General features: G+C 39.8%; 25 protein-coding genes, 1 non-coding gene and 1 pseudogene across 51 annotated transcripts in view; 14 read left to right on the forward strand and 13 right to left on the reverse strand.

Annotated features, from left to right (window-relative positions):
- The window catches only part of arfgap1 (ADP-ribosylation factor GTPase activating protein 1), a 13637-nt gene extending 2564 nt beyond the window's left edge, over positions 1 to 11073 (reverse strand). Inside the window, exons 1-14 of one of the 7 annotated variants that reach the window (XM_085273689.1) lie at positions 10864 to 11073; positions 7527 to 7597; positions 7016 to 7125; positions 6530 to 6701; positions 6178 to 6278; positions 5985 to 6071; positions 5415 to 5529; positions 5260 to 5316; positions 4004 to 4036; positions 3767 to 3796; positions 3052 to 3108; positions 1646 to 1705; positions 1132 to 1187; positions 1 to 1013 (exon numbers count right to left, since the gene is read on the reverse strand). The exon at positions 1 to 1013 is cut by the window's left edge and continues 2564 nt beyond it. In XM_085273689.1, coding sequence (XP_085129815.1) covers positions 674 to 1013; positions 1132 to 1187; positions 1646 to 1705; positions 3052 to 3108; positions 3767 to 3796; positions 4004 to 4036; positions 5260 to 5316; positions 5415 to 5529; positions 5985 to 6071; positions 6178 to 6278; positions 6530 to 6701; positions 7016 to 7125; positions 7527 to 7586 — 1278 coding nt within the window. In that variant the 5' untranslated portion in view covers positions 7587 to 7597; positions 10864 to 11073 and the 3' untranslated portion in view covers positions 1 to 673. The remainder of the gene's footprint in view (positions 1014 to 1131; positions 1188 to 1645; positions 1706 to 3051; positions 3109 to 3766; positions 3797 to 4003; positions 4037 to 5259; positions 5317 to 5414; positions 5530 to 5984; positions 6072 to 6177; positions 6279 to 6529; positions 6702 to 7015; positions 7126 to 7526; positions 7598 to 10863) is intronic. The other 6 variants (XM_085273691.1, XM_085273690.1, XM_085273694.1 and 3 more) reach the window with 6 other exon arrangements.
- Positions 11074 to 12841: 1768 nt separating this feature from the next.
- Positions 12842 to 14485, forward strand: LOC146574222 (ammonium transporter Rh type B pseudogene; annotated as a pseudogene).
- Positions 14486 to 17835: 3350 nt separating this feature from the next.
- Positions 17836 to 22506, reverse strand: LOC146574223 (uncharacterized). Its single transcript, XM_085275540.1, has 6 exons — positions 22358 to 22506; positions 20151 to 20267; positions 19766 to 19799; positions 19612 to 19673; positions 19435 to 19526; positions 17836 to 18643 (listed from the first exon to the last, which is right to left on the reverse strand). The coding sequence occupies exons 1-6, from the start codon at positions 22386 to 22388 to the stop codon at positions 18395 to 18397; spliced, it is 585 nt and encodes a 194-aa protein (XP_085131666.1). The 5' UTR covers positions 22389 to 22506; the 3' UTR covers positions 17836 to 18394.
- Positions 22507 to 25590: 3084 nt separating this feature from the next.
- On the forward strand, positions 25591 to 31402 carry LOC146574224 (translocon-associated protein subunit alpha-like). The gene is made up of 9 exons (XM_085273697.1): positions 25591 to 25740; positions 26580 to 26698; positions 26775 to 26868; positions 27037 to 27164; positions 28980 to 29114; positions 29517 to 29593; positions 30016 to 30094; positions 30289 to 30382; positions 30501 to 31402. The coding sequence occupies exons 1-9, from the start codon at positions 25671 to 25673 to the stop codon at positions 30563 to 30565; spliced, it is 861 nt and encodes a 286-aa protein (XP_085129823.1). The 5' UTR covers positions 25591 to 25670; the 3' UTR covers positions 30566 to 31402.
- Positions 31403 to 31726: 324 nt separating this feature from the next.
- Positions 31727 to 38712, forward strand: LOC146574225 (neuritin-like). Of its 2 annotated transcripts, none has more exons than XM_085273701.1 (3): positions 31727 to 32007; positions 32939 to 33089; positions 33837 to 38712. In XM_085273701.1, exons 1-3 carry the CDS (start codon positions 31956 to 31958, stop codon positions 34063 to 34065), a joined length of 432 nt encoding a protein of 143 aa, XP_085129827.1. In that variant the 5' UTR covers positions 31727 to 31955; the 3' UTR covers positions 34066 to 38712. The 2 variants fall into 2 exon arrangements, with proteins under 2 accessions (XP_085129827.1, XP_085129826.1); XM_085273700.1 differs by having other exon boundaries at positions 31729 to 32007; positions 32936 to 33089.
- On the reverse strand, positions 38706 to 44628 carry sys1 (SYS1 golgi trafficking protein). 2 transcript variants are annotated; one of them, XM_085273699.1, is made up of 4 exons: positions 44479 to 44628; positions 42280 to 42536; positions 42119 to 42186; positions 38706 to 41857 (listed from the first exon to the last, which is right to left on the reverse strand). In XM_085273699.1, exons 2-4 carry the CDS (start codon positions 42439 to 42441, stop codon positions 41617 to 41619), a joined length of 471 nt encoding a protein of 156 aa, XP_085129825.1. In that variant the 5' UTR covers positions 42442 to 42536; positions 44479 to 44628; the 3' UTR covers positions 38706 to 41616. The 2 variants fall into 2 exon arrangements, with proteins under 2 accessions (XP_085129825.1, XP_085129824.1); XM_085273698.1 differs by having other exon boundaries at positions 42280 to 42562.
- Positions 44629 to 49229: 4601 nt separating this feature from the next.
- LOC146574227 (peroxisomal succinyl-coenzyme A thioesterase-like) lies at positions 49230 to 54081 on the forward strand. Of its 3 annotated transcripts, XM_085275543.1 has the most exons (11): positions 49230 to 49312; positions 49484 to 49707; positions 50239 to 50338; positions 50470 to 50660; positions 50740 to 50915; positions 51026 to 51142; positions 51273 to 51352; positions 53123 to 53216; positions 53335 to 53415; positions 53637 to 53772; positions 53889 to 54081. In XM_085275543.1, exons 1-11 carry the CDS (start codon positions 49230 to 49232, stop codon positions 53987 to 53989), a joined length of 1383 nt encoding a protein of 460 aa, XP_085131669.1. In that variant the 3' UTR covers positions 53990 to 54081. The 3 variants fall into 3 exon arrangements, with proteins under 3 accessions (XP_085131669.1, XP_085131668.1, XP_085131667.1); XM_085275542.1 differs by lacking the exon at positions 49230 to 49312 and having other exon boundaries at positions 49324 to 49707; XM_085275541.1 differs by lacking the exon at positions 49230 to 49312 and having other exon boundaries at positions 49324 to 49707; positions 53637 to 54081.
- Positions 54082 to 55616: 1535 nt separating this feature from the next.
- On the reverse strand, positions 55617 to 56653 carry LOC146574228 (protein S100-B-like). The gene is made up of 3 exons (XM_085275545.1): positions 56567 to 56653; positions 56229 to 56372; positions 55617 to 55814 (listed from the first exon to the last, which is right to left on the reverse strand). The coding sequence occupies exons 1-3, from the start codon at positions 56570 to 56572 to the stop codon at positions 55665 to 55667; spliced, it is 300 nt and encodes a 99-aa protein (XP_085131671.1). The 5' UTR covers positions 56573 to 56653; the 3' UTR covers positions 55617 to 55664.
- Positions 56654 to 58539: 1886 nt separating this feature from the next.
- On the forward strand, positions 58540 to 63936 carry inpp1 (inositol polyphosphate-1-phosphatase). Its single transcript, XM_085273713.1, has 6 exons — positions 58540 to 58790; positions 59484 to 59689; positions 59769 to 59829; positions 60493 to 60693; positions 60797 to 60971; positions 63064 to 63936. The coding sequence occupies exons 2-6, from the start codon at positions 59486 to 59488 to the stop codon at positions 63554 to 63556; spliced, it is 1134 nt and encodes a 377-aa protein (XP_085129839.1). The 5' UTR covers positions 58540 to 58790; positions 59484 to 59485; the 3' UTR covers positions 63557 to 63936.
- Positions 63937 to 65044: 1108 nt separating this feature from the next.
- Positions 65045 to 72375, reverse strand: dnajc14 (DnaJ (Hsp40) homolog, subfamily C, member 14). Of its 2 annotated transcripts, XM_085273702.1 has the most exons (8): positions 72245 to 72375; positions 69818 to 71182; positions 69605 to 69711; positions 69245 to 69364; positions 68965 to 69125; positions 68678 to 68780; positions 67670 to 67957; positions 65045 to 67571 (listed from the first exon to the last, which is right to left on the reverse strand). In XM_085273702.1, the coding sequence occupies exons 2-8, from the start codon at positions 70982 to 70984 to the stop codon at positions 67490 to 67492; spliced, it is 2028 nt and encodes a 675-aa protein (XP_085129828.1). In that variant the 5' UTR covers positions 70985 to 71182; positions 72245 to 72375; the 3' UTR covers positions 65045 to 67489. The 2 variants fall into 2 exon arrangements, with proteins under 2 accessions (XP_085129828.1, XP_085129829.1); XM_085273703.1 differs by having other exon boundaries at positions 65045 to 67957.
- nab2 (NGFI-A binding protein 2 (EGR1 binding protein 2)) lies at positions 71454 to 80608 on the forward strand. 8 transcript variants are annotated; one of them, XM_085273711.1, is made up of 8 exons: positions 71454 to 71472; positions 73665 to 73769; positions 73998 to 74957; positions 75102 to 75235; positions 76006 to 76057; positions 76140 to 76254; positions 76416 to 76613; positions 79021 to 80608. In XM_085273711.1, exons 3-8 carry the CDS (start codon positions 74046 to 74048, stop codon positions 79116 to 79118), a joined length of 1509 nt encoding a protein of 502 aa, XP_085129837.1. In that variant the 5' UTR covers positions 71454 to 71472; positions 73665 to 73769; positions 73998 to 74045; the 3' UTR covers positions 79119 to 80608. The 8 variants fall into 8 exon arrangements, with proteins under 8 accessions (XP_085129837.1, XP_085129834.1, XP_085129831.1 ...); XM_085273708.1 differs by lacking the exon at positions 71454 to 71472 and adding an exon at positions 72345 to 73465; XM_085273705.1 differs by lacking the exon at positions 71454 to 71472 and adding an exon at positions 72345 to 73405 and having other exon boundaries at positions 73981 to 74957.
- Positions 80609 to 82580: 1972 nt separating this feature from the next.
- LOC146574232 (uncharacterized) lies at positions 82581 to 86760 on the reverse strand. The gene is made up of 5 exons (XM_085273714.1): positions 86706 to 86760; positions 85951 to 86042; positions 84789 to 84955; positions 84338 to 84705; positions 82581 to 84249 (listed from the first exon to the last, which is right to left on the reverse strand). The coding sequence occupies exons 3-5, from the start codon at positions 84898 to 84900 to the stop codon at positions 84073 to 84075; spliced, it is 657 nt and encodes a 218-aa protein (XP_085129840.1). The 5' UTR covers positions 84901 to 84955; positions 85951 to 86042; positions 86706 to 86760; the 3' UTR covers positions 82581 to 84072.
- An 11067-nt stretch (positions 86761 to 97827) lies between these two features.
- LOC146574233 (putative nuclear hormone receptor HR38) lies at positions 97828 to 103781 on the reverse strand. Its single transcript, XM_085273715.1, has 7 exons — positions 103604 to 103781; positions 101385 to 102226; positions 100612 to 100741; positions 100207 to 100370; positions 99868 to 100070; positions 99576 to 99754; positions 97828 to 99481 (listed from the first exon to the last, which is right to left on the reverse strand). Exons 2-7 carry the CDS (start codon positions 102222 to 102224, stop codon positions 99219 to 99221), a joined length of 1779 nt encoding a protein of 592 aa, XP_085129841.1. The 5' UTR covers positions 102225 to 102226; positions 103604 to 103781; the 3' UTR covers positions 97828 to 99218.
- A 2952-nt stretch (positions 103782 to 106733) lies between these two features.
- Positions 106734 to 116918, reverse strand: dgkab (diacylglycerol kinase, alpha b). Of its 2 annotated transcripts, XM_085273718.1 has the most exons (25): positions 116781 to 116883; positions 116143 to 116255; positions 115989 to 116074; positions 114649 to 114725; positions 114212 to 114356; positions 113744 to 113818; positions 113540 to 113589; positions 113137 to 113211; positions 112864 to 112980; positions 112639 to 112756; positions 112371 to 112459; positions 111337 to 111447; positions 110931 to 111029; positions 110795 to 110845; positions 110575 to 110648; positions 110355 to 110429; positions 110170 to 110255; positions 109999 to 110088; positions 109752 to 109912; positions 109573 to 109637; positions 109345 to 109435; positions 109060 to 109240; positions 108824 to 108944; positions 108654 to 108714; positions 106734 to 107708 (listed from the first exon to the last, which is right to left on the reverse strand). In XM_085273718.1, the coding sequence occupies exons 2-25, from the start codon at positions 116181 to 116183 to the stop codon at positions 107628 to 107630; spliced, it is 2220 nt and encodes a 739-aa protein (XP_085129844.1). In that variant the 5' UTR covers positions 116184 to 116255; positions 116781 to 116883; the 3' UTR covers positions 106734 to 107627. The 2 variants fall into 2 exon arrangements, with proteins under 2 accessions (XP_085129844.1, XP_085129843.1); XM_085273717.1 differs by lacking the exon at positions 116143 to 116255 and having other exon boundaries at positions 116781 to 116918.
- Positions 116919 to 119204: 2286 nt separating this feature from the next.
- stx16 (syntaxin 16) lies at positions 119205 to 129021 on the forward strand. 4 transcript variants are annotated; one of them, XM_085273719.1, is made up of 9 exons: positions 119205 to 119691; positions 123623 to 123634; positions 123727 to 123834; positions 123925 to 124065; positions 124275 to 124437; positions 124551 to 124639; positions 125614 to 125757; positions 126111 to 126191; positions 127745 to 129021. In XM_085273719.1, exons 1-9 carry the CDS (start codon positions 119566 to 119568, stop codon positions 127844 to 127846), a joined length of 966 nt encoding a protein of 321 aa, XP_085129845.1. In that variant the 5' UTR covers positions 119205 to 119565; the 3' UTR covers positions 127847 to 129021. The 4 variants fall into 4 exon arrangements, with proteins under 4 accessions (XP_085129845.1, XP_085129847.1, XP_085129846.1 ...); XM_085273721.1 differs by having other exon boundaries at positions 119205 to 119646; XM_085273720.1 differs by lacking the exon at positions 123623 to 123634.
- Positions 129022 to 131129: 2108 nt separating this feature from the next.
- On the forward strand, positions 131130 to 133430 carry LOC146574236 (EEF1A lysine methyltransferase 3-like). The gene is made up of 3 exons (XM_085275546.1): positions 131130 to 131344; positions 131444 to 131555; positions 132859 to 133430. Exons 1-3 carry the CDS (start codon positions 131183 to 131185, stop codon positions 133254 to 133256), a joined length of 672 nt encoding a protein of 223 aa, XP_085131672.1. The 5' UTR covers positions 131130 to 131182; the 3' UTR covers positions 133257 to 133430.
- trnaf-gaa (transfer RNA phenylalanine (anticodon GAA)) lies at positions 131824 to 131896 on the forward strand. Its single transcript has one exon. It is a non-coding gene; the product is annotated as a tRNA-Phe (tRNA).
- Positions 133431 to 135706: 2276 nt separating the features above from the next.
- On the forward strand, positions 135707 to 141045 carry LOC146574238 (uncharacterized). The gene is made up of 2 exons (XM_085273723.1): positions 135707 to 135914; positions 136254 to 141045. Exons 1-2 carry the CDS (start codon positions 135829 to 135831, stop codon positions 140386 to 140388), a joined length of 4221 nt encoding a protein of 1406 aa, XP_085129849.1. The 5' UTR covers positions 135707 to 135828; the 3' UTR covers positions 140389 to 141045.
- Positions 140578 to 144362, reverse strand: cnpy2 (canopy FGF signaling regulator 2). 2 transcript variants are annotated; one of them, XM_085273726.1, is made up of 6 exons: positions 144208 to 144362; positions 143925 to 144031; positions 143713 to 143828; positions 143306 to 143503; positions 143110 to 143206; positions 140579 to 142999 (listed from the first exon to the last, which is right to left on the reverse strand). In XM_085273726.1, the coding sequence occupies exons 2-6, from the start codon at positions 144022 to 144024 to the stop codon at positions 142956 to 142958; spliced, it is 555 nt and encodes a 184-aa protein (XP_085129852.1). In that variant the 5' UTR covers positions 144025 to 144031; positions 144208 to 144362; the 3' UTR covers positions 140579 to 142955. The 2 variants fall into 2 exon arrangements, with proteins under 2 accessions (XP_085129850.1, XP_085129852.1); XM_085273724.1 differs by lacking the exon at positions 144208 to 144362 and having other exon boundaries at positions 140578 to 142999; positions 143925 to 144201.
- Positions 144363 to 146561: 2199 nt separating this feature from the next.
- On the reverse strand, positions 146562 to 149031 carry LOC146574240 (uncharacterized). Its single transcript, XM_085273727.1, has 2 exons — positions 148871 to 149031; positions 146562 to 148121 (listed from the first exon to the last, which is right to left on the reverse strand). Exons 1-2 carry the CDS (start codon positions 148990 to 148992, stop codon positions 146891 to 146893), a joined length of 1353 nt encoding a protein of 450 aa, XP_085129853.1. The 5' UTR covers positions 148993 to 149031; the 3' UTR covers positions 146562 to 146890.
- A 690-nt stretch (positions 149032 to 149721) lies between these two features.
- On the reverse strand, positions 149722 to 167110 carry slc11a2 (solute carrier family 11 member 2). 3 transcript variants are annotated; one of them, XM_085273729.1, is made up of 17 exons: positions 166955 to 167110; positions 162534 to 162618; positions 160526 to 160662; positions 160289 to 160408; positions 159443 to 159562; positions 159249 to 159355; positions 159101 to 159171; positions 158951 to 159018; positions 158715 to 158870; positions 158396 to 158554; positions 158191 to 158277; positions 157624 to 157743; positions 157370 to 157519; positions 157196 to 157269; positions 156342 to 156495; positions 155366 to 155419; positions 149722 to 152108 (listed from the first exon to the last, which is right to left on the reverse strand). In XM_085273729.1, exons 2-17 carry the CDS (start codon positions 162565 to 162567, stop codon positions 152031 to 152033), a joined length of 1689 nt encoding a protein of 562 aa, XP_085129855.1. In that variant the 5' UTR covers positions 162568 to 162618; positions 166955 to 167110; the 3' UTR covers positions 149722 to 152030. The 3 variants fall into 3 exon arrangements, with proteins under 3 accessions (XP_085129855.1, XP_085129854.1, XP_085129856.1); XM_085273728.1 differs by having other exon boundaries at positions 166951 to 167110; XM_085273730.1 differs by lacking the exons at positions 162534 to 162618; positions 166955 to 167110 and adding an exon at positions 161619 to 161743.
- A 429-nt stretch (positions 167111 to 167539) lies between these two features.
- ankrd52b (ankyrin repeat domain 52b) lies at positions 167540 to 182956 on the forward strand. The gene is made up of 28 exons (XM_085273731.1): positions 167540 to 167682; positions 168729 to 168812; positions 168937 to 169015; positions 169163 to 169233; positions 169325 to 169525; positions 169805 to 169892; positions 170521 to 170663; positions 172025 to 172237; positions 172331 to 172409; positions 172522 to 172636; positions 172793 to 172875; positions 172978 to 173089; positions 173505 to 173573; positions 173648 to 173788; positions 174272 to 174328; positions 174624 to 174735; positions 174830 to 174901; positions 175003 to 175204; positions 175396 to 175483; positions 178087 to 178204; positions 178333 to 178552; positions 178741 to 178828; positions 178927 to 179010; positions 179393 to 179538; positions 179774 to 179856; positions 180181 to 180263; positions 180741 to 180832; positions 180934 to 182956. The coding sequence occupies exons 1-28, from the start codon at positions 167656 to 167658 to the stop codon at positions 181122 to 181124; spliced, it is 3141 nt and encodes a 1046-aa protein (XP_085129857.1). The 5' UTR covers positions 167540 to 167655; the 3' UTR covers positions 181125 to 182956.
- A 730-nt stretch (positions 182957 to 183686) lies between these two features.
- npepl1 (aminopeptidase like 1) lies at positions 183687 to 192574 on the forward strand. Its single transcript, XM_085273732.1, has 12 exons — positions 183687 to 183894; positions 185025 to 185210; positions 185413 to 185583; positions 185695 to 185784; positions 186156 to 186237; positions 186868 to 187010; positions 187602 to 187679; positions 187976 to 188076; positions 188298 to 188421; positions 188531 to 188707; positions 189520 to 189630; positions 191585 to 192574. The coding sequence occupies exons 1-12, from the start codon at positions 183745 to 183747 to the stop codon at positions 191741 to 191743; spliced, it is 1572 nt and encodes a 523-aa protein (XP_085129858.1). The 5' UTR covers positions 183687 to 183744; the 3' UTR covers positions 191744 to 192574.
- A 2140-nt stretch (positions 192575 to 194714) lies between these two features.
- On the forward strand, positions 194715 to 199094 carry LOC146574244 (cathepsin Z-like). The gene is made up of 6 exons (XM_085273734.1): positions 194715 to 194903; positions 195934 to 196097; positions 196238 to 196417; positions 197130 to 197280; positions 198080 to 198242; positions 198438 to 199094. The coding sequence occupies exons 1-6, from the start codon at positions 194776 to 194778 to the stop codon at positions 198561 to 198563; spliced, it is 912 nt and encodes a 303-aa protein (XP_085129860.1). The 5' UTR covers positions 194715 to 194775; the 3' UTR covers positions 198564 to 199094.
- An 826-nt stretch (positions 199095 to 199920) lies between these two features.
- LOC146574245 (cathepsin Z-like) lies at positions 199921 to 205762 on the forward strand. Its single transcript, XM_085273735.1, has 6 exons — positions 199921 to 200179; positions 201764 to 201927; positions 202068 to 202247; positions 202657 to 202807; positions 204756 to 204918; positions 205114 to 205762. Exons 1-6 carry the CDS (start codon positions 200052 to 200054, stop codon positions 205237 to 205239), a joined length of 912 nt encoding a protein of 303 aa, XP_085129861.1. The 5' UTR covers positions 199921 to 200051; the 3' UTR covers positions 205240 to 205762.
- Positions 205763 to 209793: 4031 nt separating this feature from the next.
- nelfcd (negative elongation factor complex member C/D) lies at positions 209794 to 216440 on the reverse strand. Its single transcript, XM_085273736.1, has 15 exons — positions 216225 to 216440; positions 214595 to 214707; positions 214401 to 214510; positions 214191 to 214300; positions 213995 to 214102; positions 212963 to 213115; positions 212693 to 212823; positions 212407 to 212572; positions 212182 to 212316; positions 211960 to 212099; positions 211094 to 211208; positions 210913 to 211008; positions 210668 to 210808; positions 210253 to 210382; positions 209794 to 210137 (listed from the first exon to the last, which is right to left on the reverse strand). Exons 1-15 carry the CDS (start codon positions 216279 to 216281, stop codon positions 210103 to 210105), a joined length of 1740 nt encoding a protein of 579 aa, XP_085129862.1. The 5' UTR covers positions 216282 to 216440; the 3' UTR covers positions 209794 to 210102.
- A 2363-nt stretch (positions 216441 to 218803) lies between these two features.
- kdm5ba (lysine demethylase 5Ba) lies at positions 218804 to 237958 on the reverse strand. The gene is made up of 27 exons (XM_085273737.1): positions 237237 to 237958; positions 233138 to 233215; positions 232652 to 232774; positions 231627 to 231797; positions 229494 to 229619; positions 228730 to 228823; positions 228498 to 228604; positions 228230 to 228388; positions 227972 to 228091; positions 226714 to 226872; positions 226203 to 226384; positions 225752 to 225914; positions 225452 to 225571; positions 225078 to 225272; positions 224655 to 224836; positions 224170 to 224294; positions 223919 to 224069; positions 223482 to 223602; positions 222932 to 223287; positions 222356 to 222494; positions 222094 to 222273; positions 221789 to 221947; positions 220868 to 221287; positions 220614 to 220704; positions 220339 to 220523; positions 219988 to 220251; positions 218804 to 219869 (listed from the first exon to the last, which is right to left on the reverse strand). The coding sequence occupies exons 1-27, from the start codon at positions 237387 to 237389 to the stop codon at positions 219732 to 219734; spliced, it is 4461 nt and encodes a 1486-aa protein (XP_085129863.1). The 5' UTR covers positions 237390 to 237958; the 3' UTR covers positions 218804 to 219731.
- Positions 237959 to 240613: the final 2655 nt, after the last annotated feature.

Raw genomic sequence — 240613 nt, forward strand, 5'->3', positions numbered from 1 at the left:
GCTACTTGCTCATTAAAATGAAATTAATTAATACCATGAGGGAGATTTATTCTCAACTCATTATACATCAGATCATTTTATTTAAACTGTACGTGACCAAAGAGATTTTGATTAATGGTAAACACGAGGTGGAATGAACTTTATTATGTGAAAAAGTATTTTTGATCCATTTTACAAAACAGAGATGAAAATGTTTAAGGGGCCAAACCTGATTAAACACAGAACATAAAGTTGTTAGTGTTTAGATGGTGATACTGTATTTACAAGGGTTCAAATTTACAACATCAGATTTTCTCTTTCATGCTTTGTTTTTTTAATACGGAAATTAAACCTGCGATCCAGTATGAACACTGGCTTCTTAACCTTTAAGAGTATTAGGTCCAGGCAGTACATTATGGTCTGATTTAGCTCAATTCCCTTTAATAAGGACGATTTACAATAATATACAGGACTGATATTCAGTAAAGTTATGAATAGTCGTCTCATGATGAGCTCAACTCATCCCTGGGCTTCATTCTTTTGCTTCTAGGATAATAAATATATTTTAAATGCATTAACAGGATCAAAGCTAATGGAGCTTTCCCTGTAAGTGCCGTTGAGATGAACAGAGAGAGTCAGAGGGAAAAATGCCAGAGTAGGAAAAAAGGTAAGAAGATGTAGATTTGTGAGGTCACTACCAGTCTGCGTTCTCCCAGGTTTCCTCAGCAGGTTTCGTGGGACTCTTCTTTGTCTTACCATCTGCATTCTCCCAGTTGTTGTCCCAAGCCTCCCAGCTCTCTTCTGTGCTGTGTTTGTTGTTGGATGCTGCTTCAGAGCCCCAATTGTCCCAACTGTCAGAGCTCTTCTTGGCAGAATTATCTGCAATGGTCCAGCTGTCACTGCTGGGAGATTTCTTAGCCTTTAAGGAGCTGTTGCTGCCAAAGGTCTCCCAGAAGTCCCTTGCAACAGGCTGGCTAGAACTACCCTGATATCCCTCAGTGGCATCCATGTTTTGGTAGCTCTCACCAGCAGACCTGAACATAAAGAAATGCTTTTACAGGCCATAGCTTACAGCATTGCATCACAAAGTGCTTAGGATTCTGAATATGAAACATTTCATTTATTGTGTATTAAGCTTTTTTTTTTTATTACCCATCTTCTTGTTTTCCAGAGAACAGATTAGTCAGCTTTGACCCAGCTCCCTGAACCTAAGGAGGAAATAAACTATTTATGTAAGTGTACCTGTACATGTAAAATACCTTATTTTTCATTCATTCAAAGGTCAAAGAATAACGTAATAAAAAATAATAAGTCCTAACAAGTCCATTACGACAAATCAGTTTTTACTACACAATCAAACAAATTAGTTTTAGCAAGGCAGTAATATTAAAATGACACAAAAACACATTTTCTAACTCTTTTACATCATGTACTCACCACCACAACAAAATGGCAGCAAGAAAAACAAGAAATTAAATGTAATTAGTATAGTTCAAACTTAACGGCACTGCAAAACCAGTCTCCTTGGAGGACTAGAGCGTATAGTGTATCGGGGGGCTCCGGCAGTTTTGGATACTGTTTGCAATAGCAGTGCCAGGGCTACTGCTCCTCACTTGGGAGACTGGTTTTGCATCAGCACAGTGTGGCAGATGTCTGCCATTCCTACCTTGTTTGCCAGCCCAGTGATGCTGACTGCCATTTCATCTAGCAATTTGCCATCTTTCACCTGGACGAGCCAAATTATTGTTAAAAACTAATAAAAACAACAGTCTAATTAAATGCGTGGTGAAGAGCTCATTTTTGATTGTGGAAAAAAAACAATACAGTTTTTTTGTTTATTTTTTTAAACAGCACAGATGTTTTAAAAGAAGAGGAAGAAGAAGAAAGACAGTAAAGAGTGTTTAAAAAAAAAAAAAGCACAGACTACAGATACATTAAATTAATATTGCCAACACTACATTAAAAGACAAAAGCATTTTGTTTCTGTCGGTCCACTCAAAGAGAATAAATCACTACAAAGCATGGTAAAAAGAGGCACCCTTCTATGTGTAACAGTTAAGATTGAAAAGTCAATTACCCTGCTGATGCTGGAATTGAATTTAAAAAAAAAAAATTTAAAAAAAAGGAAAAATACTTTTGTTTTCTTTTTTTCTTTTTTTTTAAAAAGATGACATCCAGGAGCTGCTCACTTGGCAGTTAAATCTGCTAAGCAGAAGCATTGTGTCAAAAACACTTACTATTACTGCAAAAATGGTAACATGTGTTCTAATATTACATGATGTCAAAAGAAAGAGAAAAAAAACAACAACAACAAAGCTCAGACACACCAAATCCCCAAAGGTAACGAGCTGTGGCTTTCAAATGAAGAGCTCCAGGATGCATCACGTCTTGTTTACTGTGAGCAGACAGCCGGTGGTTTTGAGATTGCATTTTGACCTGAATGCAACCAAAACCAGCTCAAGCGTAACAGCTTTGAGCCTTAACAGCACTCAGAAAACAAGCCACGAATTTTCAGGAAGCTTATGGTACAAAATAAATAAATAAATAGTCTGTTGCCTACAGAATCTATGCATGCTGCTGTCTGTTTATAGGGAATTCACTGCGGCTGTCACTGATTCAAGAACATAAAAATGGCTCCAGTAAAGCAACACCAAAACCTAGTAGAATAGTCGTGATGTCATTTTGTGCACTGAAAGCTGGAGACTTTGAACTCAGACATGACGTGAACAAAGAGTTTGGCTGTTAAAAATGTTTGTGCTATAGGCTTGATCCAGTGACAGTTCACACTGACTCACACATGTTCCCAAATAAACAGCTCACAGTCGTACGCTTCTGCAAATCCCACAGCTGAGTCACTGACTGAGAGAGAGAGACAAAGCTTTGTGTTTACCCCCCCCCCCCCCCTTCCATCTTTGAAACTACAGGTTTGTCGTTTAATGTTAGTTGGCATACAGCAGATAAACTGGCACAGACAGGCAGCGGAGAAAATAGCACATTCACATCTGAAGCTGTTTCGTGTCTAAAAGCACTGCATCCCACCACCAAATCAACAACTTCAAACATCAATGTTACCTTTTCTTGAGTAGGTTTGATAACATTCTCATTTAATGTCTGTCCTAACTCAGTGGCCTAGTTGGAAGTCAGAGAGGAGAGTTCACTTGAATGAAACAGTTTAACATTCACAGTACTGCAAGACACTGAGCTGCTTGTTCTGCAGTAGCATGCAGCCTGAGCATTCTCATCCACCATGACACTGAACAAGCACTAGAGGGTGTAATGGTTCAAGACACTGGCAGCATGGCACGTCTATAACCCCAAATATTACGATATTTTTGCTTCTTACTCTGTGTGTTCAATTCTACAGAATAGCATCAAGGACTCCCCACGTTTTTTCACAGAAACCAATCAGGTGTTTGCATACCATTGTCCCTCTTCAGCGCTGTTAGCAGTAAACACAAACACTGGCATGCATAAAAAGGATAACCCATAATCAGTGGATGTGAGTGAACAGTGCTTCTGTTCACTCCTATTCCATTTGTCCTAAAGGTTATCCATATATTCCAAATTCAAATATGAGAAGAGACAAAATGCCTTGTGTTTAACCAAACAGAAGCACATGGAGACGACAATTCTGACAACATTTTTTGTTAAAGGTTTCTTTAAAAGTGTTAAAAAAAATAACTAAAAAGCAGACAATAATTCTGAAAAAACAAAAATGGTAGATACATATTAAAAAAAAAAAAAAAAAGATATAAAAGAAGCACCATGCATTTACAAACTGCTTTACCGGTTCTGGGGGCGCTTTATAGCCCCTTAACTAGATCCACAGAAGGCAAAGAGATAGTAAAGTAGTAATACAGTTATTGCTTGTAGGTTTATATTATTAAAATATTTACAAGCAAATGGCATACGCATGCTTATACCATCAAAAGAAAGAGGAGACTACTTAATACAGTCTGTAGAAGAGTCAAAAACCTTTATTAACAGGAGCAATAACTGGCTACTCGAGATGCGATAGACTTACCTTTAAGGTTGCTTGGTTTGCAAGTTTAGTTGTCTGCATGAGAGGGACAAAAATAATCACCATTTAAAGTTTTGTTTTTTTAAATACACAAGTTAAATGCCCAACATAAATTCTATGAAAATAAAACATCTTTGTGTGGATCAGATTTATAGTTTTTCTATTTTCAGTTTTTAATTTTTTGGCATTATTAGTTTCCGGTAATGTCCAGAGTGTACTGGCTTGTTTTGGTTTAGCTTTTAAAATGTTCTGTTAGTTGGAAAAATGTTCATTTTTACTCTTGCTAAATTATTATGCTATGGACTCTATTTCTCAGGGCCAGATTTAAGATGTTCAGTACAGAGGCCTGTACTGCAAAGCAGGTTTTTGTTTTATCCAGGCAAGTTCAGGGTTAACCCTGGGGAAGGAGGGTTAACTTCTTTCTAGGGTATATCACCATAGTAACTTAGGCTGCAGACCTAACCTGCCTCAGAGCAGGTTGGGTTTCAGATTAGAGGTCAACAGGTATGAAATCCTACTGGCCAATCACTTCTCCAGGAAATAGCATCACTAATCCTGGCAGGTCTTTTGGACTTCAATAGGCAGACAGTAGGAGGCTCTAAAGTTATACTTTTGTTTTGTTTTTTTGGTTCGTTTGTTTTTCTCTGACAATTACACACCAATGGGTTTACACAGCTGAAAATGATTAAAACTAAAACTGTCACATGCACATTTAACCATTAATTTAATAGAATAATCTATCAGATTACAATGGGCAGTGTCTTAATGATAAAGTTGTGATACTGATAAGTGTGTTAACTTCTTAGACAGTCAGCGCTGTTGATGGCTTTCCTTCAATGCCTTCAAATAGTTTAACCTTCATAGTAATTTTTTCCAGTCTAACTGATCAAAACATTTAAATAAACACTTTCACACAGTGCATTTCCTCTTACTTTCACTCAAACCACTGCTTTTTCTGCAGGAGCTGTGTTAATTTCTGCCTCTTCATGTTTTTCCAGAATTATAGTTTGCCATCCAGCCATGTGTGACCACTTAGCCTGACATCAGCAATCAGGTTAAGACAACCCAGGGTAGAGCCCAGCTATTACAATACAAACACCTCACTTAAAATAGTGTAGACATCTTGCTCTCAATAAGCTTATGCAAAAATGCCTGCTTTTGTTGATTTTGGTATCACATTGAGAAAAACAAAATGAATACATTTCCTATTCAGTTTATTATTAAATTGAATGAGTTAACCTTTGTTTGAAGTCACTTACATTATCTTTGGCAATAGAGGCAAACTTGCTAGCTCCAACAGTAAAACTGCTCCAACCCTGTTAATAAAATGTTTAAAAGTTAAGTTATATTAAGAAAGAAAAAAAATTAAAATACAGTTCAGCCCACCCCCCCAAAAAAGTGTGTCTTGACTTACTGAATAAATAGAGGACATGGCATTGTTCAGGAAGTCCTCTTCTTTCTTCTCTGGGGTCACTGTGTTGCCAAATCCAACGTACCGGTTCTCTTGATTCCCACTGTAACCACCTCCACTGAAAAAGCAGGAAAGATTTTTTTTATTTTGAATGTACACAAGCCAATAGAACAAAGATTCATAAAGGAAACTTAAATGTACAATTAGCAAAATTTCAGATATTAGACAAGGGCAATAACATTTCAAACGTCACTCATTACTTTGGATTTTATCCATTTCCAGAAAGGTTGTGTACATGAGAGACAATAAATCAAGATACAGTCATAAATATGAAGTCAAGCTGGCATTTTTAAATAATTATGAATTATCTCTCAAAGTCTCCACACTGTAGTTTGCGATATAGCTTTAACGTTCATGTTTTTCCTTGTATGCGCAAATGAAGTTACACCAATAATTACAGGAATGACACCTTATTCTCTGCCAAAGATGTCACTGATATACACTATGTATCTCTGCATAGCAAATAGTCATTTGCTGCCATATTAATGTTTATAAAAAACTTTAGAAACCTACCTCTGATAAGAGTTAACATCATCACTCAGCCAGTCTTCAAAAGCTTTATCACTGGATTTCGCCGAGTTCTGTCCAGATCCTCCAGAACTAAATTTTACATTACAGAAATATCAATTTGCTGTTTTGATGCCTGCTGTTCTCTATCTAGTATCAGACCCAGCATTAGTAAGTTTAAAATCTCCTTCATTCATACCGATGAGAGGATGAAAGAGTGCTTTTGGGTTGAGGGGACGTCCAGTTTCTTGCAGGGGAGGTCTCAATGGACCACTCCTTTCCCTCTGCTAATGTTGCGACCTGTCAATGCAGTGATGAACAAGGGTGAAGATGTTAGCGCAAACTGGAAAGCATTATATCTAAACATATCAAGCTAAATATATCTCATTACTGAGGATATACATTTATAATTTAAACCACAATTTCGTTGTACATGTACAATGACAATAAAGGGCTATTCTATTCCATTATGTTTTATCCGGTCCTCTGTGAGTGGGTTACTGGAAGAAAAAAAGCATCAGGAATAATTAAGAACTGAGTGTGAAGCTTACCTTGTCCCTGAAGAGTGCAGCAGCTCTGCTGTTGTATTTCTCCTGCAGAGTCCAGTTTGGATCATAATCATCTTGCAATTCAAGAAACAAGCGGAATTTTCCATTTCCACCTGCTTTCATTTTCTCCAGTTCAATATCTTTCCACTTGTCCATGGTGACCGAGCGCACAAAACTGCAGACGGGGAAGGAAAGATAAAACTGCATATTATCAGGCTGTAACAATTTCTTTGTGATCATTTGAAGGAATACACAGACTACTCTGGACTGTTGCTTGTAAACAATGTTCTTCCAATAATGTAACATATTCACAAAACCAATCCATATATACACTAGAGCATTTGATTAAAATGTATTTTTTTGACTAATACTTGTATGTTATTTTACTATAGTAAACTTATCTCAAAGTTTAACATGTCTTTGTAGTTTGCCAAATGTCACAAAAATGTGACTAAAGTTAAGAGACACCATGACTCATCACATTGTTACCTGAGATGTACTCCCAGGCCCCTGTGCTTGCCAGAGCACTCGAGACAAATCCAGATGCCATATGTCACACTAACCCACTGAGGGTTAAAAGCTCCACACTCAAAACACAGCTGAAAAAAAACCAAAAAAAAAAAAACAGATGAATATAAGCAGGTAAAAAAACAACAACAACAACAACACACTTCATATTCAATGATATACCCTGGAGTTCTTCATTTGATTTTCTCCAGCAAAAAGCCAACTAATGTTCTTACAAACAAACTCTATGATACAGTTTTTCCTAATGTGTGATCTGAATATTAGAAATAACCTTCTCTAATTAAACTAGAATGTGTGCCCTCTTGTGATTCATTTATTTGGGGCCATTTAGAGGACGATAGTGCAAAAGTGAAACCTCTCAAGGAGCTGCTATCTTCTCTGTAAAGTAGAATAAAAACGTTCCGGTGGGCTGAGATTATTTTGGTTAAGAACTGAAGTTAAGCCACATGGATCAGAAGCTTTAAGGACTTACATTATTCTCATCCTGAGTTCTCACTTCCTTCAGAACTCTTCTGGTCCTTGGACTCGCCATGATGACTCACACTGAAACAAAATTGCAGAGGATCATCTTAAAGACAACTACTGGAACAAAAATACTAATACAAACCCCTGAGAATTAATACTCATCAACCCAACTTCATGTTGCTAAGCAACTAATTAAATGCCACCAATACCCATCATCTGTTTCCCACACTGAAATCACACAGTCTCACTGGAGTATCACTTTATTTTTGTATTCTATTATAGAGGGCAGGTTTAATTTGTGAAACTGAACCAACATATCCAAAGGCTGGACAGCAATCAGAGGAAATGTTTAGATGATGAACTTTAAAGGACCTGAACCTGCTCCACAGGCTGCAGCCATGAAACACACACAGAAAAAAGCTGCAGTAAGAGGTCAAAATTCAACCAAATATTCATCAAACCACGAGTTACTGCTGACAAACTGTAAAAGTTTATATGAAAAATGTTATAAATGTAACTTTTTAAATGCTTTTTGTTCACAGGAAGAATGAATCTAACATTTTATTGTGAATTCAAATTAAAGCATTAATGAATTATCAAATATTCACCTGATTTTCTGCTGCATCTGGCAGTAAGTATGCACAATGTGGGAGGCTACTGCAGGTAATTTAGCCACACCATTTTACAATCATGAAACCCCTACAGCTTCTTTGTTTTCACGTTTTTATCTTTGACCACGGCACAGAGACAGCATCAAACTAGACCCCTGCCCAACATGCACCAAGCAGCAATCACAATGATTCTTATAGCTTCTCGCCACAACCTCAAACAAACTTAATAGATTTATGTAGTAATTACCATCAGTGAACACAAAATGTATTGTTTAAACTGCAGTGCTCCGCCATATCAGGTCATCATTTAACCATTTATAATGTCATTCATTGCACTTTTGGTACCCATTTTTAAAGATTAACACTTTCATAAATATTAATGGAAATAGGACAAAGTAAGTGGAATTGTTTTTTGTTTTTCCAACTGATTAGTTTACTAATAAAAGAAAAGTATGAGTATTATGATATTTGAGAAGCTGAAACCAGTGAATCAGTGAATGCCATTTAGGGTATTCACTGATCCGCCCTCCCCAGACGTTTTAGCCAGAACCAACGGAAATTCCCAACCACTGAGTAAACCACTTCAAAACAAGCATATCATCTGTTTTCTTTATCAGAAAAAATGCATCATTTTCTGTCAGATACAGTAGCAAATAAACACCAAATGCCTTTACTGTATGCAGACCAGACATGCCTATGTATTTAAATACAACCCTGCCTTTGTTTCCTTGTTACACATTAATAAAGGTCATGAAGATTAATGAGCTGTAAAAAATAAAAAATGCTGACAATAAGTCTGCTTGACTGGCTAATCCACTGCCTATCTAATCTGTTCAATAATAAAAGATGCTGATATTACATAACAGGGTAAACCAGACATCTGAGTTTTACCTGAAGCAACATCTACCAAGTCTTGCACATGTTTAGCAAAAAAAAAAAAAAGATATCCTACAAAGCCTGAGTATTTTCAAATAACAACTGGCAATGCTTTTGGCTATTCACTGGCTGGCAGACGGCTTGCAAATATAATCTGGTTTCATTAAACAGGATTACGCTGACAACTCATCATATACACTTTGTTCCCATGCTCACTCACTCTATGTACCCCTCTCAGCAATTGATTGCCTTATCAGTATATTCTCATACTCGAGTACTCCTCAAAATTATTATATTCTCTCATAACAAAATACTGTTATACCCAAGTCTTCTGAAAATCCTAAATCCTTTTAAAAACTGAAATAGGTGTAACATTTCATTTTTAAACATTTCCCTTCGTTATAACTATTTTTTCCCCTTTAACTTTCACCCCTTACTTTAGTGCAGGAAGGTCAAACTCATTTTACATCGTGGGCTGCACACAGCCCACTTCCATCAGTGAAACTTTTCTTTTTGTCAGTGTAAAGAAGTTTAACTACACTTTTAATCTCTGAGATATGTTAATAATTCGACAGCATCCATAAACCTTTCTGCGTGATAAGGAAATGCTGCTGTAGTAAATGAAAAATCTGTCAGCAGGACTTTTTGGGCTTAAACTGTGAGAAATACATTTGTATAATTACAGAAAAAAAATGGTAGCTCCTGCAATTATAGATGTTTTATCAAGTCATAGAAAACATGTTATTGATTTGTACTGTAGTCCCATTGTAAGAAGGAAAAACAAAACAAAACACTGAACCATCTATAGAAGACAGTAATAAAATGTAAAAAACAAACAAACAACAACAAAAAAAAAACAGGCACATTTCTGTCACTTAAGAGCTTAGGTACACAATGAATAAACATATGGGAGGACCTTATCAGGAAGAAAAGCTATAAAACTTGGTTCAAGAGTTACGCCCTCCTTTACTTGTTCAGATGGTCCAGAGATCCAAATTGGGAGTCTGCTGGGTCACTTCTGGCCTCCTGGACCTCATGTTTGCCACCAATGCACTTATTTTACCATGACCTTTACCAAGTCTGAAGTTTGGTTCTTGTGGTGATTTCTGCCACATCTCTAGATTCTAATTTCCTCGCCTTCAGCCCTGGTTAGCTGTGCTTTGGGGGCAGATTGTGGGGCAGTGGTCTCGGTGTAAATAAATGTAGTGTTCCTCGAGTGTGTAGTTCCACTCGGTGACTTAAATGCCACATTGTTACCGTGCTTGCTTACTGAAAATGGTGCTCCTACTTCAGCAGGACCCGATCTTCCACCGTCACTCCAGAACATTTTGCCCTTTCTTTTTCTTTCAGCATTAGTCTCTTTCTGTCAGCATTATGTCTGTGACATTAACATATTCCCCCTCACGCTTGTTTAACTGATCAATACGCGACTGCGATCTGAATGAAAAAAAGGCAGACATCTACGATAACTGGCAAACAAGCTGCTTAATTATAAACCATAAACATACGTCATTATACGCTGTTACATTGCTCTCCCTATAAAGCATAAAAGCAAGCAGCAGTCTAGTTAACAGTCAAATTACGAGTTACATGACAATTAAGTTTTAGCTGAGGTGCAGACGTGTCAAAGCTCTGGGAGACACAAAAACTACCGCCCCCATGCAGGGGCTTAATGTGTGTGTTTCACAGCACAGGTATAAAAGTATACTGGTGTGTTTTCCACGTCTTGTTTTGACTAATGATTCACAGTCCGTCTCCAAAAGGAGATGACAGCGATGATAACATTTAAATGAACTGACGAGATTAGCAGCACTGGTAGCGTTAGCTTCACCGGGAGCTAGCTAACTGACCCGTTACCTGTCTGTGACCGACGAAGAAGCGAGGAGCTGTTTCCAAAGTCTACTGATAAACTCCGACCTTTCTCCTGTCGCGGAGGATCAGCAAAAGCTGGTGTATCACAGACTATGTCGGTCAGGGAGAAGATAATTTTTCAAGAATGCTGATGTTAAACACCGGTAGCCATGTTCCTGTTTGCATACGTTGGCAATGCAATGCATTATGGGAGTGATTCTTCTTCTTCTTTTGCATTTTAATGGCGCCTTTAACCTGCTCATTGCTGCTTGTTACTGGACTGGAGTGTGTGGGGGTTTGAGGTTTTTTTTCTTTTTGAGTCACAGTCCACAACCACGACGACGACAATACAGTTTGTAAATAAATAAATAAATAAGGTCACATTTCAGCACTCTGCTATCATTGTCTGATTTATCAAGCAGCAAACTTAGAAACTCATATTAAAAAACACTTAAAAACTGCACACCAAATTCTTGAAATACTTGAAATAATATCCCAAAATTCAATGTGAGTCTTTCTGATTAACTGAACTTCAATTTCAGTGATAAATGCGAGTTTGTGCTCCACATGGAATTAGGTTTATAATAACAAAATATGTGAATGGCTTCTTTCTCATTGCTTTCTACTGAATCCACAATAAATATCAGAAACAGACTTTCTGCTACAGTGAACAGCTGCATGTAAAACAGGAGTAATTAATTGATATTATGATGTTATATATCTCCTGTCATACTCCAGAATAGCTTACATTGAGAAATACTGCTTTGTCTTACTATGATCTAACTGATTGTTTTCTAATGTTGATCAGAGAATTCCTCTTTTTGCTTCAGACACAACACATATTCCTAATGCTGAACAGGTTCAGTGTGATAACAGTTTGTCATTCCTGTTATTCCAGCTGTTAATTAGGTGTTTAGTAGTATCACATCCCAAGACTGAAAAATTGTGAATTTTCATATTTGAAATAAAATCTGGAATTTTTAAACTAAGGATGACATCATATACATATACAATAATAGTAACCATAATGACATATAGAAAATTAAATATAGATTATTATAATATTATTATAATATAATATTTAATATTATAATATAATATAATATTATAATATTTAAATATTAAATACCACCACTTTCTTTTCTTACATTCTTATTTTTATTGCACTTAATTTTCCCCAAAAAAAACGATTTACACAGTTAACAATGCCCACAGTGACTGCTTTAAATGGCTGTGCTGTATTTAAGTGATAAAAGTGTGACAGTTCATGATTGTGTCACCTTCCCACTCTGTCATGTAAAACTATTTGAATTGTATCTATATTTAAAAAGTGCCAGCCACACTGTGCCTCCTAACTCTAATTAATGATGCCCATTATTATCCATTGCTGAAATTAAAACACTCATCTAAAATTCATCAATAGCAGCAATAGCAGAAAGATGTTTTTTCCACCATAGATCAACAGCACAGGCCCTTAATTCATTACAAGCTGTGCATTGGCTTCTATGCATTTAGCTACACTGGATTGCCTGTAAAGATTATTTGCATTATTAACTATTCGATATCCTGAAACTTTAAATTCATCACTTTTGCCATCGGGTCATGTACATTTGTCATTTTAATCTATAAACCACAATGTTCCTGCCATCAGAATTAATAACAAAAAAATGACATTGTGATACTTAACTTGATTTTAATATCTGTTTCTTTTTTCCGCATGATTAGTTTAAAATAAAGACATTTAATACCAATCAGAACTTGTTACGGAAAACCACAGGGGGAGAGATAAGCTCAGTTGTGAGCAGTGAGGGATTAAAGTACATTGTTCTCTCGAGTTGTTAAATAACAATCCACTATTAAATAACTGCATTGCATGTGTTCACTCTCTTTAACCAATGCCTTTATCTGCTCTTATCTGATCTTTAAAAAAAAAGAGAAAAGTACAAAAGGGGTGTTGCTGTAGCAAGAGGAGTCGCAGTCTGGATACTGAGCATCAACATGAAGGACTCAGTGAGTTTGAAAGTGAGCCTGCCAGTGTTTGTGTTAGTGTTTGAGGTGATCATCATAGCTCTTTATGCTGTCTTTGTCACTTATGATGACGATACCAACGCAAAGCTGCAAAACAATGAGACCAGCCCCATGGAGAACTCCCTCTATCGCGACTACCCCTACTTTGCTGATGTGCAAGTGATGATCTTCATAGGCTTCGGTTGCCTGCTGGCTTTTTTCAGATTCTACGGCTTTGGCGGGATGGTCTTCAACTTTCTCACAGCTACATTTGCAATCCAGTGGGCAATCCTGATGCAAGGGTTCTTCCAGTTTTACTATGATGGGAAAATTCACCTGGGGGTGATCAACCTGGTGAATGCAGAGTTTGCCTGTGCTGTGGTGCTCATCTCCTTCGGGGCTGTGCTTGGGAAGACCAGTCCCGTTCAGCTACTGGTCATGGCTTCTCTTGAGATTCCTATATTTGCTGTGACAGAGTGGGCTGTACTCCAATACATTAGGATCAATGATGCAGGCGGCACTATTCTTATCCACATATTTGCCTGCTATTTTGGTCTAGGAGTGACATTTATGCTCTATCGGCCAAGTTTGAATGATGGACATGCTAAAGAGATCACTAGTTATCATTCAGATATCCTGTCTGTAATGGGAACCCTGTTCCTCTGGGTATTCTGGCCTTCATTCAACTCTGCGCTTACATTTAAAGGCGATGATCAGCACAGAGCAATACTCCACACCTTCATAGGTCTCTCCTCATCCACTATCACTGCCTTTGCACTCTCTGCACTATTCAATAAGAGAGGCAAGCTCACGATGGCTGATATCCAAAATGTGACTCTAGCAGGCGGTGTGACAGTTGGAGCTTCTGTGGACATGATGATTTCACCTGTAGCTGCATATGCACTGGGCGTCATGGGCTGTACTGCCTGTTTCTTTGGTTACAAGTACCTGACCCCCTTTATGGCTTATCGCATGAGGATCCAAGACCAGTGTGGTATTCACAACCTGCACGGACTGACTGGCATCATATCGGCCACAGCAGGGATCTGCGCCATCCTTCTCGCCACTGAGGAAACCTACGGGCCCAGCATGTACCAGATCTTTTCCCACCGTGCTCCACCCGAAGGAGATCCACAGCTGCTAGAACTGCAGAAGGTGATTCCTGGACTGAAGCCAGGCTTGGGACGCACTGCACGGGAGCAAGCGCTGTACCAGGTTGCGGCTGTCTTTACCACCATCGGAGCCTCTACAGTTGGTGGTCTGCTCACTGGGCTGGTCATGAAGTTTCCCTCCTTGGCATCTCCATCTGATAAGAACTGCTTCAATGATGAGCTTTTCTTTGAGCTGCCATCTGACTTTTCCAGTGTAGAAGCCCCCTTAACCTATGAGGAAAAAGGGCAAATGAACCCCATGGACACCAAAGTCTGAGCTCTTGTACCTTATATTTTTTAACTTGTACTGAACTGTTTCCATAAATCTCACTTAGCATTTGCATACAAAAAAGCAATGGAAAAGTAACAGGCTGAAATATGAACTTTTTTGCAATATAATGTATTTAAAATAAACAGTTTAATAAAACATGATTCATTTTATCATTATTGTTATTTAAAAATGTGTGGAATCCAATTTCTTGCAAAAGGTATATGCTTAAATAAATCATTTGTCAAAATGAAATTAATTTAAACATTTGATTTTTTTTAAAATTTAGAATTAATGTGTGAAGACATATCAACAATAAGCCAGGGCATATTTGACACACATCGTCCCTTTAGAAATAGATATAAAATAATTTGTTAACTCACTGAAGTGTTACAAATACGACAGGAATAAAATAGAAGCCTAAACATGACATTTTCATAACACGACCATGATAGTGGAATCTGTACTAAAATCTGACATAGTTTTACGGTGTCAGATTTAACTCTAGATTGCCTCAAGGATACAAAAGTCCTGTCTATATAACAATCTCACTGTGCTTTACAATCACCAGACCAAAGTATGGCCCATGGTTCAGTCAATGACAACAAGCAACAACGCAGTTTGTGTTGTCATGTCTGCATTACATGCTGTTTCCAGAATTCACCGAACAAATTAGCTTATATGAAAACATAATCTCCTTTAATGGAAATTCATCATCATCATTATCATCAAGGTAACATATGTCATTCAGCATTTTTAACATCACCATCTAGTGCTACTTCATCGTTTTACAAATATTTTCAAATTTCATGTATTTCACATGTTTTGTGATATTTAAAAAATCATCTCTACTTTGAAAAACTATTGTCTGGACAAGTGAAATAGCCTCTATAAAAGCATAAAGAATATATGAGTTTATGTTATCAGCTGGACTTTTGACATCTGGGACTTCTTAATATACATGCATGGTTTATAAGCAAGTTTTGTCACGCTGTTCCGCAACTTTTTATCTGGGCATCATGGGCCTAAGTTGGAAGTGACCAATGTGAAATAATATATCTGCTGCATATAAGGTATCATCTCATTCAAGATAAGACAAGATAACTGAGGATGTAAACAAGCACTTTAAACTTGGCTCTACGAGAAGAGAAGATCATAATATAAAGGTAAAGTGAGTTTCCATGTCCTGCTTTGATTACATGTATGAATGGGTATGCCACTGTTACAACGGTTAAATACATCACCAATCTTTTATGAACTGATAGGTTTGACACAATTCTTTATCTAATCATCAACTGTTCTCAAAAGTTGCTATGTGCTCTGATTTTTATCAAGCACACAATGCTGGTGCATGCTTTTATGTTGAGTGGATCACCTTCTTTATGGAAAAAGGGCAGTGTCTCTTGCGGAGGCTGCCCAAGTCTCCAGCGGTGATGGCAACGCTGTTCCGGAGGCCGGCGACGCTGGTCTGGCAGTCGGCCACCTGGCCCCCCCGGCGTCCGTTGTTCCAGGACAGCTCGCATATAGCTCTCGGCCCCAGGTCATGCAGGTGCCACTGACAAGGGGACCAGAGATGACTTTTTAAGTAATGGTTTAAGTATTGCCAGCTTGAAGGCCTGTGGTACATAGCAGATTATTAGAGATAGGTTGATCATATTTCAGAATGAAGCAGTAATTAATGGTAGGGCATCTTTGGGCAATCCTCTGCATGTTTGCTATATCATCCTTTGCTATATCTATTAATCTCTTTTCAGTCTTGCCTCTGCATCTTTGCCTCCAAGTCGCTCAACCTTAGTTGTCCCTTTGATATACTCGCTGGCCATTCCGGTCAATCCCAACTGAAATCTTAACACCTTTACCTCCAGCTCTGCTTCATGTCTTTTTGTCAGTGCTCCTGTGTCCAAAAAGTACATTATAGCAGGTCTCACTAGCATCTTGTAAACATTCCTTTTCACACTTGCTGCTATCCTCAAATCGTCCCCTTATCACGAATCATCCCTGATACTTGTCCCCGCCTAGATTTGTTGATATTCTTGGGATCAACTGTCCATGATCTCACCTTTGACTCAAGAATACCTTGGTATACGGAAGCGTTCATAGTCGACTGGCTGAAAAAACAAGTCAAAATCATCACCACTATCACCAATGTGGTGACAGTTATGTCACGTTCCTGGGTCTTTTGACCGAGCATTTTAAGTTTTAGTTTATTTTGAAGTTGACTAGGTCAGCTAAGTTCATTTGTTTATTAGATTCCCCTTGTGTTTACTACCCATGCATTTAAGTTTCCCTCACCCTTTGTTTCATGTTTGCATGTTTTATGTTAGCAAGTTTGTGTTGTCATGTCTGCATTCCATGCTGTTTCCTGTTTTATTGTGAAAGTCCTTGTCCTATGTGCAGTGTGTCTAATGTGTGTGTGAATGGGTGGATGACTGGATATGTAAAGCGCTTTGGGGTCCTTAGGGACTAGTAAAGCGCTATATAAATACAGGCCATTTACCATTTTTGTTTTTGTACCTTTTTATCAGCCTAATTAAACGGCTCACTTTTTGTTCCTATTAAGTTGGTTTCCACACGTTGGTTTGTCTGCACCTGGGTCCACTACTTGCACTCCACACAGTTTGACTTTGCACACTGTGAGAAGTTAATGTGAGGATTTGGTGTTGACATGCTGTGTTTGGGTTTCTCCAAATGTGGCGCTATGCATTAAGTATCTAACATTGTTCCACAAGTCTTGTGGTTTGTTCAGATGCAGCTTTGCAAAGCTAAGCAACTTGGCTGCTGCATTGTTTTTATAAACAGGAAGCTTTTACCTGTAGAGTGACATGCAGGTTCTCTGAAGCTTGCACAGTCTGACCGCGTTGTGAGTTTGATGGGATGTCCACTCCTGGGAAGATTATGTTATCACAAACCTGAATGTTCTAGACCAGCACATTTTCATAGCATTTGTTTTTATAGAGGTAGCCCCACTAGCTGATGGTCAGTGAAAACACTACATTTGATGAGCAGCACCTACTTAAAATAAATGGAAGCCGTGAGGCTCACTCTTATGGATGATAATTTTTCAACTGTACTGCAATTACCATTAGCTCTTAGAAACTCTTATCTCAAGCATTGATTGTTCAAAGGGTAAATGCTACCACTGCCTTAAATAAGGCTCTCCGATAAATGCAAAGTACAGACCTAAGTGACCTTTAATCCAAGAAGCCTAATGTCGCAACCAAAGGACTTTAAAGAAATTAAGTGATGGTAACTGATATTAATTCTTGGTTTACACAAAGTAAAATTTCTTTTGCATTTTATTTCTGTGTTGTTGTTGTTTTTATGCTGCTTTAGGTCTTTTCAGTGACCCATTCATTTCACAGGGTTAAACATTGACACAGCAGAAGAAAGTTGTTTTAAAAGAATTCTTACCAAGTTAAAAGCAAAGAGAAGAAAAGGGATTTATTACACAATATTAAATGTGCTATGACTTGAAAAGCAAGTGTCAAAAAACTACTTACTCACTTATTATAAGTGGAATATATTGTTAAGCATACAAAAGCTTGTCTGGAGCACTCTTAGATAATCATTTATTTTATTAGAGCAAATATTACAAAATTCATTACTGTGTCATTTTGTAAAAACAAAAAAACAAAAATAGAGATGTTGTACTTAATTAGCTTTCAAATGCACCATCAAAAAACAGGTCCACCAAAAAATGTCATTGAAATGTTACATAAAATACACATTTTATGTTAAAACTTTCACATTCAGGAGAGCAGTGATTCTCAAACTGTCGGGGAGTTAAAAGAACATGAATTTTCTTTTCTTTTTAATTTAACAAACCCAAAAAGAGTTTGTGAATGCTATTACTCTGAGCTTTATTTAAGTAAAAATCCACTGTTCATTATTAATAATTGTTTGAAATTGTGGGTCCCGTCCTCTTGTTAGCTAGTTAACTAGTTTGAGAGCCAATGAATCAGAGAAGTGCAGCACTTCTCTACTTCACAACTGCACAGACGCGTTTCCATTTTTCATATAATAATAAACACTGACATCCTGTGGTGACAGATTGGGCCTGAAAAAAAAAACAGCCATTTGAGTCATCTCAGCATCAGCAGCTGTGCACGTCTCAGAGATGGTTGGCATAGCCTTCCTCATTGTCTGCAGAGTCAATGGTTTTTGTTCGCTGAGTTTGCACGGAAGCATACAGATCAGACACGGTGGAGAGGGCGTCCGTGTTACCGTCATCCTCCTTCTCTGACTCCGGTGGCTCCCCTAACTGCATTACATCTGAGTACTGTATCTGCGGACAGCTGTGACCAGCCTGCAGCCTGGGGCCCTTTAAGGTCAGGTTGGCATAGCAGTCGTGGTTTTTGGACTGGAAGAAGAAACAAAAAACAATGTAAACATGATCACACTTCAATGCAATGAACTAGTAAAACTCTCCTTTCTGTCTGTGAAAAGACTTTTAACTAACTAAATTTAATGCTTGCGATGTTTTAATATAAGAAAAAGAAGTGTAATTTCAACAGTACATCTCAATTTTCTTATGTGATAAAGAAATGCTGCTTTAGTAGATGAAAGAAATCTGTGAGTGCAACTCTATGCTTTTAAATTGTAAGAAATACATATGTGCTTTTCCTCATCTTTTTAAAAATTTTTTTGCTGTGGATCCACTGTAAAAAAAAACAACAACAGAAATTTCCTTAGTAGATATTTTAAAATAATAATATTTTTTTCATCGTTTAATCATTTAGCTATTATTTAATTACTTTGGTTTAATTGGTTTATTATCACTGGCACTGGAGAAGCCTTTATTGGCATGAAAAGGTATAAAACTGAGAGTTAAAAATTAAATAACAATTAAAAATAATAAAGCTATGCCCTTCTTCACATTGGGCCAGGCGGCCAGTTTGGAGTCTTTTCTGGGCCAATTCTGGATCCCAGGCCTTATGTTTGACACCCATGGGTTAGTAGGTCTAGACTGACCTATGCTAGAGGACCACTTTTCATGTTCCTACTATTACCTAATCTAATATCATACAGCTGTATTTTACTTTTTCTGGAGAGATATTGTCATGAAGGTTTAATAACCTGTATGAACAGACAGAGAGCCCAAAGTGAAGCCAGAATAAACGATCTCAAACCAAAGAGTTTCAAAGAATCTACCTGTAAGTCTGATCTGACTCTCCGCTGATACTTCCCATTTGAAGAGCTGAGTGATGAGTGAGGGGGATTGTCTTCTGTTAACAAAGTTACGCCTGTGGAGAAATATCATCACGCTATAATCTGATACAAGTGTACTAAAGCATGTGCACAGCCAGACGCACGACCGCTTGCACCTACTTGTTTGCAGGTAGCTTACGTTTCCATAAATAGGATTTTCTTCCATCTGCCTCAAGCTCTGACTAAAATTGGGAACACAGAAAGGAAAACGGAGTTCTTCACATGCAGATCTGTTTTACTGTAATTTGTTAACAATAAAAACCACGCTACACACCTTTGCCGTCTTCTCAGTGGACATCTCCATTTTCCTAATACAAGATAAAGATGAATATATTCACAACTGGATTGTTTTCAGGGGGTTTTGTGTTAATTCCCATAAAATGCTGACTTTAACTTGCATTTGGATTTCTGATGTATTTTTGTTACAGGTAAAATGTAAAAATGTTACATTTAATTAAATCTGGTCAAATCAAATGTATTTGATTGATATGCATTCAGTTTATACAAGCACTTTTTTTTAAATAATTGAGTATTAGAATAAACAACTCTTTGATAATATATTTCAGTTGCATTTTACTCAAACTATAGTGTCATGTTTACTGTGGGTGAAGAATCTTTTTTTTTTTTTTGAGTGAGGATAGAGTAAATAATGTCATTACCTGAGCCAAATTTTGATACACAACAAAAAATATTCCATGCCAGTGAGATGATCAGCGCTGCACTGAGAACGCCTAAGGTCGCTTGTAATTCCTTAGATAAACAACCCAACTGTGAAGCTAGAAAAAAGAAAAACAAATATGAGTCACTTTAAATTAATAAACTATGTTTGAGCAACACTCACTGACCTCATAGTTAATCTCATGCATGAAGACAGAAAACTGCTATGTATGTTTTTAAAAAATCAAAAGACAGTTTTTTTTACATAGCTGTGTCTTTAACTTTCTGTCCATCCATCCACTGCCTACCATTTACACATGTGCTCATTGTAGAGCTCACAATCAACTTAATGCAATGTGTATGAATTGTGAATTGAATGTGGGAAGAAATGGAAGCACTGTGAGAAAATGACTTAGCTTCACACAGAAATACCCTACTCACAAAGTGAGTGCTGTGCTTCATCACTGCACCACGCAACACAGAAAGCTAATTTTAGCAATTTGGGACGCCTTTTTTTCCCCTCTTTAGTTCACATTTTAAACAGATATTAAATAAGTGACTACTACTGATAATAACAATATTAATGAAGAATAACCATCCATGCATCATGTAAAGTTTTTAAAATATGAATAAACAAAATAAAAATTGTTTTTTTTTATATATCTCTTTAAAAAATGCAGAACTAGAGGTACATGCTTGAAAGTGGATTGTTCAAACAATGCTGAAGGAAATTGGGCAATAAAGCAAAATGTGAAAACATGCACAGCATCAGAGTCCTTGAGCAATACATCTACACCAGCACTGAGCAGCAGAAAATGTGGTTTTGCTGAGAAACCTGCATGCATGGATGTGTGATGTGTGCAATGTTTGCTGCAGGAATACAGACCGAGCAAAAGCATCTTGGGCGCATTTCCTACCCCAGAAACCATTTGCAGTGCTTTTTGATATACTATGTTTAACATGTTCCTGAAGCCTCATCGATCTCTAGTGAGTTAAAACATTCAGTCGACACACTGTTGGTTTTTGGTTTGCCACTGAATCACATAAAAAGCCTGACTGTAACTGTAACTCTTAACTGTGTAGCTGTGGTGTGCAATATCTCGTATAACTTTCAGCTGAATTTTGCTCATCTTCACCGTGAACGAAGGAGCACTTTAACGTGTTTGGACTCTGCAGTGGTGGAAATGGGTCCACATTCTGCCCGAGTAATATCTGGTGCATAGGATCTCTGTTACAAATCTAAATAAATAATTTAGCTTTGGTAATGCATCGCCTCATTAAAATGAGACACATTCTACGATCTTACACAGTATTGCTTTTTGCCTTTGGGCAAACTGCACCGTCCTAATTAAACTGCTGATGCCTCTGAGCGGCTGATGCCTTGTGTACAGACTCACAGCATTCTGTTTAATCAGAATGCTGTGAGTCTGTACACAACAGACACTTCACTTGTCAGCTGTGAAGGCGTGGGAGAAGCTGTGTATAAAAGAAACCTACCTTTTAGTAAGCTCAGTTTTGGGGGATTTTCTTTGTTTGTTTTTGGTTGCTGTGATCAGTTATTTAAAGCACTATTCACTGATTTAAAAACAAAGTTGGAAACATTTTTATCATCCAGCTCCTGCCCCCTTGGCTGAAGTCCTACTGACTCTAATTTTGGATATGTTTCTCTCTCCGGCAGCATCTCAGGCAGGGGTGGGCGGTTAGTTTTCCCAAGGTGCCACATGAGAAACTGCAACTGCTAGGGAACCAACAAGCTGAACAGTTCTGCGCTATATTAATTACATCTCTTTATAAGCTTATTGGTGTGCCCAGTGTAGTTTAATTCCTGGAATGATCTTTGTCACATTGTGCCAGACAGCATACAGTTTATTTTTCAGCACTTTATTTTTTCAAAACTTTAAAATTACATCTGGAAAGTACTGAGATTCTGTTAAACGTCTGTTAGAGCAATAACAGAAAAGATGGGGAAGTCCCACAAAAGCTGCTAATCAAAATGCAATCTGATATGAAAATCAACCTTTTTTACTCCCTCTAAAGTCAAACCAGTAAAGCTTAATTCAATATAAAAGCAACATAAGAAGCATCACAAGCACTAACACTAACCATCTTTATTTATAAATAATGTAAAACCTGATCTAACTCTAAGGAAAACTCTTGGCTTACATTACTGTGAAATCTAACGATGTTTGTATCTTCATTCAAGACTTACCTTGCTGAGTGGAGCTGCAATTTTCTGCCATGGCAGTGAAGTTTAACCAAGGACAATCCAAACTATACTCTGAAAACAAACGTCTACTAAATCTTTTACACCTGTACTCTGTCTTTGACAAGCAGTTCTACAGAACTCGCTGCATGTTTGTGCTCACGCAGTATGATGTGACACCAGCGTGTTTGCTTTTTTTTCTTAAAGGACTGTTACAGGATGTGTGCTTTTGCAGAAAACCACAAACTTTTTTTAGACTACAAGACAGATCAGGTACCAAGGCTGAAGACCTGCCCTTTCAGTGTTAAGGAATACGACATGAACACGTTTGATTTAAGGGGATATATCCTTTTTACTTTAAATATCCTGAAAAAGACATTTAATTATCTTTGAGGCACTAAATATAATCCTTTAATTATTTCACACAACATCTGGATACTATGTGACAACATATTAAGAATGAGAGCAAATTCTCTCCGTGGAGATAAAAACATTTCTAGTGGGGACAAATATTTGTAACTACTACAGCACAAACTCCAGTGGTTATGATTTTTACACATGTATGCATACAGATAAAAGAATCCATGAAAAGCAGTGATTTGTATATGAAAAATAAATAATAATAAAATGAGATTAAAAAAATAAAAATGCTAACTACGACCTTTAAAAAAGAAAAGTGTTTAATAAGTGCAAACGACTAGGAAATTTAGACATATGAGGTAACAGATGTCAGTGATGGAACTTGGAAGCATCCTGTCAAAGTAATGGATCAAGTCATAAACCAAAATAAATGGTATCTTTGTTGTAATCCTGCAGATGTCTTTATATATCTTTAAAGTCAGTCGTGAGCTGCTGGGTCAAAAATATGCCAGTGGCCATGACAGAAAGTGAGGTTAACCAATTATTCTGGTAACAGTCTGACACATTCAGCACATGGTGGTGTTCACTGATTTAACTTTTTCATGCTGACCTCTTTACTTGGCAACACACACCTTAAATTAGTGGTTCATATTTCATAGCTGCAACATCAGACAACAGGAATTAGAGCAGCAAGAAGGTGTTAATGGATGTGTTTACAAACCAGAGGCCCAGTTTTTTAAGTCCCATCCTAGTTTTGGTCACTTTGGGGGTAAAATATGAGTTTTTAGCTCTCTTAGCATCTTATTCTCATATCATCCAGATAAATCTGTTGGTATTTGGCTTTCGGTTTGTTCAAATCACTGTCAGACGTAAGACGAATATTTGCATACATTCTGGGAATTAATTTCATCCGGTTCAGCAATCATTCTTCAGGATTCATTTATAGTGCTGAACTGCAGCTCCTAAATCTTCTGCGTACAAACGTGCAGGAGCTGGCAGCCTGCTGATCAGCCCCATGTCAGCAGGCTGAACACTAGTTCAGGATGAGAGGAGCAAATGATAAGACTCTCACGGTCCATTTACTGAAGGAAGCGTGGGTTGAACACGCAGACAGCAGTGCAGTCATTTATTTGCCTTCTTCTGTGTATAAAGTGTCACATTTTGAATATTAAATTAAACCAGATGTGGGAAGGATTGTTCCAATCATCCTTTTGGGCATCTGAGTTATTTTCGGTTTAAACATTGATTCAAAAGTTACTGGTGCTGACATCTGACATGGATGAAAATTCAGTAAAGAGTGGCTCAAGACATTTAGGCTGTCTTAGCTATCCCACCCAACACTGGGTGAGTTATTCTTCTGCAAGGAGTGTGGGCTATAGGTTAAAGCATGTCCACCTTTATACCACTGCACTCAAGCAGATATTTAAAGTCATGGATCTGCTCAACCAGGCAAATCCAAAATGTGAGATCTTTTCATAATTTGTTAAAAGGAATGGCGCAGAAAGAGCTGTTACACTGTTAATTAAATGGACTAACTGAAGCGCTGCTCATCACACTGTATGTATAATATCCTAGCTGTGTTACTCCATCCCGCTGCTTATATTCTCCACCTATAGGATCATTCTAATGCTACAGTGTATTTATTAATAGGAACAAATAAGACGAAGGAAACTAAAACTGACAGTTGTGGGAATGCTTGTGTTATAGTTAGGTACACCGGTCAAAAACACATAAAGCCACATTAACCACAGTGCGTCAGAAACTTTCCGTTGTAAACAACTGCAGAGGTTTTCACTTGTATTAAGAGAGTTTTTGAGATACCACCATGCTATCTGCTATGCAGACATTAATTAATTAATTTTTTTTATCTTCTGGTTTGTCTACCTTTGGCTACCCTCTTGTCACTCAGTGTGGTTTATCAAAGTCAGTCCCAGTGTTAGAAATTGATGTAGAAATCTATGTACATGTCTTGTGCAACACCGCTTCCAAAAAAGTTAGGACCCTGCGAAAAATGTAAGTAACAACAGAATGCCAACATCTGCAGATCTCATGAACCTATATTACGACAAAACAGAAAACATCAAATGTTTAAACTGATACAATTTCATGAAAAATATTTTCATTTTGAATTTGATGGCAGCAACACATCCCACAAAAGTTAGGACAGGAGCAAGAAAAGGGCGGAAACGTAAATGTTGGGACTAAAGATGGGCAGAGGTTCAACAGTTTGCAGAGAACTGTGTCTACAAAATGTGGAACAGTTTCAAAATAAAGTGCATAAAATGTTCATCATAAAATGAGAAGACTGAATACCTCCTAATCTACAGTCCACAACATCATCAAAAGATTCACATAATCTGGAGACCTCGCAAAGAACAAGGCTGAAAATCAGTAATGCATATTTCAACAAGACAATTTACATTTACATTTATTTACATTTTACACAGGGTCACAACTGTTGTGCAGCCTCATGTGCAACACAGACATGTCACGGTGTAGCCTGTCATATACTGTCATATACATTAAGCTTTTGGATTATATTTAGCCTTAATGCGAATCAAGGGATTTTAATGCCTCACCCACCTCCATTCGTGTGCCCCTGGCCCTTCATAAAAACATGGTGATTCAACTTAATGTTCCTGTTATTAACGTTTTAGATGCTGGTGCAAAATAAAAAGCCCTGAAAACAAACAGCTGTTATACACAGTCTACTTCACATCCACATCCAGCCCAACGACGGTGTTAAAGATGGACGACGTGGCTCCACTTCATCCACGCTACAAAGTTTGTTTGTTTGTTTTTCCTCTAGGTGGCGGTAATGCACCACTAAGCTCTACGCACGCGCCATGAAACATGGAGAAGAAGAAGAACTCCTCTTACCCCGCCCCCTCCTCAGCTCCCGTCCTCTACTCCTCAAACTGCTGATGTGGTACTAACTTCAGCCTCCACCTCTGCAAACATGTTCAACTTCACATCAAAACTTTTGCTGCTTTTTCTCCTGGCCTTCCCCTGCGGTCTGATATCAGTTGGTAAGCATTTATTTATGTATTTATTTCACTTGAAAGCAGGCAGATACATTTGTAGCCTCACTCCGCTGCTGGTCAGAAGTTTTTCGCCTAACATATTGACGTGGCACAGTCAGGGGGCGATCCGACAGCTTTCTCCACAGCTGGGTCAGCTGCTAACGTGAATATAAGGCAGGTTTTATTCTTAAACATCTAGAGATATACAATAGTCTGTCGCTTTTGTTGTGAATTAAAGAAAAAGCGGTCTTTTTCTTCGTAAGAAGAAATATATACACGTCACGCAAAGTTTAGTTTCCCTTTGGAGCCACAGAGCAGCTTTTTTAATACGAATGTATGAAGTGGCCGAGGATGTAAGAGCAGCTGGAGGCTCCCTCTCTTTTCTGGGACACGTCACCATAGATAAGATGTTCGTACTGTTTGGCTCTGCTGGTTTCTGCCCTGCTGACACACATTCAAGTGTCTTTGCTCCTGTTTCATTGAAATTGGAGGCAAGGTTGCCAGATTTATTACAACCGCTTTTTATTTGATTTTTCCTTGCTTAAGTGTATATTAGATTTTCGCCCACATTTCCATTGCTTTTCTTCTTTAAATAACCATCTATCACTTCATCACGTGACTTGATACAGACATAATCTGACATAAATTGCTATGAAATAAATAAATACTGTCTGTGTGACGATGATGGCCAAATGCATCACTTTCTTGTCTGTTTTACACACTGAATTAACAAAGATTACAAGCTCAGATTGTCATATGAAAACTGCTAAAACATTTTTCATGTGTGTTAACCAGCATCATTCCCGTAATCCATTCATGTCTTCACTGTGGCTTCTGACTCGCAGGCCACGTTTATGCCGACTCAGACTCGGCCGAGGACATTGTCGAGGACTCAGATGCTGCAGTAGATGAAGAGGAAGATGATGAAGATGTCCTTGTTGAAGAGGATCAGATGCAAACCTCGGTATGTACAGTGATGGCGCAGCACGATTAGGCATACTAGTGGTGGTTTTACAATGTAAAGTTGTGTGTGTCATCAGGAAGGACACGAAGATGACTCCGACGAAGCGGCGGACAAACTGTTAGCTTCTCACCCTGATGCCGACACGACGATCATCTTCACCACGGGAGAAGGTTGGTCTCACTGGTTTTGTTAATAATTGCTAGAAAACTAAAGCAAAAAGCTTAATTAGTTGTTTCATGGTGTAGAAGCCAGTTTTGTGGCCGTGTTAAACACATGGTATCTTCACATTTGTGTTTTTACTTTTATTCATTTTTTACTTCTGGTCATGACACTTTTAGAGTTTCCTGCCAATGAAATTGTGCGGTTCCTGGTGGGTTTCTCCAACAAGGGTAGTCAGGAGTTCACCGTTCAGTCATTGGAGGCCTCCTTTCGTTATCCCCAGGACTTCCAGTTCTTCATCCAAAATGTAAGTGACACAATGTGCCGCATATCCTGCTGTAAAATGTTAATGTAAAAAGTTCATAACTAAAGAGATTTAGCTATGAAATTAAATGTTATTGGCTGCCTTTAAGGCCGCTCATGGTGTACATCTTCCACCTCTAACTACCACATGCACCAGTATATAAAATGTAAGAGGTGAGATGGGGCTGTTCGATATAACGATATATATCGGATGACGATATAAAAACTATCGTTTCATTTTACGCTATCGTTTGTTTCATGGTGTCGCAAAATAAACTGTTTACGGCAATATTTTTTAATCGTTTTGATGGTCACTGTAGTGGGTATATTAATTTCTTAAAGTTCTCTCTTTCTCTTATATTTAATATAACCACACTACTGACAGACAATCGCCTGTTTTTATGCGTTGTCGTTAGCAACAGCAACGGTAAAACCATCGCATGTCCGCTTGTTTATGTTCCACATAAACCTTTCATAATAAAGCTCAACATCCTGTTGAGACTTTTCAAAATAAACTGAATCACGTATTAACGGATGAGGAGCAAAAAGAGCCGCCAGGTGCTAAAAAATAAACCTTAGACTCAAACGTTAGAACAGGCTTTTCCCCGCAGCACGCCGTGTAATAAATGCTCACAAAGAAAACAGCGGCCGTTACAACTTATGTCTAAAAATGTATAGTTTCAATTAAAACACTCAACTCCAGGTACATGACACGCAGCTGGAAACATTTCACACAAGTCGAGCTGCCTGAGATTCACAGAATTTACAGAAAATGTTAAATTTTTGTGATTTATATCGTTATCAGACGATAGATGTCTTATATCGGGATATGAGATTTTGGTCATATCGCACAGCCCTAAGGTGAGAGCATTTGCACTGAGCGCCTCATAACTCTGGAACAACCTGGTTGACATGGTTGGTCACTTTTTTTTAAGTCATGCCTTTAAACCTTTAAACATACTTTTATGGCAAGACTTTCCCTGAGTTTATATCAGGGTTTAGGTTTCTTTGAATTCTCTTTTTATTTCCTATGTTCATTACTTCTGTTTTATTCTCTTGAATGTTGAGAAATGCTGAAAAAATACATATAAACACTCTCTATTCCTTTCATGTCTTAATGAAAAATAAAGTAAAAAAAATGTTAAGGGTGGGATTGTACATCCATCCTTTCTTCCATTTATCCAGTTCAGGATCGTGGCAGGGGCAGGAGTCTATCCCAGCTACCACAGGGCGACAGACTGGTGACCTCTTGGGCCGGTCGCCAGTCTGTTGCAGGGCTAAAACACGCAGACAGCCATTCACACTCACATTCACACCTATGGGCAATTTATAATCCCCAGTTAACCGAACCCCACTAACTCCCACATGTCTTTGGACTGTGGGTGGAGGCCAGAGTACTCTGAGAAAACCCACACAGACTCAGGGAAGAACATGAACTCCACACTGAATTGTGTAACAGAACAACTTAAATATCTGAATGATGCAGAAACATTAAAGTAAAATGATGTTTATTATATTTGTGCACATGCTCTCTTCATTTGTGAATTTCCCATTTCTGGGACTAGCAAAGGCTACTTTGTTTAGCTTTAATGAAACCTCAGAAATGGCAGCACGGTGTTAGAGATCAGCACTGTTGCTTCAAAGCAAGAGGGTTCCAGGTTCCCGGAGCGTTTCGTGTGGTGTTTGCACATTCTCCCCGGATTCTCTCCGGGTACCCCAGCTTTGTCTAAAGACGCTGATGTTAGGTTAACTGAGGAAACCAAACTAGCTCATGTCATACTTTCAGAAAATGATTTCTTAGTGTTTTGTGTGTTTATAGTTCACAGCTTTGCCCCTGAACACTGTCGTCAAACCACAAGCTCAGGCCTCCTTCGAGTACTCCTTCATCCCAGCACAGCCAATGGCCGGTCGCCCATTTGGACTTGTAATCCTGCTCAACTATCAAGACACTGAGGTAAAATAAGTGTTATTGTTTTAAAAGTTTATTTATTTATTGTTTTTACTGAGAGAAGGTGGGAGGGGGTAGAATGTGAAGATATCAGGCAGTAACTGTCAGGAATATTTTTCACAGCACACCTAATGATTATTCATGATTCATGAATATTAAAAGCCTTGAAGAAATCTTCATCAGCACTACATTTTGTTAGCAACTTTTTTTTTTTCTCTCTCTCTCCCATAATTTGGATTTCCAGGACGGTCCTTACTGTCATCATTTCCCCCTGCTGAGCTTTGACTGCTTTTTTCTGCACTATTAACAAATACTGAGTCATTTTAATGACACGTTTTAAAGAGAAGCTCCTAAATTTTGTTTTCCCTGTTTGTCTTTTGACTTCTCTTTTGTAAAAAATAAATTTAGGGCAGCGTGTTCCAGACTGCCGTTTACAACCAGACTGTCACCATCACTGAACGAGAAGAGGGACTGGATGGAGAAACGTAAGCTTTTCTGCTTTTTATTATGTAAAGGCAAAATTGAAAACGCAAATGAAGTGTTTTGTGTCTTTTTAATTCCACTGGAGAAAAAGAAAAATGGAAATGTCCAAAATTGTATTTGTCACGTCGTTTTGGCACATCCGGCTCTCTGCAGCTCTCCCAGAAGATTGCACTACATGTACAAACCTGCAAAAGGAGGTGTGAAATTGTCACAAAGAGACTCGCAGCCAGGATTGTGCTGCTGGTGTAAGACGTGCAAACTGTTGGCAGAAATATTAGTCGAGCTGAAGACAGCGTATTCCTTCTGGGAAAAAAAATCGAACATAAAATTTGCAATCGAGGTTGATAAATGGAGAAATCTGGCTTCTTCTTGTTTTTTGTGCTCTTGTGTATTTGTAACTTGGAGTTTTTGCTTTTATTTGCAGAATGTTTATGTACGTGTTCCTGGCGGGACTGGTATCCCTGCTGCTCTTCGGGATGTACCAGGTCCTGGACTCGAGGACGGTATGTGCTCGTCATCCCTGGCTTTTCTGTTTTTATCTAAGGATATTTTGTCTGCCTATTAGATGAAATGAGGCGCATCTTTGTAAATCAGTGTAAATGTGAAGAAATGTTTCTGGTAAAGTCAGCATGATGGTGAATAAATTGGATTTAACATGACATAATGTGGTCTTTCTACCTTTGTGTGTGTTCTGCAGAAAAAGAGGCTTTCTGTGAAAATAGAAAAGGGCACTGCTGGAATAAATGATGTGGACATCAGCTGGATTCCTCAGGAGACTCTTAATGCCATGAGTAAGTTCATTTTGCCCAGCTGTTATGATTACACTGCTCCACTCACCCTCTGCTTTGTTTTGTTTTCTTACTGTGATTTTGATTTCTGAGTATTTGATCCTTACTTCCTGTGTTTCAGACAAGGCTTCCCCTAAAGCATCCCCCCGGAAACGAACCAAGAGGGCGGCTGGGACAGACCAATAAACGTGCTGGCTTCCCTTTGTCGTTATAATCTTGATCAAACTTTCAGAACACCTCGCAACAATAACTCAGTTCAAATTTACAAAGAATGCAAATGTCTGGAATTCAGTTTTTGAAGCAGATTTTTTTTTATGTTTGAGAATCGGAGCTCGATACAGTCTCAAGGTATTACATGCTGAGAGGATCCTGTGCTCTCATTGGACCATGACCATTTAAACACTAAGAAGACTGAACTGTGGCTCATTTTAAAGGGACTTTTGTATCTGTGTGTGTGTGTGTGTGTGTGTGTGTGTGTGTGTGTGTGTGTGTGTGTGTGTGTGTGTGTGTGTGTGTGTGTGTGTGAGAGAGAAAGAAAGAGATGTAATGGGAAAAATAAGACAATCGGTAATTAAGATTACAAGGGCTGGCTTGAACTGCCTTCTTGAAGAGGGTTGAATTTGAGTTTATTGCCACTCCTTTTTTTTATTTATTTTTTTTTTTATTTTATTTCCGATAATAACAATGAAAATATCACAGTCTTCTCTATCATCAAACCCTTCTCTGCCTTATCTGGTCTCTTGCAAAAAATGCCGTTTTTTTTTTTTTTTGTTTTTAATTACCACACATGATTCACACATAACGTCCATTAATGATTTTATGTTTTTTAAAGTGGTACAGTGGCAGCTGCAAGTGCAAATGTCGAAACCATGTGTCTCAGTGTCTGTGCAAGTCAATTTTGCCGCCTTACTCCTGAGCAGAGCATTCAGTCAGTGTTAGTGATGCGGTCTGTCACGCTGTATGTCAGTATTTGTGATGCAACGCCTTCTGAAAAACAATAAAAGGCTGTATTTACTCAGATTATCTTTGTGTAATATTAAAAATTTGTTTGATTGTGAAAGTGTGCAGAAAGAAAGAAAAAATCAGGGAAAAGACAAATGCTACATGTTTCCACAGCATTCCACAACCTTTCCACATTTTCCCTGTGGAACAAAGTAAATCTTTATTTTCCCAACCTCAGATATGTGATTGAGGGAATATGTGTATATATGTGTAAAAGCTGAGATCCTGTGATGACATCCTGTGTGAGGTGTCTAACAAAAGCATAAAAGCACCGGGTGATGAAGCAGGGCCGTGGTTCCTGCTCGGGGAGGTGAGAACTGTCCGGTGCTGAAGGGGGGAAGATGAGCTCAGCGCGCGCCGGGGGGCAGGTAACGTCAGCAGTCGGCCGGAGCAAGGAAAGACTGTGAATACACACCTACCAAGTGTTTATCGGCGCTCAATCACTGATACACATCGACTCACATTAATGATGGGCAGCTAATCACCTCCGTGTGACTCAGAGACGCTTTTTATCTTTTTATTTCGGCGCCTCAGCAGCATCCCGCGCCCTCCGCTCGGCTTGAAATGGGATGATATGGGATTTTTCATGTCGACGAAGATCGGATGGATTGTTGCCTTTGCCACCGGTACGGTATCTCAATCTCAGTCGCTTTATGGTGGGAGCCAGTTGGGATGGTTTGGAACAGAAAGCTGTCTTTTTTTCTCTTCTTTTAATCTTCCTGCAGCAGAATGTAGGTGCTGTGACCGTAAGCTTATTTATCTCCATCAGTGTTGCATGATGGTTATCAGACCTGTACCAGTGCCAACTGCTTGTAGCGGCGGTAGATAGCCTACTGGGTGTTGTATCTATACTTAGTGTGCAAGCTTTCTTACATGAAACGCTTACCTAAAGACAAAAACTCACGGAATGGTTTCTTCTTCTTTTTTCACTCAACTGTCACTTTTACTAAAATACAGAAATATGCACTTTATAATCAGTACAGTTTATTATTGACAAAGCGAGCTTTGGGCTGCGGTGGTCAGGAATGTTTTCCTTCCACCACATTACATCTGTCTAGAGCAGTTGCTCCAAAACTGTGGGGCTGGACGACCAGGAAGAGCATGAGCCGAATGAATGTGATCTTTTGGTAGGCAAAATAAACAAAAGTTTTCTGATGCTGACCTTTATTTAACTTGGATCCCTTTTTTTTTTTCACTCTTAATTATTGATAAGAAATATGGAGTGTGGGGTGGGGTTTTCCAGCTTCTGAAGTGAAAGTTTGACAACCTGTCACATAGTTTTTCTGATCAAATTAAATTATCAAATTAAATAAGAGTGATAGTATTTATTATTATAAATGTAATAGAGAGGTCTTTGCTTAAAGGTTGTATATTCGTAAGTGAAGTCTGAAAGTAGTCTGAAATCTTAAGCCAGACACTTAGCAAGAAAGAAATTTGATTTATGTGCACTTACAGTGGATGCTGATTTGTCTCTCATGGTTATTTGTAGCTTGTCAGTGTACAAAGCATCACAAAAGCGGTAAAGAAAGCTGTCTCCTGTATCTGTTTTTTCAGTAGTTCTGTCCTTAGCGGTGCCAGGAGACTCTGTCGATGTGAAGTGTGAGAACATTTATAAGGACTTCTCCGAATGTGTCCTGGAGCTGGGAGAGAGCATGGACAACTACCAGGAGAACGTGACCAGTGAGAGGGGAGTGGCAGCTGTGTGCAGGTGATAATTACTTTACCGGCGAGTGCACGAGCAGCAGCGAGACATTCCTTGTAGAGTTTTGTGAGCTTGAGCTCTCATCACTCTTTGTGAGTAGAGCTTTCATATGCACTAAGATACAAATGATAACCTCAGCAGAGAGAACAAGAAATGCAGAGAGAAACCAGCTTTCATGGGTCGATTAAGAAACCCATTGGTGCACAAAATTGTCTTTCAGTTCAATTAGGATCAAATAAGGCGTAATTGAGAGCAATAATATAGACATATACAGGATGAAATATTCATCTCATAACAAAATACTGGAGAGAAAGGGAGCAGATGCCACAATCCCAGAGAAGAGGAGACTAGAGAAATGAATGGTGCTGAGACACTGAGCCATTGTGCTAAATAATGTATGACCTCGCTGCAGCAGTAATGAAATTCGGGGGAAGTTCTTTGTCACTGTTACTGCATGCACTCCACAACCCCAACACAGTGCACTGAAGACAAAGATTTACACTCAATCCTTTGGTTGAAAATTGCCCACTTGCAATATCATCTGTGATATTGTTTCACTCTCTCATACAGTTGCCATGGTAATTAAAGCACAGCTTGACTTACTTGCATCCTTCGTAGCCGTGTGAGTGATAGATTTTTGGCAAGCAAATTAATCGGGCACAGCCAGTGCATGTCTGCATGCTGTTGTGGGAATGACTTCCGAGTGAAATGTCAGACACAGTGCTGAACTGATGATCCTTTTATTTGCCACAGCCACTGGGAAGCTTTCCACACTTGTGCGCTCACGGCGCTGTCCGACTGTCAGGAGGAAGTCAGCTCCATCTGGGAGACTCTGAGGCAGGACTCCAGGAAGATACGCTTCCAGGGAAGTCTGTTTGATCTGTGCAGTCCCAGCTCCTCTCCCAGTCTAAGTTCACCTAGCGCTGTCCTCATCTTGCCGCTGATGCTGGCCTTGACTGGGCCCGGCTGGGCTTCTGCATAGATGGAGCAGGGGTTGGGTGAGGAGGACGCCGTATTCGCCGTGCTTCGGTCCTCCAGAGTTTAAACTTAAAGCCAAGGATTTAAGAGCACAAATGTTTCAAAGGATTATTTTGACCTAGAGTCGCTGATGTCTGTGATGAATGAGGTTTGAAATTCTCTCAAATACTCCAGCTTTGGGTGGAGTGGCAGAAAGAATTGCATTATAAACAGATTAAAAGCACACACTCTCGTGGATTTCACATTCAATTTGGTCAGCTCATTCTACTATCAGACACCTGTGGCTCTGGGTTACTAACACTGTACAAGGAGCAGGCACATTGCCGCATATATCTGTACAATGTCGTGCAGTAAAACACAGCTTGCAATAGTTTACCTGTGTGAAAATATAACGTCTAATTTTTGTAGTTTTTAAGCCCAAATAACTTTTTATTCATCGCTCACATTTTTGTATATAAGATAGTTATTGCATCCATGGTGTGTTTTGTGTAAAGTCTGATTTCACCATGCTCCTTAAAGAAAAAGTTTGATTTTACAATAAGTAAATTAGAAAACTGACCCCACTTTAAGATCTCACCAGTAAATATGAAAGGCATAGCAACCAGTTTTAGCTTAGCTTGTCATTAAATATATATATTTTTCACTTTTGTGTAATTTGAAGAAATGATTTATAAAATGTTTGTGAATGATCTGTGCTGGCAGTTCTGCCCCACCCTCTTATTTCCAGTTTTTAAGCTAACCAGCTGCTGCTTGTAGTACAGACGATGGGGCTGTCAGACTACTACAATGCCAGTCTGCCTCTTTAATTATGAGCTACAGCATAAACCTTTTGACCTCCACTGAGTTTGTATAAACACAGCTTTGCTCTGTGAAAACACTAAAGAGACACGTCATGAAGAATAACATCTTACCGCTTTTAAGTTCCTTACAAACTTGGTACGAAAACCAAGGAAATTATTGTTTGGTTGGTTGTCCTCTGTTGTAACAATGCTTCATGTTAAATATTATACTACTGGAAAGCCTGTTAATTTCTCCTTACATGCTGCCACATTTGTAAGGAAAACACATTTTTGGGTTGAGCAGCAGAGTTGAGTATGTGGGTTGCACCCATGAAAACCTTGCCAAATCTTCAGCTTATTCTGCTACTGACTCTTGTTTGGTGCTTATTGGATTGGACGATCGAAGTCTGAAGAAACAAAGTATATTGGCAATTTAACAATGACAAACCAGATTTGACAAGTTTTTCAGGGGTGCAGCTCTCATACTCAGATTTATTGCCGAGACGTATTGTTACAACATAGAAATTATCGACCAAACGCAAATTTCTGTACTTTTTGTTTATTTAAGGTTGTTACCGATCAAACAAAGAGCCAAATCAGACTCGACATGACTAAACAACATTTGTATGCACTATAGAGGTGAATTCACTCTTTAACTTGTTTTGAAGTGTAGAAAATGTTGTAGTAAGGTGACAATCAAGCAGTTCGTACACAACTTTGGATTCCCTTTCTCCTTATAAGCTTTCAGCCCATCAGGGCTGATGTTGCATAGCTGCTATAAAGACACCAAAAAATAGGGGATGTATATTGCACATGATCCATGTTAAACCTTTAGTTAAACCACGGCTCCTTTTAATTTTCCAACCCACTGATCGTTGTGTAAAAACAAAATTTTTGTTTTTGTGACTTTCTGTGAGAAAATGCTCACTTGCTATTAACATCCTATTACTAACCTTGTGCATTAAAGTAGTCTGCATACTCCAGTAGATGACAGAATACACGTGGGTGGCTTTTCAAAGACAAATCTGCCATAAAGTTCTACTGATTACATCATTGATATGTGTTTGATATATCAAACAATGTTCTCCTCTTCTAAAAAAAATTTTTTATCTGTTAAGTCAAATTGTGAGAATAATAACAAACTTCAGAAACAGAAAGATTAATGTGTAATAACTTGCATCTATTTAGCACAAAAGTCTATGAGATGTCATGAGTAATAATTGTCTTTTGTGATTAATATTTTGGTGAATGTGTCATGGAAAAAAAACGGTGTTTATTCTTAAAACAGCATCAAGCCCTTTGGCTCGGAGTAAATTCAAATGTTGGAGAAATAGTGTTTCTCTTTTGTTTGTTTTGCCCAAACTGTGTCCATATATACATATTTGCTTTAAAAATGATCTTAACAAAGTTGGATCATTCAGTCGTTTATGTTATCACAAGTGCATGGTGATTTTTGTGACAGTGCTTCAGAAAAATGGACAGATTGTTAATTTTACCTCGGAGATGGTGTACAGTGGTCTTGATCTGTGCATGAAGTTACGCTAGCTCCTCAGTGTGCCTGCATCCTTTGTTATGCAGATGTATTATCCTCACCCCCATACCTACCTACACTCCATCAGCATGTTTGCTCTGTTTCTATTTCTTTCATCTTTCAAAGTGCAATCCCTTTTCCAAAAAAGGTGGGAAGAGCCAAATAAAACAGAATGTTTGGATTTGGAAATCATGTAAACCCCTATTTAAAATAAATATAACACACCATGCTAAATATAATGAGATGGATAGTTACGAATGTCACATCTCAAAATCACTTGAGATAAGAGCGTGTTCATCACTTCTTGAAACAACACTCCACAAGCATTTCGAAGCTGAGAAAACCAAATGTAGTTCTGAAATCAATTTTTTCCCAATTTATGCTCGTTAACCTGCTCAACAGTTCAGTTGTTCTCTGCAGAAGATGCCACCATACGTTCTTTTAAAGCCTGTTTAACATTAATGATGCCTGGATGGACAAAAGTATTGGGCCACCCACATGTTACACCTACAGGAGCTGCTCGGTTATGAAAAGTCGTGCCACGAAGCTCCTAGTGGACAGTTTTTGTGCTGATGTTAATGCAAGAGGAGGCTTTCTGCAGTTACTAAGACAGCAGAGCGTTGGCAGCTTTTACGCACTATGCACCTCAGCGCTCGCCAGCTCTGCTCTGTATCTTTATGTGACCACTCGTTGGCTGAGTTGTTGTGGTTCCTAAACGCTTCCACTTTGCAATAATACCACTGACTCTTGATTTAGACTTCTGCAGGGAATCTTTGTAGAGCCTACAACGTAACGTACGTAAGTGGCTGATGTCATTTGTGCTTGTGCTGGTGTATTATGTGTGGTCATGTCTCAGTGTTTTATATGCGGTGCCAGGTGATAGGAATAAATAAACTGCAGGGATTTTTTTCCTCCTCTTATTGAAGTCAGTTTTTTTGAGGGTCCAAACATATTTGTTACTCTGGGGGAGAATAGCTTAAGCAGTTTTCTCCACTACAATAGCTTAAGCAATTTTCCTCCAGGAATTTGCTGACATTTATGAGTCTTCATATAGATATGATTATTTTTCCTTTTAATGAGGTAATGATTGTTATTCTCACATGGATAAATTCAAAAGGAAAAATCAACAGGACTGAACAGGCCAGTCACAATAGCTGACATGTAGTCGAATCACGTTATGGCTCAGGGTTTAAGGGGGATTTGTGGTTGCGACAATTAGAGCATAGATCAAAAAGCATAAACCCAAAGTAACAACTAATGTTGTAACAACGACATCCTACTACAGGGCAGCACTTAAGTTCTCAAGAACTCAGCGAGTTCTTGAGAACAACCCATTCTTTCACAAGCAGACTGCAGGTGTGGCTACGTGCTTGATTTGATACACCTAAATTCAAACATTAAGAGGTGTGGCCTAATACTTTTGTCTTGTATAGTATATCTGCAATTTACCATACCATACATACTAATGCTTCCCATATCATGGTTGCTAGTATGTAGGTGGTAAGATTTAATAGTTTATGCAACTACCAGAGAAGACAACATATCAGGATGTTTCTTTATTTTTGTTTGTTTTAATTTATTCTTATGGATGACAAGACAAACCTGTTCTCTGACAGTGGTCCTGAGTCGCTATACTGATCTTCACAACATAATCATGTCTATTTCTAATGCAGTGCTACGTGAGGGCGCACCTTCAACATTGGCTTTTAGCCGTTTCACTTGCATACAGAGATTTCTTTGGATTTTCTCTGAACCTTTCAGTGATATTATGCACCATCCTTACTTCTGACATAGTTTTCTGGGACGCTTTCTTTACTAAGAGTCATTTTACTCGCCTGTCCAGTAGTTTAACAGCATCATCTTTAAAACGAGAACATATTTAAAAATAACAAAGTTAAAGAATGTTTATTTTGGACTACTTTCATGAATTACGGGGTTTAAATTTTTTGCAAAACAATGCACTCTGTTTTTATTGATATTTTTGCCTAATGCCACAGCTTTTTTAGAAAGAGGTTTGTACTGCTGTTACGTCATCCACTGTGTACCTGGGGGTAACAATACAAAAAAAAAAAGTTGTGATGTCCTCAAAGCATGAGCAATACAATAGTCACTTCTTAAGAGGGGACTTTTTTCCCTGCTGTTGAACAAAGCATGATGATACCATAGTAATCCTAATAATGACAGCTCAAACGTGGAAAGAACTCCTGAATGTAAAACCAAGTTCAGTATCCATGTGAGGGTTTGGTTTTTTCAGTTTAATACACAATTTACAAGACTGTATAAAGCAATATATGGAAAAGTAATGTGTTTATAATAATAAAGCACAATGTTTAAAACCTAAGTGTGTGCTCACTGGCTTCAGGAGAGTAACAGCACTAAGATGGAAACCGGTGGTACATTTACTGATTGCAGCCGATCCTTTTTAACCCATCTATTACAGTTTCTGTTTTTAGTCATCCCCGGAGCAAAGTGGGGGTAAGGACAACTGCAACCAGCGTTTTTCAACTCGTTAGTGCTCTCCCATCTGCTGCTTTCCACCTGGACACTTCCTGCAGCGAGGGATCAAGGCCCAGGGCAGAAAAGGTTTGGAGAAGTAAAGACATGCATGTGGAAATACCCTCATTAGAGAAGCCATGTTTGATGTCTGAAGCATGATGGCCAATGTTTGTTTTTGCTTTTTTGTTTTTCCACCTGCAGTTTCCTCTCCAAGACTTTACCCTTTTAATATAATCAACATGAGATGTGCAGACATTTAAATCTCCAGAAAGGAGAAATTTCTTTTTCTCCCCAAGGAATTTAATGATGTGAATAGATCTATCCAGAGTTTGTATATTGAATTACATTACCAAAAAAATCTAAGATACAAAAGGTGATGTGAACACTTTCAGAGGTTCCACTGCTAGATAACAAAGTAGCAACTTAGAAAGAGTAGTCACGAGTTTGTACAAAGTAAAAAAAAAGTAATTTGTGGAGATTTCGGGAAACAGTTGTTCACCTTTTTGAAAGAGTCGGCTCACTCTTATATAGAGCAGGGGTGTAAAACATAAGGCCCAGGAGCCAGAATCGGTCGGGTCGGGTGAAGACCCCAATCCGGCCGATTGGATGGCTTTGAAAGTGAAGGAGGACATAAATGTTAAACTTTTTACAGTTTTTTTTCCCCACAAGTTTTACATCTTTTCCAACTGATAAGACCTCCCCTGCTGCCATTCACAATACACCAAAGTAATTAAGTTACAGACTCCTGTATTTTACACATTTACTTCTTACAGTGAAGCCCAACAGGTTGCACTGACAGGTTTTCTTTCATTTACAATAGCGTTGCATTTCTTTATCATGTAAAAAAAACCAAGTCATACTGTTAAAATTGCACTTTTATCTTACATTAAGATGAAATGTGTACACGGACAGAAACTGGAGTTTTACTTGTTCGGCCCACATAAGATCAAAGTGGACTTTAAGCCTGACATCTCTTCTGTGGAGTAAATATGAAGCTACTGCTTAAATGGGAGGATGGGAAGAAATCCTGACACTTTTCACTTCTTGCTTACTAGCAGCTCAGGCAAGACCTCCCTCATTATAATATTATGCATATTTAAGACAACAAGTCATCGATATACCACGCTAATTACCTTGAGAGGTGATGGATTACATTCTTTGGACAGGCTAGCTTTTTCTGTTCCTACTCAAAGCAGCTTGAATGGGAGCTGCTTTCCAATTTGAGGCTGCACCTTCCAATATCGCCCCCTGCATCATAATTATAAACTCATTTCACACCTTAGGAAAACGTGACTGCAAAACAAGACACTGCATCATCCGCACCATCAAAGCTGCAAAGGTTTTAAACTGATAGTCTAAAGAAGAGCATCTCGAGCGTGTGTAGCATGAGCTGTAACACATTAAAGACAAAAAGTCAATTCTGTTAAGAGTTTAAACGTCACCAGCGAAATGAGCAGTCTGACACTGCTCCAAAAAGGAGAAAAAAAAAAGACATCAGAGCCGCACATTTTAGGACTTTCCCCATCACATCCTCCCCAAACAGCAATTTTTCAGAAGCACAGACAAAGCCAGCTGTCAGAACGCAGCTGGTGGCTGACAAACTGTCCCCGAAGTGGCCAAACGGTTTGCATAATACATCATGCCATAAAGAGACAGAACCCAACAATGCTTGCTGTGCAAAATGTGGTACAGACTCAAAAAGAAAAGCATTTAACAAGGATTAGGAGGCTGAATGTAGGAAACATCAAATTGAGCCTGGTTTTTATTACTTTGGACCACTTATTGAGCTCGAATTATGACGCATAAAATCTTTCCTATATTTGGATTTACATGATGACCTACTGATTAGCATACAGTGCTTAACAAATTTATTAGACCACCAGTGTAAGATTTATGCCACAGCTGCCCTAAATTACCAATAAAAATAATTTTTTATTTTTCTGTAATGGTTAATCCACCAGTATGTGCAGCTGAAACGATATTTTTAGTACTAAAATATAATTATTATCAATTATTTTCAAATTTACAGTTTTACCAAAGAAAAGAGCTAAAATGGTGCAAAAGCACTTTTTCTTTATTAAGGTGCCAAATTACAGTTGTTGTTTTACATCCATTACAGATTTGAAACATTTGTTTTTGTAGGTGAAGTTTTTTGACAGATTTCTAAAATATTTGTCTTTGTGACAGATGATCTAATAAATCTGCTAAGCACTGTACCTTTTTGTTGTCTAAAAACACATTTCTCCCCATATTTAACGTTTAAAAGCAGCTTTAAGAAGCAGTAACTAAAACTTTGATGTCATCTTTAAAGTGCTGTTAGGACAGAGCTTTTTAATTTGCGTATGTGTATGTCTGCTAAATTTAACAACAATCAGAAAAAAATGTCTTAAAATTAAGGAATGAAAATAATGAATTTCAACATAAAAACTTACTTAAAAAACATTTGTAGTCATTTAGTTTAGAGGAGGATGTAAACTGGCATGTGCTTTCAAAAGACTTAAAACAGGTGTCTTAATATGCTACAAATTTGCACTGTCCAATATTTAATGTGCAGCTATGAATAAATAGATCAGGTCCGGGAGGGTGAACCACTTGATGGAAACAGACAAAGCACGAAAATCCGACATGCGTGCTGACAGAGGTTCATGTTCTTTTTCTTTTCCAAGAGTGGAGGGTGGAAAAAAACCCTCCTCAGTGAGTCCCTCAAGAATTACCCTTCACAATCTTTCAGCCCGTCACCAAAGAAAATTCACAGATTAGATTTCGGTCCAGTGTTGACTGGAATTGCCCTGAGCTCAGTCCGCATGCACAGGTACTCTCCAATTACAGCCATCAACGCCATGCAAGCTATGTTGACGAGCCACCAGGACAAGGCAGCTGGAAGATGAGCGTTATATATCCAGCAGCCGATCATGTGGAAGAAGTGCACGGTGACCGTGAAGTCCAGGCACTGTTTCCCTCGGCGGATGAAGAACCACAGACCGAGGGCGCTGCAGGAACAGTGACACGGAAAAGATGCCAAAGTTTGAGTATCACTGTACATTAAATGTCGACCATTTTCTACGTAAACATTTAAAATTTTCAACCTTTACACTTAACGAAATGTGTAACTGCACAGATGTAAATAAGGTCTAAACACCCTTTTATAATGAATGCCTCATGGGATGCTTGAAAAAAAGGATGCTGTTTGGCTGTCACACAAATCTCATCCATTTATGATGTATAGAAAAAAGACTGATGATATTTCTCACCAGGTAAGAGAATTCAAGATGAATGCCATCATTGAGAGCCTGCCTTGCACGGTTGCAAAACCGAGAGCCTATCAAAGCAAAGAAAACATTTAACATTTACAGTTTTAAGAGAGCGAATATGCGACACAAAAATGCATATGCACGCATATCTTAAAACTTACTTGATAGCTGAAGATCTGGTCCAATGACCGACTACTCTGCACAAGGCTGTCCACTCCAGCCAACCACAGGCCCAAAAAGCTGTAGTAGATGCACTGCATCAGCACGATCTGGCACACGATGAGGACCGGGTCCCAGATGTAGCTACGGAAATGAGTGGCCATTGCTGGCTGACGTTCCACGTACAGACACAAAGGACGTTAACAACTGCTAACAACTGTTAACTGCTGGCCCATCAGATGTGACTTGTGGGTGTGATCTAAAAAATAAATAAAAATAAAAAATCTGAAACACAGAAAGTTACATTGGGAAAAAAAGGATTAGATTAGTACAAAGCTTGGTTTTAAATCCTGCTTTAATATATTTATTAGACAGAAATAGGGAAGATTATAGCTACAGCCAGCTGCTTTGCACTTAAGTAGAAAATAAACAGATGTCCGGAACAAAGTGTTTAGTACACTTCGGGCACTTAACACGGTTAGTCCGGTTGACTTAAGCTTTCGCAAAAGTCAGTCTAGGTAAACTATGTGCTTGCATTCATAGTTCCTGTACAAATGGGGGGTAAAAAGGCAGGAGATGAGATGAAATGTGTGAGGAGTAAAGTGTAGAAGTTTATGTTGTTATCGGTTTACACAACAGAGGATAAAGCAGTCCTCATGACCTTTGCACCCACATCAGCAGCAGTTAATAATCACTAAAAACAGGTCAGCAGATCACTACAGTGTTGTCTTATCTTTCATCTTTGTGCATGTGTAAGCATTTATTTCCATCTCAATTCACCGTAGATCTTCTGCTTGACCAGCTCATATTTCCCAAAAAATGTTATGGTCCAAAGCTTGGACATATATAATGGTTGCTAGGGCTGGGCCATATCATACCATTCATGGTAATACCGGTATAATTTTGGGCAACGATAAAAAAATGAAATATGAGATACTTTTTAGTTTTTTCCATACATTAAAAAAATGAGGAAATATTTGAACATGAAAAACCACTGAAGATAAACGCCTGAGCTTTGTACTAGTAAACCAGTATCTGTAATTTGAGAGAGATACATCAAAAAATGTCGAGTATTGGCTAGTTCAGAAGGAAAGAAAGACAGACAAAAAAAACATCAAGCAGCCCAATAAAGTTGCACATTTGAGCAAAAGCTTTACATTGCAAAAGACAATTAGTGATCATTTGCGAACTGTAGATTGAATTGAATTGTAGATGATGTCCAAAAGAATGCTAAATTAATGCCATTTACATCCAATTTTCGTGCTGGATTACACAAACATGTTAAGTTTTATCACAAAAACAGTCTATTCCGGACAAAACACAGTTCTAAAGTTTCCAGATGGCTTTCTAAATATAACAGAGATAATAAATTGTGTTAAATATATGAAATATTTCATTTTCATTGATCCATTTCACTAGAGTAGCCTTGCAAGACCAGGATGTGATGCACATGAGGTGTGACTAATAGTGCATTGTAAGACCCTAACCCGAATCCCGGACTGCTAATACTTGATATATGAGGGTAAAATTTCATAGCAATCATTACATGTGTCCAAACTTTGGACAAAGTTCTGGCAAATCGGGCATGGTCGAGCAGAAAATGTTGAACAAAGCTGATGATGTGAGATGGAGTGACACACCAAGTCACATTTAGCGATTTTAATGGCATGACCACTAATGGCTTTAAGAATTAATCCAATAATATATCCAACTTGTCTTCAGGTGAACACACCAATGCTGACATTTTTGACCTGAAACTTCCACAACAGCATCGAGGCTTTAATGAAGACATCCGCTTCTGCTTTAACTCGGATCTCAGTTAAATCACACCCACAATATCCTGCTTTAAATAAACACCGAGGTAGCTCAGTAACAATCGGGGTTGTAATGTTATGGTGATGGTAGGTTAGGGTTAGGTGAACACAGAGAAACCCGATAGCACAGGTAGCTTAGCCGTCGACCAACACATACTCGCAGATTAGCAAAAGCCAATGTAATATCATGTGATCGCTCACAGGCGGGAGACTAAATGGCTCAAATCTATTTATTTATATTAAGCTCAACTAAACATAAAAACGAAGGCTAACTCGCGAAGGCTTTTATCTCCCAGCCTAAAACCTGTAAACATTACAGAGGGTGAGTCGGCGCTAAGTTAAAGCTTCATCGTGTTTGAAGGAGAGCGGTCTGGAAGTGATACGGACCTGCCCGCGGGTCAGAAAGTCTTAAGGATGCTGGATCAACGATAATCCCTATGGCTCTTCAAAGTTCCCCAAATTCTGTCGTTACTTAACCGGGCCTCATCGTACACTACATTGGACTAGCTAAACCCTGTTAACAACACGGAAGTCAGAACAGTTTGCCCGGAAAGAAAACTTCATGACCAACTAGTCACTGCCAAAGTAAAATACTTCCGTTCTATTCCTGAAAACCCATGTACTGTCACTCCTGCGACATTAATTATTTGCCAACAGTGTGTAATAAAAATGTCTCGTAATTCATCAAAAAGCAACGTCTATAATTGTTTTGTTCATAATAGGTTATTTTTCGTTTCGGAATTTTTTTTTTTGATGAACTAGCTACATTTATTTTGAAAATCTACCAAGTTAAAACTTCCAAACGGTTGCAAAAAATTATGAATTTTACTTTTTGCATATCTAAATCGATAAAGAAATAAAATGATAAACGTTTAAATAATAATTAATAAGAAGCTGTTAAAATATCCAGACAGACAAAGGAGGAAGGGCATATTAACATGTTGGGTTTTTTAAAAAATTGTTTTCATTGGGTTTTTTTCCTCCTTTCCTTTTTTTTTGTCTTTTTACTATTGATATTAAAAATAACTACCTTATAGTGGTGGAGGGGTTTGTGTCTCCCAGGGGCTATGTTTTCATGGAGGTGAGGGGGTTGCCCCCCTGGTAGGATTTTCCATGGCAAATTGGTCCTGGTTTGGGTTGCCAACTTTTTAATTATCAAATAAGGGACACTCTGGAGTGCCAGAAGCACAATGCACAACCAGCTGGGCATAGTGTAAATATGCACTATATGTGACATTGCATGTAATGATCATACATAACATAACATTTAAAGTAGAATAAGGGATGAACCAATTTTGCTGATTATATGGGATGTCCCTGCTAAAACAGGACAGTTGCCAACCCTAGTCCTTGGTCAGGGACCAGACAAGACCATTTTAAAAACACCTACAAGTAGAAGTTCTAGAAAACAGTTCATCCTGCCTGGGATAGGGTTACCAGGGCCCTTCCCTGGTGCAGAGTGACTGCCCAAGGGTGAGCACTTGGTCGCCAGTCTTTAATCCATGGCTTCACAGACACCTCCCTGAGGGAGTTGGGCTGCATTACCTGTGTCTGCTGCGTTTTCTATGTTGATTAATTCAGAATGTGTATTTATTTGACCAGTTATTTGTCTGCTTTGCTAATCCAGCCAGAGTTAGGGCTCCGTTTAAACCTGGGGTCTCTCATTGGATTGTGGAGCCATCTCCCTGGCTTACAGCACCAAAAGTCTGAAGACGAGCGGGGACAAGTCATCCATCACCGAGAAAGAGGTCACTGTGGCAGCTAAGCAATTCCTTGGTGACATATGGATAGGTTCTGTGGCTGCAGTGATGTGGATGCTGTACCAGTCCATTGTGGTGAAGAGAGAGCTGGGCTTAAAAGCGAAGCTCTCGATTTACCGGTTGATCTATGTCCCTACTCTTATCTATGGTCACAAGCTTTGGGTAGTGAAAGAATGAGAAAGAATGAGATTGCAGATACAAGCAGCGGAAATGAGCATCCTCCGAAGGGTGGCTGACCTTTCCCTTAAAGATAGGTTGTGGAGTCTGGCCATCCGGAAAGGGCTCAGGGTAGAGCGACTACTCCTCCACATCAAAAAAAAGCCAGTTGAGGTGGTTCAGGCATCTGACAAGGATGCCTCCTGGGCAGTGTTGGTCAAGTTACTTAAAAAAAGTAATCAGTAACTAATTACTGATTACTTCCCCCAAAAAGTAATCCCGTTACTTTACTGATTACTTATTTTCAAAAGTAATTAATTACTTAGTTACTTAGTTACTTAGTTACTTTGTAAAAACACGATTTACAACCTGAATAGATGATAAAGCGATAGAGCTTTCAGCCCAATTCTACTTTTTCTACATAATCCATCATACAAAATGTAATCAAATGGAAAAGTCTCTTTTTTTAACTTGTTTTATCAGTTTTAATCTTTTAACTTTATGCATCAAGCAAAAATTTAATTATATGCAACATTCTCTGACTTGAATAAATTAGTTTAACATTTAAACCTATTTTCTGCACATTCCAACACATAAAATAAAATATTTTTTGTGTTTACACTCACTCTTTCAAATAGATGCAAGTAAAACACAGCAGAAAATAAATAAAGTCAAAGACTAGCGGTCCTGTTGCTCTATTTTCACCTGTAAAGCAGGACTGAGGTAGACGGAGGTTTACCCTGGTGCAGGTGTGCCGCGGTCAGTTGAAGAATCCGCGAGTTTCTCTGTGAATTTCCCATTACGTCGTTGCGCACTCAGTACTTGCTTGGAAGTTTAGGGGTTTTTTTCGCTGTAAAAAGAAGTTTTCTTCCCACGCACGATGGACACTAATGTTTTTGTCACTTTTTATGGAATCAAACTCAAAGTAAGGTCAGTACTTCCACGCTTTAAACGCTGCACGCTCATATTCTCTCCCGCAATCAATATGTCATCCATTGTTGATCTGCACACAGCTGTTGTCACTAACGGCGCACTCACTTACGTCACTGTCGTGAGACATTCTCGCAAAAAAATCACGGTTTTAGTAACGCAGTAACGCAGCGTTCCTACGGGAAAGTAACGGTAATCTAATTGCCGTTTTTGCAATAGTAATCCCTTACTTTACTCGTTACTTGAAAAAAGTAATCAGATTACAGTAACGTGTTACTGCCCATCTCTGCTCAGAAATACTGTATTTCACTAATAATAAAGTTTTCTTATTTAAAATAGGAGGAAATGGAAATGGACAATTCAGTCTGGTATCAAGTAAAAAGTCTTTTTTTCTGGAACTTATCAGGCTATAAGAGGATTTATTTTTTTCTAGTTGGGGTCAAGTTGAACCACTTTCAGGCTCGTCGATGTGTGAAGCTTTTGGGAGGTGAGTTCTGAGCTTTAGAAAGGACTGACTTCGTGATTAATGATTTTAAAAAGAAAACATTATACAACCCATGGTGACCAGATCTGGCACGCCCCCCTTGCCAGGTGTTCCTGATTTTTTTAACTTAAAGTTAGCCTTTTTCTTAGTCGGAGCTTTGTGTGCACTGGTTGCCACTGCGTTTGTAAGGTAATGTTGTTTGGCCTTGCTTTTTTAAATATATATATATATATATATATATATATATATATATATATATATATATATATATATATATATATATATATATATATATATATAGATATAGATATAGATATATATATATATATATATATATATATATATATATATATATATAGTATATTGAGTTAATCTGTATGTGAAACGGTTCCTCTGCTTGGGCAAAGGGTTCACAAGTTAAAGATTTGCAGTTGGGGGATATGGGACGAGCGTTTGTGCAGCTGCAACCGACCACCTGAACATCCACTTTTCACCTTGCGAAAGCTTTTCACTTTTATTGACGGTTTCCAGGCTTATTGCTCCAGTTTTATTTTTCCAAATACCTTTCAGAGGTAATTATGTCATTTTATTTTCCTTTTTTTTCTTTTTGCAGATTCATACTTTATGCTAAAATAATTATTAAACACAGCGAAAAAGTATAATTTAGTATTTTTCCCCCCTGGTGAAAATTGAGGCTTTGTACCTTAATATTGTGCACATGTACTCTATACTCAGTGAAATTGGATTCAGTTTTATACGATTCTTTAAAAAAAAAATCTGCTTCCATTAACACATCTGAGTATGGCATTATCAGGTTAAGATACAGTACTGTGCAAAAATCTCGAGCCAGCCCACGTTTTATATTTTATTTCAATCCAGCTTTTAAATTTTGGTTCAAATTGTTAGAGGAGGTCAAGAGAGCGGTACAACAGCGAGTGTCTGCAGTCATCTGTAAAACAAGCTGGGGACTATGTCGTGGTTTAGGGATGAATTTCAGGAAGGGGTGGGGAGAACTTGTTAAAATTGAAGGAATTATGAATGTCGAAATGTGCTGTCAGCCTTAGCCAGTCAGAAAGCATGTGATTGGCAACAGCTACATTTTTCAGAAGTGATCACAAACACACTGCCAGTTCAGTAAAAACACACCTGGAAAGAAAACACAATGGATTAGCCTCCAAAGGCAGCCAATATCCAAAGAGGAGCTTTGCATGTCCTTCAAGAAGCCTGGAGAAGTATTCCTAAAGACTACTTCAAGAAATGACTGTGTTGGAGAATATTGACGTTCACGCTCGTTAGATTGGTATAAACTCAGCTTTTGCTTCATATTTCTGTATAAGTTTGCATGTTTTAGTAAATCACTGCACCTATTTCCCAGTTTTCCTTAGAAAATGTATAGAAGTGATGGGTGGATCAAGACTAGCTTGACGCTCACGGGAAATAGTCACATGTGGGTGAAACCTGAATGTATGGTGGATGATTCTGATCATGAATTCAGAACTCAAGTTAAACAGTAATTGTAACAGCATTATTAATTCACATTAGTAAGGCAGACTTAAAAGAAATCCAAGTTACAAAGCTTTGCAGTTCTTTGTTTTTTTTAAAAAAAAAAATACAGTGCACATGTGAAAAGGACAAAGGTCTAAGGTTAATCTCTAACACAAGAGCAAGTCTTAGACAGAACCTGACAGCAGAGCATGCTGTCCAACCTTGGATTAGTTGTAGTTATTGATATTTAACCCTTTACTTTGATTTTAAGTGTTTTAGTATTTGATATTTACTTTGTGTTTATAGTGTCAAGAAAGACCATAATGTTTAGGGCACATATGAGTGTGACAAGAATATGGCAGCTCATAGAAAAGAGGATGATGTCGTGCATCAGTGTGCGTGGGAAACTGCCCGGGCTTCAGCGTGCTGTTGGTAAGAATAATATTTGAGGGTCTCTCTTTTTTTTTTAAATATCAAAGATGATCAGTATCATTTTTTTCAATCTGTACATGCCTGAAGAGTGTCTGTATCAGAAGTTCTCGGTTTTATTTGTATGTGTGTGTATATATATGTTTGTTTGTTTTTTAACAGGTGAAGTTCGGAGGAAGAGCAGCTTTAGACAAAGCCCTTTGCTGTCAGCCGCTCCTGTTCGTGCGCTCATAGATGAACAGATCAGCATTAAAGGGCGTTTCCTGTCTCAAAATTATCCTGTCACAGTATGCGCACAAATGCACAGTGAGGAGGGAGATCTGTGGGAGGCGTTTGCTCATTATACAACAAATGCGAGCAGGAGCATCAACTGTGAGTGAAATACTCTTAAGTGCTGTTGGGTGACATAGTAGACAGTTTCTGTAATATATAGATGTCCACATAAATAAAAGCAGCTGGCATGTGGGACATATAAGCAGGGCAATAATGTTGAGATGCTCACTGTGCCAGTGGCAGGGTTTGACTTTTTTATTGTATTTAAAAACAAAATGGAGCAAAAAACAAACATGCTGAAATTAAATTGAACAAAGTGTTTGTCATTTTAATCTGCAAGCTGCAAGTAATTATTGATAAAAGTCACAGGTTAATATTTAATGTGTTTACTGTGGAGACATCCTGTGGCAGTCATGTTATATTAATTCACTTCAGTTCAATTTTATTTTATTTATATCGTGCACGCCATTTCTTATCAACAGTAGCTTCAAGGCACTTTATATTGTAGAAAGAAAATAATCAGACTCCGTTTTAACAAGGAGACAGTAAAGATTGTGTGAAGAGATATTAACCAGGCTTTTATGCAGGCAGTGTTTCATTTTATTTTTGTCTCTGTTCTTACCTGAATAGTGACCAGCGATCATTCAGTTGGAGGTTCTTATTTAGGCTGTGAGCCGATGGGACTCTTCTGGGCTTTGGAGCCTGCACTCAGAAGCAGAGAAGGTTTGAGGCAGGTTTCAAATCCAGCTGCCTCTTATGTTGCGCACTTAAAAATACAGCTAAAGGATTCTTTCATTCATTCTACATTTCTGGCTTCACTGACTGCTTCTTTCTCTGTGTAAATATAAATGCTGATCACAGGCTTAGGAAAAGAAACGTGGAGACGCCATACATAGTGAACATCTCCTTACTGGAGGGCCACACTTCACCCAGTGAGGGGCAGAGCACTGAGCTGGCAGCTGCAACCGTTGAGCGCTGGTACATGGCGCCAGGAGTGAGGAGAATAGAGATTCGTCAGAACAAAATTGTAGGAACATTATTCTTACCCCCTGGTGAGCGTTCACTGAAGTGGCATTTATTGGCAGTGCCTTAGTCAGCAGTCACTGAACTTCACATGCTGATTTCCTGCAGGCCCGGGCCCTTTTCCTGCTATGCTGGATCTGTGGGGAATGGGTGGAGGACTGTCGGAGTACCGCTCTGCACTTTTTGCCTCCAGGGGATTCGCGAGTCTTTCTGTTGCCTACATGGGGCACAAAGACTTACCTGGACCACCAGACATAATGAGTGTTGCCGATTTGTATTTCAAAGTAGGATAACTTTGTCTGAGTTTCAGTGTATAAGCACTGGATTTAACCTAACAGCCTTGTATTTGTTTGTAATGTTTTTGTCACTCTCTTAAAATGTTTTGTTTGGTCAGTCAGCCTTCCAGCTACTTCAAGATTACTGTCAGGTCGATGCAGACAGAATTGGGGTCATTGGCCTCTCCTTTGGAGTCTGTCTGACCCTTCGCATCGCCACTAGGATTGGTGTTAAAGTGCGTCCCAAACTCACCTGTTTTGAAATCTGCCGTATGATCATCACATTGTTATTTGCATATGAAAAATACAAATCTGATAGACAGGCAATTATGAATGACGTTAACATTCATTTGTTCCCCTTTCCAGCCATCATGTTTGATTTGTATTAACGGGCCAGTAGGAAGCCCGCTGTTAGATGAAGATGGCAAGACCAAAATGATTGAGAGGTAATGGCTGGTTACTTTAGATTCTACTCTCAAATCAAATCAAATCAAATCAAATCAAATCACTTTTATTGTCACATCACATGTGCAGGCACACTGGCACAGCACATGCGAGTGAAATTCTTGTGTGCGAGCCCCACAAGCAACAGAGATGTGCAAACACAACAACACAAACAAGCAAAATACAAGAATGGCCAACCTGAAACTAATAAATATATGTACAATATATAATAGTGTATGCATTTCTGGATGTGTATACTAAATATTTTCCTACGTGTGTGTGTGTGTGTGTGTGTGTGTGTGTGTGTGTGTGTGTGTGTGTGTGTGTGTGTATACACATTTTTACAAATTAAATAGTAAAAAATAATAATAATAATAATAATAATAATAATAATAATAATAATAATAAAATATATAAAATATACAGAGTTGAATATGTGCAAAACAAGTGGCATTTATATACAGTGTGGAGTGCATAATGTTCAAGTTCCAGTAGTGAAGCTGAGGTGTCTATGACGTGTTCAGCAGTCTGATGGCCTGATGGAAGAAGCTGTCTCTCAGTCTGCTGGTACGGGACCGGATCCAGTCTATTTGAACCATTCACTTCTGGTGTCACTTATAAGTACAGAGTACTTATAGATATTTCTTATTTTAATGTTGGTTTTGATTTCTGGACAGTGATGCTTTTTATTTTGATAGCATGGCCTCTGTACACCTCTCCAGTGGATTTTTAACAAAATCCCACATTAAGATGGGCAGTCTAACAAATTTTAAACATAAGGACTGATTATAATAGTGTACTTTGTGGCTCTCTTTTAATCTGGATAAATCATGGTGGTAACTTATGGTGAACCTGATTGGGGCAAGGTTATGTTGAGTTTCAGTGAAATTATGTGTTTACAGTATGCTTTAAGTGCAATATACAGCCCCAATTCCAAAACAGTTGGTGCAATGATTTGCACATTTCATAAACTCCTACTTTAGTCACAATGGAGCAAAGAAAATCTCTAAACTGAGAAAAATATGAAGTCTGCTTGAATTTGATAGCAGCGCTGTGTCTCAAATGTTAGGAAAGGGCTCATATTAGGAAAATTACTCTGCTACATTTGTGGGGTATTTGTTGACAATCATTTGAAATCAGTTAAACTAATTTGGCTTTGCTGTGGCAACAAACTAACAAGCACCCAACAAACTCTTTATTGGGTGTGTGGAGTGTGTCAGACCTGGGTAACATTTAATTACAGATGATATGTTGTACTTAATTTCATGACCTTTTTCCTTTTCCTTGCCATGCTTTTCTTTCCCAGTCATTCTGGTACAGAATAATCTTGACCCATAAAAGCCATCTGCTGATTGCACACATTAACGGTGATACGACTGTATCTGTCGAGTGATCTTGACTTGGTTAGGTGTTGTGAAGTTCTTTTTTTTTAACCATGGAAATAATTCTGTGATGCACTTTAGCTGCAGGTTTTTGCTACCTCTCTCGTAAATTTGTTTTGATTTTGCAACAGTTAATGAAATGCTCTCGTAAAACCTAATGAATTCTACTTGAAAGTCTTAACTTCAATCATATTGAGTCTTTAAACTCCAGTGTGGTGATGTACCTTACAAAAGTATATTGTGGTCCAAAAACATAATTGTAACCTGGACTTTTATCTAGTTCAGGGTCCTCCGTCTACTCCAGGGCTGACATAGTAATCGCTGTTTTTAAGATTTTCATGAGTAGATGTTAACAAACAGTACCATCTCTGTCCTGTTCTGCTCTTTAAGTGACCAGAAACATTGGGAGCTCGATGATCGAGGCCGTGTGAGTTTCAGACATGTCTCTCTGCCGGATAATCTGCCCGCTGAGAACAAACAGAAGGTTCTTCTCTGCCCATCACACATGCATAGAGAAGCACATGTGTATAGAGCTCAGTAATCTCTGCTCTTTATTGTTTGTTTTTTTGTTTGTTTTGTTTTCTCTTATTTTCTTTTTGTAGGTAAAGAACATCACCTGTCCTCTCATGTACATAGTGGGTGAAGACGATCTGTGTGCTGCAAGCACAGAGAATGCAGATGTGGTAAATTAACTTATTTTACTTTAATTACAATTACAGATTACATTTTAAATGTTATGTTGTCCTGTATATATTATTTGGAGACTCTTGATGTCTACTGAAATGTATTAAAACACTCTAAGAATACAACAGTCATTTATAGTCACCTGAATGCAGTTTTGTATATTGTCTGTGTGGACTGACTGCACACTGTTTCATTGTTTACTCTGATCGCTGGTCATCAGATTGAGGAGGCCCTGAGGTCTGCAGGTAAATCCCAGCTGTTTACCCGCTTGTCATATCCCGGTGCCGGTCACCTGATCGAGCCACCCTACGCACCGTGTGCAAGAGTGTCTCTATGGAGAGCCAAACCAGAGAAATGTGAGCTTAAGTTTTCCTCTCATTGTATTTTATTAAGAATACAATATATAATGGTAAATAAATTTGCAGTTGGTTGTTTTTGGGTTTTTTTGTTTGTTTGTTTTTCTTCCCTGCAGTATTCACTCTGTGGGGAGGTCACCCCGCACCCCACGCTGCTGCTCAAGAAGATTCCTGGAAGAGGATCCTAGAGTTTATGGAAACCCATCTGAGGCGGTGAATCTCCACATGGACAATAATCCATCGTTAACATGATTCTGAAATCCTGCATTTGTTTGAGCTGTGAAAGATGTCCTACGACTGGTGTGCAACTTGGGTTTTAAAAAATAAATAAATAAATAAAACTCATTTAAAAACTATTTGGGCCACAAGAGGTCGCTGTTTGGTTGCTATCAAAACAGCCAGTTCAGTATGAGTCAGTCTGCACCGTACAAAGGAAAAGAAAGCTTTCAGCAGTTTAGACCCACAGATGTTGGGCTGTCAGGTACAGCTGTGCCTATACTACTCAACAAGTAGTATAGGTGTTAATTTTCTTAGCTGGACTGCATTACATGTACACACACGTCTGTTATTTGTCTTTCTAAAAGATGGAACCAGTCAGCTTGGCCTTTCCTCCTATTTCTCAGTTTGTGTATCCTCGTTTCCTTTCCTCACCTTTTTGACTCCTCACAAGGGGAGAGAGGAGTGTGTAATCAAAACAAAAAAAAAGACGTCCTTGCTTCAGAGGGCATGTTGTGAAGCAGCATCTGTTAAACATGTCTCAGTACTGCTGTAGCTTATCGATTCTGTCAGATGAGCATAAATGTTTAGTAATGACAGACAAATATGTGGAAGTATCATACGTTTATATATTTTTGTTTCTCAAATACATATTCCACACATGCTATATTAGAAACTCACCAGCCATTTTATTAGGTATACATTGGTGGTGTCCGTTTGGACCCTCTTTTGCCTTCATTACTACATTAATTCTTTGAAACAGATTCAACAAGGTGCTGGAAACATGCCTCAGAGATCTTGATATGATAGTGCCACACAGTTGCTGCAGATTTGTTGGCTGCACATCCATGATGCAAATTTTGTGTTCCACCACATCCCAAAGGTGGATTGAGGTCGGGTGACTGTGGAGGCCTTTTGAGGACACTGAACTCATGTTCAAGATTCTAGTCTGAGACAATCTGCGCTTTATGACATTTTGTTTTCCTCCTACAAGCAGCCATCAGGAGATGGGTACACAGCAGTCATAAAGGGATCGACAGGTTCGGCAACAATACACTGGTATGCTGTAGTGTTTAAACCCAATTGGTACTAAATAGCCAAAACTGTGCCAAAAAATATCCCCACACTATTTCACCACCACCAGCCTGAACTGCAGGATCCATAGATCTAAAAGTTCATCTTGCTTACATCACATTCGGACTCTACCGTCCAAATGTCACAGTTGAAATCTACTCTCATCAGATCAGGCAACATTTTTCAGTCTTCCATTGTGGCCTCAGCTGATAGGAGTAGTCGTCTGCTGCTGTAGTTTATCTGCTTCAAGGTTTGAGGTTTCATTTTGTGCCTTGAGAGATGCTGTGCTTTGGTTGTAAAGAGGGAGTTACTGCTGCCTTCCTGTTAGCGCAAATCAATCTGGCCATTCTTCTCTGACAGAACTTAAAAGGTCAATGTCTACATATTTAAATCTGTTGAGTTGCTGCCTTGTGATTGGCTTATTAGATATTTGTGTTAATGAGCAGCTGAATAGGTGTACCTAATAAAGTGACTGGTAAGTGTATTCAGCAAACATTTCCATACTAACAAAAAGTATCAAACTGCATGACTAATAAGAGTCTCCCAGTCTCACAAAAAACAAAACATACTTTCTTTAAATGAGTAATTCATGTGCATGCAAACTATTTCTGTTGCTTTGGAATAAACAGTTCATTGCAAGCAGAGGTGACCATGGCGATGAGGGCAATGAACTCTTTGAAGTCGATCTCCAAATCTCCGTTCTGGTCGAGGTCAGCGAAGAGTTTATCCAGTGTGTCCTTCTCCTTGATTTTCTGTTTAGCAGGAAAATTGCATTAAAGTTCATCATTAGTAGTAAATGGACAGTATATTTAATAACACTGATAAATCTGTAGCATCACCACTAACTCTACTAGGCTTAAATCTTAATTACACCGGAATAGAAGGAAAATTGTTAGTTATCTAATATATTTTTAATATCTCTGAGACTCAGCTGTGCAGCGTGTCAACGCTTGAAAAGGAAGCAAATAAAAATCCACTACAGCCCCAAGCAACCTTAGTTAGTTGTACATGCTTTGCTCGTATAAATTTTAAATCCATCAATAATGTTTGTGAAATTCTGTGCAGTTTTTTTCTTATTTAAATACACACTGTGCTGCGTGCCAACAAATTGATGCATGCTTATTATTGTTGTCATAAACACACCCGCTTTGCAGAAGATATCTTACCACTATGAAATTATTCATCTCATTGTTGATAAGTTCTTTAAGGTCTGCTTTCTTCAGATTGCACTTCTGACCCGAGTATTGGTGGAAAGTTTGGATAATAGTGATCATGCTGCTCTCCAGGTCTGACATAGCATCCTTTGTGGCCTGAGACAAACAATTTGAATCAGTTCCCGTTCTTTTGTCTCGCCACACAAAGAAGTTAATTGTCCGTCTGTTGGATTTTCTTCATTAAATACACTATAAGCATGCATTAATAACAGCATATTTGTATCCTGATCTTGTAGGACAACATTTAAAGAAAAATCTGTTTTGCATAGGGAGCATTTTGTCTTTCTTACCTCCATCTGTAGAACCTCCTCTGTCTTCCAGGGATCTTCAGTGTGACTGAAGGCTTTTCGAGCTGCGACTTCTCTGCCTCGCTCAAATTACCTCGCACACTAAACTGTATTGATCAATCGTCTCACACTCACCATGTAATGCACAACTAATGGATCCTAGTGGTCAAAGCTTCAACCAAGAACCATTTGCCTGTAAAGTGTGTGTGCAGTAGTCTTTATGTGAGCAATATACTGTATGCATTTTTATTTATTTATTTTTTTCAGCACTTAGCTTAACATGAGGCTTAAATGAAGGCTAACCTCAGATGAGCACATAATGGATACTTTGCTGAGAACCATGAGGTCACAAGTAACAGAAAGTCAAGAACTACAAGAGACTTTAAAAGTGTTAAATATCTGCAGATCTGCATCTCAGTGAGATTTCTTTGAGCTCAAATGAAGGCCAGTAATATCTGACAGTGTCTGATAAGAGTAAATAATTATTAGTCACCAAGCAAGATTTTGTCCTTATGCAAAAGAGAGAATTCAGTTGCTTTATGTGATGTAATCTAATTTACAGATGCAACTATTTGCATTTGTCTTAAGGCTCTAAAGCAGTTGTGAAAAACCGATCCCAGTGAACTGCCATACGTGTCACATGGAGATAGTACAGTAAGAGCTTCAGTTGTATTCTTAACTCAGTGCTGTGTTTGGGGTCTTAACAGGAAGAGATGCTGGAATTGCCTGTGCCTTCCCATTAAAGGAGCTCTAAAGAGTTCAAATGGAAATCCATTTCATTACAGTAAGAATATGGCTATACGATACAGCATAAAAAAAGCATGACAGAGAACTAATGTGCTCCACAAAGGCAGATGGGGTGGTGGGGGCGAGTTTCTTATAAATTAGACATGATTACTGGGGGCATTGCTGGGGCTTAATCAATAAATTGCATTATATTGTAGCGAATATGGTCTGGAAATGTACAACATGCTTTTCCTATCAGTATATTAGTATAATTAGTATATCAGTATGATTTTCCACCCTTGTACCTCCTGGAAGAAAAAACAAGGTCCAGATTATTCACATGTTGAATACACTCAGCGAATTAGTCAGTAATATAAAAATATTAATTTAAAACAGAAGCATTTTATGTTCATAAACAGTGTAGTTTCAGTTCATTTCTAATGACCTGGATTCAACATAACCTCGTTTCACATTATTTAAGAAATATCATTAAAAAAAACAAGAACGTCCTCAAGAAGATGTTTAAATAAAGCTCCATTATCAATACCTATCACATGCAAATTGAGTACCTCTTTTTCAACAATACTTGTCCAAAAATACACAAAGGACAACTTACAGTGCTGTGAACAATTCTTGAGTCATTCCTCATTTCTTTATATTTTGCTTCCACGGAGCAGTTTTTTAAATTGGTCTTGAGCAATAATTCTTCAAGTTTTCTGGAGGCCTTTCGAAGTCTTTGCACGCTGGCTGATTTTTCCGACCACTGTCAGAGGACTCTTTGTTTTGTTTTGTTTTTTCTTAAGCCACTTAACCCTCACTTATGTGTCATTCCAGAATAAAAAAGACGAAAATCAAGGGATGAAACGAAAGAATCAGTTTTAAATTGTAAAAATTGACCCGGTTTGAGGTGTTGATTTCAGATTTTTGTTTTTTAGTTTTACTCGTATTTATTTGTGGCTTGTATTGCATTGATACTTTTATTTTGTATTGGAATTTGAAATCGATTTATTAAACATTATTTATTTATTTTCATTTTATTTCTTTGTTCAGCACTTGGTCAGAGCGTAGGTTGCTCATCCATCGTATTTTTGATTTATACAGTAATACATTTTCTTTGTAGAACTCTGGTTTGCGGTTTTGACATGCATTTATGATTCCCGAAATATGATCTCGAGTTTTACATTTGCACTTGAACGCACCGCTCCCCCCCCAACTTGTTGTCCGCTCCTTGAAAACCCTACACGCCGTGCGTCACGTAGCTGCGCGCATGTCTGAACCTTGTATTTGTCAGCCTAGATGTGAGGGTGCCGTCCGCCCTTCTTCGATCGGAAACTCGCACTGACGTAAAGAAGCCAGAGCAGGCAGTTCTACGGGTTAATTAAGAGCTTTAAAACCGTAATTTACACCAAGTCCACGCCTTTTTTTTTTTCGTTTTTGCTTCTTGTCTCCTGGAAACATCCTCGTTTGGTGACTGGAGCACTAACAAAAAAAAACCCCACAGGTAATGAGAAGAGGGACACACGAGAGGAAAAGAGGCAGTTTTTAACCTGGTGTTTAGTAGGCTTTCATTTATTCCACTCTAGTTTTTCTTCGCATTCGTATTCCTTTGCTCGTAAATACCTCGTTAAACCTCAGCTGACCTTTTTGGCAGCGGTTTATCGGAGAGCTCTGTACAATTATATTTATTTGTAAATATTTATATAATTGAGCTTAAACTGATGCTTTTTTTCCCCATATCCGGAAAAGAGGCTGTCTTGCTGTTTAAGATTACTAATAGCATTCAAAGGTGTCTTATTGGCACTGAGTAGTGATTAATGCAGACCTAATTGCTGCTTTTTGGTATTTCCCTCCTAAGACTGTGACTAAGATGGTGACTGTTGATTTTTTTTTTTTTTTTTTTTTGTGGTGGTGGTGTTTTTGTTTTTTGTTGTTGTTGTTTTTTATTAAGTGTTTCATACTTTCGAAGTCGTAATCTGCAGATTTGGCCTTATTATCCCTGAAACTTGCTGCATAGTCACATCACTCTCTCACACTCACTTCTTTCAGAAGTGCCCTGTTTTCATTTTGAGTCTATAATTAGCCTAGTGTGCAAGCTGTGACCGCCCTCATCTCTTTTTCTCTCCCACACTCGTACACACACTTTCCTTCTTTTGGTCGGTTTCACTGAACTCTCTGCTCTTCTTTCTCTGTTCAGGCATGGCTGATCTGCTGAGGCTGCTGCTCAAGGTGGCTGAAAAGGCTGCTAACGTGGCTCGGGTCTGCAGGCAGGAGGCTCCCCTCTTCCAGCTCCTTGTGCAAGAAAAGACCGGAGATGACAAGAACAAGAAGTTCGTCCAAGACTTCAAGACGCTCGCCGATGTGGTGATTCAGGAGATGATCCGGCATGATGTTGGCGCTCAGGTAAGGACAAGTCTTTGTGAAGCCGGCCAAGATCAGACCGCATGTTGCATTGTAATTGTGTCATTTTTCTTTTGTCCAGTTCCCTGACATGGCTGAATTCATTCATGGCGAGGAGTCTAACAAGTTTGAAAACGGGCTTGGTAATTTCTTAATATTATACATAACACACTACACCCTGGGCCAAGAACAACAGCTTTTGCTCTAGGGCACTTTTGTAGTCTAATTTGAGCATCACTAATGCCTCTTTTCACCTGCCAGATCTAGAACTCCTTCCCTACATTAGATAGAGTTACTTAAAGCTGGGCTGGGCACCTTAAAATTCCCAAAATTGGAACCACTGATGTCTACAAGTTGTTAAAAAATAATAATATTTGTTTCTAAAAAGCATTTTAAGAGCAACAGGACAATCTGATCCAATGCTGTGCTGTTACAGATGTGCACACCTTGAATCCTCCATGCACTCTAATGAGTCCTGTGTATGAGTTTGTCAGGTGTGCCTCAGGATTATTCTGGGGGAGCCCCAGCTGTGCTTTTGTCTCAGGAGTGCAGATTCATAAATATAACATCCAGCATTAAGATGTGCTGTGTAATAATAACCATGATGATAATCAGCCTACCTTCATATTAAAATCTAGAGGAGCTAAATATACACTTGGCAAATGATCTTTACTTTAATCTATGAGTACATAGTGAAGACATTAATATGTTGCTGTCTAAATATTTACCATGGCTGCACCTTGCACATTAGAAACATTTGAAGTGGTTTGTTGTAAAGTAATCAAAGTCTCTGTCTCTGCCACCAGGAGAGAGTGTGATAGTCACGGTTTGTAGCACAGCGGAGGAGACGGCGGCGTTGCTGGCCACCGTGCTTGACGGTGACCACACAGCAGCTTCTCTGCTGGCTAAAGCCATCCACCAAGACCCGGCGACCGTCGAGGCAAACACTGATGGCCTGACTGTTTCCCTCAGCCCCTCTGAGCTCGGCATCTGGATCGATCCCATAGGTGAAGAGCTCACCTCTTACCACAATCCCATTCAGCATTCATGTCGGAGCTCAGTTTGTCTTTATTGTGCTTTTTTTTTTTTTTTTTTTTTTAAATACTCTAGATGCTACCAGCCAGTACATACAGGGCCGAGAGAAGGAGCTGGAGGAAGGCCGCTTGTCTCCATCGGGTCTGCACTGTGCGTTGGTTCTCATCGGCGTTTACCTGCGGAGCACAGGCGAGCCCATCATGGGCGTCATCAATCAGCCGTTTCACCACAAAGATCCAGCAGGCGGGGGGTGAGTAATAGGGATGGGTATTGATAAGATTTTCACGATTCTGATTCCATTTTCGATTCTGTTTAACGATTCGATTCTTTATCGATTCTCTTATTGATTCTTTTTTTAAAAAGGAGAACACTAAGGTCGATTAGCTTAGAACTTTGTTTTATATCTTCTCTTTGAACAAGATAGAAATTGAGTAACATGGCCTTACAAACCCAACAGTGAGATCTTAAGAGATCCACAGGCTACGGCTCTTCAATGGGGTGTCACAGGGTCCCCAAGAAAAAAAATTGTAAATGTAAAATAATAAAATAAATATTCTTCTGTAGCAATATCAAAGTATAACATAAATTATTCTGTAGCAATTACACAAGAATATCCAGTAATGTCCCTGCCTACAATTAAACACATTCACTTACCGAAAATCGGAGGCATGTGCTGCAAATGGGTTCAAGCCTTTTACCACAAACTTAGTCACTGCTCGGTGACATTCGTCTATCCTGGCCTGAAAGGAGACGCTACCGGTAGACTGCAGCGAGAACTGCCAGCATCTGAGCCAGACTCTGTCTCTCTCATCATGGTCACCTAAATGCACAGTAATAGCAGGTTTTGTAATAAGGCAGATCGCGCTAACATAATATGCACTGTTAGTTGATTATTTACCTGCCGCATTAACGGGAGAGGACGTGCAAACGTTACCGCTGCTGCTGGGTTGAGATTCACGAGTCCGGAGCGGAATTAAAAACACGACATTCATTTAAGGTCATCACGTGTTTTGTGAGCAAATGCTTTTGCATATTTGTAGTGGTTCCTCCCTTAAATGAAATATCTACTTTGCAAGTATTGCAAGTTGCCCTGTTGTCATCTGTTCTCGATAAGTATAACCAAACTTTTGAGCGTTTGAGCCGCCATGTTTCCTGCCAGGTAAATGACGCTCCGCAACATGGTGACGTCATTCGGGGCGACTGGAATCGATAAAGGAATCGTTTGCAAAAATGGCAAACAATTCCAAGGAATTGAAACAGTGGGAACCGGTTCTCAACAAGAACCGGTTTTCGATACCCATCCCTAGTGAGTAATCACTAAAAAGCGATGCATGCTCACACACCCTGGTAAGGAAGTTAATGTTGTTTTTGGTTGCTGGTGATGGTCGTTCTCTTTACCCATAAATGGCCTCCTTGACTCCGTGCTCAAACCAGCGTTCCTCCCTGTCTGCGATGTGCACTTCCTCATCATTTAAAGAGTGGTCTCTGGACTGTAGGTGTAAATAGACTGCCGAGTTCAGGCCTGATTAGGTAGGATTGGACTAAGTGGATGGCACAACACAGCTCTCCCGTGTTGTGCCATCCACTTAGTCGACAATCCTCCTGGCACTTCACCACGTATACTATATTACTCGAGTCACAGCAATGTTTCTTCTTCTATCTCCACTTTGGCAGGGTTAAACATTAAGTTGCTACATTTTGCTGGACTTTATATTATCTATGCAACAACCTCTGGAGGTGAAAAGCCAGTAAATATTAAAACGCCCAAGTTAAGAAAAAAAAAAAGTATCTTTACGGGCTCTTACAATAAATTAATTTGATCTCTATAATTCCCCCTGCTACAGCAGCTGTATTGCTGTAGAAAGCTCACCTCTTTAAATTTCACCAAAGCTTGCATGATGCAGAATTCAGAGGAATTCGATTCAACAAAATAAAATTCACGTAGAATGATGGTAGAAACGGGGAAATGCATGAGTCTTTAGTTTCCTGTGCACACAGAATGCACAGGAAATGCCGTCCTGTAACCTGCATAGTTTGAGGTTTAAACATTTTTATTCTATCCCACATAAGCATAATCTTCCCTACATTTCCATCCCTCTCTATGAAGGTTGTTTTCTACATTTACCTTTTACTTTCTTCAGCAGATTAGACGATTACAGAAAAACTACACATTTCATATTAACCTCACCCTACTGCAGCTAAATATTAACAGATTGACGGGTTTGAGCAGATGCCATGCATGTCACAGGAAACTTCACACTGTGTTTAGGTGATGGTGTGACATGATGAAGCTTCTGAGCCTCAAAGTAAGATATTCTCACTTTACTCCCGATTCTCTGCAGGTGGAAGGGAAGGCATTTCTGGGGCGTGTCCTGGGACGGCATTAACATCTGCTCTGTGTCCCAGCCGAAAGATGGAGAGGATCGAGGGCTGTCTGTGGTGCTGAGCTCCAGTGAGAAGCAGGTGGTAAAAGGTGTGCTAGCCTTGCTCTGCAGCTCTGACAAGCTGATGTACGCCTCTGGAGCCGGCTACAAGATCCTGTGTGTCATTGAGGGCCTGGCTGATGTTTACATCCTCTCAGAGGGAAGCACCTTTAAGTGGGACTCCTGCGCTCCTCACGCCCTGCTCCGAGCACTCGGTGGGGGGGTGGTGGACTTGACTAAGCGTCTACAGATGACCAGTGAAGGACAGGATCACACAGCAGAACTGACCTATCATGAGCCTGACACTGAGTGCAAAGGAGCTGACCGCTGGGCTAACCGTGGCGGCCTGGTGGCTTATCGAGACTGTTCAAAGCTCAACACTGTCATCGCAGCTCTGAAGGGCAAGCTGTAGATGATGGAAGAGCAGATGTAGCCGGCACGATCTGAAGCATTTATACACATGATCATGTTTTCGATATTAGGCAAGGAAAATTATGGGTGTAGAGGTTGAAATATTTAATTCATAAATGATACAGTCTTCTTCTTAACCAGATGCTTATGCAGTCGTGTGTGTGTGTGTATATATATCGCAAAGTGACAATCAGCTTTGAGCCAAATTATATTTGCAAATGTTTGAATTTCAGTCAAAGATGGAGCTGAGACTGATTCCAACTTTTGTAAAGGAAAATAAAGTTTGGATTAAAAGCTCCAAACATTTAGTTTCCAGGCATCTTTATGATGTCATCAAAGGTTGATTAAGCTGGTGCTTGAGAATAAAGAAGCTCCACCTGCCTACTGTTCAAACCTTCTATTTGTGAGGACCAGCCAATCAGGATAAAGTTGGCTTAAAGGGAAAGGAGCTAATTTGGCTTGTTTGACAGTGAATACAACATAAACGAGGTTTATTTCAGACTGTTAACTTTGAACTGAAAATAAACACAGGGGTGAAAGAAGCAAGAGGGACACGATCCTTGCAGGACAATTGGCACTTGGGTTATGAAAAAGGAGAAAGCAAAACAAATGTGATGTTTATGAATCAATCAGGTAAATGGAAGAAAATAACATGCTGGCAATTAAGGTAGTTGACAATTTATCAAAAGATCCATGTAGGGTAGTTATTTTATGTCAAAACCACAAAGGTAATACTATTATCAATTAATGAAATGCACTGAATTTATATATTCTAGAATGGGCTGCCCGTTATTATCTTTTTTTTTTCTTTAGAATAGCCCCCTCAGGTTCATTGAGTGCAATAGACGGAGGATGATGAGCAACAATCAGTTTTGATGCGTCATTCCGGGCTAAATATTTGTAAATGTGATGTAGCTCAGACATGCATTGATTAAGTTTTGCATTTAGAGTGTTTAATATAGTTGCGAGGAGCTTGAGTGCTCACTGCTGGGCAGCTGAGGAACACTCCAGGAAAGGTAATGGTAATCGCAGGGTCGCTTCTGAAAACAAGATTTTTCTTTGCTTTAATGAGGCAAGTGAGATCTACTTTTTTTTTCTTCTTTCATCGTTATTTCATATCTAACAGGCTATAAATGAGCGAATCAGACTACAGTTGAGTGGCATGCGGTTATCTGCACCTCTCTGAAATGATTCCTTGTAAGGCCCCTCTTTTTCGTAGCCATAACAGGGGTAAAGGTCAGAGAGTGGGAAAGCCATATGAGGTAAAACCCACAGAGTCCTTCTCGGTGTGGGTTTACAATAAAATTAAATATTAAGCCAGTCAGAAAGACGGGATCTGTGCCGGCTTGCAAGCAGCAGATTCTTATCAATATGTCTGCCATACAGAGCCGTGTAACCTCACTTTGTTTATGTTTAAAGTGATATAACGGTGATATGCATTGTATCTGAGGTGTAATTAAAGTTTAATAAACAGGGAACAGAACAGACATTGTGCATATAGGAAATCCTCTTTATTTTGGAAACCAGAGAAAGCGGCAGGGGGAGTGGGGGGGAAGAAACCCAAAAGTGATATTTTAAAACCAGCCAGGGAACTCGCCTCCGTAGTCCCTACAAAAAACCCTGATGATTGTCTGATATTTTTTGCAATAATTCTGCATATTCTGTTAAAAAACTTTAAGGAAAAGATAATTAAAAAAGGTCATTGTGTTGGCTCTCTCTTTAACTTGTTGGACTTTGAACTGCTACCTTTAACACACGTCACAGCACGTTCTCAAATCAAGCATGAAGCGGTCACAGCTGTGGATCCAGTTTCCTGAACAGGAACTGAAGCAAATCCCCAATTCAGCTGGAATCTGTTTTTATTTTCTCACTTTAACCAGGACTAGATTTGTTTTCAACTGGGACCAAGAAAAAGGAAGGGACACTTTAGATAGACACTCATTTACTCCCATGTCCAGGAAACTGGTCAAATACATATAACAAAAAAAACTATTTGACACATGAAGTAAACATGGCAAACGCATCGTCCTGGTTGAACTCAAACTATATTTGCAACACAGACTTCTTTCAAGCTTCCAGGCGAACACACGCCTTGCATCACAAAAAGCATTCACATACTTTGTCAAGAGGGTAACGGATGTGCAATCAAATGTCACTCATTTAACTTTCAGATTCTACAAAAATAATAATAATATAATAAATCTTGATTTGTAGATGAGCTGTTAGCTTAGTGAGCTACACCTCCTACTCAGCTGCAGCTGGAGCCTTGCTGGCTGGACTAAACCACTGATGACAGTTCAAAATCCCTCTCATGTTATTACAGTGGTGGGTGTGCAAATGAACACAAAGGGAAAAAAATAAAATCACCAACAATGGACGTACTCAATGGACGTGATCAACTGTCAATGTTAAAAAGAAATGCTTTTATCAGATGCCTCATAGCATACAATTGCCATATCACTACACAATCTTCATGTCAGGTGTAAACAATAACAACGGTTTTCTTTCATTAAGCTTTGACAAAAGTTAAAGTGTTATTTCTGACCATGAAACATGTCAACAACAAACCAAACAACAAAATGCAACTAACTGGGATTTTTCTGACACCTTCTTGTTTTTACACAGTAATACCGTGGGGATTAAAAGGACATCAGTCGTTTAGAGTCTGATTAGAGGTTACGTGAACCTCGTCCGACACAACTATGAAAACCCGTCAGGAGTCGCTGAGATGACGGCGCACCCTGAAACAAGCAGACATAAGAGCAATCGCTTTGGACTAGAATCAGATCTGACGTGTCCTGAGCTGGGCGGCGGCTATAAGATGCTCTGTAACAGCACGACTGGCTCAAAAACTGCCACTGAACAAGTAGGTCCAGAATGAAAGACCAGGCAAAGTAATTACTTGCAATAGTGAGATATTGTCTAGTGTTACATCAGTTATAGCCAAAATAAGGTCCAACGGTGCTGAAGGAAAAAGAGACTTTGCAATGGACAAAAAGTAGAACCATTTTTACTTAGAATCAAGCAGCTGTTAAATGTTCGGTTGTGCGATTAGCTTAATAAAGTCAATTACAAATTTTTTATTTCCTCTTTGAGATGTTACTTTCACATTTTTAGAAAGTGGTCTAAACAGTGTGAACCATGGTGTGAATCTACGTGGCTGTGCTACATTTCCACACATCCTGCAGTATCTGCATATTGCAACGTTACCACTTCAGAAAGCTCAGGGTAAAAAACTTTTTAAGGGGTGAGGTGCATCTCTATAATTATCATGCTAAGATATTTTTGTCTTTTCTTTCTGTTTTTTTGTTTTACAAATCAGACACAGAACCACAGCTTGGCCTTTGATTTCAATGGAAAAGCAGATTAGCAGTTGTTTAGACCTGCTTATAAAACAACATGACTTCTCACTAAAGAAATACTTAAATGTGCTGCTTTGGTGAGTTAAAACCACTCCCCATTTTATAAATAATTAAGCTCAGATGTGTTAGGTTAGATTCCTTTCTGAAATATTGTGGGCGATGTGCAGCTTCAGTAGTAGAGCCACATGCCTCTAATATCAATAACACTAAAGACTGTGAAGCTGGCCAGATTAGTATCTTCATTTTTCGATCACAGTGATGCATGTACACACCGGCTTTAACCCTCCTAAAAAGCCGATTTCTTAAGCTAACTTTATATAAAACGTTAACAAAAGTGAGAGAACTGAAGTGTTAAAATGCAGGTGAAAACATCATGCAGTGAAGGATTTGGCAGGACGTGATTAAAAAAAGAAAAAGGTTTAATTACGGCATCCTGATAAGAACTTCAATGCCAAGGCTACAGTCGTCTTTAAGACCAAAATGACAAATACAACAAAAAAAAAAGTAAGGTGGATTAAGAGGTAAAGCACCATCACTGCAACCTCCTTCAGAACCTCCTTCAATACTTGTATTCAGTTGACAGACTCCTCTTCGTGATCCAGTCTCTCTCTGCTCTGGCTGATCTGACCCCCTTGAATCTTCTCCAGTTCAGATCTTGGCATGCCAACAGGCAGGCGAGAGACAAACATGGCCATTATATTTTGTATCCCTGTGTTGCTGTTTTCATACACTAATAAGTCGGCGAACTTCACCTCTGGAAGGGTTTGCGGACCTTCTTCCTCCTCCTGGGGGGTTTGCCACTTTCAGCCCACGTCTCGCTGGACTCGGGCCGGTGACCTCCCGACATGTAAAAACCTGTCTGACTTGGAGGAGGGGAGAAGGGAGGCGCTCCAGCACCAGGTGGGTGATGAGGCGAACCTGAGTGGAAGAAGCTTCCATTGGCAGCCATGTCATTAGGAGGTCCTCCCTTAAAGATTCGGTTGAAGAAGTCCTGCAAATCAGCTGGGTTGGTCGGACCTGCCGCTTGCTCCGACGGCGTCCTGAAAGATAAGATGGAAATTTAAGTTTGTCGAGGGAAATAATGTCGTTGCATGGAGAGGAACCTTTTTGACTATAATTGAAATGAATAGTACAGCTTTCTTTATTGTAAACGTTGTTATTTCCGCAATACACAAGGGGGAGCTCCTTCTATGTCATACACAGCCAGATGCATGTAAAATACACACCAACATAATGCAGATCGCAGACTAAGAAAGAAATAAAAAGAACTAATATCAAACATGTTTACATTAATCTAATTTGAGCAAAGTCAGACATTTTAAAGCTTATTTGTTTAAATTTCTTCTCTAGTGCCAAAACGTTTGCATTTTCCCCTCTCTGCACATTTAAAAGGAAAACTCTCAGTCTGCCGTTGGCAAAGGGCAGATGTTTAAAAACAAGCGGGATAAACCTGAGCCTTTGTGTGGTTTGTTTGTTCAGATCGCACTCAGGTGCAGACCAAAACAACCACAAAAAGACACTTTAGTGGTGTCAGTAGTTCCAAATGAACTCCAGATCAGCTCGTTTATGTTGTGAACATGATCCAAGCTCGAGTCGAACCAACGACCAGGTGTACATTGCAAGTTTGAGCTAAAAAAACTTCCCATAGCCATGCATGCTTTAAATTCTTGAGTGTGACAAGGTACTATTGACAAGAAAAGGTCTGCTTTACATCATAAATATTAGATACAGTATCCAAACGTTCACCCAGAGGGATGTACCTGTGTCGTGTGGCATTGCTGTTGTTCTTTGAACCAAAGGAGATGTGATACGGGACCCGGTGTGTATCAGGAGAAATTCCAATTCTCTGGCAACCTGCCCACTCTGAAAACAAGATAGTATCATAAAAGGTCACATGACTGAGAGTAAAATGATCAGCAAGAAAAACCCGTACCTTTTCAGTAGCCTGTCGAAATATCAACAAAGATTGTTGGTAAACACAAACTCTGAGATGCACTACTGGTTTGTTACTAACGAGCCGGACAGGTAAACAACAGCTGATGCTCACCTGTAATATCATACACCTTGCCATCCATACAGGCAAAGTATGTGATGCGTAGGCCCAGCATGCTCGATTCAGCCCACAGGTCCCCTTCCTCGGCGCTATGGCAACGATTGCATTCAGCACAGAACCGGGCCTCAGCGGGTTCACGATCCATCTCGAAGCGCCTTCATACACACACAGGAAACAAATAAAACACACCTGTGCTGAAAGCCTACAACACAAGATTAGCTACAGTTTTATAGCTGTATGATGTGATGGCGATGCTGGATGTGTAACACCATACTTGTGTTTGCCTTCACACTTGGTACACATCATAGTATTCATGGCTTCCTTCAGGTCATCCTGCAGTTTAGTGAGAAACTCATTCATGGACTTTGAGAGCTCAGTCGCTGCCATGCGCTTCCTGCATGAGAACGAGTAAGAGAAGTTGTTGATCGGAGATAATGAGTGAAATGTACAGTTATTTATCAAACTGTACTTGAGTGGGTTTTGTTGTTTTACCAATAAGAACTTACAGAAATAACTTAAGAAAAATCATTGCATTAAAATAATTGACAAGATGATTTAAAATACAATAAATAATTGTGATTAAAATATTTCTTTCTTTTGTAACTTTGTTGATTTTTTTTCCCCGTGCACTTACAACTCGTACTCTCGTCGTGTCTCCGGATTACTGACAATATCCCATGCAGCCCTGAGCACTTTGAACGCCTCTCCAGCTCGTGGGTGTTTATTCTTGTCTGGATGGACCTGAAAGAGAACGGACAGAGGAAAAGGTTGCATGAGTAAAGAATCAAAATTAGTCACTACAGCAGCCATGTAATAGTAAAAATTGAAGTATTTCTGATTCTCACACCTGGACAGCCAGCTGTCTGTAAGCCTTCTTCAGCTCAGTGTCAGTGGCATGCACCTCAACACCGAGAACTGTAAAGGGATCGAGCTCATCCTCTGGTACCTCAACCAGTGCTAGCAGTCTCTCCAACTCCTGGCCCGGTTGAGCTCTTCCTGCTCTGCCAGGTGACCCCGGTGCGGATGGCGGTACATGACCATCCCTCCTGAATAGGCTTCGGGCTTTCTCCAGCAAGGACATTATCCTTTTCCAAATGCGTGTCTCCTGAAAAGCCGTCCAATAGTGCTTTCCCCTATCCCCACCAATACGAAGGAAAACCCCCTTGGCCCACTGCAATCCCAGAATAGCCAAAGCACAGAAAAATGTGAAACAAGATAAGGCAACTGTCTTTATCCACTTTACTGACCTAACAGTTTTATCCACCACACAAGCTCCTTTGCACTTTGCCCACTTCAGAATCCGGATCGCATCTGCCTTCATTGCAGGAACATCAGTGATCTTCACAAGGAGCTGCTGCCCAAGGTTGTAAAGTTTTACAACTCCAGTCTCCACTCCAACTCCACAGTTGTGAGTTAAAGTGACAATAATCTCAATCATCATGTGGATGCAGGAGATGCACCAGAAGCTCAGGCACTCTGACAGCATCTCCTTAAACGCTAAGATGAGCTGGTTTCCTGTCCTCCGCCGGCCCCGGTTCTGCTGATAGTGGTGGTGGTTACGTCTGCGGGTCTGCTTGTGCCGACCGCCACTTGACATAACATTGCCTCTCTGAATCTGCTCTAAAACTGACCCACTGCTCCTCAGTTTGCACTTCCTTCCACTTCCTATGTTCCTCCAACCAGACTCCCCATTCATGTGCTGCTCCTTTGCGGCATCATCCTCTTCTTGGTTTATAACCTGTGAGTTCTCATTTTCTGTAGTCTTGTCATGCTCAAACTCTTCTGAAACCTCCTCAATATCATCTTTGGCCTCTGCTTCACCAGCCCCAACGTCTTGTAGAGTGGCTGGGTTTGGGGTTTCCTGAGATTTGAGATAGGCTATTTTGTCCTCCTGCTCGCACTCATCCTCAACCTCACACTGACTTGAACTGGTCACTGAGGCCGAAACACCATCAGGGAACTCCTCGTCAGTGTCCACAACATCCATCTCTTTCTTAGACGCTTCTCTTTCCATGTTCCTTACAGCAATTTGACTGAAGCGCTGTAAAATCTGACTTTCACTAAATCCAGAATTTGAGGCCACATTTTCCCCAGGCTCTCATAAAAAAGCGAGACTGGGGGTTCCCGTGGGTCAAGTTCAGGTGCACCGCATCAGCAGCCACTTGTACGTATCAAAAGGCTTTTGCACAACTCACATGATGCACTGGAGCTCCTGAAAAGCAACAGATATGAATCAATCTCCAGGTTTTGATATCACAACAAGTCTGTGTTACCCTACTTAATATAAGTGAATCCTTGTTCCTGTTATTTTTGGCTTTCTGATTTAATATATAGCCATAAACCATGTCTCTCTAGCTCACACTATCCCTAGAATCCCTAACATCCACTTTCCGTCCTCTGCACATCTCCACTTTGTCTCTCTAACTTTGTTTCCAAGTGATTTTTTTTAATGTGTTGGGTTAAATGCAGGAAAAATCCTTAGACGTTCCAGACAACTGAAAAGTAAGAGCATTACTTTAAGACAAATGCTTTGACACCAGAGCGCATGATAACTGCTAAACTATAAGTTTTAAAAGAAACAAAAGGGGGTAACTATAAATTAACGAGTTACGTAGTCAGTGAGCAATGTAGCTGCACGACTTCATCGGTACAACTGTATAAGTATCAAGTAGTTACAAATACCCTCTTTGAAGCTACTTTTACGCGTATTTACACAGATGTGAAAACACAGACTACATGCAGTTACCCTGCTTTGTTGTTTGCTAATCCAGTTAGCCAAACAAGAACGCAGTGTGTGTAAAACCCGACCTTTAATAAACAACCTTTTAACCTTTCACAGTAAATAAAAAAGTATAAAGAAGTCAGTCAGACCCTTAACATGTTAACTGTGTTCAAATCACCAGATGTTTTAAAAGGCGGACAATGTTAGCAGGCAGCCCTGGTGTTAGCATGAGGAAGCAGCCAAGCAGGATGACAGACAGGCGCTACGGGGGCTAAAATTAGCTTGCCTCTGGATAGTTAACCTGGCAACATTTCGACTAAATAAGGCCACAAACGAAGACAAAACAGGCGACTGTTTATGCTTTTAGCGAGCCAGCAGTGAACTATTAGCTACTAGCAGGACTAACTGAAATATAAACGCCTGTTTCCCCTTCCTGTGTGGTTGGTTTGGCTACTAACGCAAAGACGTGTTTAAAAACCGGGACGTCCAGTGCAACAAAGAAGGCAAATAATTCTGCGTTTTGTATTAAAACAAATGAAATGTCATATATACCTCTCGGATAACTGTATAACCTTGTTTGTTAACAGACATCCAAGTGTCGGTGTTGTTTTGTTTTTTTTAAGCCACTTCTTCTTCTTCTGCGGCTCCTTTTCCCACTTTATTTCTACTTCCTCTTCCGCCTCCAGCTCCCTCTTCGCGGTTTGCGCGCGGTTAAAACACAACAGCGGGACTCTGCTGCCATCTAATGTTTCGGGAAAAGCTGACCGTAAGCGGCTAACTTTAGAAATTCGGGCTAAGAAACCCAGCAACCCCACGCCGAGGTGTTTTTACGTGAGTTTTTAGTTCATAGTAGCCTGCTAATCAAATTCGGGGGGAAATGGATAACACATTTTCCTTAATACTAAGATTTGTTAGAAGCCCACGCTTAATGACCACGATGCTTCGGTCTGGCTTATTTTTTCAGACTCCATCTTTTGCTCACACTAAAAGGGTAATTGGGTTGTTATTTGTAACATATGAATAAATCCCTTATTTCTAAAGTGCGTGGTGTAGATGTACCTAAAGGCCACTTAAAACTGGAAATGGATAGGCACGCAATACATATCTTACAGGCCATCACTGTACAATAGAACAATCACATAAAATGTGGCAAAAAAAGGATTGGAGATGCTGGTGTTGGACTTTGAACTTCTTTGGAGATACTGTTAGTGAATTTAAAGCCACGGTTTGGTGACTTGGTCCTTTACTCTTTCAAACAAAACAAAACAAAATGCAATTCTAGCATTTAAAAACTGCTGGAGCTTCACCCACTCTACCACCTCCTACATAAAATGGGGGGAAATAACAGAACTGGTCTTCAGTAAAAATCCACATCTGTCACGTCAGTTTATTATCTATAGAGGTTTGCATAGTGTATAGCTGGCTGCTTGTTTTGGGAGTCTCTGACATAGTAAAACGGTGGGAACCCCCTAAAGCTTCTGCATAAAGGACTAATCTTGAAGACGCAGAGGGTTAATTTCAAGCCCCCACCACCACCACCCACATCTCCAATTTGAAAGCCGCCTCTCTACCGGGAGAGGAAGGCTCTTTTTCGGTCAGATGGCGTGCTGCAGTCCGCCCCCGTCATTCTCCAGCCCACACAGACAGCAAAAAGGCAGCCAGCAACCAATACGGTGCGCCGGAGGAGGATTTCTGCCAGTGATTTCAGACGAGGTAAGATACGCAAAGGGGATTTACTACGCCAATCTGCGCCGAGGAAGCTGTCGGCAATAGGTAAGACGGTAAGAAACGAATGGGATAATAACTGCGTCGTCTTCGGGTGCTCGCCTCTTAACATCTGGATAGTAAACAATTACCTCCAGTCGATGGCTTTATTTGAAATGGAGCCAAAAAACGAGTGTTTTCACTTTAGTGCAGTCTGAATGCGGTTCTGTCTGCGATCAGGAGATTTTAGTTTTATTTCTTTTGTCAGTATTGCTCTGGCAGATCCGACCCGTGACATCGGTGGCTGGAGCGACACCCTTGCTAAATCACGCCGGTTTCCTCTTTACACATCTGTAAACCTGACCTAAAGAAGGTAAGAAAAAAGCGATTTATGTGTATTCAAAGATTAAGTCATGAAACATATAATGAGTAGATAGGAGCTTATTCTGCCCCAAGGGATGCTTAAACTTGCTTTTAACTGTTTATCAGTTTTTATTATTTGACTATATTTGTATTTTGTATTCTGTATATACTAGGTGTGGTCCAGATGCCAAAGTCTTTATCTAAATAATTAACTTGTACAGGATTTCTCCATCTGCAGGTTCATGTCTTTCCTTTCTCCTGCCTAAACTTTCCAGTGCTGTGTGCCATGTCTCTGCCACGCACACTTGGTGAGTTGCAGCTGTATCGGGTCCTCCAGAGGGCCAACCTGCTGGCCTACTATGAAACCTTTATCCAGCAGGGTGGTGACGATGTCCAGCAGCTCTGCGAGGCAGCGGAGGAGGAGTTCCTGGAGATCATGGCACTAGTTGGCATGGCCACCAAGCCACTGCATGTGCGTAGGCTGCAAAAGGCCCTCCGAGACTGGGCGGCGAACCCTGCCCTTTTCAGCCAGCCTGTTGCTAATGTTCCTCTTGGGGGCATCCCGCTCTTTAAAGTTGATGGCACTGGCACAAGTGGATCAGCTGGCGGGCCCAGAAAGTCTGTGAGTAATGGGCAGCCAGGATCCCCCTGTGAGAGAGAGGATCGGATGTGTCTTACACCAATGCACAGCGGGAGTCCAAGAAGCCCCTGTTCCCAGGCCTCTCCACAGCCCCCAGACACACACTACAGGGAAAAACTTTCTCCTATGGATCCACACTGGCTCAGCCCAGAGCATGATGGGAACTGCACTTTGGGTTCTGCACCTGGAACAGAAGAGGAGCCATCCAGCCCACCTCTACTGTCAACATGTCCTCCCGGTCCTTCCACATCTCCCAGCCCCTCTGCATCTTTCACCCCGGCAGCTCCGTCTGCCTGGCCCGGAGGACAGCTGGATGGAGAGACAGCGAGGGCCGTGGTGGAGACTGTGGAGAGGCTCCTCACGACCCTGCCTAGGTCAGATCCTGCAGAGGTGAAGACTTTGCTGAGGATGAATAAGAAGATGGCAAAGACTGTGGGACACATCTTCAGAATGGGGTCCCAGGACGTGAACAAGGAAGAGGAGATCCGGAAATACAGTCTTATTTATGGGCGCTTTGACTCCAAGAGGAGGGAAGGCAAGCAACTCACACATCATGAGGTAAAAGCATCAAATCGAAGAAGATTTTAATGCATCGCAACACATTTTATACCTGATTAAAGCTGCACTTCATACCAGAGTGCAGCTTTAATCAGATGTCAATCAGTGTCCATCCCTTCTTCACTCAGTGTTTTTCCTTCTCAGCTGATCATCAATGAAGCTGCAGCCCAGTTCTGCATGCGTGACAATGCCCTTTTGCTGAGACGGGTGGAGCTCTTTTCTCTGGCTCGGCAGGTGGCGAGAAAATGTGCCTACACCTCCACACTAAAGCATGCAAGGTAAGAAGATGCCTGCAGAGAAGAGCAAAACACCTCACGCCTGCTGTGTTTTAATGGAGCTTGTGTACCAAGAAAGAAAAAGAACTGTTACAGAATCAGGAGTGTAGCTTGAAAGATCCATAAAGACCAGATCATTCACAGCAGTGAATACAATGGTTATTTCAGACAGGAGACAGGAGCATCATGTGAAAAAACTTGAATGAAATGATTTTATAGTTTGTGTTTAGCATGTTCAACAGGTGATTTATGTGAGTCATCAACCAACCAGTGGATTCATTTTCAGAGTGAACCTAGTTCACGTCTCAGTGGGAATCAAACTCCGACCTCTGTACTGTTAGTTAAATGAGCCAACTTTTGAGCCGTTGCAAGAGTACACAAATACTACTTGTGTTTGTTAACCTGCACAGAACATTTACATACGTTTCTCGTGCAGGGCAAACAGAATGAGTCAGTGTACACAAACCATAACTAAACAGGAGTAGTTTTGTAATTATATTTCAGTTTTTCAGCATCATAATTTATTATACTCGATTGCTGATGATTGAAAAATAGATACCAAGTTCACAGTCTGCTCATCTAACAATAGACACCTTTTACTTACACATAAAAATAATTTTTTTTTACTTATTCACAGTGAAAAAAATCCTTTGTCTTGATTTTGCAGTGATCATTTATTAGCTTTCTCTGTGGGTAGAACCCTCACCTCTGTGAGGGGTGAAACCATGTGCTTTTCACACTCATTTGCCGCCACTGTGTCCCCCCCACTGCAGGACGAACCCGGACGAGAGCAGCCTTTTGCCCCAGAAGAGAGCGAGGCTCGAGGTGAGTGTCGGGTGCACTGGCAGTCATCTGAAGTGGTTCATCAGCACCGAACTGACAGTGTTGCTTGTGTGATGTATCTTAGGGAGTCGTGCCCGAGAGTGTGTCATCACTCCTCGGAGTGGAGGGATCCGAGAGTTTGACTCAGAGGGCAGATGACGACAGCTTATCTGCAGAAAGCCTGGACAGTGTATCACATGGTAAAAAACAGAAGAATCAGACTGATGTTAGCAAAATAAATTGTAAAGTAATAAAACCTGTTTGTTTTGCGGGGTTTTTGCACTGATCTGTCAAAGTGTTTTTGTTTTTATAAAAACTCTTTAAAGGCAGCAATAAAACCCAGATCTGTCTGTTCTGGTAGACATGGGCTCCCAGTGCAACCAGTCTCCATCTCCCCGTCCTCACACTGAAACCTCCAACCCCGCCAGCTGGAGTCGCCACCTCATACAGCAAACGCTCATGGACGAAGGGCTGAGACTGGCTCGCATGGTGTCACATGACCGGGCGGGAAAGATCAGCCTAGGTTCAGACGGAGCTCACGCCACAGGTGACAATTCAAGTAATGACCTACAAGTATTATGTATTTGAAACTGCACAGAGAATAAAGGAAATTTTGTGATATTTGCCCAGTTTTGTACCAGTTAAAGAGGAGATTGACATTTTGAGTGACACATTTATTTACTTTCTTCCTTTTTTTTTTTAAATTAATCCACTCTCATGTGGCGAGCAGGAAGGTATGGGTGCCAGTTAGCACATTCACCAATTAATTTGTTTTTGTCCTGTTTGCTCATTTATATTCATCACAGAGAGGTGAGAGAGGCATCTACATGTTCCTCTAAGTATAAACCAAAACATTAAATTAAAAAATAAATAAAATGCCAAACTCCTGCTTGATCTTGTGAGTACACAGACAATAAAATAAAAAACAGAAGATGATGGTGGTGGTGGGGTTGAATTGAAAATGACAGACAGAGACTCCGTAACCTCTCCTAACAATGAATATTTTAAAGCTCTACAGTTTGAACTCTAGTGAGTCACAATCTCTCCGAGGTGCCTCCCACCATGCGCATCTGAACTTCAGCAGACTGTAAATTAGAGAGGATAGAAGTTAGAAGGGGAAACAGAAGGAGGTGGAGAGCGATATATAGAGAGGAAAAGAGTCGGAGGGGGGAAGCTGGTTGGGGGGGCTGCTACACTGTTATAGCACTTCTTTAATACCCTGTTAGTGAAGCGTTTTTTCTGATGCATCACAGTTTCTCGCAGAAAAAGAAAAGAAGGAGGGAAAAAAAGTGATCTGGGCAAGTTAGTCATTCTGGGCTGTGATAGCCAGCTGAAGAGATGAGGCGAGGAGAAGGAAGCCAGTAAAGACATGAGGGGGCGGGGAGGGGGGGAGGGGAGGGGGGGGGGGGATAGGAAGTACTCTGTGGGCGGCAGAATCGGACCCCCCCCCCCCCGACTCTCAGCAGCTGCTGACGTCAGAGTGTGTTAGGTGCGTGGGCTGAAGGGCGGGATGGATGGGGCGTGGGGGCGAAAGAGTGGGAGGTAATTGGAGGGGCGTTGCATTGACTCACCAAGCGACAGTGTACAAAAATAAAAACCTGTGGGCAGGGAAATGGCACAGTCTTTTTTATACATCTTCTCCCTCTACCAAAAGGACTGCGGAAACAAAAAAAAAATGACATATGTTTCATCTCTGGCACAGATCTCACTCACTTTGTCGTTTTTCTCTCTCTCTCCCTGTCGCTCGCTCACTCGTCCAAGTTTCCTTCTTGTGTTTCGCTCATTAATCAGAACTTTCTCTCACTTCCCCTCAACGTCACTGGCTCCTTTCTGCTTTCTTATCTTTTGCTGTCGTCTTATCTAGTCAGGATATGGGTTCACATACTCCATTACATGTATATAATTTATTTTTAAATCCTCACGATGATACAATGTTTTACTGATGGTGTGATTTTTTTTTCTCTCTCATATTAAAAATAATGCTGTTTATGTCTTATGCAGACATGCACACACACTCCGAGGAGCAAGTAAATGAAATAGATTTACGAGTGTGTTTACGTCGTCGGCTCGCTACAAAAACACGGTGATCATCGGCCTCTTCTGTTTTTATTTCTTCATGTCTTTTCTGTCTTGCTCACTTGATTTGCTGACTTCATCGCTGCTTTATTACCAGCCAAAAAATAATAATTCAGCTCAGTCTATCTCTGTCTGTGCAACTCTGGAGACATTTTGTTATTGAGCTGCTCGGTCATACAAACCGTGATGACTTCACTCCATGTGGGAGAACTTCTTGGTGAATTCCCCAAACGGCTTTTTAAACGCCCTTAATCACTAGTTGAATCTTGATTGCTGTGCAGTCCTAACTCATACTCATCCGTGTGACGTCTGCCTGTCTTTTGTTAAAGTGATGTGCTGTTGATTCTAACCGAGCCTCAACCTTTACGTCAATCAGGAAAATTCAGGCAATCTGAATAAATCTAATCCTCCAAAAACCAACTGTTTTGGATTGGAGTTGTTTTTAACGCTCTGTGCTTTTTATGTACTTGCTGATCAGCAAGGGCATTAAAACTGGGAAAACATCCCTGATCCGTCACGGTGTGAACCTGTAGGAGTATCATGTGGAGTCAAGAGCTGTGACTTAAGCAGCAGGTTTGTTTGGATCCAGTGGGTTTCCCCCATGAATCATGTGTTTTTCCCATGAATGCTCAGTTAGATTGGAATCTGTGGAGTATGGCTATCAGACCAGCGTGTTGGGTTCGGGGTGTCACACTTGGTCTGCATCACTGTTTAGTCAGTCGGTGCTTGTCAAAGTAGCATCTACATGAATGCTTAGACACAAAAGTTTTCCAGCAGATCACCAGATTGTATTGACGTGATCACTGGTATTCACTTCACCTGTCAGAGGTTATTTAATGTTGGGGCTGACTGGTGTACTTTCCTCTCTTCAAATTTGCATCTCTCCACAGACCATGACATTAAAGTGGAGAGGCAGAGCTCGATAGCAACGTGCAGGAGCAGTAGCCCTTGTGTCACCAAAGATGACTCCAACCACCGAGGGAAATGAAACCTTCAGGAGCTTATCAGGGAACTCAAACGTTGCCCTGCCACTGAGCTCCAATCAGAGACTTGTAAACAGGCCATGTTTACTTCACTGACATCTGATGGAGAGGAAGACTCTTACTGACTTCAAGCCAGTACAGGAAATGTGAGAAATTACCAGCAACTGATATTATAAATCTGCAGTGACTTCTGAATCCTGAGGTTGTGAATGAAGTTGAAAATGTTTTTGATTTTATATTCAGTGAATACACAGGGAAGAGACTCCTTTTGTTGTTTTATTTTTTAACACATGGACAAAATGTCCCACAGATTTGAGCTGATATAAGAAAAAAAATGCTCAAAAAAAGAACTGAATTACTTTGTTGTGATCATTGCTGTGTGTTGGATGTGCCACCTGCTTGAGACAAAACGGGCTCACCACAGCAGGGGGCACTGCAACTTTGGAAACTAATCCTCCAGTTCCTCCGCACTGAGCGACTCGTTGTAGTTGTGTTTAGCAGAGGTACTTAATAACACTTGCAGCAAGTTAGAGCATAAAAGCAGTAGGATTAACCCCCCCTGAAGCTCCTCACTCTCAGGAAACAGACGGATGTTCTGGTGTTAAAGACAGAATATTTTTAAGAGAGACTTTGGGGGAACATGTTTTCATCCAGATTGCATGCAGGCAAACCCAGCTATGAGGACGAGATGCCTTTTGTCTTTTGCTGCATCAGCTTACATCCCATCAGATTTAAAAAACAAACAAAAAATAAAAACACACCTCGCTCACAACTTTCTCTTGCACACATGGTTGAAGTGATGATGGTGCAACATTTCGTCCTCTTTCGTTATGTGAAAGTGTACACAGAGCACTGTTTCTAAGCTGCGTGGCATGAAACAGGAGCAGTGTAGACTGTGAAATCAGCTTTCAGGGTTGGTTACAGCGTCTCGCTCGAGGTTCCTTCAGCGGGGGGAAGAATTCGGCTTTGAGCTCAGCTACTCCTCTCTGTCATCTGCAGTTTAATCTCGTGCACTAAAGGCACCATTGTATAGCCTTTGAAAAACCTACATTCAAAACTAAGTTGTAAGATTTATAATTTTTTTTATGGATTGGATTTTTTTTGTAGGTGTACTGGAAACACACTATGGCAGTTTGTCTTTGGGATGATATTTTTTGTAGTCATAGATTAACGAGGTGAACCGTATGTCAGTTCTTCTGTGATCTGAGGCACATACCTAATCTCACATTAGGAGAATTAAAACACAGGCAGGAATTTACGGAGAGAAATCTACTGGAGCTTGAGCATCTCGTACAAGCGAAATCAACCTCTGGGCCCCACACAGGGTGTTAAAATGTGTAACAGTCTTATGATTTTGTATTCTAATCTCAGAGTAGAGGGAGGCCGCTGTGCATCATTACACCTGCTCGTCTCTTCAGCATTAGTAACCTCCTCAGTTCATTGTTGCAAACAGATTATTTATTTTGTTAGATCTCAATAAATGTTATTTTACTGATTAAGGCTACAGTGTGTTGCATCGTTTTCCACAAAGACTCAGTTGTTTCTTGGCAGCTCTTGTTTGAGCAAGAGGCTGCGGGAGCTGCGTCACAAAGCCAGCAACACCTCTGCTGTCGTCTTGTTAGCTGCACTGACGCTCCGCATCAAGCCTCGATGCCGGCATGACTCACCTGTGCCAGTGATGTCAACACTGCTCCTCCACGCGGCTGTTTTTCACCAGAGACCACACAGACACAAGAATCAGACCACCTGGAGGGATCAGCTTCGCTATTTTCAATTATTTTGAGGTTCATTGCTGTAACAAAAATCAAAAGAATTTGCAGTTTTAATATGTTGAACTGAGCTTTACTGTGCAGGGACTCATTCAGTTGGTTATCCAGACTGAAATATACTCACCTGTCAGTTTATTAGGTGCACCTTGCTAATAGACATGAGAGCATCGCACAGTTACTGCAAACCCCCCACCCATGAATAGAAGCTCCTGCTCCACCACATCCCAAAGGTGCTCTACCAGATTGACATCTGGTCACAGTGGAGGTCATTTGAGTACAGGGAACTCATTGCCATTCTCAAGAAACTATTTTGAGATGATCCGAGCCTTGTGACATGGCATGTTTCTCTTTATGAAGCAGAAATCAGACAATGGGTGCACTGTGGTCATAAAGGTGTGGAAATGGTTAGCAACAGTACTCAGGTAGACTTATTAAATTAATCTGAATGCTGCAGCGGAATTGGAGACCTGGCCACATTTTTCCCATCTTCTTTTGGTGTCTTTGTATGAATTGTAGCTTCAGTTTCCTGTTCTTAGCTAGCAGGAAGAGCACCTGCTCCTGTGTGCTGCTGCTTTACTCTATGAAGGTTTGATGTGTTGCACATTCAGAGATGCTCTTCTGCATACTTTGGTTTGCAGTAAGTGGTTGTTTGAGTTACTGTTGTCTTCCTGACAGCTCAAAGCAGTTTTTCTATTCTTCTCTGACATCCACAAGGCATTTCAACCAGAGAAATGCTGCTCAATGGATATTTTCTCTTTTGCAAACGATTTTCTGTTGACCCTAGGTCATGGTTATGGAGGGAAATCCCAGCAGATCAGCACAGGCCAACCTATCTGGGACTAAAAACCATTCCTCATTTAAAGTTTAGACCATGTCTACATTCATAAATGCTGCTGTATGATTGGATGATTATATATTTCTATTAACCAGCTGTTTATCAGATGTACCTAATGAAGTGGCCAGTGAATCCATGTCTACACAGTAATGAAATTGACCTCAAGACATCCATGTTCCTCATAGGATGAATTGCCTCCATCTGATCAAATGATCTGTTTATCCAGCACTTATGTTCATGACATTCCCATCAGCCACAGCTGCTCTGTGGTTTACTGCTAAATAGCAAATATTATCATGGTAACACACTCAGAGGATGAACATGGCTTGGATTACACTGAGCATGCTAGAGTGCTGACATTCAAAGCACAGCTACAGTCTTGTTATTGAATTACAATCCCTCTACCATTTGGACCACTTCTAAAGTAGTAAATAGTGATTTTTTATGTTAAAAAAATGCTTTTAGCTTTTTAAAAGATAGCAATTACATCCAAGTTAGTGTGTGATTATGAGAGACAGTCAATGTGGCAACAGATGAAGGGAGCTGCATCATCAATCAGCTGTCAGCACCATTAATTAGGGAGTTAAATCTTTAGGCTATTCTTAGATCTGTCTTTTTTCCTCTGTTACTCGGCTTAGCAACAGACAGCTGATCCGATTAAAGGCATAAAATAATTGCAGATTGTCTGTTAAAAGTTAAAAGACTTCACATTATCAGCATTCACATTTTTTGCGACGTGATGATTAGTAGAATAGTTCTGATGAGCCATTTCTGCATATCATGTTTATTTGGCAACATCACAAAGTTCCAAATAAACATGTGGTTCCAAAGAATAACCAAGAAAACTTCATATCAATCATCAGTACCTTTTTTATTAATGGATATCATTTACACATCCAGGCTTAAAAAGATTGTTTAAAATAGTGGCATATTTTTAGGAATAAGAATTAAGAAAAAATAATACATTTCCATCCAGAACGGATGTATGTAAAATTAGCATCACATAACCAGCAGACAATAAACCATCAGCTGGTTAGTCACCCATCTAAACAGGTTTGCTTTAGATTAGAAGAGGATGACACCATGTGGAGAGTTACTTGCTTTTTTTCTAGCCGTTACTTGAGATCATGAACAACACAGGGTTTTATTTTCCATACGTGCCTTCATCAGCAATGCAAAAATTAAATAACCAACAAAAGTAGATAAACATGAATTTGTGAACCCATGATTTTATTATTTTATATATTTATTATTTTATTTATTGGTAAAGGTTAGCTTTTAGGACTGGGAGAAACCTTAATTGAAAATGGGCTATTCTATCTTTTTTCTGGGTCCTATTCCCCTGAACACTTAGATTTATTTAGAATAAAATCCAGTGGATTCTTTTATTTGGCAAAAGTTTGTGTTTTCTAGCTGCATTAAAACATCACAGAATACAAGAAGACCAGCTGCCTTAAATTGACTTTGACGCTACATAGCCTAAAGAAAAGACGCTACTGGTGTCTTGTCAGAAACACAGAGAGCTTAGGTGTAATGTACCCATGATTAATAGCGAGTGATAAAGTCTATGGACTTTACAGACTGCTTCTACTGAATGCTCTGAACAGATAAATAGAGATTATATAGAAGTTTTTGAGAAAATGTTGCCACGTTGCTTGATTTAAGACTTCGGTAAACACTTGCCTCACATTATGTTCGTTTCATGATTTATGGTCTCATTTAGAGTAAAACAGACAGTGAAGCGGGGTTTGTGTAAGTCGGTATCATTGGTGTGCACTGTCCTCAGTTTTTCAGTAAGACCCACCTGGGGGATCCCAGATGGTGACAGCCAAAATGCTCAATGAGGCTTCAACAGTCCACAGACTGAATGGGTGAGTGAGTGACGTCATGGTGGTTTTATTATAGTAGGTTCCAGGAAGAGGCTGATAAAAATCAAAACGCAAACCCGATATAAATTTGACTGATCTCCCCCTCAGGGTCAGTTCTTGGGCATCTTCAGACAGCTTCCATCACAGCTGCTTTTTAAAAAAGTCACTCTGTGGACCACCAACATCATGCGTACTGCAGTTTAACCAGGGCAAATTTGCTCATTTAAATCAGATGAAGTTATGTATTTAATATGCCCATTCCCAGAACTTTGTGATCATTTAAGCTCTAAAGTCTATTTCTGCCTTTCATTTTAGACGAAAGAGACCGAAAAGCTGTATCAGCATCTGCACAGTTCATTCAGAGACAAAAAGCTAAACTGCAGGTTTCAATCCTGGGATGAGACTGATTGGTTTATGCATGCACCATCAAAGACTATCATATTAACACATACTGTCAGTCATACGTCAAGAGGAAACTTCATTTAATCTAGGTGACGTGAGTGTTCAGATGTCGTAGGAACTCTCCTCTTGTAGTTGTGTGTCCAGGGAAAACTGCCTGGCAAAACTCACAAATATGAGACTGCAGAGCCACGTCCGACAACATCGCCCCACCAGATCCACCTTGGAAGTCATTAATCAGGGTGCAGCAGTCCATCACAGGCATCTAACAGAACCACAGAGAAGATGTATGTGAAGAGCGCAGTAAATCAGAGTCACAGTGTAAATATCTACAGTCGTGGCTCGTCTTTTACCCTGATTGTGCGTAGAGTTCTGTCTCCAGCAGGATGATTTTGCCTTGAATTTCTGGATTCATTGTAAGAGGCTCCATGGCACGCCAAGGAGTCCAGTGGTAGCAACAATGGGAATTTGTTCTCCGCCTTAACACTTTCCTTTCTTTGAGAGGGCACATCAACGCAGAGCTTGGTCATATCATCAGCAAGGAGATCGGGGAAGCTCTTTGTATTTCTTGAATGGTAATCAGCGCCACACTGTGCTGCAGGGATTTGTGTCACGGATGTTAATGTTTGAGGTTTCTCAAGGAGATATGTAGGGATTTCATGGGTAAACTGAACAGGAACGGACATCACATTACTTAATTCTCCATTAGGAATAGATGCACCTGCACAAAAATAGTTGTTTAAGGTTTGAAGCATTACGACTGAGAAGCTGTTTTAGAGCATTAGTGTTTTTTCATATGCAGACCTTGCTGTTTCTGCAGGGCTGTTGTGAGTTGCTGCAGCAGAGCTGCCTGTTTCAGACAAAGTGACCTCAGGCGAAGAAACTGCTGGTAGAGCTCATTGTAAGCTTCCTCCATCTCACCAGCTCCAGGAAGTGCATGTAGTGAATTGCACAGAAGGGTTAAGTCTGAGCTGTAATGGACATGTATACAAATCTTAAATAGGCTGTTGAGAAGAGATGCAAACTACAGAAATAAACATGTGAGTTTCACATCACAGTGCTTTGAGTAAAAGTACTCTAATCTAAGGCTGATGCAAAGCAGGAAAACCTGCTATGATAATAAAGTTGGGGTAGGCTGATCACCGTGATTTACAATGTTAGGATGATTGCTAATTAGCACTCAAGACAAAATAAAGCTGAAGCTAATGGGAATGACATGAATCATACATATATGAAGGATTGAAAACTTATGTGGAAAAAAAATGCAGCAGCTCTAATTCACTAGATAATTTTGCTCTGACCTGTCAACCTCTAAAGAAGTTATAACGTTTGATAAAAATGACACTCCAACAAAAAGAAGAAACGAGCATGCGACAGACGAGATTAGTCCGGTTACAGGTCAGGTGTCATCTGCTAACAAAAAGATGAGAGCTGAGGTCGAGGTCACTGACATTTGAACTCGTCCGAGATTTTTAGTAGACGATTTCAAAATCCTAGGTGACTTCCTTCTTGAGTTTTCACATTCACGAGATTTTCCGAAAACTTGACCTCTGACCTTGAGGTTGAGGTCACTGAGATTTGAACTCGTCCAAAATTTTTTGTAGATGCATCTACGGTATCAAGTTCAAATGTCGCCTTGTTCTCAAGTTATCATATTCAAAAACTTGGGTGTCCATGCCACCAATACCCTATCAGCCTTTTATGGCTGAGGGGTTAAAAAAAGGTCTGGGAGGAAACTCTATGCTATATATTTTTATGTTAATTTGCTGAACACTGAAGTAATGTCTTGACTTGTTTCACTTTTTTAAACCCAGCATGCAAAATACAGGAAAGAAAGAGACACAACAGTAAAGGTAACTTCTTAATTCTGATCTTTTCTGAACCTTGATATCTGGAAGTGTACAATGTGATATAATTCCTAATAGAGTTATACTGCATTTACAACTTATTATATTGGTTTGCTTACCCCTCTGCAGTCTCTCTTCTAGCAATTCAGGAGTTGTTATGTAAAGCTACATCCAGATTTTCCTCGGCAGTTTTCCATGTGATACAGGCCCCCTGTTTCATGTTCAAAGAATCAGACACTGTCTCACCATTTACATCAATCCTCAAAGCCCATTTACTAAGCACAGATGACGCAGCACCACAGGTATGATAAGAGTCTAATGTATATTATGCTCAGCAAGTCTAACAACATATAGATTGCCTGAGAACTGCTAAACATAAGGAAGTAACTGTTAAAAAAAAAAGGAGGAAGTGAAACCTCCTGGGTATATAAGGAACTTCAACATTTCAGTGTTACATGAGTGGCTGTAAAGTAGTTTTAAATAAAGACTGAGGAAAGAGGAAAGAGACAAGCTGCATTTTGTGCATAAAGAAGCACGAGAACAGCTTTGCTATCAGCTGATTGTTTGGCTGGCTCTGAAAAAGAAAAACCTGTCTGATCAATTCCTTCTTGAGCACTGAGAACATAACCGGCCTGGAGCAAAACTGAGAAAATAAAACAAAAGGGTTTTCTTTTTTACATTTTCCAATAGGTCCCTGAGAAGTCGGTTTTTCAGGTATGTTTATAAACAACTTCTGCACTGGATGAATTATAATTGTGTAACTTGATTATAGAAACTAAATACATGCAAGTCTAAATCTAATTCCGCTTTAACCCCCGATAATCGCAAATCACGTAACGATAGTTTATGAATTACATTTGAAATTGAACCTTACTTGCACATAAAGCGATCGGCCATTCCAGACAGGAAGTTCACACACAAATGTTGATGTCAGGAGAAGTAGGCAAGATCCGCATTTCTCTCTCTCTCTCTCTCTCTCTCTCTCTCTCTCTCTCTCTCTCTCTGCGCAATGACGTCACTGCACTCACCTGCGCAAATCGCCCGTGAACCTTCCACTACAACCTGACGCGTCCAACCAGGTTGCCTTCAAAATAAAAGACATGGAAACGCTCTGGACGGCTTTTATTTTGAAATACTCCTAAAGTTTGTGTTATCAAAAAAAAAACATTTACTGTACAAGTTTGCACAACACGAAACAATGAACCATCGGGGAAAATTTTAATTATTACTCGTCGACAGTTATGTAATAGCAAACTATCATTTTGACTTGATGTTGGTACTAGATTAAGTCCAGGGGGTCAACAAGGTCATTACACCATCTCCTCCTGGATATTGTTCATTCTTGTGCAAGCCGTTGTTGTAACTCACCTAACACAAATGTCAGTCTGAACAACAATAAAGCTACTTTCAGCTGCTTCCTTATTCACAAGAGGTCACCACAGCCGGTAGCTCTGCATATTTGATTTAGTTCATTTTTGATGCCCTTCCTGATACAACCCCAAAGGCATAGTTTTTTTTTCAGTCTGAATCACAATAATACAAAATTTAAAAAAAATTGTCCAGCTGATAAGAGCTGCATCATTACTGTTCAGGACCAGCATTACGCTGAGAGCTCTGTAATAGCTTTGTCATGTCTCTGTTTCTCCAGGTCTATTCTGAACGTGTGTGTTTGGCATTTGAGATGTTCAGCCATCTGTTGAATGTGGCTGATATCAATTTAAAAATAGATCCACATTAAGACAGCAGAGTCCTGGAAGCAGACTACCTTCCTTACTGCCCATCCAGTTATGAGGAGCGGCGAGAGCTTGCCCTTAGAGTCAGCTCCTGACAGCCGACTTTACGGTCAGCAGCTTGTGCTCTTAGAGAGGTGCCAACTAACTCAGACTTCAGACTTCTTATGTAACCCTGCGTGAGGGCCAAGGGACTCGCATCGCTATGAGAATCATGTCTTTGTCATGTCACTTCGGCTCCAGGAAGATTTTGTTGCCCTTTTTTAGCTTTTATTTTGCATTTGCCCAGCTTATCTAGTGTTTGCTGTGTGTCATCTAAGACCACTTTAGATGCCCTAACTTTCCCCACAAAAATCTTGATTTCATATTTCACTTTAAAAAGGAAATGCTTTTGGATACAGGCTGTTATTTTTCCCCATTTCCAGTCTGGGTGTAGTGTCTGAGATGGTTAAAAAGTGATGCATGGCTATCGATCACTGCACGACTAAAATGGTAAAAAGAGCTCGTCGTACTCACTGGAACACTAACCAGTCATGGAAATTTGTTGTTTGCATAAAAATAAATGATCCAGGAAAGAAAATTACTCCAGCAGCAGTTTTCAGGCCAAAATAAATAAATAAATAAAAAGATGACAGTGCTGGGCAGTGAGAAGCACACTGTGCAAATGTGAAGAATGTCCAGGCTCCACTTACACTATATGAAGGGCTATATGTTATTTATGTTTGGCAGCTTTTCGCGTTTCTGAGGACACATGAGATACTTCATCACTTCTGAAGCTATTAATATGAAAGCATTCAAAACAGTCCAATAAATCAATAATTTTAAAACAGACTAACAGTTAGGCACTGCTTTTCCATCAGACAGCCAAATGTTGATTGATGCAGTTGTTAAATGCTGGTCAGGTATACCCAACTGTCTGTGTGAGTGTGTGTGTTTTCAGGTTTGCACTGTGCTTGTTCTGACCTTGACACACACACACCACACCCTTTCATTTTCTACCACCTCCTCCTCCTTCACAACTACTTGATCTACAAGTTGGGACTCTCTGAAGTGTGTGTGTGTGGGGGGGGTCTTGCTGTGAATAACTTCCAGGCAGGCAGCCAGGAACTGTCATCTGCCAGTGCAACACTATCCATCCTGTCAATCTTGTTTTATAATTGTAACATTCTCATATTCTCCGGCTGAGCAGAGAGAAGTTTCCAACATAGACACACGCATACACACACAAAGGCACACACTTCTTCGCTAAATGTGTTTCTCCACAACATTCACATCTTATTCGTCATTTATTAGCATAAGTATTTAAAATAGCTCTATTTTAAATGTAGTAGTAATGTGCTTATATTCATTGATTTGTCTCCAACAGTACAGTAAGTCTGACGTATTCTCATAAAGCTTCTTTTTGTGAGAAAGAACAACATTTTTTTTGACAGCCTGTTTTTCATCACAGTCCCCTTTTTGGCACTGCAGTGCAGTAATTGAAGAGCTTCTGCTGGTGCTGATGGAGTCAGTTTTTCTTAAATCTCATTGCAAATCATCAGCAACCATCATAAAAGAAAGACATCTACCCTTTAAACTCTTTTATTTAACAATAATTCAAACTAAATCTGTCCTTTCATGATTAGGCAGAAAGGCCATTTAAACCTTTACCAAGATGATTCTGTGTTGCTTTCAGTTTCCTTTATAGTAACAAAAAAATTGAGCACATTAGTTTCAGTTTATTATATCAAGTCCATCAAGGATCTCATCAGTCTTTCACCTTTATTAAGTTGCCACCCAGCAAAGTTAATACCCAAGGACACAGCAACAAATACACAGAGGAAGAAGGTTTCCACCGTCTCTTCTTTTCACACGCTTCAGAATGATAATTCAGCCGGCTCACCAATCAGTTACGATTTTAATCCAGCCGCGACTAAGAGCTTTAGAGCGTTGATGTGGAGCATACAGTTATCACAGAGATGGCATGAGCAATGACGTCTGCCACCACATTTATCACCGGACACTCTTAGTGAGGGAGACCAGATCCAATTACAGAGGTCTCTATGGGCTCAACAATGGTCTGCTAAAAATACACCCAGAGAGGCTTTTCCACACTCAGCAGCACACCCACACACAACCTGATACTGTTTAACAATATACATGTATGTATATCTTCGCTTGGAGTGTTTATTTTTGTCACTATCGGAGGTAAGACTAAGAGATTCTGCTCCGTTCTGAGACTCTTTAGAAAATGTGCAGAAATGTGGCGAGTGACGCGTGCACCTGTGTGTAGGCGTGTGTACATGAACAGGTATAGAATAAAAGGAAGAACGCCGAAGGAAGCACACAGGGGCCCCCGTGGAGCACTGAATAGAAAGTTATTTACAGCTCAGTCCATCAATAAACGACAGGTGCAGCATCCTCACAAACAGACGTATTAGCTTTCCTCCCGCTGGAACAATATCATCTCTAGCAGCCGGCCGCTGTCTCCCTCTCTCACACACTCACTCTCTCAAACATCTCTATGACAGCAATGCAACCAAGTCATGTTACTGCTGGATTTTATAATGACATTAAAAAAAGAGAATGCAAGTTAATTCCTGTTTTTATTTGATTCATTCGTTGACTTTTTCTTCCAGCAGTTCCAGGAGTAATTCAAGCTTTTTGGAGCTTTTTCAATGGTTTATCTGACAAATAATATGGTTTCCTCTAATATAGATCATTAAATATGCTTGTGTTATGATTTCTTTTTGGTGAGAGAAATTCTAGAATTTATTTAGTATGGCAGCAACTCAGTGTATTTAGGCATGTAGACATGGTCAAAAACCTGATGAAGCATCAGAATGAGGAAGAAACATGTTTTAATGCTCATAGGTGCCAGACAGGCTGGTCTGAGTATTTCAGAAACTGCTGATCTGCTGGGATTTTCCCACACAATCATCTGTACGATTTACAGAAAATCGTCCAAAAACAGACAGTGAGCGGCAGTTCTCGGGGTGAAAACACCTTCTTGAGGTCAGAGGAGAATGGCTAGGCAGCTTTGAGTTTGAGTAACAGCAAACCTTGAAGCAGTGCAGACGACCAGTTGAATAGTAACATCTAATTTTGTATAAATAGCATGAGAGTAAGTCACTAAGAACAATAAACTAAACTAAACACTGCTCAAGTATCGATCCATGTCCTTAGGTACACCTGTTCAACTGCTTGTTTATGGAAAGATCTAATCTGCCAATCATATGGCAGCAACTCAGTGCCTTTAGGTGTATAGATATGGTCTACACTACCTGCTAAAAGGCAAACCGAGCATCAGAATGGGGAAGAAAGGTGATTTAAGTGACTTTGAACGCAGCATGGTTGTTGGACGATTCATCTGACGAACCTTGTATTCTGCTGCAACATTCAGATAGGTCAGAGTTTGTTGTAAAAAGCATAAAAGCATAGATCCATCCTGCCTTGTATCAAACGTTCAGGTTGCTTGTGGTGTAATGGTCTGGGGGAAATGTTCTTCACATACTTCCAGCCACTTAATACTGACTGAGCATTGTTTAAACACGACAGCTTACTTGAGAATTGTTGCCAACCATGTCCACCCCGTTATGACCACAGTGTACCGATCTATTGATGGCTGCTTCCAGCAGCATAACACACCATGTCACAGACTCAAATAATCTCAAAGTGGCTTCTTGAACATGACCAAAATCATCAGAGCTTAGTCTTAGTGAATGTTTTCAGCACTTTGTTGAATCTGTGTCACAAAGGATTAAGGCAGTTCTGACGGCAAGCAGAAACTAGCAATTTATAACAAAGCTGCCAGTGAGTGGATATGGATTTCTGATTTGGGGGGGGGGGGGGGGGGGGGGGGTGCAATTAGCTTATAAATAAACCAGTGGTTATAGTCTGATATGGACAAGGACAGCCGTAGACACCAAGGACAAGTTGTCATTTCTTTTTCTTTTTTTTTTCTTTTCTTTTTTTTTTGTGTCCCGTTTGGATCTTTAGCCATCAGAATTGTTGTCTTAAGGCCAAGAAAGCTGCCAAGCAGATTTATTTTACCAAGTGGATCATCATGGCCTTGCCATATTGGTCCATTTGATTGATCTTTATTATAATTATGAATTTATTTTATTTTCAGTTGCTACAAACGGGACAGACATGACTGGGGGATGGACAGGGAGAAAGAATGAAAGAAAGAGAGGGAGAGAAAGAAAACCAAAGGGGAGAAGAGACGGTGAGAAGGGGGGGAAGAAAGAAAAAAAAAGAAAGAAAAACAAACAAAACACCTGGATCACCTGTATGGAGAAAAAAAACAGAAGAGAAAGCAAACAACAAAGAGCAACATAATAATAAAAAAAAAAACAGCACCATCACAATAAAGCTAGCAGTGGATAACAGTAGATACTAAATAATAAACGATATTGTGCCGCACGCAAGATAGACAGCGCACAATGTGCTTTGAGGCAGCAGCCAAGAAAGCTGTAGTCCGCGTCTGTGAACACCCGTGTGTACACCTGTGTGCATACCTGTGTGGATCAGCATGCTTGTATTCCCTGACGGCTAACAGAACCGGGGTGAGTGAAGACCTCAAACCTCCCTACACCCGCTCATATGTAGTGTTGCTGTGTGCTGTTCTAAAGTGCATTTAAAACTCAGGAGAGCATGGTACTAGCTTCCTCTCAGAGAGCAGCACGGCTCTTCCCGAAAACCCTTAGTGTCTAAATGCATTTAAAGTTGAGGGTAGGGCACCAGCGCCAGAGGTGGGTTGGAGTACACCGATCATCCTCTGGATGCTGTAAAACGTGCCCACCCCCAAGGCCCTATATGTATGTGTTATGTGAGAGTGTGAGTAATGTGGATGTCTAGGTTGCAGAATAAAATTGGGGCACAGGCGGCCAGAAGGGGACAGAGGGGGAGTGCCTCCCCTGCACCCTGGTGACATACCTGCACCCCAAGCCCTGCGTGTGTGGGTGGGTGTGGTAGAGCGGGAATAGGGAGGCAGCTGAGGATGGGGAGGGAAGAAAGGGAGGGGCAAGCGGCCCCTCCCTGGGGCCAGCTCCCCCGCTGACCCCAGTAGGCACCCCCACACTCTGGAACCCACCAGGGCAAGGGGGCCCAGGCCCATCCGGACCGGGGCCCGCAGCAGCAGCACCGCCCAGCCCCACAGAGTCCGGGGCAGCCCACCCGACTCCACCCCAGAGAAAACTGCACCCACCCCATCATCCAATCATCTCCCAAACTACACAAGACAATAGACACCCAGGTTGAGTTCATTCTCCACCTCTCCTATATCTCTCCCCCCACCTGCAGAGTGAGCTCCTGTAGTGAGGAGACCACCTGCAAAGATATAACAACCTCCCCACCAGTTAGAGAGCCCCTAGTAGGGCCGATGCACCAGAGGTCCCCTGCACTGGGGCTGAGCCCCCCTGCACCCACCCGCCCACTGCTCTGGCAACACAACAGCCAGGACCCAAGCCCCCAAGGCCCGGCCAGCACCCCAGACCGGGGGGCGGAGCACCCCCAGACCCCCAAGCCTCCACGCCCGTCCCGGACCCTCCCAGGGGCAGCCAGGCTACCAGGCCAGTAACCAACGTCCGCCAGCACAGACCCTCCCCCATCTCCGCTGTACGCAGCCAGTTGTCGAGTGACGAGTTGTCATTTCTGTTAAACTCATTTGAAATCCACCTGAATGCTGCACATACAGTTGGTCCATTGTAATTTAAAGTTTCCACAGACTTATAGGCACACGGTGTCCACACATAGCCTCTTCCTCACCATCTGATGACAAAATTTATGTTATGTGGCCAAGCAAACTGAAAGACTCTTTAAAGACTGAAAGACTTTACTCTCTCGACTAAACACGGTCCTTTCTGACTCCAAAAATGTATTTGGCAGCAGCCTAAGCTTTAATGTTGAGCTTTCAAAAGCTAAAGTCCAGAACAGCAGGAGACTTCCCAGTGCCTTTGTGCATTACTTATATGGAGACGATGGCTACTGAAAAAAATAGATACAAATTAACTCTCCATTTTTAAGTTAAAAATTTAATCTGTCCAAAATCTTTTAAACTAAGTCTTTCCTAACTTTGCTAATTGGCAATGGTATAATGAGCTAAGATGGCAAGTATTATAAATAGCAGACTATACCTGATTTCTTTATTATGCAAAATTAGTCATAGTATGAAACAGAAGGTAGTATGGCAAAATGTAGTTCTTTGTGCCACTGACAATAAGCCACGGGCCAAATTTATCTAAAGAAAACTTCAGCATGTGGCCACAGCTATACAGTAGTTATATGTCTGCAAAGTAACTATCAGGTTATTGAATGGATATACTCAAAATTAAATTGCCATGAAAAAAGCTTATGCAAGACCATTCTGGACAATAACGCATGTCACGTATCAAGAAAAAGGCCTTTCGTCTGCAGAAGATGCAGAATCAAAAGTGAAGAAGGTTTTTGGAGTTTGGCACCCATATAGCAAATCACCATGACAAGGGTGTGTGAGGGGCAGAAGGCAGAGGCTGAAGGCGGCGTTTAGTCTGTCAGGTCAAAAGTTAAGGAGCAAATAGCATCTCCAAAGGGTAGCTTTCCACTTTTGGAAAAAGGTGGTGTCAAGAAACACTGAGATATATTCACAGGAGGATATCTTTTCAACATGGGTTAGAGTAATCTGAAGGGACAGCATGCCTGAGTCAACATGGACATGTGACCAGTCAAACTGAAAAGAAACACTGAAAGTCAAAACAGATTATCAAGTCAGATAAAAGGATTATACTTTTCGTAACAGTTAAAGGAACTCTCAGAGCCGCCGCGTTTGTCTGAGTTCTCCTTATGAAACGAATCGCCTGCTGCTCTCATTACGCCTGACTTGGGCATAGGGTTGCCAACCGTCCCTTAAAATACGGAATCGTCCTGTATTTCGAAACAAAAGTACACGTCCCGTATTGAGCTAATAAGGGACGCACTTTGTCCCGTAATACAGTGAGAATCAAAAGTAGTCTATAAATGTTTATGGAATTAACGCTTTGTTGGAAAACATAATTCCCAGCCCCTCTCCTGCTTTGTGACCAATGAGCTGACAGCACACTTATGACAATTCGAGTATGACAATTCAGATTACCGCTCATCTCATTGGTCGAGGAAAGGTCGCTTGCGGAGAAAATACCGGAAGACAACAGATGACCACAACAAGACGCATGGCCAACAGGGAAACAAACGCCGACTCTGCGGTGCAAGTCTCGGACGACAGTACACCTAAAGCTGGGCAGACACTGTGCGATTTTCAAACTGCACGATTGACTCGCAGGGGTTAGAAGTTGGTAGGTCACGATGCAGGTCTCACACTATACCGCCCGATGCTCTGATGCGACCTGAGTGCTCACACTGTGCCTCCATAACATGAAGGTTATAACAGAAAATCTGTCGCTCTCTCTCTCTGTCTTTCACTCACACAGACACACCACTACCATCAACTTTGCTAAATTGCTAATGAAAAACATTGATCAGGCAGCTGTGATTGAGCAGCAATGTAAATCCAACTATTTTCAGGTTGTTGTGGTCGTGATCATTTTGTGATGCCACGTCGAAAAGGCTCGGATGAGCTTTCCAAAGTTCTACAAGTTGTGCCTCCATTGCTTGTGTCCAGATCACAGGCTGCACAGCCGTGCTGCTCCATCTTTTACACCAACGTTTACGTTTGCGCGTGAGCAGTGTGAGCGGCTGCGGTGACACGTCACGAGCGATTGATGATCGGGAGCTGGTCGTGAGGTGTTAATCGCTTCTCGTTACCCCGCGTATACTACACGATGCATGATGAAGGCCAAAATCGGGCCGATCACCAAATCAGTCGCACGACTCAAAAATCGTCTCAAAATGGGCCTAAAACCGCACAGTGTGAGCCCAGCATTAGAGCAGCAATGTTTGTTCCCCTCAGAGAAAGGGAAGAATGGGAAAAGGAAAACACCTGGCTGGAAAAAGTTAATATGGGCATGTGCAGTGAAAATCAGCGCTATGTGGCCAGAAGTGTGATAATATAATTTATTTTGTGTAATAAACAACTGCAAGGATAGATGATTACAACAAATAGATCACTAATACATAAAAGTAATACATAGATGAATAATGATGATGAGTTAAGATGCTTAATCATGGGAACAAGCGGGTTTACAAACAGGAGCAGCTGATTAGCATTAGAAAAGCTGAAATAATACCTCAACTGAAGCCAACTGTACTAAATGCACTATATGTGCACTGTTACAAGAATATTTTTCGTTCTATTGCTTTCTATTAATTTATATAATTTTAAGTTAAGCAGGACAGAGTTCTTTTAAAGAAAGATTTACTTATATTCTCAAAAGTTAAGCATGACAGGCTTCTGTTCAAGAAAGAGACCTGTTTTATTGTGTTAATGTTGTCATTTTGAGCTAAAAATAAATGGCTAAATGATCATTTGTTTCACATGTGTTCATATCACAAAGAATAGAATATGCATCTACTTAAATCAACTTCAAGTCAAATGGTTAAAAAAATAATTTCACACACAAAAAAAGAGCTAGAAAATTCACCACACTGGGAAGGGTGAAGACAACTGGGTCGCCCGGCCCTGGCCACGAGGTGTCCCTTATTTATTTTTCAGGGAGTTGGCAACCCTACTTGGGCAGCACGTTTGCCATTTTGTAACATAATGAACACTTCTTGCCCCCTCCTCTTTTCTTCCCTTGTCACTTTTTTTCCACTGTGTCTGCCAACACCAAAATCCAGCTGACCAGTACGTGGTGTACAGTAGGATCAGGTGTCGACTGGCTGAATGCAGCCGCGGCTACAGATCGCTGTGGCTGAGAGCGCCGCAGTGTCGTCTTCCTCCCATCAAGGGTGCTGCCAACATTAACACCATGTATGACAAAACAACATAGACTTGGTGAAAAGGACTTTGTTTAGTCACTTTTCATCACATCATTAATATGTAGCAAGCAGCAGCACAGTGGACAGTGCCTTAAATAAAGTCTAAGCGCTGTTTCTTGCACTGAAACCACCAACTAGACAGTTTTGTTCTTATAGCACAACAACATTGAATCTACTTAAATGTCTGTCATACTTTTTTTAAATACACAGCTCTGAGAGGCTCGATTTAGACACAGTTATGCTTTGAAGTTAATGCTAACAGCAGCTTGCTAACTTATCAACAGTGTTGGCATGCTAGCATTCAGTCCTGGAGGTCCCCGCCGTGCTGTTCTAAAAATGCAACAAGGGCAACCTGGCAGAGTCAGCGAGGAGGCCGCCACGTACTGGTACAACAAGAACTAATGTGTAATTCTTAATTTTACTGCATCAAATTTGAGGTTTTGAACCTTTGAGTCATAACCCTGTTATTTGTTCTAATTTCCATTTCAGTGAGGGAGGAAAGCATTTTGCTTACATTTTTTAAATCTCGTTCGGGCCTCTCTTTCTCAAGTGTCTCTTTAATGGGCCTCAATGCTTATGGTTTCACAGCTACTGCATGACTTTTGGTTGCTATTTTAAGGTGGAAATTTTCAATGTACATTGAAGGAAAGAGATCTCAACCATGCTAGCAATCTTAGTGTAACCTAAAAGCCATTTTTGGCTGCTCCCTTAGTCACATGGGATCATCAGTGTAGGTAGCTCTGCATATTTGACTTGGCAGATTTTTACACCGGATACCTTTCCTGATGGAGCCACTAAGAGATTCATGTCTCCTGCCAGGATCAAACCGGGGACCTTTTGCTGTTAAGTAAATGTGTAACCCACCACAGCATAGAGCTCTTACTCGTTCATCTTACTTTAGCATATGATGAGGAATAAAGAAAGGAACCCACAATTATTAATTAATTATAATTGACTGTCAATATCCTGATAGTCCATGTGACACAAACAAACCCATCATTTAAAAAATAGCTAAGAACTGTTAGAAACTACCTTCCTAATTATTTTTGTGGTCATTTTTAAGCCTTTTCAATAAGTATAACTGTTTATTCCTGGGCTGTCTTTAGGCTTAAAAGTTACTTTTGGCTGCTCCCTTATTCACAAGAAGTCACCACAGCACAGTAGCTCCACACTTTTGATGTGGCAAATTTTAACATCACATGCTCTTCTTAACACAATCCCATTTGCTTCTCGTGGAATAAACGGCAGATGTATTGCTTTTTAGGTGAACGTGAAAACTGCTAAATTATCTTTCAACCATTTTTTAGATAATTGTAGAAACTCTAATCTGTGCAGTTACCTATTTCCTAACATTTAAACAAAGTCAATTCAAGGTGATTTCCAAAAGATTCAATATCAAGTATTCGCTGCCTTTTAATTTTTTTTTTTTTTTTGCACCATTTTACAAAAGGCCTGGCATTATTTTGCACGCACACAAACTCATACAGAAGAAGTACTTTTCATACCATTTGAACACTCAAGTGCTCGTAGCTGCTCACGTCATCACGTTTCACCGTGATTCCTTAAGAATTTTCTTTCGGTCATGTTGAAATCAAAATATAAATCCAACATGTATATAAAAAAACAACCAAAACAAAACTGCACAATTCTGAAAAATATGGAAGACAGGTGGAGAGATTTACAGTCACAGAATTGAGGTCCACAACATGTAATGTATCTGATGCCTAAGACAAGAAATATGTCTGCCTGCGAATTTGAATTTTCTGGCATTAATTTATACAAATCATACAAGACTCGATCTGGACGGCGCCACCATGGTTCTAACGTTCAGTGCCTCTGTAACAGAACAATTTAATTTTACATGTCTTAAACAGCCTGTCACAACTTAATGACCTTCCAGTTTAAACAGTGTGACGTACTGGACACTCTTTGACATACTGCATTAACACTAGCAACACTAACACTTGAATTCTGAGAGTGACTCATGCCTGTGATAAAAGGGCTTTGCTATATGTGATGTTTGGAATAAAGGTTCACTTAGTGTGGTTGATGGAGTGAGGTTTTATGAAAAGGCACTTTGTATTTTCACTTAGCAAGTCAATTTTCATTCTTACATAAAGCCCGAGAAGCCTGTCGTCACAGGTGTATGCAGTTTAACAGGAGAGCCGCCTGAATCAGCCTTTAAAAGGTGCTGAAAAGTGACAGGCGAAGTGATATGGCAGATTTTTTTCTTCAGCTTAAGGCAATTAGGTTTTTAACTGGTAGTATCAAAATAAAAACTTTGGTAAACTTTGGTCCAAGACCTTCCACATGAGCATGTTTAGTACTGCGGCTATAGTTTCCATAGAAAGATATAAGTAAGTATTTTATTGTGGAAAAGTGGGACTCTTTCACAGCTGCCTGTCATCTCCAATCTCGGCCTCTGAGTGGGCCAATCAAGCAATTCTGAAAACATGCTTTAAAAAAATTAGTGTGTTTCTGAGTATTTAACACTGCATGGCATCTACCATGATATCCATGTGTTATAGGCTGCATAGCAGGACAGGATTCACAAATAGCACTGCAAAAAAGTCACCTTTACCAATGCACACGAAATATATATAAACAGTGTCATGAAATATCAATCTTTTACAGCATTCACACAGGTACTATATTTAATAGCACTTAAAGATAAAAAAATAATGGTCTCTTTAACTATGCTAGCACACCTCCGTATGCTAGAAGGAGGTTTAGTAGAGTGGAGTGAAAAACCTCACGTTTGATGCTTTTGAACTCTTTTGTTCATTTTAAAACGGCAGCGTATCCATAAAGATTTTCTCCACTATCGGAGGAGGAGGCACCAGGTCCTCCAGTTTCAGGTAGAAGATGCGCTGCAGGCCTTGTGTGCACAGAGTCCTCAGTTCAGGCAGTTTGCCCAGAAGGCGAGACTGATAGTTGGGTTGCGTCCGGCTCAGTTCTGATCCATTTCCACTCACGTGTTCCCTTAGACAAGCGATGAGGTGACTTTGAAAGTCCTCGACCCGCTTGGGCTCTTTGAGGCCGTGACGATCTAAGGGCAAAAGAAGTTTCCATGAGAAACCCCAAATATAACGACAACCTTGAAATGCGATGAAATTCACTAAAAGCAGACAAAGCTTCTTTACCGGTGATGATGACGAGGGCTGCGAGGCAGGAAAACAAGTAGACGTCTAAGTTCAAGCGGCGAAGGCTGTGCGAGAAATCCATTATGGAGTCGATCCAGTCACCGAAACTGCGAGCGCACTGTAGTCGGTGGAGCACCACGCCATCGCAGAAGATCAGCTCATTCTTTTCTGGATCTGACCTGAATTATTTTAAACCATTACGTCAGTGAGAGCATTGACCAACGTGAAGGAATGTAGCAAAATATTAGTGAACCACACTTTTTTTTTTAACAGCAGAAGAAAGAACACTGACCTGTAAGCCAGGCGGAGGATAAAGAGTTCAACAAAAGCAGATTCGAGGAGCAGCTCCTGGTCTTCTGTGCAGAAGTCCGTGAATCCTGGGATGGCTTGAGCCCATTTCCTTATCACATCCAAGGAACCAGTCAGTAAATCATAGAACTGCTGGATATCACCAGCATCCTCCTTCTCTTTCGAGCTGTCTGCTGTCTCCTGGTACTGAGGAGGGGAAAAAAGGGTTAGTTAGCTAAAGAGATTTTCAGAGGGCTATTTAGTGCTGTTGGTTTGACTCTACATTGTCACCAGTGTAAATTCAGATGAAGAAGACATGGGTTAGCTACAAGTTTTGAGTTACCTTGGAATAGTCAAGCTTTCCGATGGTTGGGCTTGAGTCTAGATGAGCCCTGACAAGCGAAGCTATGATGTTGACACTGGGGGTCGTGGATGAAGCCTCAACTGGGATCTTGGGCTTGGAGGGCAGGCGACCTCTGCGACCTTTAAGGCTGTCCCTACGAACAACTAAAAGAGGACAAGGCGAGGAACATGTTTATGACTCCTACATGACTCTTTCGGCATTTGAAAAACAAAAGCTGTATCAGCTGACGTTTCCCTTTTTCTTCAACTGTTAATGTAAAGCTCTGGTTACATATGTCTCTGAGCTTCCTGGCTTTGCTGCTGCAAAACTGTCATTACCAACCCCGATTTGTGGCTGTCATGCATTAGCCACTGCGAGCTTTGAAAGAGTATCACATTGCATTACCTTCTTTGACCATTCCCACTGCAAGACATTTCTGGAAACGACAGAACTGGCATCGGTTTCTCCTCCTCTTGTCTACTGGACAGTCTTTATTGGCAAGGCACACATACTTTGCATTTTTCTGGACAGTTCGCTGTCAAACACACAAAGAAAACACATTAATATGGAATCATAATGTGGCAAACATATACGACTGCAAGTGACTGAAATGCACAAGTCTTATTTTTGTTTATAGCATCAATTTCTGATCACCAGCAACCCTGACTTGGATGAGTGGTTAAGAAAACAGATTAATGGATTTCTGCTCAATCAACTGTGAGCCTCTCTTAAACAAAGATACAGTGATAACTGGTACATTACTGCTCAGTATAAGTGCTAAAAATATTTTTAAAACAATGTAATAATTTTATTATTTGCCAATACTGAAGCTGTGCACTTGTGTCTTACGTTAGCACACACAAACTCACTTTATAAATATATTTCTGAAGAATTATCGCCGTGATTGCACAGTTTAAAAAATATAACATGACTGCTCTCTGGTGGATGTGGTTTGCTCACTTTGTCAGTGAATCTAAATCATCTTAAATATATGAAACATATGTGCACACATGCATAATTACTGCAGTTTTTTTGTTACTTGTTGCATACATGACACACACACTGAGATATCAGCTATGACTGCAGGTTTATTCTCCTTGATGACTGCAGCATCATGTACTCAGTCAAACAAATCTGTAATCTTAAAGCTGCTAAATATCTTCTTTTCTTTTTTTTACCTTGAAAAAACCTTTGCATCCCTCACAGGTACGGACTCCATAGTGCTGGCAGGAAGCGTTATCACCACAAACTGCACAGCGACTCTCGTTGGATCCTGGGTTTTGCGTTTTAGGAGACATCATGGCACCCTCCGCTGTCTTGGGGCTTTCTAGAAGTCTATGCTCCAGAGAAACTGGGGGGCAGTGAAGTGGGGAAACATGCTGCTGAGGAGACAGGAAGAAGTGGTCTTCCTGGCTTGGCTGAGCATCCTGGTGCTGCTGCCCCATGGGGGAGTGTTGTTCTGGTGCAGAGCTGAAGCTGAAAAAGGAAAGCTGCTGAGCTATGGCAGCCTTGTCAGCCACAGAGGTCAGGGGGGCTGAGGGGTAGGGGCTGAAAGGGGAATCCCAGACAGGTGCAGACTCTGTCTGAAAGCTTGGTGTTGGAGGAGAAGCAGTGGCATAGACTGGGCTGCCATAGTAGTCAGAGCTGCATGACGACAGCGTTTCGTCAAGGCAGTTGAGTGCAAAGGATCCTGGGTAGCAGCCATACACCTGGAGATCATCCAGCTTGAAGGCCTGGCTGTGCATCTGAGAGCTGGTGCTTTCAGCTACTCCTGTGTGGCTGAATGAAACCGTAGAGGCAGGAGGAGAGGTGGTAATCTTACAGGAATATGCATCAAACTCCCCGACATAGCCATTTCCAACCAAAGTGTTGATGCTGGGCAATGAAGATGTGGACAGCTGGTCCTTTTGGCCACTGAAGTCCATCACCAGTGTGGCACTGAGGTCAGGATTCAAGAACTCAGAGCTGAAGTAGTTGTCATGGGGCTGGGATGCATACTGGGTTTGTACACAGGGCATTGCTAGGAAAGAGAAAACCAACATTTAAAACAACTAAAATAAATCCTTAAAGATAAATACTGATTCATTTCTGGGTAACAAACACGACTTTATTAAATTCTCTATCTGAACACTGCATCTTTGTGAGGTAGATTTAAAGCAACACAGTCTAAGTCAGATATTCCCATCTCAAATTAGTGCAGTAAATATGACTTTGTGATCATTTTTCGAAATAAAACCAAGTGAGTTAAATCACTCGAGACAAATGGCCCCAGTAATGAGCTGACTCTTTAAACATGTGTTAGAAACTAGATATTGCTACTGGATATATAATGGTCAGCATTTCTTAATGCTTCCTCTATAACAATCTAAACAGAGGGCAACATTAACACCTGAAATGTCCATCTCATTTCCCCAACATGCCTCTAACTTTATCAAGGGGCCTATTCGTCCCCTTGAAAAAAATGCAGAGGGTGGTCCAGCGGAGCAGTCAGGTATTGTCAGATATTGTGTTACTGGCTGTTAACGCTCTAAAAACCTCCTTCAGTAGAGGGCAACCCCTCTTTCACAACGCCTGTACTGGGGTGTGTTGCAGATTGTATGTCGGGGTGGGCTGACTGCCAGCTGAAATGGGAATAGTGGCAAAGTCTGTTTATGTGCATGGGTGGATGGGCGTGTATCTACAAGTGTCCTTACTTCTTCATTTTATAGCTTTTTATTTTTTTTCTCAATACAGAAGCTGAAGCATGTTCTTTGAAAGTTGAACTTAAATTTGCACAGCTATATTTGAATCGTGTGGAAACAAAACTGCCGAAGGGCCCAAATAGTTTTCAGCATGTAAATGCAAACAATTTTATGAATCTTCTCATTTCCCAACAGTGTTATAGAGCATGAAGGCCATTAACACAAGCACATACTGACAACAGAGGACAAAATTTGAACAAATGGAAATAGTAGAATCACAGCAGTCATATTAGTACTTGCAGATACCGTAAAATGTCCACGTTAATATCAAAATACACTCCCATAATTCACTTCATCATATTATAAGAATTAGAAAAATATCAGTCTGCACTGTTTAAGTTTATTATGGCTAAATATAACACTCATATCCCTTCTTTTATACCAGTGAGGGTCTAGCCAAATCAAGTGGACACTTAAAATCATGACCTCCGGCAGGTAGTTGAACTAGAGCAAATATGACACCATCAAAAAATTAGTTTTTATATTAGTAAGTAAACTGATGCAAACCTCAAGCTACTGATAACCATTTTGCCTTATGAGCTTAAGCTATGACAGAGATACTTATTTAGAAGTAAAGATGCAAACATGCGCATCTAACAGCAGCAGTAATAAATAAAAAACAATAACAACTCACTAAAAGTCCACTTTTTACTCACCTGGTTTATGCAAATATCCCGAATTTGACGTTTTTCATTTATTCCAAATTAGAGAAAAAAAGATAAATGTCACCTCGGTTAGCTTCTGTCAGCACACACACTCATTCAGGCACATTCACACACAACACACTCCGGGTCAGACCGAGGCAGACGGGCTCCACTCCGCTACACTCTTGTTTTATTTTGGGCTGCATCGACAAAAAGGCGTGCCTGTGCCCAAACATGGTTTTGGGGCGGTGGAACGTTCCGGGTCGGCAGCCAATCAGCTCTGGGCTCGACGCAGACGTTCTTCCGTGTGACGCACGCACGGGATTCCATTGACGCAAGATCCGAGGGAGCGTACCTGCTAAAAATACACCGCAACGAAAGCGGCGTTCACGTGGGGCTATTACTGGATGAAAAATTCTAAAAATAACCGCAATTTGGAGGCGCAGACGTTTTTTGGCTGGAAATGTGGATATTATACAAGTTTACACCAGCGGGGTGTGTTATCAGGTATCAGACCGGGAAACACCTGCATATTTTTTTCAATTTTTCAGAAAATAGAAAGTCTCTACTGTTTCGCAACTAAACGCTTTGGGGGGGGGGGAAATCATCACAAGCACTTTTAAACGTTTTAACTGGAAATATACTTTTTACTTGTTATGTTTTTATATTTACTTCATACTTTTACTCGCATTTTTAATTGCTGAAATTATTCAAGAGCGTGGTCCATTACAATTTTTAATTACAAATGCAAAATTAATAATAATTATTAATAAGACTGAGTGGCAGCTGGGTGAAGAAGGATAGGTGAGGCTAATCAGGGATGAGGATACAAAGGAAAAGTAAATATAAAAAACATGAGACAATGACTAACATATTCAAATGTTGCGTACAAGAACATTGGGGGGCAAGCTAGGAAAAATAATACAAGCAAACGTACTAAAATAAATAACTGGAATACAAATGGGAATACACTGAAACAAAGTGCTAAAGGCTCGAAATATAAAGAAGGAAGTAAAAAGTATTAGGAACCAAACAGAACATCAAATAGCAAGACTTCAGTCAGAAGACTCAAAACTCCATGTCCAAACCCGGGACTATGAAACACATTTCCAAATATGTCAGTGACTTCTGAAGCATATTGACTGTTAACTCTGTAAACTTCTTTGGAGCTGTCAGTTAACTCTACAGATATGTAATATTCAAACAGAAATTTGTTTAGATTTGTTTTTGTAATTGATGTTTCTGAGATCAAAAATGACCTTTAAATCTCTTCGTCTGTGCTTATTAAGCACTTCTGTTACAAGAATATAAATACCCCGAGTCCTGTATAAACTATTGTCAAAACCAACAATTTAAACTTACATTTACTTTGTAAATTTGTCAGCATTAGTTTAAACATCACTTAATACCCGCCCACTGCAAACCAGCACGCTCTTGAACACTTGAACCCTCTCTGGGGATACTTGGGCATGATCCAGCTTGTGTAAAGAAAGTGAGGGGGCTTGTTCAAGCAACTGAGACCGGAGACCTGACGATGGCGCAGCTGTAGATGCTGCCTGCAGTTACCAGAGATAATTACGGGGGTTTGTGTTTTATCTTTCACGGTGGAAAACACACACGCGAATAAAAAGGGAGAGTATCACATCCAGTGTTAGTTTTCTGAATCCTTTACGTAGCATGCTTAATAGGTTTCATTAAAAATGAACTTTTTTTTCTCGTTTGCCAGATTTTGTGAAAATAAATACGATAAATAGTGACTGCTGCTGTGCTTTCGATGAATTTTTGTTGAACTGTTAACGCGAGCCAGCAGCGTTAAATCATCTCTGTGTATTCAAATAAAGTCAAAGAGGATTTCATATCTAAATATAAGATTACTGCTCGTATCATTTGTAATTGCGAACATGTTTTTAAAATGGCTTAATGGCAAAAAAAAATTTATTTAATCTTTCATACCCGCTATCTTCCTCTCTGGTAGCGCCTGACGCTTCCTGCCCAAACATGCCAAACAGGTCACACCAAACTTCCGCTGTTGCCCTTTTTTTTTTCTCCACCAAACCTACGTAGCCTACCTTGGGATTAGTCCTCGTGCTCTTCCTCCCACGCCAACGCAAAATCTGCCCCACTCCAGGCTGACCTGTTTTAGTACAAGGGAAATGCTCCATAGTCATGCCTATTAGGTAAATAAATGTGTGAATTAATATAACAATAACAGGTAGCAGATTCCATATCTCAATTAACCTCCCATTTACAATAAGAATAAAGAGATTTTTCTTTTGTATCTTCAGAAAATTATTGCAAGACCTTCATGGGGAGACATTATAGTGTAGACACACATCCAAAGGACAGAAAACAAAAAGTATTTGTTGAATAGACTTAAACAACCACACACATATGTCTCATCAGCCAATCAGATGGCAGCAACTCAGTGCATTTAGACATGATCAAGACATACTGCTCAAGTTCATACTGAGAACTGAGCAACTTTTAATATTGTTGGTGCCAGTCTGAATATTTCAGAAACTGCTGCTTACTGGAATTTTCCCACACAATCATCTGGTGAGTAAAATGAGTATCCAGTGAGCAGCAGTCCTCTGGGTTAAAAAGCCTTGTTGATGTCGGAGGTCAAAGGAGAGTGGCCAGTGGCTTGGAACACTTTGGACCTCTTAGTATCAACTGAACATCGTTTAAACACCACAGCCTACCTGAGTTTTGTTGCTAATCCATTTACAACCACAATGTATTCATCTTTCACAGTGAACATCCCTCATCACAACGTTCAAATAATCACAAACCGGTTTCCCAAACATGACAATGAGTTCACTCATGTGGTCTCAGCAGTCACCAGATTTAAATTCAGTAGAGCACCTTAGAGACATGGTGTAACGGGAAACTCATGTCATGGATGTGCAGCTGATAAATCTGCAGCAACTGTGATGCTATCATGTCAGCATGGACCGAATTCTCTGAGAAATATTTCCAGCAACTTGTTGAATCAGTTCCAAGAAGAATTTAGGCATTTTTGAAAGAAAAAGTGTTTGCAGCCCAGTACAAGCACATTACAAGTGTAAACAAGTACACTCAATATCCAACACAAGACTACTGAAAGTTGAAAACACATTGCCAAAACAATATCTTAGCTTTAAACTTTATTTATTCAATCACAAAGTAGAATACTTTGGCTAGCTTCCACCCAATGTTAGCATGACCTCATCAGTCATGTCTGTGTGTTTGAGAAGCTTTTTCAGTGCGAAGGAGTCTAATAAAAGTGTTGACACAAAGAATTAAATTGACAAAGTGAGGTTACAGGACAAAATTGGTAAAGAAGCTAACATTAAATATGATTTCAGGTATGTACACCGGGCGTATTAGACACAGTGGAATGCTGCTGCCATTAAACTCGTTAAATATGGGAGGGCTGTATTGAATGCCTCTCTCTTTATCACTTTCATAACTCAAAAAACCCCAAAAAAACACATATTCAGTTACATTCAATCAAGAGTTCCTTGCATTATTCTATCAACAGTTCTTTAAGAAACAGTCAAAACATTCACATGAATATCTTCTTATCTATCTTATTGTCTCTCAACTGGATGAACACTGGCAATGAAATACATGTCAACACACAGGACAGTTTATTTGGTGAACTGCTTTTTGTCACAAGCTGCACAAGGAAGTACAGATACTACTGTAAATATGATTTAGCACAACAAAACATCACAACATAAAATACAGCTAGTACATGCATGTTCCTTGTGCTTATACTGTAGGTACACAATGTGCTCTGATCCTTTATCTATAGAAACATAATGCATTGCATGAAAATTGGCACACAAAAGCAGCAGTCAAACTTGTCAAGTTTGCACTTTTGATATTGGTTTGTCAGTGTGGCATCTCTCTATGAAAGCAGTATCTTAAAATGATGTCAGGAACTGGGGGCAAAGGAAGTAAACAATGACAACACACGGTTACACACTCAATCCAACGCTGGTGAGCTGCAGTGATCCTCAGAGGGCCAGAGGACGTAGGAGCCACGACTCTATTTGAGGTGAAAGAAGCTGGATGGTTTGGTAGGTGGAGCCATTAGCATGCTAGCTTGGTTCTTGTGAGTTATGTGGATCTAAAATTCATAAAAGATGCAATTTAGGTTAGTTTAGGTTAGCCACAGAGCTCCTTCTTTGTTGCTGCTTTTTATTATTCCTTCATTCTTGGTGTTCTCTATCATGCGGCACTGGGTCTGCTATAATCTATGTGCTGCAGTCCATTTTATTAGTGGCTTTCTACTGTGAACATTGTCTGCTGTTCTTATTATATTTGATATTAATGCTCTTAACTGTATTATTTTATTGTTTTTCTGTAAAGCACTTTGGTATGCTTAGGCTTTTAATGTGCTCTATAAATAAAGGTTGTTGTTGTTGTTGTTGTTGCTGGGTAACTATTCATTTGCCCAGCTGTCAGTAGATACTATGTGGCTCATATCAAGTTATTTTTTAATTTGTCTTTGGATATGAACGCACAGAAACCATTCCCATTGCTCTTTAACTGTCTACATTTTAGCAGAAGTCACTAAACCAATCATTAATACTCTCATTACAGACTTATCCAGCTGTGCTAGGACACCCCTGTCCCCAAGGGGACACAGTCTTTTTGTGAACAGGGCAAATTGCACTTCAAATATTGGCCCACAAAATCCAAAACATGTCTCCAAAAAGGAAACAGTTTGGAACATCCCCATAATACTTGCACATGATTGCCTCTTTCTGTCTTACCCACATAACAATTGTGAGGTGGTCTGAAAGTAGCGCTGCCACTCAGTTCTAAGCGAGAGCCAATGATCTTGTGTTAATATCTGCTGGTCAGTAAAGATGGACACTTGGACTTGACCTCCAAATTGCTTCAAGTATCTCTTTTAAGTTATATTAATCACAATCAATTCTGGTTATACTTGCTGTAGAAGTAACATGATTCAATTTCTGATCAAAAGACATTTATAAATGTTTTAGATTGCATTATGTTGCCGTTGTCTCTTCTCTTCCCCCTCATCATATTATTTAATAATGCTTACAGTACAAGGAGGCTGCATCCAGGGCTCACCATCGATCTGCATTGGAAATGCTTTAGATGTCCTGCACATAGGGAGCAATAACAGCAATGTGTAATTATACTGCACTACATATACACACACTGTATGGTACTGAAAAATATTCCTGTTGTTTAGTAGGTAAAGTTCACAACCTAATGGTAATCTGGGAGGTCTGTGCCAGTCTGTGCCCAGCGCTCTTCAGCCCAGTATAGATTTGTCCCATCTCTATAACCCCTTCAAGCCCGACCACCTCCAATCGTTTATCGCTTATATCTGAGGAGTTGTTAAAAAGCAGAGTAATTTAACAGTGTTTGTAAATGTCAAATCAGGACTACAATCTATGACAATGATATGTGAGGATTCAGGAGTGTAAACAGCTGAGTCTCACCTTGGGAAACTATTTTCAGAGCTTCAGGGTCAGTGATAACCTCACTCTGCTCCAGCCCTGCCACGCCATCAGACTTCTTAGACTCACCCCAGAGGTTGGAGCCTCCGTGCATGCTGGGTATGTTGAGGACAGCTATGCCCTCTAGAGAGACACGAGTCAGGTCCAGAGGTTTTCCGCAGCACTGGTGTTGCAAATACAAAACAAAACAAAATAAAAACATTTCAGCATTATTCACAAATATGCATAGTTCTGGTAAAACAGCCTGACTGTGGCAGAAATTCCGACCTCAATCGTTAGACAGTCCTTCAGCCTCTTACAGGACGATGAGAGGGTCTCCGAAGTGGCAAATTCAAAATACTTAAGTTTGTTCTTCATTCTTAAAACGACAGAGAACAAGAATTTGACCAAAAACAAACACACAAATAAAAAAGCCATGAATTTATTTGTGAAGTAGACTGAGCTCTGTTACACCTCTTATGAGAAAAGGTTCAGACTGCTAACATAAATTCGTACCTGCTGTTGAACCTCTGGGGATGTTTCTCTCTCATGGAGTGGAAACGATGAGCAATAGAAGCATCCTGCACACAAGGATGAAAGTGCAATCACATGAAAAACGATCATGAATCATATTTCATGCAATGCATTCATTTTTCTGATGAATGCACAAACTCCCTGTAGAGTTCGTGACTCACCACTCCAATGGAAAAGTAGTTGTTAATGATCTCATTGGGCACAGGGTCTCCTGCCTCATGAGGGTCATTCGGTATCACTTGGATACTCCAGCGGTCCATGGGGACCAACTCACTCCCTTCAATCTCTTTCATGATTTCTTTCAAATCTGACCCGTCGTATCCTTTCATGGGATTATGATAGAAACAGCTTAAATATGTAACTGACATCTGACACTTTCATTAAAGTTCCTGTTTTGATTGTTGTTACCTCCTCCCCAGCGTAGGCAGCGAGCCAGGTCATTCCCAGTGCCCAGAGGCAGCACAGCTACAGAAGGATTCACCTGGAGGTTTTCTTTGTCTAAAATCACAAGAGATGTTATTTAGTGCTTCAGACGGTTAGCTCAACCTGCTGTCTGAAACTCAGCAGGACACGCATTACCTAAAGCATCCAGAAGCCACCCAACGGTGCCGTCTCCTCCACACACCAAGATCCTGTAGTCGCACAGATTACGAAAGAAGTGCAGACTGAAAGACAGAGTCAGCATTAACATAAATATACTCAAATGACATGTGCATTTGAAATCCTATAGAGTCCTATAATGTGTTTAATGTGCACTGCTGTACCCTGGAGCAGGGCCTCCATCGGACAGATTGTATACTTGGCGTGGATTCAACAGGTACTGAAACTTCCTGAGCACTCTGCAAAGACAAAGCAAAAGCTGTTATAAACTGCCAATGACACAGTATTATCCTATGTATTGATATGGAAGCAAGCATCTCCAAAATGTCAGATTTTTTAGTATGGAGCGTGAAACTTCTGATCCCATAGGACTGTGCTGCCTACCGTTCGCCTTGTTTTCCTCCACTTTTTGGGTTTACAAACACCAGCAGAGGGTGGGTACGAGGAACAGGAACAATCTGAAAAAATCCCACAGATTAGGATCCATTAGATTATGTAAATCATCTGCAAAATACACAGACATTGAGTTATATGTTTTATATACATATAATAGCTCTGGTGGCTCTAAATTCAGTTTATTTAGTGAGATTTGATATTGGGAGACCTGCAGGATGTGGCCATCAAGAGTGACATTCAACAGGCTGGTGTCCTCCTCCTGCCAGAAACAAAAACTTAGTGACCAGCTCACAGACAGGTGGCCTAAAAATCTACATTCATAGAGTAATTTAGAGTCATTTTACCTTTGAGACAGCGTAAATGGCCCACGGAGGCAGTATATGATCTTTCAGCGGCCCGCAGTCACAGTTCGATAAACCACGCAAAACACATTCATCGTGACGCTTAAAAAAACAAAACAATACTCAGTAAATTAAAAATGGTAATCTGTTCTTACTCATTCAGCTATATAGACAGAGCAATACTTTTCAGCCAATTACACACATTCATACAAGCACCGTTTTCCATGCCTGAGTGCACACACACACTCTCGCACTCCAATGGAGTCATCATACTTCGACATACTGACTGGAGGAGCCAGCTGGTAGCCACCCAGTTGGTGGAGGACCCCACTCTACCTCCGATTCCACAGTGATATGATACTAAGCAGGCCCGATCACATGCAATCTCTGTATTCACTAACGTACTCACCAACTCCTGGCACCACACGCAGCGCTTCCCGGCCAAAGTTTTGATCTTCTTATTGCAGACATCACACTTGCTGGCACCGCAATCAGCTCTGATCCAGTCATGAGCTGGTATCTGAGATGCAGAGGAGGCACGAAACAGGCATTATGCACAAACTGCCACTTAGCACCAGCGGTAACGTTGTCTGGTATTGTTTTCACATTGTGAGTCATGAATATTTACAGAAAGTGAATACTCAGTTTTAAAGGTGGATAAGTTCAACCAGCAGATGCGGGTGAACCAAAGAGCCTACCTGCTTTAATCTAGTGTATAAACATCACAGAAGAAATCACTGGGATCACTTTTTTTCTTTTTTGAAATCTGGAAAAAACAACTAATTTGACAGCATGGATGGGTAGCGCTATGTTCACATATTCATTCATTCATTCATGCTGGCTTGTTCGAGCCGACTTATGTGGCAACCCATCCCTGCATGGCTGCAGGAAAAATTATGTTATAGCTGACTTTAAAGGACTCAGTACAGAATACACCCAGCTCCTAAGCAGCTGTGGAAAATAGCTGCAGATTTATGGCTTCATGATTGAACTGAACTGGCAGATCGAATAAAAACAAACCAGTTCCACCTCCCACAGCAGCTCATTACTGATTTTTTTTTTTACTGTGTCTGCTGCTGCAGGAAAGAAAGTGACCAGGCCACTATCTGTGCTTGTGCAAAAGTGGGACGTTTAACAGATGTACAGAGCAGATTGTGCAGGCAGTAATCCTCATTTTTTTTAAAAACAGTGAAAAAAACAGAGGCTGCACTTACTGACTAATGCACTCTAAAGTTCCCTGTTCTTAATGTGCTTGTGGTCATTGCCGTTTGGTTTTTAAAAAGAGAACAGGTGAAGAGAGAAGATGCGACTATATCCCCATAAACGCACTGAAAATAGCATTTTGCATAAAACGTAAGTGCTGTTGTAAATGTAACCGGATATCTAAAAGCAGAAATATACATAAACCAAAGGGAAATTAAAAGCAATCATTGTGTTCCTTACACCAATTTCCTGTTTAGATTTGACAAAGGTACGAGCGCAGGGCTCGGGATTCTTGTTGGCACACTGGCTGTGGACGATGTACTTGCAGCCTAGAAGGAGAAAATGCAGTGGGTGAGAAAGGTTCTTAACGTTTAATATCAGAAACTGCAGCGATGCTGATAGAAAGCAGAGTGTACAGGTGTCACTGTAAAATGCACGTCTCCACCAGTTCATTTATACAGTGTAAGAGGAGCTTGGCTTCCCCCTGGTGGCGGTTGTGAGCTCTTACAGTTGCAGCTGAGTCCTTGCTTCCCAAGGCCGAGCAGCATGCTCTCACACACGCTGCAGTAGGTTGGCTTGTTAAAATGCTTCATCGTCCATATGTGCTGCCCATCCTTTTCCGTCATCTTTTGGGAATAAGAGAAAATAACAGCAGTTGGTCAGATCTTTTAGTTAAGTCAAGGCAGTTTAACAAAGAAAGGAAGGATTGCATAAAATGTTGGTTTTTTTTCACCTTCAGCCCCAGCAGAACAAGTAAAGGTGCATTGTTCATGCCTCCCTTCAGCCACTCCTCCAGAGTGACGGTGCCACTATCATCCACATCAATCGCTGTCATCATGTCTTTGAGCACCTGTTCCATCACAAAACACCAGAAATTTATACGAATCTTCTGTCACACCCTCAGCCTGTGTTTTCAGGTGCCACACTTTATGTGGGCTGGTAAACAAAAAAGTTCAAAAGCCATGCAGAATAAGAAGAAGAAACAAACAGAAAAAAAGACTCATACTGGTCTGAGTTCAGTCACGTCCCAGCCCAGATAATCAGCGGCACGCATCATTTGAGTGATTATACGATCCACTTCCTGAAAGAGAGACAAAAGAGTTCTGGTGAGATTGGGTGTAACTGTATCCATCCAAACTAGCGCGCAAAAGTAATCTAAGACAGTCAGCAAGGCGCCAAGTGCAATGCACTTAAAACATCGCAAAATTAAAACATTATGTATGCTACAGCCAGAGAAGTTATATATGCGAAGAACTGGCCAAAACTGAGTCCACATGTACAGATATAAGTCTAACTCTAGAGAGATGAATTTCAGTACCTTAATTTTTTCAACATGAATCAACAGGTTTTTTTACACTATACACATAGATCTATATCTATCCCCTTGTCAGTAATTTTGAGTAACTTACAGAGCTGTCCAGGAGTCCGTTGCCATCTTTGTCGTAAAGTTTGAATGTAACTAGAACCAAACAAAGTCAGTTAGTCAGTTAGCTAACCGTGGGTTTTACAGTCGCATATCCTCAATTTTAAGACCTCAGCAATAAATGTGGATTAAATGCAGCTGCAACTACAATAAAAACTCCCAATATGATCAAAAGATAAGTCAAACCAACATTCGAGCTTCTCCCGCGGCTGTTCTTTCTCCAACACTGAGAAGTAACAGGACACATCACGAAGAAAGACTCCACCTGAAAAACAAGAAACGAACACAGTCCTCAGATTTAGTGAGGTTTTTTTTAAAAAAAACAGCAGATGAAAATTGGTGGGATATCAAAGTAAGTATTTTATCATAGTTTTGTTGCTGGACCAGGTGCACTAATCTGCAAAGTTCGGCCTTCAGCGTCATTACTGTGACCAGACAGCAAGATATGAAAAAAATAATAAGCACACAAACAGGTGGTCACTGAAAAAATACTACCTTAGCAGATCAGTCTTTCTTTTGATAGTTTTCTGGGAGTTTTGTGCAGCGTTTCCAGCCACATCCAGGACTGAATAGGAGTGCAAAGAACATTTTTCCCCCAAACTCTGTGCTGCACAGTTTTGTTAAAGGACAACAAAGTCAGAATATAAAAAGTCTTTACCTTCTTTGGGCTGAGGGCTCTTCAAGGAGCCGTTTTGCTCCACGTTTTGGAAATAACGAAAAAGCCGCTGGCAGAAATCTGCAGGGAAGTCGTCCACTTCTAAGTAGGTCTTGAGAAAGAGACAGAAGCCCTCGGCATCGACGCACTAAAGAGAGAAGTTGAAGTTATTTCCAAATGAGACAAAAGGATAAAACATTTACATTCAGAGCAACAGTCTGACTACGATTTTTAGAAAATGTCATAAAAAAGTGGTAGAAAGCTTCCTAAAAAGACCGTGTGCGTTTTTAATCAAGCACATTGTTAAAAATAGAGGTAAAGCAAACTTTTACAACTAATAATACAAATGAATAAATTCATGTTTGATTTGTTTGTAATAAGTAGAGTATTAGGAACATTTGACACGGGAAATATAGTATATGATTGCCTAAAAAAGTTACCTCTCCAAAGCTGTGCTGAGAGAATCGACCGCCTGGATGAAACTCCTTAATCACATCTTTCACCCTCAAATTGCTCTCTGCAGGGAGAAGATCAGAGAGGTCAAAACGTAGCTGTAGATGTGGATACACTGTGACTGTCAGTCATTAAATCTGGGTTTGGGCCTTGCAGTGTGAGGTAATGCACACACTACCTTTCCCAGGTCTGGAGAGGAGCAAGTGTAATTATCCATTCATCCATTATCCAGCATGCAAACACTAAAAGCCTACAGACCCATTTCATTTCTTCTAAAGCCTTTGAGTGGACAGTGGATTATTTTCAGCCCTTTAGCACACACTTTTTTGTCAACACGTGCATGTAATTCTGCGTTCGCTCCAGCCCCAGCGAAGGGGCAGCATGCACTTATGTTTGGGAGTTGCCGCTTGTGATTTTGGGTGGCTGCTGAATGAGTAGCATTAAAGTAAGGCAGTGATACCGACTGCAATTTTAACTGAAATGTTTCCGCCTACATGCAGGAGCAGAGTGCACATGTGTTGCAGGTTAGGATCTACAAAGTTAACTTTTCATATTTTTGTTGGACTTTGCCTGTGACACTCCCGTCTCCACTTATCTTGCTTTTTTTTTCACTGCCTTCATAAATCGTTCTGAAGACTTCCGATATTTATTCTGACATTATCCAGTGCTCAGATGTTTAATTCATTAAAAAGGAGTGAAACAAAAGTGTAAAGTAAAGTAAAAATTACACTTTTTTGTAAATGTGTGATGTGGTTTCCAGTGTCTGTGCAGCCAAGAAGAGTGTTAGTGTTAGTGTTAGATTAGATGGAAGACAGTTACACAGATCGAGAGCGGAGCTATCATAACACATCTGGCCAGTTCATCCTCAGAAAGGTGAAAGCCTGAATTCAGTGTACATGGATGGAGTTTTTAAAAAATACATTTACAGTCATAAACTGACACTGTGAAATAAATGGCATATTGAGCTACCGCTGCTTTATTAATTTAACAGAGAAATTTGCCAGAGTATTGAGTTACACTGCATTTTGTTAGTGAGAATGCACTTGAGACTTGCGTGGCTCTAATTACAGTTTTAATGCACGCATTGTTTTTATATTCTGTCCTGGACGCTGTCGTCTTTGGCCTCAGTAATCACTCATTGCTTTAGTTTTATGCCTTTGATACAAACACAACAGTGTATCTTGTGTGCATCAAGTGCTTGGTGTAAAGGGATTTGTATATACATTTTTAATCTGTAATAAACGTGTCAACTTTATTATTATTACGATTATTGTTCCAGTTTACTTTACTTACAGGTTAAAAAACAATGTAGAAAATGGAAACTTACCTTCCATGTAGTGCTGCAGCTGGATAAAATCCACAGGAGTCAGAGACCCTTCTGTATCATCAGAGGAGGCCATCCTGGTCTGCTCCCTGAAGAATGAGGGAACAGTGACTGGACATTCACAGAGGTGTCAATAACACCCAGATAAAGCACTAACCTGGCCAAGGAGACTGCAGAAACTAGGAGGCAGCCATACATGTAACATGTTTTACGTCATGTTTTGTGTTTTGTGTCAGCAGAACTGGTTTGCCTCCATTCCTGGGACTGCCACTAATGAACAGAGCATACTTTTCTTAACGGATACCAATCTAAAAACTTGCTATTAAAACAACATTGCTTCACTGACCACTGCTGATTTTAAGGAAAGAGTAGTGAAAATCAGATTGTATCATCCTGTAAACATGGAGCTGAGGAGTAACAAGTAATAACATCAAGAGCTCCAGATTGTGACTACTGACGATCAACTGCCAGCAGCAGAGAAGCGGAGGAGTAGATGTAACACTGGCCTGTAGATTTTCTGGTTGTGCAGGTGTACCTGTCCGGCTAAAACCACTTTTTAACTTCCCATCAGTTTAATGAGCAAAGCAGCAATTAAGACCCCTTTTAAAAGGGGGCATCCGTCAAACAGGATTATAATGTGAAGCCAGGATGTCAGCCTGGCTGACACACACACACACACACACCACACACAAAGGCACACATTTACATAATATTTTAACTTGTTCGGCTCTCGAAGTGCTGCACAGGTGCTCGGACAGAAGGAGGAGGGCTCGTGAACTCTAACAGGCTTCTTACCTTGACTCTCTCTCCTGGGACGGAGGATGGGGGGAAATAGAAGCGAATAAAGTCTCTCGTAGCTTCTCCAGCAGCATACACCGCTGCTATGCTGTTTGATGGCAGCTGGTGGTTGTGGGTGAATGTCTACTGCGGTATTAGCGGATAAGGGATTAAGAATGGGCGGAGGAGGAGCTTTTAGCGACATAATTACAGATAGTGGCACCGCCTAGCGCGTGCACGCACAGAAAGGCGCACGCGCGCACACTCGTTAGCGCTATTGTGCCCTTACAACAGGTCAACACAATTATCTAAACACTGCGGCTCTCAGCCTGGACGCTGGAATGTAGCGGAATGCATGAACAGGTGCGAATGAATGAAAACTCAGAGTACGAACCGGTGAAGCGGCTTTCACGTGTCGTTTTTTAGTTTAGTCCCACTTGTGCGTGGACTCTTCACAGTATACTGGTTTTCCACCCTGAATGTTCTTTTGACTTTTTGTCGTAAATTATGACTTCTGGTGCAAAACATGACTTTTTATCGTAAGTCGGGACTTCTGGTGCAAAACGTGACTGTTGCCTCTCACATGTAGACATTATGCCACAGACAGACGTTGGTGGGGTCGAGAGATCTTTTTATTGAGGGGGACAGCTGTTTAACTGTTAAATGTCCTTGGCTTCAATTGTGTTCTTTTTTCGTTGGTGTTACCAGTGGGTTTTTGAGTCAATGCCAATATTTAGAGAATAATAAAATCCTTATACATAATACAAGGAAGGCTGGATCCATGCTTTCAGATTATTTACACCAAATTTTGACCATACCATGTCTGGATACCTAAGTGTATTGAGTTGTTGCCATGTGATTGCATGATTACATATTTGTTTAAAAGAGCAGTAGTGCAGTGAATGGGTGAGTATATAAATTTATATATTTATATTTATTATATTTATACAGTTTGTTAAAGTTATATTGAAAAGATGACAGAGGCATTGTTTTTACGTTCTAGCAATGAATTTCACAGTGCTAGTTATTTAGTGAAGATGCCTCTCCACCACCATGTGATTGGTTGATGCTATTCTGCTACATGTACTGCAGATACTGCTGAAATTATTGTTTTTCACAATGTGCTCTGTAAAGGAGTACTTGACAATTATCAGCCATTCTGAAATATCAGTCCTGCTCTGATTGACTCAAAGGTTGGTACAGACACTCATGGTACCTCAGGATGAATTAAACAGGTGCCCTCATGAAGCCAACAAAATAAAGTTGCGTGGTTCTTTTCAGGTTTGCAAACTGAGGAAAATCTATTCCTTGGTAGCATCGTGATGCAGAACACTCTATTCTGTATAAACATATGTAAATCTCCACATAAGCACATTTCCAGTATTTCTCCTTTTCAGTCTAAAAAAAAAGATCAATTTGAAATGAGTATGTGGGGAAAAAGACGTTACTAGAGACATTTAGAAACTGCCTAAAAAATTGCCTAACGTGTGGATAAGGGAAAAGCCAAACTAAATTTAAATTTGTGCACCCAATTCTTGTTTTTGAAAGCCGGATAAGGAGGTGTAGCACCCCATTTTCTATGTTGCTTATATTCTGGATAGAAAATAAAACGTTTCTAGATTTTTGAAAGCTTGAACACCAACAACTTGGATTTCCTACTTGGAAAGTCAGAGCAGCCTTAGCAAGCCTAATTTAACAATCCAAGATGAAAGATGAAAGTAAATAGTTGTAAAACTGTAAAACGTTTAATCTGTACTGCCAGTATTGTGTATTTGTCATATGTCGAGCATTGTCCTGGCTCTATCCAAGTATATGCTGCAGTATAATGCTGCTGATACCTGAATGACTCTACCTTGCTAACACCAAAACAAATCCTGTTTTTCCTTACTATTTCTGAAAACTGCTAACTTGGGAGTGACATTAATTCCTGACATTCAAGTTCCAAGGTGCCTGGAACATGGCATATATAAGCTGTTTTCCTTCCAAGAAGGCTCTCCTCGCCTAGGAAGGCTGGTGCCTTTCAGGCAGCTAACTTGGTGTTCTTTTCATTGTGTCATAGTTTTTCCTATTTTAAGTCTATAGGTTAGCACCTAGCTTTCTTATATTCATCTTCTCTCAGGCTATGATTAATAAATTGGCTTAGTAAAAATTTCTAATTTGTTTGTCTCTTCTTTGTTATGTCTTCAATGAGCCCGGTATAACACGGTTAAACCTTGTGTTTCAAGGAGGCCGCTATCTTACAACTAGGCTGTTATGTATTCTAATGTAAACTCACTGAATTTACAACCAGTTTTCAAGAGCTTTTGTTTGGTTTTTATTTCCAATTTCCCTAACAGGTTTTGGCCCTTCTGGTACCGCCCTGGAAACGCTTCTGTCTGATGTTCTCAGCTGAAGCGGTAGGTGGCGAAGAGTCACTTCCGTTACAGATGATAGCGCAGTTAATGAGCAGAAGAAGAATTGCTTCACGCAGATGTTTACGTTCTCCTACTTCCGTAGCTACCTAAAGCGGAGTAACGTTACCAGTCTGACGCTAAAGCGGACATTTCACCAGAAAATCTCGGTCATGTTTAGTTTTCTTTACCTCAGTATTAGAGCGGCTTAGCGGATCAACATGATTCAGGCCATGTGTCTCCCGCTGTAGGCGCTGCATCGCGAGTTTTTCTCACCATTCATCGCAGGCAAAGCAAAGCTAAAGCTAGCGCCGTGTTAGCAGCTGGTCAGAGGCAGTTGGCTCAATTTAATAAAGGATCTTTCGATCCGCACTCTGCCCCCTTGTTAATTTAGATTATCACGCAAGGCAGTCATGGCCACTAGGCGTCTGACAGATGCCTTCTTGTTAATGCGGAACAATGCAATCCAAAACCGGCAGATATTGGCTGAGCAAGTGAGTACATACGACCCCCGTCTGAGTACACGTAGCAATGCTGCGGTGAGTGGTCTGCATCGTTTTGACATTTTACTGTGTGTGTTTGCGTATAGCCAGTCACCGATCCCTGTTAGCTAGATCCAGGTGTGTGATAGCTGTAGCTGCTGTTAGTTATTATCCTGGATGACCTCCACGACGTTAGTGTTTCAGTGGTTCACAGTGATGTGACTCAGTGGGGCGATGATGGAGGATGAAGAAGTGTTGCAGGCATGCTTTTAGCTAGTTAATGTCTATAACCGCCCGTTTTTTAATGACAAGAATATATATTTTACATATATATATATTTAGGTCAAGGTTAACTGAGGGTTATGGTTGATTTCATTTTCTTCGCATCCTCTCGTGTGCCTCACTGTAAAAAAACAAAAACAAAAAAAACCCTGCTGTGGCCTTTCAAAAGCCCGCATCATACTGAGTCGTGACCTGTAACTGATCTAGAGTGTAGCTGATTCTCTTCTGCAGTTATTAAAAATAAATACAGTAATTTGAAAAGCAAAGGCAATGAAAATGCTCGTAAAGCTTCCTGGAAACTGTTTGTCACTAAGAAATACTACCTATCCTTTAATTGTTAAATTATATGGACAGAAGTACTGGGCCACCCGCATGTCACAGTAGCTGTTATAACACCCCATTCTAAATTGTTCGCCACACTTTTCCATTTCAACACGTGGATTTTTTTTTTATTTTTTTTTTGCCCATTTAAACAGAAGGCCACTTGTGCCGTCCGAGGCTGATGTTGGTTGCTTGCAGTCTCTCTTCTTGTTCAGTGTGCTCTGTGTTGGTGGACGAGTGAGGTTCTTTCTCACCAAACTCATCCAACCATGCTTTGTGCACTAGGGCACAATCATACTGAAACAGAAAATGAACTTTACCACGCTGCACAATTCCAAGCTTCCAACTTGGATTTTTCCAATTAATGATAAGATGGGGCATTCAGATTTCCCTAAGAGTAAGAGTTCAGGACCAAAGCACATAAAAGCAATGATTAAGAAATGTGGCCAGATACTTTTGTCTATATAATGCAGATATAATTAAAAACAAGCGAGCTTTTTAGTGATCACGATACAAGAAGAATATATTTATATGTTCCTCTATAGCAGAGCTGTTCTTTCTGATAGTGATTTCCGTGACACTGAATAATGATTTAGTTTCTTTTTTCTAAAAACAGCAGTCGCTGCATGGAGCTTATTGCTGGAGAGCTAAAACATCAAATGCTGGCATGTTTTGTTTTGTTTTTACTAGCAGTGATAAAACACTGAATTTAATGTTGATGCAGAAAAAAACAAAAAGAAAGAAATTAAAATCCTGCCATGACCTACTTATATTTTTAGGTTAAACTCCACCACAGTACAAAAGTTATTACTTTCCCTGACACAGTTTTGAAGCTTCTTCAAGCGGGCAGGTGTATGCCACACGTGAATATTCACACTCTGCTGTGAACATTTTATCGTGCTACCTGCACGCTGGTGTAGATTAGTTTCTTCCCGCTGGAAGCCCAGAGATCATGAACTTTTAAGGTTAACACATTCTGCATTTGTTTGGGGAAAATTCTTAGTAACAAAACCGGCCTTTGTTACTTAGCTGCCACTCCTCATGGCGCTGAGCGAAGTGGAAATGCCGATCTCTCCACACGTACCCGGGTATTTTTGAAAACGCAGATTTTTCTATGCGTTTGCGCCTTTCGTCCACACGTAAACGGCGTTTTCGGTCACTGAAAATGGAGATTTCTAAAAAACGCCTGCCAGGGTGGATATTTTCGAAAACTCAGTTTTTGCATTTATGTGTGGACAGAAACAGCGGAGAAAACGCGGGGTCAAAGGTGTGCTCCTTTTTTGACGTCACACTGTGCGCCACGTTATTGTTTCGGTGAAATGAATTTCTACAACACTGTTACTTGTACTCTCTGCAGTGTTTAAATGCTTACATATACACACACAGCTACTGTCCCTCCACACATACGACTGGGTTCTGCTTCTATGCCCCATCTTTGTTTGTTTACTATTTCCCGCCGAGACTTCTAGACTTCTGATTGGCCAACATTTCTACACGGTTAGGAATATATCGCCACCTGTTGCTTTGGCATGTTCCTAGCAGCGTTTTTCTTCATTTCTGCGTTTACGTGTGGATGGGATTGTTTTTTAAAACGAAAACGGAAAATCTCCGTTTTCAAAAATACCCGTGTACGTGTGGACGTATCCTCAGTAACACAAGTGATTTCTTCAGGCACATCTACAGAGTGGAGCCCTTTAAATGGCTGTGGCTCCTGGAACAACACTACCTCTCTGTAAGAGTGTCCTGTTTGGGTTTAGATCAGGATCAACAGCGAGCAAGCTCAGAGTGAGGAAGATAGAAGCATTGCTGTGGCTTCATTTTTTGGGAGGGTGATTCATGCCTAATAGGGCACATGAGCTAGTCATACACTGTCTGTTATTTTTCCTTCCAAGAACCAAAACAAAAAAAAAAGATTACTCAGTCGGTTCTTGGCATTTTGTTTCATCTACAGAACAGCTGGTGTAAAAGAGCCCAGAAATTTGGCTTTGGATAGTTACACTCCCCACATGTGTTGGGTCATACACTGATAAAAAAATTTTGATACCAATTCCATCATTGATTCTTATTATATATTCATTCCTTATTAATTTTCTGCTTGAAAAATCTCTTGAGTCCAAACACAGTGTAGAAACAGACTAATGGAAACCCTCCAGCCCAATGACTTTGCTGTCAGCTGTCAGAAAAACATGTCAGCATTATTGAAAGGCATTGTTAAGCTCTGAGGCACAAGATTCCAGGGGAATAGAAAATTTGATAGTGGTTCTCAACTGGAACGGTTCCCATCCCAACCCTACCTCCTCTGCATGCCTGCACACCTTTTTTTTTTGACTTTATCTCTGTGTCCATCATCTCTTCTCAGATAGATTTAGTTCCCTGTTAACTATTCACAGTGAAAATGTTGTAATGAGTGTTTTACCTAGCAGGATATTAGCTGCCAGTGAAGAACAGTAAAGAAATGAGTGAAATCTTGGAACAGAATCGAAATTCTGGATTTACAAACGATCTCTTGTGCCCGAATGAGCATCTTCTCAATATCTGTTCAAATTGTTTAGTCTCTTCTTCAATGAAACTGCTCCAACCACTTTATCTTATGTCTGAAATGGCTAAAAAATACAGGTAGAAGTGTGAAGTGCAGGTTCAGTCTCCTTCTTGTACTGTAACAAACGTCTGTTTGACACTGGCGTCGTGTTACGCTTCATCAATATAGGGGATAAACACAGTTGATTTAAATGTCTCACAGGCTTGGTCATTAAAATTATGAGGGGCTAAACTGATTAGACCAGTCGGCCGTTATCAAGCCATCACGTTGAAGCTGTTAGAATATTTGGCTCAGGTGGTTTTTAGTTGCTTTGTTGCAGCAGGACCATTAAGTTGCTTAGAGCTGCGTCTAAAATTGCGTTAGCTGTTAGAAACGAAGAACATTTTGCTGCTGGCTGAACACTCAGGTTTGAAATAAGAAGGCAGCAGACCAAGTCGCCTCTCGCTTTTTTACTGACAAATCAATCACTGAAGAAGACAAAGCAACTAACAATGAACTCTATTTAATCTAAAACTCTTAAACTCATTTTCCTTTTCTTAGACTCACAGGTTTCTGCTCTCTCTGTTCTCACACTGTTTCCTCCTTGTAATCATTTGATTTAAAGTAAAATGATTTGGAAAAGGTTTCTGGACGATATTTTTCTATATTTAGTTTAACTGTACACTGAATGTACAATGAATGTCAACAGCCTCTTTTACAGTGATTATTATTCCTAATTCAAAGTAATTTAACAGTGGGAGTGGATGGATATTTATATTTCATGGGCCTCACTTTCTATTCCTTTTTTTCTCCTTTTGCTTGTTTTCGGTTGGATGGGACCGCTCTGATATCTGCCAATCATATTAGGAGCTTGATGAGGTACTGTCATTTCTCTTACTAAAAGACGGAACACCGTCATCTTCACCCTCTATCACGTAAAACGTTTTAATGGATCCTCTTGTGTCTTTAAGTTGGCCGATGATCGGATGGCCCTGGTTTCAGGGATCAGTTTGGATCCCGAAGCCGCGATTGGGGTCACCAAGAAACTGCCCCCCAAATGGGTAGATGGAGTAGATGAGGTAAACTGAAACTGTAGTAGAAATTTGCAGCTACTTCAGTGTCTCTTTAAAGTGAAATTCAGCAAATAAATTAATACATTTTGTCTTCAGATCCAGTATGAAATCACAAGGATCCAGCAGAAGATGAAGGAACTGGCCTTGCTTCATGACAAGCACATGAATCGTCCCACACTGGATGACAGCAGCGAAGAAGAGCACGCCATAGAAATCACAACTCAGGAGATCACGCAGGTGAGATAATTTAGCAGCACTGTGCATATGTATGCTGCCTATTTTTAGACTTGAAATGCTGATTCTTTTCTTTCAGCTGAAAATCTGCGTGGATATGTTTTAGCTGTTGTTTTTATTTGAACATAAGTATTTATGTGAGAGCACGCTCTAGTATGGAGCCTGAAGTGAATTTAGAAATGAAACAAGTAGAGTCGTTGTTGTTTTTGCAGATGTTCCATCGATGCCAGCGAGCCGTGACTGGTTTGCAGTCTCGCTGTGGTCACTGCACAGAGCAGGAGGAGCGACTCTTGAGAAACGTGGTCTCCTCTCTGGCACAGAGCCTGCAGGAGCTGTCAACCAATTTTAGGCACACACAGTCCAGCTATCTAAAACGTAAGGACTGCATGGCATGTTACATGTTTGGGTTTTTTAACTGTTATTAAGTATTTTTGTCCTCATGATGTTTTAATGCCGTCTAAGCATTGTGCCATTGGCTTGTCTGACAGGTATGAAGAATCGAGAGGAGAGATCAAAGCACTTTTTTGACTCGGGGCCCTTAATGGAAGAGGATGAAGATTTAGCTCTATATGACAAGGTGAGGACAGCATGTTTAGAGCTGGGGTGTCCACGGAGAGCTGCTCTTAAGTTTAAATGGAACACACCGGTAAAACGGGTGCAAAATAATCATAACAAACAAACCAAACGCCTTTTCCAGATGATGAGCAGTTTAAGAAAACAGCTTTTTTAACAGTGTTTCTTCATTATAAGCAGTAAATCAAAGAAACCCATCAGCACGTCTCAGTCCAGCAAACCAGACTGAGTTGTTTTTTTATTTTTTGGGTTATCTGTTCCTTATTTTCTTTGGTGTTTCCTGGCAGGATGCCTGATGCGTTTGTCAATAAGAAGGCTCTAAAATTGATTCTGGCTCAGATAAAGTCACCAGTTCAGAGTTTTAGGATATTTTAAAACAAAACACAGTAATTGAGATAAATCCAGTGGTTGTTGGCCTACATCTCTGAACACAATGCATGTATGCTGACACTGTGTACACAGCTGCTCTGTGTATACAGTGAACCAAAAGCAGAAGTATCCATGACTATCAGTACCATTAAGATTTAAAAAAACAAAAAAATAATCAGTACATCTACCAATGTTTACACATTTAACTCCCAATTTGTACTAAAAATAGTTACATTGAGTTTAGGTACTTCTTAACGGACAGGAAATGGCCTCAGTGGAGGAATTAAATAAATGCTTTGTTTATAAAATGGGTGGTCCTGGGTTTAAAGTCACCCATTTCTGTGTGGAGTCTCTACAAAAGATGCGCATGTTGTTGGTTATATTGGAGACTAAACTGACTGTAGGTGTGAATGTGAGTGGGAATGGTTGTCGGCCTCTGTGTGTTGGCCATGCAACACATTGGCTACACCACACTACTGTAAAATCTTCTGTGTTATTGAAATGGAAATTGGTCTGAATAAAACAAAAACAGCTCATTACCCTGCCGCTGTCCATCTAGTCTGTAACATTTGTATATTCAGCCTTGTTCTTGAATCTGTCACTTTTCAGGGGTTCACGGACGATCAGTTGATGCTGGTGGAGCAGAACACAGTCATGGTTGAAGAACGAGAGCGGGAGATCCGACAGATAGTGCAGTCTATCTCAGATCTGAATGAGATTTTCCGGGACTTGGCAGGAATGGTGGTGGAGCAGGTATTTGAAGCAAATTCACTGAGCTACCACAGGAAAAACGTGCACACACAGGCTTCAGCCACATGTGAAAATGGAAAAAAGATCAGTTTTATCAATCATTAATAACAAAAAGGAGCTAAGTTAAGCTCATTCTGATCCTATTCGGCAGGAGCTTTCAGATTACTTTTGTTTGTATAAATAGTATTTGAACAAAATAACTTAAGATGTTATTTTTAAAAAACACTTTGAACTGATCTTTAAGGAAGAGTATACATAGACTTGTGAGGAGTTTTGCTACAAAACTGCAAACACGATCTACAATTATAATGAGTTTCTTCCCTTAAACCAAAAAAACACTCTTTTTGTCCTTCCAGGGCACCGTTCTTGATAGAATCGACTTCAATGTGGAGCAGGCTTGTGTTAAAACAGAAGACGGATTGAAACAGTTACAAAAGGTAAACACTAAATTTCTTTATTTAGTGTCTTGTTTTTTTTTTTCAGGCAATTTCATTTTTTTAAGTAATTCAAAACATTTTTTGGCTTATGGAATGAAAACTGTAAATAATGACCAAAGTGAAATAATAGGTATTATAATTATTTGTAGCGGTATTAGTAGTAGAAATTATTTTAAAGACTTGTTTAAATTTCTTATGAAAGCCAAGCTGTGATTTGTTCATACACATGCTCAGAGGCACTTCTAAATGTATTTATAAAGTACAAAAAAATGAATCTATTGTTTTGTGCCTGAAACATTCATGCGTGTGATATACACAGTGTTAGCAAATGAGGGTCAGTGTTCTTTTGGACAGACTAAGGTGGAGATGTTTGACCATAATGGCAAAAAACAAACACAGCATATCGGCACAAACACTTCATACCAGCTGTCAGCACGATGGAGAAGAGGTCCTGGATTTGGGCACCTTGCAAGCACTAAATTGACCATGAACTCTTCTGTATGCCAAAGTATTCTAGACTCAAATGTGAGGTCATCTGTCCAACAGCTAAAGTATGGTTAATACTGGGTTAGGGCTGTGCGATGAGACCAAAATCTCATATCCCGATATAAGACGTCTATCGTCCAACCTGGAGTTGAGTGTTTGAGCTGATGCATGAAACTATATATTTTTAGACATAAGTTGTAACGGCCGCCGTTTTCTTTGTGAGTATTTATTACACGGCGTGCTGCGAGAAAAAAACAGTTCTAACGAGTGAGTCCAAGGTTTATTTTTTAGCACCTGACGGCTCTTTTTTGCTTCTCATCCATAAATACTCTGCATCCTCTTTCACGTGATTCAGTTTATTTTGAAAAGTCTCAACAGGATCTTGAGCTTTATTGTCAAAGGTTTATGTGGAAACTAAACCAGCGGACACGCGATGGTTTTACCGTCGTTGTTGCTAACGACAATGCATAAAAACAGGCGCTTGTCCGTCCGTAGTGTGGTTATATTAAATATAAGAGAAAGAGAGAACTTTAAGAAATTAATATAGCCACTACAGTGACCATCAAAACCATGAAAAAATATTGCCGTAAACGTTTATTTTGCGACACCATGAAACAAACAATAGCGTAAAATGAAAATGTCGTCATCCGCTATATATTGTTATATCGAACAGCCCTATACTGGGTTATGCAACAGGACAGCGATCCTAATCAAGGTATTGCAATGATACAATCACAGTCCAGACCTCAGCCTGACTGAAAGAGAGCTGTGCAGAGACAGGCTTGCTAATCTCAAAGAACTGAAACAACGTTGCAAAGAAAAGTGAAGCAAAATTGATCCACATCTATGTGAGACACTGATAGAGTCATACAGAAAACGATTACTTCCAAGTTGCTGCTAAAGGTCGTTCTACAAGCTGTTGGATGTTTTGTTATGTAATGTTTCAGGAAATTTTAGAGCCTGTTGACCAGATGTTTTTTCTGTCCTGTGGTGTAAAAAGACCCCATCTGTACTTATTCATTAAAAGTGAATGGTGTTATGTAAAATTATTCTTATTTTCTTTTCAGGCAGAACAGTATCAGAAGAAAAACCGAAAGATGCTGGTCATTTTGATCCTTTTCATCATAGTCATTGTTCTAATTATTATTCTTTTTGGAACAAAGTTCTAATCACTCATTCCTCCGTTTTTGTTTTCTGCCTGGGTGTTTGTTGTGCAACTGTGTGGACTTGGACTTGATTCTACCGTCTTTCACACCAACCGGGAAATGCTAAGAAGAAATCTTTGTGGGGACACTGTGGGTTAGTGGAGATGGGGGGTTTTTTAATGGGAGAGTTAGATTTTTTTGTTTTGTTTTTTTCTGTTATTTTTGACGGATTTGAATGAAAAAAACAAAACAATCAACAGTGTCTATTTTTCCTAAGTGACTTTGACAGAGGTTTGTTCAACCGGACATTTTCATCTTAGCATTATATTTACATCCCAGCTCAGTATTTTACTGTGAAAGACTTGAGAACTTTTTTTTTTTTTTTAAATGAGGGCAGTACCATTTAAGATCAGAACAGCCATTCAGTACCAAAGGACCATCTGTTTTTTATCAGTTTATTCCTCACTTTAGAATAATAATACTAAGGTCCTTGTTACCACACGGTTGGCCTGAGGAGGGTTTATGCAGCCATACATCTCCTCCACTTCATTTTAACTTCATACCTGTTGAACACTTGCTGCGCTCTAATGAAGTGCTCATGTTAAAAACACTCGTTTTTGTTCTCCATGGTCTTTGCATAAAGTGCTACCTTTTTTTAAGAAACCCTTGCAGTTTGCACATATTGAGCCCTGAGGGGTAGGAATGGGTCGGGGTGTCGTGGATGTAATACTACTGTCATTTGTATGATAAGCAAATTATTTATTTTCAAGTAACTTCATATAACCCAGAGATTTTTTTTTGTTTTCTGTCAGGTTTGCTGTAAATTGAATAGAGTGTATGTGTAGTCTGAGCACAACAGTTAATAATCACTCCACTGAGGAAATGGATGTAGTACAACACAATGAAGAGACATTTGAAGACCGCATTGTGATTTTTTTTTTTCTCCCCGTTTCTTCTTTGTTCAGATTTATACATTACATTTCATTTGGCTGTCTGATGAGCTGAAACAATGGAGCGCTTTTTTAAAATATATGTACTCAACTCTACACTTTACATGTAAAATCATCTTTGTCATTGATGTGAAATTGTATGTAAAAAAGAAGAAGTCCAAGTGGTACTTTACTTAAGTATTGATTTTGGAAACCAAACGGGTGAGGAGACAGCAGCTTAATTTTTAAAAAAATAAACCTGGAACATGAGTCGGTGCGTATCTGTGTGTTCACGTCTTGCACAAATGGTACTAACTGCAAACAAAGGTCACATTAAACACTAAAAACTATTAATTTAAACATCTGTTCCATGAAAAATCACCTACCTAACACGATTTTTTTTTCTTTTTAAAACTTTAGCGCATTTAATGAAGCCATGAAAATTTTGACCTCACACTAAAATTCCAGAGTTGCAGGTGCCCAAAATCCCACTCAAGGGATTTAATAATGCACTGCTCTATTTTAAGTTTGATTTTGGAAGAGCTTTTCCCATGTGCATGTAGGGTTTGCTTGGGGATAATTCCCAACATGTGGGATTTGGTCATCCCCGACTCATTACTGTGAGTAGTCTTGTCTCTCAAAACACAATTTGGGGGAGAAACCAAAATTAACATTCCTCTATCAAACACAACCAACCTTGGAAAAAGGCACTGCAGCTTTGGAGAAAATGACTTCTGTAAGAATGCCATGACAACCTGACTGGTATAGTGTCATGGATAAGTTGCAGGGCAATAAGTCCCTGATATAAACGCCATGGAAAGCATGGCATGACAGACAGACATCGCAATCCTCCTCCACAGACTCAGGAGCATCTCCGGGTGGCACTGACTGATAAGTGGGCTGAGGTCCCACAGGATGATTTTCAGAGCTTGTGCTTGTCCATGAGGAAGACACTTACTTCCATAATCAGTGAAGATCGGGGGGACACTACCCTGCAGTTTTATCGCTTCACCAGTGTATGGTGCTTATGCTTGTTGACATTTTTGTTGGTTTTGATATTCAATAAAAGGTGATGAGATGCAATATATCAGTGGTAATTTGCATACAAGTAAAACTACACCACTCTATTTACAAACCAGTTTAGTGGGATGTTATTAAATTCCTGGAGTGTACACATGAATGGGTTGAAATTTTGTGATATTCAAATTATTTTTTTAACTGCATTCTTGAGCCACATGTAATGTTCAGGACTGAAAAACATCTAAACTCTGTTAAAAACTTCAACCAACCACTCAGATCTCGAGTTCAGGGGTCAAGCTTTCTGGAGATGTGACTGCAATAACTTGAGATACCACACAGGATTTTGAAACTGATGTCCTAGTTCTGTTTGGGGGGGGGGGGTAACACTGGTTTTTGCTGGTATTTAATTTAATGTCCGTGGCACAGTGTACTGATATCCTGGATACTTGGAAAGAAAATGTTTTGGATAAACGTATGCGGAATAGTGGCTGAATAAAACAAAATATAATAAGATGTTAAGATTTTCATACAGTGGATATGACAGTCCACAGAGAATATTCACTATTTGTGGATGTGGCAAAGAAGGATATGCAGAGGGTTGGTGTGACAGAGAAGGATGGCAGGGATAGGGTCAGATCGAGGCAGATGATCTGCTGTGCTGAGCCTTAAAAAGAGAAAAAAGAAAGAAAGAAGAAGAATTAATTGATGATATAAATAACTGCTGGATGCAGCCATAGCTTTACTAGAGACCAGTGACCAAAGGATTTTTCGTGATGAGAAGGAAACAAACTAACAAACAAAGAAACAATCCTGTAGTGTATTATCCAGTCATGATACTGTCAACAACATTTATTTTCCTTTAACAATATCAACAAGCTGACATGTAGAAGTATAAAAATGAAAATAATGAAATATCTGATAAAATAATAAGTATTAATTCACTATTTAAAAGCAAAAATAATGTATAATTTGAATATATTTAAGATTGTTTTATACCCGCTGCATTTCAGACCGCAATCTCTGATGTGCACCTCTTTTGGCATATGCGTGTTACATTTCAAAGTAAAAGCCTCTCGTAGTCTTACATCTATAGTACTACTAGCTTGATACAACATGAAAAAAACACTTTAGTTTTCTTGTGGTTTTTTTTGTGAAGTTACGAATTTTATGTTTTTTATTTTTCTGTTGCGATAAATAAAAAATGAGAAGAAGTAAATAAAATAAATATTTTATTTTAAAATATTTAACATTAATACTAAAACATTTTAACAACATTTTTATGGTGTCTATGACAAAAACAAAACATTCGCTATAACGTTATTACTTGACCGGAAGTTAATAGCAGCTGCCCTCCCGCATCGAGAACATCCGGTTTTCTTACCAACAATAATAGACTTTAGCGCCAATAAACATGTCTCACACCGAGGACGAAGACGACCCGTTTCCTGTAGATGACTGTCTGTTCACGGAAACGTTTTCTCTGGAGTCCGTGTACACGCTGATGGGAGAGGAGGTGAAGATCAGACAGCTGTTCGGTGCGGACCTCGGCGTGGCTGCACCGGTCTGGGAGGCTGTAAGGAGCAGACAGGCACTCACTTTATTTAGATGATCTTCGTAAACCTGGGCTTTGTGCAGTGATGAAATCTATGTGTGTGTCTGTGTACACACGCAGGCGTTACACCTATGCCGTTACTTGGAGGATCAGTCTGTGGAGCTGAGGGGAAAGCGGCTCATAGAGCTCGGAGCAGGCACCGGTGTGGTCGGTATTGTGGCAGCTCGCTTGGGTAAATTTGGAGTTTGTAAAATAACTCGTGTAACTAATATTAAATACAAACTAACTACTAACTAATGTGTCTCTGAGTGGGATTCTCCTGTGGCTCAGTGTCACATTATACCCCCACACATGTGCAGCTGCTTCTGAACCACATGGTGTTCACTATCAAGTTCACTTACTCATGTGTTTATTTTTTGTGTATATAAATAGATATAGCGTTTTCTGCTGTGTAAAACATGATTGAATCCATAACAACTCCTGCCTGCAGCGATGTTGTCGCCGAAATAGCTCAGTTGGGAGAGCGTTAGACTGAAGATCTAAAGGTCCCTGGTTCGATCCCGGGTTTCGGCAGTGTGAAAGGTTGTTTTCCCTCAGTTTCGTTCTATACCGACAATAAGAGGCAATGCTATTCTAATAAATATTTTTTTTAAAGCATTGTTTGGTGGGAAATTAAAACAAAACAAATAAAATAAACTCCTAGCCCAATAAATAAAAAGTCACACAGTACTTCTTTGGGTCACCTCTAACTTTAATGCCCACGTTGTTATTATTCAAAGCATTCTGAAAGGGGTAAATGAATCTGTGAAAACATCTTTCCTGCTTCCTGCACCACTTTTCCACAGTCTGAGCCCATACAGTCTTCTTGGAATATGCCCTTGCCCTTGAAGAAAAAAACCTGGTCATTAAGTATATTTAGCTGGTCAACTCATCTAATTTTTCACTCAATATAATCCTGATCAAGTGAAGCAAACACCTGATCATAACACTGTCAAAACTGGCTGGTACAGTAGACACTAGGCCTGTTGATGCACCACCTTATCCACCTGTCTTCTTATTATGTTGCAGCCATCAAATCTGGACTCATCAGACCACATGACCCTTTTCAGTTGCTCCATTGTGCGGATAGAAATGCTTTTACTTTAACTATTAAACATAGTTATGAAATTTCACCAAATGTGTAAGTGATCTCTATTTAAACTCAGAACCCACTTATCAGTTAAGGTTAAATACCCTCTTGCAAGCCCATATTAATCACAGAAATAATGCTCCAAAGGAAGGCTCCTTATCTATCTCTTAGCTTAGTTAAATCCAAGTCATTACTCTTTTGGGGGGCAGGCAGTGTTTTGATTACAGCTACACATCAGTAGCTTTTAATTTGTAGTCAGAAAACTGACTACAGAAAACAAACAATTAGTTTGTTGTTTGTTCCATGTCTGTTATTTCACATGCTCATGTTTTTAATTTCTTCTGATCTTAATTTAAGACTTTGATCAGCAGCATGTGGGATCAGGCTTTCATCCCTCTTCTTTCAGGAGCAGAGGTGACTCTCACAGACCTTCCTTTGGCTCTTCCACAGCTTGATGCTAATGTCTCTGCTAACAAGCCTTCCAGCGGGTGGCCTTCTCTCCCTCCCACTGTCCTCCCTCTGTCCTGGGGTGAGGATCACATGAACTTCTCCTCTGACTGGGACTTGGTGCTCTGTGCTGATATCATTTACCTGCCAGAGACATACCTCCCGCTAGTGGAGACACTAGCTCACCTGTGTGGTAAAGGAGCCGCAGCGTATCTCTCATCCAAAATGCGAGATGAGCACGAAACGGCAGCTTTCTATGAGAAGCATCTACCGAGCAGATTCAATGTGGAGCTTGTGCACCGAGACGACAAACAAAACAATAATATCTACAGGGCGTCTTTAAGAACAGGCCAGTGACGACAGGAGGGACGGCCTACTGCTTTTTTATAAATAAATAAAATTATGAGTTTGTCTGTTATTTAAATTATTTTGAGTTTCACATCCCACTAACTGTAGAACCTATAAAAGCTAAAGCTATTTTAAATGAATTTAAATGTAATCATATTATTTTTATTTATCTCTAAACAGTTACACATGTCATTTGTCTTTAATTAAAAGCGAATGTATTCAGAATGTGTCCTGTGATTTTTGAGATTTGGGAAGAAAATGAACTTCAGAACTTTAATGACATACAAGCACAAACATACACACACTATGAATGCATTTTATAAGACAAAACAGCATGATTTTATATAAATCAGCCTTGAGTTTTGTCTGATTGGAAATTCAGTCATTGGACTAAAGTGTTTTCACCATGTTTACCGTGAGATGAAGATCAGGTCTAAAGTTACAGTTCTTCTTTTTAACCTTTACCCACTGCAGGCGTCACGCATCACCAAGATGAGCTTGAAGGTGCGTTTCCAGAACTGTTTTTTCAAAAATTCGTATTTCTTTTCAATATTTCTGATTATCCTCTGGTTGGAAAACACTTTGATCTCTCATGTTGTCAGTACAGGGTGCACAGCAGCATCTTTACCTTGAAAACAGTCACAGATTTAAAAGCCCTGAAAACCATGTTTGTTTATAGAGTGCTTACTATTATTGATTTTGACATGAATTAATATCTTCTGCCAGAGTAATTCTTTCCTTGAGACATTTTGGTAATTAAAAGTTTGAATGTATGTATTAAATGGTTAAATTGTCGTTAAGTTTAGATTTTTATCACACCTTTAATTTTAATAGTTGCTGATTTAGTCATGAATATTCTGTATGGTTATAACAGAAAAGTAAAAAAAAAACTTTAAACCAGCTATCACATCCCTCTCTCCCAGTGCAGTGGATAAAAAAATCTTTCATATACCATAAAATCTCCAAAAGCAACATCTGTTCATGAAAACCTACTTTCACTCCCCCTTCATTAGGTATATCTTACTAGTACTGACTTGGACCCCCTTTTGTTTTACGAACAGGGTGCTGGAAACAGTCCTCAGAGATTTGGGTCCACATTAACATGATAGCATCACACAGTGGCTGCAGATTTGTTGGCCTCCATGATGTGAATTTCCAATTCCACCACATCCGAAAGCCTCTCTATTAGATTGAGGTCTGGAGACCTTGGCAGTTATTTGAATACATTGAATTGTTTATCATGTTAAGGAAACCAGTTTGAGATTATTTGAGTTTTGTGACATAACGCATGATGGGTACACTGTCATGAAGGGATGGACAGGATGTTGTTGGTATCTTACTGTCATTTTAATTACTATTAACATGTTTTCTGTATAATTTTGTTGCAATAAAGAAGGTCTTAACTGGGCATGGAAACATTCACCATGTGACATATGATTGTTGACAATAAATAGAACATTGGTTTTATTGAATCCAAAATAAATCTCACTCCAAGCTATTCTGTTAAAGCCCGCCCTTCCCGCAGCCTGCTGTCTGCCCGTCTTTCATCCCCTCTCTGCTGCACTCTGCTGATGTACAGATTTTCTGTTCAGGAAAGGAAAGCCTGTTTGTTACGCTGGAGAGTTTCAATAAAAGGGAGACGGCCGAACGGCTGCCCGTCCCTCTCTGTGCCACAATTCAGCCGACAAAACAACAGATCCCTATCTCCATGCAGAGTCTGCTCGCCCTCACGCCCCAGCACCTCCCACGCGACTGTGCACATAGCTGGGTTTGGTTGATATTGACTGTTGCAAGAAACCTGCGTGCTGCAAGGAAGTGATGATGTAGAGACACATAAGAAAATGTGCGATCTGCATAAGATCTGAATTAGTCCATGGGAACTTTATTGTCCACCTCATTTTTCATTAAAAGTAGATGAAGCCACTATATGTCAGCACTGGCTGTTGTCAGTCAGTCACTGTTAATAAGGTAAAATAATATTAAAAGTATTTTAACCTGATGCTTGTATTCAATTTGAGAAGCAATAGCATTAAATTTTACAAGCTTTACACCCAAATACATGTTAATTAAAGACACTTTTGAAAATTGTGACGCACACTTTGCCTTCCCTTTAAATTTGAGTGAGTTTAGAGAGAAAATGATTGAGCCAGAGATTCTAGTTCTTCTAAAGCAGCTGATTAAAAACTTCCTCAGTGGTATTTAAACTGTGTGTTGGCTGGATGAAAAGAGGACGGGCTTTCAGTGGCAATGGTGTGTGTGTGTGTGTGTGTGTGTGTGTGTGTGTGTGTGTGTGTGTGTGTGTGTGTGTGTGTGTGTGTGTGTGTGTGTGTGTGTGTGTGTGTGGTAGAAGAGTGGGAGGGGGTGCTGGAAACCACTGTCCTCTTAAAACAAGTTGTCCTGTTTGGACTTCATTAGACCTTGTGTCACTCATGAGCAGCCAGGACAAGAATTTCAAAACAGTAGCTGGAGGTACGTGTTTACATGCTTTTAATCCTTTCATTTAAGGCGATCTAAGTAAATGCATTTTTAAGTTGTTTTTTGTTTTTTAAGTTTCATGCTTCAGATCTGTGGATGAGACCAAATGATGGAGTTCTGGCCTGAGAATCAGGGGCAGTCCAATCTGTACTCCAAATATGGTACCATTCCTGGGAGAAACTATACACAGAAGTGAGTTGGATGCTATGAAAATTGCTTGGGCCAGTATAATCTTTGCATTTATCACTGCTTGTTTGGCAAGTTTACATTTGAGGTGCACAAAAATGATAGTTAACTTCCGGCTGACACAAAGTATTTGCTTTGCCTGCTCTCTCCAAGATTATCCAGCTCTCCACTACCTCTGACACTCTGCAAAAAGCTCTGAAAAGATGGGAATATTGTTCCACATAATCCTGCAGAACGTTTTGTGTTATCTATTAAATGTAACCATGTAGACTAATTTAAAATGGTCTGTGAAATTATGTAATCTTGCTAAATTTTGCTATCATTTCTCTACTATTCTACTCCCAGCTATCACGACAGACATCAGCCAACCCATTATCCACTGTACTATGGTGAGCAGCAGGATCAAAGCAGGGAGTCCACATACTGGACTGTACCAGGATCAAGATCAGCAGGAGCTCTACAAGAGTACACCAACTGGACAGACCCAGAGCTCAGTGCCCCTCCTCCTTCTTCCCATTTCCCTTTCATTCTGCGACGCCACACTCAGCACCACCAAGATCTGGGAGAGTACCAGCTCCAAGAAGCCAGAGACAGAGAGTGGAAAGCAACCCATCGACCCGTGAGGGATCATGAGAGAGGATTTCTAAGGGAGGGGTGGCAGAGGAGGTGGGACACCTGTAGCCCTGTCCGCTACAACAGAGAAGTTTCTACCAAGAGGAGCGACAGCAGCTATCGAGAGCTGGAGGCCTGGGCGGCTCGCTACAGTCACTCCCTGCCAAGAAGAAGGCGTATAGAAGCAGAATTAAGGGGAGCCTCTCAGGGGCTGGTGGAGAGCACCAGGATAGGTTTGGATCCCCAACATGTCAAACAACCTGGAATGTGGGACAGAGGAGGCAGACAGCAAACTCCCACCTACTATCCATCACAAGCTCCTGCTCCTGACGCAAGCAACGTGCTGGACATGAAGGAAAATGCAAGCTACCAAAGGAAGATATATAACCAACCTCCTGGCTATATTGCTCCTCCTCCCTACAACAGCCCACATAAACCTTCACCTGTGACACACAGCAGTGACACGGTCTGGGAGCAGGACACCAAGAAGCAACACTGCTACTCGCAGCCCACACGCAGAAAGCAGCATGTGTCTGCAGAGCTGCAAGATAAGAGCAAGGGAGAAAAAGAAGAACTGACAAATTTGTGTGAAAGTAAAACCTGCCCAAAGTTTGAAGGATTGAAACGCCAAAGATTTGAAGCAGATGCTTTACAGGCGGTTTGCCCCATCAGTGTCCAGCAGACACTCATACAGGATGATGGCACACTGCATCTGCAACATCCACAAGTGTTTCAGAATTCAGAAATAAACAGGGAAACCTCCTCAAAGGTCATAGAAGGAAGGAAATTCAGGCTAAGCAAAAAGACAGGAGGGATGACAATATTCTGTTTGGTTTCTCGAATAGCCGGCCCCACCGAGACCCCATCTCTGCCCGTTTGCACCTCCAAAATGAACATTGAACACACAGACGTAAGAGAGGCTTCTAAACTTCTGGGAGCCACGACTGAGGCTACTCAAAAACTTCCAGACGAAGTGGACTTCAAATCGCCAACTCTCACAGAGCAGTCAGACAACGGTGCTGGAAGGAAACAGAGGGAGACGCCACCCTGCACAGAGAAGGACATGGTTGAAAATAATCAAGCAAAGAAAGCACAGGCCGATGTTGTTCCCCCCCAAAAAGAAAATGCAAATGATGTCTGCAGACAGGGAGGTCAGTCAGTGCAGCCGGTGTCAATAAAATATCCTTCATGGAGGGAGCCTAGTTTCACAAGCAAAGCTGAAACTGAGAGTCCCCCCACATGCTGTTTGAAAGGAAACCGTGAGGATAAACTGTCAGACGATTGTGTTAATGTAAGCAGTCCTCCAGTAGATACTGAAGTAATGCAGCTGGACAACCAGGAGAATGCTGAGGACATTAAAAGCATGCTGGTTGTCGACACAACCTGCGTTGTTGTGAAAATGGAACAGGTTCCTTCGCCTACAAAAGAGCGGGTTCACTTTTTAAGCACTGCAGCACTCGCTGAAGAGAGTCAGCTTGATGCTCAAGTGAATATTTCTCCTGAACTAAACTTTCAGCTAAATCAAGATGTCACAACTGATGAAAGCACAGAAGAAGCCTCCTCCTGCAAGATTGAAAAACCCGAGACCGATGTGGACTCAACACTTTTGGAGGAAGAGGAAGGCAAACAAGAAAGTTTAATCTCTTTGCCTTGCTTACTGTCATCTCATGTTTCTGAAAGAGAAACCTTAGAGGCGCGTGCAGAACGTATACTAGGGATCCCTCTACACGACTGCATCACTGAACCTGAAACTGGCATGCCATTGGTCAAGTCGTCTGCAGAGGACCAGGATGAGGGGGGTGAGCCTTCTCCACTTAAAACAGATACTGAAGACGCTTTTAAACAAACTCCAGAGGACGCAGCAGAGGACGAACCGTACCAGAATCCCTTGGAGGATCACCAAACCAAGGACAGCGTAACTTTAAACGACCACAGTGACTCCAGAGATCAGGTAGCAAGTGAAGATGGTGGTGACTTTATGGGATCTCAGGACCAAGCATCAGACAGGCATGAAAGGAGTGACACAGATGTCCCGCTCGAAACAGGCAACAAAACTTTAAGTGAAACTGAAAAGACTGAGGATGCCCTGCTTGAATCCACTGATGAAAAGGGTACAAGTGAACATGGTCGGGAAGACGATCGTGAGACTCAGCCTCCTAAACCCTCTGACCTTCTTTCACTAATACCTTCTGATCATCATTCTCCCTCAAATATCTCAGAGTCAAACGCAGAGGCAGAGCCTGATCCTGAGTTGGCTGCTCTTAATACTGCAGATATTGCACTTCCTCCTGCAACTTCATCCCCTTCTCCTTTGCAACAGCTGCCATCTTTTTCACTGGATGGTGAGTCTTCCTCACTATCCAGTCCCCACGCAGATTCCCAGTGTCTTCTTCCTCCTCTTGTTTTAACTGATCAACCAGCTGTAGAAACATCTCGCCCAGAGGAGGAAGAGGCACAAACATTACATGTAACTCAAAGTGACCTCATTAATGAGCCGGAGGTGCTGATGTCACAGGAACAGCATGAATGTGGTCAACTGGATGATGATGCCTGCGTCAATGATGAGCAACAAAATAATCGAGCTGACGAGGAGTCGATCAAGCCTTTGGAAGAAAACGACATCAACAGTTTGCAGCAAAATCTTGAAAGTGTCCAAACGGAGGGTGTTTTGTGCTTAAAGGAGAGTCATGTGAGTGAAGAACAACCTGAAGCAGGCCTTCCAGCAGAGTCGTCTGAAGTAGATGAAGAATGTGAGGAAAATGCAGGTCAAACAGAGGCCGAAGTCCTTCAACAACTTGATTGTGGCCAAGATGAGGATGTTTTTTGTATAAAAGAGAGTCACATGACTGAAAATGAGTTACAGACAAACTCAGATGAACTTACTGTAGAGATTAGGGAACAGATATTGTGCAAAAACAACTCTTCAGACTCTCAAAGTGAAACACAGATTGAAATTTTGCAGGATGTTGACCCACAGACTGATCTGTCTAATTCTTCTCCTCCCTTGGCTGCAGACTGTGAGGTGTCTCTGTTACCTTTAGATGAGCTCTTCCTCCCTCAGCTTCCCTCTCCTCATCAGTCAACGTTTGAGTGCGAGTGTGTTTGTCTTTTGGATACTTCACCCTTACATCCTGACACTGCTGCTACTGGTGCCATCCCCGAAACTCTCCCTCCTCCAGTTTCCCCAGAGGCTTCACCCTCCTCTTTCTCTGAATCACCCCCTGTACTGCCTCCCAGCTCTACTCCTCCTTACGAAGAGGAAAGTTTTACTCTATCCCCTGACTTTCTCCAATCTGAGGCACACAAACAAGCGTTACAGTATCCAAAATCGCTGTGGGATGTGGTAAATCGCATTAGAAAGCACACAGCACCTGACTCCGAGAATGAAGAGGAAGAGGTGACCGAGTTGTGGGATCCAGAGAACTTAGGATCCCACAATGTGGCAGCAGACACGACCTCTGAAAAGACTGCTTTTGATGAAGTCGAGCAACAGGTTTCAGAGGAGTGTGCAGAGGTGGGAGACATCCAGCATGATCACAAAGAGGTACGAGGAGACATAGAGGAAGACACACTGTCCTGCAGCAGCACCAGCAGCCACGGCTCTGGAGACACTGTTATTGGAGCAGATGAGAACGAGGCGGAGGAAGCAGCACGTGACGCAGAGATGGAGCAAAGAACCGAGAAGGAGAGCGAGGTGTTTAAGACAGCTGAAGCAGAGCTGCATTACTCTAGTGAAGTAAACGTCGAGGCTGAGGGAGGAGAAGAGGAGGAGGAAGATGAGGCAGACATAAATGAGCCTTTTTTGAGTTCGGAGTGTGCACCAGAGATCATGGAAAAGGAGGTCGAGTGTGAGGTTATAGAGCTCTGACATGACAGTACGGTAATCAAAGAGCTGGTCCAGTGCGTTAAACACTCAAACATGAATCCGTATTTCCATGGCACTTCACAGCACATATTTTCAGAAACAGATGGGTTTTTTTCTTTATTTCGACATCAGCTTGGAGATTTTAGCTTGGATGTCTGAGGAGCAAAAAGGACCACTGTTACAGAGACTTCTCTATTTGACAATAATATTTAAAAGCTCTTTATTTAGGCTATTTTACTACAGTTTACCTTTAAACGATTAGTACATTTTATTGTACTTTTCCTTGTCTGTTTCTATTTCCATGGCTTTGTGCAGTTGTGAGATAATGAAAATAGTCATAAGCAAAGACGGTAATATTTGGTGATTTAAAAGGAGTGGTTTTATGGTAATAATAGAGTCATAACAGAGGTGTGTATTGAATGTAAATAGACACTGGAGTGCATAAAAAACTAACATGTTCAGATTGTTTCCTTTAAAGATTTCGCAGATCTTTAATGGAAGACAGCGAAGAGGAGAAGAACTTTTCCTTCCTGAAATGGGATGAAAAAAAAAAATACTTTTCTAGAGTTACAAAATCATAAATAAATTCAAACCTTTGCATGTTTACTGCAACTAGACAAACTTGTGAAGTATGATTGTGTGATATGAATAAAATTTCTGAAACAGCTGCTAAATGGATCGACTGATTACTTTTTTCCCCAGGTCAAAAAATCTTTCATGATCTTTATTCAGGTTTATATTCCAAGGATATTTACCGGAGCCATTTTTAACCACTAATTGTTAAATATTCGTTTTACATTTTGTGTAATAGTTAACATACATGTTAGCAAGTGCTGATCCCGGGAGGAGACACAAATCTCTGATGTAGTTAGAACCTGATAAAGACAAACAGGTTTTAGACTGGCAGTCACTGAAACTACATTTAAAAGTGTGTCTGTGTGGGTTTTTTGTAATTATAGGCATCAAAACTTTAAATAATAATAGCTGCTTTTAAAACAAAAACAAAAAAGACAAATAGTTCAGGAACTGCTTTTATGGTTAATTGTGTGTTCCCAAATTTCAACACTATTTAAGCTCAAACTGTATGTGGATTATATGGAGTCAAACAGATGATTATCATCAAAATTCAAGAGAAAATTAAGGATAAGATCATCCTTGAAACAAAGTAGATGTTGGAAGGATCGAGGAGTGCTGATGTTATTAAGAAAAACAAACAAAACCAAACATTTCCATTGACTGAAGACAAAGCAGAGTCAGAAAATGTACAAATTTTATATTAAAAAGACATCTCAGGAGAATGATCACAAAACGGAAAATTCATTTTCACACAATAACACCAAAAATACTTCCTGATCTTTCTACTGTGGCTGTACTGGTGTGCTCGCACTGCTGCCTACAGCACACTCTGGTGGGGTTACGCAGGAGGTCAGTTTTATTACAAAGCCAGGAAATCTAAACTTTGCTACAATCTCGATTCTCGAGCTCAAGTAAATCGCAGCTGGTTTCGGTAGTGTTTAACTCTGAGGTAATGTGAAATAATGAGCAAAGAAGTTTTGTGTGCGCGAGTTTAGGCTCCAACATGTGAGGATAATTGTTGTGCTCTGTCAGCAGCATGTGAGAGGTTTAACTTGAGAAGATGCAGGCAGTTTATTTAGCAGTAGGAGTGTTTTAAAGTCACTGGAGGTTAAACAGTAAATTAATGCACAGGAATGTGGATACTAATTGTGCAAATGTTGTGTACTAAGCACTTTAACACCTGAAGACATTTCTGGTTATAATCCAACAGTTTAGGAACATGAGTCTTTTAGCCAAATTTATTTAGGATAAATAAAGCATACTGCTGAGAGCACGTCGCTGCTGTTGGAGGGGGTAAACTACCTGGGAAATTTTGTTTGGTGATGAAGGCACGTTATCGTTCGAACTACACTGAAACCCTATCTGAAGTTATTTTTACACGATGTACTTTTAAAACCGAGGCCCTCAACTTTTCGTTTTACCTGAACGAGTATCTCATGGGGGAATATAAGAAGGAGAATCAAGCTGGTATCAGTTAATCCTGTGATCATGGGCAGTTAAATAAATACTGACGAGCATGAAAAAACTCTTCTAAAGCTTGAACTTGAAAGTCACACTTATCATTATATAGCGGTGTAATTCAAGAGCAGGCCAACTTCTTTCAGCATCACTTTGATTCGACCTCAGGAATTTTTCCATCATGCGTGAATGAGGGCTCGAAGGACCACCCAACCAAATTTAGCCTCCGCATAAAGTCCAAATTCATTTTTACAGTTTCACAGTTTATATCCAGAGACCAATAAGAGCCTTTTTAATAACTTACAGTGTCACATAAAATGAGATATTACTCCCCAAAAGGAGTAGCAGAGTAGTCCTCAAAGTGTCCATGATCACAGGAGTAATGCTTTTTGTTTTTATTTCTTATCATAAGGATTTTTATACAGATTGTCCCACTGCCCTGACACAAACAGGTGATAAGTGGCAATAGAAAACACTACAGCACCCAGAAGTCTCCATTTGAGCTGAGGAGAGACAGTCGCTATGGTGAGAGGATATCAAAGCTCATCATGGGTCATTTTTAGAGCGTGGTCACAGAGGTCTGCGGGACACACAGCACAGAAACAACACGGTGAATTAACAGCTGAACGCATGGGGAACATCAGAACAGAAAGAAATGTTTGCATTTTGATGCATTTGGCCTCAACCTACCTGTCCTTTTGCTGCACAGTTTGTCTTTAACGTTGTCCGTTTCGTGAGCGAAGAATTCGATGATTTCATCCTCGTGCTGTTCCACTATTGTTTCACACTGAACAAAAAAGGAAAAATACACACTTAAACCACATCCTTTTTTTTGTGCTCCTCCTTGGGGTGTGCTGGAGGTCTAAGCGGGAAAAACTATACTCACCGCAAACTTCATGCTGGCTGTAACCCTTGAATCCAGCGAGGTCTCCGACAGGTCCATGGCCTCGCCGCTCCGAGACTTGATCCTGACGTACGATTTCCTGTTTGTGGAGGGATCCGTGCGCTCGCCGTAGTCCCCCATCCTCTCGCATATGCTCTCCATGAGCTCCAGGAGGTTTCCTTCTGAGCGTGCCAGAGGAACCTGGTGGTGTCAGAGTTCAGAAGTTCTTTTTATTGCCAACCCACTGAAACTAACTGATATCTTTAAAATGAGATAATGACCTTCAGAGGCAGGCAATGCTTTCTATAAAAGTATGGCCCTGTTTTGTGGTCAACACTGTGTACTTATGATGCAGTCTACAGTGGGGGCTGAACCCAGACTACAACGTGGCTATGCTACTGCAGCCTCACCTCTCTGATGGACTGACTCCCATCTGGATTGATCCTGAAAGATCCCGTCTGGATCATTTTCTTCGGGTCTATCTGGGAAATGGCCCACTCCATCTCGTCTACCAGAGCCCTGCAGGCTGAGGAGGGGAGGTGCAGCAGAGGTCAGACACCGATTACATTAGGACTTTTCTTTGTGCGTGCGGCCGAGGCTGCGCGTCAAATCGGTTACTCACCTCCACATCTGAGGTCCTGTCCTTGTCTGGCCGCCTGGCTGGAGCTCAGGAGGAGACACACAAGCAGGCAGTGTGTGAGCAGGAGAGCAGCTTCCCTCATTTTGCCTCTAAACGCGCACATTTTAGCATCACACAGGAAAACAAACAAAAAAACAAAAACATTCAAGTAAGTCGGCCGGAAGGCTCTCAGCCACCGTTTGCTATAAAACCCTCTGCAGCTCAGCAGCCGGGTTACTAATACTGACGCAGAGATGCACTTTATTCCACTTTTCATTCAACTTACTGTTTCTGTGGGCCGCCAGGAGAACACCTTTACGCTTTTCCACGCTGTTGCATCGTATTCGGTGAAATGTGGTGACGTAGCAACCGGGTACGTGGAGCGTGAGACAGCTCGTGCAGCGCCCCCACGTGGGCGGGAAGATCCCTGCTGGCTCCCTACTCTGCAGCCAGGGTCATTTGTGTTGGAGCAAGAGTGTCAAACATAAGGCCCGGGGCCCAAAATCGGCCCGGTAGACTCCTATCTGGAGGTTTTTGGAATATATGAAGGAAGTGTTATATTTTTGACATTTAACTATGTTTTCAGAAGTTTTACAGCTTGTCCTGCTGTTTTGACTTCCATCAATGCCATACATACTATGCCAAAGTATTTAATTAATAGATAAACAATAACAATTAAAACCCAATAAAATTCCTATTTTTTTTTTTTTTTTACTGGTTACAATCTGCTTGTTAAGTCTGATGTTACGGGTGACATAGCTGACATTTCCGGGTCCAAATGCTCTTGAATAAACAACGATGGGTTAGGAGTAAGCTAGCTAACGGATGATTAAACATGATATGTCCTGTACTGGCTGATGCATTTCATAAAACACGCATGCATACAGCACTGCTATAACAGTGGAAGTAAACCAAGATGGAAATCTACAAAACAGGGAGATTTTGGAGAGTTAGTTATGTTAGCCTAGTTGAGATTATCTTCCTGCCCATTGGCTAGCTACAGGGGTACTGGTACACACAGCAGCACTTCTGGTGTTTGTTAGAATGTTTGGGGTAAGCATTAATTTGCTTTCAATATGGGTGCATGTTGAGGGTCAGTCAGTGAGGTTCAGCTCCCGTGAGTGTCTGATTGGCAAAGATAAGTGCCATTATATCGCAATGTTGATTTAGGTGGAACATGTGTGAAAGCAAAAGAAATTGCTGAGATGACGCCATCAACTACACAAGGTCGGTCATTATTTAAAATTCTGTCTTTGTTGTAATTATTCTCTTAATTTTATGTAAAGCATTGTGTTTTATATTGAGACACACATGTAGTCTTCATCAAAAAATGTCAAACGTGTGCTTTAAGTGAATACTCCTAAATAAGTCCAGAAGGCCATAAGGTAATTTGATATTTACCTTAATACATAGTATAAATTATACGTGTATGTAAACTCTTGTAAACTACAGACATCAGACTGTCTGTCTTCACTATCCCCACTTTAATTTTATATGTATTTTGTATACTCTACTTTTTCTACTCTGTGGTCAAACATTCTTGGTCCCATTAAAAACTTTTCACATTGTATTTGTTTTTCCTTTTGCTTTAAATCTAGACTTTACCAGCCAAGACATTTGATGGATTGCTGAGGAACCCGAGTTTTGCCAAGCAGAAGACAAGGCTTGCTATGTACTGGCATAACTCACTGTGACTGCGTAAGAGAAGAAACAGGTTGAGGAAGCAACAGTTGGGCAAACAGAGAACGTATTGTGGTTAAAAAAAAAAAAAAAAAAGGGGGGGGGGGGGGGGCCTTGAAATTAATTCTGTTAGGTGTTAAGCAAGAAATTTGAGTGAACCATCTCTCTTAATTTGTATTTCTTAATGAAAGGGCAGCATATCGCAAGAAGAGAATCATGGCCGGCAACTTAGGTGTAGTCCAGCAGAGCTCATACCATTCCTTATTTAAGACTCTGCTTGGCCAGTACAACCTGACAGAAGGATCTAAAGTAGGCTGTCAGTAAAAAGGGGTCTGTGCTTCTAATAATGCATTTATAACTAAGTAATAGTCTCATCCCCAACGGCAGCTGTACACTGACTGTACTGGTGCAGTTGTTGAGAGGGGACTGTTTTTAACCAACAGTGGCCTGCTTGGCAGTTCTCCAGATGGGACAATCTCTGATGACTGCACGATTGAGGTGAAATGCCCATGGTCAGCCAGAACCAAAACTGTCTTGCAGGCTGTAGAAAGGAAGGACTTTTTCCTACAGCTGGATGAGGCAAGTGGTTCCCTGGTATTAAAAAAGCATCACAACTATCTACATCTCACAGGGGACCAACAGCTGTCACTTTATTGGTTGGACTCCATGTGACTTTGTAATCTTGCCTGTTGATAGAGAACAAACTTGGGCTGTTAACACTGAAACTTTAGAAATGTTCTTTTACCCAACCGTCTATCGCAGCTATGAATTCATATCTGCACAAGCGATGCATCGGTCCAGCAGTTTTCAGTTCATTTTTAAATAAATTATAAATATTTGTAAATTGTACATTTGTAATTATATTCAGATAAATTATTAAAATTAAGTTTTGATTTTAACAAGAAAATGTTTTGTACAAAAACTGTTTCTGAAAATAAAGAGTAACACATTTATCTTGTATTCCTTATTTTTAATGAAAATGTTCAGCAAAACAACTAGGCAGTAATCAGGAAGCTGGAATGAAATGAACAATATAACAAGCCACTGATGAAACAAAAACCACTTAGAGTAAAATTAAACATTTTACCAATTACAACTGAGAATTTTCAACTTTAAACTATGCAACTAAAAATGATGTAACATCCTGACTATATCCACAAAACAATCCAAAATACTTAAAAAGGTACAAACAATAAGAATAAACATATTCAACAGTTGTACTGTCGGGTCCACAAGTAGTTAGACAGTGACACCATGTAATTTTGCCTCTGCACTTTCACTGGTCTAATTCATTCAGTTTCATGGATAACGGGTGTCTGTAAATTTGTAAGACACACACATACTTTCAGTATCTTATTAATATTTTTTTTGTACTGATGTGGGACGAGATTCAAAATTGAGAAACGTTTCAGTCTTTGAATGGAATGTGCTACATGTGCTCTTGCAGAGGAGATCAGCCTGTTATTGTTCACTTCCTGCTGTGCGAACTGTCCGCTGACAGACGGAATGTTCAGCGAGACCCCCTCTGGGAGGATGTCCTGAATTGTGAAGTCCTTACCTGCAATGACCATGTCACCTGGTTGTAAATGTCGCAGTACTCCACAGTCAGCTGTTATCGCCTTATCTGAGGTTTTTCCACTGTACAAGTTGCTTGCAAAGGTTATTACACCATTTGGAGCCACACCAATTAGAGCCTTGAGTATGATCCGTCCTTTGCGTTGGCTATACAAACAACTTTGTGTGTCACGACTCTCTCTGCCAGAAACAGAAACTTCTGTGCAGTCAAGCACAATCCTGCAGTTAGGAAATGGCTGGAAGCAATCCGGCAGCGATGTCTGATTCTTGGCTCTCGAGGCAACGTTTTTTTCCAACATGCCAACATACAAAATGTCGTGCAGTGCACTAACAATTGTTGTGAAAATGTTAGTTACTGTGGCTGTGCTGCAGGTAAACCTTGTTGCAAGGTCTACATGGCCACAATCAAGTTTGAGCTTCATTAGGGTTAGTAATAACTGGTCCACTATGGGCAACATTTGGACAGTCCAACCAGAATGATATTTGAGCTCAAATTTGGAAAGAAGGGATTCTAAAAACAGGACAGTAGCAGTATCGGGCAATCCAGTATAGTACTGGACTCTTTCAGGATTGTCAGATATTTGACTGAATGAGAACGTCTGCTTCTGTTTCTCCAATTGTTTTTTTAGCTTTTCATTCTCTTGTCTTAGCATATCATTCTCAATCTCAAGCACCACAAGACTGTTGGAAGAACTTGAGGAGCTTGCAGTAGCTGTCTGTGTATCTGCATTGTTGGAGTGATGTAGCTCATCTGATCTTTCACACTCATTTTCACCACTAGCTGGGACCTGTTCTTTTTTCTTTTTATGCACAGGGTGTTTTTCTTCATCTGAGAAGTGAAAAGACTCCTCGTTCCATGCAAATCTTGTTGGCCCCGCAGCTTTTCCTTCAGGGAAATGCCAGCTGCAGACTCTTGAGTTGCAGTTTGGGGTGAAGTTAAGACGGCTGTAGAAGTGTTTAAAAAGGGAGAGAGAAATTATTCATCACATGGTAGCCCCTTGTTACTTATGTTTAACAGTGACCGTAATTAGTATAATCTTACACAACTTTTTTTTTGTGTATTATTGGCTTTTAAGCTTACCAGAAAGATAAATGCTGACACATATAGCTAACCATTTGGTAGTTAAGTCTCTGTTTTGGTCATTAACTCTCACGTAGGCTATGGATTTTAGTGGGTGTTCTTACTATGAAGACATGATCGCTTTTCATGTGTCATTTTTAATCCTCCAAGAGTAGAAAGCTGTGTAGTTATGGCAAATTGACCCATAGCTTTCAATCTTTGCTTAGAGAAATAAAAATGACATCCAAACCGCGTTGATATCTTCGTAATAAGAAAACATGATAAAATCCATAGCCTATGTAAAATTCGTAGAAGCCAGGATGTTCTGGGAATCCGTCCTACCGGTTGTTTCTGCGCATGCGCACAACACAAAATTAAGTGGCAAACAGTCCTGTTTGTGAATATGAGCTAGAAGTATAATTTGACGGGTAAAATTAATTGCATAATTGCTGGAATTATTGTGTGAGAGCAGAAATGTTCATAAACTGTACGGTAGGACGGTGTGCCAAAGTAGGATGGTTTTTTTATTAGCGGGTTTTAGTTGTTCAACGCTAGCTATATTAGCTAACTAAAGTAAGACCACACTTGCGTTCATCTTACAAGTTTATTCATTCACTTTGGAATTGTAACGTACCTTATCGCGTGCAGCCACTTCTGCTTCTCTTTCTCGTCACAAGGAAAGCGGTGAAATGACAAATTCGTGTTTTTTTTTGATCCAGAATAGTTAAAACAAAAAGGAACACAGCACTGCGGCATGTTGAACACGGGTGTTTGGATCCGGAAACGGAAATTACGTCATCACTTAACGATAGATTTTTATTTAATTTTAATAATCTGTAATATTAAACATTAATTTATTCATGCTGGTACATTTTTATTTATGTAATGCAGCAACATTTCTTTATCATGCAAAAAAAAAAAAACTGAGACTTGCACTTCTTTTTCTCACACATTAAATTTGTCCTTAAACAACTGGCTGGTGGTTTTGGACAGTAAGACTGAACAAAAGCACTGATTTTATTTGTTTTTTCTTCCTACTCTTTTCCTATAAAACCAAATGCAGACCACCAGAATAATGAGCAACTGATACTAATGTTAGTTTTTTTTCTTGTCAGACAGCAAACTATGTAAAAGATTTAAAAATAAAATAAAAATCAATAAACACTTAATTTTTTACTTGTAATAAGTTATAAGTTACTCTCGGAACATACTGGAAACACGTTCACAAATCTAATAACTTTCTCTTCCTTTCCTAGGTGATTATTAAATCTTTCAATTTCGCAATATCTCTGAATGCTCTGATTGATGGTCACATTTACATTCTGTGACTGTCAACATGAACTAATTTCATATTTGTTACTTAGATGCTAAAAAAAAGTCCAACACCAGGAAGAACGATACAGAGAAAACGTTATGAGGGATAAAGAGTAAGAAGTTGTTCAACATTCAGTCCAAGTATGAATTTAACAAAGGAAAGACAGAAACTGAAATAAAGTCTATTTTTATTTACCAAGAGCACCATTCAAACTAACAAACAAAAACAAAAAACATACAGACAGCAGGTAATTTAAACTGTGGCCCTTTAGATAGACGTTCCAATACTGTGCCACACTTAACAGTTTTAGAGTTCCAGAAAAAAATCACAATATAATACAGCATCAGTTTTCTGTCTAGACATGAAACCTAAAAATGGTCTTCGGCAGGTGTTTCTGAATTCAAATCATGTTTACAACGTGAAACGTGATGCACCAATCAGAGAAAACCTCGTAACACTGCCAAGGTGGCATAGAGAGACGTACATCTTATTCTAACAAATACAACTCAACATGGAGATATGTTCAGTGACATTTGCATAAAAGACCACACACGTTTCTAGCATTTAACCCATTAATGGTCCTCCAAATTAAATAAACCCTCAAACAAACAGCTTAAAGTGTAATTTCCATTCTTTCAATTATACGCTTCTTTTGCAATCAAGTGCTGATTTGTTCTTTTTGTGCTCAGGATGCCCTAAATGAGGCACAGTGGTAAAAACATGAGGCACTGTGGTCATCTGCACAGTAAATATAACCTACAGTTCATATTTGGTCAGTGGAAAGGTTCGGTTCATTAAACTGCTTCTCAAGTGTCCTATTTCAGATTTGCTTATAGTTTCATTTTATTATTTTCTCCAGTTCCCCGTTGTCTTGACCAGTGCTTTCTCTATACTACATCTTCACTGTTGTGGAGCAAACGAACAAGCATCTGTGTTTCACAGTTGATCACAATTTCTCATATAAGCTCTCTGATGTTAGGCACTGTCTTCTCTGATATTGGAAACAAACTCCACCAGGACTTGAAAACCAGCTTTCAGCAACAAGAAATACCAGAGTTGATGGCTTGGAGATACACCATTTTCCACCGGCTCCCCTCAGCTGCCAATTTTACTCTCCCAGTAAGATTTCAGAATTAAACAATCGCTTTGTTTCTCTGTAGATAACACAGTGAACATCACACCTCTGCACACATTTGGCATAATCAAAAAAAAAGAAAAAAAAGGCAGCTCTAACACTCTCAAAAGCCAAAGCTAAAAAAAAAAGCATTTAAAACAAATAGCATAAATAAAATACTGGAATAAACTGACCATAAGATTAACTTTGAAGAAAAACTAAGAACAATAAAAGGGAAGAATGAATAACACAAAAATTAATTAACAAAAGAGAAACACTGAGCTGACTGGACTCTGATCTCTGCACTGATCAGTCATATTGAACCACTGCTATGACAGAAAATTCATAGATGCATTTAATGGGAATGTAAATGTGCTAAAACTGGACACATTAATATTTAATTTAAAGTCTGCATCTTTTAAAAAAAATATTTTTGGACACTTATTAAATCCCACTGCAGTAAGGAGATCTTGAATACTTAATACTTAAAAAAATAAATTAATTTTAAAAAGAAAGTTTGGAGGGATTCATCTCAACGACGAAGCAGCTGTCGAATGAGAGTGACATAAAACTGTCACCTCTTTTATATGCAATATATTAAAAGAGACTTAAACATGGGGAAAAATGTTGACTAATGACACATAAATAAGATCAACAAGGGTTATGTACATATTCAATATATTCTATCAATTTATTGGTCTAATATTGGTCTAATATTAACATCTAACTGAATCTCATTATTGCAGGAATCTCTTTGTCTTGAACAAATAAAAAACCCATAATGCAGCAGCTTTTGACTTTAACATCATATAAATTAACCCTACAGCGCTCGAGTGTGATTGGTTTTCTGCCTTCTTGTTGTGACTATGTGAGGATATCTAAAAGATCCAATGAGATCTCTTTTTAAGATCATGTGAGGCAAAACAGGAACAAGTTAAACGGGTAATTAAAACAAAAACCACGAGCACCTTCATGTGGAATAGCGTGCAGCCTCGAGCGCACTATTTCTCTGAATTACGACTCGGGCAATTCAACATCACGCGCTGTCAGTTTATTTTGTCTGCTTCATGGCTGTAGCGTCTAACCTTATATAGTTACAGCCACAGCAACTGTTTAAACACATCTTCTAATTAAACACTGCTTTCTTAAACATTATTCTTCTGCAAGAGCCGAAGCTGCCGGAGATATTTGTGAATGAAAACGTCACGATCATCCGTGGGCGTTCTGTAAGGACACTTTAAAAACACCTCAGGCACCGAGGGGGTGAAGACTAACACATACTAGCCGAGTTTCAGTGGTCCCACGCTTCAGTCGGGTCATCTAACGGTGTCTACACCACAGTCAAGCACCTGCTCTGAGTGTCCTTCATCTGTCCACCAATGCATTAGAGTCCATATCGTTCAGTAAGTACATGTCTGTGTGACGCGACACACCCAGCTGCATCTGGAAGAGAAGAGGACATGGAGCTCTCATTACTCAGAGGAACAGTCACACACTGAAGACAAATCAGCTGAGCATGATTTAATTGTTAAGCATTTTTATTTGATTTTGCCAGAACTTGTTTTGGTTTTCATAGAAAATGTAAGCTCTTAAAATATGTTAACATTTAGAGAAATCAGTGGAGAGTCAGCATCGGCTTAAATAAAAATATAGTAAACTAAGCGCGCGCGCGCACACACACACACACACACACACACACTCTTCTTCTGATGACTCGGGAAACCATCTGTGTTACCAAATCCTTTTTATGTTACTCTACATACGTATTATTCACTCTTTTTTAGTTCGACCATAAATCTGGAGAATATGGATTGCCAGGTGTTGGTTCTTTACTTACAAACAGGATGAAATGTCAGAGTTTTAAACTAAATCATTGCAATCAACAATGCACTGTAATTGGTGATTAATAGAGTTAAATCAGTTCAGGATTTGATATTGATTGTTTTATGACTGCAGATTCATTAAAATGTGCTCACCTTGGGTCAGACTTTCCTCATTTAATCCTGGAAAGTCCTGAAAAAGAACATTTCTATAGCCTACTAGGAGGTGCTACACCCTCAAACAGCACCAGTAAGGAGAAATGAAGATTTTTGTAATTTAGCTAACTATTCTAAACACATCAGTTTAACACCTTTACTCTACTGTTTGGGGTTTTACAGTGAGGAGAGTTATCTTTTAAAAAACAAAGATGGGCTTTAAGATTATCATTTACTCAGCTACTTAAAAGTTAAAAACACAGTAATCCTGAGTCCATGTTAGGACTTTCACACAGAAGACGCAAACAAATGTCCTTATATCCATAATGTGAATTTATTTCGGAGACACAGCGGCTTCATCCAGCAGCAGAAAAATAACAGCTTTTCATTCAACCTCCAAAAGAGGGAAGAAAACAGAAATGACCAGAGAACCACATGATATAATTTGAGAGTAGACACAGTTTTCTCTGTAACAGTTCAAATGTTCGTCTGTCATGTTTGTTTTATTGCCAGAGAAGTTATTTATATAAGACAAACTCACGTTCACCTGAAACATATTTCTATCACGTCTAAGAACAGCTTTAGAAATCTTAGAAAAGCTTTTGAGAACTTTATACAAGAGCAGAAATGTTGAACCACCACGCCAGAGAGAGAATTTTAACACAAAAACATCTGAAAAAAACTCGAGGCCTTTACTGTGTTTACAGTGCCCCACACAGCTCATCGTACTCTCATCTTATTGGTCAGTATGTACATGCTACTTGGATATTGCCAAGTCAGGAGCTTTAATACAGTTTATTATATTGTGCAATGTCACAGCAATTTTAATCTTCTTTGTTGTAAAACTGGAAGAAGAGGCTCGTCAGTGTTGGCTGCTAAAACTCATTCACAGTCTAATCATCGTCACTTTACTGATATTGAGCATGCTACCGGGACAAAGAGCAGCTGAGTGAGGGCTGTGTGAAGGCTAACATCAGTCACAGCTGAAACTGAACTGACAAATGGTGACAGCCGAAACATAAACAATTATAAAAAAAAATTAAATCCACCTTTCCTCACCTGAATAATCTTTTATTGCTTTATTTAAAAACATGTCTGTTGTTTTTCTATAAAAACAGGGTATACAACTGTCCTGCAAACTGGTCTGACTAACAAAGCCAGGACAGAAAATAAATAAGGCAACAAAAACAAACTATTTTATTCCCCACTTGATAATCACGCTATCATGTGACTACTTAACTTCACAGTAAAACATTAGGAGGTCTCAGAGTGGAGTCATTAGCTTGGGAAACTGTATAATGTATACACATGAGTGAATCTGCATTTTAATATGAGCTGTGAGATTTCTAAACTTTGTTCATAAATGACTTGTGTGCCCTACACACTGTACCGCACACACAAACTTGTGGTTATGGATTTTAATACATAAACACAACATCCTTTGTCATGGCTGCTACTCAAACACAGTCCTAACAACTTTAAATGATTACAGTGTTGTACTAGAGCACATGCACATAAATCCACCTTCCCCATCAGTTATACACATCTTACTATTGTATACCTGAAGTTCAACAAAAAATAACAAATATAGTACTGAGGTTAACTTGGTATCGCAGAAAACAAACAAAAATAAAAAGAATGCACAAAATCATTATTTTTGCACATGCAATAAAGGCTTGAAAGCAAAGGACGCTTCTGCACACTGCTAAAAACACAAGTATGATTTCACTGATGGGCTCACTTCAACCTGAGTCTCTGGCATCATAAACTACAGAGGTGCTAACAGAGGCTCGGGGGATGATGCTGCAGTCACACAAAGCTTCACCTGCTTGCCTGTGTCACTAATGTGCACTCAGGAATTAATTTCATCGATCATTTGTGCATTAAAAACATTATTAAAGCAGCTTTCAGGGGCCAGACACACACCAATTTTGGAAATGATAAGGTGACTTTCAGACTTTCCTCCATTCAAGTCAGATTTCTGTTTTCTGGCTCTGATTTAAAATGTATTTTTACAGACTTGTGCATTAACTACACGTGCACTCTAAGCTCGGACTCCAAACACAAGAAGCAACAAGTGAAAGATGTGCATGATGCTCAAAAATGCCACTGTAAATTCTTCGATATGCTAGACAAGAATGCTGAAAACAAAAAAAAACCCCTGTAATATAAGGGCTGGATATCTATTGGACATTTGACTCTCATGTGTCATAATATTATTTTTAGACATTATCTAGCTGTATTAGACTTGTTTTTTAAGCTAATGAGTCACACTTGAAGAGAGCTGACTCTGAGATAAAAAAAATAAAATAAAGGATATTGAGGTAGACTGAGTGGGAATCATAAAATGTGCAGTGTGGCTTCACACTGGGAGGATTAGGGTGATTAAGAGCAGGACAAATCATAGGTTAAATTAGAGTTTAAAAATCATCACATTTCTACTTGGCTGAAGTATCAAATGCTGGAAGATAACATCCTGTGCTGGTGTCATATGAATGTCTGAGAGCCTAAAAAAAGGCTCCCAGACAGATATCTTAAAAAAAAAACCCAAGATATCCAGCCCTTTAAAAAATAAAAGTCAAATGTGCTTTCAAGATCCTAAAGAGTCCCGGCTGTGTACGGGGCGCCCAGAGTAAAGAGACATGCTGTTGGTTACAGTCGTGTTCAGCTTTAGGAGTCGTACTCTGACTGCTCCTCTATGAGCACAGCGGGCCGATTGCTTACCCTGCTACAACAGTCCAGGCAGGAGACGCCCAGGGCAACCAGACAGTGCCAAGCCTGCAAGGAGGAAGAAGCGAGAGGACATTACAGACTTTGTGTGTGTGCACCTTTTCAATGTCTAGAAAGTGAAGCATTCAAATTTTTGAAAAAAATATTATTCATTTGCTACCGATATGTTCTGATTACTGCTGGGTGGGTTATCTTGCTTTTTCCAGCCATCAATACACAGCCAGAAAGATTTAGTGTAATATTGTATTTGCCAGTATAACAACTGTGATCTCAACTTTTGGAATTTAGGGTTTTATGAAGTTTAGACTCATCTTGCTTCATTTCTTGTCATGTTGCTTCTGTGCTGTGGGCACACACGGTGTTTTAAAATAAATTTTTTTTTTACCATTCTTTACTTTATTTTTCTGATGACATTCAAATGTTTTCTGATCTATAATCCCAATAGAAGCATGTCACTGTAAACCTACTAAAAAAAAAAACACCAGTAAAAAATAAAAATAAAAGAAATGCATAAAATTTAAGATAATTCTGTAATACAAAATGAAAAAGGCAGAAATCTTTTAAGAAATGATTGTGGCACCCATCAAAAGAAGCCAATTGAAGGGGGGCTTGGACATCTCACGGGGATACCTCCTGGGTAATGCTTTTCGGGCATGTGGGACGAGATTATGGGGCAGACCCGAGACATAGTGGAGAGATTACTTCTCTCAGCTGGCTTTGAAACACCTCGGTCTCACTCAGAGGAGCTGGAGAGAGAGAGGTCTGGCGATCTGGGTTCCCATGAACAGAACCCAGATCAATGGCAGAAAATAGATGGATGGACAGACTTTTGGTTATACCACCCAGGACTAATTCTGGTTATTAGAAAATAAGATGTGTGAAAACATGCTCTGCAGTCCTATCAACATGAGATTAGACTACAGGCATCAACAGACAACAATTTAGACATGAAACAGCAATCATAACTCACCAGGTATGCCACAAAGGCCAGATAGGCTACAGAGAGGAGAGCAGCTAAAACATAGAGCACCACGCTGTTCAGGGCCGTCACATAAACAATCACAAAATATATGTTGATTGCACAAACGCCCAGGATGAGGATACCTCCCGAAATCTTCCACCCCCTAGAGGAAACAGACTTTGGATTAGACAATTGGGAAATCCTGTGCTTTCTAAACTAACAGAGTCCTCAAAATACTTCCTAACACTGCAAATTGACCAGAAACACATTTTTTTCCAGAAACACACAGACTCACTTCTGTTAGTTAGTCACACTGCTGCATAAATTCCTATTTTGCGCAACTCCATTTTAGACAGCTTAAATATAAATATATGGTTGATTTAATAAATGACCCGTCTGTGCATTAGATAAGTAAACAGTCACAATGACAACTCTGAGCAGAGTCGACTGTATGTCACATGACACCACGTCTACACCTGAGTCAGTCCAGTCCTTTTATGCTGACCTGAGTAAAACATCCAGAGAATACAGTTGGGGGTCCGGACTTTGTGTTGCTTGGTTTTATATTTGGATAAAGACCAAACAGGGTCAAACAATGGACTTCGCTAAATCAGTTGTTCCTTGGCCTCAGTCCATCATTATTTCCCTAAACTCTGAGGCTACGGGAAGAGATGCTTTGGACTGTGCTGCTAATGTTTTCATTTGTGTTAAATTCATTGATCGTACACAGACTTCAACTACATGAAGGGCCAAGAAAAGCTTGCTTCTTGAGATAATTATCCTGTCAGTTATGAGTAAAATGCATACAGTTTGTACTTAATAAAGAAGAGAATAAAAACTATTAAAACATTTATTTCACTTACAATCCGTTAGCAAAGTCGTTCATTATGGATTTCAGACTTGTGAAGGTCAGAATTGGGATCAAAGCAAATGGAAGCTGAAGGATGAGAAGAGTGAATATTTTTAACAAGAACACAAAAAGAACATCAAAAATGTTTCAGTACAAACTGCACTGAGGGGAAGATACTCGTGCTGACCTGCAGGCTCTGCAGCACATTCAGAAAGTCATTCATCCCAGTCAAATGGTGAACATCCTGGAAAACGGCGACCAGCAGTGTAGGCGTGATGGCGATGGAGCGGGTCAGCAGCACCCGTGCAAAACGAGACCACCGCAGGTTCAGGAAACCCTTAAAAACACGAAAGCAGAAACATCAGTGCAGAGCTGTTTCCTTTTTTAAACAGAGGAAAGTGGTATCTAAGTAAAATACACTGTGCCAACATGTGTTCCTACCTCCATCACAAACTGTCCAGAGTACGTGCCCGTCATGGTGGAGCTCTGTCCAGCTGCCAGAATACCGATAGCCCAGATGTAGAGAGCTGCTGGTCCAAAGAAACACCCCAGGACGATCCCCTGAACACATGTATCAAACAAAGTTAAGTGTCAACACACCTGTTCATCTGGGTAAAGTCTAATCTAGGACAAACAGCCATTTCAAAGTGATGAATGGTAAAATAAATTGGTACTCACACAATGTGTAAATTAGCCTTTTTAGATATTATTAATAGGAAAGTAAAGAGTAAAAACACTTTGATTCAACTCTAGAAACACACCTAAACACCCAAGGAGCCATTTTGTGAAAATACCTCTATGATATGTTTACACTGTCTTAATGTCACACAAGGGGAAAACATTTGTTTGTTTTTTTAATTAAAAAAATTAGATAATCAAGCCATAAACTGCTAGATGCTCCTTCCCTTTCTACTCTGATGTTATTCTGTATTATTTTAGTAGCTCCAAAATGAGACATTATGCAACCTGCTCATCAGAACTGCAGAGACTTACAGACTGTGGACTTACCCCTTTGTAAATGTCCACTTCGAGTGTGTTGTTGTTAAGAGGGAAGAGATCTGTGTGAGGGCTGCCAGTTTTATTGCACATTGCATTCTGCAGGAACACAGTCAGCAACAACTTGATCACCACTGTTTCACTTATAATTTACTGTATCTCAAAATGACCCACACACGCTTTCAACAGTCCTCAGTATGGCGCCATGGACACTCACCACGTCCATGTTGGATTTACTGTAGAAGGCCTGAGCAAAGACTGCGACGACAAACACATTGATGAGGAAGGAGACAAAGAGGGCGATAGCAGACTCAATGAAGAAGTACTTGTTGGCTTCCTTGACTTCCTTTTTATTTTTGCGGTCGACTTCCCGAGACTGAATAAGGAGGGGAGATAAAAAACAATAAGCTTAAAAACGTTACTTTAAAATGTTTTTTTTCCCACTCATAAGGTTATTCATGAAACAGTTTTCACATTCATTTAGGAAAATCTAATTTCTCTTAGTCTACACACAACAGTACATTGATGTTTCTAACCTTGACCAAGGCTGAATGCAGGTAGATGTTGTGGGGCATGATGACAGCACCTACAATTCCCACTGCCTGCTCCAGCTGCACAGGCCCACAGCCGGCACAGTAGGGTATAAACATACCCTTCAGCAACTCCCCCTGGTCCGGTTTTACCAGCACATACTACAGGGAGAAAACACAAAATCAACCCTGTGATGCAGCCACACACTGGGTGACAAATGCTTCAGGTGACCAAAACGTACCTCATAACCAAAACTAAGAGCCATTATAGTGATCAGAAAGCCAAAGAAAGCTTCAAGTTTCCTCAGTCCTGCAGAGATATAAACATATGTAATCACTTGGGTTCCAATCTGGTTGCATCAGTTGCATATCTGCATCAACAAATCACATACCATATTTGTCTAAAAAGAGGAACACGAATGTGTCTGTGATGGTGATGAGAACTCCTCCCCACAGTGGGATCCTGAGCGAGAAAGAATCCTTTTTTGTAAATCTGCAAAATCATATAAACTTTTCCAATACAAGTGTCAAAGACGTTACCTGCCCACAGAAAGGAGGTTGAGAGCTATGGCACAGCCAATGACCTCCTGCATGTCTGAGCCAATAATGGCCAGTTCCACCATCAGCCAGAGGATGATGCGAGGAACCTGAAATTAAATAGAATGTATTATAAATAATGAAAGACAAGAAAGATGTGACTCAGATGTGTCTTGAGGGTGGAGGGGGGTGCTCACGGTGGAATACTGGCGGTTGCAGACTTCAGCCAGGTGCATCCCTGTGACCACCCCGAGGCGAGCAGCCAGCCTCTGCAACAGCAGCCCGATGATAGTGGATACAAGGAGAACCCATAGGAGCTGAAGAAGGCGAAGCACGAAATCAGCACATGTGGCCACATCTGCACAGACCCCTAGATTTCTTGTATGAGTTCATGTTTGCTCAATACAGTGAGATGCATTAAGACTTTCCAACATAAAAATGACCTTTGACAACCTCCCCTGTACCCTTAATGACGAGATTGAACACTTCAATAAATAATGAACAAAGATTTAGCTGCAAGGGCAGAGATCACCCTCCCTCACGTCGGATGCAAACCCAGTCATTTTGTTTTATAAGCAGGCCTGAAATATGACATAAACCCTTCAGATCAGATTTAAAAAAGCCTCGAGAGTTACTTCTAATCAGTTTTCAAGGGGTAAAGAGTTAAAACTAAGATTTCAAATTAGCATTTTATCTGCAACACAGCATATTTATTTATTTATTAATAAAAGGGAGTTATCATAGATGCAGACAACAGAGCAATCATGCAGCTTATTATACAAGTGAAGTACTGAGCTAGAGACAAAATATGACCCTGGTTTCTTAAAAAAAAAAAAGAAGAAGAAGAAAAAAGGCAGTAATATTTTTAAAAGAAAAAGTATCTGAAAGTATCTGAAGACAGAATTACTTCCTGAAATATAAAGTGAAAGGATTGAATCCTGAAACATTCGAAGTATAGTTGTTATTTTCCTAAATTTACCTCCACTGCCTGCAAAACTACACCCACAGTTTATTTTTCTGGGTGGATTAACGTTTTCATTCACCTTAAAGCCAGCTGCAGCTCCAGACTGCAGGTCTGATTCGATGTTCCCCGGATCCAGATAAGCAATGCTCATCAAAAACCCCGGTCCAGTGAAAGCCCAGAGCTTACGGAAACTGAACAACTGAACAGAAACAGAATTTTCCTTTTGAATCAAATAATATGCAAAACATATACTTACAAATAAAATATTTTTCCTGTGTGTCTAAATGAAACACACTATTTGTGATGGCAGTGGTACCTGGTTTTCACTGTCTGGAATGGGCACCCTCTCTTCAAAGTATGTGGAGAAGGGTTCATCCTGGGCCACAGGTGAAGCAGGAGGGGAGATGGAGCTGTACTGGTTTGTGTGGACTCCATTCTCCTGAGGGGAGTCCTCTGATGAAAGCACAGCAGGACAAACAGAGGGACTCTCATTAGTCATCACACAGAGTACCCTTAGGTAGCGTTACACATGTCTTTTCATTCATTATCAACATCCTCCCGTGTTTTCTGTTGACCAAACACATTGCAGCAATGGAGATGTAGTTAAAAAAAACAACTGTGAGGGCCAGATTTACTAAAGAGGGCAAAATAGCGTGTGAGCACAATCCCCAAATGGCGGTCATAGGCGTGGTTAATTTTGCAGTTAATTTGAAAAGGTTGCGCTGTTTTCTGAACACTTGCTTGATTTAAATGTTCTCCTCCCTATATTTTACGCATTGAGAAAAATTAAGCCAGAACCTAGTTTGTGCCAGTGCGACGCATTATTATATCTGGACGTAAGCGCTGTTTTAAACTCTGTATAGTTATTGTGAAACTCTGATTTATGGATGTGGCATAATCACTATGATAGAAAAAAATCTCAGCTAAATTCACTAATTCACACATAAAGCATAAAATTCTGACAATTAAGGGAAGGGTTTTTTTGGCAGGTTTTGCAGCTTGCTTAAAATACTTGAAATAATCAAATATTGACTCTGTCAGTCTAACTGCACTTGGAAAAACGTTTGAGACACACAATCTAACACTTGTCTGGGATCCAGGGGCTTTCTAACAGCACAAGTACACCCTCTGGAAAAAGGCAAACAAAACTCATTGCTTCTAATCTACATGCAACACAAGCACTTTGGTCTAAGACTTTAAATTACAAGCCTTTACTCGCTGAGCAGTAACCTGTAATTAGCTCCACATTGTTTGCATGTTAACCTCAGAAACTCGAGCAAAAAAGAAAAGAACTACATGAAAACACCAGAAAACAAAAGAACTAAAAAACAACTCCAAGATTAAAATAAAGCAACAGATCTATAATAGTTTGTTCAAAGTGCATGTAAATGCAGAGAACTGCTACTCACTGAGTTTGGACTTTTCATGTCTTGCCCCCTCCATCTCCAACTCACTAAGGTCCTAAAGTCCACAGTTGCCTAAGTATTAGCTTTTATATGACGTTGCCTTTATCATCATTTTTTTTTTAGACATGAGCTGTTACGAGGACACTGTGACCCCGCCTTTCTAAAAATGACCCACACAGAGAGAGAAGTAAATATGGCGCACGCACTATGTGCTCGAGGAAGTCAATACATTACAAAACCCGCCCTTTCTCACACATGGGAAAAAAAGCACAGACAGTTTTTCAAAGAATCTGAGTTAGCGACAAAGTTTTATTAGCGTCAGAGTTTTTACTGTTTATCACAGTAAACACACTGTGTGCCTTTTAAAAAGATGGACCATGTTTATCTTTTTAAGATAAATAATTTAAAGTCGTAAAGGAAAACACTGTTGCAGCAGCTATCAGTGTACTCACTGGCTCATGTTACCGGTCATAATTGGCGTAATTATAATACAGAGTGGGGATTACACGGAAAAATGCATTTGACTTCTTAAATTGCTTCCTTGTCAGTTTTTTGACACCTGTTGGTTCAGATTTCTGAACATGAATATCTGCAGTCTGTTCAGGTTTTGTTGTGCTGCTCTTAAATCTCTTCGCAGAGAATCATTTCAGCTGGGAGGAAGCTATTTTTTGGGAAGACAAGATATCACCACAGGTGTGCATTAAGTAGTCAGCCAGGAAGTAATCGGGGTCATTTACAATTCTTCTTCTGATTTATTCTCGTTCAGATTTTTTGCTGATTATAATCTGAATATTAAGCTCCCTGTGACTCAGAATATGCCTCCAGCCACAGCCAAATGTCCAAAGTGTTTAATATTGGACAACATGTTGAGTGGGTCTGTATTTTAAGGGTCATGTTTCAGTCATCTTAAACGTGTACCTTCCAGGAGGTCTCCGTCTTGCTTGGGCTTCATCAGGGCAGGCTGAGGGATCCCTGGGAAGATGAGGGATGAATATCAGCCTCCCTGCAAAAAGACAACAGTTGCATAATCTGAGAATTAAAACATGAGTAAAGAAAAATTTTATAACAAAACACATTTTTCAAAAGGAAGAACAAACTATTTAACACGAGACATGACTGTACAGCAATTTCTGTTCCTCTTTAAGAAAACAAATTGAAAAACACTGAAAGTTGAAGGTCATAACAATGACTAAGCAACATTAAAAGCAAGTCAAAGGACACTACATTAATGGGATTGTCTAACAGGAAACACTGAGCTGACCACTGTCAGCCAAGTTTCACTTCTACCACACACTCTGTGCTGCTCGTAACGGAAACTGAGGAATGAAATGTGAAACCTCAGTCTTGCAAAATAACTTTTATAACACCATGATGTTTGACAAAGAGGGAGAAAAGGGCCACGGAAAGCACATGACACACAGCAGGACCATGTGACAAGGAGCAGATGGTGACGATTCGGCAGCTTTTCCAACCACCAAAGTTTCCAGTGCCACTTCTTTCACCTGATCATGTGACCTGATTAATGCGCATTATAAGACGACATGTTTCCTCAGCAGCAGTATTTAAATTAACAGTCTTAAAGATGTGGCAGAAAGCTAAGAAACAAAACAAAACGTAAAAGGGAATGCATAAACTAAATAAATTCAAAAATATTTTTTAATGTATTTATTTGGACAATGTGATTTGACATTTCTACTGAAGCTATTAAAACGATCAAATTTTTACCTCAAGCCTTTAGTTTCCACCTGTTTTCTGTTTAAAAAGTTCATTTAGAGCAGCAAGTTTTTTTTTATGATTGTATCTCTGGGAGGAAAAATTATCAGATTTCCACATCAAGCTGTCCACGATCCTTCTCGTTCCTGTTGACATGCCATACAGCTGGAGACAGACTGCTAAATATTTTTATTTTTACTTGTTTTTGCACCTCTTCACACCTTTGTGAAACTGCACAAAATGAATGAAGAAATCAAAAAATAAATAAATACATAATGAACTTTTTAAATGAAGCTTGTAATTGTCTAGATCTAACCATCAGGATTTAAGTTGCTGATTTCTGGGCCACAAAACACTTTCTTCATTTTCAGCCTCTCCGGCCTCATGTGCTCTCCTGTGGTCAAAGCCAGAAGCCACAACTGGAGAAACTGAAAATAAGGTTTCAAATACCTTTGCAACTATGCAGAGTGGCATTATTGTGTAGTTATCATAACCATGAAATATGAACAAGCAATTGCTAATAAACAATTCACGATCAAAGTCATGCTATTGACATAGGGATCACTTTCTGGACTTACAAAAGCACAGCAAGTCCCTTAACAGAGACCACCCTCACTCTCACTCATGCATTGTCCTGAGCTTAATGACCATGTGACTCCCCTCTCCCATCACTCATTGCACAAGTTTTTAAACATAAAATTGATCTCACGCCATCATGTCTTAAAGCAAAGGTTCTGTTTCTCCACATAAACAGCAGTAAGAGAAATTTCAGTTAACTGTCCTGTCACTTCCACGTGCACGTGTGTGTGTGTGTGTGTGTGTGTGTGTATACTTTTTGTTTTCTTATTTTTTTCTGCACTGACGCACTCAGGTCCACTGTTTATTGCCAAGATCTCAGTTTGCGCATTGACAGTCATGTGTGACACCAGACTGCTACACGTCAACAACTTTATTATTACGCTCACTGCTAGAAGCAGCTTTGCAAAAAGGGACAGACACAGCAAAAAATGTAAACTAAATAAAGCTATCTGCCCTACGCCTCACATTCCGGTGTGGATGTGTGCTGTACTAGTCCCAGCGTGACCTTGATTAGAATCATAGATTGTGTAACTCTTTCAGTTACACATTTAAACGGTGATGAAAGAAAATCAGCTTTCCAGCAGTAGTGAGTTGATTTCAATCATAATCACGTGATTCTGCATTTAATATAAATATGACTTATTAATGTCACCAGTGTGACATTTGCAAAGACGTCAACTTATTTCATCAGTTCTGTCAAACATTAAAATTTGAACACCTTGTAAAGTTGGATTTACTTTCTTCATCTAAATTAATTTTGAAAAAGAAAAAATTGTTGGAGTAGTAAAAATTCACATTGCTTAGTCAGCCATTTGTTAACTTAGCCCAATGAACATTAATGAATCTAATCTGCAAGATGCAGCTTTTCCTATCACTACATACAAGACAACTCCCAAACAGAAACTGGTCTCTAATGTCACAGCCCTCAAGGACTTTTACGCCCTATGTTGAAAAAGATCTTACATAAATAAGCCACAATAAGCAAAAAACTAACAAACAAAAGAACAAAAAAAGAATGATCATGATACACCAACCTCTCTGTCGCATGACAATTTAAAAAAAATATGAAAAATAAGCAGAACCAAAACTGTTCCCAAAATATAAAATCCAAATATATATCCAAATCCAATGCCAGCACACAGGTCTGTCTGGTCGAATGAGAGCTAAACTCTTCAACCAGGATAAACTACTGCAAAAACCCGGTCTATCAAGGAAACGCACACACTTCACGTGCAGTATTAACTGAGCCAGTGATCCTTACTTTAGAAAAGCCCAGTTTGAGTTTGGATTAGGGCTGCCACAAACGATTATTTTGATAGTCGACTAGTCACCGATTATTTATGCGATTAGTCGACTAATCAGATCATCATCCACTGGACGTAAAACTACAGCTTATTGCACCAGCAGCATCTGCTCTTATATAACTATCATTAGCTTACAGCTTTAAGCTTTTAAGGTGCTAACTAAAAATAAAGACAAGATGATAGTTTATTCAATTTTAATGAAATTTGCAGATTGTTTCGGTAAAGTTTAATAAACTCCTTGCTATCTAAAATATAACAGGACACCGGAGTATATTCTCCAGCATCTCACACTTCTGATAATCAGCTGTCTGCTTGATGTTTATTCAGCTGTATAAAAACTATAACTTTAATCTCAGCCAAACCGATTTACTCAGGAACAAATAAAATACTAAAAAAAAGCCAAACAATAACATTTTTAATTTATCTAAGTGACTCATATATATTTAACCTGAGTCACGAAAGACGGCGGTGGGTTTGAAAACAATTTGCCGGGAGTCCGGTGTTCTCACGGCGCTAGTGACCTAGCCCTCGGCTAGCTATCGAGCTAGTGGGTAACAGACGTCTCCGAAAACGTCGGAGCGCTTTTGAAAATATGTGGTGTCCTGATAAACTGAGCAGATATTTGAGGTTTACACAGCTACATTCTCGCCTGAAAATATGTTAAACGTTTATTTTGTGACCCAGAAAGAATAATAAGAGTAATATTAAAACTAACTAGCTACCGCCATTGTTGGAAACTAAGCTGGGCCGCGCTATGAATTCTGGGACACAGCTGCTTCTTCTTCTTCGGGGATTAACGGCAGCTGGCATCCTTGTACATGCTGTGCTGCCATCTTCTGTTTCAGTCCGTTATTACACTCTTAAATCCTGCTATTATTCCTGCGTCTTTTGCGATCTTACAAAGCTTCAAACGACACGTCGACTATTAAATCAGTCGTCGACGATTTTGATAGTCGACGTAATCGTGACTAGTCGACAAATCGTGGCAGCCCTAGTTTGGATTGAAGATCAACTAAAATTAAGATACTAAGCTTAAACTTTAAAACAGGGGTAATTTAGTGTGTGTTTTTACTGCATTTATTAGGTTATTATGGCATCTTTTGTCATTTTAAAAGTCGTAAGAAGAGATGATGATCCTTCTTCATTTAAGACACTTTGGGGTTATACAATGATCCTTATTAACGGGGTAACTCCACTAACTGTCACCCAGTGACTATATTAATTAGGGATGCTGCTTTCACTTGATTTTACGGATATTGGTTGGTAATTATCCTGTTAGCACCTTGTTTTCACCTTCAAGTGCAGTAATGAGCCATTCATTCATTCATTCAGTCAGTCAGTCTCCCTCTCTTTATCTACTAATATTTCTCATCAGTTCAATTATTTTATTCTACTCACTATTTGCTATTTTATTTTTGTTTGCTTTTTCCTAGCTACAAAATTTATATCACCATAGTACTGTCCACCTGATACTCATGCCAGTGAGCCACACTAAATATAAACTATGTTGCATCAAGGTGAACCTGGAAGCTATTAAAAAAAGAGAGAAACATGACTGCCTAACACTACCCAGAACTCCAGAACAAGTTCAGGCATCTATCCTCCCGACAAATCCGCTAACATATAAATCTACAGTACTGTACTACTGTTATGAGCCACCAAGCTAACAAGTTTCCATGATATATTAGCTGCATGGCTAGGCCAATGTTACTTCAACCAAGTACAAAAACGAAACGTACCTACGTGTGCTGTGCGGGTCAAAAAAAATCAGCGTTTTGACCGTGAAAATTAAGGCTGGTTGTAAAGTTGTTCCATGTGTTTAGATCTTGAGAGTAGCTGAGCACGTTACCAAGCTAAAATCCGGCAAAGTATCTTCCCATGTTAACAGCAGGCTATAGTCACACTGCGCATGTGCGCAAATGTTGTAAGTAGTGACGTCATCTAGATTTTACTCTTTTTTTTTTTTTTTTTGCCCTGAGCGAAACCTGGCAGGTTTAAAAAGTTATCAGTAAGTAAAATGATTATCTGTAGTAAAAAAAAAAATAGGGACTGTCTAATGAGTAAAATAAATGTAGTTGCGTTAAAGGCAAAATATTTCCCCAGGATTTTAGAAACAAGCTAATAGCATATTGCATATTTAGCTTAAACTAAAATTACATAAATACATCGTATTTTTTATGTTTATAAAAAAATACGAGAACAAATATCTGACCAAAATTTACATTACTAACATTACTACTATTAACATTACGTCAAAGACAGCCAAAGAAAAAAAAACACTTAAATCACGTTTCTTTAACTTTTCTCGCGATGTTCTGGGAGCTTTGCTGTATACAATCCCAGCTGCTATCTAAGCTAAAGCTAAATTAGCTGCTACTTATTGATTGCAATGTAGTCAAGTTCACACCAAGTATCAGTGAAGGGGCTTCACGGGTGGTTGGGATATGGAGTTAAGAAATATCAAGGACCAGGTAGTAAATACAGCTTTTTCTGAACTTAACATTAAATAACCTGTCGGTTCTCACAACTGCAATCAGCTGGCTAGTCATGTTAGCGGCGTGACGAGCAAAGTTTTCTGCAAGGATGGCTAATGTCACAGACTCCTCACCCCGTAAAGATACATGTAGTTTAAGCTGGAGTTTCTGTAGAGTTAGATGTCTAATGCATTAATTTTGCAATGTACTTAGAAACTGTATCATTATGATCATTGGTATTCCTGTAAATACAGTTGAAAACCCACAAAAATTATTGTAAATATACATTTCACATATATTTGTCGTTTGTACAGTGGTTAGATTTGATTAGTCCACACTTAATTATGTGCCACTGCATTCTGAATATTCCCAGTAGGAAGAAAATGGATGTGTGGGTGGACGTGCTTGAGACAGTTCAGTTTCTTTTTCTTTAGTGACATGTGACAAATTAAAATGCTTGTTGTTTTTTCTTCGGTTGTCTTTGAAGCAGGCTTCATAAGTCTAATTATACTTTTTACGAAAGTCAACTGAGTCATTGTAATCTTTCCTGTACAGTGCATAACAAATTTATTACACCAACTGTCATAAAAACAAGAAAACACAGATATAGTTTTAGAAATCTGTCAAAATAATTATGTAGTTGGTCATTAGGCAGATAAACTGAATTCACATTTTTCTACCTAAATTTGAGCCTGCACATTTATCTGAGAAGCCAGATAGGTCATTCAACAAGTAAAACAAATTTTTCCATTTTGGAATAACTTAATTAATAATTAAATTAAATAACTTTAATTTGGTATCTTAATCAAAAACTAATGATGTGCTTTACAATTTTTTCAGCTTTTTTGTAAAAAAGTAAATTTGAAACTTTGTGGGTAACCACATTACTTATATTTTAGCGTTAAAAATATAGCTTTGATGAAAGAGGTTGTGCATGTATGTATTTATGTCCCTGTAGTTTTTGATTTTCATGTTGAATTGGTCCTATATGTATATGTCTACAAAAAAGTTGTTTGATTTACCTGTACTAATTTTTCTTTCAGTCCCCATTGGTCCAGGCCATATTCAGCCGGAACACAGAAGATGTGACATTTTTACTGAACCACAAAGAAGATGTCAACTCACTGGTAGTGTTACTCAGTTTTAATTCAGGAGTTGTGTTACAAATTACAACATGCTGAAGGCTACTTGCGATTGCACATTAAATTTGTATTTAGACTATAATTTTATATATTTTTTTTTAAATCTCAGGACCAAGAACAAAGCACACCACTACATGCTGCTGCTTATATGGGCGATGTCATTGTTATGGACCTACTTATTAGTTCAGGTAAAAGACAAAAAAAATTGTGTGGTTGTAAGAACAAAATATTTGTTGTAATGACTGATATAAATTAGTCGTATGCAAAAGAACTGTAATACCTCAAAACTGCACAAGCAATAAAACCTAGTTTTGCTTTTTTGTGCTCTCTCACAGGTGCAAATGTCAACGCCAAGGACCAGGGGTTGCTGACTCCTTTACACCGAGCAGCTGCCTCAAGAAATGAAGTAAATTACTATTGTCAAATGGATTTTAAAAAGTCAGTGACAGTTAGCTCTTAATGTTAGACTTATCCTTTTATTTTGTTTTTCCTGTCAGAGGGCTGTGGAGCTATTGCTGAAACACAAAGTAGAGGTTAATGCACGGGACAAGTTCTGGCATACACCCCTGCACATGGCAGCTGCAAACTGGGCTACAGGTTGTGCCAAAGCCCTGATACCACATGTTTGCAGCCTGGATGTAACTGACAAGGCAGGAAGGACACCGCTACATCATGCAGCGCACAGTGGTCATGGGGAGGTAAGCTGAAGAGTCCTCTTACTGACGTTTAACTATTTTAAAACTATTAAAAGCTATCTTTTTATTTGGTGTTTTTTAATAGGTAACATTTATGATATTTTATATTATTATATATAACATTTTACATTGATTTCCATTAGGAAAGTGAATGATATGTTTCTGGGGTTTGAGTAATTGTTGCAGCACGTTTAAAAAAAATTACCTGTTAGGTTGTATTCATCAGCATAGATGAGTTTACATAGATGAAGTGGCTACATCCTGATATTGTGCCTTTAACAGATGGTGAACATGTTCCTGCGTAAAGGTGCAAATGCATGTGCCAAGGACAAGAAGGAAAGGCAAGCAGTCCACTGGGCTGCATCCCTCGGTGAGTAGAGACGCTCCTAGCAGACACAAATGTATCTTGAATTTAATTTTCTTTTATGAGTTTTAAAGAATAACAGATGTCTTCTAGTAACTAACAATATGTACAAACTGGAAGGGATTGGCCTTGACCTTAACAGTGGGATTCTTTTGGGATAAAATAACACTTTCTGTTGTCATCACCAGTGTATGTTTTGTGCTTGGCTGAAAACACAATTGTAAGTGTGCAAGAGTCCTTTAACAGAAAGGAGAGGTCAGAGGTTTAAATGTGAGATATTTTAAATCTTTATACAGTAGTTTCTATATGTTGACAATACACACCACACTTGTAACAATCATAGTTTCTAAGCTACAAGTCTTTCTGTCAACTTTCGACCAGTAAATTATTCAGTTGACCTTGAAGTTTTATCAGAATTCATTCAAAACTTTTCTTGTTTATAGACAAGATAACACACATGCATTCAAATGCTACCAAACACATAACCAGTGTATTCAAATGAGACCAGCTGTTGGCCAGACTGTGTGCCGTTTAATCCAGCTGTGTAACTAGCAAGTGTTGAGATGTACTAGCGTCACAAATATTTGTAGTAAATATGAATCTCTCGCTCTTGTTTTTTTCTTTTTTTTCTAAGGACATTTGGAGGTTGTGAAGCTGCTGTTGTCTCACAGTGGAGATGTGATGTGCAAAGACAAGCGTGGTTACACTCCACTCCACGTTGCAGCTGCCGGCGGACATTTAGACGTAGTCAAATATCTGCTGAGACTGGGGGTGGAGGTAAAGTCTACTGTGGTTGGGATACATTGCTTTTCCCACAATATATCCTCCGAAGAACCGAAGACAAAAAAGTATCTTTCAGTTTAACTTTTTGTTGTGATTTGCTGCCTCTTTGGCGCTAAAAGAGGCCATGAGATGTCAATGAAAAGCCCAGGATGTCCTCTGTTCAGCACATCAGGACTTAGTAGGTTAGCTTAAATAAATCAAAAGATAATCAAAACAAATTTCCATTACAGAGGAATAAAAGAATAAGCTGGATCTCAGGAGGATATAGTTGGTATTTTTTTAATGTTTGGTTTATTATGTGCAGGACAAAAAGTTTTAAATATGTTTAAGCTTTCTGCTGAGTTTCTTTTTCAGAATTAAGATATTGAGACACTTTCTGCTCAATTTTAAACCCCAAACCAGACAGTCAGTGGTAATAAATGGTTTGATAAAAGGTGAGGCATAAATAACTTGTGTTGTGTGGAGCTCCAGGATTGGCTTTATGTTGTTTTCCAGGCTGTACCAACACTTATGCTGCTGCATTGTGAGTGAATCCAAAATAGATGCATAAATTCAGTACTTGCCCCCTTCCTGATTTCCTTTTTTTTTCTTTGCACATATGTCACACTTACATGTTTCAGATCATCAAATTTTTTAATTAGACAGAATTAAACAGAAATAACCAAGGTAAATACAAAATGTAGTTTTTAAATAATGATTTCATTTATGAAGAAACAAAAAACTATTCAAACCTACCTGGCCCTGTTTGAAAAAGTTAATGCCCGCCCTTGTTGCACTATGAAATAACTGAATAATCATGTTTTTTTGGAAAGCTGAGTTCAAGTTCATTACTGCACCCAGACCTAATTAGTGCCAGACCCACTGAATCAAGTCACTTAAATGGAACCTGTCTCACAAAGTGAAACAGGCTAAAAGATCTCAAAAAGAAAGGCATCATGCAGCAAGCTAAAGAAACTCAACAACTGATGACAAGTCTGGAAAGAGTTAACATTTCCATTTTTAGCCATTTATAAATGGCTATAATAGTGTTTTTCACACAGGGCCAAGTAGATTTGGATACCTTTTCCGCTTAATAAATTAAATCATAATTTAAAGACTGCAGTTTGTATTTACTCAGGTTATCTGTCTAATATTACATTTTTTGATGATCTGAAATATGAAATCTGGAAGGGGGCAAATACTTCTTTACATTTTTTATTTCTTTTTTAAAACCTCACATATAATGATCTACGTCAGCCGCCCACTGATATAATCTGCAGTATTTCTTGGGCATATGGCTCTTGTTATTTACAGCAAACTGTTTTATACTCCATTGGTTTATGTATTTGTCTATATATTTTGATATCTGCTTCCAGATTGATGAGCCCAACATTTTTGGGAACACAGCGCTCCACATGGCCTGTCACACAGGGCAAGACACTGTGGCCACTGAACTGGTGAACAGTGGCGCCAGCATCAACCAACCCAACTACAACGGCAACACACCATTACATCTGGCAGCTGCCTCCTCCAGCGGGGTGTTGTGTCTTGAGCTCCTAGTCAACAATGGTGCTGATGTCAGCGTACAGGTTAAAAGGATGATAAATAAGAAAATAATCATCTATTGGTTGAGGGGATAATTGGCTGGAAGACTGAATGTTTTCTTTTTGTCTAATAAACAGAATAAGAAAGACATGAGCCCTTTACATATGGCTGCAATGCACGGACGCTTCACTGGCTCGCAGATTCTCATCCAAAATGGTAACAAAGTGCAAAATTTGGTGTAATGTGACTGATAATGAAAAGGGTTCTTAAAATATCTAAGCTCGAGAGACACCTATCCACGCATTTTTTTTCCCTCCCACTTACACAGGGGGAGAGATCGATTGTGTTGACAGTAATGGAAACGCTCCTCTTCATGTTGCTGCCAGACATGGTCAGGAGCTGCTGGTCAGTACTCTGCTGACAAACGGTGCTGATAAAGGCAGGTAGGTCTGTGAGTCATTGATCAGTTGTATAAAATGTATTCAAAATTATGACATCCTTGCCTCCTCGCAACCCCCTTGCAGTGACTCTGTCGCTGTCAAGTAGCTTTCCAACTTGGCACATACTTACCAAACGTAACAATGTCATCATCTCTGCAGACAAGGAATTAATGGGATGCTTCCACTGCATTTGGCGGCGCTCTACGGCTTTCCAGACTGTTGTCGCAAGTTACTGTCTAACGGTGAGAATCTGTTTTGAGTCACCCCGTTTCAGAATCACATTTCTTTCTTGTTACATTTTAATTACTAACACCAGCTCGTTTCTGTTGTTCGTCTTTGTTCAGGCCAGTTTTACAACATGGCGCCAATGCTGACGAATGACCAAAGTGTGGGGTTCGACATAAACATGTTAGATGATCATGGAAGGACGTGCCTGCATGCAGCTGCATCTGGAGGGTGAGTGGTGCAGACTCTAAGTAAATGCTTTTAATAGCTGGCACAATTTTGTCCTCGTGCACTTGTAAATAGAAGTCTGAATTATAAGTGCATCCATGTATGACAAGTATTATTAGTCATCAGTAGCTGTGTAAATTTCAGAACATAGTAATGTTGTGAATTTTCTGTGTTGTTCAGCCACAACACAGAGGTCAGTCGGCGATACACTACGAATGTCAAAGGAGGGTAAAACTATTGTAAAGATCGTAATGCCAATTATTTGTTGTGTTGTTTTCCGAGTCATAAGGTTTGAGGCAGAAATAAATCAACAGAAAATGAGCTTAAATGATAAACTTCAGAAATATTTGTGAGCTATGCACTGCACTTGTGAGACACTTGGTTCTCAGTTGAAGTCTTTATTTTTTTTATTTTGCAGGAATGTCGAGTGTGTTAATTTGCTGTTAAGCAGCGGTGCTGAGCTGGATATAAAAGACAATTTGGGAAGGTAAGCAGTCCTGAATGGCTGGAGGTAAGAACTGAACTTTGGTGTTACCTGATGTGTCCTGTTTTGCTTTGCAGATCTCCTCTGCACTACGCTGCAGCAAATGGGAACAGCCAGTGCACCATCTCCCTGGTGAGAGCTGGTGCAGATGTCAATGAGCTGGATCTGACGGGCTGCAACCCCCTGCACTATGCTGCTGCTTCACACACCTTCTCTGGGTAAGAGTCTTTACTGACATTTTAAATTTGCACATTTCACTCAACAACATGAAAGCATGGATCCATCCTACCTTGTATAAATCGTTCAGGCTGCTGATGGTGGTGTAACGTGTGGCAGAATTTTCTTGACTCGCTTTGGACCATTTTGCACCAATTAATATTTTTTTAAACACCACAGCCTACATGAGTATAGCTCCTGACGATGTTTACATTATACTCATCTTCTGATGGCTCCTTCCAGCAAGATAAAACAATCTGTGACAAAGCTTGAAATCTGGTTTCCTGAACATGACAATGAGTTCACTGCACTCAGACGACTTCCAGTAAAGCACCTTTGGAGTGTGGTGGAACGAGAGATGCTCACTATGGATGTGCAGGCGACAAATCAGCAGCAACTGTGTGATGCTGTTATGGACCAATATGAGGAATGTTTCCGGCACTTTGTTGAAGTAGCTTAAAAAGTGCTCATCTTTTTTTCCACAGAGGGGGTCCAAACTCTGACTCAGACGTCAACGTGGAAAAGCAACATGAAGCCTCTCTGTAAGTCATATACGTCACATTTATATATTATACTGTTTGTGCTTTACCATGCAGAATCTAGAGTAATTATCATTTTAAATTAAAATTACACAGACAATTGGAGGTAGTTTGGGTAACTTTTAGTAATGTTCTTTATCAGGAATTATTTAAAGAGTTGATAGGAACAAAATCAGAGGACAGAAAAATGACTTTAATGGAACTTGACGTTAGTTCATAAAGACACAGACTTGTACATTAACGTACATTAAACTCTTGTAAAGTTTAAGTGTTGAGACTGTGAACTTGTTTCGTTCAGGTGTTTAGACTACTTGCTTGACAACGGGGCGAACCCAACTCTGAAGAACAGCAAGGGATACAGTGCCGTTCACTATGCAGCTGCTTATGGGAACAAACAGCATTTAGAGCTGGTCAGTGGTGTCTTCTCATTTTTCATTTAGTTCATACATTTTCTTTTTAACTGACTGCAATCTGGACCTATTTGGAATTCTGTTACTTTTCCAGCTCTTGGAAATTTCTTTCAACTGTCTTGAGGAGGCTGAAAGTAATGTTCCAGTCAGCCCTTTGCACTTAGCTGTGAGTATAAAGTAAAAGCCTTGAAAATTATGCAACTAGCAGAGGTCCTGCTAGTTTACATGCTTTCAACTGTATTGTCTTCATGCATTTTGTCACTGCAGGCATATTTTGGCCACTGTGAAGCTCTGCGTTTGCTTTGTGAGACATTAGTGAGTCTGGATGTGCGAGACATTGAAGGCCAAACTGCCCTCCACCTCGCTGCTCAGAAGGGCTTCTCCCCATGTGTAGAAGTACTGTTGAAACATCAAGCCTCCTACACACTGAAGGAGCACAAGCACAAGTGGACAGCTCTTCACACTGCAGGTGTGTGCATCTCAGTACATATTTGTGCCCATACAGTAATGCTTAAGTGTGTTTATCTTGTATTTTTTAGTGCCCCATTGATGGATTTGGGTTGATTTTGTTCTGAAAGTAAACAATGCAGCTTTTTGGTTAAGATTTGTTTTTTCTTTTAAACTTATGTTTTTATCTTTGTGTCCCTTCTGCTCGAGCAGCTGCTGAGGGCCAAGTGGACTGTATCCTCCTGTTAGTTAACATGGAACAAAGTGCTGACATCATTGACAGCCCAGACACACAGGGACAGTGAGTCACTTTGCATCTTTTAATTTGTGTTCGGTGTATTTATTTATTTATTAGTCACGTAAACATGGTTATTTGTGGGCGATTTTAATTATTTATTGTGACATGACACTTATAAAGTAAATAGTCTTCAGCAGTGTGTCTCATGGTCCAACCAGATTAAATTTTCATTAAACTGATACTGATTGCGTGATAACAAGGTAAGCGCAGAAAGGAACAGATTTTATCAGGCATTAAAGCAACGGTTGTGTATATTGATAATAAATTGTCTTTTAAGGTAGTAAAATAAAATAAGAAGATAAACAATTAAGTATTGAACATCTACGAGAAACCGCAAAAGGATGCAAATAACCATGAGGGATTTATGCTTCTGTGAAAAGCTGAAGCAAAAGTCATCGTGTCATGCAGTCTGAGGCTATTGTGATTGGCCTGTTTCTTACCGTCGATTCCTCCTGTGCATTTCTGGCTACTTTTTTGCAAAAACTACTGGAACATATGTGAGGGAATGTAAAAAGAAGTGAAAAACTCGAGTGTCAAATATGATTAGCTTTCGTTGAAAAAACAAAAAACCACGGGAACACAATGTGTCTGAGTGTGTTCGCTCAGACACCATATGAGCGAAAATAACTTGAAACACAACTTTCTTTCTTTTTTTTTATTTTTATAAAGCTCTGACTTGTATTATGAGTATGAGTCTGTGGTCTGAAAGAGAGTCCTGTAACTCTGTCTGCAAAATATAGTATATAATGACCAATGTTGGGCAATTAATTATATAGTTACTTCTTCAAAAAAGTTACTGAGTTTTGCAAACAACAAAGTTTTTTTTGCAGCTGTTTACCTAAAAATGCTGCCAAGGCATTTTTTTTAAAAATAAACATTTCAAACTATTTACAGAACAATCAGCTGTTCTGCATCAAATCTGATGCCACACAAATGATTTGTGCCACTCCAAAAAATTATTTCTATCCACTATAATAAAAAGGAGAACAACAGGCTGATACCTGCAGGCCTGACAACAGGAGATGTATCACTTCTGTAACACCTGTAGCACTCAGCAGTCGCCTCATTGTTCTGTTGTTTTTCTGGCGTTGTTTTCGCTCACAGGCGGAGAGCGCTTTCAAGCATTTTCCTTATAAGATGCCGTTTTTACTGTTTCTTCCCGCAGTAAATATAAACAACGATAGTATTCAGGAAGAAAACCAAACATTGCAGATAATATTTATCATAACTCTGGTTTTACGTGGCCTATCAACACAATTTAAAAACTGGTATAAAGTCCACACTTTTTCCGTCAATTGTTCTGTCAGTCCTGCTCACATCTCCAATGGTTGTACACGTCATTAACGTGGCTTCACTCCTCATCAGCCGCTTTGCTAGCTAAAACACCGGTGTCGGCACATAAGGACGCTGTCATAGCCTGTCAACGACGTTGATTAGCTGCGTATATACGAATGTGAATCGCGTTATTGGCTGGACTATGGGATAAGGTGGTATCGTTGTAATCCCATACTGGAGCAGCCAGTCACTCACTGACTAACACTGCAAAACAGAATTGTTAAAGTATTAATTTCATTTCAGGTTAGATTTTTTTTTGTGCGCAACGCAGATTTTCTGTGCGCAGAGACCGTGCCAGCAGTGCGCAATTGCGCACGTGCGCAGCTTAGAGGGAACATTGATCCCCACAAGGAGTGAAGACCTGTGAGGAGAAAATAGTCCCAGTATTGTGTTAGTTTTTATTGGGCTGGCACTGATTATAAAACAGCCTCTTAGGTTCTACAAAGATTCACCACATGAGTCTTAGGCTACGTTCACACTGCAGGTCTCAATGCTCAATTCCAATTTTTTGATCAAATACGATATTTTTGTCTGCTTGTTCACACTACAAATAAAATGCGACAGCAAACGCGCTCTAGTGTGAACCCTCAAAGTGGCCGCATGCGCAAAAGAAGACGTCACACACAACGCGCTCTGTTTAGACCCAGAGCAAACTATATTGTTTGACTCATGGCCGTTAATATAAAGACTTCCGACTTTACGTTTCCCAATTTTTGCTTTAAGTTATTTTGTTATTTACATAATAATGTAAATAACCTAATAATTATCCTTATTGCTGTTTTAGAGGAGCGGTGTTTCAAAGGATAGTTGCAGATTTCTGTCAGAATCTGCAGATTATACAGTATAAATAAAATGTTCATGTTTCTCCAACGTTGTCTTCCCAACAGTTTCACTGACATCTACACTGGATGGCCAGGAAGCGTTCACGATGTCTTCTCGGGCGCTTCTCCGGAGCTGATAATTGGCGCCTTGTCTTGTGTCAGTGACGTAAAAGACGGATTTAATGCGAATTGACCATTCAAACAGCAGTCGCTTTCTAAAACATCGGATATGTATCGGATTCAGTACCACATACGAAAGTGACCCAGATCAGATTTGAAAATATCGGATTTGTGCCGTTCACACTGTCATACCATGATCGGATTTGGGTCGCATAGGGTCAAAAAAATGGGATTTGATGCGCTTTCGCCTGCAGTGTGAACGTAGCCTAAATCAGCAGATAGTTGAAGTGACAGAATCATGCCTACAACTGAATTCTGCTTGTTGTACAGGACGGCTCTCATGCTGGCAGCTCTCGGTTGCCACACCGACTGTGTCCACATACTGCTGGAGAAAAATGCAAAGCCTGATGCTGCAGACAAACAAGGCTTCACTGCTTTACACCGAGCTGTGAGTGTGTGCATGTCGCACGTCACTTCTTTTCATTGCACTCAATAATTATTGCAAATAGAAGATTATACCTTTACCACCACCCTCGTGCCTCCTGTCACATGATATCTTGTGTACTCATCCTGCAGGTCATAATGGGCAGTGAGGAGTGTGTGTCTGCTCTGCTGGAACATGGAGCTTCTGCTCTGTGCCGAGACTCTAGGGGGAGGACCCCGCTGCACCTCGCAGCATCCTGTGGTCACACGGAGCTGCTCCGCTCTTTGCTAAAGGCTGCAAAGAAAGCTGACCCTCTGGACTCCATGCTGGACTACAAAGGCTACACACCCACTCACTGGGCTGCCTACCATGGTGAGACATCAGAGCAGCACTTCATGTCAAATGAGCAGTTTATAATTAAGCCGTTTTAACACAATAGACCTGCCTGTTCATACATCATTTTTGTGTATCATGAGAAACTGCGTTTTATTGTGCATTAAGTCATTTAAATAAAAATGTAAACATCAATTATGTCTCTATTTGTTTCCAACCTTTCTTAGGTCATGACGGATGTTTATGCATTTTACTTGAAAACAAACTTTTTAGCATCCAGGAAGGAAGTCTCTTCACCCCATTGCACTGTGCTCTGTGAGTTATTATGTGCGCACACATGCTTTTTAGAAGTCAGCTTAAATAAATTTAGTGTAGTTCTTCACATTTTAAACACCTCTGTTTGCCACATGCAGAGTTAAAGGGCACGAAGCTGCAGCAGACCTTCTAGTGAAGACTTTTGGCCCTCAAATTGTCAGCATTAGTGACGCCAAAGGAAGGTAGGTAACTTTCATTCAGACGGTTTCATACAACACAGCCAGCAGGTGTCAGTAAAGTTAATGTAATAGTTTTAGGTTTATTTTACATGTGGCATACATTTCCCAGCAGTCATAATACACTGCTCATATTATTTTTTATGATTGCTACTCATTTAAAAGTGGCCTAATTTGAAATGTACAGTGTGATTTATTTATTTTTTCTCTATATTACATAAACAGGCTCTACTCGGGCTACTACTAAAGCTACAAGTTATTTTGTATGATTCGGTTTTAATGGATTTTTTTGCATCACCTTTCCCAAACTGGACAGTGTTTTCTCCTTCGTGGGCTGTGAACATTTCTGCTCATCTAGTATTTTGATGTGTTCCTTGCTTGAGTTCAGGACCCCACTGCATGCTGCTGCATATTCAGGGAACGTTGCTGGGCTGCAGCTGGTTCTGGCCCAGGGAGCACAGGTTAATGCTGTGGACCACTGTGGATGCTCTGCTCTGATGGTTGCTGCTGCCTGTGGACAGACCAGAGCTGTTGGTATGTGTGAAACAAGGAAGTCCTTTGAAATGTTTTTGTTTCTTTCTGCACCTGGAAACCTTTAAAAACTATCTAGACTATTTAGAGCTGGAGAGCTTCTTTTCTCACATCCCTCAGTGATGGTTTCTTTTAATAAACCACTTTGTTCCACTGTTGCACTGTCATGTGAAAACACCAACCAACAGCTTGAGGTGTAGTAGTCTGGGTTTGTTGATGTTTACTTCCTGTATTTCAGAGTTCTTGCTGAACAAGGCGACCCCAGACCTGACCCTGGTGGATTTCAATAACAACACAGCCCTTCACTTAGCCTGCAGCAAGGTCCCATACACACAAACAAATGGGTGCACTAAATGCATGCAGTGTCACACAAATAGTTGCATGAGTGTAGCAGGAGATCAGTTTAACATCCGTCACAGAAGGTGATTAGAAATGTAATGCATGAAAATCAAGTTTAATATGTATCATAACTGTTGTTTGTCGGCCTGTCTGGAGTATAATTCTGATTTAATTTGAACTAATTCTAATAGTAGTTTTTCTTATATGAAACCTGCATATGCATGGCTCATAATACTAAGTACTTGTTTTGAATTTCAGTGAATAAAGCGGATGGTTTTAACAACATTAACATGCTTTATTCTGCAGGGTCATGAGATGTGTGCCTTGTTAATCCTGGGAGAGATCACCGATTCCTCACTCATAAATGCAAGAAACAACGCTCTCCAAATGTGAGTTGTCTTGACGTAGCAGTCAGCTGATCTCCATAAACAGTTATCTGCAGAGACACAAGAAGGTTTCTGGTTTCTGTTTGTTGTTCAAGTATTATTGGCTGGCCACACTGGAAGCCCAGAAACATATAATCATGGTAAAAAGAAAATACACCTTCCCTGACAAAATAAAAAAATAGTCTTATCCTTAGCAGGTCTTCGAGCAGCAAAGTGCACTCTTACTGCTTCCAGGTGCTGCTAATCAAATAAAATTGATTAACTGCTTCTCAGCAAGCATGAGCAGCTCTATAAAAGGGAAGGTTTTGGCAGTTTTGCCAGTCTGGAGCATTCAGTTGTGTGTTAACACGATGTCATGCCTTGTTCTGCAGACAAAGAGAAAATGTGACAAATCTGAATGTCTGTTCTGAAAAACATAAATCTCACTGTAGTTTAATCTGTCCTCAGTGCACTGTAGTCAGACCTTTTATTCTCATGCAGGCCGCTTCACATTGCAGCAAGGAAAGGTCTGGCGACTGTTGTGCAGGTGTTACTGAGCAGAGGAGCAGCAGTCATGGCTGTAGATGAGGAAGGTAGGTTGGGATTATATTTCTGTGATAAGAATACCAAAGCAGGTATGTTCAACCTGCGGAGGATTGTGTGGGTTACTGATTTGCCTTTTTATCCTCTGCAGGCCACACGCCAGCTCTGGCCTGTGCCCCGAACAAAAACGTAGCAGAGTGTCTGGCCCTCATCCTTTCCACCATGAAGCCTTTCCCTCCCAGAGAGGCTGGTCCTAACACAGCCTCCCACTTCAGCCCCATCCTGAAGAACTGCACTATCGCTGCCTCCTGCGGGGCCAGTGGAAACCTGTGCCATGCCTGAGCACAGGACCAAATTCACACTGTCAGTCAGTGTTAGCCTGTAAGCCACTTTTGTGACAAAAATGCAGCTTCATCCCAGCGTAACCCAAAGTCACCATGAACACCTGTGGTCATGCATAGCTTTTTGTCTCTCGTGTCATGGCATTTCTATACATGACAGCATATGCTTGCTCGCCAGTAGCATAAAACCTAGTCTTACTCTAATATTAGCTTTCACATTATTCTCTCTATTAAGAGTGTAGTTATTTTAATGAAGTACTAATCTTTAGATATGAATGGAAGGTTTAAAATAAGCACACAACACAAGCCTCCCCACCTGAACCTCATCCACTATCAGTATTTACTTTTATTTAAGCAACATAATCTCAAAACTCCATGTTTGTCTTCAGTTGATACGAGTGCACAGATGCTCAGGTGTTTAGTGTCTGTGTGTGTGCGTGTGTGTTTGGCTTAGTTTTCATATTACTAGATGCTGCTTCTAAATATAAATATTTTAATATATCTAACAGGTGCTGTAAACCTTTTATGCAATTAATAGCACTATTTTCTTATCCTACGCACGGTGTAGCAAACACTACACTGATAAAAAGCCACCTATTATTCTGATATTATCATGATTTAAAACTTCAGTTAGCCTACCAGCCATAAGCATGTTTATAGTTTAAATGAGAATTTAACAACTTTAGTGTATATAGCACTCTTAAAATGAAGTTAACCTTGAAAATCCCAAATTATTGGATTAACCTCAGGTCAGTGTGTACTGTAATCCCGGTGCAATAACAAGCACTGCTCAGACTGGATGTTACATACTCGTATAAACTATGAGTAAAGTATATCAGTTCAATAATCCAGACAGAGAAATGTCAAATAAATAATCAACGCATTAGTTGCTGTGAACACTTTAAATACATTTAAAAAATTTCACAAGGCTTTAAATGTCGAGTAGAAATGGTAATTGTTGAATTAATTTCGAGTCCCAAAGCATCTTTGAATTATTTTTTCTCATAAACGTTTAAAGACCCAAAGATGATTATAATCTATCACAAACACACACATTTGAGAAGTTGGAATTAACAGATACCCAGCTTGTTTTTTTGTTTGTTTTAATGACATGCTGTATTATCAAAATTCGTGTTTGATTTAATCAGTAAAGCATGAACAGTTAGGTGAGTTATAAGGGGTTTTGTTTTTTTCTATACAAGATCTCAGTGGGGAAGAAACCCAGAGTCACAGCACGTGTTCAGGAGCTAGCGTTGATCTGTTCCTGTTAAACATTTGCAAACTTTTGTCATTGTTATAAAGAAAATTGGTGACGACAAATTAATTTAGATACATAAAATTATCTGTGCTGCTACAAACAAGCCTCACTGCCTCTCTCTTTAAAGATCAAACTTTTTATAAATAGTGTTGTGCATCAAATGTTTGCCTTTTTTTTTAAGTCGAAGTCAAAGGCCAGACCTGCAGCTCAGCTGATGCCATTTATCCAAAAGATATTTTCTTCCTAGTTATAGCCGCTGTGTTTTCTTAAAATGCCTTTAAACTATTTGCACTCTGACATCAAAGTTTACAATTTAATGAGGGCATCTTTCCTAGAGTTATGGTGTTGTGTTTGGAGAAAAAAATAGGGAGAAAAAAATCTGTTAGGCATTTCTAAACACAATGTGTAATGAAATGTTGTGAATAACTTCAGGAATTTCCCTGTTGCAGCGTTTCATGTGAGCAAACTGTGTCTTCCGTACAAGTTACTCAAATTTGAGGATGTCACAGCTTGAAAGTGTGGTTTGGTTGTGGCTGGCATTCATAATAGGCCGGAATAAATGAATCACCACCATCTGAAGAAGTCTTGCTGTCTTTATTTTATTATTTCAAAATCTTATTAGAGTTTGATAAACGGAAGCACCGATCTGGGCTCATCGTCTTGTCTGCACCCTTGTGTTCTTCCTTAGAGATGATGCCCGCTGTGTAAGGAAACAGATTTTTGTGCTGGCTCGATTCATTTTTGTCAACGAAACTTTGAATACATCAGATTAGATTTATATGAAAATCTTTTTAATTTTGGTTTTCAGTTCAGTTAGTTTCTTGAATGAATTTGCTTGTTACCCTTTTATTGTATTAAATATTACTTTTAGTTTTGTTTATTTGTTATAGCCTGATCTTTAGCTAATCTGGAGCTGTGTGTTACACTATTCCTCTCTCACACCAACCCTCTAAATGGTCTCCATGAATCTTGTATTTAGAGCCAAAATTTGAAATTTGTGATTAAGTCGAAATGTTATGATACCTAGTGGGACATTTTGAGGTAACTCAAATAAAATTTTGACCTGTGGATGGCCAAAAAAAACCAAAAGTGGGGGAAACACGCTTCCTTCATTTCCTGGATTATTTATTTTATTTTATAGGACTAAATTGTTCAAAGAAAAATCGTTTTGGTTTAGCTTTTGTTATTATTACTACTACATTAACTTTGGTGTAAATCACTACAGTCTGCTCTTATAGTGTTCCACCTGGTGCCTGGAGGTCGATAAAAATCGCAGCACGTCACTAAAGCCTGTCCTCACCCGGCTGCCGTCGCCGGTCCGGGGTGTCCGTCGCCGTCCACTTGAGCACCTTCAGTCACCAAAATGGCGAATGTGGTGCTGGAGTTTAAGGTTTCTGCCGGTGATTCAGAGCCACAGAGTCGCCCTGTCCTGATCATCGGGCAGCACACCAACCTGCAGCAGGTCAGCTGGAGCCAGATCAAAGGAAAACTCCAGCCGGTCGTTAGCAAAGAGGTAATCTTATAAATGATAACAAAAGCTCGGTACCGGCTAATGTTAGCGTCACGCTAAGCAAAAGTTAGCAAAAGCTAGCACAGCTAAGTTATTTCATGACACAGCTAGCGAAAAAGAGTCCAAAGGGCAAAGCTATAACGGTGTCAGTGTAGGCTACTTAGTAAGCTAAGAGCTACAATAGTCAAGAGATGTTTGCGGTCTTATTTGTTTTAGGGTTTTTTTTTCCATTATCATTATTATTGTCATAATCACAATTATTATTATTAGTATGACCGTAGAAGTAAATCTCACAACACCAGTAATTCGTATTTTGCTTACTTCCACGGTTGCCCGGCTGTCACATAACTCCTGGATGATTGTAGGTTAGAAAAGCAGTACTTAAACCCAGACAGTGGTCATTAACCTGTCTCCGAATAGGAATTTGCAACTGGAGCATTGACGAGGTTAAAGTCCCAGTCTTCAGTATCCAGATAACTAATGCCGTACCACTGCAGCATATCGCATATGTGTAAACTTATTTTCAACATAATCGACATACTGTCGATGGAGTTTGTCCAACGTGCTCCTGGTGAGTGATTAGATCACTGGTGGTGGATTTGGTGGGCAGACTAATACGCTCAGAGTCATTGAGTGTGACAGTTTTCCAATCAGCGTCGGACTGTTTGTGTACAATGATTTGCTGAGACACTGTTGGCCTGCTCCATGAAGCGCTCTGATTATTCTGAGCATGTGTATGTACCTTCTAAGGTGATAAGTGTGAAAGCATCTGGAAACATTGTGACACTAGGAATTTTTCAAACCCAGTATCTCAAATTCCCATCACCTACTGGTTCACTTGCCTCTTATTTTAATCTGGTGGAAGCACTGTGTACATACTGCTGACTGGTTATAGTCTTTCCAAAACATTCCCAAAACCGCTTTGTAGATTCCTGTCATAAACATCTGGAATAACATATTTAATATTAATAGTGGATTATTATTACATCATCAGAGATTGTTGATTTCCCAGACTGCTTGTACTTAGTTTACAAAGAGTAAAAGAATTAGAGGATTTAACAAAAAATGTTTTTCAAAGCTTTAACATCTTTGTGGTGAGTCAGAAATGTCAATTTTTCCTCATGTTTTCTCAGATCTGGCAGGCAGCTCTGAGTGCTTTAAACCCAAACCCCACGGACAGCTGCCCCCTGTACCTCAACTATGCCACAGTGGCCGCCATTCCCTCAAGGGTCAGCAGGCACAACAGCCCGTCTTCTGCCCACTTTGTGTCCCGCCTGGTCCGTTCCTGCCTTCCCGGAGGGAATAACCGCTGCATTGTGGTCAGTATTTTCAATCAGAATTGTTTCCTGTTTGTTCTTCGGGGAAGTCAGAGGTTACTTTAAGCTACAGAACAAATCTGTTCTTTATAGATGCCCGCTTTCTGTGCCATGGGACTTCTGGGAGTCCCATGGCACTCAAATCTGGGTCATCCAGTGGTGAGGTTGTTTGCTTCACGAAGTGGCTAACACATCTGCTCTCCAGATGGTGTGTGAGCGTTCAGATGTGTTTGCATCCTGCTGTGCTATGGCCCGGGCCTTCCCCATCTTCTCTCGCCGCTCCGCATCCTCACGCAGAACTGAGAAGAAGCATGTGACCGTGGAGTTTGTGATTGTTGGGCAAGATGCCAATCCTCTGGAGGCTGCAGAGCTTGAGGTACTTTAAAGTTTTGGGTTTTAATTGTTAGTGCTGCTCATAATTGCCTTTTTTGTGTGTGTGGGTGGTCTGCCATCACTTAATGGCCTTTGTTTTTCATCCCATGTTCAGTGTCTTTCTAACGCTGCTGATGGAGTTCGACTGAGCGCTCGCATTGTGGACACTCCATGCAATGAGATGAACACAGATCACTTCTTAGATGTTAGTGAAATTCTCTGATTTGCATAAACTTTGTTAACCTGTAACACGTTTCCATGAAAACGTTACCTGTTAAGCTTCTGTGTCCTCATTTCAGTTTGCCCATTCTCACATTAGGCTATAAAGTTAAGTCAAACTGTCGTCTATTTATTGATGTTAGTAACAGAAAGTGAATATCTTAAGATATTTGTTTACAATATCAGGAGTTAATTTCGCAAACCCATTGCATCACTTACATATCGACAATACTTTTTTATGTACACTTTAATACTTTTTAATTTTTAATTTAGAAGTAAGGAGGGTTGAAATCTGTTAAAACTAGTTTTAATATTTCTACTGCAGTTTTTCATCACAGCCATAAATTTCTGTTTCAGGAAATCAGGGCTGTGGGGAATGAACTTGGAATCACTCCAGTTATCATTCGTGGAGAGGAACTGAAACAAAAAGGGTTTGGAGGTACGACCTCTGCGCATGCCTGTGTGCTTTATTTTTAGCTTGAATTGTCACAGTTCTCCAGAATTGCTATGTCAAACTTTTTTGTTGAGTGTGCTTTAGCTAGAGAGACTCATGGTGCAACTCTAATGGAAAGAAATGGTAAACAAGAAAGTCAGCTGTGCTGTTCACTGTGTCTGGTTTCAACTGAAGACGCCAACAAGCTTTAAAGCATGGAGAGAATTTAGAAAAAAAATCTAATACATTTCTTTTTACACCTCAAATACTAAACATGCATATATACAGGAAATACTTGGTTGAGATTTCCCTAGGGACACCAGAGTGATGGATTTTTGGGACTGATCCCTAGTAGCATATTTTGAAGCTAGGCTATATATTGTTTTAGTGTTTTAGTGTTGCGTATAAGAGGCCGTAATGAAGTGCTAGCTAAAATATGATCCTAAAAGGACAAATCAGTGGCAGGCTGTAGTAGCAAAAATGCACTCAATGAAAAATTGACTTATTCTTTAAGGACTAAAATGGGCACCTATAGAAAACTGTGCCTGTAAGTCAAAACATGGGTCAAAGCTTAATTGTGTAAAAGTCTGAACATTTCAGATCACTGAAAATGCTTTTCTTTCTTCACCCTCTCAGGTATTTATGGTGTTGGAAAGGCAGCAGAGCACCCTCCTGCGTTAGCGGTACTTAGTCACACTCCTCAAGGCGCTACCCAAACAATTGCATGGGTGGGCAAAGGAATTGTGTATGACACTGGTGGACTTAGCATTAAGGGAAAGGTATGCTTCTGTTTCCTGTGGAGATGATAACTAATCATCTATTTAGAAAAACAGACCTGCATGCCTCACTTGAGTATATTTTACAGTGTTACTGGGATAGCTGATAGATGAGTTGTCTGTATATAGAAATATAATTTAACAGGAATAGAAAATTATGTTAATCAAGTGGAAAAATGCAACAATATTTGGCTTAACTCATGTATTTCACCTTAACAGTGCACTGAGTCATGGTGTGTTAGCACAGAATTTGTTGTGTGTACCCCAAACATTAATCTTCACTGTGATCTTGTGGACCATGTTGCACCTCCAAAGTCTCTGTCTGCTGTAATCTCTTAAGTTTGACAACTTTCAGTAAGCTCATCCACTGTCTGGGCAGTCTGGATGATCCTGGAAACCTCCACGCTGATCTTTTAAATAAACTCTAAGCCTATTCTCAGTAATCTGTTAGCAAGCAGCACCTTTTATATTCACTAGTTCAGCCAAAAAGCTTTTCTTACTGTAAATGAATTTATAGACAACTGGGTTGCTGTCCTGCTCACTGCAGAAGAGATCCATTACATGTAAATAAGTTGTGGTTTTTCCTTCTTCTAGACCACAATGCCAGGGATGAAAAGAGATTGTGGTGGAGCTGCTGCCGTTCTGGGAGCATTCAAGGCCACCATTAAACAGGTGAGGTGACAGAAGGATCCCACATCAGCTCTCACGGCTGTCATTTAGGCCTCAGTCTCAAATGACTAATTGGGAAGTAGTTGCTGGCTGTTGCTAAATGAAGCCAGTCGTAAAGAGGCTGCTGCACTAAAAACCTCTTTTTGATTGTTTTGGCTGCTTGTATTTTTTTTATTATTATTATTTTTTTTTTCATATAAAGTATGTGCAACTGTGACAATCTGCTAGCAACATTGGCAGTTACAAGGAAGTTTTAGGTGCAGCACTTTATACCAGCCTCTGTCTTCTGTTTGTTTCAGGGCTTTAAGGATAATCTCCATGCAGTGTTTTGCCTCGCAGAGAACTCAGTTGGACCCGCAGCCACGCGACCTGATGATATCCACATTCTCTATTCTGGAAAGTGAGACTTTTTTTATTTATTTATTTTTAAGTAGTAATATATCATTTGCTTGGAAATTGATTTGACACACTTGGTATCAAATTACCTGTGTGGTTTGTATTCAATGTCTCTCTGCCATCAAGGTGTGACTGCACATAAACTGCGTCCGATATCATTTTCCACGCTAACTCGAGAGGAATGAATGTGGGCAGTGGTATAAAATGTCCATTCTCCCTTTAAAGGTCAGTGGAAATCAACAACACTGATGCAGAGGGCAGGCTGGTGCTGGCTGATGGAGTAGTGTATGCCAGCAAAGACCTGGCTGCTGATATTATTCTGGATATGGCTACACTGACAGGTGCACAGGTGGGTGACTCTCACTAAACCAACCACTGCAGGTGCCCAGATCAACACATTCTGTACTGTGAGGCAGGTGCTGCTTCATAGCTGAAGTCTCTTTGTTTCTGTTGCTCAGGGAATCTCCACAGGAAAGCACCACGCAGCTGTGATGACAAACAGTGAGCAGTGGGAAGCTGCAGTTGTGCGTGCGGGCCGCAGCAGCGGGGATCTCGCTCACCCTCTGGTCTACTGCCCCGAGCTGCACTTCAGCGAGTTCACCTCTGCTATGGCTGACATGAAGAACTCTGTGGCAGTAAGTGGCAAAATCCACACGCGTGGCAAGACACAATCCATATCAGACACGGAAGAATTTAAAATACAGGGATTTCACCACCTACTTCAAACAAGCTCAGTTTAGCTCGTTCATCTTGGTACTATCACATGGGTGGCTCAGGAATTTTGCACAGTATAAATTACAATGAAATTTTTATTTTATTGTTGTGTAAATCATTATATATTCCTTACTTAATGTATAATGTGTGTGTATGTGTTAGTCCCGTAGGGAAATTACTCCTCTGCATTTAACCCATTCACCCAGTGAAGCAGTGGGCAGCCACCAGTGCAGCGCCCAGTGCTCAGGGGTACCTCCAGGTAGCCTTCAGTGAGCCGATCATGGGGCAACCACTTTACCTACTGAGCTATCTTTGCCCCCCATTAAGTCCTTTAATATTGACAAAATCTGGGAGATGTGCTTCCAGAAAGTGACCTGACACGGTTGGATGAAGAGATGTGACCTCACCATTTTTAAGTTTTTACAGCACATAAAACCACTGATCTCTGCTAAAGAGAAGAAACAGAAGATTTTATGAGTTGTATGGTTTTGTGAATTTTGTGCAGACTTGTTATCGTCAGACTCGTCGATAACAAGTGTGACGATTTTCCAAAATATCCAAGCTTAGGGCGATCCGTGATAACTCACTAACGGAGATTTCCCGCGTTAATGCGGTTATGGCGTTAATGTCATTTTAACAAAATTAACACTGACAGCATTAGTATTTTTTTCAATGGCTGTTATAATTTATTCAGGCTTGGTTGCTGAGGTGCGTGTGTGTTTTGCATTGACAGGATCGGGAGAACGCGCAGAGCTCCTGTGCTGGCCTCTTTATTGCATCTCACCTGGGCTTCGATTGGCCCGGTGTCTGGGTCCATGTTGACATTGCCGCTCCTGTTCATGCTGTGAGTATCCCATGCTTCACTGTGTGGATGTGATTTTTAAAAAGCAAGCCTATGAACACATTTTTGTTAACTAAAATAAATCATTATGTTGTTCATGTTCATACATCACCAGCAATACAGTGCGGTGCACTTAAAACACCGCTGCAGCACGCACATGGATAGAGTCTGTTTGCTGCTTTTCGTATGGCTTATTTAGTGAGTCACCAATCCACAACAGTGATAATACAGTGCAGGGTTTTCAGTTTTACTACTGTTTACGTTTATTGGATTGTGAAGTCAGGGTTGGTGGGGATTTTCTGACTTTCTGAGGAGGAAATTTCGATTCTGAATTTCCAGTTTCCTGCTTCAGATGGAGTGCAGCGTGTTTTTTGCTTCAGGTTCAAGTTGGAAATTGTAGTGCATCACTGAAGTTGTTCAGAGTACTGGCTTTAATCACACCTACAAATTTGTGCCAAGTCCTTTTTTTTTTTTTTTTTTTTTTTTTTTGTCTTTTAATTATATTCTTATTGAAGAAAGGAAAAAAAAAAAAAGGGACTTGTTACAATAAAGTGTGCATTGACATTATTTAGTCAAAAAAAGAGAAAAGGAAAAGAAAAAAGCAAAACCCTTTTTCTTAGTCCTTTTGTTTTACATTCTGATAGCAAAAGAATAAAATTAACTCATTGGCTTGACAATGTGTTACATAATGCAGCATGTTTAACTTATTTACAAAAACTACATTAGGTACATATTATGAAGTTGAGGGTCAACCTGACATTGTTCGATACATGGGAGATACACCAAGATACACCAATTCAGGGCTGGTCTTACCTAAATTCAGGGCGGATGGGGGACACAAAGCTAATCCATTTATTCCATATTTTGTAGAATTTGTCTTTCTGAATTTTTAAAAAGAATGTCAATCTTTCCATTTTAAATATTTCGAAAACCACATTAAACCAATCCTCAAGCGTTGGCGGAGTTGGATTTAACCACTTTCTGGTTATTGATTTTTTGCTGGCTGCTAATAGCGCTTGTAAGAGTTTTGTGTCCCCTCCCCGGACCGAGCCAGCAACCAAGCCCAAGTACAAATTTACAAAATTGATGTCAAATTTTATCTTAAAAACCTCACACAAAGTTTTATGGATTCCCAGCCAGTAATTTTTTAATTAATTTTAATTTTTAGTAATTTTTCCCAGCCAAGTCAAGTAAATATTGAGTGAAGACTCTTAAGAAGTAAAGGGCTTTGCTGAATGTTTGAGGAAGTTGGCACCAAACACCACTGTAAAGCCTCACCTCTGAGCTAAACATTAAGGAAACCTTTGACTGAGCTTATAAAACACAATCTGCAAAGACTGTGTGAGTAAAGCTGAAAGGAGAATTAGCACTGATTTAAAATGAGACTTTACCGTTATTTGACCAAACTGTCCAGCTGTGTCAATCCAGTGGTGTTTAGGTTTAGAGCGTATTCGGAAGTGCATAAAAACGAACGTGTAGAACAGGAATAAAGTGGTTGCCAGTAAATGCCGTGACGTTCTTTCTATCAGGGATGTGCATACACTTGTCTGATTTCCTTGCTACACAGAGACTAGAGGAGCTGCTTTCTGGCGTATGCTTCCTCAATCACTGCGAAACTTCCCATTGTGTTTGAACAAAACAAGATCAGCTGACCTTACTGCCTGTGACTGGTCAACCTTTAAAATAAACTGGTTTTATAACTTTCCTGCAGGTGGTTTCCTGATGCTCTGTCATGGTCTTGTGATTCAGTTCATAAACAACAGTCCTTACGCAGGCTTTCTCTCTAATAAATCTCCATATTTGTGGTTGTCTTGTGTTAGAAATTGGTTTAAACAGCTTTGTTGTGGCAACTTTTATGCTGAATCAGGTTTCCAACAAGAGATTATGGCAGCAATAACTGAATGGAAAGTGGAGGATAAGGTTATTGGTTTTTAAGAGCTTTTCTTCTCTCTTGCAGGGAGAGCGTGCCACAGGTTTTGGTGTCGCTCTGCTCATGGCCCTGTTTGGTCAGGCATCCGATGACTCCATGCTGAACCAAGTTTCTCCTCTGGGTGCAACCACCAACGCGTCCGAAGACCACATGGAGCGCGACTGCAAACGGCGAAGATTGGTCTAATGAGGGAAAGGGGGGGGGAAAAAACACCACTCCACGGTTCACTCCCCCGACTGCTCCTGTGCCACCACACACTCAAACTGTTTAAGCAAGTGCTTGTCCAATTTAGAGATAAAATGTTTTAGAGTCTGTGTTCTGTGTTTGACTTGACCGAATAAACCAGATAAAAATGAGTCAATCAGATGTGGTATAAATGATTGTGATCAAGCACAGGCCCTCATTTGTGCTCGTTACGTGGCACTTGCCGCACTGATTGCCTCAATAGCTTCTTCATTATTCAGTTCTCATTGGTTATATTAAAATGTAAGCAAACTTCGAGTTAAATTAATTATTGATTCATTCTTCCTTTTTTTTTTTCTTGTGTTTTTACCAGATTCTACAATTATTGCAGTTGAATTTTTTTTTTTTTTTTTTTTTTTAACCCCATACCTCAAATGTTGCTTTCCAGTGTCCATTTCATCAGCAGAAATTTTTGTAATTTCATGCTTTATGCAAACAGAGAATAACGCCATACATGTTGTACTTAGACGTTCTGAAAATCACTGGCTCAAGATCAGTGAAGATAGACGTGTTATCTTTTGTAACAACTGCACTTTGTTAACGCTTTGTATCTTTGGACTGCCTAATCTCTGGACCAAAATGAGTGCTCACTGCACTTTTTAACAGTTTCACTCTGTCACATGACTGCTGACATGCTTTGTCAGCATAAAACACACAGGCCAGACGTTAACTGTAAGTTGAAGTGTTCGTTTCCAGCACAAACAAGTTTGTTTTTTCTTCTTCTATTCGTATGACAATCGTGTTGTCCGTCAATAAAGGTGGTGCCATCTGTCATCTGTGTATGTAGATTCAGTCACTACAGAATTAATAAGCTGAAGGCTTGTTTGTACAAACAAAAACAAACAAAATGATCTTATCCCCTCACATGACTTCAGCAATGTCTATCCAACTTGGCATGCCAAGTGCTTTTATTTGTAGTGCGGTTTGCTGTGCTGGTGTCTTGTAGCAGATCCCCAGTTATCATCTTTCCCTGTCATTAAAATTTCAAAATAGCCAAACACCTAAAAAAAAAAAGTATTCAGTGCAACTCTATTTTATTTATATGTGTATATATATGTGTGTGTGTATGTTACTCACAGCAATAGTCATCACAAGGCTTCATAAGAACACTTCTGAGGCAAATCTACTCTCTACTGTTACCAATTTCTCATCAGATTACAGCTTTATAATTAACCACGCTGATTTCATTGTAGTTTGATTAAGTAGGAGATGATTAAGCATTGTCCTAATCATCTCCAGGTTAAAACATCCCTCTGTGTCTAAAGATTTGTGGTGTGTGTGTGAGTAATAACCTCTTGTATTGGATAATGTCACAAAAAATAGGGTGTTTTTAGGCTTAAACCTTGGTATGACTAAAGCTCAATAAATCAATCAATCAATCAAGGCTTTATTCGCCACGTGCAGGTTGCCCTGCAGTGAAATAGGACACCCCCACCCCACCCCCCCGACCTTACACACACAACACAGACATCACATGGGGATACAGGTCGGAGATCGGTAGCGTTACAGAAAAAAAACACTGAAATATACACTACAATGGGAAAGTACAAGAGGAAAAAAAGAGACCTCTACTCATGCTGGACAGCATGAGAACAGAGAACAAAAAAACTCCTCTGCACAAAAAAGCACATAAATGTCCACAGCACAACCTTATGGAACACATGACAAGCCACAAGGTCGGGTGGGGGGTGAGGAGTAATCAAACACAGCAGCCGTCCTGCCCAGCGCTACCATTCCAGCCCGGGCTCAGACCCGCCGTGTTCCCAGGAGGGAACAAGCATTGAAGGCGTTTGGAAAGGGAGGTTGGATGAGTGTGTGCGTGTCCAGAGTTCAGCTGAGACAGTGTCCTTCACCCTGCTAGGCTAAGTAAACAGTCTTCCAGCCAACCCAGGTGGCCTTGCATGGAATGGGAAGGAACAGACTAAACACAGTCGTTATCAGGGAGTTTTTGTTCCGTGCCAGCCTTGCGACCGCAGCTGGCGCCGAAAGGGTATCCGCACATGAAGTGATGGTGCTTTTTACTTTAGTGCGAACAGCTCATATGAGCTGACAAACAGACAAACTGAGCATCAGAAAGAGGAAGGAAAGTTATTTAAGTGAGATTGAATGTGGCATGGTTGATGTTGCTGGGTGGCCTGTTCCAAAAGCTGCTGAACTACTAGGATTTTCCTGCACAAGAAGAATAAACAAAGAATCAAAGATCCAGGGGGTGGCTGTTCTCTGAGCAAAAATGTCTCGTTGGTGTCAGAGATCAGAGGAGGATCCCTAGACGGCTTCAAACAGATAGGAAGGTAACAGTAACTCATTATAATATAATCAAGATAAGCAGAAGAGCATCTCTGAATACACAACACATGGAACATTGAAGCAGAAGAAGACCACACCAGATGTGATTCCTGTCAGCTAAGAACAGGAAACGGTGCAAATCACATGGGCTCACCAAAATTGGATCATAAAAGATGTGAAAGATGAACTTTTGAATGATGAGCCTTGATTTCTCTTGCGACATTCAGATCCATCCTGCCAAAACAGTTCAGGGCGGTGGTGGTGTAATGGTGCGGGGATTACATTTTGGCACACACTTTGGGCTCCTTAATACCAACTCAGCTTTGTTTCAACACCACAGCCTATTGCTGACCTTGTCAGCTATGTAATGACCAAAGTGTACCCATCTTATAATAAACCATGTTATAACACTCTGATCATCATGGTTTCTTGAACATGACAGCGAAGTCACTGTACTCAAATGACAACTAAGGTTCCAACCAACCAGGAGTTGTACCTAATAAAGTATTCACTGACAGTAATACACTAGAAATGTGCATACAAAACAGCAGCACATAACGAATCTTTTATGTTTAATTTCATCTTATCTTGTGACATTGCTTAATAATTACTCTCTTGCAATTTAGGATAGATACTCTAGAAGTGAGTATCTCCTGGTCCCGTAACTAAAGCACTGCTCGGTGTCAGAGATGGCTCTCAAAGCCGCGGTTCTTGTGCTGTTTTCGGCCGTGCTGTCTGAGGTGTCGGCTGGAGTATTTTTTAAGCAGAAGGAGCCGTGCTATGTCCCCTCACCGAAGAGAGGCGGCTTTGGACTGCGGTAAGTTCAACAAAGGCTTATGTCGCTTGAAACCAGTGCAAAAATAGATATTCGGTATGTTAAAGAAGGATTTGCAGTGCTTTGCAAACTCTCAAACTTCCCCTCGTGTCTTTATATTTTGCTTCCAAGGAGCCAGACTTGCCTTGTAATTTTTTTAATGTGATCTTTAAAGTAGTTCTTCAGGCTCTCTGAAGGTCTTTCACGGTTTTTCTTTGGACATTGTCTGTTTTTTCTCTCCTTTTTAGTCTAGTCATTGTATCTGACCTGACCAAGGGATTAACCAGTGTTGTGTCTACAAAAAAAGAACCATTTTTCCTAGCATAAGTACAATTATTTGTTCCAATTTCTTCTGTTAAATCTATGAAACACACAGTGAGAGATATAAAATAGTATTTTTTTTTCAACAAGCTGTGCTATTGGCTGGAAAGTTGGCATATGACAGCATGTAGTGTAATGTGTCCTTAAAAATTAAGGAAACTGGAAAAATAGAGGAACAATGAAAATGTTGCAGGGCTTAAAAAACTCTCTGCAGCAGATAAACAATGTCCTTAAGAAATAGTGAAAAAAAGACCTGAGACACAAGACCCGAAAGATAAGTTAGAACTGTGCAAACCCTGTTTTTGCTTAATATACTGTATTTCAATAAAGTACTGCACCAATTTCCCATTTTCTGAGCAAAATCTAAAGAAATGAGGGGTGGCTCAAGACTCATTTTGTATGTTACTGGTATTACATTTGTGTAATACCAGTAATATGTGTAATCTATATGGTATGGACTGACAGAGCACACGATATCTGTGTATTCTTCTCAATACTGCAGCTGTAATGTGAGGTTTTGCACATCAGACTAGTGAGAAGGACAATTATTTTGCATCTTGTATCAAGACTTTAAAAGTTATTTTTTAAAGAGAGGAACTGAAACAGAAGAGCAAGAAGATTTTCAAACAGACTTTATATGTTGTAGCGGGGACATCAAACTTAAACATCAGACTGATCCAGTAACTGTGTGCAATGACACGTATGTTCACAGGACCGCACCTCGTCCTCACGAGTATTTGAACATTTCTGATCTGCCGAAGTCGTGGGACTGGAGGAACATCAATGGCACCAACTACGTCAGCACTACTCGCAACCAGCACATTCCCCAGTACTGTGGGTCCTGCTGGGCACATGGCAGCACCAGTGCGATGGCAGGTATGACTCAGCAAAGCTTAACTATGTCACATTGTACATGACTATGACACAGGTGTGCTTTCACTTCTTCTTTCCATAGAAGGGACATTGATGAACAGAAAGTAATGGCTGCTACTTATTTCTTATTTGCATTAAATCAGATCGAATCAACATTAAGCGGAAAGGAGCGTGGCCATCTGCCTACCTGTCTGTCCAGAATGTGATCGACTGCGGTGATGCCGGCTCGTGCCACGGAGGAGACCACACTGGGGTTTGGGAATATGCTAACAATCACGGGATCCCAGATGAGACCTGTAATAACTACCAGGCTAAAGACCAGGGTAAGACTTTCACAGTGTACACAGTGACCAGAGTGATGATCATATGCTTCAACATCATATGTTTACTCAGTGCTAATCTAAGAGGCCCTGTTTTGGCTCAGGACACTCCTGCAAGATAGATGAATGCTGTTCTGATAACCTAGGGGAATATGATTATTGACGTTAAAAGCATTTTTACACAGTGTAGGCTAAAATGCACAGGATTTACTGTATTTCACCACATGTGCAAGAGTAGACAGACTCTTTCAAATATGCAACAACTAAGATTAGTAAATATATTTAACCTCCTAGGACCTGGCGTCCACATATGTGGACATCAAATTTTGGGTTATTTAGACCAAAATACTCAATTTTGCTCTACAAGGGCCTGATATCCACTTACGAGGACATTATGCTGCCACTGTTCTATCGAAATTTTAAACGAATATCCTCATATGTGGCTTTCATTTTTCTTAGAAACAAAAATTAGTTAAAAAAAGATCTGGTAATTCTTTGTTTTTACATTCATCAGGTCCCAATCGGCCCAAATATCAAAGAGAAATTAAAAATGCATGCCGTGAAAGAGTTTGGGTCTTAGGAGGTTAAAGGACTTCATCAGAATTTGTTAGAAGAAAATACATTTGTGTTTTTAAGGTCAAAATGTTCCCCTGGCTGGCTGCTGCATGTTCCTGTGAGGCTGAGCCATGTATGTTCTGTTTCTCTCTCTCTAAAGATTGCAATAAATTCAACCAATGTGGCACCTGCACCACTTTTGGAGTGTGCAATATTGTGAGTAACTACACTCTGTGGAAGGTGGGAGATTACGGATCCGTCAGTGGGAGAGAGAAGATGATGGCAGAGATTTACGCGCATGGGCCGATCAGGTTTGCAACTTTTTCATACGTTTATAAAATAGTCCATTCTGGTTGCTTTGTTTTACTTGATTATTCAATCTTAATAATAAAGCAGATATCCCAAACCAACATAGGACACTAGTTAGAATCCTGATTTCCACCCTAAACCTTTTCCTGTCATTCCATACTTATGTAGGGGAGAGCAGTGTGTCATGATTTATGAGAAAAATTGTCATCGATATACAAATTCTGTAAGCATGAAATCACTGATTTAATAATTAATTAGTTCTCTGGGCCAACTTTCATTTGTTTAAATGTGGTACAGGCTATAAATAAGTAGACCTGACAGTCAACACAAAAAGTACATGTTTGAGGTATAATTTTTTCAATTCCCAAAAATATATATATTTAAAACAATGAAGCGGGCTACATATTGAATGGATCATAACACACAAGTATTGATGTGATAGCAACACTAGCACCGGTATCTATAAAAATTAATATTTGGATTGATCCACCCGCAGATTTTTAAAAGAATCAAAAGTATGACCCATTTTGACTCTGTTTAGAAGGTGGTGGGTTGAGCAGCTTTTGTAGTTTCTTTGAATCATGTTTCTGTCTTGGAAATAAATGTTCATTAAATTAAATCTGCAGTCAAGAAGATCTGTGGTTTAAAGTAGCTTCTCTAGGCTTCATCATTTCAGCATCCGATCATCTGCTGCTGAAATGTTGTCAGTGCAGCAGAGCATTAAACTCATCAGTGACTGCTGCAACTTTTAAGCAGAAAGAGGAAGTAACCTGTGGTATTTAATGATTTTTAATTTCTTAGCTGCGGGATTATGGCCACAGATAAGCTGGATGCGTACACTGGAGGTCTCTACTCTGAGTACCAGGAGGAGGCCTTCATCAACCACATCGTGTCAGTGGCAGGATGGGGAGTGGAAGACGATGTCGAATACTGGATCGTACGCAACTCTTGGGGAGAGCCATGGGTGAGTCGATGCCAGATAGCTAATGAAATGTCCTCTCGTTGCTGTTTAATTTGCAGCTGGTTTTATCAAATCAAATGCATTTTCGCGGTCACAAATACAAGAATATTATTTCATTTGAGAAAGAAATCCTGTATCTGATTTCTTAAAAGAATGACTTTCTTATTTAAGTCTTGGCTTCTTTATTTTTGCCTTCAGGGTGAAAAGGGCTGGCTCAGGATCGTGACCAGTGCCTACAAGGGAGGAAGTGGCAGTAAGTACAACCTGGCAGTAGAGGAGGACTGCATGTACGGAGACCCAATCGTACCCAAGGACTACCTCTAGAGGAGCCCAGTGTCAGATTGTGGGCAGACACTCCGATGCCTTCCAAAGAAAAGCTTTTTGTGTTTTAATGTTAAGAAGGGAATAAGTTCAGGTTTTTCTTTTTTTAAACCTAAATCATTATCAGGGTCTTCCAGCTGAATATCAAACTGTTTATGCCGATTCAAACTGTCTGATTACCACAGAGAGGTGTGCAGGCTGTTTTACAGATTTAAACTTTTAAAGGGTTTTATCAGAAAGAAGAATGATGCAAGTTTTTGTGCTGCAGAAAAATTCAGGCCATGCAACAGTCATCACAGTAAATAAAGAGGGTTTTTTGTAACCTACAGTATTGAGACAGCATAGGAAAGCTTTTAGTTTTAATTTGTAAATTCACAGTGATTCAGCCAAAGAACACAACTATCACACTTTCTGCTGCACTGCTCTGATGCCGAATGTTTGCAGTGTGTGGCGTTACTGCTACTGACAATGTTGCACTACACAGGGATGAATGCAAAAACTGAAATAAACATACTTTGTGTGCCTTTGTGTGCAGTTTGAGTCAAATATAGATTCTTGTAATTTGCCATTTGTTTTATGATGAACACTTTGAACCCAAAATATTTCATTGTGACAATTTGTTTTCAAACTGTACCAATAAACACTTCATCTGTCCTTTGAGTTAGAATGTTTTATAGAAACCTCTCAGGCTTTTCTATTTTACCATCCACTGTCTTTACTTTAATACACATGTCATTAATTGACGTCAGTCAGGTGAAGATGAACTGAAAGTCAGTTTCATGGCGATCTTTTATTATTCCATAACAATACAATCACCTGATCTCACCCAGCAGAGCGTGCTTTTGACATAAGTTAGAAAGACACTCAAGAAAGCTGCAAATGAAGATGCTGGCAGAGCATCTCAGGTAGGAAACAGAATCTAGTGATGACCTTTGGCCCCGTTAGCTAACCAGACTATATTTATGCTACCCGATGATTTCCTCCAATACACAGTGATGATCTTTGGAAGATGCAGTTTGCCCAGTACATTTCAGAGGCTTCTGGAGTTTACCTCTTTAAAACATATTGTTTAGTTCTAGCTTTCTTTTATTCTTTTGTGTATGCTGACAGCCTTTCTGCACTCCTTACTGTCTTAAGAATTGTAAAAACGAATCTTATATGTTTAATTTCATCTTATCTTGTCACATTGCTTAATAATTCTTCTCTTGTAGTTTAGGATAGTTTTTCACTGTCATTACAACATTATTAAAACTGAGCTGCACAGACAGTGCGACACTAAGAGCATTCTCACACATGCCACAACATGACTTGTGATTTCCTTGTAAAGCACGTGGGCTTTCGTAGTTGGGGTCATGTGACTAGTATCGGCACCGGTTAATCTTTACTGCATGCATCCACCCAACTCACTCTCGGGTTATTTATGCAGCGGACTAAAACTCTAGAAGTGAGTATCTTCTGGTCCCGTAACTAAAGCACTGCTCGGTGTCAGAGATGGCTCTCAAAGCCGCGGTTCTTGTGCTGTTTTCGGCCGTGCTGTCTGAGGTGTCGGCTGGAGTATTTTTTAAGCAGAAGGAGCCGTGCTATGTCCCCTCACCGAAGAGAGGCGGCTTTGGACTGCGGTAAGTTCAACAAAAGCTTATGTCGCTTTTTTACATAAAGCATAGCAAGTAGTTTAAACTATAAAGAGAAGCGGGTTTAAGTATCTAAGTAACTAACCGAGGCTCGCGACAGCCGTCTGTTAGCTAAACTGGCTATTGTAAATAACCTTAACTAAGAAGTTATTTATTCTTTAATAGATTTATATGAATAAATAATTCAATATAAAAGAATTAAATAAGCCGTACACAGATGTACTGGAAGTCAAAATCAGACCGTTTAAATCCCTTGTTTTATTTGCTTTGTTTTTGGAATGTGTAACAAAAGAAAAAAACCTGTTTTCTCGGTCGGTACAAGTCACGGGATTTGGCGGATCCGTTTTTGCGGAAGTTCCCTGCAGCTCAACCATCAGCCCCCAAAGACTCATTTAGATTCAAAAACAGCTGCTAAACAGCCAGGAGTTCAGAAATAACAACGTGTCGTTCCCAAATCTCCGTCAGAACAAATATTAAATACAAGGCGTCTTTATGTGCAATCTGCGCTTCTATGTGAAATAAAAACAATAAAATTGAGAGCTATTTAGTTTGAACTTGAACTGATTTGTGCCATATTTCTGAAACCAGTGCAAAAATAGATATTCGGTATGTTAAAGAAGGATTTGCAGTGCTTTGCAAACTCTCAAACTTCCCCTCGTGTCTTTATATTTTGCTTCCAAGGAGCCAGACTTGCCTTGTAATTTTTTTAATGTGATCTTTAAAGTAGTTCTTCAGGCTCTCTGAAGGTCTTTCACGGTTTTTCTTTGGACATTGTCTGTTTTTTCTCTCCTTTTTAGTCTAGTCATTGTATCTGACCTGACCAAGGGATTAACCAGTGTTGTGTCTACAAAAAAAGAACCATTTTTCCTAGCATAAGTACAATTATTTGTTCCAATTTCTTCTGTTAAATCTATGAAACACACAGTGAGAGATATAAAATAGTATTTTTTTTTTCAACAAGCTGTGCTATTGGCTGGAAAGTTGGCATATGCATGTAGTGTAATGTGTCCTTAAAAATTAAGGAAACTGGAAAAATAGAGGAACAATGAAAATGTTGCAGGGCTTAAAAAACTCTCTGCAGCAGATAAACAATGTCCTTAAGAAATAGTGAAAAAAAGACCTGAGACACAAGACCCGAAAGATAAGTTAGAACTGTGCAAACCCTGTTTTTGCTTAATATACTGTATTTCAATAAAGTACTGCACCAATTTCCCATTTTCTGAGCAAAATCTAAAGAAATGAGGGGTGGCTCATTTTGTATGTTACCGGTATTACATTTGTGTAATACCAGTAATATGTGTAATCTATATGGTATGGACTGACAGAGCACACGATATCTGTGTATTCTTCTCAATACTGCAGCTGTAATGTGAGATTTTGCACATCAGACTAGTGAGAAGGACAATTCTTTTGCATCTTGTATCAAGACTTTAAAAGTTATTTTTTAAAGAGAGGAACTGAAACAGAAGAGCAAGAAGATTTTCAAACAGACTTTATATGTTGTAGCGGGGACATCAAACTTAAACATCAGACTGATCCAGTAACTGTGTGCAATGACACGTATGTTCACAGGACCGCACCTCGTCCTCACGAGTATTTGAACATTTCTGATCTGCCGAAGTCGTGGGACTGGAGGAACATCAATGGCACCAACTACGTCAGCACTACTCGCAACCAGCACATTCCCCAGTACTGTGGGTCCTGCTGGGCACATGGCAGCACCAGTGCGATGGCAGGTATGACTCAGCAAAGCTTAACTATGTCACATTGTACATGACTATGACACAGGTGTGCTTTCACTTCTTCTTTCCATAGAAGGGACATTGATGAACAGAAAGTAATGGCTGCTACTTATTTCTTATTTGCATTAAATCAGATCGAATCAACATTAAGCGGAAAGGAGCGTGGCCATCTGCCTACCTGTCTGTCCAGAATGTGATCGACTGCGGTAATGCCGGCTCGTGCCACGGAGGAGACCACACTGGGGTTTGGGAATATGCTAACAATCACGGGATCCCAGATGAGACCTGTAATAACTACCAGGCTAAAGACCAGGGTAAGACTTTCACAGTGTACACAGTGACCAGAGTGATGATCATATGCTTCAACATCATATGTTTACTCAGTGCTAATCTAAGAGGCCCTGTTTTGGCTCAGGACACTCCTGCAAGATAGATGAATGCTGTTCTGATAACCTAGGGGAATATGATTATTGACGTTAAAAGGTTTTTACACAGTGTAGGCTAAAATGCACAGGATTTACTGTATTTCACCACATGTGCAAGAGTAGACAGACTCTTTCAAATGTGCAACAACTAAGATTAGTAAATATATTTAAAGGACTTCATCAGAATTTGTTAGAAGAAAATACATTTGTGTTTTTAAGGTCAAAATGTTCCCCTGGCTGGCTGCTGCATGTTCCTGTGAGGCTGAGCCATGTATGTTCTGTTTCTCTCTCTCTAAAGATTGCAATAAATTCAACCAATGTGGCACCTGCACCACTTTTGGAGTGTGCAATATTGTGAGTAACTACACCCTGTGGAAGGTGGGAGATTACGGATCCGTCAGTGGGAGAGAGAAGATGATGGCAGAGATTTACGCGCATGGGCCGATCAGGTTTGCAGCTTTTTCATACGTTTATAAAATAGTCCATTCTGGTTGCTTTGTTTTACTTGATAATTCAATCTTAATAATAAAGCAGATATCCCAAACCAACATAGGACACTAGTTAGAATCCTGATTTCCACCCTAAACCTTTTCCTGTCATTCCATACTTTCCTTTCTAATAATTGCTAAAAAGGCAAAAAGAAATCTCTAAAAAATAATTTTGTTCTAGCAAAGTGAATTTTAAAATATTTATAACAATGTAGATTTGAAAAAAGCTATGCAGTACTACAAATTTTGGTATCTGTCCAATACCAAGTAACTAGAAGTGCAGTATTGCCACTACTGTTACCGATTCTTTCAAACTATAAAGGCAGCTTATGTAGGGGAGAGCAGTGTGTCATGATTTATGAGAAAAATTGTCATCGATATACAAATTCTGTAAACATGAAATCGCTGATTTAATAATTAATTTGTTCTTTGGGCCAACTTTCATTTGTTTAAATGTGGTACAGGCTATAAATAAATAGACGTGACAGTCGAGACAAAGTACATGTTTGAGGTATCATTTTTTCAATTCCCAAAAATATATATATTTAAAACAATGAAGCGGGCTACATATTGAATGGATCATAACACAAAAGTATTGATCTGATAGCAACACTAGCACCGGTATCTATAAAAATTAATATTTGGATCGATCCACCCGCAGATTTTTAAAAGAATCAAAAGTATGACTCATGTGACATTTCTCCCTTTCAAGGTTTGGTTCCATTATCCACTCAGTTTCCACTCAACAAAATGTACTCACATTTTGTTAAAAATACAGTATATGAATGTGATGACAATAAGCACATGATGCACGAGAGTTTGTAGTGTGATCGGGTACTAAATATGGTGCAGCTAGAATACTCCTACTTCCTCTTGTCTCGTTTCTGTTAGTTGAAATCTGAGGTGTGAAGCTGTTGGAGCTACATAAAGATTATACTGAAACCGTTTGTCTCTGGGTTGAGCTTCAGTAGGACAGAAGTGTAGTTTTATATACCGCCTTCAATTGCAGTGAAAGTGAATTGTCATTTGTGGCATTATAGGCACATGTCAAACTTAAACCTCAGAGGGCAAATCCTCATTATTTGCAGATTATAAAGTGATTGCAATGATAGATGAGAGTATTTGTAGTTCTTAGGTTTTAATAAGCATCCAATTTTATTGACATTTCCCAGTCATTGAGTTGTCATGTTGAGATTTTTGGAAATGTGTAAAAACCCAATGAAAGGCATAGTGTTTCGCTTTTACACAAGGATTTTTGTGAGCAAAGTATATATTTGTGCTTCACTTACTGAATTGTGTGATGGCAGCTAGTTGAGTTTTTGTTGAAGGTTTGATTGTAAGAGTGGGCCTTGTATTATTTATTACTAGCAAATGTACCAATATATCGTTAGCTTCATAGCATAAGTGCCTAAGTCATTGACTTAGGCACTTATGCTATGAAGCTAACGATATACGATTGTGGGAATCGCATAAAATAGTTGAATGCGAAATATAGATATAGTTTCATCAAGGTCGGTCTGCTCGTCTAGGGGGTGATGGGGAACGTACTGTACATACATAAGCTACAATCATTATAGTGTGATGTCAGTAAAGTGTATTTGTCTGTCCCTGGCAGTTTGACAACCCTGACCCATTTTGACTCTGTTTAGAAGGTGGTGGGTTGAGCAGCTTTTGTAGTTTCTTTGAATCATGTTTCTGTCTTGGAAATAAATGTTTATTAAATTCTATCTGCAGTCAAGAAGATCTGTGGTTTAAAGTAGCTTCTCTAGGCTTCATCATTTCAGCATCCAATCATCTGCTGCTGAAATGTTGTCAGTGCAGCAGAGCATTAAACTCATCAGTGACTGCTGCAACTTTTAAGCAGAAAGAGGAAGTAACCTGTGGTATTTAATGATTTTTAATTTCTTAGCTGCGGGATTATGGCCACAGATAAGCTGGATGCGTACACTGGAGGTCTCTACTCTGAGTACCAGGAGGAGGCCTTCATCAACCACATCGTGTCAGTGGCAGGATGGGGAGTGGAAGACGATGTCGAATACTGGATCGTACGCAACTCCTGGGGAGAGCCATGGGTGAGTCGATGCCAGATAGCTAATGAAATGTCCTCTCGTTGCTGTTTAATTTGCAGCCGGTTTTATCAAATCAAATGCATTTTCGCGGTCACAAATACAAGAATATTATTTCATTTGAGAAAGAAATCCTGTATCTGATTTCTTAAAAGAATGACTTTCTTATTTAAGTCTTGGCTTCTTTATTTTTGCCTTCAGGGTGAAAAGGGCTGGCTCAGGATCGTGACCAGTGCCTACAAGGGAGGAAGTGGCAGTAAGTACAACCTGGCAGTAGAGGAGGACTGCATGTACGGAGACCCAATCGTACCCAAGGACTACCTCTAGAGGAGCCCAGTGTCAGATTGTGGGCAGACACTCCGATGCCTTCCAAAGAAAAGCTTTTTGTGTTTTAATGTTAAGAAGGGAATAAGTTCAGGTTTTTCTTTTTTTTTTAAACCTAAATCATTATCAGGGTCTTCCAGCTGAATATCAAACTGTTTATGCCGATTCAAACTGTCTGATTACCACAGAGAGGTGTGCAGGCTGTTTTACAGATTTAAACTTTTAAAGGGTTTTATCAGAAAGAAGAATGATGCAAGTTTTTGTGCTGCAGAAAAATTCAGGCCATGCAACAGTCATCACAGTAAATAAAGAGGGTTTTTTGTAACCTACAGTATTGAGACAGCATAGGAAAGCTTTTAGTTTTAATTTGTAAATTCACAGTGATTCAGCCAAAGAACACAACTATCACACTTTCTGCTGCACTGCTCTGATGCCGAATGTTTGCAGTGTGTGGCGTTACTGCTACTGAAAATGTTGCACTACACAGGGATGAATGCAAAAACTGAAATAAACATACTTTGTGTGCCTTTGTGTGCAGTTTGAGTCAAATATAGATTCTTGTAATTTGTTTTATTTATTTTTTTTTAATTCATATTTTTATTAAGGTTTCAAAAGCAGGCATTCACAGTATGTACATCATGTAAGCATTCTTCATACTTAGGTTATCTGCCTTAAATACTGAAATAGTATTTTAATTTACATCCAAGTCATAAGGGAAGAATACTTACAACGATAGAAGTAATTGAAACCATCACATAATCCGAAAATCAAAAAACAAAAAACAAAACTAACAAACCTAAGAAAAGAGAAAAAAAAAAAAACAAAACAAAAAAAAGAAACAAAAAACAAAAAAAAACACGGATGTGTTGGTATGGGGTGATCCTATAAATATATATACACATACATCATAATTATTGGTTTGTAATAGTAAAATCTGGCCTATGAGGCGTGATATATTTAACCCAGTTTTCCCCAATATGATGTAAATTTCTCCAGCTTGTGGTTAACAGAAGCTGTTATCTTTTCCATGTTATAAATTTCCATTGTGATTTCCATCCATGTACTTATGTTTGGGCTCTCTGGGGATAACCATTTTCTGGTGATATTCTTTTTACAGGCCACCAATAAAATATTTATTAAATGTTTATCATATTTAGGCCATTCCTGAGGTATATATCCAAAGAACATAGTCTTACTCTCGAGAGATATTTCACATTTAAAGATATCCTGTAAGGCATTATGTATTTCTCTCCAATAATCCCTCAAGATTGAGCAGTCCCAGAAAATATGGTAATGATTTGCACTTTGATTTCCACAGTTCCTCCAACAAGCAGGGGGGTTATCATCATAATGAGACTTCTGAGAAGGTGTTATAAAGTATCTAATTAGGCACTTCCAGCCAAATTCCCTCCACTTTTGTGAGCTGGTACACATCCACTGATATCTCCATATTGCCGTCCATTCTTCCTCTAATATTTTTATCCCTCCTTCCTTCTCCCATTTTGTTCTTTTATAAAACCCTATACTCTGAAGCCCCGGGTGGGACTGAAGCTCAGATGGATAGCTTTCTGAACTCTCTAGACTTACCCACTCTAGATGAAGAACAAAATCAAGCAATGACAATGAATATAACTGAGGAAGAATTAAAAGCTGCAATTAATAGGCTTAAATTAAGTAAATCACCAGGACCAGATGGTTACACGGCAGAGTGGTATAAAGAATTTAAAAAGGAACTGATACCTGTCTTACTGCCTACATTGAATTGGGTTTTGAAAAAGGCACAAATGCCCCCCAGTTGGAAGGAGGCAATTATTTCAGTTATACCAAAAGAAGGCAAAGATAAAATGGAATGTGGATCTTTCAGGCCAATCTCTGTTCTTAACGTGGACTATAAACTTTTCACATCTATCATGGCCAAACGGCTAGAAGAGTTCCTACCAACACTGATATGTAATGATCAAACAGGTTTCATACATCAACGCCAAACACAGGACAATATACGAAAGACACTACACATTATGGACCATATACAAAAACACAAAATCAAAGCAATTGTGATGAGTGTAGACGCTGAAAAAGCCTTTGACTCTGTCAATTGGAAGTTCCTCTACAGGGTACTATATAAATTTAATTCCTTTCTTTAGTTTTAATTCAAGAATTGATTCTATTAAAATGAATGTATTGCCAAGATTTTTGTATCTATTTCAAACCCTACCAATAGAGATTAACCAAAGTCAATTTAATGAGTGGGATAAAATGTTATCTAGATATATATGGCAAGGTAAAAGACCAAGGGTTCGCCTTAAAACACTACAGCTGGCTAAGCAAAAGGGAGGATGGGGCCTCCCTGACCTCAGATATTATTATTTTGCAGCGCAGATGAGAGCAATAATATGCTGGTGTAACCAATCATACACTGCCCAATGGAAAACCATTGAGGAACAAATGCTGTCTATACCTATTCAGGCAACTCTAGCTGACAATAACTTACAAACCTATATAAAAAATACTGATAACATGTGGGTGAAAAGGACCCTTAAAACATGGAGAACTATTATAAAGGAATATAAACTCGAGACCAATATTACAGTTCTTAAATGGTGTGCTTACGACTCAGAGTTCAAACCTAATGAACTGGATTCTAGATTCAAGGACTGGACAGGTAAGGGCATAACAGCCCTGTGCAGTATAATGAAGGATGGAAAATTGTTCAGCTTTGACATGCTTAGAAAAACATTTTCATTAGAAAAAGAAGACCTCTATCGATATCTGCAGTTAAGGCACTATGCCGACACGAAGATGAGAAACGTAACAATGATAAACACACGCTTGATGGAACTGTTTATAAAAAGCTATAACTCAGAAACTATTGATAGAATTGTATCATGTCTCTATAAGGGTCTAATGGATTTGAAACCACATTCGACTTCATGTAATTTGTTTTATGATGAACACTTTGTACCCAAAATATTTCATTGTGACAATTTGTTTTCAAACTGTACCAATAAACACTTCATCTGTCCTTTGAGTTAGAATGTTTCATAGAAACCTCTCAGGCTTTTCTATTTTACCATCCACTGTCTTTACTTTAATACACACGTCATTAATTGATGTCAGTCAGGTGGAGATGATTTCCTCCAATACACAGTGATGATCTTTGGAAGATGCAGTTTGCCCAGTACATTTCAGAGGCTTCTGAAGTTTACTGAAAGAAGCTTTTTGCAAAATAAGTAGTCTTCATACCAGCAGATACACAAAAGGAGAAAAGGCACAGAAAGGTAAAAACAAGTTTTCTATTAGTTAATTCAAATCAGTTCCATTTTATTTGTATAGTATCGAATCACTGTCGCCTCACGGCCCTTTATACCATCACCTGATTGAGTTCTCTCGTTTACAGAGAAAGCCAAACAATCGGGTGATTCCTTATGAGGAAGCACGTGGCGACAGTGGGAAGGAAAAACTATCAGGTGGCTCGGCCTGGGTAAAGCTAGAGAGAGTGTAGGACCTGAGAGCAGAAATTAAAGTGAGTGGAAAATTCAGACTGAAAAGCAGATCTTGCATTTTCTATTAATGTGACAGACCTGCAAAGAATGAACTACATACCAACTGTAAATCAAGAGCCTGTGCAGGTGAAATGCACAGCCCGGTGATGGCCTTTATCAGGAAGTTGCAGTTTCCTTCAAGCCATCTGAAGAGCAACATTCTTACACACCAGCAGGGAAGATGTTGCTTCTCTTTGAACCCATGTTCATTTGTGAACACATTTTTAGTGATAAAGATTAACAGATACAGATCCTCTCTCAGTGGTGATTGCCTGTCTGCTGGTGTAGTCAGGTGTTTCAATACACCTGACTACACAGGTGCTGCTTCTCCTAAAGGAACACTTCCTCTACCATTTGTCATTGTTAGCCAATGGTAAGTATTTAGATAACTACAGAAGTGACATTTTTACAATTCTTAAGACAGTAAGGAGTGCAGAAAGGCTGTCAGCATACACAAAAGAAAGGTTGAACTAAACAATATGTTTTAAAGAGGTCTAATTTGCATCGTTAAACAGTCATTGGTTCACTAGGACTTAGCAGGGGACCACTGATGCTAATGACCCCTAGCTTTAAAAAGAGGGAGAGGTCACAATACACCGAATGGGAAAAATAAAACAATGTATTTAAATGTCTTACACAACCAGCTTCAAAGGCTTTGGTGATGTATTTTTGAGATTGTGAGTTCACTACCTCCAGTACTGTTTGCCTTGCAATTAGTATTTTAAATTTCTTAAATCTGCATCTGAGAAATATCTTGTATCATTAAAAGACGAAAGAAAACTATGAAAATTATAAGAACTAACCTGAAATCGTCAAAGTCAGCCTGGAAACAAACCGAAAACAAAAACTTCAAATAAAAGTGGCGTGTAATCACCTGCTTCAATTAAATATGCGGCTTTTGAGGTTTACAGATCTCCATATTAAAACAAACTCTCATGCAAATAAAATGCATGAGAGGGAGCCGATTATATTTACGCAGTCCGAGACTGTATGAAAAACAGAAACAGAAACAAGCAACATTTTAAAGTTTATTTTAAAAGAGCTCAGACCAACATAAAATATAGAAAATCAAATATACAGGTAAAAAAAGCAACGTTCAGCTGCATCGTCAGATAAATCTGGGTCATTACTTTCACACCACTCAGCCAGCTCAGCGACAGTCACATCTGCTTTCATGTGTCCTTAACAGAAACTAATTTCCACTTCACTTTGCCAAAATGAAAAATCCACCTCCAAGCTATGTGCTTCAGCCACAAGCACCTGCTTATCAGATAACAGATCTTCCACCTCCTTTACGTCTCCCTTTTTGGGTGTCAATTCCACATCAGTTGATCATGATGAAGTTTGACTTGCAGTGGGCTGAAAAACAATCACCCACATGTTAGTGCTTCAGACGGATGAGAGCCCAAAGACTTCCTTTTATTTATTAAAGGAATAATAGACTTTCTATAAACTTTCCTTTCTCGCCACTTACCGATAAACTCAGCAACAGCGTCGTGTTCTCCATCTGTGCGGATCGTTCCTGCGATGCTGTCGTTCTCAAGGATCGGCAAGAAGAGTTGAACAAAGTCCGACGTATAGGGAGGAGCGATCACATCCAGCACCTTTAAGAGAAATATCTCACACTGAGCTCTGTTCACAAAGGTCTGATGTACTGAAACAGTGTCTTATTTCCACATTTACCAATTATAGAGCATCAACTTCAGGTGTTTTATGAAGATTCTAGATCAAATATACCAACTACTCGGGTAAAGACGTCACTATCCAATAACAGGAATGGAAACGGTGAACATTAATCTGTGCAAAGCTGAAATTGAACAAACAACAGGAGAACAGACCTGACAGGAAAGAGTGCACACATAAACCAGATTTCCATAAGCAGCTGTTACCTCAGTGACAAAATATCTAATGAGGGAGATATCTGTGTTGAGTTTCTCCAGACATTTGCGGATGTAGCTGACGACGGGCAGCACGTAGCCACGACTCAGCAGGTGAACCATTCGGTCCAGCAGAGTCTTCTTCAACTCCAACTGGAGGGGGAAATAAAACAAACATGCTGTCAGCTCAGAGCTACAACACACAGGCGTCTGTTAACAAGCTGGAATTAAAAGCATGCGAGGCACACAACGCCCACCTGCTCCATGACGTCCAGCTGAGAGTGCTCGGTCTCAAAGAGCTTGATGAGCAGCTGGAGGACCTGCGGGTGCAGCAGCTGGTGACATGTACAGATCTGTGCAGAGAAAATTTTAATGTTTGAACTTTAAGCTCCGCAAATTAAACACAATTTAATCTTTCATCTTGCAGCAGTGTCGCACCTCATCCAGTAAAGCTAAATGGACGGGGGTGTGGTCTGTTTGCAGCTGGAAGTACCGCGGCTCGGACACCGTCCAGTCCACCCACTTCAGAACTCCCATAGCAACCACTGGAAACCTGAACACACAGACAGTCAGTCAGTGTGGAAGTCTGGCTCTCAAACTCCGGTTTTACTTTAAGTACCAATATTTGAACCCTTCTGTACCGTATATACACACAATAGATTCTAATGGTATAAAACTAAATAATCATACATGTAAATAGATTTTTCATTTGCACATTTCTTCTGGTAAATCTTGGAAGCCCATCAGCTCGAGCTCGGCTGTATTCAGGCTTTGAATGATTAACTGAAGATCAACATATTAAAAATGCTGTTGCTTCAAGTTTCCCCTTTGTTTCTTCTTTAACACAATATACTTCCTACTCTTACTACAGACCTTACTCTACAACAATGAAAACATTATGACACACAAATCCGACTGTACGGGTTCTGCTTCAAAATATTGAACTGTTTTCAGTGCCTATGAAAATATCAAAATTAACTGCACAGTCTGGTAACATCACTAGATTTGTTGCTTCAGAAAGAAAAACAGAGGTGAAAGTAACTACGATGGTGCAGTGAGCACTGAAAGAGCTGTATTCTAATAAATAACCTTGTTCATTTTCACTGATTAAAAGTGCATCTTTTCCTGGTAAACGGTGCTTAACAACCATTGCAACATGTCTCAATAACCCTTACACTCCTTTACAAAGATTCACTGCATGATGGGGTTAAGATTAGTGTGTTAGATGATAGAAGAGTCGCATTAGATACGATGAAACCAACTAACCAATATTTCATATTTGAAAGCTCTTGTCAAACACTCACCTGATGCACTGGTACAAAGTGCCGAGCTCAGCAATCAGCTCTGTGGCTCCTTTGTTCTCATTGCAGCACAGGTTGTGCACGGTCTCAATAGCCTTAGAGGTTGACTTCAGCTCATCTTTATTAATGTTCACTCGCTTGTTCTGGAATTGGGATAAAATAAGCATATTTTCATTATTATATGATTTAAATTAACAATGCACACAGCATCATTGTTTTTTGTACCTTTTTCCAGGTCTCCACCACACTGGCAGCATAGGCTAAAATGTGGATGTATTTGTGTTTATGGTCTTGGTTGATCTTCGATCCAGGCTTGAAAAGCGACTGCATAAACAGGTCGAGAAAGGCTGGCACTCTGATCTAAAGACAAGACAGACAAGTGCTTAAATTCAGAGTGCTTTAGTTAGTAAACACTGGACATAAACAGCAGGAAGAATGTTCTGAACTCACCAGTTCGACAGGAGGAGGGTCCATGCTGCTAAACATCTTGAACAGAACTGTTATATCAGCAGGATTCAGGGCTCCTTTGGACAACATGGCGCCGAGAGCCTGGCAGGCTCGAGGGTAGGCTGCCGCTGTACCAAGCGCAAGGGTTATCTGACTGGCATCGTGACCTCTGCAATATAAACCACCTTTATTGCATCGTTTTTATTACTCAAGCTCATCCACAAAACTCTAATCTCACAGTTAATCACATTCGCTTGATCACTTTGACCACATCCGTTGACAACGTTACCTCTCATGTGCAGACTTTTGCACCTCCTGGCCGATCCTGCGGACAGCTGAACCTCCCTGTTCCTCCTGAGCAAGGATGGACATCATTGCCTGGGCAAAGAGGTAGGTGTGCTCGCCGTGACACACCATTTTCTGTTGGAAAGAGTCGGGCGCAGCTCATCAGAGACCATTACTTACAGCACTTTTAAAAAAGTGGCACATAGAGACAAAAAGATACATATTTTACAGATCTTTGATGGTTGACAGAACAGACACGCAAAGTAATCCTCACAGCAAATTCGGGCAGGTTCTTCTCCAGGTTTTCTTCTCCTCCGTCTAGCAGCGTGGCCAAAGATGTTCTCAACACCCGAGAGAAAACTTCCAGCTGTTGGCAGGCTGTGGACACGCTGGTGATCTCGCCCTGGTAACCTGCATCTGAAATGAGCTAAACAAACACAAACACAATACTGAAAAGAAGCAGTGACAGTCCAAGTCATCAAGCTGCAAAAATGTATCAAAAAAATAAGAAAAATGATTCTATTAAGGTGAATTTTCATAATCGTGTGAATTACAATTACAACAATACACTTACTGACCATGTTTTTATGTGCACCTGTTTAGCTGCACATTAACAAAAATAACTAATGAGTCAAACCCATGCAGAGCCAGACTGATTTACTGGCAGGCCTACATTACCTTTTCTGCTGATCTATTGGTATTGGCATTAACTGTTGCATAGTTTGTCCACCAGAGGGCCCTCTGCAACTTCCCTGCTGCCAATACTTACATGGGATCTCACTAAAACAAAATCTAACTGATCTAAGAAGAGTTGGACAGAGCATATACAAATAAATAAAAAAAACTACACATAAAAAATAAAACACAGATAAATCTGTCTGTGTTTCATGTGTCTGAAAAAAATTAGATGCAAATGTCTCTGAATATCTGATTCTTAAATCGGTCATACAAATCATATCAGTCACATGGCAGATCAGTGTGTGTAGACATGATCAAGGCAACCTGCTGAAGATTAAACGAGCATCAGAATGAGAAAGAAAGTTGATATAAGTGACTTTGAACGTTGCACAGGATCAATGTGGACCAAAATCTGAGGAATTTTCCCAGCATGAAGAATTAAGGCAGTTCTGCTCCAAGCAAAGTGTCCCTAATAATGTGTCCAATGAGTGTAAACCACAATGACAGAACATCAGAAACAAATTTAAAGTTAAAATCTTTAACTTGACTCTTTCTATTGGTTAGTTTGTGTTCATGTCCTAATCTTCAGCACCTGCTGCTCTTACTGTTTCCACAGCTACTACTATACCTTTACAGTGAAGTTGAGCATCAGGCAATCTGGGTGAGCCTCCGCCAGCTTATAGAAGAGATCTCTCCACGTTGTGTGCGCTATCATCTGCTCAAGCCAAGCAGGAGTCTAAAAGGGCAGGAGACTGGTTTCTCAAGGTTTCTCACCACTTTCATTTGTCATATATGTAATTACCCCGGGTGTTTAGAGATCTCACCTCTCCCTCAACGGTGAAGATGGAATCAGCTTTCTGGGGGTCAAAGTGTTTTATCAGAAGACTCTTGAGGTGATTTTCTACTCGTTCTTGGACCTGTGCAGGCTCCACACCTGAATAATTACATTACACATTAATGAAAAGCCATCAGTAAGACAAACTAAAAATAGCTTTCTGACACAACAACAGTAAGACGAGTAGTCTGACAGGTACCCATCTGGATGAGCCACTCAGCCAGCAGATTAACAGTCTGAGCCACGGCAGAGTAATTTTCAGAGAGAAGCTGGATGACATGTTCTGGAGAGCCACCTGCTTGAAAATACCTGCAGAAACAACATGGTTGTTAATCAATAAATGTCTTTTTAACAAAACTTATATTACATTTACATGAGAGTGCAGACACTTACGTTTTGAGGGTGCTGAAGATAGCAGGCTCCATGATGTAATCCCTGCTGGAGAATTTCTCCAGGCAAGCTTCCTGGATTTTCCCATCATTTTCTCCTTCACCGTAACCATCCTCCTGAAATACACAGTGATGCAGATGCTTCTAAAGTGATTCATCTATCTTGGGAATAATAAGTAATACTCTGGTTCTCATTTGCATATAGTGACATATTATGGTGTAGCTACAAGGTAGAGGAGAATCGACAGGTGCTATACAAGATGTTATTATTAGACTCTGAGCAGGTTTCCTAATAATCATCCAAGTTAAAAGACACGGATATGTAGACATCAGGTTTGTGCTTCAGTTCAGTAACTAAGCAGAAGTTTCGCTTAAAACACACAGCTCTAACAATTTGAGCTTATTTTCTTGTCTCTTCTAGTTGAATACAGGTCTATGTGACTATCACCTTATCCTGATTTACTACTGTTTGAAAAACATGCACACTAAAAACGGAACAAGGTGCCATATTGAAGGCAAACTTAACTTCTACAGTCATAGTTTATATATGAGGACATAATAAAAACCATCCGTTCCTAGAAGTGACAATCACCAGACACTGCACGATGCGTTATCACAATACTTCACTCACGATGTTGATTACACACACAGCTTCTTCTTCTTCAGGGTTTAATGGCAGCTGGCATCCTTGTACATGCAGTGCTACCATCTTCTATTTCAGTCCGTTATTACACTCTTAAATTCTACTACTTATTATTGCGTCTTTTGGGATCTTACAAAGCTTCAAACAAGCATCGACTATTAAATCAGCCGTCGACGATCTTGATAGTTGACGTAATCGTGACTAGTCGACCAATCGTGGCAGCCCTAACTGGCAGTTTGCTGCTCTGGAGCATTCAGGTGTCTCTGTTCCCCAGAGAACCCATCCCATCAAATTCACCTCAAAGTCAGAGCATGCCATGCTCAGAAAAACTGCAAAAACCCAAGAACTACATCTCAGACTCTACAGACTTCAGTTATCATGTTAAAGGTTAAAGTTCGTGGTGGAGGGCTGATGATTTGGACTCGTTTTGCAGCCACAGGACCTGAGCGTCTTGTAAACATTGAGTCAACTATGAGCTCCTCGGTATACCAAAGTGTTCTAGAGTCAAATGGTCCAACAGCTAAAGCTTGGCCCAAAGTGGGTCAATTTTTATCATGTCCTGATTTACAAAACCTTAGAATTGACACAGGTGCGATTTCTCCTTTGTAACCACGACTGTGTGAACACTATCAAAACAGTCGATTCTGTTTTCTGTTGTTCCAAATCAGAGATAAAATATGTTTTATCAATTTATTTTATCAGATATTTTAGTCAGAAATAAAACAAACTTGAACCTATAGCGAGTTGATCACCAGTTTGTAACATGAACATGAAGCAGCTGTGTCGTTAGTTAGCCTGCAGCTGGCTAACAAAGCCAGAGTTTAGACTATACAATGCATCTTTAGAGTACCGGAAGCACTTGTCTCAGCACATCAGCTCTTGTATTAAAGATAACGAGGGTCTGACAATTAATCATCAGCTGCTGTGACTCCAGCGATGCTAATGCTGGCTAGCTAACCGAGAGCCAAACAGCAACAAGTCGCGATCTCACCATGCTACCCTCCGTGCCTTCCCAGTCTCCGGAACCGCTGTAATATTCCTCGTCCATGGTCACGGGGAAAGCAGGGACGTTGGTAACCACTGCAATAACACACCTGTTGTATTTAAATCATGCACTGACTCGTTTAACTGCAGAAACCGGGCTGACAGTCAGCTTAGCCAGCAAGCTAACAACAACACAGGAGGAAAATGGCGAGGCTGTAGGCCACGCCCCATTCGTGGGATTTCTCCCTGAGTTTAGACTTTCAGGCTCAAACCGATTGGAGTTTCCTTTGTTTAGTACTTAAAATGGTAAACTTTTGCAAGGAAAACTGGAAAAGGGTGCAGTGATTTATTTAAACTTTAAAAACATAAATGGAAATAACAACATATAAGGGAAAAACTGGGTTTTTGCAATGCTAATGAACTCGAAAGCCACTATTTGGTACAATCACTGGAATCTCAGATGTCTTAGGCAAGCTTTCTCATAATTTTTTAAGTAGTCTTTAGGAATAGTTCTGCAGCCTTCTTGAAGTGCATGGTTCAGGGTTAAGTGGTTTAACAAACAAAAAAAACCCATTCCTTTGAAAATGGTCAGGTAAAAAGAAGACATTCAGAAAGCTTTGTGAAGTATTGCTCAAGAGCACTTAAAAGAAATAAAACAATAGAAACTCTGGCTTCTTGTAAACAAAATATAAAGAAATGAGGAGTGATTAAAATATTTGCATAGTACTGCATTGACCAATTTATCTTCAGGTAGACCTTTGTAAAAACCAGAGGAATGTTTACTATTTACTTCTTACTAATATAAACTAAGTAGTTCATATAATTAGCACAACTGTTTAAGGCATTTCTGAAGGCACTAAAAGTCCACATATTACATTGTGCACATTATAACCGACAGCAGGACTGTCGAGTAAAATAGCATTAGACCAACAAAAATGATCTCTTAGATTAGTGAAAATATGTTACAGAAGGTGCAGATGGTAAAGCTTTACAGGATGTGAAAATAGTTTCTTTAGATTTGCATGCATGCATTACAGAGGCCTAAACTATTTTAAGTGTGCACTAAGTGAGTCTGTCAAAACTGAGAGTATCCACGTCCTGCCTTGTCTACTTTAGAGAAGAACACAGACTGTCTGGGCTGAGTTACCAGAATTTCTTCTGTAATTTTACACATTTCTTAAAATTTAAGCCCAAAGTGTAGCACTGAAAGATTTCTTTCATTTCCTCCAGCAGAATTTCTATATCATGTGGAAAATGTAGGATATACTGTCAGAATAGTACTTCTTTTTCTTATATTAAACTATTTCAGGGGTTAAATGTGCAGGTAATCGTCTTTACAACAATAGAAAGGAGGGTTTCAGTGGTCTGGCCGGTTTAAGATCAAAGTGGGCTGTATGTGGCCCTTGATAAAAAAAAAACTAAACTAAAAAAAAAACGAGTTTAACATCCTTGTGAGGTCAGTTCCTTCATCCTAACTATGCAAATTCTCATGACCATTGATCAACAACCACTGATGAAAGGCCCACTGATGAAAGGCCATGAGTACCATTCACAGAGAGTTGGGAAATGGATGATGTAATTTATGCCTTTACTTTGACGCCCTCTATTGGTCATATACTACATTGCAGAAATTAGTACTTTGTTTTTAATTCTGAAAGATTGGTTCAGACTCTGCTGAAAACGTGCATAGATCACTCTTTTTATTATTATAATTCATTCAATAGAATTAATAAATCTGGTGGAGACTCCATCCACATAATGTTCAGTAAGACCACCCGTGATGTATACCTGTTGGCTCAGCCATCGGACTCATGCACAACTCCTCTCCTCTTTGGTCAGCAGCCTTCTTACCTGTATCTTGTGGCATACTGTTCCCTGTACGTTAGCGTTGACCACAAATTAGGGCTATATATAAATTTTTACAAAGTTAGTGTATCTAAACATATGAGCCACAGAGTACAGTATAGACTTTTAAATTACGAACTGTTCAAATAAACAGGATAGCCAACTAAACAACCCTTTATTGGGTTTTAAAAGAATAGTATGTCAAAAGTTGTGCTTGAGAAAGAACAAGTGAATTTCATTTTTGGCTTGCCAGCAGACACTGGAGCCTGTGATAGTGTGTGTATGCTGAGCTCTTTCTGCAGTTAATTGAATTTACATGTGAGGAATTATATTAGTGGCAATGAATACCTGTGTCTGTTAAACAATCACAAATAAATGCCCCCCCCCCACTCAAGTTTGTGTTTTCTATTGAATGAAGTATGCTACAAGCTCACAGTTATTAAGCAAAGGAGACGAAATAAATTCTGAAGTCTCCCCAACAGGTTGAAGTGACTCTGTTTCTGAAGCGATCAGTTTACCTGTGACCCGTGTTAATTTCCTGTCGACTTGAGGATCACTGAACATCTTTTCCTCTTCCAAAATGGATGGGGGGGAAAAAAAAGAAAAGAAAAGAAAAATACACACACACACACACACACACACACACACACACACACACTTTAAAAAACAAACAAAAAACAGCTGAAAATCCACAAACTAACTTTCATGGTATTCAACGCCGAGTACTGAGGAGTCCAGCCGTACAGGAACAAACGTTTTATTTTATAATGCAAACTGCAACATATGAATTATATTATTTACCCAAAGGAGCAGGAAAAAGGTCATATACCCGTGGCAAAATAAATCACACAGTCTGTGTTAAATCTAAGTCCAACACATATATCAGCCTCAGCCATAAAGGGAAAATCCACCCAAAAAACAACATGTACATTCCTTTGATGTCGGACAGTTCATTCTTACTTTGTGGCTTTAATTGAGTCTCACCCAACAGCAGGAATATGGGATCCAGGACTTTTACTTTCCTCTGCAGACATCACAGAAGGAAAACCTGACTTTATATCAAAGTCAGTGGTTTGTGAAAGGATCGTTGATCCATTTCGGTTTTGACGTGTACACAAATTTGAAGTGAACTGTGTATCATAGGGTCATAAAGTGAATTCTTCAGGGTTTTTGCTTTAGGAAGGCATTTTATCAAAGTTTTTCTACGCACAAATATAGCTCAGGTGAAAACTGAACCTTCAATTAATCTGTTCAGCTATTGCTTAGATAAATAATATTTAATCTACAAGAAAAAAAAAGATAAGTTTCACATTGTTCAGATGCATGTAAAAGAAAAACAAACTGTTCTAAAATGCCAAACTGACATTTTTTGGTTGAAAAATCCCTGCGCTGTTGGTTCTTGAAACACGTTACCACATCTGCATCGAGTCTTGGAAAGTTTCAGAAAGGATTAGTTGACTGGCTGAAAATCCAGCCATGTGACAAACAAAACAAAACAGTGACAGAAGTCTTTAGTAACTCTGGGGAAAAAGAAGTAGCACCATGTTCACTGAGGGCAAGCCAGAAGGTAAAGGGGAGAAGCCGCAGGACACACAGAGTTCAGGTGTGCACTTAAGTGCTGCAGCATCTGCAGTAAATCTGCTCATCCTTCAACATGACTTTTTGGTCTTTATTCTGCTCTGCTGTATTCTGGCTGTGTGCAGCTTATGCAAACATAATCCTCCTTCTCCGCACGCTCAGCAGACAGGCCGACGCAGATCTGGTGAAACCATTGATTGCAGTTGCCGTCACACTGGACCCAGTTTACCTAAAAATGACAAGACGAGATACAATAAATTTTCACTTTGTACACTTAAACTTCAGCTATACAGGCACATAAGTATTTACATAAGTTGGCGTAAATGCAGCAGACTAATGAAACTCACCTCATCACCCTCTGGCTCTCTGCACCACGGTGCAGCACACAGCGAGTAGTCCTCTTCTGAATCTGAAAGAGCAGGGTCAGATGACGTGTGCGTGGGCGAACCGCTTCTCTTCGATTCTTCGGTCCTTTCTTTGCTTCTCTTGGGCTTTTTCTTGCGACACTTCTTGGCCTTCTCGCTGTGCTGAGAATCGGAGCTGTCCTTACGTCGCTTGGTCCGCTTGCTCTGACTGTTCACGGCCTCCTTTTTCAGGCTCGACACGCCATTCTAAGCACAACATACGGAAAGTGGACTTAATAAACAAGAGCATTATGGCATAATGCATTTGGTGTGACACTTAGTAGGAGCTGTTACCTTGTGTTGAGGGCTCCCTTTTGGAGACTTCTGGTCCTGTTCTGTGCTGTTCCCACAGGGAGGGCTCTGTGAGGGCAGGGGGACCAGTTTGTAGAGTAGATATCTGTACAGCTGCTCCGTCTCAGGCAGAGTGACCTGCAGCAGGAATCCCTCCACCATCAGCTCCTCCAGCTCAGGACTAAGTCCTGTGAAAAATTAAAACAAAATGAGCATCAGAGTTGCTCTGAAAAGTGAAACTGCACAGAGTGCTTAAATGAAAAAGCTTTGACACTTACCGTGGAGCGGAACAGACTTGTGCTCTGTATAAAAAGCTGACCCATTTTTTTCCTGAGGCAAATGTGAAGACTCTCTAGGTCCAACTCTCACCTGAAACAATTAAAAACGCCATCAGTGACTGTAAATGCTCAGTGTCTAGTGTTTCCATGATGGTGTCTAGAAAACGGGACTCCTGATGGTGAATCACAATAATTCAGACCACAAACGCTTAACTTAAATCAACAACAATGTTTACAAAATAAAAGACACTGACCATCTTTGACACGTTCTCAAGTACTCCATCTGCGCAGGCTTGCTGGACTCTGTGCTGCCATCTCACAGTCCTCTCGATGAGGAACCGCAGAGCGTCGCCCTCTGGCAGGCGGACCCGAATCCTCTGAAGGGAGGCCAGCAGGGGCAGGACTTTGTCCAGAGGTGGTTTTCTCGACCGCTGGCACAGCGGGCACAGCCAGGCCTGACCGTACTCAAGTTCTGCGGTTGTTGTAACACACCCGCAGTGGAAAATGTCTCGACAGAGCTCGCACTGCATCATGGCTCCTGAGGGAGCCTTTTGGCAAACACAAACACTAAGTGCACAACAGCTTTCAGCAGGAAGGAGCTTTGACTCGTTTGAAGACCTCAGAGACAGTAAGATCTCCATCTCCCTCTGTCGGACCTCGGCGAGAGTGGTCATCTGTGAGGAGAGAAAATTAGATGAAATTAAAAACTAATCTGAAGCCTAATGCCAATGTCTCTATTAATATATGAACTTTCCCTGATGAGACTTCTAATAAAGGAAATCATATTTTTCCCCCCCATTCATTTTCTGAGGAACCCTCCACTCATCGTTACACAGATTTGTGCCTACTAAACCTCGTTTAATGCTAGGTTAACCTACTAAAGGTGACCAAGATAGAGTCAGAGTCACTGCTTCTAATACTAGGTTAAATGGTTGAAATGGCATTCATAGACAATATTTACTGACAGAGTAAAGAAGAACAAGTGAATAAATAAAAAGATCCGTTTTTATCTGTTTATAAGTTAAAAAGAAAACAAACAAACAAAAAAAAAAAACAGCACTTCTTAACAAAGAAGGATTCTGGAGTAAAGGAAACTATACAAGAGCTGGTTTTTAGTCCTAACTATACTGAAAAAGTTACCAGAGAAAAAGAAAATTTGATGCAGCCATACTTACAGCAGAGGCAGAGTCCTTACTCTCAGAGAGAGCTCTCTCTACATCACACAAAGAGTCCAGTTTTGTTAAAGTCTTTTTAATGATCTGTGGAGCTTCTTTCACTTTTTTAGATTTTGACTTCTGATGTGCAGATCCGATGTCACACCTTGGGCAGAGGACCTGAAAACATGATGACAAATTCTATTAGAGGCGCTTTTCAAGTTCAGGTAATTTGCCACACTTGTAGTTTTGTGATATCTGGCACTAAATTTTCATACTGATGCATAATGATTAAATTGGTCAGCCACATTTGCATACGCATTTACCTCTAGAAGTGAGAAAGGGGAGTTTTTCAATAGGAATGTCTTTGCGGCCGTCTCCTTCCAGCTCTTGACATCACTGACAAGGGCCTCCAGTCGACTGAGCGGGTCGAGCTTCACTGGGATGCCCTCTGCTCTGAGAACCAGCTCAGAGAGAATGTCGAGCACAGGAATACGTCCCCCAAGCTGTAAGCACAGACAAGATTAATAATTCAGTTTCACCCATTACTCAAACTAAAGTGCTGAAAGCATAAAGTATGATTTTTACCTGCAGTGTTTCAGCTTCATGGAGCCATTTTTTGGCCTTGGTGACGACATCCTTCAGCTGCAGACAGTTGGGCAGATAAGCAGGGATGTTTTCTACTTCCTGCAGAGCAGCTACAAGGGTTTCTATGCCCTGATATGGCCTGTGAAGAGGCGTCAGGGTTAGAAAACAGTGTAGATGTTTAGGTTTTATACAAGTGATAAAGAAATAAAATAGACATTTCTAAAAATGAAAGACCATAAGCTCATTTGTAGTATTTGGTTTATCTATTAATGGGTTAAGCCAGTGGTTCCCAAACTTTTTTTGCTAGGCCCCCCTTTGTTTTACAAGAAAAATGTTCGCCTGCCTGTCACAGCACCATAATCCACTTTTATCCACCACGACCCAGCTCTACAGATGTGGCACATTTCACTCCGTCTGAAGTTTTCAGCTGGTTTTACACTTTCACACAACACAAAATGTGAATTTTACTGCATTTTCATAGAGTTCATTAGTTGCAATAACCTTGGATTTTCTTCATTTCTGCCTTCTGTCATCATGATGTGAGCATGAAAGAAGATGTGAACCGTCATATCTCACCTGGCCTCCAGGAGACTGAGCACTCGCTCCTCCCACTGCTCTGACACTGTCAGCAACTCCTGCAGACGAGCCATGGCCCTCTCCACAGAGCTGTGAGGGGCCAGGCCCACACCCTGGTCTATCAGCCTCCTCATCGTGTCCAGACACAAGCTGTCCGGCCGACTGCTGGCTTGCTGAACGGTCTCCAACCATCGAGCCTGCTCCAGTCTCTCTCTGAGAAGGGGTAGCTGCGGCAGTTCCACGTCCAGGCCCAGACTCACATCCAGCAGGTCCTGCAGCTCCAGCGCGCTGGGTGACTCATCAGAAAGGAGGCATTCACTGCGCTGCTGGAAGTCATCCACCCGAGTCAAAAGATCCTGTAGATCACATCCAACAGGTATGATGTTGCAATATTACCTCGGCCACACCTTACAAATCTAAAGTCTAGAGATACTGCCAAACCTTGGACACATAAGGACTGAAGTTGAAGCAATTTTCTCAAGAGACTAATAGCTTGGAATAATTAAATTTATACAATTAAAAATTGTATTTACTTTTTAAATAAACAAACCTTCAGTAAAGGAGCCTGTCGGATGTTACATGGCAGGCTGTCCAGTTGTTTGACAAATGACCTCAGCTCCTCCACAGTTAACTCATTCTGGCTTTGGGACTTGCCTCCCCCAGAGCGGTACCTGAAACACAGATTAAAACTGATTTACACACCACTTAGCACTTTGACTGGCAAAAAAAAAAGAAGAAAAAAAATAAAGAAAACGGCCGAGCAGATAAGCTCAACAACAGCAATTTGCATAAATGTGAGTAAGCTCACACTAGCACAAATTGGAAATCTGTCCCACAAAACGGGTTGTTCCAGAAAATAACAAGAACATGACATAATTGTGTAATATCTTGTGTGACCTTATATGAAACTGAATCAACATGGCCGTTTCACAGAACTAAAGATGGAGCCACGAGCAGCGTGGAACATTTCAAATCAGATTTCAGTACCTCGTCTGCCTCTTCCCGTTGAGAAGCTGCTGTGCCGTCACAGAAACTTTATCGGCCTCTGAGGCAATTGTACGCAGCTGATCCAGGAGGCTGCTTTGAGGAAACGCCTTTGTTTCCGCTTGCTCTACCAGGATGTGAAGATCCTCCAACCCTAACCAGGAAAAACAAGAGTTCGTTAGAAGAGTCCAAACTACACGTTAACATTTGAGTAACTCGCTGAGATTACAGAAAGTGCATCACTGTGGTGGCACCTTTTTTCTTGGTTCCTTTGTTTTCCACAATGTCCTGGACATTAGACACCCAGTCTTTATATGAATTGGCACGCAGCTTCACAGATGCCATCAATGGGTACAACTCATCCAGTGTAAACTTGTAACTGGACGAAAAAAAGAAAAACAAAACTTGGTGAATAAACTGATAACTGCCATGTCAGTTTTCAGCAGAAAGTCATAATCGCCTCTGCCAAACATTGCAAGCTCCAAACCTTGTCTTTATAAAAAAGGCAGGCTGGCCTTGCACAGCTTAATATTTGTAGGTTGACTAGTAGTTGGTGAAAGTATAAGTTACTTTTTTTGTGAAACAGTGCTTAATTTTTTATGTTTTTGCTTTCAGGGAAAATTTGCTCCAACTTTTACTTCACGTAACATTTAAAGTAGGCCACACAGCTGTGACAGTACATGAGAAGAGAAATGAATATGAAAATGAGTATGCAGTGTTCCTCTGATTAATTACTTACTGAAGTGTGAGGTTGATAGGAGGACAAGAGCAGAGGTTCTGGGTGTGGTACAGGCAAACCATCTTGTCAGGACTGCAGGCACAGGTGATGCCAGACAGGTAACAGGTGGTCAGACACTTGAAACACTGCCGCGCCTCGTCTGGGAGCACCTCATAATCAACCTGTCGAGACTGCATCACACCCTGGGGATACAGATTCAGTCGTTAGAGCAGCACAAGAGACAGAGGAGCCAAATGTGACATATGTGTACCTAAAAAACAAGATCTCTCGAGTGGAAACTTATATTGTGACAAACATCTTTAAAAATTTTAAGTTCTCCCTTATTTCAGTCTGATAGATGAAATCTGTTATTTTGTGCTTCTTTTTTGATGGTTGTAATGTGCATGTTTAAAAACACTGGATACTGAGGATGAAGCTCCTCACCTTTTTAGTGATTTTCTCTCGTAGTTCCTTCTCCTGTTGGATCATGATAACCATATCCTCATGCAGAGTGGCGGCCAGGTTGACATCTATCGTGTCAGCTTTAATGGCCATGTTGCAAACCATCTCATCGTGGGAGAAGACGCAGTATCTGTTCAGCTGACGATAGTGAGCCACACAGCCACGGCCAAAGGGCATCTATCAGAAAACATGGAGATCAAGGGGTGTTCAAGAGGAATGAGTCAATCATGTGGCGCCAAAACAGTAATATTAGTAACAACAAGCTTCTGTTTAGGGTCTAATCCTGGATTAAGCTTAGTGAAACAAACTGAAAACTAAGTATAGTATTATGTGATACATAATAAAACATTTCTTACCCAGTCCATTGTGCAGAAGTTGACCGCTTCAGCAAAGTTGAAACCCTGGTTGAATCCACTGTGGTAAGCTCTGGGGAAAGTGATGACGAACTCACCTGCACACTGGTTGGTGCGATAAATCTACAGGTGAAAATACAAGAAAGAAATGTTCCATGAAGTCGTTTTAAAATGAATTCAATCTCAAAACAAATGAGTAAAACAGTTTAAACAATGTTGACATTTAAATCTTTTTAATTTGATTTCCATAATTGTGTGAGAAAATCATGTATGCGCAAATTTGTCTTCACTGTTTTTATTTACCGGGACGCCGTTGTTCATCAGCGTGTTGGGATTCATGATGGTGACCAGCTGATGAAGGAGGTCTGGCTGAGACTCAAACAGCTCAGGAGCTAGTTTCTTCATGACCGCTTCGAGGTGCTCTGCAGCATAACCAGGAGCCCCATACCACGTCTTAGGCTCACCCCTGCACATGTGGACAAACCTCTTAGTAACAAAAAAACCCCAATCACGGTAACCCCGCATGTAACACAGTTTTATGCATTATAAATAAGTTTCACAATGGAGTGACACGCTCCTGTCCGTTTGGTTTTTCCTTGATTTTGAAGTTCAGATGAGATGCGTTTCTAATGTACACACACACAAAACTGCTTTTAGAGTTTAAAAAAAAAAAAAAAAAAAAAATCCAAACTCCCAAATTAAAAATCATCATCATCATCACAGTTACACAATAGAGTTAAAAAGTCCACTGTACCAGTGAAGATAGTTTATGGAGTAGCTCCAGTGGTCCTCGATGTGCCAGCAGAAAGAGGAAAAACACATGCCCACGTACAGCCAGGGTAACTTCATGCCACAGATGTCGGCTGTAATGTGAGTCAGCACCGAGGCATCGAGGACTGGCATATTGTTCAAGTTCCAGCCGCTGGTCAGGTAATGCTGCGGGTAAGACACAGGTCTAAATACTCCACTCACTCAGATATAGCCCAGAAAACTTTTAATATGCGACTGCAAACATCAGTCACGCTTATTTTTACTGTTGCCTGCCAGAAATCTAACACCACTTTTGGTGATAATTCAGCTGTAAAAGTTACCATGCTTTGAGAAATTAAAAACATTAATATACATAAAAATATTAGTCTTATATAGACAACTATATATTTTTTTCTATTGTTTATTGATATTTAATGCTTTAAAGAAAACAAAAGGAGACAAAGCATTTTCACAGAGAGAAGGCACAATACATTCCCATGACAGACAATTTGTACCTCATCCTCAGGAGAAACTTCAAAATGGCCGTTTCTCACGGGAAAACCACTCCCAAACTCCTTGGAGGCGATGTCTGCTCCATACTCCACAGTCACATCCTCCTCGATGGTACTCACTAGACGCCAGAACTCCTTCTCCACCAGCTCAGTAGGCACCATCTTAATAGAATTAAGAAAAAAATAAATGAAGGATTTATATTAAAGCATTTATAATCATAATGGAATCCAGGGCCGTTTTCCTTGTTTTTTTTTAAAAAAACCAAAAAAAACTGGTTTATGATGAAAACGGCACTTTCGTGCACTGGAATACTTTCATTTTGTACATTGTTATGGTGTTGCGCACAGAGCAGTTAGTAAGAGCCAGTGCAGCCTCTGTTTTGATTGTGCAAGCTGTCACATTTGGAGGACATTCAATAGCATAAATAAATAAAGTTGTGGGAAAACTAGATTTACATCACTTCTGGTAAGAAATGTAAGAAATACTCAAAGTTGCTTACAACGTGGTTAAAAAAAAAAAAAAAAAAAAAAAGCAGCAAACTGGAGCATATTAAAGAATTTCTCAATTTGTTTTGTTTTCACTTCTGATTGTTGTTATTCTATTTCTATCATGGCCTGTATGTGTGTGTTTAAAATTTCTGAATAGTGAAATAAATTTAAATAAATTCCTTCCACTTCCCCAACTTATCATAATTGTACTTAGTAATAACTTAATCTAGTATGTGTTTCATATTAGTGCTCATATGTTTGAGCTGAAAAATATGATGAAATTCTCATTTATGTTGATCGTTGGTTAAAAGACATTATTATAGCATAAAGTCATTAGCCAATTCATTAGATAGGTCTGGTCAACTGCTTATTAATGCAGGTGTCTAATTAGCCAATCACATGGCAGCAGCTATCACAAATGAGTATCGCAAATGAGGAAGAAAGGTGATTTAAATGACACTGAACATGTGTGGTTGTAGGTGCCAGTCTGACTGGTTTGAGGATTTCATGTGCTGAAATCTTCCCCACAAAACCACCTCTGTTTATAGAGAATGGTTTGAAAAAGAGGAATTATTCAGAGAGTGTCCATTTAGCCCGTTTTTGTTGTATATAGAGAACCTTCACGCTTACATTTCTAAACTATTAAGCTGCTGACATCAATAAACAGAAACAAGAAACTGGAACTTAAAGACTTTACTTTTGACTAAAATGAACTGCAAGTATCAACAAAACAGACTAAAGGCTACTCAGTGTATGTGTGATGAAAACTCACATGAACTGGCATATTGAAATAATCAGACTTGAAGGAGTCAGCCATGTCTCCAAAAGTTTGGAGGGTGTAGCTCCTGCTGGCCTGCTCAAAGCCAAATGCAACAGCTGGTTTGCCACATTCCTGTCAAAACCAAAAGATTGTATATGAAGTTAAAACAAGTCACTTGGGATTATACTATAATTGTACATGTCAGATGGGAGACTACACTCCAGTTCACGGTGACTTGAGCTTCCTGAGGGGGCAGGAGGTATAGCTCACCTCAACCAGGCACCTGGGGCATCTCCAGTCGCCTCTGGGAACATCGTGGAGCGGAGGGATGAGACAGAAGATGTGATAGCTGTCATCGCAGCCGTCGCATAATAGCAGGCGGTCCTCAGCGCTTCCACTGCCACACACCAGACACATGTAGTGGTCCACCTGATGAGACAGAACACTTATGAGGATGTACTGTGTACAAAATAGATCCATTGAATCATGTAACAAAAAGTAGTTGGCCAATAAATTTAGTACATAGGGAAACATTTACTTTATTCACTGGAGGTTTGATAATTTTATCTAATACAGTTTCTTCATATTCAGTTGTATCCTTGTGATCAATGGGCTCCTTTTTCACCTCAGTGACTGCCATTCTCACTGAAAGACAAGGACGAAGATTGATTGGAGGCTTCAGGAGTCCCCAATAACACTCAGACCCATTACACAAACCAATTATTTCTATTTATAAATATATCAGTACAGGTCAGGTTTATTTTTCTTACCAGGTTCTGGCTTGGCAACAAATGTTCCCATCCTCCTCCTCAGGTTGGGACGAGTCTCACGAACTTCTCTGGGTTCACTTTTGACATAGCCCCTCTGCAGCAAGAGTCAGAAACAGAGTCAGCTGTACTTTCAAAACTAATGTGGGAATATAACTAGTAAAATGCTGTCATAATGATAAGACATAGAAACATCTTGTTTTAGAGCTGAAACAAAAGCCTGTCAAGACAAATGCACAACACTTTATTTTTAAAAAATTAATAATAAATTTAAAAAAAACCAAAAAAAACGCATGCAGCAGAGTCATTAAGAATGCTGCACACTGGAACAGTGCCCACTACTCATGCGTCAGCTAAGCCTTCCTGCAGTTCTTCTGCAGTCAACAGGGAGTTGTGTTTTGCCTAAATGCCCAGCAGACATGTGGTTTTCTGGTTCCTGCTGTTTTGCTGCAACTTTCACAGTTCCTTTATCCTCCATTACAGTCAGTGTAAACTACCTTTTTATAGCCTTTGCCTGCTTCAAAGGCATCAATTAGCTTCGCTGGAGATCAGATGGTTAAAGGAGGCCATCGTTGTTTAAAGTAACCACAAATCTGGAGAACGAACTCTACTGCCAGCAGCCAGTAACAATTATTGACCTGACCTTATAGGTGAAAATGAGTTAATCAAAGCCTAACAATTAAATAGAGTTTTAAGAATTTCAGAGTAAAATCCATAACACAAAGAAGTTATGATTCAGAGGGAAATGTCAAAGATGACAGACTCACCTCAGATCTCATTCGTTTGGCTCGGCGAGCAATGCTGCAGGTCTCCTGGGGCTGGACAGATTGGCGCTGCGGCAGGTCGTGAGGGGTGTACTCCTTATCTTTAGTGTCATTGGTCAAGGTGGCTGCCTGTAGGAAGAAGTGAATGACACCAAATTAAACACACAGAACCCCCTGCCCCCCCCAAAAAAAGATTAAAAACTGGCAACGATTTAATTATCAAATATCTGAGGATCTCTACATTCAAACATGGTTGTCAACATTTGAAAGTACCAGAATTGAGTATATGAGTTTCAAAAAGTCAAAAGTTTTACCGCTGTGATGCTTCTATTTAAAGACATCAAAAAAGAAATGTCAGTCAGAGTGTAGATCTGTCAACAGATCTCAAAGTTTAAGTCAAACTTGCAAGATACCTGCAACTAAATTTGTTCCCAGTGAATTTTTACTGTCAGTTTTAACTTTTAGGAATTTGTGTTGGATAAAATCAGTCTTTCTTACACTGGAAAAGTCACTCTGACAACACCTTATTTTGGTGTGTGCATAATGGAAGGTCATACAACACTTGAATTTACATGGTGGAAACTTTTACAATAAAAGCACATCAAGTGCAAATAAAATTCCTTCATACTCATTTGCTTTCAAGACACTGTCAAGAGACTGAACTGCACCGTTTTTGGTGTGTACTGGATGAAGGTTAAGCAACAGTACTACATGCTTTGTAGTCCTGAGGTCTGTACTACAAGGCCAATTTAACATAACCAGGATGTCCTGTCTGTTATCTGGTTTCACTTACCCTAAGATCAACAATCAGGTTACGTGGTCACATGAAGCTGAGCGCATAACTCAGTAAGTATAACCCAGGGTTTCCCCAATCTAGCTACCAGCACATTAACATGAAAGAGGTGACATTAATGGCATCTGACCAGTAACAAACATGGACAGGTCCACTGGCTGAATGGCTGGCTTTACAAAGAAAGCTAAATCTATTAGAAAAATATGGAGAATTAACACATAAAACAAGCTTAAAGTATATTACAAATAAGTGGTACGAATGTCTGTAACAGGATAAGCACCGAAAAGCTCTTTGGCCAGTGAGACTGGAAAAGGTCTACTACATTAATAAAGTTTAGCCTATTTAAAACCAGGAAGGAAAGCTGGCAAAAATGCTGACACTGCAAGTTAACAACCTTCTTAGTATCACAGCTGTATTATTAAGATGTGGGAGTGTCTGACAGTTAATATAATTGTTGTTCCATTAAATTAATGTTTAGATGTGCTTATGATAGTTTTCCTTTTCAATCCATCAGCTGCAGTGGTATTTGACAATATGAGTGTAAGGATTAAATATAGAGACATCGTTCACATGTAGAATTACTCTACTTGCAAATTTTATATAAGGTCAACAAGCACAAATAGGTGCCCTGTTCTTTAGACCATCCACACTGATTCCGTGTGGAATCTTCTGGGAATTGTGACGCCATTTTCCAGAGATTTGATCAGTCACTAAGTGTAGATTTCACACCTGCTGACCTCTAAACTAGAACATAGCTTACTCAGGAGGCAGTTAGGTCTGCAGTATAAGTTACCATGGAGATGTACTCCAGCAAGAATTGAACTGCTATTGCAATTTTGAAAACCCAGGGTTAACCCTGGAGTTACTTTCACATGCCTGCTTTGTACTACAGGCTTCTGGTTGATCTAACCTCTGAAGCACAAAATAAATTAATTAATTAAAAAAAATTTAAAAAAAATTAAAAAAAAAAAAAAAAAAAAAAAAAAAAAAAAAATATCACAAAATAAACCCCCCGTTACTCTTTGATAACTGTGCACAGTATCACTGTGGGTGAGAAGACTCAATAAGACACTAAAGTGCTTAAGACCAGGCTGTTGTTTCCATCATATTCCACATTTATTCCATTAAAATAATTATTTTTCTGTCATTATAATCCAACCAATAATTTCATGTGCATTTAGCCTGCAAACAAGCAGTCCCCGGTCATTGCTCCTGAGTTCATCTCCTGTGTACATCTTGGAAGAAACTAATGGATTGCAGAGTCTTCCAATAAACATCCAGCCAGCTGTGAACCAGACTGCCTACTGTTACTCTGTAAAAAGAAAACAGGTGAGAGTACGTACAGGGAGATTGGCTCCAGTCTGGAAAAGGTTATATGGGTAGAGGATTCGCTCATAGTGTGCCCGCAGATGGGAGCCAATAGCCTTTCCTGGAGCAAAGCCCATCTTGACGGAAATCTTAGTCCAGCGGCGTTCTCTGCAGACTGCATCAAAACCACCCTCTTCATTCACCAACTTGCGTGAAATAAGTGAAATAATAAATTAAATATCAAGTAAGGCAAGTTCACTGGTGTAGAAAGTTGTTGTACTGACAAGTGACAAATTAAAAAAAATAAAAAAATAAATAATGGAGATGAATTGTCTTAGTAGGAAAATCATTTTCCAAGTCTCTGCTCCCAGCTGGGGTGCAGGTTTTTCCCAGCTCAGATTGGCGTCTAAGCCACTATTGAGGGTGTTACTTTCACCAGGACAAGTGAAACCAAACAATCTTAGTTAAATCAGATTAACTAAGCACCCTTATAGGGGTGTAAAAAAATTTTAAGAACCCCTTTAAAATCCTCATGCTGATAAAACTCTGGGTGCTTTGTGATGAGATGCCGCTTTAGGTTGGCTGGCTTCATTTACTAACACTCGAAGACAAACAACACATTTTGGTCTTCCATTGCCATTCTCGATAAAGCCAAGATCGAGGTAAATGTTGTCATACTTTCTAATTTTAGCTGGTTTGGCTTTTGTATTACTTAGTAATGTGAACTGACTTAAATATTTTTCCATTGTGCTAATTAGCTCAACCGCAGATGATGCATTTACGTGCCACTACATGCCAGGTACCATAACGTGTTAATGTAATTACCCAATCTGTGGCTCACAAACCCTAGTTTGAGGCCACTGAGCTAAATGATCCCCCCCTCCTCTTATACTTAGCCTCACAGCTCCTCACTGTAGTACTTAAATGTTCAGGTTTTTCCTTTAATTTGTCACCCATCTGCTGATTCACAAGTCATAAAAATCAATTGTAATTCAGTTGTAACGTATTCATGATCACCCTCTTAGATTCATAACTGTAGCACTAGTGGGGATTTTCACACCTTATTCAGTTGGTACAGATCCAGAATCTTTCTTTCCACTTGAGGAATTTTCAGTTTGCATCCTTGTAGCTCCCAGAATTTTGCTATTTGATCCAGGAAGTTGAGTTTAACTCTGGTCTGAGCCTTAAGGAAAAAAGAAAAATTGTTTAGCTCCTCAAACAATAAGCATTGGAGTTGTAAGAAAATAACCTGAGAAGTACTAAGTGCTCCAAAAAGAAGAGTACAAAAAATAAAGAAACAAAATGACTGAGTTACTATCTTTTTGATTCTCTCCTACTAGTATTAACATTTTTTAAAAGAGGGAAATATGTCTGCAGTCTTTTCACGGCTCACCATGACATGATAGTGAATCAGATATTTTGACGATGCTGCCATTTTTTTTTTTTTTGAAGGACAATGAACAAAAGCACAGCGAGTGAGGCAATACCTGAATACAAGAGATGAGCAAAACTGGATTTTGTAAATATATAAAGATGACAAATGTACCTCAAGCTCATTGAGCCGTTGTATTCGCGGTGTGAATTTAAGTCTGTCGACATCACAAGCAAACGGTGGCTGCCAATCCTGAAATGAGTAAAGGAAAAACAAAAAACAAAATAAAAAGACAGACCATTTTAAGCAAGATTAGACTAAAGCTGTGACGATTAGACTCACTGAAACATGCTTTTGTTTGCACATTTTTCAGTTTCAGCGGTATCATCATATACAGCAAGATTCCAAGTCTACTTGCAGTAATCATCATCATTACACTCAAATGAACCAACATAGAGGAAAAAGCTGATGTTACCAAATTAATTAAGCTTTAGTCTTTCAGGCTTTATACCCATCTGAGCTCCATGCAAATACTTCAATTTCAATACCTGAAAATAAGATGCGAGTACTGCAGCTTGGCACATAAGAATGAGGCAAAGACAATTGCATAATGAGAAACAGTAAGCCATTGTTTCAGAAAAGTCAACATTTTAATGCTATTAAATATAATGAGTGTAAATATGACAAAAAGGTAGTAAATTTGTCAAACATAGGTTCTCTTTATTTCTGCTAATTAGCTATTATTTAACAGAACCTGTCCCCACTTTCACTTAAAAACACAAACTTCACTTCGATGTCTAACCGCATGCGAAGCAACTGAGCAAAACAACTGTCTTACAAACTAAAACACTAACCATGCTATACTGCACAACTTCCTGTACGACTAGTTGTAAGTGCAAGTTCAAGATTCAGGAAAATGATCTCAATTTTGTACAGTTCAATGTGTGATACAAAACAGTGTTATTATAACTGTGTTATTCTCACATATTATCAAACCGATAATGGTAAATGCTGTCATACAGTTAAAGGACAGTCTCAACTGCTTCCTAAGAACAAAGAACAGTAAACAAAAAAAAAAGAAAAAAAAAGAAAAAAAAAGTTTATTGTGGAGATAAGCTTTTCAGGTTTCACATTTGTTCTTCTATAGCGTAACAAGCACTCATAAAAACAACTATACAGAAACCTCCCAATAAATCTGCAGCCACAGCTTCTCTCAGTTATTTGTTGTTGCATTGTGCCTTTTATTATTGACTAATGTTTAGTCGATAGAGTTTCCACATTGTGAACATGTATCCATTAAACTTTCTGTGCCTAAAGTGACGTCTTCCAATGTACTGTTTTGTCTATTCTGGAGTCAAAAAGGCCAAAATGTTCAGTCTGTGGGATTCTTAGAGTCAGAACATGAAGCATTCGGGTAGAAAATTATCATTGTTATTCAAAACTAAACAAAACATGCAGGTTACATTTTCTTTAATGTTTCAATGGCATTGTTAGCATTTTTTGAATCGTCTAAATATTATTAATACTGATGGAAAATAGATGAACAGATGCTGTAAACAGCAATGTTTGCACTGTAGGATCTAATATCAATAGATTATGATTTTGTAACTTTTAGTCATTTGTGATAACATCCTAACCTGTGATAAGTATACAAAAAGGGGAGCCATTTTTACTTAAAAAACAAAAAACAAAACAGGTCTGTTTTCTCTTTTAAGACGACTACATTTACATGCCAAACCAACTGAAACAGTACTGTAATGAGAAGGAAATGTGGCAAATTTACATATACAGGCTGATAATGAGACCTGCAAATTAGTCTAACGCTCCTGATGTGTTTCAATCTTCAACTATTGCAACATTTCTTAAAAATGAACACAAACATTTACTGTTAAGGCTGACTGCCTACTGTGTGCAGCGTTACCAGAGGCTCTTTAAAATGTCACAGTTAAGATTTACTGGGCCTGGACAATGAGTGAAATGCTGAAATGAAATGCTGGCCAGAGAAGAGATAACAACAGCTGCATTAACACCACCTTATTGTTGGATTAGTCTAACAAATGTTGTGGGACCAAAGCAAAACAATCATTTTTGAAAACAAATAGAAATGTGCTCTGTTTTACTGACCATCCTCCACAAGTCTGACCATGGTAGTTAAGACTGCAAGCACAAATTCTGGTCTCTACATGACTCAGGCCCTCCAATCTCAATCCAAAATGACAAATACAATTGTGAGAAATTAACCACAAACAGGCCTGGCAATGTCCCCGAAAATCATCTGCATGTGCGCTAACCTCTATAGTCAAAATGTGATCCATGTAAAACCCTGAAGGAAACTCTACCTGTATACCGTGCACCAAATAAAAATCACTGATCGAAAACAGGTTGTGGTGCAGTGTTTACTTCCTTTTTCAAACATTGTCTGAACCGTTTGTACATGGGAAAGGGTTAAAAGAGAATAATGAAACAAAGAAACAGGGCTCTCAAATAAGAGCCAATCTATAATCTCTGGATTGTATACACCATTTGCACACACAATTTGCAGACAAAAAATAAAACTCCAGGATCTCTCTCTTCACAAATAGACATTAATAACAGTTTAAAAAAAAAAAAAAAAAAAAAAAAAAAAAAACACATTAAAATTACAAACTTATAAATTTGTCCTGGTAGAAAACCCAGCTCAAGAGCCCAGTTTCCATCACTTCAAGGATTTAAGATTATTTATTGGTCTGCCTGAGCCACATTTTGATCAAAACATTCCAGAATAAACTGCTGGTGCTGACTTATAATTGTGAAATGTAAATCATAGTTTAGACAGCACAAATAGATCTCGAATATCAATCCAACTACTATCAGCAGCTAATCTTTGCTCACATTTATCCCACTGGCTTCTTTTGTTTACATGAGCTGTGCATTTCAGCCATTTACCCAGCAAACACTGAAAGCAGTCACCCCACCCATCCGCTTTTGATGACAATTCAATCCCTTGTACTCATACCCAACGGGTTAAAGTGTGCAAAATAAGCTTTTTTTTTTCTCCTTTTTTTCATGCTTCCTGATTTCTGCTTTAGATGCATGCACACATGTTAAAACATTTCCACCCATGTCAAGGACCTTGCAAAAAATAAATATATATTTTATCTTTTTAAGTTGACATAGAGAATACCTGGAAAAAATTACGTCAGGCATATTTAAAAAAGAAAGAAAGAAAAAAAATCAGTTCAATCTACCCTTTTAACGCATGGACACACCCTTGAATAAAATATATGCCCACTACTGTCACATGTCTCAGAAATAAGGTCAATGGGACATTATTTTTGCATTATGTTAGCTCTAAGATATTTAAGGGGGGGGGGGGGGGAAGCCATTTTATTGTCAGTATTTCCTTACAGACTTTGATATTTGACCCCTGAGACGTTAGAGAGGTGTAGATTACGCCAGGCTAATCGTCCAATTAGAATTATTATTAAAAAATAGCCCCGGATTTGCTTCCATAATAGCGAAATAAAGATTAGCCAGCAAGTATAAAACTATCTGGTTAATAAACTAACGCTAGTAGCAGTCGAGAATAACCGTAATTTGAGTGGATAAAGTTGATAAAACTACGATGAAAGAGAGAAACAGTGTCCCCCACTGAGTGCCGTGTTTCTACGACCCTTTTCTCCATAAACAGTTGGCCACCGAGCACGTACGTTAGCCAGCGTGAGATGTCAGAAAACTGCGGCTTTAAACGGGCCCCGACTGATGCTAGTCAGGTTAATTCACCCTGTCTAAATCCGTCAAATCCTGCTCAGATACTTGGACTTTACATTTAACCAAGTGCGCAGAAATGGTTGTTAAATTATTAGTAGGTCAAGTCTAGGCGAGCCATTTCCGTGCGCAGACTCCAGGAAGCACTTCATTCTGCGCTAACGTAAACAATTTGCATCATATTTTGCGTACAGGCAAACTTTTGCGTTTGAATTATTTTTTTATAGCGCTCTTTAAGTTGGGCGACCCTCTATCATGAATCCAGGCTGGTTTGTTTTTACGACTAAGCCCGACCAGGACACAGGTTTCCTCTTGAATGGCATGTGTCTGAGAGCTTCCCATTGCCGTTACAAACACAACACAGTCCAGCTCGGGCTAGCTCACTATTCTTACTCGCAGGCGCAATCCGCCATGTTGAAACCTGTCTTAAAAACACAACTTTGCCTTCTAAATTAGCCACAGCGGCAGAGGCCAGCACACCGTGCAAACACCACGAATAATTGTAAAAAATAAAAGAATTACTCACCGGCGGTGGTCGGATCTTGCAGATACCAGTTTTCTCTGCAATTGGTCGTATTTTGTTGATGTACGCAAAAGGGTCGGCAAATTCCTCCCAGCTGGGCTCAAAAACAGGGCACTCGGGAGGAGGAATGAACTCATTCACCTGCGGCTGAGTCATCGTTGCATCTTCGTTATGACTCCAGCTGAAATATTTTTTTAAAAAAGGGGGGTTCCAAGCCGTCTGTGCTTGCTTTGATGTCCAGTCTTTCAGTTCATGTCCACTCTCCACTCATTGAACTCAAAGACGAATTATCTAGTTGGAGACGAGCTCTGACAGCGAGGGGAAGTACACGTCCGCTTCGACAAATAGACACCCACGAATTATTTAGGCTAACGTCATTTTTGCGCCGTTTTCGTGCGCAAACATGCACTTTTGCTACCGAGATAGAAGTAAAAAACGGACTGTGTCTAAACTGACATTTTATTACACCAATTTAAGGTGTGCTTTCGTAACACAAAGGACTTACATGGCTGCAAATCTGTGGTAAGATGGAGTAACTTTATTTCAGTTTTCACAGCGTTTTTAAAAATACACTGTAGTTAATACTTTAGTAGCGAACAGTTTAGGACTATATAGCTTATTGGCTCAGTGGTTTCCTCACAGATGATTGCTCCCTTGTTTGGTGCGTTTGGTTATCTCACCCTGTGGTGAGACAATGCTCCTGTTCTCCCCTTCTCAAATAAAGATAGAAGCCTCACTCCGCCCGGCTAAGGCGAAAGACTAGCAGACATTACCCGGTGCTTACTAATCGAACTCACCTTGAAGATCTTTGCGCGCTGACCGGCACTTTGTTTTTAAATGGTCTAGAGAAGCTCGTTGATTGGCAGAGAGGAGTCATATGTTGATAGTTCAGCCGTTTGTGTTTTTAAAATAAACATTTTCATTTGTTTGACGCCAAATTTATAATAACAATAATAATTATACGATATATTATTTTTATGCTATCGATAGCTTGTTGGGTGTGCTACAATTGCTTTAAACATCTAACTTCACAAAGAGTAGCCTTTGGCTCTGAAAGGCTACTCTTTGTGCCAAAAACTGACCACCACCACCCAAAAAACAATAACAAAGTTTTTTTTTTTCTTCAGTTTTTGGCATATTTGTCACACTTGCATGCTTCAGATCAACAAAAACAAATCTTAGTGATAGTCAAAGATAACCTGTGTAAATACAAAATGTAGTTTTTAAATGATTGTTTCATTTATTAAGAGAGAAAGGCTATCTTAACTTGGGGGACTATGTGGAAAAGTAATTGCTCTCTAAACCCAATAATTGGGTTTGGCAATAATCTTTCATTTTGTCTCACTCTTCTTTTCAGCCACATTGGAAGGTTTTCCAGGATTAAAAAAATATGAACAAATAATTTTTTCATTGTATTTTTGTGATCATTATTGACCTAAAGCATAGGTGTCAAACTCTGGCCTGCGGGCCAAATTTGGCCCGCAGCCTAATTACATTTGGCCCGCGAAGCCATACCAAATGACTATTAGAGCTGGCCTACTGGTATTATACAGCTAATATATATATTGTTTAGTATAAAGCTTTGCTTGTTCCATATTCAGTTTTTCAGCAAAACGTGTTCGAGTCCATCAGAAGAGATTCATTCTCATATCTGGAGGAAGATTTTTTTTTTCAATAAATATTAATGTTAGCCTGCGACTTTGTTCCAGATTTGAATTTTGGCCCACTGTGTATTTGAGTTTGACAACCCTGACCTAAAGGAATAGAAAATATGAACAAATAATTTTTTCATTGTATTTTTCTTGGTGAGGCAGTCAAAAGGGTTAAGCTCTGTACCCAAAGGAGAATGTCAAGCCCTGAAACTCGAACTAACTCAAGTTACTCAACAGGACAATCATCCGAAACACACCAGCGAGTCCACCTCTGAATTGGACCTCTTTGACTACCCCCCCCCAAAAAAAAAGGTTTTGGGGTAGTTAAAGAGGTCTTGAAGCCGATTGAAATGCTTTGTCATGATCTTAAACAGGCCGTTAAGTCACGGTACCACCACCATGTTTGACTGTTGTTATGAAATGCTATGTTAGTTTTACACCAGATGTAACAGGACTCAAACCATCAGTCCACAGAATATTATCCCAAAAGTCTTGGTATTTTGGCAAATATGAGACAAGACTTTGTCCTGTTTATTTTCAGCAGTGTTTGAAAAAGGAAAAAAAAAAAAAAAATGGAGGATGCCATTTTTGACCAGTCTCTTTCTTATTGTTGAATCATGAACTCTGACCAAAGCTGAGGGAAGTGAAGCCTGCAGTTCTTTAAATGTTGTTCTGGGTTCTCTTGTGACTTCCTGGAGAAGTCATTAATGCGCTCTTGGAGTAATTTTGGTAGGCCGGTCACCCCTGGAAAGGTTCAACAGTGTCCCAAGTTTTCTTCTGTTTGTGGATAATGGCTTTCATTGTAGTTCACTGGAGTTCCAAAGCCTTAGGAAATTGCTTTATAACCCTTTCCAGACTGAGATGTCACTGACTTAGTTTCTCAGTTGCTTCTTTAGATCGTGGAATGATTCGTTGCTGTTTGAGATAATTTAGCCTACTTCACTCTGTCAGACAGGTTCTATTTAAGCGATTTCAGGGAGTAGTCAGGCATGGGTGAGGCTAGTGAAAATGAACTGTTTTCTAAAAATTGTGGTTATTAACTGTTAATTCATGATTTAACAAGAGGGGCAGTTCCTTTTCCACACAGGACCAGGCATGTTTGAATAGCTTTTCCCCCTTAATGAATAAAATATTTTAAAAACTGGACTTTGCCTTTATTTCGGTTATTTTTCTCTCATATTAAAATCTGTTTGATGATCTGAAACATGTGTGACAAATACGCAAAAAAGAATAAGAACTCAGGAAGCAGGCAAATACTGTTTTTCTCAGCACTGTATAGAGCTGATTTGAATGTCCCTGTTTTCTGTTTCGCCTAAACTTCCTGTTGGACGGTAAACTGGCAGGTGTTTTTTAATGTATGCTCACTCTTAATAAAAACTGCTGTTAGCACTGGATATTTTCTTCCCTTCTGTCCCAAGCAAGTGAAGAACTTTACGTCATTCTGGTACCTTTGAACTCATAATGACATAGTAATACATAATTTATACAGCGGTAGTCTTCAGAACACAAATCTTTTCATTCTTCACAAACCCACATCCACCACACAAGCTATTTCAACTAATACCACCCCTGAAACTCACATGGTGGGACTCATCTTACTAGGTGTGAGCATCTGGAACCACATCACAAAGAAAATGTGCTGGCAGCTATAAAATCAGGACCCTTAGTGATGAACAGTAGACCTCTCATAGCGTGAACCACAGAACATAAATTATTACAGAGAAACTG

Source organism: Mchenga conophoros, linkage group LG5 (genome assembly GCF_057382185.1).
Source record: "Mchenga conophoros isolate Kocher_MC1m ecotype Shallow Benthic linkage group LG5, M_conophoros_male_GT1.1, whole genome shotgun sequence".
Classification (NCBI taxonomy): Eukaryota; Metazoa; Chordata; class Actinopteri; order Cichliformes; family Cichlidae; genus Mchenga; species Mchenga conophoros.

Coding starts and splice junctions, on each gene's coding strand:
- LOC146574223 (XM_085275540.1), bottom strand. CDS start 22,388: ATGGCAGAAAATTGCAGCTCCACTCAGCAAG. Junction 20,268..22,357: donor TTGCAGCTCCACTCAGCAAG/GTAAGTCTTGAA, acceptor TCTTTTTTCTAG/CTTCACAGTTGGGTTGTTTA. Junction 18,644..19,434: donor GAGTCAGATCAGACTTACAG/GTAGATTCTTTG, acceptor TTCTTCTTCCAG/TCCAAAAACCACGACTGCTA.
- LOC146574224 (XM_085273697.1), top strand. CDS start 25,671: ATGTTCAACTTCACATCAAAACTTTTGCTGCTTTTTCTCCTGGCCTTC. Junction 25,741..26,579: donor CTGCGGTCTGATATCAGTTG/GTAAGCATTTAT, acceptor TCTGACTCGCAG/GCCACGTTTATGCCGACTCA. Junction 29,115..29,516: donor TCAACTATCAAGACACTGAG/GTAAAATAAGTG, acceptor AAATAAATTTAG/GGCAGCGTGTTCCAGACTGC.
- LOC146574225 (XM_085273700.1), top strand. CDS start 31,956: ATGGGATTTTTCATGTCGACGAAGATCGGATGGATTGTTGCCTTTGCC. Junction 32,008..32,935: donor GATTGTTGCCTTTGCCACCG/GTACGGTATCTC, acceptor CTGTTTTTTCAG/TAGTTCTGTCCTTAGCGGTG. Junction 33,090..33,836: donor GGAGTGGCAGCTGTGTGCAG/GTGATAATTACT, acceptor TATTTGCCACAG/CCACTGGGAAGCTTTCCACA.
- sys1 (XM_085273699.1), bottom strand. CDS start 42,441: ATGGCCACTCATTTCCGTAGCTACATCTGGGACCCGGTCCTCATCGTG. Junction 42,187..42,279: donor ACCAGATCTTCAGCTATCAA/GTAAGTTTTAAG, acceptor TTGCTTTGATAG/GCTCTCGGTTTTGCAACCGT. Junction 41,858..42,118: donor ATCTTGAATTCTCTTACCTG/GTGAGAAATATC, acceptor CTGTTCCTGCAG/CGCCCTCGGTCTGTGGTTCT.
- LOC146574227 (XM_085275541.1), top strand. CDS start 49,386: ATGATCAGTATCATTTTTTTCAATCTGTACATGCCTGAAGAGTGTCTG. Junction 51,143..51,272: donor CCACTAGGATTGGTGTTAAA/GTGCGTCCCAAA, acceptor TCCCCTTTCCAG/CCATCATGTTTGATTTGTAT. Junction 53,416..53,636: donor GCACAGAGAATGCAGATGTG/GTAAATTAACTT, acceptor GCTGGTCATCAG/ATTGAGGAGGCCCTGAGGTC.
- LOC146574228 (XM_085275545.1), bottom strand. Junction 55,815..56,228: donor AGATGAATAATTTCATAGTG/GTAAGATATCTT, acceptor CCTGCTAAACAG/AAAATCAAGGAGAAGGACAC.
- inpp1 (XM_085273713.1), top strand. CDS start 59,486: ATGGCTGATCTGCTGAGGCTGCTGCTCAAGGTGGCTGAAAAGGCTGCT. Junction 59,690..59,768: donor GGCATGATGTTGGCGCTCAG/GTAAGGACAAGT, acceptor TCTTTTGTCCAG/TTCCCTGACATGGCTGAATT. Junction 59,830..60,492: donor CAAGTTTGAAAACGGGCTTG/GTAATTTCTTAA, acceptor CTCTGCCACCAG/GAGAGAGTGTGATAGTCACG.
- dnajc14 (XM_085273702.1), bottom strand. CDS start 70,984: ATGGAAAGAGAAGCGTCTAAGAAAGAGATGGATGTTGTGGACACTGAC. Junction 69,712..69,817: donor ACAGACAGCTGGCTGTCCAG/GTGTGAGAATCA, acceptor GTTCTCTTTCAG/GTCCATCCAGACAAGAATAA. Junction 69,126..69,244: donor AAGTGTGAAGGCAAACACAA/GTATGGTGTTAC, acceptor GTGTGTATGAAG/GCGCTTCGAGATGGATCGTG.
- nab2 (XM_085273711.1), top strand. CDS start 74,046: ATGTCTCTGCCACGCACACTTGGTGAGTTGCAGCTGTATCGGGTCCTC. Junction 74,958..75,101: donor AGCAACTCACACATCATGAG/GTAAAAGCATCA, acceptor TTTCCTTCTCAG/CTGATCATCAATGAAGCTGC. Junction 76,614..79,020: donor CGCCACAGGTGACAATTCAA/GTAATGACCTAC, acceptor ATCTCTCCACAG/ACCATGACATTAAAGTGGAG.
- LOC146574232 (XM_085273714.1), bottom strand. CDS start 84,900: ATGGAGGAAGCTTACAATGAGCTCTACCAGCAGTTTCTTCGCCTGAGG. Junction 84,706..84,788: donor AGCCCTGCAGAAACAGCAAG/GTCTGCATATGA, acceptor ATTTTTGTGCAG/GTGCATCTATTCCTAATGGA. Junction 84,250..84,337: donor GAACTCTACGCACAATCAGG/GTAAAAGACGAG, acceptor TGGTTCTGTTAG/ATGCCTGTGATGGACTGCTG.
- LOC146574233 (XM_085273715.1), bottom strand. CDS start 102,224: ATGCCCTGTGTACAAACCCAGTATGCATCCCAGCCCCATGACAACTAC. Junction 99,755..99,867: donor ATCCTCCGCCTGGCTTACAG/GTCAGTGTTCTT, acceptor AAAATAATTCAG/GTCAGATCCAGAAAAGAATG. Junction 99,482..99,575: donor AGCCCTCGTCATCATCACCG/GTAAAGAAGCTT, acceptor TTTTGCCCTTAG/ATCGTCACGGCCTCAAAGAG.
- dgkab (XM_085273717.1), bottom strand. CDS start 116,857: ATGCTGCTGGAGAAGCTACGAGAGACTTTATTCGCTTCTATTTCCCCC. Junction 116,075..116,780: donor TCCCAGGAGAGAGAGTCAAG/GTAAGAAGCCTG, acceptor CTCATTCTTCAG/GGAGCAGACCAGGATGGCCT. Junction 109,241..109,344: donor AGGACTGTCTAACGATTGAG/GTCGGAATTTCT, acceptor TTGCAACACCAG/TGCTGCGGAAAACCTCTGGA.
- stx16 (XM_085273719.1), top strand. CDS start 119,566: ATGGCCACTAGGCGTCTGACAGATGCCTTCTTGTTAATGCGGAACAAT. Junction 124,640..125,613: donor ATTTAGCTCTATATGACAAG/GTGAGGACAGCA, acceptor GTCACTTTTCAG/GGGTTCACGGACGATCAGTT. Junction 125,758..126,110: donor CAGGAATGGTGGTGGAGCAG/GTATTTGAAGCA, acceptor TTGTCCTTCCAG/GGCACCGTTCTTGATAGAAT.
- LOC146574236 (XM_085275546.1), top strand. CDS start 131,183: ATGTCTCACACCGAGGACGAAGACGACCCGTTTCCTGTAGATGACTGT. Junction 131,345..131,443: donor CTGCACCGGTCTGGGAGGCT/GTAAGGAGCAGA, acceptor GTACACACGCAG/GCGTTACACCTATGCCGTTA. Junction 131,556..132,858: donor TATTGTGGCAGCTCGCTTGG/GTAAATTTGGAG, acceptor CTCTTCTTTCAG/GAGCAGAGGTGACTCTCACA.
- LOC146574238 (XM_085273723.1), top strand. CDS start 135,829: ATGATGGAGTTCTGGCCTGAGAATCAGGGGCAGTCCAATCTGTACTCC. Junction 135,915..136,253: donor GGGAGAAACTATACACAGAA/GTGAGTTGGATG, acceptor TTCTACTCCCAG/CTATCACGACAGACATCAGC.
- cnpy2 (XM_085273724.1), bottom strand. CDS start 144,198: ATGAAAAGTGGAATAAAGTGCATCTCTGCGTCAGTATTAGTAACCCGG. Junction 143,504..143,712: donor GGAGTCAGTCCATCAGAGAG/GTGAGGCTGCAG, acceptor TGACACCACCAG/GTTCCTCTGGCACGCTCAGA. Junction 143,000..143,109: donor ACTGTGCAGCAAAAGGACAG/GTAGGTTGAGGC, acceptor TGTGTCCCGCAG/ACCTCTGTGACCACGCTCTA.
- LOC146574240 (XM_085273727.1), bottom strand. CDS start 148,992: ATGCCGCAGTGCTGTGTTCCTTTTTGTTTTAACTATTCTGGATCAAAA. Junction 148,122..148,870: donor AAGTGGCTGCACGCGATAAG/GTACGTTACAAT, acceptor ACACTTCTACAG/CCGTCTTAACTTCACCCCAA.
- slc11a2 (XM_085273729.1), bottom strand. CDS start 162,567: ATGAAGCCCAAGCAAGACGGAGACCTCCTGGAAG. Junction 159,563..160,288: donor GAGCTGCAGCTGGCTTTAAG/GTGAATGAAAAC, acceptor CGCCTTCTTCAG/CTCCTATGGGTTCTCCTTGT. Junction 159,172..159,248: donor AACCTCCTTTCTGTGGGCAG/GTAACGTCTTTG, acceptor TTTCTCGCTCAG/GATCCCACTGTGGGGAGGAG.
- ankrd52b (XM_085273731.1), top strand. CDS start 167,656: ATGGAGTTAAGAAATATCAAGGACCAG. Junction 169,526..169,804: donor CGCACAGTGGTCATGGGGAG/GTAAGCTGAAGA, acceptor TGCCTTTAACAG/ATGGTGAACATGTTCCTGCG. Junction 170,664..172,024: donor TGCTGAGACTGGGGGTGGAG/GTAAAGTCTACT, acceptor ATCTGCTTCCAG/ATTGATGAGCCCAACATTTT.
- npepl1 (XM_085273732.1), top strand. CDS start 183,745: ATGGCGAATGTGGTGCTGGAGTTTAAGGTTTCTGCCGGTGATTCAGAG. Junction 183,895..185,024: donor AGCCGGTCGTTAGCAAAGAG/GTAATCTTATAA, acceptor ATGTTTTCTCAG/ATCTGGCAGGCAGCTCTGAG. Junction 188,077..188,297: donor CACATTCTCTATTCTGGAAA/GTGAGACTTTTT, acceptor CTCCCTTTAAAG/GTCAGTGGAAATCAACAACA.
- LOC146574244 (XM_085273734.1), top strand. CDS start 194,776: ATGGCTCTCAAAGCCGCGGTTCTTGTGCTGTTTTCGGCCGTGCTGTCT. Junction 197,281..198,079: donor TACGCGCATGGGCCGATCAG/GTTTGCAACTTT, acceptor TTAATTTCTTAG/CTGCGGGATTATGGCCACAG. Junction 198,243..198,437: donor ACTCTTGGGGAGAGCCATGG/GTGAGTCGATGC, acceptor TTTTGCCTTCAG/GGTGAAAAGGGCTGGCTCAG.
- LOC146574245 (XM_085273735.1), top strand. CDS start 200,052: ATGGCTCTCAAAGCCGCGGTTCTTGTGCTGTTTTCGGCCGTGCTGTCT. Junction 201,928..202,067: donor CAGCACCAGTGCGATGGCAG/GTATGACTCAGC, acceptor GCATTAAATCAG/ATCGAATCAACATTAAGCGG. Junction 204,919..205,113: donor ACTCCTGGGGAGAGCCATGG/GTGAGTCGATGC, acceptor TTTTGCCTTCAG/GGTGAAAAGGGCTGGCTCAG.
- nelfcd (XM_085273736.1), bottom strand. CDS start 216,281: ATGGACGAGGAATATTACAGCGGTTCCGGAGACTGGGAAGGCACGGAG. Junction 212,824..212,962: donor AGAACCTGCCCGAATTTGCT/GTGAGGATTACT, acceptor TCTTTCCAACAG/AAAATGGTGTGTCACGGCGA. Junction 211,009..211,093: donor ATTTAGCTTTACTGGATGAG/GTGCGACACTGC, acceptor TTCTCTGCACAG/ATCTGTACATGTCACCAGCT.
- kdm5ba (XM_085273737.1), bottom strand. CDS start 237,389: ATGACTCAGCCGCAGGTGAATGAGTTCATTCCTCCTCCCGAGTGCCCT. Junction 226,873..227,971: donor ATTTCAATATGCCAGTTCAT/GTGAGTTTTCAT, acceptor AATTCTATTAAG/ATGGTGCCTACTGAGCTGGT. Junction 225,915..226,202: donor TCCATAAACTATCTTCACTG/GTACAGTGGACT, acceptor CCACATGTGCAG/GGGTGAGCCTAAGACGTGGT.